This window comes from Callithrix jacchus, chromosome 2 (assembly GCF_049354715.1).
Source record: "Callithrix jacchus isolate 240 chromosome 2, calJac240_pri, whole genome shotgun sequence".
In the NCBI taxonomy this organism is placed as follows: Eukaryota; Metazoa; Chordata; class Mammalia; order Primates; family Cebidae; genus Callithrix; species Callithrix jacchus.
Window position 1 is genome coordinate 82,343,979 of NC_133503.1, and position 205,886 is coordinate 82,549,864.

The 205,886-nt window shown below is 43.6% G+C and overlaps 5 protein-coding genes, 1 long non-coding RNA gene, 2 other non-coding genes and 3 pseudogenes across 61 annotated transcripts; 5 read left to right on the forward strand and 6 right to left on the reverse strand.

Moving 5' to 3' along the window:
- Positions 1–10,395: 10,395 nt before the first annotated feature.
- SPMIP10 (sperm microtubule inner protein 10) lies at positions 10,396–17,275 on the reverse strand. Its single transcript, XM_002744645.6, has 3 exons — positions 17,160–17,275; positions 16,381–16,489; positions 10,396–10,648 (listed from the first exon to the last, which is right to left on the reverse strand). Exons 1-3 carry the CDS (start codon positions 17,243–17,245, stop codon positions 10,439–10,441), a joined length of 405 nt encoding a protein of 134 aa, XP_002744691.1. The 5' UTR covers positions 17,246–17,275; the 3' UTR covers positions 10,396–10,438.
- A 2,288-nt stretch (positions 17,276–19,563) lies between these two features.
- On the forward strand, positions 19,564–20,153 carry LOC103791414 (large ribosomal subunit protein P1 pseudogene; annotated as a pseudogene).
- Positions 20,154–20,507: 354 nt separating this feature from the next.
- PHAX (phosphorylated adaptor for RNA export) lies at positions 20,508–43,237 on the reverse strand. Its single transcript, XM_002744646.6, has 5 exons — positions 43,124–43,237; positions 39,851–40,461; positions 37,112–37,232; positions 29,887–29,970; positions 20,508–22,796 (listed from the first exon to the last, which is right to left on the reverse strand). Exons 1-5 carry the CDS (start codon positions 43,217–43,219, stop codon positions 22,527–22,529), a joined length of 1,182 nt encoding a protein of 393 aa, XP_002744692.2. The 5' UTR covers positions 43,220–43,237; the 3' UTR covers positions 20,508–22,526.
- A 5,095-nt stretch (positions 43,238–48,332) lies between these two features.
- Positions 48,333–100,446, forward strand: ALDH7A1 (aldehyde dehydrogenase 7 family member A1). Of its 11 annotated transcripts, none has more exons than XM_078364954.1 (19): positions 48,333–48,545; positions 49,831–49,884; positions 51,544–51,609; positions 58,505–58,585; positions 61,300–61,423; positions 67,424–67,556; positions 67,783–67,830; positions 68,756–68,800; positions 73,407–73,484; positions 76,187–76,284; positions 82,380–82,421; positions 84,864–84,958; positions 88,444–88,528; positions 90,027–90,133; positions 92,592–92,708; positions 94,714–94,811; positions 95,005–95,078; positions 98,452–98,527; positions 100,181–100,446. In XM_078364954.1, the coding sequence occupies exons 1-19, from the start codon at positions 48,354–48,356 to the stop codon at positions 100,233–100,235; spliced, it is 1,668 nt and encodes a 555-aa protein (XP_078221080.1). In that variant the 5' UTR covers positions 48,333–48,353; the 3' UTR covers positions 100,236–100,446. The 11 variants fall into 11 exon arrangements, with proteins under 11 accessions (XP_078221080.1, XP_078221079.1, XP_078221082.1 ...); XM_078364953.1 differs by lacking the exon at positions 100,181–100,446 and adding an exon at positions 98,625–99,954; XM_078364956.1 differs by lacking the exon at positions 82,380–82,421.
- Positions 58,858–58,964, reverse strand: LOC118151783 (U6 spliceosomal RNA). Its single transcript, XR_004740193.2, has one exon. It is a non-coding gene; the product is annotated as a U6 spliceosomal RNA (small nuclear RNA).
- On the reverse strand, positions 65,432–149,457 carry LOC128931330 (uncharacterized). 41 transcript variants are annotated; one of them, XR_013532101.1, is made up of 14 exons: positions 149,262–149,457; positions 147,713–147,746; positions 146,236–146,305; positions 145,103–146,022; positions 133,903–133,986; positions 132,852–132,973; positions 129,317–129,408; positions 127,770–127,847; positions 126,668–126,788; positions 126,103–126,201; positions 125,776–125,859; positions 122,742–122,924; positions 118,191–118,298; positions 109,128–110,587 (listed from the first exon to the last, which is right to left on the reverse strand). It is a non-coding gene; the product is annotated as an uncharacterized LOC128931330 (long non-coding RNA). The 41 variants fall into 41 exon arrangements; XR_013532115.1 differs by having other exon boundaries at positions 122,742–122,919; positions 147,713–147,792; XR_008479553.2 differs by having other exon boundaries at positions 147,713–147,792.
- Positions 91,176–91,284, forward strand: LOC118151838 (U6 spliceosomal RNA). Its single transcript, XR_004740243.1, has one exon. It is a non-coding gene; the product is annotated as a U6 spliceosomal RNA (small nuclear RNA).
- LOC100410204 (NUT family member 2F-like) lies at positions 136,689–145,154 on the forward strand. 2 transcript variants are annotated; one of them, XM_078364951.1, is made up of 6 exons: positions 136,689–136,810; positions 138,602–139,298; positions 140,905–141,033; positions 142,006–142,145; positions 142,608–142,987; positions 143,373–145,032. In XM_078364951.1, exons 1-6 carry the CDS (start codon positions 136,795–136,797, stop codon positions 144,894–144,896), a joined length of 2,886 nt encoding a protein of 961 aa, XP_078221077.1. In that variant the 5' UTR covers positions 136,689–136,794; the 3' UTR covers positions 144,897–145,032. The 2 variants fall into 2 exon arrangements, with proteins under 2 accessions (XP_078221077.1, XP_078221078.1); XM_078364952.1 differs by lacking the exon at positions 136,689–136,810 and having other exon boundaries at positions 138,580–139,298; positions 143,373–143,498; positions 143,856–145,154.
- On the forward strand, positions 148,931–160,710 carry LOC118151625 (uncharacterized). 2 transcript variants are annotated; one of them, XM_054252000.2, is made up of 2 exons: positions 148,931–149,527; positions 160,595–160,710. In XM_054252000.2, the coding sequence occupies exons 1-2, from the start codon at positions 148,989–148,991 to the stop codon at positions 160,617–160,619; spliced, it is 564 nt and encodes a 187-aa protein (XP_054107975.2). In that variant the 5' UTR covers positions 148,931–148,988; the 3' UTR covers positions 160,620–160,710. The 2 variants fall into 2 exon arrangements, with proteins under 2 accessions (XP_054107975.2, XP_035147788.3); XM_035291897.3 differs by lacking the exon at positions 160,595–160,710 and adding an exon at positions 150,998–152,615.
- On the reverse strand, positions 159,689–185,009 carry LOC144581405 (GRAM domain-containing protein 2B-like; annotated as a pseudogene). The gene is made up of 11 exons (XR_013532097.1): positions 184,848–185,009; positions 180,830–180,925; positions 178,124–178,153; positions 177,750–177,791; positions 177,574–177,654; positions 175,097–175,208; positions 174,419–174,541; positions 173,161–173,248; positions 165,598–165,702; positions 164,578–164,671; positions 159,689–160,919 (listed from the first exon to the last, which is right to left on the reverse strand). The product of XR_013532097.1 is annotated as a GRAM domain-containing protein 2B-like (transcript).
- Positions 185,010–190,808: 5,799 nt separating this feature from the next.
- On the reverse strand, positions 190,809–191,419 carry LOC118151396 (protein FAM32A pseudogene; annotated as a pseudogene).
- Positions 191,420–205,886: the final 14,467 nt, after the last annotated feature.

A 205,886-nucleotide genomic window follows, 5' to 3' on the forward strand; every position in this document is an offset into this window, starting at 1 on the left:
CGAGACCAGCCTGGCCAAGATGGTGAAAGCTCGTCTCTGCTAAAAATACAAAAATTAGCTGGGCGCAGTGGCGGGCGCTTGTAATCCCAGCTATTTGGGAGGCTGAGGCAGGACAATCGCTTGAACCCAGGAAGTAGAGGGAGGTTGCAGTGAGCTGAGATCACACCACTGCACTCTAGCCTAGGCGACAGAGCAAGACATAGTCTCAAAAAAAAAGAAAAAATAGAGAGGAGGCAGGGGACAAACTAAGAGGTAAGACATTTGGTGCACGGAGAGTAGTTCCCACAATGAAAATTAAAGAGGGGCAGCTATGCTAGGTATGGTAGCATGTGCCTGTAGTCACTGCTTGGAGGTTGCAGTGAGCTCAGATCACCCACTGCACTCCAGCCTGGGGGACAGAGTGAGACCCTGTCTCAAATAAACAAACAAAACCAAACAAAAAAACCCACCACCATCACCACAAAATAAAACAATATTGTGAATTAGCTATCAGTAGCCCCATTTTCAAGATGAGAAACTGAGGACGAGGCATGTGGTGTATGGAGCATGTGTGAAGTTGCACAGTAAGTAACAGAGTCAAAACAAATACTGGCCAGGCACAGTGGCTCGTGCCTGTAATCCCAACACTTTGGGAGGCCAAGGCAGGCAGATCACCTGAGGCCAGGAGTTTGAGGCCAGGAGTTTGAGACCAGCCTGTTCAACATGGTGAAACTTTGTCTCTACTGAAAACACAAAAACAAAAAACTAGCTAGGCATGGTTTTGCACACCTGTAATCCCAGCTACTTGAGAGGCTGAGGCAGGAGGCAGGGGTTGCAGTGAGCCAAGATCGCACCACTGCACTCCAGCCTGGGAGACAGAGGGAGACTCCATCTCAAAAACAAACAAACAAAACCAAGAAACCCTCAAATCCTGGTTCGTCTAACTCCAAAGTTCATGCTCTGAAGTACTGCACTAATGGCTTTTAGTTTGTCCCTGGAAAAATTAGGTTTTCCTGTTTAAATGTATTCTCTCTTGTTTTCTCTTTTTATACTTTCAAATTTTTACATATCAAGTATACTTTACTGGCTTAGTAAAGTGCTAGGTACTAATGAGAATAGTCCAAAGGGTATAAGTTCACATTTGTTGATAAAATACTCCACTTGAAAACCTGTTAGTTGGCCGGGCACGGTGGCTCACGCCTGTAATCCCAGCACTTTGGGAGGCTGAGGTGGACAGATCACGAGGTCAGGAGATAGAGACCATCCTGGCTAACAAGGTCTCTACTTAAAAAAAACAATACACACACACACACACTCAAAAGCTGGGTGTGGTGGCATGCACCTGTAGTCCCATCTACTCAGGAGGCTGAGGCAGGAGAATCCGTTGAACCCAGGAGGTGGAGGTTGCAGTGAGCACTGAGATACGGTCACTGCACTCCAGCCTGGGAGACAGAGTGAGACTCCGTCTCAAAAAAAAAAAAGAAAAGAAAACTTGTTAGTTACAGGGGCACTGATAGATGTTTATGTCTAACTTCTATAATATCATAATATCTCTAGGAAATATAATATCATATATCTAAATAAAATATCATATCTCTAAATAAAAAGTTTTCCTTTAGTTAAAAAAAAGCAAAACAAAACAAAAATCCCAAAACATCAAATTTGTTTTTTCTTAATCAATGAACACTGACCTCTTCTGGTCAGGAAGCAGAAGTATTAGGCAAATAACAAACGGAAAAATCAGGGTGGAAAAGTCAGGTTAAGAAGAAAATAGACTAGGAAATAGGTTTCACAGAAGACTTGACATTTATCTTGCATTTGGAACTCTATCAGGCAGAACAGAGGGAGGAGTGCATTCCACAAGGAGCAGTGTGTGCAAAGCAAAAATGTTTCCTTGTTTTCCGATGATAAAATACGTCTGCTGTATGTAATCCCAGCACTTTGGAAAGAGGCCGAGGCGGGTGGATCACGAGGTCAACAGATCGAGACCATCCTGGTCAACATGGTGAAACGCTGTCTCTACTAAAAATACAAAAAATTAGCTGGGCATGGTGGCGCGTGCCTGTAATCCCAGCTACTCAAGAGGCTGAGGCAAGAGAATTGCCTGAACCCAGGAGCTGGAGGTTGCCGTGAGCCGAGATCGCGCCATTGCACTCCAGCCTGGGTAACAAGAGCAAAACTCCGTCTCAAAAAAAAGAAAAAGTCTGCTGTAAATAATTTTTCTTTACTTTTTTTTTTTCTCTTTGAGACAAGGACTGTCACTCAGGCTGGAGTATAGTGGTGCAATCATGGCTCATTGCACCCTCAACTGCCCAGGCTCAGGTGATCCTCCCACTGCAGCCTCTAGAGTAGCTGGGAAGACAGCAGTACACCACCATGCCCAGGGAATTTTTGTATTTCTTGTAGAGACGGAGTTTTGTTATGTTGCCCAGGTTGGTCCTGAATTCCTGGGCTCAAGCAATCCCCTTGCTTTGGCCTTCCAAAGTGCTGGGATTACAGGTGTTAGCTACTGCCCAGCCCGGCCATGCTGTAGATAATTTTCTAAGGTACAAGGATGTAAATAAGAATCATGCAATACTCTGCCATGCAGAAATAATACTGGAAATATTTGGATGCACTGACTTCCAGCATTGTTTTCTGGTCATACATGTTATTTTTGTCCATAAAACTAGGTAAATCTAACTTAATCATTCAGTATTCTATCACACACATCTTCCCACATTCTAAAAAGAAGAAAAAGATGTTTTCTGATAGCCAGGCTTCTATCAGTAAATCATGTTAAAGTCACAGAAGACGTTTCACCGAGTATTTTTATATCAATCCCCATTTGCCAGGGCCTCCATGAATGCCCTGAGATTCACACAGCTTGGTGAGTGGGGGGTGCTGGCTAGATTCCAGCCACTGCTCACCTCCTCTACCACACTCCTCTTTGTGGAATACACTTACAGATCTGCTCTTGGTGACCCTCAGCCTGACAAGAAGCTAATTAGTTACTGTGAAATATGATCACCAGTATTCTGAGCATATAAAATTATACTCACTGGCATTTTTTTGCATCGAGACTAACCCATCCATCCAGCATAATATTCCTCTCTCTTGTGAGGACATTTACAATCTCAAACTAACAAACTGTGGAAGAGTTCGGTCTACTGAAAGGAGTAGACCAAAGGTATAACTTTTTTTTGAGACAGAATCTTGCTCCGTCACCCAGGCTGGAGTGCAGTGGGGCGATCTTGGCTCACTGCAATCTCTGCCTCCAGGGTTCAAGCGATTCTCCTGCCTCAGCCTCCTGAGTAGCTGGGATTACAGGCGAGTGCCGCACATCCAGCTAATTTTTGTATTTTTAGTAGAGATGGGGTTTCAACACGTTGGCCAGGACGGTCTCCATCTCCTGACCTCATGATCTGCCCAGCTTGGCCTCCCAAATTGCTGGGATTACAGGCGTGAGCCACTGTGCCCCACCTAGAATTTTTTTTAGAGGTATCTCACTCTGTTGCCCAGGCTGGGGTGCCGTTGTGCAGTCATAACTGACGGCAGCCTGAAACTTGAGCTCAACTCATCCTCCCGCTTAGCACCCTGAGCAGCTGGGATTACAGCACAAGCCACTCTGCCCAACTTAATTAGAATTTAAAAAAAAATTTTTTTTTTTTGAGACAGATTCTTGCTCTGTTGCCCAAGCTTGAGTGCAGTGGCAATCTCAGCTCACTGCAATCTCTGCCTCCCAGGCTCAAGCAATTCTCCTGGCTCAGCTTCCCAAGTAGCTGGGACTACACGTATCCACCATCATGCCCAACTAATATTTATATTTTTAGTAGAGACGGGGTTTCACCATGTTGGCCAGACTGGTCTTGAACTCCTAGCCTCAAGTGATCTGCCCTCCTTGGCCTCCCAAAGTGCTGGGATTATAAACTTGAGCCACCAAGCCCAACCTTAAACTCTTAATAACTTTAAATTTTAGGCTGGGCATGGTGGCTCACGCCTGTAGTCCAAGCACTTTGGGAAGCCAAGGCGAGTGGGTCACAAGGTCAGGAGTTCGAGACCAGACTGACCAACATGGTGAAACCCCATCTCTACTAAAAATACAAAAATTAGCTGGTCATGGTGGCGCACTCCTGTAATCCCAGCTACTCAGGAGGCTGAGACAGGAGAATTGCCTGAACCTGGGAGGTGGAGGTTGCAGTGAGCCAAGAAATTTTAGTGAAAACCTAGAAAGCAAGAAATATTGAATTGTCTGTCATAGTATTTTATATGCAAGAACCATTTTATAAGTTTTAGAAATATTTGCCCATAATGTATTTTTTTTTTTTTTTTTTGACAGAGTCTCTCTGTCTCTCAGGCTGGAGTGCAATGGCACCATCTTGGCTCACTGCAACCTCTACCTCCCAGATTCAAGCAATTTTCCTGCCTCAGCCTTCTGAGTAGCTGAGATTACAGGTGCCTGTTACCATGTCTGGCTAATAGTTTGTATTTTTAGTAGAGATGGGGTCTCACCATGTTGGCCAGGCTGGTCTTGAATTCCCATCCGCAGGTGATCCACCTGCCTTGGCCTCCTAAAGTGCTGGGATTACAGGCATGAGCCAATGCACCCAGCCAAGGGACAGTTTCTCACTTTGTTACCAGGCTGGAATGCAGCGATGCAATCACAGCTCACTGCAACCTCAAACTCCTGGGCCTCAGGCAATCCTCCTGCCTCAGCCTTACAAGCAGCTGAGACTATAGGTGCGTGTCACCACAATTGATTATTGATTGATTGATTGATTGTAGAGACAAGGTCTTCCTTTGTTGACCAGGCTGTAATTTTTTTTTTTGAGAGAAAGTCTCATTCTGTCCCAGCACCAGGCTGGAGTGCAGTAGCCCGATCTCGGCTCACTGCAACCTCCACCTCCCGGGTTCAAGCAATTCTCCTGCCTCAGCCTCCCGAGTAGCTAGGACTACAGGCACGTGCCACCACGCCCAGCTAATTTTTGTAATTTTGGTAGAGACTGGATTTCACCATATTGGCCAGGATGGTCTCCAACTCTGGACCTTGTGATCTGCCTGCCTTGGCCCCCAAAGTGCTGGGATTCCTGTCATGAACCACTGCACGCAGCCGAATAAGCCCATCTTAATGGCAAACCATCCATCCCTCCTGAGATGACAGTGAAGCAGGAAAGGCTGGGAAACAAACCTCTTGAACACTGAACTGGGAAGGAACTGGTGATTTATTCAGCCGGAAGCTGTGGTGGCATAGATGCCTAACAGTCAAGCTCCCCTAACGGAGAAAATCCTTGCCCTTTTAAAGGCTTACAACTCTAGAAATTACATGTGAAAGGGTTTTGATCCATGAAGTAGGCATGGGGTACATGACTTAGGTGGGTGTTTGCTCATGTTTAAGGAAAAATTCCTCCATACCATGCCAGCGATCCATGGGGGTGCAATTAAGGGTGGCGCCTGGGTCTGCCAGCCTGTACTTCTATTGAAATGCAATGTAGAAGTCTAGGGGGAAGGGATCCTTAGAAGCTTAAGAGGACTGAGGGTCTTTTTTCTCAGTAAAAGCCTTTTTGTCTCTTATGGTAAATTCTTTCCTGTGTAGAAATGTATATTTCTAGATTGAGTACTCTGGAGTCTACAGAAAGATTCTTAATAGACACAGAGTGCTGATAACGCTTCCTCTTAAAGATAAGTGGGTTAATTGGTTCAGGTCTATTTTAGAGGTAAGGTAGTATTAGAGGATTATAGGAAGTAAAAATCTATTTATCCTGAATAGCTTTTAGAAATTCAGGACTAACAGCTTTTTGTTCCTTAAATGTGATGCATAAAATAACTCCTCTGTGAGGTACACCCGGTTATTTCTCAAGTCTTGGACTGAATTGGGTGACAGATGGCATAGTTATAAAGTATAGCTCACAGTTTGTCTTTTCTCACATACCTTTACTTAGGCTTTAGTACTTGCCACATAAGAAGACAGAATTAGGCCGGCGTGGTGGCTCATGCCTGTAATCCCAGCACTTTGGGAGGCCCAGGAGGGTGAATCACAAGGTGAGTAGCTCGAGACCAGCCTGGCCAATATGGTGAAACCCTGTCTTTACTAAAAATACAAAAATTAGCTGGGCATGGTGGCAGGTACCTGTAATCCCTGCTACTTGGGAGCCCAAGGCAGCGGACTCTCTTGAACCCAGGAGGCAGAGGTTTCAGTGAGCCAAGAGACACTGCACTTCAGTTTGGGACACAGAGTGAGACTCTGTCTAAAAAAAGAAAAAAAAAGGCCGGGTGCGGTGGCTCACGCCTATAATCCCAGCACTTTGGGAGGCCGAGGCGGGTGGATCACAAGGTCAAGAGATCGAGACCATCCTGGTCAACAAGGTGAAACCCCGTCTCTACTTAAAATACAAAAATTAGCTGGGCATGGTGGTGCGCGCCTGTAGTCCCAGCTAATCAGGAGGCTGAGGCAGGAGAATTGCTTGAACCCAGGAGGTGGAGGTTGCGGTGAACTGAGATGGGGCCATTGCACTCCAGCCTGGGTAACAAGAGCGAAACTCCGTCTCAAAAAAAAAAAAAAAAGAAGACAGAATTAGTCTAGTATTTCTTCTCATTCTTTGGTCTGTACTTTATGTTCTCTAGAGAACTTGAATCTCTAGATGAACTTGAACATAGGGCTTCTCCTCTCTCATTTCTAGTCAGAGGGCCACCTACCCATGAGGGACAGGATGTCAGTATTTCTCATCATTCTTCCTACCTGCTTCTCAGGCTAAGCACCAGGCAAGTGTGACCAAGAAGTGAGGACTCTCGTCTTCTACCCTGCCACAACCCATGGGATGGAAGCCCTCTACATTGGGCACAGAGCCACCAAGAATACTGAGGCTGCAGTTACATTTGCCCAGGTTGTGAGGTGGTGGTTCCATGCTGGGAGAAGCAAGAAGGCCCAATTACCCTATCCTCCTACTCCATCGAGTGCTCAGCTCCTGGAGTAGGGTGTCATGTGGAGAGATGTGTGCCTTTTAAAAATCATCCCAAGCTCCAGAGTCATGGCTTGGAGATTTTGCCTGAGAGGAGAAGAAGGCCATAACACACACAGCTCCTACTTTCTTCCCAGAGGAACTGACTTTTTTGAGAAAAAAAGGTGTGTGTTCTGACTGCTCCACCGACTGGCCATTCCCCCATTTCTTTTTTTTTTTGAGACGGAGTTTCCCCTTTGTTACCCAGGCTGGAGTGCAATGGCGCAATCTCGGCTCACCGCAACCTCCGCCTCCTGGGTTCAGGCAATTCTCCTGCCTCAGCCTCCTGAGTAGCTGGGATTACAGGCACGCGCCACCATGTCCAGCTAATTTTTTGTATTTTTAGTAGAGACGGGGTTTCACCATGTTGACCAGGTTGGTCCCGATCTCTTGACCTCATGATCCACCCGCCTCGGCCTCTCAAAGTGCTGGGATTACAGGCGTGAGCCACCGCGCCCGGCCCCATTCCCCTGTTTCTACCCCTCTCCTTGTATTTCCCTGTTCCCTGAGACACAACAATATTGAAATGAGTCCAATTAAGAACACTACAATGGCTTCTAAGTGTTCAAGAGAAAGGAAGCATCACACATCTTCCACTTTAAATCGATATTAGTCGGTTGTCACATTGCTATAAAGGAATACCTGAGATTGGGTAATTTATAACGAAAAGAGGTTACATGGGCTAATGGTTAGGCAGGCTGTAGAAGCATGGCGTCACCATTGCTTGGCTTTTGGGAAGGCCTCAGGAAGCTTTTACTCATGGTGGAAGGCAAAGTGGGAGCAGGCATATCACCCAGTGAAAGCAACAAGAGAAAGTTGAGGTGAGGGGAGATGCCACACACTTAAAGGACCACATCTTATGTGAACTCAGAGTGAAAGTTCACTTATCACTAAGGGGATGGCCCAAGCCATTCACGAGGGACCAGCCCCCATGAGCCAAACACCTCCCACCAGGCCCCACCTCCAAGACTGGGGATTACATTTCAACATAAGATTTGGACAGGGACATATAATCAAACTATATCAAAATTGAAAGCTAGAAATGGTTAAGCTTCGTGAAGAAATGTTGAAAGCCAAGATAGGCTAAAAAAAAAAAAAAAAAAAAGCCTTCTGCATCAAACAGCCAGGTTTTGAATGCAAAGGAAAATTTTTCAAGGAAATTAAAAAAGCTTCTCTGGGGAATACATGCATGATATTGATAAGTGAAACAGTCATATCGCTGACATGGGGAAAGTTTTAGTGATGCACATAGAAGATCAAACCAGCCACAAAATTTTCTTAAGCCAAAGCCTAATCCAGAGCAAGGCCCTAACACTCTGCAAGTCTATGAAAGCTGAAAGGTGAGGAAGCTGCAGAAGAAAAGTCTGAAGCTAGCAGAGGTTGGCTCATGAAATTTAAGAAGCTAAATTGAGGCTGGGTGTGGTGGCTCATGCCTGTAATTCCAGCACTTTGCGAGATCAAGGTGGGCGGATCATGAGGTCAGGAGATCAAGACCATCCTGGCCAACCTGATGAAACCCTGTCTCTACTAAAATACAAAAAATTAGCCCAGCGTGGTAGCACACGCCTGTAATCCCAGCTACTTGGGAGGCTGAGGCAGGGGAATTGCTTGAACCCGGGAGGCAGAGGTTGCAGTGAGCTGAGGTCGCACCACTGCCCTCCAGCCTGGTGACAGACTGAGACTGCATCTCGAAAAAAAAAAAAAGAAGCTGAGTCTATAAAATGTAGAATTGGAGAGCAGGCATCTCTGTCTTGTTGCTGATCTTAGGAGAAAATCATCCAGTCTTTCTTCACCATTAGTTATGATATTAGCTGTGGGTTTTTTTGTTTTGTTTTTTAATTTTTTGCTGTGGGTTTTTCATGGATGAGCTTTATCAGGTTGAAGAAGTTTCCTTTGGTTCCTAGTTTCTATCATGAAAGAACGTAAAATTTTAGATTTACATGCTTTTTCAGTGCCTACTGAGATCATCATGTGGCTTTGGTGTTTTATTTATTTATTTATTTATTTATTTGAGATAGAGTCTGTCACCCAGGCTGGAGTGCAATGGTGTGATCTTGGCTCACTGCAACCTCCACCTCCCGGGTTCAAGTGATTCTCCTGCCTCAGCCTTCCTAGCAGCTGGGATTATAAGTGCCTGCCACCACACCCAGCTAACTTTAGTATTTTTAGTAGAAACAAAGTTTCACCATGTTGGTCAGGCTGTTCTCCAACTCCTGACCTCAAGTGATCCACCTGCCTCGACCTCCCAAAGTGCTAGGATTACAGACGTGAGCCACAACACCTGGCCCTGCTTTCAATTCTTTTGAGTATATTCTGAGAAGTGGAATTGCTGAATCATATGGTAATTCTATGTTCAACTTTTTGAGGAACTGCCAGACTGTCTTATACAGTAGGCATATTTACATATGGTAGTTGTTATGTAGCCAAATTATGCAAATAAATTATTTACTGTAGGAAATTTGACACTTGGATGCTCTAAACCAATATAGAAAGGACATCTCTCTCAGTAAAATTGTATGATGTATCAAACCGTTGTATGCCAAACACCTCTAATTACCACAGTGATTAATTACCAGTATCCAGAACCTTAGGTACATGTGTGTTGGAGAGGTGGGTCAGAAAAGAGGAGGTTAGGCAGAATCAGCAAGTAGCAAAAATACTTCTACATTCTGCCAGGTGCGGTGGCTTGCACCTGTAATTCTAGCACTTCAGGTGGTCTAGGCTGGTGGATCACTTGAGCTCAGGAGTTTGAGACCAGCCTCGACAACATGACAAAACCTCATCTCTACAAAAAATACAAAAATTAGCAAGGCATGGTGGTGTGCATTTATAGTCCCAGCTGCTTGAGATGCAGAGATTGTAGTGAGCCCCTGGGTGACAGAGCAAGACTCTGTTTCAATAAATAAATAAACAAATAAATTCAACATCCTGCAACTCTGTTTCTATTTGGTTTATCTGACACTGAAGATCAGAGGGGATGAATAATAAAGATATAGTGAAGAGGACAGAAAGGTAGAGGAATGTGGTGAGGTTAGACAGTGGAACTGGACTAGTCTGCTGATTCTTATGTACTTAGTGTGAAATCAATGTCAGCAAGGCAGTTTTCCTTCCTCCTCCACGTCATCTCATACAATCTCAGAGTCTGTTTCCTTGATAAAGTTTGTAGAATCTATAAATTATATAACTGTCTTAAGACCTTTATATGGGGAGGGGGCGGTGGGGAGGGATAGCCTGGGGAGAAATGCCAAATGTGGGTGAAGGGGAGAAGAAAAGCAAAGCACACTGCCATGTGTGTACCTACGCAACTGTCTTGCATGCTCTGCTCATGTACCCCAAAACCTAAAATCCAATTAAAAAAAAAAAAGACCTTTATATGAATTGATCTTGCAGGTGAAATACAAATTTATAACGAACTTAAACATTTATCAGAGACAGTAAGAGAGAGAGCAGAGATTGAAGCATTTTATTTTTTTATTCTTCTTTCATCAGACTAGTTGTCTCCTGAAGCCATGGGAAATCACAGTGCTCTGGTATCTGGAGAGAGGTGAATGCAAAGGCATATCTGCAATTTTTATTTCTGGTGGGCCCTTTTTCAAGATGACTTTATGATCTTCCCCATGGCAAAGCCTTTCACTGTGATTCAAAAACAGAGAGTCTTCTAAAGGGCCAGTATGGATTCCACACATCTCTGCTTGCTAAGAGAAAAGAAAAATCTGCTGTGTATCACATCAAACATCATTTTCTTGTTAGATTAAGGAGGAAATTTCACCAGGAGCTGTGGCTCATGCCTGTAATCCCAGCACTTTGGGAGGCCAAGACAAGAAGATTGCTTTAGTGTAGGAGTTTGAGACCAGCCTGGGCAACATAGCAAGACCCCATCTATACAAAAAGTTAGAAAATTAGGCCGGGCGCGGCGGCTCACGCCTATAATCCCAGCACTTTGGGAGGCCGAGGCGGGTGGATCACGAGGTCAAGAGATCGAGACCATCCTGGTCAACATGGTGAAACCCCGTCTCTACTAAAAATACAAAAATTAGCTGGGCATGGTGGTGCGCGCCTGTAGTCCCAGCTACTCGGGAGGCTGAGGCAGGTGAATTGCTTGAACCCAGAAGGCGGAGGTTGCGGTGAGCCGAGATGGTGCCATTGCACTCCAGTCTGAGTAACAACAGCGAAATTCCGTCTCAAAAAAAAAGTTAAAAAAATTAGCTGGGTGTGGTGGCACGTGTCTGTGAGGCTAAGGCAAGAGAATCCCTTGAGCCTGGGAAATCAAGGCTTCAGTGAGCTATGATCACACCACTGCACTTCAGCCTGGGCAACAGACTGAGACCCTGTCCTCTCTCCAAAAAGCTAGTTTTTCTAACTAATCCTGTTGAGAAGGAAGCTCTGCTGAACAGAGGAACAGCTCCTTTTTTTTGAGACAGAGTTTCACTCTTGTTACCCAGGCTGGAGTGCAATGGCACGATCTCGGCTCACTGCAACCTCTGCCTCCTGGGTTCAAGGAATTCTCCTGCCTCAGCCTCCTGAGAAGCTGGGACTACAGGCATGCAACACCATGCCCAGCTAATTTTTGTGTTTTTAGTAGAGATGGGGTTTCACCATGTTGACCAGGATGGTCTCAATCTCTTGACCTTGTGATCCACCTGCCTCGGCCTCCCAAAGGCTGGGATTATAGGCGTGAGCCACTGCGCCCAGCCCAGAACATCCTTTTCTAAAAGCAATACTTTGTGAGTCAGTGTGATCTGACTACCAGAATGAGCCATACAGACTATAAAGACGACATATTTGGAGGCAGATTGTTGAACTTTAGCTTCCCTACTTAATGTGACCTTTTCAAGTCATTTACTCCCAGAAGACTCAGTTTTTTCTTTTTCTTTCTTTCTCTCTCTCTCTCTCGGTTTTTTAGATGGAGTTTCTCTCTTGTTGCCCAGGCTGTAGTACAATGGCACGATCTCAGCTCATCCTAACCTCTGCCTCCCAGGTTCAAGTGATTCTCCTGCCTCAGCCTCTGGAGTAGGTGGGATTACAGGAATGTGCCACCATGCCCAGATAATTTTTTTTTTTTTTTGTATTTTTAGTAGAGACGGGGTTTCTCCATGTTTGTCAGGCTGATCTCGAACTCTTGACCTCAGGTTACTGCCTGCCTCGAGCCTCCCAAAGTGCTGGGATTACAGGCATGAGCCACTGCGCCTGGCCAAATTTTTCAAATAAAAAATGGGAATATTAAAGGATTCTTTGAGTAGCAAATAAAATATATGTGAATGAAAAAGCTTGTCCTTTATATATGTATACACACACACACACACACACGTATGTGTGTGTGTGTGTGTGTATATATTTTTTCACAGACAGGGCCTCACTCTGTCACCCAGGCTGGAGTGCAGTGGTACAATCATAGCTCACTGCAGCCTGGAATTCCTAGGCTCAAGCAATCCTCCTGCCTCAGCCTTCCAAGTAGCTGAGACTACAGCACACACCATATTGCCTGGCTTTTTTTTTTTTTTTAATAGACAGGATCTCTCTACATTGCTCAGGCTGGTCTCAAACCATCCCCCTGTCTCAGCCTCCCAAAGCACGAGGATTAGAGGCATAAGCCATGGCATATAGCCTCTGTGCTGTATTTTTTAATGTTGTTAGATGGAGTTTTTACTACCCCCTAATGGAAAAATAAAAGGTGAGGATAAATAAAAGGAAGGAAAGCCTAAGTTAGCATTTACTCAGTGTGGGCACATTACTTCACTTAACTTACTTATTTAATTTTCATTGGTAGAAACACTGTCAACTAAATTGCAAAAGTAAAGTAGCTCTGAAAAATTATGCTGAATTATAGTTCTGAATGTAAGGTCAAGAATAAGTGTTTTGATGCAATCAAAACAAAGCTTTTCCTTCCTGATTTCAACTCATAAAGTTTATAACCTATAGTTGTAAACTAAAAAGTCAACACTGTTGCCATGCTGAAGCTACTTAGGGCACTGAAAATGACTTGATATGCCACTAAATTACATGAAATACAGACTAATATTAAGACTGTAATAAGTCTTAGTAAATATATTTATATATTTTTTTGAGACAGGGTTTTGCTCTTGTTGCCCAGGCTGGAGTGCAATGGCATGATCTCAGCTCACTGCAACCTCCACCTCCCAGGTTCAAGAGATTCTCCTGCCTCAGCCTTCTGAATAGCTGGGATTATAGGCATGCACCATCACGCTAAGTTTTGTATTTTTAGTAGAGATGGGGTTTCTCCATGTTGGTGAGGCTGGTCTTGAACTCCTGACCTCAGGTTATCCACCTGACTCGGCCTCCCAAAGTGCTGGGATTACAGGCATAATCTACTGCACCCGGCCCATTTTTATTTTTATCTTTGGGATGGAGTCTTGCTCTGTTGCCCAAGCTGGAGTGCAATGGTGTGATCTGGCTCACTGGTACCTCTGCCTCTGGGTTCAAGCAATTCTCCTGCCTCAGCCTCCCAAGTAACAGGGATTACAGGCAGGTGCCACCACGCCTGGCTAATTTTTTTTTTTTTTTTGTATTTTTAGTAGAAATGGGGTTTCTCCATATTGTTCAGGCTAGTTTCAAACTCCCAGCCTAGGTGATCCCCCAGCCTTGGCCTTCCAAAGTGCAGGGATTACAGATGTGAGCCATCATGTCCAGCTGGCAGAATATGTTCTTATTCAACATTAACTGCTTATCCATTTGAAGTTTGCAAATGAGTTATACAAACACATTTTTTCCTAGAAATCCTAACTTGAAATTTCCTCTGGTAGGCTGATTGTGACTTTTTATCTTATTCATTTTAATTTTTTAAATTAATTAATTTTTTGGAGACAGGGTCTTGCTCTGTCACCCAGGCTGGAGTGCAGTGCTTCAATCATGGCTCATTGAAGCTTCAACCTTCTGGGCTCAAGTGATTCTCCTCCTCAGCCTTCTGAGTAGCTGGGACTACAGGTGTATACTACCACACCTGGCTAATTTTATTTTATTTATTTTTTATGGAGACATGATCTCATTATGTTGCCCAGGCTGTATCCTATTCCTTAAAGAAACAACTTACCTTTTTACAAGTAAATGGTCAATCTGTATTTACATTTTTTTCCTTTTCTCTACTGTCACCTAGGCTGGAGTGCAGTGGCGTGATCTTGGCTCACTGCAACCTCCACCTCCTGGGTTCAAGAGATTCTTCTGCCTCAGCCTCCTGAGTAGCCGAGACTACATGTGTGCACCACCATGCCCGGCTACTTTTTTTGTATTTTTAGTAGAGATGGGGTTTCACCATATTGGCCAGGCTGGTCTCAAACTTCTGATCTGGTGATCCACCTGCCTCGGCCTCCCAAAGTGCTGAGATTACAGGCATGAGTCACTTTGCCTGGCCAGATTTTGGTCTCTTATAGAAAGTAAAAGTAAACAGTCAATCTGAATTTAGATTTTTTTTTTTTTTTTTTTTTTTTTTGAGACAGAGTCCCGCTCTGTCATCTAGGCTGGAGTGCAGTGGCATGATCTCAGCTCACTGCAACTTTTCTTCCAGGGTTCAAGTGATTCTCCTTCCTCAGCCTCCCAAGTAGCTTGGATTACAGGTATGTGCCACCATGCCTGGCTAATTTTTGTATTTTTAGTAGAGATGGGGTTTCACCATGTTGGCCAGGCTGGTCTTTTTTTTAAGACGGAGTTTCACTCTTGTTACCCAGGCTGGAGTGCAATGGCGCGATCTCGGCTCACCGCAACCTCTGCCTCCTGGGTTCAAGCAATTCTCCTGCCTCAGCCTCCCGAGTAGCTGTGACTACAGGCGCGCGCCACCATGCCCAGCTAATTTTTGTATTTTTAGTAGAGACGGGGTTGCACCTTGTTGACCAGGATGGTCTCGATCTCTTGACCTTGTGATCCACCCACCTTGGCCTCCCAAAGTGCTGGGATTATAGGCGTCAGCCACCGCGCCCGGCCAAGAAAATGTTTTAAAACAAGCCTATTGGAATCCCTGCTTTCAATTATTTTGAGCATATAGCTAGAATTGGAATTGCTGAATCATACGGTAATTCTATGTTTAAGTTTTTGAAGAATGGTCTCACTGTCTTCTACAGTGGCTGCACCATTTTACATATAGTAGTTTTCATGCTGTTTTAAAACTACTGACAGGAGCCAGGTGCAGTGATTTATGCCTGTAATCCTAGCACTTTGGGAGGCCAAGGTAGGAGGATCGCTTTAGCCCAGGAGACGCACCTGGATCACATAGAGAGATCTGATCTCTACAAAAAAATACAAAAACTACCTCGACATGGTAGCATGTGCCTGTAGTTCCCGCTGCTCAGGAGGCTGAGGTGGGAGGATCACCTGAGCCCAAGAGGTTGCTGCATCTGCAGTGAGTCATGATTGTATCATTGCACTCCTGTCTGGGTGACAGAGTGAGATCCTATCTCCAAATAAATAAATAAAATAAGTAGGTCCGGTGTGTTGGCTAACTCCTGTAATTCTAGAACTTTGGAAGGCTGAGGCAGTAGGACCACTTGAGCTCAGAAGTTCAAGACCAACCTGGAAAACAGTGAGACCTCATCTCTATTAAAAATCAGAAGACTAGCAAGGCGTGGTGATGTGCATCTGCAATTTCAGCTACTTGGAAGACTGAGGCAGGAGGATCACTTGAACTCAGCAGATTCAGTCTGCAGTGAGCTGTTATCATACCACTGCACTCCAGCCTGGAAGACAGAGCAATACCGTCTCCAAAAAGAAAAAAAGGAATAAATAAATAAACAAAACTACTGATTGAACAGGAGCACTGAATGGGCAAGTCGTTTATAAAACTAGCCAAACCATTTCCATTCCTATCTGAATATGTAGTACATATTGTATCGGGACTTCATTATCTCTTCTATTTCATAAAAAAATGCTCTGTAGTATACCTTTAATATTAATGGCATCTTCCGATGATAATTTAACAAGTGCAAGACAGCATGATGTGGAGTTTCTGAAATTCTTTGGTATATAATTAGGTAAAACAGATATTACTATTTAACATTTGTTTGCAAGTTTATGTGATAGCACATCAAAACAGTTTTTGTATAGTTATGTATGCCTATCATAGATATACCAAATATATATATATTTTTTTTATTTTTGTTTCTTGAGACAGAGTCTAACTCTGTTGTCCAGGCTGGAGTGCTGTGGTGCAATCTTGGCTCACTGAAACTTCTGCCACCTGGGTTCAAGCGATTCTCATGCCTCACCCTCCTGAGTAGCTGGGATTACAGGCGCCCACCACCATGCCCAGCTAATTTTCATATTTTAGTAGAGACGGGGTTTCACCATGTTGGCTAGGCTGGTTTGAAACTTCTGACCTCAAGTGATCCATCTGCCTTGGTCTCCCAAAGTGGTAGGATTATAGGCATGAGCCACCGCATACAGCCTAATTTTTTTTTTCTTATGTATACTTATGGGAAAATACCTTCAGATTCACATTCCTGAATATCATGTTTTCTTTCCAAGGCATAACATAACGTTTTGGGATCATCCCTTGCTTTAATGAAAATCGTGGCAAATGAATCTCTTCATACCTGACGATTAGGAAAGCAAGAAGAAAAGTTATCTTGTGAGCCAAATACAATCATTTTAGCATCACTGCAGGGACTGGAGGCAGTTGTGCATTCATGTTTGGTCCCCTGCAGCTGCAGGACAGATGGCTGTGCCACTGAAACTCAACTAAAAGATAATGAACCATTTAAATCCCTACGTACCACCAAGATCAAGTCAGGGGCAGGAATCTACACTTCTAACTGTATGCTGTCCTTTACAATTTGCCCACAATGTTTGTTTTAGTCTTTTTTTTTTTAAATGAGATGGAGTACACTGCCATGCCCAGCCAGGGTTTTGCCGTGTTGGTCAGGCTGGTCTTGAATTCCTGACCTCAAGTGATCCACGGCACACAGCCCATTTTAACCTGACTTTACGGGAGAAGGCAAGGCTCTTGGATTTCCCTCAGGCCTACCCACTGCCTCAAATAAATATCTGGCCAGCCACAGAAAACAGTAACTCTACTGGCTTCTGAATTTATGTTTGCTATACACTCAGGTCAGACTCGCTTTCCCTGCACACATATTTCCCTCTGGAACATAATGCTTTCTACATAGATACCAAAGGGGAACACAAAGTTATTATTCTTATCTATGAATCTCCCAGGTTGTGAAACAAGCAAACAAAATAACCCCAGACCCCGTAAATCCTCACTTATTAGCAGGTTTGTAGGGACTCTCATCAGAGCAGTTGTTGGTGATTTTAGGCAAAGTAGGGCAAGTATCTCTCCCTGAAGCCATTCCTGACAGCAATGGGTGGAATTCTCATCTAAAACTTTATTAACTCACTAGTCTATGGTGACAATGCTGCTCTGATGTAACAATGTTTTGCTAACTTCATAGTAACTCTCAGCAGTATATATTAAGAGTGTCCAGCTCACGGATATGGTGGTGGGCACCTCTAATCCCAGCTACTTGGGAGGCTGAGGCAGAAGAATTACTTGCACCTGAGGTGGAGGTTGCAGTGAGCCGAGATTGCGCCACTGCATTCCAGCCTGGCGACAGTGAGACTCTGTCTCGAAAGAAAAAAAAAAGTGCCCAGATCAGGGCTATTTTCAGGGCTTAAAAAAAAAATCCCCCTTCTGGCCCGGCATAGTGGCTCATGCCTGTAACCCTAGCACCTTGGGAGGATGAGGCAGGAGGATCACTTGAGCCCAGGAATTAGAGGTCAGCCTGGGCAACATAGAGAAATTTATTTTTCTCTACAAAAAATAAATTTGGCTGGGTGCAGTGGCTCACGCTTGTAATCCCAGCACTTTGGGAGGCTGATGTGGGTTGCTCACTTGAGGTCAGGAGTTCAAGACCAGCCTGGCCAAAATGGTAATACACCATCTCTACTAATAACACAAAAATTAGCCAGGCATGGTGGTACACTCCTGTAATCTCAGATGATTGCTTGAACCTGGGAAGTTGAGGTTGCGATGAACAGAGATGGTGCTACTGCACTCCAGCCTGGGCGACACAGCAAGGTTCCATCTCAAAAAAAAATAAATAAGGGCCAGGCGCGGTGGCTCAAGCCTGTAATCCCAGCACTTTGGGAGGCCAAGGTGGGTGGATCACGAGGTCAAGAGATCGAGACCATCCTGGTCAACATGGTGAAACCCTGTCTCTACTAAAAAAATGCAAAAAATTAGCTGGGCGTGGTGGCGCGTGCCTGTAATCCCAGCTACTCAGGAGGCTGAGGCAGGAGAATTGCTTGAACCTAGGAGGCGGAGGTTGCAGTGAGCTGAGATCGCGCCATTGCACTCCAGCCTGGGTAACAAGGGCGAAACTCCATCTCAAATAAATAAATAAATAAATAAATAAGCTGGGTGTGGCGTTGTGTACTTGTGGTCCCAGCTACTTGAGAGGCTGAGGCAGGAGGATCACTTGAACCAGGAGGTGGAAGCTGCAGTGAGCCAAGATCATGCCACTGCACTCCAGCCTGGGTGATAAAGACTCTGTCTCAAAAAAAAAGTAAAGTAGGAAGAAAAGTGCTTTGGGAGACTGAGACGGGTAGGTCACGAGGTCAAGAGATTAAGACCATCCTGGCCAATATTAAGACCATCTTGTCTCTACTAAAAATACAAAAATTAGCTGGGCATGGTGGCACGTGCCTGTAGTCCCAGCTACTCGTTAGGCTGAAGTGGAAGAATCGCTTGAACCTGGGAGGTGGAGGTTGCATGAGCTGAGATTGCGCCACTGCACTCCAGCCTGGCAACAGAGCGAGACTCCATCTCAAAAAAAAAAAAAAGAAAGAAAAAGAATTTAGTACACATGTCTTAAAAGAACACATGTGAAGGTCAGCAAGTACATGAAAAAATGCTCAACATCACTATATATGGCACAATTGATACATGTTGTATTTATTTTACCACCTATTACACGAAGCTCAAGAGTGTAAATCTGATTTGTTTAACCCAAACAAATCCAGCCTATTTTATCCCCTAGGATTTTTCATATTGCAGAATATTTTAGATTGTGAAAATGGATTTTAATAAAGGTTACCAGGGAAGATAAACACTTAACTACTAAAACAGAGAGGTGGAGGGTTATTAGTATAAATTCTACCTGCCAGCAAGTAGGAAAAATATTAATATTAGGCTAAGCAGGAAGGATTACTGCAAGATATGCTGGTTTGATGACAGCATAAGCTAAATGAATACATACCTGTGAACGGTTTGCACATCTTGATTTTGGATAGCCAGAAGGGTTCAGAAAAGTCAGTCATCTTAGATACATTTTTATTTTGTTTTTGGAGATAGAGTCTTGCTCTATTGCCCAGTCTGGAGTGCACTGACATGACCTTTGTTCACTGTAAACTCCGCCTCCTGGATTCAAGCAATTCTGTCTCGGCCTCCTGAGTAGCTGGAACCACAGGCACATGCTGCTATGCCCGGCTGATATTTTGTATTTCAGTAGAGACAGAGCTTCACTTTGTTGCCTAGGCTAGTCTTGAACTCCTGAGCTCAGGCAATCAACCCGTCTCAGTCTCCCAGTGTTAGAAGTACAGGCGTGAGCCACTGTGCCCAGCTGGTAAATTTTTAAAGAAGCTTAATAACTGTCCTTTCCTAAGCTGCTGCCAAGGTGCTTGGTCCTTTCGAGAAAGCTAAGGCCACATTATGATGAGGCCCTCACATCATCCAGCGATTCGCACCATGCCCAGCAGCACTAGCTTCACACATGCCCCTGCCATGGCCTTCGTCTCTGAGCTCACCTGCATCTACTCGGCCCTGATTCTGCATGATGATGAGGTGACAGTCACGGAGGATAAGATTAATGCCCTCATTAAAGCAGCTGGTGTAAATGTTGACGCTTTCTGACCTGGCATGTTTGCAAAGGCCCTGGCCAATGTCAACATTGGAAGCCCCATCTGCAATGAAAGGGCTGGTGGACCTGCACCAGCTGGAAGTCCTGCCCCCGCCCCCCTCTGCCCCCAATGCAGCTGCTTCAGTTGAGAAGAAAGTGGAAGCAAAGAAAGAAGAATCTGAGGAGTCTGGTGAGGACATGGGCGTTGGTCTTTTTGACTAAACCTCTTTTATACAATATTCTGGGATTATTCTAATGGTGCATACCTTAATTCCAGCTACTCTGGAGGCTGAGGCAGGAGAATCACTTGAACCCAGGAGGCAGAGGTTCCAGTGAACCAAAATCATGCCATTGTACCACAACCTGGGAAACAAGAGCAAAACTCTGTCTCAAAAAGAGAAAAAGCTATTGATAAAATGAACCAGGAAGGTGTGGGGAAAAAGACAATCTTGATGAAGATAAAGTAGTTTCAGGCATCAATGCCTTTTAAAAGCCATAACTTTCTCTAGAAAAATTGGCAATATTTACATTAGTATGTGGCATTTAAGTATTCAGAATAATTATCGCTCTTATGTACTATCTCTGAAATCACCTCCCATAAATTATCTTAGTTAGGGTCAATATCCAGTTACCTTTTAAAAATATTTTTCTTTTCTTGGTTAAAGCAATTTAATGAAAGAACATTTAAGATTTAAAAATAGTCACTTGAAGCTCATTAAGGACTGCCAAAAATCTAATTTTATTTTTGCATTCTTTATAAATAAAAAGCAAACGATAACCACTTTCCTTAGATCCAACTTCAATGACCATATTCTCAGAACTACTGAAAGACTTCAATTACATTAATTGTAAGGAATAGTTTGTAATTACTGAGTTTTACATTTTTGCTTAATATACAAAATTTCTGCTTAATATATTCGGTAAGCTAGTTAACTCTTGGAATGTCTAAACTACCTTTATTTTCTTCATTAAGAAAGGGTAATTTAAAACTTCATGCACATGTAACATTTTATTATTTTAGAGATGGAGTTTTGTTGTCACCCAGGCTGGAGTGCAGTGGCACAATCTTGGCTCACTGCAACCTTCGCATCCCGGGTTCAAGCAATTCTCCTGCCTCAGCCTCCTAAGTAGCTGAGATTATAGGCATGCACCACCATGCCTGGTTATTGTATTTTTAGTAGAGATGGGGTTTCACCAAATTAGCCAGGCTAGTTTTGAACTCCTGACCTCAAGTGATTCACCTGTCTCAACCTCCCAAAGTGCTGGGATTACAGGAATGAGCCACCGTGCCCAGCCTATGTGACCTTTTAAGGACTTAACTTCCTTAACATAAGGTAAAAGTCTTAGGCAGGCTGCCACTGGGAATGCTTCCTTTCTTTTTCCTTTTTAAATTAGAGACATGGTCTCACTATGTTGCCCATTTTGGTCTGGAACTCCTGGGTTGAAGCAATCTTCCTCTCTTGTCCTTTCAAAATGTTGGGATTTTTATCAAACTGTGCCATGGCGCCCAGTTTGAAAATTTTTTTAGTGTATGTGGTAATACACAGGAGATCACATTTAGTATATAACAAAATTAATTAAGAAGTCAAAAAACACGTTAAATTTAAGAACAAATAGGCTGGGCGTAGTGGCTCACGCCTGTAATCCCAGCACTTTGGGAGGATGAGGCCAGGAGTTCGAGATCAGCCTGGTCAACATGGCGAAAACAGTCTCTACTAAAAATACAAAAATTAGCTGGGCTTGGTGGTGCATGCCTGTGATCCCAGCTCTCAGGAGCCTAAGGCTCGTGATCACTTGAACCTGAGAGATGGAAGCTGCAGTAAGCCGAGACTGCCACTGCATTCTAGCCTAGGCGACAGATTGAGACTCTGACTTAAACAAAAAACAAAAAGAACAAATAATTATCTGAAAAACTTCTGACATTTACTTACTTCTGGACAAACAAATGAGTAGGAAGAACCATCAGTCCAAATATCTTAATTTTAGTCTTTTTTTGTGTGTGTGATGGAGTCTTGCTCTGTCACCCAGGCTGGATCTCAGCTAACTGCAATCTCTGCCTCCCAGTTTCAAGTGATTCTCCTGCCTCAGTCTCCCGAGTAGCTGGGATTATAGGCATGCATAATCACGCCCAGCTAATTTTTGTATTTTTAGTACAGATGGGGTTTCACCATGTTGGTCTAGCTGATCTTGAATTCCTGACCTCGGCCTCCCAAAGTGCTGAGATTACAGGTGTGAGCCACCAAGCCTGGCCAATTTTAGTCTTTATCCTTAAAATTGCCTGAGTTCTTAGAACACAGAAAAAGCAAATCTGAATGCACTTGTAACAGCTTAATAATTTATATGTCCTGTTATGATTTTCATGGACTGTTTTAAAGCCAAAGCATAATTCAATGCAGAGATAAACTTGAAAAAGCAAACAAACTTTTGAATAGTATGTTATGACCTAGATAAAACTGATTATCAACTATTAAGTCATAATAATTAGCACATGCAACAGATTAAGAAATTAAATCCTGTGCTATATACTCTTAAGTATTTTGTCAGACATGAGATACCTTTAAATGTTTCTATCAGTTGCATTCCTTTCCCCACATACTTTATTTAAAACAAGAAAACAATTATCTTTCCTCCAGATTCTCATGTTTTTCAGTGCAAAATGTTGCAATCTCAGTAAAAATGGTTTATTACAATGTTATTATAGAAAGGCTTAGTCCTCATACTGTTGAAAATGTACTTAAAAGATGTCCAAATCATGAGAATGATCAACTTCAATGGCTTCCTCTGCATCCAACTTGGCTTCTCCATGTCCTTCCTGTGACTCATCAAGAGATGCCAGGGCCTCATTTGTGTCACTTGCAAAAGTTTCTCGTGATGTATCATCATCTTCTTGAAAATTTAGACTTTTAATAGCTTGTTTCATCTTTTTCCCCAACACTTGTGTTCTCCTCTTCCTGGCAGCTTTTTTATTTTCATATTCCTTTTGATTTTCAATGTAGAAGATGTCCTATAATACAGGAACAACTTTAGTAAATAAGAACTACCATGTATTAAAAGTTTATTCCACGACTGGCCCATAAACAAATATTATTAGGCTCATTATTAAGATAAAGTTCAAGATATTAAGTACTCACTGCAAATAAAGATTGAAACCAATTTAAACCCAGCCTAGTGTTAGGTTTAGGGCCATGCTTATTCTACCATAACTTATCATCTCTACAGTTAAAACTTTCCTAAATGAAGGCTGGGCATGGTGGCTCATGCCTGTAATCCTAGCACTTTGGGAAGTCAAAAGTGGGTGGTTCACTTGAGGTCAGGAGTTGGAGACCAGCCTGGCCAACATGGTGAAATCTCGTCTCTACTAAAAGTACAAAAATTAGCTGGGCGTGGTGGCATATGCCTGTGGGTCTCAGCTACTCAGGAGGCTGAAGCAGAAGAACTGCTTGAATATGGGAGGTGGAGGTTGCAGTGAGCCGAGATTGCGCCACTGCACTCCAACCTGGGCCACAGAGTGAGGTTCTGTCTCAAAAAACAAAACAACACAACAACAACAACAAAAAAGCAAAAGTTTTGAAGCACTTTGGATTTTCAGATGAGATAATCTATCTGTAATAAAACAGAGAAGGTTCAAAGGTTTAAAAAAGAAGCCGGTGTAGCAGGACATACTTCTGGGACCCTATTATCTCCTGGGCAGGGACTCCTAAAAGCTGCAGCGAAGCCAGGCCCTGTTATATTCTTAAAGAATACAAATCCCAATCCCTTCTTGTATAAAAAGCATTATGGAAGATGGTGGGATAAAGGAGACCCTCTCCTAAAATTTAAGCTAAATCGTTATAAGTAGCACACAGAATTAGCAGAGGAAGGCATAAAGATCTTTGAAATGAAGGGGTAAGGGAAAACTTCAAAATATGAGTGTTTTGATGAAGAGAAATAATAAAAGTATTTGGTAAAGAGATGAGGAAGAATGAGGATGGAAAAGGAGGATACATACATGAGAAAAAAGTAAAAGAAAAACAAAGGTGAATTCAGAATATAATGAAGCTTGCTACCACTTACCAAGTGAGTACTTTTACACACTGGCATTTTGCTAAGGACTTTACACACAAATTAACTCATTTAATCCTCACAAAAACCTTATGAGATAGTCATGCTATCCTTGTTTTCAGATGTGGAAAATGAGGCAAAAAAAGAGAGGTTAACACGTGAAGGTATAAAATCTAAACTCATATATGATTTCTTCAACATTCTTCTTTTTTTTTTTAAGTTTTTTTTTTTTTTTTTTAGACGGAGTTTCGCTCTTGTTACCCAGGCTGGAGTGCAATGGCATGATCTCGGCTCACTGCAACCTCCGCCTTCTGGGTTCAAGCAATTCTCCTGCCTCAGCCTCCCGAGTAGCTGGGACTACAGGCACGCACCACCATGCCCAGCTAACTTTTGTATTTTTAGTAGAGACGGGATTTCACTTTGTTGACCAGGATGGTCTCGATCTCTTGACCTCGTGATCCACCCCCCTCGGCCTCCCAAAGTGCTGGGATTATAGGGATGAGCCACCGTGCCTGGCCTTTTTTAAAGTTTTTGATAGAGATGGGACTTTGCTCTGTCACTCAAGGTGTGGTGCAGTGGTATCATTATACCTCACTGCAGCCTCGAATTCCTGGACTAATCCTGAGCAATCTTCCTGCCTCAGCATCACAAGTAGCTGGTGATTTCTCTTCCTTTTTTTTTTGAGACGAAGTCTCACTCTGTTGCCCAGACTAGAGTGCAATAGTGAGCTCTTGGCTCACTGTAACCTCTGCCTCCCGGGTTCAAGTGATTCTCCTGTCCCAGCCTCCACAGTAGTTAAGATTACAGGCTTGTGCCACAATGGCCAGCTGATTTTTGTATTTTTAGTAGAGACGGGGTTTCACCATATTGGTCAGGTTGGTCTCAAACTCCTGACGTCATGATCTGCCCGCTTCAGCATCCAAAAATGCTGGGATTACAGGTGTAAGCCACCGTGCCTGGCCCTCCTCCATTTTTTTTTTTTCTTTTCTGTTTTTTATTCCTTTTGAGACAGAACCTGGCTTTGTCACCCAGGCTGGAGAGCAGTGGTCTGAGCTCAGCTCACTGCAATCTCTGCCTCCTAGGTTCAAGCAATTCTCATGCCTCAGCCTCCTGAGTAGCTGGGACTACAGGTGTGAGCTATCATACCCAACTAATTTTTGTATTTTTAGTAGAGATGGGTTTTTTCCATGTTGCCCAGGCTGGTCTCAAACTCCTGGCCTCAGGTGATCCACCTGCCTCAGCTTCCCAAAGTGCTGGAATTACTGGCGTGAGCCACTACACCCAGGCCAATATTCTTAAAATCTATCACACTGCCTTCACAAAAATTTGATGATTTGCATTTTTTTCTAAGAGTTCATTTACTTTTAACTTAAAGAATAAGAAGAAGCCGTAAGTAAAAGTATTTTTATTTTATATGGAAGCACATCCACGCATCTTGCTAAGAATTCTAGTAGTTTAAGGCTTGGTAACACTGGGTAAATTTTATGAAGCTACCCTTTTCTCTCCAGATATGGCAAGCCTTATTAAAAACAAAACAAACTTTGGCTGGGTGCTGTAACTCATGCTTGTAATCCTAGCAGTTTGGGAGGCGAAGGTGGGTGGATTGCTTGAGGTTAGGAGTTTGAGACCAGCCTGGACAATATAGTGAAACCCTATTTCTACTGGAAAAAAAAAAAAAAAAAAAAAATTAGCAGGGTATGGTGGCGGGTACCTGTAATCCCAGCTACTTGGGAGACTGAGACAGGAGAATCGCTTGAACTTAGGATGAGCAGAGATCTTGCCACTGGACTCCAGCCTGGGCAAAAGAGCTAGGCTTTGTCTCAAAAAATGAAAAATAAATAAAATAAAGTTCATTCCCATGAGTTATGAATTTAATAGTAGAAAGTGGGAAATGGTCCCAAAAATGTTGTTGTAACAACAACAAAAAAAATGTTGTTGCAACATGTTGTTAATATCTTTATCACAAATGCAGGGAGAAAATTTGAGGGAAAATTTTCCCTTCACCCATCTATACCTATACTTAAATCTCCAAGTTAAGGATCTGACTCTATAGTGTTTAGCTGAGCTTTATTTTTTTTCTTTGAACAAAGCAAATAAAGTTTTAACTAATGCTTTTTTTCCTTCAGAAAACTTTGTGTTTTCTAAAACAAAACTTAACTATGAGGTCATGTACCCAAATGGAATTTTAAAACAGGAAAACAAACCCTCTCAGTCAAGTTCTGGCTTCTAAGTTCTACATATGGTGACTGTTAGCAATACAGCAATTGAAAGAATAATTATAACATTGTCATTTGGGTGGCATCTGAAATAAATTACGTATAATAAAATTTCACTGGTCGGGCATAATGGCTCATGTCTGTAATCCCAGAACTTTGGAAGCCCCAGGCAGTAGGATTGCTTAAAGCCAGGAGTTTGAGACAAGACTGGGCAACATAGGAAGATCCTGTCTCTACAAAATATTTAAAAAAAGAAGTCGAGCATAATGGTATGTGCCTGTAGTCCCAGCTATTTGGGAGGCTGAGGCAAGAGGGTCACTTGAGCCCAGGAGTTTGAGGCTACAGTGAACTATGATAGTGCCATTGAACTCCTGCCTGAGTGACAACAGGAGACCCTATCTCTTCAAAACAAAACAAAACTGCCAGGTACAGTGGCTCACACCTGTAATCCCAGCGCTCTGAGAGGCCGAGGCAGGAACATCAGTTGACTCCCAGAGTTCAAGACCAGCCTGAGCAACACAGTCAGACCTGGGTGACAGAGTGAAACCATCTCTTTTTAAAAATAGTTTTTTGGCCAGTCGAGGTGGCTCACGCCTATAATCCCAGCACTTTGGGAGGCCGAGGAGGGTGGATCACCTGAGGTTAGGAGTTTGGGACCAGCCTGGCCAACATGGTGAAACTAAAAACACTAAAACTACAAAAATACAAAACTTAGCTGGCTGTGGTGGTCGCCTGTAATCCCAGCTACTCAAGAGGCTGAGGTGGGAGAATTGCTTGAACCTGAGAAGCACAGGATGCAGTGAGCCAAGATCGCACCGCTGCACTCCTGCCTGGGCAACAGAGCAAAACCCCGTCTCAAAAAAAAAAGTCCTTATAAGTCAACGTTTCCCTACTATTAGATATTCTAAATGTTTCTATTTTTTGTTATTATAATGCAAAGTTTCTGGTAGTTTAACATGAAAACCTTCTGGCATTAAAATAGTTTTACCCCAATGAGCTGGAGTAACTGAATTACAAAGATGCATTACAGTGAAAATAACCCCAAGGTGGGTTTGGAGTCAGAGTGTTCCTGTGATCCCAGGCATATAATTTTGACTATTCATTTGCATAACAAAGTAACATTCATGGTGATACAATGTGGTGAAGATTAAGTTACATAATATAAATCTTTGGTCCTGTGGGAGGCAGTCAGTAAATGTTACAGTATTTCTTCTCTCCTGCCTGTGAATACTGTTTGTTCAGGGTTTAGTTATTTAGAAGGTATCTTTTAAGTACATACTTTTTCAAGATTTGAGGGAGAGGAGAGAACATCAGAGTATAATCTTTGCTACCACTCAACAGTTGTGTTCCTAAGGAAACTTACATTATTACAAATCGTATTATTGAAAAGGTTGTTACAATGAGATGAAAACAGTCGTTACTAGAGATTTTAGATGTGCAATAACAATAACATATCCTACTGGAATGTCAATATAGCTGACTCTTTTACTTTTTAAATTTATTTTTATTTCTTTATTTTTTTGAGACGGAGTTTCGCTCTTGTTACCCAGGCTGGAGTGCAATGGTGCGATCTTGGCTCACCGCAACCTCCGCCTCCTAGGTTCAGGCAATTCTCCTCCCTCAGCCTCCTGAGTAGCTGGGATTACAGGCACACATCACCATGCCCGGCTAAGTTTTTGTATTTTTACTAGAGACAGGGTTTCACCATGTTGACCAGGATGGTCTTGATCTCTTGACCTCATGATCCACCCGCCTCAGCCTCCCAAAATGCTGGGATTATAGGCGTGAGCCACCAGGCCCAGCAGCTGACTCTTTTAAAATGACTGTTAAGTGAACAGCCAGAAAGCAAGGAAAAAGAAACCACACTGAGCAGATGCAAAATATGATTAACCGGACCAGCTCAAGGTAAGTGGCTTTTATTTATCTGTCATCATCAGCGTTACAACCAGTGTGGCTAAAAGACGCATTCCTATTACCTTTATCACCATTGTTATCATAAAGAAAACGCAAAGAAAAAACAAAACAAAAAAACATACAGAGCTACTCAAACATGTTGGCTGTGTTAGATGTGTACCACCTCTTTCCTATGCAAGAGGTTAGTTCTCAGTCTTTAGTATTTGCATAAATGCTAAGTGCAAATCATGTTCTCTGATTAACAAATTAAAAGATAACAAATTTTAAGTTTTGAAAAACCCATACTGTAGAAGAATGATAAAAGACATTCCTGGTAACAAAAAAGAAAAAAAAAATGATTTAAAATACTAAAGAGTCAACTTTCCAGTTGATAATACTGGAGACAGAATAATGAATGAAACAAAGCCACGAGGAGATAATCACCAGAATATAATAAAGTAACCCAACATTCTTCTTCTTTTTAAAAAGACATAGTCTCGCTCTGTTGCCTAGGCTGGAGTGCAGTGGCGTGATCTCGGCTCACGGCAACCTCTGCCTCCCAGGTTCAAGAGATTCTCCTGCGTCAGCCTCCCGAGTTGCAGGGATTATAGGCGCCTGCCACCAGGCCTGGCTAATTTTTGTATTTTAAGTAGAGTCAGGGTTTCACCATCTCGGCCAAGTTGGTCTTGAACTCCTCAACTCATGTGATCTGCTCACTTTGGCCTCCCAAAGTGCTAGAATTACAGACATGAGCCATTGCACCTGACTTAACCATCTTTAACTCTTCAAAATGTCTAAATCATGAAGGAAAATGGTGGGGTTAAAAAGAACAAAGGAGGGCTAGGTGAGGTGGCTAACACCTATAATCCTAGCACTTTGGGAGGCCAAGGTGGAAGGACTGCATGAACCCAGGAGTTGGAGAACAGCTTGGCCAACGTGGTGAAACTCCACCCCTACAAAAAATACAAAAATTAGCTGGCCATAGTGGAGCATGTCTGTGGTCCCAGCTACGTGGGTGGCTGAGGTAGGAGGGTTATCTAATACCAGGGAAGTCAAGACTGCAGTGAGCTGTGATGATGCACTCCAGCTCGGGCAATAGAGTAAGACTGTCTCCAAAAATAAAAATAATAATAATAAAAATAATTTTAAAAAAGAATAAAAGAGGTGATAACGCCGAGGTGGGTGGATCACGAGGTCAAGAGATTGAGACCATCCTGGTCAACATGGTGAAACCCCGTCTCTACTAAAAATACAAAAATTAGCTGGGCATGGTGGTGCGTGCCTATAGTCCCAGCTACTCAGGAGGCTGAGGCAGGAGAATTGCTTGAACCCAGAAGGCGGAGGTTGCGGTGAGCCGAGATCGTGCTATTGCACTCCAGTATGGGTAACAACAGAGAAATTCCATCTCAAAAAAAAAGAGGTGATACAACAAATGGAATATGGAAACCTATCCTGCTTAGGAGGAAAGTATATAAAATATATTATTGGCCAGGCACGGTGGCTCACTCCTGTAATCCCAGGACTTTGGGAGGCTAAGGTGGGTGGATCATGATATTAGGAGTTTACGACCAGCCTGGCCAAGATGGTGAAACCCCATCTCTACTAAAAACACAAAACTCAGCCAACCATGGTGGCAGGCGCCTTTAATTCCAGCTAGTCGGGAGGCTGAGGCAGAGAATCGCTTGAACCCAGGAGGCAGAGGTTGCAGTGAGCTGAGATCACACCACTGCACTTCAGCCTGGATGACAAAGTGACACTCCGCCTTGAAATAAATAAATAAACACACAAATAAATAAAAGGCACAAAGGTTACTTAGAATGAGACAATAACAAAATCAGTCCACTGAAGGCAGAGCACATAATGGATATTCATAGAAAATGAAGCTAGAGGCTGAGTAGAAGTCAAATTATGACAGTACTTAAGAGGTGAGGACATTATCATTACCTTAATTTGTTCTTCGCTGATACTAGGAGTGTTTTTCAAGAGATTCAGAAAAACTCCACCTGGTGTTCTTCTTCGACTACCATTCTACAAAAATAAACAGAAAAGTTAAACTGTATATACTCTTCTCATAAGTGGTCAAGGCATCTTTGAACAGACACACAACAAAGGGTATTGAAGGAATATGAGATCTGAAGTCCAGTCCTGATTCTGACCCTCATTTATAAAATGAAGGTCAAAGATAGTATCTGGCCTTTTTTAACTCTAAAATTCTGTGATTTAAAAAAATCTATATGGTAACAAAAAAAAGGCCACTTAGCTCAAATGACCTAACAAATGACTGGATTTTCTGTTTTTATCTGCCATCTGGCTAATTCAGTGAATTTTTTTTTTTTTTAAGATGGACTCTCGCTCTGACGCCCTGGCTGGAGGGCAGTGGTGCGATCTCAGCTCAATGCAACCTCTGTCTCTAGGTTCAAGCAATTCTTCTGCCTCAGCCTCCCAGCAGCTAGGACTACAGGTGCGTGTCACCATACCTGGCTAATTTTTTTGTTTTAGTAGAGATGGGGTTTCACTATGTTGGCCAGGCTGGTCTCAAAATCCTGACCTCAGCCTCCTGGCATTTTTTTTGTTTTTTTTTTTTGAAATGGAGTTTTACTTTTTTGTCCAGACTGGAGTAAAGTGGCACAATCTCGGCTCACTGCAACCTCTGCACGCCCCCCCCCCGCCCCGGGTTCAAGCAATTCTTCCTTAGCCTCCCGAGTACCTGGGATTATATGTGCTCACAACATGCCCAGCTAATTTTTGCGCCTGTAATCCCAGCTACTTGGGAGGATGAGGCACGACAATCAACTGAACCCGGGAGGCGGAGGTTGCAGTGAGCTGAGATCGAGCCATTTTTATGCTGCATCTCTATTTTTAGTAGGGATGGGGTTTCACCATGTTGGCCAGCCTGGTCTCAAACTCCTGACCTCGGGTTATCTGCCTACCTCAGCCTCCCAAAGGGCTAGGAAAACAGGTGTGAGCCACCTATCCCTGCATGAATATTCTATTAGATGTTAAAATACATCATAAAGTCTCAATAATTAAAACAGTGTGGTATCAAAATAAAACTAGAATGATCAGTGAAGCAAAATAGAAAACCTAGGAAAAAAAGGCCAAATATATATGGGTATTTAGTTTATGATATAGATACTATTTGAAGTTGGAGAAGATAAATATATTATTCAAGAATTGGTGTTTGAGGACGGGTGAGGTGGCTTATGCCTATAATCCCAGCACTTTGGAGGCCGAGGCAGATGGATCACCTGAGGTCAGGAGTTCGAGACCAGCCTGGTCAACATGGTGAAATACTGTCTCTATCAAAAATACAAAAATCAGCCAGGTGTGGTAGCACATGGCCGTAATCCCAGCTACTTTGGAGGCTAAGGCAGAGAATTGCTTGAACCCGGGAGGCGGAGGTTGCAGTGAGCTGATATTGTGCCACTGCACTCCAGCCTAGTTGACAAGAGCAAACCTCCATCACACACACACACACACACACACACACACACACAGAATTGGTGGTTGAGCTACTGGGTAGCCACCATGGAAAATACTAAGTTGGATTTATACCTCATGTCTTATACCAAGATATATTCCAAAGGGATCAAAGATTTAAATATATATAATAAATCACACACACACACACACACACACACACACACACACACACAGTGGCTTCTCACTAGTCATGGTAGTTTGTTTTATAAAGTTGATGTTAATATTAAAACATTACATCTGGAAAATACAGGGTTATGTTCCTGAAAGCTTCTGATAAACATTTTTGTCAACAGTTCAGAATATAACCTTGTATGTATCTTGGTTTAAAGACACCTTATTGTTGATTCATTAACATTGAATTCATGGCCAACAGCCTGTAACTCATGCCTAAATGAAGCTTATCTAACACATATTTTCTCTCTAAGGCATGTCACAGTCTTCTTGCTCTTAGAAACACTAGTCAGCACTACAGCACTACCCTTGGAGGGGCCATTTTAAACAGCAAAATCCTCGGGGAGCAAAAAAAAGCACAAAATGTGAAAAAGATGGCACTAAACAGACCTTGAAAAGGACACCTGTTTATAGTAAGGAAGCTGAAACAAGGCTGAGTGTTGTCTTGTTTGACCTCAGCTAAGCATGTGCATGTCGGACAACTCACTACAGAAAAAAGTAGCAAAACATCCAGTTACAAGAAAAAATAGGGCCAGGCACGGTGGCTCACGCCTATAATCCCAGCACTTTGGGAGGCCGAGGTAGGCGGACCACCCAAGGTTGGGAGTTTGAGACCACTCTGACCAACATGTAGAAACCCCATCTCTACTAAAAACACAAAAGTAGCAGGGCATGGTGGCACATGCTTGTAATCCCAGTTACTTGAGAGGCTGAGGCAGGAGAATTACTAGAACTCGGGAGGTGGAGGTTGCGGTGAGCCAAGATCACACCATTACACTCCAGCCTGAGCAATAAGAATGAAATTTTGTTTCAAAAAAGAAAAGAAAAAGAAAAAATAGGTAGGGTACAGTGGCTCACACCTGTAATCTCAGAGGCATATGGATTGCTTGAGCACCCAGGAGTTTGAGACCAGCCTGGACAACATGGTGAAACCCCGTTTCTACAAAATATACAAAAATTAGCTGGGCATGGTGGCTCAAGCCTATAGTCCCAGCTACTTGGGAGGCTGAGGTGGGAGGACTGCTTGAGCTGAGGAGGTCAGGGCTGCAATGACCTGTGATTGTGTCATTGCACTCCAACCAGGATGACAGAGACCCTGTTTCTTTTTTTTTATCAAAAAGAAAAAACAAAAAAAGGAAAGAAAAAAACCACCGTAATCCCATTACCCATAGTTAATTACTGTAATATTTTCACATATATAATCTTTTTACTTTTTTTTGACAGGGTCTCACTCTGTTGCCCAGGCTAAAGTGCAGTTGTGTGATCATGCCTCACTGCAGCTCGACCTCCTGGGCTCAAGGGATCCTCCCACCTTCTCAGCCTCCCAAGTAGCTGGGACTACAAGCATGTGCCACAATATCCAGCTAATTTTTGTATTTTTTTTGTAGAGATTAGGCTTCACCACGTCACCCAGGCTGGTCTCAGGATTAGAGGTGCGAGCCACCACACCTAGCCATCTTTTTACTTTTTTATATGCCACATATATTTGTAACCCCAACCCCAAATGGGATTCTGATGTGTAAATTGGTTTATATTTTTGAGACGGAGTTTTGTTCTTGTTGCCCAGGCTGGAGTGTAGTGGTGCAATCTCCGCTCACTGCAACCTCCCTGGTTCAAGTGATTCTCTAGCCTCAGCCTTCTGAGCAGCAAGGATTACATGGAAACACCACCACACCTGGCTAATTTTTGTATTTTTAGTAGAGATGGGTTTTACCATGTTGGCCAGGCTGGTCTCAACCTCCTGACCTCAGGCGATATGCCTGACTTAGCCTCCCAAAGTGATGAGGCATGAGCCACTGGGCCCGGTTTGTAATCTGTGTCTTTTCATTAAACGATCCATTATATATATCCTTCCATCTTCATGCTAATAGACTTTTGAGACTTTGGAGCTACTGTGAATTTTTGGATGTTGCTCTTTAAATTGGCTAAAAACCTTGGAGTCATACCTTGACTCTTCCTTTTCTTACATCCTCCATCTTATTCACTAGGAAATTCTGTTGGCTCTATCTTCCACATATACCCAGAATCTGACCACTTTTCCTTCATCCCACTGCTACCATGCTAGTCAGACCCACCTGGAATGGCTTTTCCTGCTTCTACTCTTACCCCCAATTCAGTCTATTCTCAAAACAGCAGCCAAAATGAAATGTATTTCTCATCTGTTCAAAACCCTCTAGGGGCCATTTCATTTAAAGTAAAAGGCAAATTCTTTCAGGTGGCAAACAGGTTCCTACTAGACCTGGCCCAATTACCTCTCTGACTTTACATCCTATTCAACTCTCTCATGCACTCTGCTCCTGCCACATTGGCCCCTTGTTCAGACAGGAACTACGCAGAGATCAGGGTGGAGAGAGCAGTCTTGCCAAATACAGGGTAAAAGCCTGTTGTTAAAATTTTGTCCATTATGGATTTTTTGCATTAATTTTGATTTTTGAAACTAATACATTCAAATAATATTCATTTTGATTATTGAGTTTTTAAGGCAATCTCAAATTTTGCACCTACAGCAAGTAAACTGCTCACTTCACCCTAGTTCTAGCCTTGCCGGGCATCCTTCACTTCTACAATGGCTGTTGCTTCTACTTGGTCTATTCTTCCTGCAGTAGTCATTGCTTCACCTCAAGTCTCTGTTCAAATGGCACCTTCTTAATAGTCTATCCAGACCACATTAGTTTAACTGCAACGTCCTCCTTTCCGCTACTCCCTATAGCTCCATTTGATTTCTTTCTTTTCCCACAGGATATATCACTGGGGTTTTTTTTTTTTTTTTTTTTTGGAGACAGGGTCTCACTCTGTCACCCAAGCTGGAGTGCAGTGGCATGATTTTGGCTTACTGCAGCCTTGACCTCTCAGGTTCAAGTGATCCTCCCACCTCAGCCTCCTGAATAGTTGGGACTAAATGCTTGTGCCAGCAAGCCAGCCATTTTTTTTTTTTTTTTTTTTTTTTTTGGTAGAAACAGGATTTCACCATGTTACCCAAGCTTGTCTCAAATTCCTGGGCTAAAGCAATCTACCCACCTTGGCCTCCCAAAGTGCTGGGATTACAAGTGTGCCTGGTCAATGTATCACGTTTTAACACACTTGAAGTTATATTTATTGTTTATAGACTGTCTTCCTCTCCCCCAAGCACAACATAAGCTCCCCTGTCCAGAACAGTGCCTGGCATGGAGAAAGCACTCAGTAACTATTCAGGGAAAGAACTCATCCAGGGCAGGGCGCGGTGGCTCACGCCTATAATCCCAGCACTTTGGGAGGCCGAGGCGGGTGGATCACGAGGTCAAGAGATCGAGACCATCCTGGTAAACAAGGTGAAACCCTGTCTCTACTAAAAAGACAAAAATTAGCTGGGCATGGTGGTACGCACCTGTAGTCCCAGCTACTTGGGAGGCTGAGGCAGGAGAATTGCTTGAACCCAGAGGTGGAGATTGCGGTGAGCCAAGATCATGCCATTGCACTCCAGTCTGGGTAACAACAGCAAAACTCCGTCTCAAAAAAAAAAAAAAGAACTCATCCAAAGAAAGCAAATTTGGGGGCCTGACATAGTACCTGTAATCCCAGCACTTTGGGAGGCCAAGGTGGGCAGATTGCTTGAGCTCACAGGTTCAAAACCAGCCTGGGCAACATGGTGAAACCCCGTCTCTACTAAAAACACAAAAAATTAGCCAAGCATGATGGCATGCACCTGCAGTCCCAGCTACTCAGAAGGCTGAGGTTGGGGATGGCTTGAGCCCAGGAGGTGGAGGTTACAGTAAGCTAAGATCGCGCCACTGCACTCCAGCCTGGGCAACAGAAAGTTAATTTGAACCTGTACCTTCCCAATATTTAGTAAATCTCCATTAGCTCACTGAAATATAAAATTTATTATAGTACTAAAATATTGATGAAATCTCTAATTTTGTGGTCAACTAAATGAAAATCAAAGTGCTTTAACAATGACACAAACAGGATAGCAGTACATTCATGATTATTATTTGTTTTGTTGCTAACCTCTGTTTTGACTTCTGTAATTTATGTTCACAGGCTATTTCCTCAGCCAATGCTATCAATCCTAACTGGGTTTTTTTCTCCCTATGTCTAAAGCACAATATTGATCTACTCCCTTGTGATGTTATACTATTCAGACTTATCAGTAACAAAAAACAAGGAAGTTGTTCAAACCTTCATCCTCACCCTGTGGTGAAAGCTGAGTTAAATGAGACATGCCAAACCCTTCTATAACTGCCAGTGCTCATGATCTGGCCTAACCAGAGGAGCTCTTTCTGCCATTCTGAAACAGTAAAGTGCTTCTCAAACTTTCCTCCCATTATTGCTCTCCCACCCCAGGACCCTTTTAAACCAAAAATAACACTTCTGCCTACCATTGCTAAGTGCTGGACACTGTGGTCAGTACTTTATATGCATTATCTCCTCTAACCCTTACAACGTAGGAATAATCCCCATTTTACAGCTGAGGAGACTGAAGCTAAAAGAAGTCAAACGACTTAGTCAAATTTCAACTAATATGTTGTAAATCCAGAAGTAAAAAAAGGTACCCAAACTCTAAAACCCATATTCTCAAGATCTGAGCTCCTAGTCTACCCTAGACACCGCTGTCTTAAAATTTCAACCCCTTGGACAGGCACAGTGGCTCACTCCTGTAATCCCAGCACTTTGGGAGGTCGAGGCAGGTGGATTACCTGGCCTAAGTTTAGGAGTTCGAGACCAGCCTGGCCAACATGGCAAAACCCCATCTCTACTAAAAATACAAATATATAAATATTAGCTGGCTGTGGTGGCACGTCTGTGATCCTAGCTACTCAGAAGACAGAGGCAGGAGAATTGCTGGAACCCAGGAGGCGGAGGTTGCAGTGATCCAAGATTATGCCACTGCACTCCAGCCTGGGTGACACAGTGAAACTCCTTAAAAACAACAACAACAACAAGAAAAAAACCCTACCTTTAATGAATCATGTAAGAAATGTTTTGGTGACTATACAGTAACAGGCTACGATTTATCTGGTTTTTTTTTTGGTAAGGAAAGTATTAAACGTAAAAACGACTGTACTAATTTTTTTTTTGAGATGGAGTTTTGTTCTTGTTCCCCAGGCTGGAGTGCAATGGTGTGACCTTGGCTCACTGCAACCTCCACCTCCCGGGTTCAAATGATTCTCCTGCCTCTGCCTCCCGAGGAGCTAGGATTACAGGTATGCGCCACCATGCCTGGCTAATTTTGTATTTTTAGTAGATACAGGGTTTCTCCATGTTGGTCAGGCTGGTCTCGAACTCCCAAACTCAGGTGATCCGCCCACTTTGGCAGCCCAAAGTGCTGGGATTACAGGTGTGAGCCACCGCACCCGGCCACTGATTTTTTTTTTTTTAACCCAGTCTTCATTATTGATAATGGTTTAAAAACTTCAAACTTGCTGTAATAATGAATAATAAATCAGAGATCCAACAAAGGCCAAGTTAAATTTGTAATCAAAAACAAAAACACAGGATAAACCATACAAAAAGAAAAACAGTTAAGCAATCTTACCATTATAAAGAGACCACCATTTTGTTCAACTTCAGCAGTTTCCATCAGAAGTTCAATTGCCTTTTTGTTCCCAATAATCCTCACTACTCGAGCTATCAGATCTTTCTTTGGTTCCTGTAACCTGATAAGAAACAAATAAGTCAAATTAACCTCTTTGTTTGTTGTACAAAGTTGAAGAAATCTACCTCATTCTCCAGCTTAACCCCCAGCTAGAATAAAAATCTGATTCTAGTAACACTTACTTTTCTAAAGCTTTAATATTTAATCTTGGAATCACTGACATGTAAATATTCCTAATCTTGGGTAACACAAGGAGAAGGTAACCTCAAGTTTCCATCTCAACTCTCATATTTGGCTTCTTTATTTGCCTTATTGGATTATAATAGATTTCAAAATAAATGTGCACATACAGCATGATGAATGCAGGACTAAATGCAAAAGAAGTAAAAACCAGTCCACTATTATCAAAGTAATGGACATATATGCTTTTAATTATTATGCCTAAAAGCTAGTCCCCTTAACTCAGAGATGTCTGGAGTTTTAAAATGGGATAGGATCTTTCCCTCATAGACTCCCTGCCTCAGGACAAAGAAATAGAAATAGCTAATATTTACTGATGGCTTATTATGATTATAGTAAGCACAATCCTAAGAACCTTACATGTACTACACCAGTTGATTCTCTGAAGTATGTTACAAGACAGGTACTATCGTTTGCATTTTGTCATTGAGAGGTTAGAAACATAGGTAGCCTAAGTAATTCTTCCAGTGTTAAAGCTCACACTTTCAAGAGATCGAGAATTCAGACCTGGCACCCTTTGTTTTTCCTCAAAAGGAGGCAGTGCCTTTTTATGGAAAAAGCAATAGACTTGGAACACAAGGATCAGGGTTTAGCTCCAGGTCTAACATTAATCTGTAAAATGAAAGTTTTAGTTTACAAAGTCTCTAAATTCCTTTCCAGCATTCAAATTCCAAACTTCCCCAGTATTTTAAAAATCAAGTACTGGTATTCAGATAGGCTTCCCGGAAAGTAAATACTTGTTTTCCTACCAGCTACATTACTCTTAAACCATATCTGTTTTCAAATTTGTGACATTGTTCCTTAGTGATTTAGAGCTAATGAAAATGTTAACTCAAAATCTGAACTTTTGATATGCTCAGAGTTAAAATACATGAATTGTAAATTTACCATACACCAAGCAATTCTACTTCTGGGTATGCACCCAAAAGAAATGAAAATATAGGCAGGCACGGTGGCTCATGCATGTATTCCCAGCACTTTGGGAGGCTAAGGCAGGTGGATCACCTGAGGTTAGGAGTTTGAGAACAGCCTGGTCAACATGGTGAAAACCCATCTCTACTAAAGATTAAAAACAACAACAACAACAACAACAAAAAGCCAAAAACACATTAAACGGGTGTGGTGGCAAATACCTATAATCCCAGCTACTCAGGGGGCTGAGACATGAGAATCGCTTGAACTCCAAAGCGGAGGCTGCAGTGAGCCAAGATTGCACCTGCACTCCAGCCTGGGCGACAGAGCAAAACTGTTTCAAAAATAGAAACAGAAAAATTCTCAAAAAGAGTCAGATGCAGTGGCTCACACCTATAATCCCTGCAATCTGGGAAGTTGAGGCAGGAGGACTGCTTGAGCCCAGGAGTTCAGCTTCAGTGAACTACGATTGTGCTACTGCACTCCAGCTGAGTGACCACAGCAAGATCATCTCTTAAAAAAAAAAAAAAATCTGTGAGCAGTGCAGTAGCTCATGCATATAATCCCAGAACTCTGGGAGGCCAATGTGGGAGGACTGCTTGAGCCCAAGAGTTTGACACCAGCATGGGCAACATAGTGAAACCCCTTCTAATTTTTTTTTTTTTTATCAGCCAGGCATGATGACCTGTGCCTGTAGTTGCATCTACTCAGGAGGCTGAGGTGGAAGGATCCTTCCAGCCCAAGAGTTCCAGGCTGCAGTGAGGTGTGAATGCAGCACTGCACTCCAGCTTGGGCAACAGAGTGAGATCCTGTCTCAAAAAAAAAAATAGTAAAATAAAATAAATTAGGCTGGCTCAGTGGCTCATACCTGTAATCCCAATACTTTGAGAGGCCAAGGCGGGTGGATCCCTTGAGCTCTGGAGTTCGAAAGTAGCATGGACAACATGGCAAGACCCTGCCTCTACTAAAAACACAAAGAATAGCTGGTCATGGTGGTATGTGCCTGTGGTTCCAGCTATTTAGGAGGCTGAGGTGAGAGAATCCCTGAGCCAGGAGGTTGCAGTGAGCAACTGCACTCCAGCCTCAGTGACAGAGCAAGACCCTGTCTCAAAAAAAAAAAAAAAAAAAAAGGCCGGGCACGGTGGCTCAAGCCTGTAATCCCAGCACTTTGGGAGGCCGAGGTGGGTGGATCACGAGGTCAAGAGATCGAGACCATCCTGGTCGACATGGTGAAACCCCGTCTCTACTAAAAATACAAAAAATTAGCTGGGCATGGTGGCGCGTGCCTGTAATCCCAGCTACTCAGGAGGCTGAGGCAGGAGAATTGCCTGAACCCAGGAGGCGGAGGTTGCAGTGAGCCGAGATCGCACCATTGCACTCCAGCCTGGGTAACAAGAGTGAAACTCTGTCTCAGGAAAGAAAAAAAGAAAAAAAAAAGATCATTAAAGTATTTGGCATCTATTTTACTTTATTTCCTATAAATAGAAACCATCCGGTCTAGTACTTATTTGTAATTCAAATGCTCACCTGAATGAAATTTCATCAGCCACTTTCTCTTGAGAATCTTCCTCTGTGATCTCGTATCGACCTTTGTAGTTCATTTCTGGTCTGTTCCCTAGCCTGTCTTTGACAGGTCGTTTCCTTTTGAGATGACCTTGCCCATTTTCCTCTTCCTTTGATCCCATTTTTTTGTCACCATGCATATATTCATCTAGTTCCTTGTCTAGTTCTTTTGTATGCTCTTGAGATTCCCTCCTAAGTTTCTTAGCAAGCAAATAATTGTAGGTTTCAGATTGTCTGCTTCTGTCAATAGTGCCCTCCATTCCCAAGATACCAAGTTCAGTGGCGACTGCATCTTGATTCTGTTCCTGCAGCACAGCACCCCATATGTTGTTAACCTTCTTTCCTCCAGCAACAGGTGGTTTTTGACTGCTCTGGCCAAACAGTAAAGGCTCTGGTTTGGGAGGGTTAAAACATTTTTGCCGTTTGCGTTTCCAAAGACAGCCATCATCATCTGAATCAGAAAAACTCTCTTCACTTGAATCCACATTTTCAACAGCTCGATAATGTGATACTGGTGTACATGCAGCTGCCGTGTTCTGGAAGGCCCTCATAGCACTGTCCCCGCCTAGCACTTTCTGCAAGAAATACAATCAATTTCACAAAACACACAAACTCCACCTACCTAATTTTTAAAAATTTAGAGATTCAACTGTGCCATTCCAAAATGGAACTGATCTTCAAAGACAAGTCTGAGACCAAACAGTCCCTACTTTTCTAAGTTCCACATGGATTTGCCAATTTAAAAGTCACAAATTCTTATGTTTACAATGCAGCACTTAGTTCTAAGATCTCTTTCCACAATACTACCAAAGCTCTTGTCACCTGTAAAAGATTTCAGACTTTTCAGTTATTGTCAGATGTTTAAAAATGACATACATAATAATTACTTTTTTTTTTTTTGAGACAGTTTTGTTCTGTGGCCCAGGCTAGAGTGCAGTGGAGCAATCATGGCTCACCGCAGCCTCAACCTCCCAGGCTCAAGTGATCCTCCCACCTCAGTCTCTTGAAGAAATTACAGGCAACCGTCACCATACACAGCTAATCATTTTTTGCATTTCTCGTAAAGATGGGGTCTTGCCAGGCTGGGCATGATACCTTTAAAACCCCAGAGTGTACAGCATTAAGTTTATTTACCAAGTCATGGGTCAATTTATGTAAAACAGCCTGAGACTGAAAAACAAAATACCTTGGTACTAATTTCCTAAGACATTTCTATGCAAAAGAAATCATCTTTGCTGGCCAGGCACAGTAGCTCATGCCTGTAACCCCAGCACTTTGGGAGGCAGAAGCAGGCAGATCACCAGGTCAGAAGATAAAGACCATCCTGGCCAACATGGTGAAACCCCGTGTCTACTAAAAATACAAAAATTCGCTGAGTGTGGTGGTGTGTGCCTGTAATCCCAGCTACTCAGAAAGCCAAGGCAGAGAATGGCTTGAACCCAGGAGGTGTAGGTTGCAGTGAGCTGAGATTGTGCCACTGCACTCCAGCCTGGTGACAGGGCAGACTCCATCTCAAAAAGAAAAAGAAAAAAAGAAAGAAAGAAATCACCTTTGCTTTTTGTATTATACACTAAACCAAGTATTTGCTAAACTTCTACTACACTAGAAATAGAGGTTAGAATGATCTATCTTCCTATCTTCAAATAATAATCAGAGTTAACACTTATCAGGCATTACAGTGTACAGTATGCTCCATAGAAGCCTTATAATAGGCCCAGCACGGGCTCATGCCTGTAATCCCAGCACTCTGGGAGGCCGAAGCAGGTGGATTACTTGATGTCAGGAGTTGGAAACCAGCCTGGCCAACATGGTGAAACCTGTCTCTACGGAAAATACAAAAATTAGCTGGGCTTGGTGGCAGCGCCTGCAGTCCCAACTATTTGGGAGGCTGAGGCAGGAGAATCACTTAAACCTGGGAGGCAGCGACTATGCTACTGCACTCCAGCCTGGGCAACAGAGGGAGACTCCATTTCAAAAAAAAAAAATCGTAAAAAAGCCCTATCAGTGGTACATCATGCCAGTTCCACAAATGGAGACAAAAAGCGGTGAGGCTAAATAAACCTGCTGTAGGTCACACACTGGTGGCACCAGGATTTGAACACATGTAGCCTGGCAACAAAGCTCTCTCAAAGAGAGTGCTACCTACCTAAGGCAGTCAAGACAAATTCCCGTTTAGAAAGCTGGGTAGCTGGGTCTGGCACGGTGGCTCACGCCCATGATACCAGAACTTTGGGAGGCCGAGGCAGGAGAATCACTTGAGGTCAGGAGTTCGAGACCAGCCGAGCCAACATGGTGAAACCTCGTGTCTACTAAAAATACAAAAATTAGCCTGGCGTGGCGGCAGGCGCCTGTAATCCCAGCTATTCGGGAGGCTGGGGCAGGAAAATCGCTTGAACCCGAGAGGCCGAGGTTGCAGTGAGCTGAGTTCGCACCACTCCCACTGCACTCCAGCCTGGGCGACAGAGGGAGACTCCATCTCACAACAACAAACAAACAAAAAATTAGCCGGGCGTGGTTACTACGCACGCCTGTAGTCCCAGCTACTTGGGAGGCTGAGGCTGGAGAATCGCTTGAACCCCAGAGGCGGAGGTTGCAGTGAGCCGAAATCGCATCACTGCACTCCAACACAGAGTGAGACTCCGTCTCAAACAAACAAACAAAACCAGGGAAGCTAATGCAAAAACCTATACCGTGGTACCTCATGACAAAGCTAGGTTCGGCGGAAAGATGGAAGACCAGGTCTCTGAGTAAGCGATAAACTTCATTCCTGGGTCTCAGTCTCCCTTCGGTCCAGGTAGAAAATGAGCATCACAGGCTATTTAGGGTCGATGTCCCCAGATGCTACATTTTTAGTAAAATCTACCCCTTTACAGTCACCTAGCGGCGCTAGGGAAGCCCTAAGTTTATGGGCGGAGGTGAGATGGCCCAGAGACCGCTGCGAGACCGCCGTAAGCCCGCCTCCAGGAGTCGCCAAGGTTCGCGCACCCCGCCTCGCAGCGAGCAGCCGGGTCGGGGTCCGCAAGCCTAACCGCTGCCGCCGCTACCCCCCGGCCTCCCAAACCCGGGCTCCGTGAGCCAGCCCGGGTGACGCCTGCTAGCCCTTCTACTGCCAATGACCCGGCAGCCCGGGCTCCTCGCTCCCACCACTCACCCTCACCCTCATCGCCGCCCGCGCGCTCCCCGGGGCCCGGGCTTCGCGCGCCCAGCCACGACCACCCACCCTCCCTTCACACTCACTGGCACTTGCAGCGGCCTGTCGCTGGGTGCGACCGTCATGTCGGAATCTGAGTCGGAAAGCTGCCCATCTTCCATGTCGCCGGCCTCCAACGCCATCTTCCCGCGGCGCGGCGCGGCGCGGCGCGGCGCGGTGCGGAGGTCTACGCGGCGACGGGTCAGGAGAGCACTTCCGGCGGGAAGGCCCGGCTGCGAGGTTGCTGGGGCGCCCCCGCGCGGAGGCCTGCCTGTCCCAGTGGCCTGAGGCGTCGCCATTGCACTGGAACTACGCCGGAAAAATGAATCCCTTGGGCCCTCAACACTTTTCTTCCAAACTTTATTTTCGTGCAAACATAAATATGTTACGAGTTGCGGTCGTCTGGGATTCCGCCTTTGGCCGTACATCCCTCGCCTGTATGCTCTGGACAAGCCTCCCCCTTTCCATTCTTGCTCCTCCACAATCCACTCTACGTATTGCTTCCAGTGAAGCTTTTCAAGCAGTATAGTCCGCCCTGTATTCACTCCCTATCCACAGACGGCGAACCTGCGGATGGGAAGGACCCACCGTGCACCGCCACGTAAAGTAAGGGGCTTGAGTATGGCGGATGTTGGTATCTGTGGGGGGGTCTTGAAAACAAAGACCTGCGGATACCGAGGGACGATTGTACCTTAGCTCGAATCTTCCAAGAGCGTCCCTCCCCAAAACAAGGACTGAGTTCTCAGCCTGGTAAACAAGGTCCTGTGATCTGGGCATCTGGCCACTGGTCCTGGTGCGTCCCCATGCCCAACCGCTGGCGTGCTGCTCCTTTATTCATTCCAAGCTAACGGCCTCTGCATTTGCTTTTCACTCGGCCTGGAATGCCCTTCCCTCAACCCACTCCATTCTTTAAAGGTTATCTTGGAACCGCCTTTGCAAAAATTTGTAACAGTGAGAACATTATAGCAGTGGGAGGGATCTGATCTAGCCAACCCCTATCTTGCTTTCAGCCTTCAAGCTGCCCCTAATTACTCCTGGACTTGGGCCGGTTGATTTAATTTTGGGAGACATTTAGTTTATTTATTTGTTTGTTTGTTTATTTATTTATTGAAACGGAGTTTCGCTCTTGTTACCCAGGCTGGAGTGCAATGGCGCGATCTCGGCTCACCGCAACCTCCGCCTCCTGGGTTCAGGCAATTCTCCTGCCTCAGCCTCCCGAGTAGCTGGGATTATAGGCACGCCCCACCGTGCCCAGCTAATTTTTTGTATTTTTAGTAGAGACGGAGTTTCACCATGTTGACCAGGATGGTCTTGATATTTTGACCTCGTGATCCACCCGCCTCAGCCTCCCAAAGTGCTGGGATTACAGGCGTGAGCCACCGAGCCCGGCGACGTTTAGTTTATAGTTTAAATGATAATAACCCGGGCCGGGCGCGGTGGCTCAAGCCTGTAATCCCAGCACTTTGGGAGGCCGAGGCGGGTGGATCACGAGGTCAAGATATTGAGACCATCCTGGTCAACATGGTGAAACCCCGTCTCTACTAAAAATACAAAAAATTAGCTGGGCACGGTGGCGCGTGCCTGTAATCCCAGCTACTCGGGAGGCTGAGGCAGGAGAATTGCCTGAACCCAGGAGGCGGAGGTTGCGGTGAGCCGAGATCATGCCATTGCACTCCAGCCTGGGTAACAAGAGCGAAACTCCGTCTCAAAAAAAAAAAAAAAAAATGATAATAACCCTTCCCCAAAAGTCAACCACCTTTGTAAAGCTAATAAGAGACCACCAGGGTAGAAGAATAGAGGAGGCTGAATTCTTTAAGGTGTAGACAAAAACCCTTGCCAGTCATCATCCCAGAGGTCACAAGGTATGCAACTTTCCCAGTTACTCTACCAGATGACGTCACTATTGCAGACCCTATGATTGATATTTTGAGATATCTTTTCAGAGAACCGTGAACCCACCAACCGCTTCTGTGGTCCCACACAGAAGCTGTTGAGCGGCTTGAGGACAATTTCCACACCCCTAAGATTGCTTCCCTAACCAATCAGCAGCAAGAACTCATTGCTTAGCCGCTCCGTCCCTTCCCCAAACTATCTTTGAAAAACACTAGTCCCTGAATTCTCCCAGATATTGATTTGAGTAATAATTCTGTCTCCCACGTGGCATGGCAGGCCTCCTATTGAATTTGCTTTCCTCTTATTGAATCAGAGTTTCGCTCTGTCTCCAGGCTGGAGTGCAGTGGCAAAACCTCGGCTCACTGCAGCCTCTGCCTCCTGGGTTCAAGAGATTCTCATGCCTCAGCCCCCCAAGTAGCTGGGATTACAAGCATGCACCACCACACCCTGCTAATTTTTGTATTTTTAGTAGAGATGGGGTTTGACCATGTTGGCCAGGCTGGTCTTGAACTCCTGACCACCCACTGAGGGAATGTGTTTTCTTTCCGGGTCCACAAGGGGACGTAATTTTAAGGGCAAGAACTTCCTAGTGCCGTGCCCCCCTCTCATCTCTCTTCATCCGGGAGATTTAACGGTTTTATGTTTGAATTTTGCGGGCGCGGGAAGAAACTGTCAATTACTCCAGCTGAAATTCTAAGGAACTCCTTTCATTGGCCCTGGGTCTTACAGGAGTTTTGAAAAAGGAGATAGAAGAAGGATGAAATCCCTATTTTCAATGTGAGCAGTTGCTGGTGCCTATTTTCCCAGAATTGGCTTATTGTTTTTTTGTTTTTGTTTTTGTTTTTGAGACAGGGTCTTGCTCTGTCGCCCAGGCTGGAGTGCAATGGTGCGATCTAGTGCTCTCCAACCTCCACCTCCCGGGTTCAAGCGATTCTCCTGGCTCAGCCTCTCAAGTAGGTGGGACTACAGATGTGCATCACCACACCTGGCTAATTTTTGTATTTTCAGTAGTCAGGGTTTCACATGTTGACCAGGCTGGTCTTAAATTTCTGATCACCCAAGTGATCCTCTTGCCTCAGCCTCCCAAAGTTTTGGGATTACAAGTATGAGGCACTGTGCTCGGCCAGCCAGAATCAGTTTAAAAGGATGACCATACTTCTTCTCTTCTTGACTTGAAGAGAGGGAAGCTAACACTCCTTGATAACACAATGTATTGCTCCTAAACGTTAGTGCATCTGTAAATGTGTTTTCATTTCATTGAGGTGAATGGAGAAGATGAGAAGGAAGAATGTGGTTTTGGGATATGTAGACAAAGAATCTTTTTGGCTGGTAGAAAGTGATGGGAATCAGTTCAAATGTCTGAGAATTAAAATTAGAAAAATTAGCACCGTGGTCCTGCGGGTAGATGGAAGACAGCAGCAAGGTTGTTGATAGAGAGTACCAATGTCAGACAGGCACTGCTACCCTTCAAGAGTGTTCTTCATTGGTTCATTTGTTCATACACTCATGTAAATGCGCATAAGCCTGGAACAATGCTAGGAACTGGAGCAATGCAGGCATGAGTCAGAGATGATCCTTGCCCTGACAACAGGAAGAAAACATAGTATTTACAAAAGAACGCATCATTCATGTATGCCTAGTACTAACTGCAGTTTCTGGTAGGTTCTTGATACATGCAGAGTGTTTGTTCAAATCATTTTTATTGTACGGGTGGAAAAGATAAAGCTCAGGCTTGAATGCAGAGATCAAAGGGGCCAGGAGCGGTGGGTCAAGCCTGTAATCTAAGCACTTTGGGAGACTAAGGTGGGTGGATCCCTTGAGTCAAGGGGGTCCAGACTAGCCTGGGCAACATGGGGGAACCCCGTCTCTACAAAAACCCCACAAAAATTAGCTAGGTGTGGTGGCATGCCTGTAGTTCCAGCTATTTGGGAGGTTGAGGTGGGAGAATCACTAGAGACCCGGAGGTTGAGTCTTCAGTGAGCCATGATTGTGCCACTGCACTCTAGCCTGGGTGACAGAGTGAGATCCTGTGCTTGCCCCCCCAATCCCCGTGAAAAAAAAAGAAAGGAAGGGTTTTACAGGTAGAATAGCAAGGGCACAGGCCCAGTGGGAGGAAAACACAGGATTTTTATGAAAACATAAAATGACTCTCTTTGGCTGCAGTGTGGAAGCCTACACTGCAAGGCAAGTAGTGACAAATAATATTTTGAAAAAGTGGGCTGGGCATGTTGGTTCACAGCTGTAATCCCAGCACTTCGGGAGGCAGAGGAGGGCAGATCACGAGGTCAGGAATTCAAGACCAGCATGGCCAACATGGTGAAACACCACCTCTACTAAAAATACCAAAATTAGCTAGATGTGGTGGTGCATGCCTGTAATCCCAGGTACTGGGGAGGCTGAAGCAGGAGAATTGCTTCAACCCAGGAAGTGGAGGTTGCAGTGAGAGGAGATTGCACCATTGCACTACAGCCTGGATGATAGAGTGAGACTTTGTCTCAAGAAAAAAGAGACGCTGGGTACGGTGGCTCACACCTGTAATCCCAGCATTTTGGGAGGCTGAGGCAGGTGGGTCACCTGAAGTTAGGAGTTCAAGACCAGCCTGGCTAACATGGTGAAACCCCGTTTCTACTAAAAATACAAAAAATTAGCCGGGCGTGGTGGTGCTCGCCTGTAATCACAGCTATTTGGGAGGCTGAGGCAGGAGAATCGCTTGAACCCGGAGATGGAGGTTGCAGTGAAGGGAGATCTCGCCATTGCATTCCAGTTGAGCAATAAGAGGGGAACTCTGTCTTAAAAAAAAAAAAAAAAGAATATACCCAGGCAGGGTATTTATAAGGAAATGCAACAATCTAATATTTATCATTAATTAGAAAACTTTAATTTGTAATCTACCAAAACAGTGAAAACAAACACCCCTCCCCCCGCCCCCCCCAATACAAACCCTCCCTACTCCAGGGACCAGGGGCGTCAGCATCGCCAAGGAGCTGGTTAGGAATGCCGGCTCTCCAAACCCAGCCCAGACTTACTGAATCAGAATATGCATTTATCACGACTACCAGGTCATTACATGCATTTTACAGTTTCAGAACCCCAGCTCTCGCCCATTGTACGTCAGCGCCAATATTTTGCTGAAAACATGGCTCCTGGAGTCTTTCACCAGATGGCAGCAGCCCACTCCTCCCTACGGCACTCCCATTGTTCCAGGCAGTGTTCACCCGCAGGCTCCTCCGGAAGACCTGGGGCCGACGGGGCGGTGGGGGGGGTGGAGGGGGCGTGCCCCGTGGGAGGGGTCGGGTCTGCCCAATGGGTTCTCCCGGGTGCGGGGCGGGGCTCTATTTCAGCAGCTTTCCAGGCCTCAGGCTCACCCTGCGTTCTGGGCTCAGTATGTGGCGCCTCCCCCGCGCGCTGTGTGTGCAAGCCGTAAAGACCAGCAAGCTCCCCGGACCTTGGAGCAGGCCTGCCGCCTTCATGTCCACTCTCCTGATCAATCAGCCCCAGTATGCGTGGCTGAAAGAGCTGGGCCTCGGAGAGGAAAACGAGGGCGTGTATAATGGAAGCTGGGGAGGCCGGGGAGAGGTACGCGGGAGCCCGAGAAATCTCTGCAGCCGCCGGCGTTCGCTAGGGGAGGCCGACTCTACCCGACTCCCCGCTAGCCCTGGAGGCGGTTGTATGGGATGGGAGATTTTGAAGCGCCACAGTAAAAATTTTTGGGGAGAGGATGCCTTTAAAACAAAAATTTAGATTTTAGATCCTTGTGTACTTTGCAGAATCGACGTCATTTTGCAGTTGTGGGGGCTAAACTTCTTTCGCATATTTAAAACCTTATGGCAGAGGCCTGAGATCTGAATTGAGAAATGTGTCATACTCAGCAGTGCAACTGATCTTAATTTAGTTTCACTCTAGCTCTTCAGCTGTGACATGCAACGCAGGTAACGTTCTTCAGTGTAGTTTTAAGTTATCTTCCTTCCTGAATTCCTTGGGAGTTTGCAAGCTCGAACTTGCTGAAATTCTACCTTGTTTTCGTTGGGCTGTGAACGCCTTTGAGGACTGGTTTTCAGCATTTCTGCATTGCCCAGGGCTTAGCACCGCGCCTGACGCCCATTACTGCTCAATAAAATGTTTTATAGAATACAACGGAAAGGTAAGGTTATTATCGCCCAGATTTTTCTTTAGAAGAAAGATTTTTTTTTTTTATAGGAAGATGATATATAACAGTTAACAAACTTTGTTAGACGTTACATATTATGTAACTAACCTGCCTGGGCAGCGGGAACACGTCTTTCTTTTGGTTATCAGTGGCCGTAGGAGATGCAGATGATTTTAATTCCTCCCCAAACCTCGGTGTTTCATCCTGATTTCCTTGTGGTATCTGATCATTAGGCTCTTGACGGCCCTTTTAGCTGTGGCTTAATTTTCCCTTTCATTGTTGATCTGAGACCTCTCCAGTTGGTGTGGACCCAGGCTTTTCCCATGATTTTTCCGCCTTGGTCATTTCATCTCAGAGCAGAGGATCGGCAGAGTAAGGGAGAGAAGGAATAACTAAAACTAGTCAGTTTGGTCTGTTATTAACGGAAAAAGAGGCAAAATAACTGGTTACATTAAGGCTTTTGTTTATATACCTAATATTTAGACGTCAAGGGAGAGTTTTGCAGAAAGGTGGTTTCCAATGTTTAGGTCAGAAATGAAAGACAACCTCTTTAGGGTGGGGTTTATGTTGTAACAGAAGTTAACCTAAGGTTTTTGAGTTGGGATATTATATCATTTTTTTCTCTCTTGTTTTTCCTTCCCTCTATTTGGTCTATTCCCTTAGTTCTGAAGGGATTATGTTTTCTATACATGATCATCTTCCTTTTGTTTTAAGGTTATTACGACTTACTGTCCTGCTAACAACGAGCCTATAGCAAGAGTCCGTCAGGTAAGAGAGAGAGAGAGAGAGTTCAAATTACACACAAGGAGTTTGTGCTGGCTTTCTTTAGGGGCAGAAGCCAGTTAGGCAGGTCAAGAATAATACAAAATCGGCTGGGTGAGGTGGCTAACACCTGTAATACTAGCATTTTGGGAGGCTAAGGTGCTGGATTACGAGATCAGAAGTTCAAGACCAGCCTGGCCAACATGGTGAAACCCCATCTCCACTAAAAATACCAAAAAAAAAAAAAAAAATTTAGCCGATCATGGTGGCGCATGCCTGTAATTCCAGCTACTCAGTAGGCTGGGGCAGGAGAATTGCTTAAACTGGGACCCAGAAGGCAGAGGTTGTAGTGAGCCGAGATTGCACCACTGCACTTGAGCCAGGGCTACAGAGCGAGACTCATCTCCAAAAAAAAAAAAGAATAATACAGAGTCACAAATGCAGAGAATAATGTGTTTATTTTTATTTATTTATTTTTGAGACAGACTCTCGCTCTGTCTCCCAGGCTGGAGTGCAGTGGCATGATCTCAGCTCAATGCAACCTCCGGCTCCTGGGTTCAAGCGATTCTTTTACCTCACCCTCCCAAGTAGCTGTGATTACAGGTGCCTGCCACCATGCTCAGCTAAGTTTTGTATTTTTAGTAGAGACGGGGCTTCACCATATTGGCCAGGCTGGTCCCAAACTCCTGACATTGTGATCTGCCCGCCTTGGCCTCCCAAAGTGCTGGAATTACAGACATGAAACACCGCACCCAGCCCATTTTTGTATTTTTTAATAGAGATGGGGTTTCACCATGTTGGCCAGGATGGTCTCCATCTCGACTTAATGATCTGCCCGCCTCAAAGTGCTGGGATTACAAGTGTGAGCCACTGTACCCAGCTGTGTTTATTTTTCGTTTGACATTTAGGACTGTCAGGGAGACACTGTCCACTCTTGGGTGGGGAGCGTGAAAAAGAAAGAGCCGGTTGGGCGCGGTGGCCCACGCCTATAATCCCAGCACTTTGGGAGGCCGAGGCGGGTAGATCAGGAGGTCAAGAGATCAAGACCATTCTGGTCAACAAGGTGAAACCCCGTCTCTACTAAAAAATACAAAAGTTAGCTGGACATGGTGGTGTGCACCTGTAGTCCCAGCTACTTGGGAGGCTGAGGCAGGAGAATTGCTTGAACCCAGAAGGCGGAGGTTGCGGTGAGCCGAGATCTTGCCATTATTGCACTCCAGTCTGGGTAACAACAGCGAAACTCCGTCTCAAAAAGAAAAGAAAAAGAAAGAACCATAGGAAAGGTGAACCATTGAAAGACTAGGCAGGAGGCCATTTAAGGCAGTGTTTCTGAAGTACGTGATGATTTTGTAAGAATGAAGCTGATTTCTGAAGTCTGGATTGGAGCTCAAGGTTCTGCATTTCTAATATGCCTCACGTGTTCCCAGATGAAGCTAACAGATTTTGCTTTGAAAAGCAAGGTTTTAAAGCACAGTGGATTCCAACCTGTTTTATTGGGTTCTAGCTGGTTTTTGGAAGTGTAGACTGTGGGGATCATTCTCAGTTGTAAATATTAGGGAACCCTAGAGATTTTCCAATTCTTTCCCGAAAATATTTGTGTGTTCTAGAAGATCATCATCACTTCTCTTTAATTCCCCCTCTCTGTCCCCCTAATTCTTAATTTAGGCCAGTGTGGCAGACTATGAAGACACTGTAAAGAAAGCAAGAGAAGCATGGAAAATCTGGGCAGATGTAAGTATGGCCTTTGTTTCTAGAACTCAGAAGACGTCACTTTGCCTATTGTAAGCAATGAGATACATAAACATCTCGTAAGTAGGTCAGTGCCTCCTAGTTGAAACGTGAGTTCTTTGTGATATTGTACTAGGGCTCCTGCTGTCTTGGAAGCACGTGTGCCATATTTCTTTTTCTTCATCTTTGCCATATTTCTAGGATAGTGGCTTTTCTGTACTTGTCATTCATTGAATGGATAAATTTAAATGAATTAAAACTTTGTGCTCGTATAGTATAAACTTGAGCTGTGAACACTCTTTATTCTCCACTAGCATTACTTGAATTTATAATTAAATAGAAAAAGAATAGAAGATCTATGCTAGAAATATGTTTGCTCATCCTTTCTTCCCCTGCCAGATTGATCTGGGAATATCTCAGCAATAGGTCAGATTCCTGGTTAAAAGAGCAACAGCAGGCTGGACCCGGTGGCTCAGGCCTGTAATGCCAGCATTTTAGGAGGCTGAGGTAGGTGGATCACCTGACTGAGGTCAGGAGTTCGAGACCAGCCTGACCAACATGGTGAAACCCTGTCTCTAGTAAAAATACAAAAATTAGCTGGACATGGTGGCATGTGTAATCCCATCCTATTCAGGAGGCTGAGGGAGGAGAATTGCTTGTACTTGGGAGGTGGAGGTTGCAGTGAGCTGAGTGAGATAGCACCACCGCACTCCATCCAGCCAGGGTGACAGAGTGAGACTCTGTCTCAAAATAAAGAGCAGTGGCAGCATCCCTTTCTCAGGGCGAGGCTCATGTTCCTTGACAGTCTAATCAGGCTGTGAGGCAGAGTCAGCCTCCTTGGTCTCTGAGTCTCTACTCTTGGTTAAATGAGCAAATGTAGGAACTGTGAGTGGTGCTGGGCTGGCCACAGTGACTAGGTGGGGGCTAGGCTCCTGAGAAGGGGAGAGTAAAGGAGAACAGGAATAGCCTGATTTCCCAATCTTCCCACTACCCCATCCTTCATGTGCTTTGTCTTGTAAAAAGAACTCTTGGGGTTATGGTGAGGGTTAAATGAGTTAATCATTTAAAGTGCTTACTGGAGAGCCTGGCACAGGGAAAGCCTCGATACATTTGAATTAAAACCTGTACTGCTGAGCTGCAATATTTTCTGAGTCAATAATTGCAAGGGGGGTTGGGTGAGGATGGGGTGGGTTGCAGAGTAGCAGCCTATCCAAGAGAGCCCTGGGTTGGATAAAGCTTTTTTTTTTTTTATCAGCCAAGAGACGTCTTTGTGTAAAGCATGGAGCACATCTTTCCTCTACTTTAATTATGGATATCAGTAAGGCCGAGGATTCCATAATGCACAATCAAAAGTATCCTTGGGCAGAAAAATACCACTTCCACAAGTAAACAGTGTGCTAGGTAAAGTTCACCCTACCTGGATGGAGAATAGTGTCCAAAATGGTGTCCTTTATTGTATTAAAACTTAACTTGTATTTATTTTTGATCATAAAAGTAATAAATATTCCTTAAAAAAAGATTGATACTGTAAATAAGATGATCAAATTTAGTCCCCTTAACCCAACCTCTGCAAAGCAAAATGGTTATTAGGTTTAGGTTTTGGTGCATTCTTTCCAGTCTTTTATGTATTTATTTCATAGTTGTGATTATTATACATACATATATACACAGTGTGTGTAAAATTTTGTGACCTGTGATGATTGCATTGCATACCATCCTAAAGTTATTGTATTTTCTTTTTTTTTCCCCAAGACAGAATCTGGCTCTGTCACCCAGGCTGGAGTGCAGTGGCTCCATCTCAGCTCACTGTAACCTCTGTCTTCTGGGCTCAGGGGATCCTCCTATTTTAGCCTCCCACATAACTGGGATTACACAAGCGTACCACCACACATGGCTAGTTTTTTTGTATTTTTTTGTAGAGATGGGGTTTCACTATATTGCCCAGGGTGGTCTCAAACTCCTGAGTTCAAAGGATCTGCCCTCTTCAGCCTTCCAAAGTGCTGGATTACTGACTGACATGAACCACCGTGCCCAGCTGCATAATTTTTAAAATCGTTGTTTTCCTATATGTATATGCTTTTTTTTTTTTTTGAGATGGAGTGTCACTCTTTTGCCCAGGCTGGATGCAATGATGTGATCTTGGCTCACTGCAACCTCCACTTCCCAGGCTCAAGTGATTCTCCTGCCTCAGCCTTAAGAGTACCTGGGATTATAAGCATTCGCCACTATGACGGGCTGATTTTTTCTTTTTTGAGATGGAGTCTCGCTTTGTCCCCCAGGCTGGAGTGCAGTGGCACGATCTTGGTTCACTGCAACTTCTGCCACCAGGTTCAAGTGATTCTCTTGCCTCAGTCTCCCAAGTAGCTGGGACTACAGGCGTGTATCACCAGCCCTGGCTAATTTTTTTTTTTTTTGAGACCGGAGTTTTGCTGTTGTAACCCAGACTGGAGTGCAATGGCACCATCTCGGCTCACCACAACCTCCGCCTTCTGGGTTCAAGCAATTCTCCTGCCTCAGCCTCCTGAGTAGCTGGGACTACAGGTGCGCACCACCATGCCCAGCTAATTTTTGTATTTTTAGTAGAGACGGGGTTTCACCATGTTGACCAGGATGGTCTCGATCTCTTGACCTCGTGATCCACCCGCCTGGGCCTCCCAAAGTGCTAGGATTATAGGCGTGAGCCACCACACCCAGCTATTTTTGTATTTTTAATAGAAACAGGGTTTCACCATGCTGGCCAGATTGGTTGCAAACTGACCTCTCAATCTGCCCGTCTCAGCCTCCTGAAATGTTTGGATTACAGCATGAGCCACTGTGCCCAGCCTTCCTATCTGTACATATATATTTTTTAAAAAATTAATAGAATTTTATTTTTTAGAACAGTTTTATGTTTACAGAAAAATGAGAAGAAAGTACAGAATTCACATATACTCATTCCTCTTCTAAAGTTTCCTTTTTTTTTTTTTTTTTAAGACAGAAAATCCTCCTACCTCAGTCTCCTTAGTAACTAGGACTATAGGCATGTGCCTCCACACCTGGCTAAGTTTTGTATTTTTTGTAGAGATGAAGTTTTGCTATGTTGCCCAGGCTGGTCTTAAACTCCTGCTCAAGCGATTTGCCTACCTCAGCCCTACAAAGTGCTGGGATTTCAGGCATGAGCCACCAACCCTATTATTAACATTTTGTATTAGTATGCCGTATTTTGTTACAACTTATGAGCCAAAGTTGATGTGTTGTTATTAACTAAAGTACACAATTTACATGAAGTTTCACTCTTTGAATATACTGTTTTGAATACTACTGCAAGTTAACATTTTGACTAGAAGCGTCTATTATATGTGTTTGTTTATCCAGGGTAATTACAAACACATTGGAAAAAAAAAAAGTTCGTGTGAATTCAGAGTCTTGTCTTTTCCTGAACTTTTTTTTTTTTTTTTTGAGACTGAGTCTCACTCTGTCGTCCAGGCTGGTGTGCAGTGGCACGATCTTGGCTCACTGCAACCTACACTCCTAGGTTTAAGCAATTCTCCTGCCTCATCTTCCTGAGTAGCTGGGATGACAGGCATGCACTACTATGCCCAGCTAAATTTTTTTTTTTTTTTTAGAAGAGACAGAATTTCACCACATTGGCCAGGTTGGTCTTAAACTCCTGACCTCAGGTCATCTGCCTGCTTTTGCTTCCCAAAGTGCTGGGATTACAGGCATGAGCCACCTTACTGATTGATTAAAGATGAACTGATTTTTAAATCTGTCTTTGCCCTAGGGAGTGCCAGCTGACATTGGGATCTTTCTTAAATGTTGAGCTGTACTTTTTTTGTTGTTGCTGTTTTCATATTCAGGATTTCATTTGGCAGTCACCTCTTACCCCCCATGCCAGCCTCTGCACCTAATATCCTTTCTCATACTTCTGATTTTTAGACCTCCCAATAAATAGAATGGGGGTGCTAAGTGGGAACAGATTGCTTTCCTGGGTAATAGCAGAGTCAGCTGAGGATCCTACCTGTTTGATTTTGAGTTAGGTAATTGAGTTCAAGATTTAGGGAAGAGGCAGAGTTTTTCCTAATTGTGCTATGGGGCTACTGCCAATAGGGTAGGGACTTAGAGAGGCTCAATAAAAACAGACCAAAGCTGGACTCCCTTCTGGCCACAGGCTATCCCATCTCGATCCTCCCTCACGTGAGGCTTCTCTGCTTGGCCCTCATCCGTTTGGCTGACCTTGATTGTGTTAGGGTAAACCACTGTTTCATGTAGTTAATTTGAGTAAATTCTAGAATTTTTCTTTTTCTTTGTTTTTTGAGTCAGAGTTTTGCTCTTGTTGCCCAGGCTGGAGTGCAGTGGCATGATCTTGGCTCACAGCAACCTCCGACTCCCCAGTTCAAGCGATTCTCCTGCCTCAGCCTCTCAAGTAGCTGGGATTACAGGCACTTGCTACCAATTTAAAAAATATATTTTTAGTAGAGACAGGGTTTCACCATGTTGGCCAGGATGGTTTCAAACTCCTGACAACAATTGATCCAGCTGCCTCAGTCTCCCAAAGTGCTAGGATTACAGGAGTGAGCCACCGTGCCCAACCAATTCTAGAATTTTTCAGATGGAACATTTTTTTTAAGGGGAATGGAAACAAAGTGACACATATGGAAAGGTACTTGATAGAAATTGATTTCTTTCTCAGGAATGGACTTGCTGCTTTCTTCCATGAGCCAGTTTTAGTACAGAAAGCTGCTGATTCTGCCCCCTGCATCCCCAGGTGTCCTCATTTTCCCTCCCATCTCTGGTGAGAAAGAGATGGAATCTCTTTGTCCTTGAAGACAGGGAACTGTGGGTTTTTTTTTTTTTTTTTTTGAGACGGTTTCTTACTCTGTCACCCAGGCTGGAGTGCAGTGGTGCAATCTCGGCAAAATACAACTTCTGCCTCCTGGGTTCAAGTGATTCTCCTGCCTCAGCCTTCCGAGTAGCTGAGGTTACAGGCATCATGCCTGGCTAATTTTTGTATTTTTAGTAGAGACAGGGTCTCACCATGTTGGCCATCCTGGTCTCGAACTCCTGCTTTGGCCTCCCAAAGTGCTGGGAATATAGATGTGAGCCACCGCCCTTGGCCATAATTTTCCAAAACCATTTTCTCTTGCTTTTCAGCCTTTGCGTATGCTCTGAATTCCTCTAACCCTGTGCTTTTCCTCTACTTTGCCTACCTCTTCACTTGGGAAGCACCCATCATGCTTTAAGTCTTAGCCCTACTAAACTCTGAACTGGAAAAAGCCTACTTCAGGGTGTTCCTCTTGGGAAATCTAGCTCTTTTCACGGCATTTACCACGTTAGATTGTAATGGCCTGTTTCTTGCCTTTATCATCCCCATGGACTGTCAGCTCTGTAGAGGGCAAGAATTGTAACTGCCCCATTTGCAATACAATTTCCAGGGATTAGCACAGTATCTGGCACATAGAACGTGTGCAATAATTATTTGTTGAAAGTGACTGAATAAAACATGTCCAGAATGGGAGGTAAAAGACCATGTATAATGGCCATTCTGAGTTGAAATTAACCAACTTGACTAAACTTATGAATGTGCTGACTAAATTCAATTGAAACATCATTAAACCCACAGCATGTGCCAGGATATGTATAGGTCGTGTGCTGATGATTTAATGCTACAGGTTTTTGTTTCCTGTTTCCAAAAAAGTGCATGTGTTGTGAAAATGACAGACATTGCAAACATATAAATTGTGGATGAAAATCTGTTATAATTTCACTCCCCAGAAAAAAACCATTGTGAACAGCTTGGTATATGTTCCTCCAAATTTAAGCAAAAGTTTACTTACCATATGTGTTTTCTATTATCCTATTATAGCTTTCCAATGTTTTCCCATAAAAATCTACCTTATTCTATGGCTGTTCTATAATTAACCAATTATGTGCTGATGGACAGTTGGATGGTTCCTGTTTTTCTTTACTATTCATTCACTACAATGAATATCATTGTACCTATACTTGGGCACACTTACATATAAGCTCAGTTTCTGTAAGCGGAACTGCTTAGTCAAAGAGTAGAAATGTTTTAAATGTGAATAGATTGCAAAATGACCATCCAGAAAAGCTGTGCTAAGATGTGGTGATACACTTGGGGAGAAGAGAGAGCAAGGAAGAGCCTTGAGCCCACAGTCAAGCTCTGTGAGGCAAGTGTGAGCAGTGCTGTGATTAGGAGCAGTGGGAGTTAGGGGGAGGGTTTGATTGGCTCTTGCCTCAAGGAAGGTTCCTTCTTTTTTTTTTTTTTTTTTGAGACGGAGTCTCGCTTTTGTCACTCAGGCTGGAGTGCAACATCATGATCTCCGCTCCCTGCAATCTCTGCCTCTGGGGTTCAAGAGATTCTCCTGTCTCAGCCTCCTGAGTAGCTGGGATTACGGGTGCCCACCACCACATCTGGCTAATTTTTTAATTATTTTTATTTTTTTGAGATGGAGTTTCGCTCTTGTTACCCAGACTGGAGTGCAATGGTACCATCTCGGCTCACCACAACCTCTGCCTTCTGGGTTCAGGCAATTCTCGTGCCTCAGCCTCCTGAGTAGCTGGGATTACAGGCATGAGCCACCATGCCCAGCTAATTTTTTGTATTTTTTAGTAGAGACGGGGTTTCACCATGTTGACCAGGATGGTGTCGATCTCTTGACCTCGTGATCCACCCGCCTCGTCCTCCCAAAGTGCTGGGATTACAGGTGTGAGCCACCGCGCCCGGCCCTTGTTTCTTATTTTAACCCTGGTGCCTGGCCGTATCACAGTCTTGATGTGATCAAAAGTCTTCTTTGATGTGATTGCACTTTGTTCTTTTACAGCACACATCTAATACTGTATTAGAGACATGAATTTATGCTTTGAATCAGACACAAAAATTGCATTCTTTTCTTAGATTCCTGCTCCAAAACGAGGAGAAATAGTAAGACAGATTGGCAATGCCTTGCGGGAGAAGATCCAAGTACTAGGAAGCTTGGTAAAGTATATTTGTAGTATGTACATAATCCTTTGAGGGGAGAAAAAGGCTGTCATGCTTTTCTATTTATAAGATTGTGAGGTTTTTTTTTGTTTTGTTTTGTTTTGAGATTGAGTCTTGCTGTCACTCAGTCTGGAGTTCTGTGGTGCACTCTTTGCTCACTGTAGCCTCCATCTCCCAGGTTCCAGCAATTCCCCTGCCTCAGCCTCCCAAGTAGTTGGGATTACAGGTACACGCCACCATGCCTGGCTAATTTTTTGTATTTTTTTTTTTTTAATATGGAACGCTTCACGAATTTGCGTGTCATCCTTGCGCAGGGGCCATGCTAATCTTCTCTGTATCATTCCAATTTTAGTATATGTGCTGCCGAAGCAAGCACAATTTTTTGTATTTTTAAGTAGAGATGGGGTTTCACCATGTTGGCCAGGCTGGTCTTGAACTCCTAACCCCAGGTGATTGGTCCACCTCAGCCTCCCAAAGCACTGGGATTATAGGTGTGAGCCACTACACTTGGCCAGATGAGTTACTAAGAAAAGTATTTTGGCCAGGCGTGGTGGCTGACGCCTATAATCCCAGCACTTTGGGAGGCTGAGGCTGGTGGATCACGAGGTCAAGAGATTGAGACCATTCTGGTCAACATGGTGAAACCCCATCTCTACTAAAAATACAAAAATTAGCTGGGTATGGTGCTGTGCACCTGTAGTCCCAGCTACTCGGGAGGCTGAGGCAGGAGAATTGCTTGAACCCAGAAGGCGGAGGTTGCGGTGAGCCGAGATGGTGCCATTGCACTCCAGCCTGGGTAACAACAGCAAAACTCCATCTCAAAAAAAAAAAAAAATGAAAAGTATTTTGTTTTATTCATTCATTCATTCATTCATTTATTCATTCATTTATTTATTTATTTCAGACAAGGTATCACTCTCTCACCCAGGCTGGAGTTCAGTGGACAGATGAGTTTTTTTTAAAAGTAGTTTATATATATGTTTATTTATTTATGCATTTAGAGACTGAGTCTCACTCTGTCATCCAGGCTGGAGTGCAGTGGCCAGATGAGTTTTTAAGAAAAGTAGTTTACATATTTTGTTTATTTAGAGACAAAGTCTCACTCTGTCACCTAGGCTGGAATGCAGTGGCATGATCTTGGTTCACTACAACCTCTGCCTCCTCAGTTAAAGTGATTCTCCTGCCTCATCCTCCTGAGTAGCTGGGATTACAGGCTTGTGCCACCATGCCTGGCTAATTTTTGCATTTTTAGTAGAGACGGGGTTTTACCATGTTGGCCAGGCTGGTCTTGAACTCCCGATCAGGTGTTACACCCGCCAGGGTCTCCCAAAGTGCTGGGATTACAGGCATTAGCCACTGCACCTAGCTGTAGTTTATATATTTTTAAAATTCTTTCTTTAGGCTGGGTGTGATGGCGTGTGCCTGTAATCCCAGCTACTTGGGAGTTTGAAGCAGGAAAATCGCTTGAACCCAGGAGACGAGGTTGCAGTGAACCAAGATCGTGCCATTGTACTTCAGCCTGGGCAACAGAGTGAAACTTGGTCTCAAAAAAAAAAGAAAATTCTTGCTTTAGAAGAACGATTAACAAGATGGACAGGAAGAAGTGAAGACAATTCTTGTGTTTCAAAATTCTTTAGAAAAATAAGAACAGGCCAGGCATCATGGCTCATGCTTGTAATCCCAAGACTTTGGGAGGCTGAGGCAGGGGGATCACCTGAGTCAGCAGTTCGAGACCTGGCCAACATGGTGAAACCGTATCTCTACTGAAAATACAAAAAAAAAAAAATTAGCTGGACATGGTGGCAGGCGGCTGTAATCCCAGCTACTCGGGAGGCTGAGGCAGTGCTTGGACCCAGGAGTTGGAGGTTGCAGTGAACTGAGATCACGCCATTGCACTCCAGCTACGTGACAAGAGCAAAACTCTGTCTCAAAGAAACAAAAAAACCAAGAACAAAAAAACAGGCTGGGTGTGGTGGCTCAGGCCTGTAATCCTGAGAGGCTGAGGTGGGTGGATCACCTGAGGTCAGAAGTTTGAGACCAGCGTGGCTAACATGGTGATACCCTGTCTCTTAGCCAGGTGTGGTGTCACATGCCTGTAATCCCATCTACTCGGGAAGTTGAGACAGGAGAATCGCTTGAACCAGGAGGCAGAGGTTGCAGTGAGCCGAGATCTTTTCACTGCCTTCCAACCTGGGTGACAGAGATGAGACTCAGTCTCAAAAAAATAATAAAGATAGAAACAGACTTTCTTATAGCTGGGCGCGGTGGCTCAAGCCTGTAATCCCAGCACTTTGGGAGGCTGAGGCGGGTGGATCACGAGGTCAAGAGATCAAGACCATCCTGGTCAACATGGTGAAACCCCGTCTCTACTAAAAGAACAAAAAATCAGCTGGGCATGGTGGCATGTGCCCGTAATCCCAGCTACTCAGGAGGCTGAGGCAGGAGAATTGCCTGAACCCAGGAGGCGGAGCTTGCGGTGAGCCGAGATCGCACCATTGCACTCCAGCGTGGGTAACAAGAGCGAAACTCCATCTCAAAAAAAAAAAACAACAGACTTTCTTTAATGTATTACATCCACAAAATATGTTTTGCTTTCTCCTTTCATTTTTATTTTTTTTCTTTAATCATCTCAGTCTGATCCCCTTTCTTAATTTAATGTTTAAAATGTGAATTCTGTTGGAAAAATTCTGCTTGTCATTTTATATTTTTAGGTGTCTTTGGAGATGGGAAAAATCTTAGTGGAAGGTGTGGGAGAAGTTCAGGAGTATGTGGATATCTGTGACTATGCTGTTGGTTTATCACGGATGATTGGAGGACCTATCTTGCCTTCTGAAAGTAAGCAATGAAGTCAGTTAAGCTGAGTTTTGTACTCCAATATATAGAGCTCCAAAAAAATACTCTGGCTATGGACTGTGCAAAAGAGAAATTTCAAATGGCATAAATATGTGAAAATACCCTCAATCTTTCAAAGAAATGCAAATTAAAATAGATGAAAACATTAGATCAAGAACTTTTTTGTTTTAAAGATAAAACTTAATGTTAGCAAGTCCATGAGTAAGACACTTTTAACTCCTCTGTGAAACAACTTGGAAATATAGTCAATGAGCTGTAACTTTAAAGAGCTCAGTTTTAAGAATCTAAGTAAATAATCTGAAATAAGACAAGTTATGTGTAAAGAGGTGCATTGTGGCATCAATAAAAAACATTAGAAATGACCTAGGTGTCAAATCAAGGGGAAAAAAATCTAAGCCAATTTTGGTAGACTATTAGCAATACTAAAAGTAATGTTTGTGAATGTTGTCTTCCCCTAACCCCACACTTTTACAGGAAGGTTGTGTTTACTTGTGTTTAAATTATGATTTTTGAAGAGGCAATAGATTCAAACCAGAAAATTAGAAACAATAAAAGGGTAAAAGATGAAAAGTTTCTCTCCTACCCCTTGTGGCTAAGCCATAGTACCCCATGTAAGTAATTAATGCTTTTAATTTCTTGTGTGTCTTTTTAAATTTTTTGTAGGATCTTGTTATGTTGTTCAGGCTGGTCTCCATCTTCTGGACTCATGTGATTCGCCCTCCTCAGCCTCCTGAGTAGCTGGGATTACAGGCCTGAGTCACCTTGCTAGGCCCTTGTAGATTTTATTCACATACAGGCAAATATGTAGCAAGCTATACATTCTGTTTTATACTTTTGTATTCCATAATATATTTTAGAAGTTGTTTTTTTGGTTTGTTTTCTTTTTTTGAGACAGGATCTTCCTCTGTTGCCCAGGCTAGAGTGTAGTCGTATGATCACAGTTCACTGCATTTCAGTGTCCCCAGGATCAGGCGATTCTCCCACCTCAGCCTCCTGAGCGTCTGGGGCTGTGGGTGCATACCACCATGCCTGGCTGATTTCCTTTTTTTTTTTAATTTGTAGAGGTGGGATTCTGCAGTGTTGCCCGGGCTGGTCTTGAACTCCTGGGCTCAGGTGATCTACTTGCCTCAGCCTCCTGTAGTGTTAGAATTATAGGTGTGAACCACTATGCCTGGCTGGAAATTGTTTTCATATTCGTCTAGTAAGAGGCTTCCTTCATCTGTGTCTGTGGCTATTTTGTTATAAAGAGACTAATTTACTTAGTCACCTCCCAAATGATGTATGTGTAGGGTTGTTTTCAGTCTTTTGCTATTACAAGCTGTTCTGTAAGAACCAACTTTATTCTCTGAGGTTGTAACAATGAAGATAATAAGATGACAGCAAGAGTAAGAAACAGACAGTGAGGTTAAAAGTGTATGTGATTTGTGATGTTTGCACTGTGGATGGGGCAAAACACGTGACTGTGTGTTTGCGTTGGCAATGCTGGGATAGAAGTGTATGCTAAAGTGGTAGCAGTGGTTCTCTCTGTGGCAGAATTTTTAGTAGTGGATTTTCTTCTATTTTTCTGTATTTTCTAAAATTTCTATGATGGTTATTCAGTTACATTTATAATCAGGAAAGAAATAATTTTCAAAAAATCGTATTTTTCTCTCTTTCTTGGAATTTCGAGTAAATTCCCTACTTGTAGAAAGAGTTGGAGGAGTCTTTTTAATGCACAGTTCATGTCTTTAATTAGATATCTAACAATGATTCCCATTATCCAATAGTAATTTTATGTCACCGAACACTTTCAAGAGTTTTTTTCCAGCTACAAAATGTTAGTAAACCTCCAATTTGGGGACATGTACATGTGCAGGCAGGTAACTTATTTGAACCTACTATGATGCCTACCTGACAATTACAATAATTCTCAATTGCTTGCACATTTTTGCTTGTTTATTGAGACAGGATCTCTGTCACCCAGACTGGAGTGCTGTGGTGTTATTATGGCCCCTTGCAACCTGGACCTCCTGGACTCAAGCAATCTTTCCACTTCAGCCTCCTGAGTAGCTGGGACTATAGGCAACACACCACCATGCCCAGCTAATTTTAAAATTTTTCTTGTAGAGACGAGGTCGTATTATGTTGCCCAGGCTGGCCTAGACCTCCTTGATGCAAGTATCTGCCTGCCTTGGCCACCCAAAGTGTTGGGATTACAGGCATGAACCACGACACCTAGCTTGCACTTTTTTTTTTTAACTAGTTTACTCATCTATGTAGAGGCTTTGGGGTAACTTTGACTTTATTAATTCAGTAAATGCTTACTGAGCATCTATCAGGTGCTGGGTAATCTACTAGGTGATATTAGATCTGTAAGGCACAATCCCTGTTCTCAAGGGATTTATCAGTTTATAAATTAGACCTTAGAGTGGGAGATAAGTAAACAGGTGATTATATCCAGCATAATCCAGCATGGTAAGCAATATGAGGGAGTAGACGGTAGGATGGTTGGCATGTAGCTGGGAGCCCCTAACCTGGCTTTGTGAATGCTGTTGGGGTATGCCTCCAAGAGAAGGTTAGCGGAGGTAAGGTCCCAAGTGGGACAAAGAGGAAGAGGGGTGGAGGGCTGGGGTGGGAAGTTGTTTTAAACAAGGAAGTAACCTGTGTGAAAGCTGGGAGAGTGTGGCTTGTTTCAGGACCTCAGCAAGCTGGAGGGTACAATGGTAGGTCTGGTGGAGTAGACAGAGAACCTCAGGAAGGGACTTTTTCTGACGAGGAGGTTGGACTTTATTCTGAGGATAGCTATAGTAGGGAGCCAAACTCCAAAGCGTTATAAGCAAGGGGGTGACATCAGGGCAGAGAGGGGAGGGCAGGAGAGGAGGAGGCAGGCCCTGCCAGGAAGAGGCTGTGCCAGCACTTCATCTCTAAGGATTCGGGTGCCTAGACTAAGAAGGGCCTGGGAGTGAGGTGCTGCATCTAGTATGGTCCCTCATCCTAGCTAGCAGTGTGAGTGTGGCCAGAAAGATTGTTGGCTGGGACAGCTGCCTTTCCAGTTGATCTGTGTTTTTAACCAGGATTTGTCAACCACTGTATTCCTATGGTACGGCTCTGCACTGCTCCAGCTGCCTTTAATTAAAATAAGCCCCTTGTGGGATTATGGGTGACTTTAAAGTTTGTATTTAAAATATAATATTTTTGTTTTTCTTCTCGTCTCGTCTTGACTTATCTAATCTCGTCTCTTCCTTACTTTCTTTTCTTCTTTTTTTTTTCTTTTTTAGACAGAGTCTTACTCTGTTGTCCAGGCTGGAGTGCAGTGGTGCAATCACAGAACACTTCAGCCTCAACTTCTTGAGCTTAAGCAGTTCTCCCACTGCAGCCTCCCAAGTAGCTGAGACTACAGGCATACACCAATCACACCCAGCTATTTTTTTTTAAAGAGACGGGCTTTCACCATGTTGGCCAGGATGGTCTCAATCTCCTGACCTCGTGATCCACCTGTCTTGACCTCCCAAAGTGCTGTGATTACAGGCATGAGCCATCACGCCCAGTTTACACCCAGCTTATTATTTATTTATTTATTTATTTATTTATTTATTTATTTATTTTGAGATGGAGTTTTGCTGTTGTTACCCATACTGGAATGCAATGGCACTATCTCAACTCACTGCAACCTCCGCCTCCTGGGTTCAAGCAATTCTCCTGCCTCAGCCTCCCGAGTAGCTGGGACTATAGGTGCACACCACCATGCCCAGCTAATTTTTGTATTTTTAGGAGATACAGGGTTTCACCTTGTTGACCAGGATGGTCTCAATCTTTTGACCTCGTGATCCACCTGCCTCGGCCTCCCAAAGTGCTGTATTTATGTATTTTTCGTGGAGCCAGGAGTCTTGCCATGTTGATCCATCTCAAACTGAGCTCAAGTGATTCTCCCGTGCCAGTCACCTGAAGTGCTAGAGATTATAGGCATGACCCACTGCTCCCAGCTTATTTGTATTTTTAGTTTTCTGGTTGTTTTTTTTTTTCCAAACTGTATCCAGCTTTATTAAAGATACTTTCCATAAGCAATCATGGTATTTCAGGCAGGACATGGGCAGACAATCGTTAACAGTATACAACAACTTTCAAACTCCCTTCTTTGATGGACTACCAAAAATCAGAAAGCCACTATAAAACCCAATGAAGTCTTCATCTGATGCTCTGAACAGGGAAAGTTTAGAGTGAGGATTGACATTTCATATTTAGCATGTTGTTTAACAACTTTTCACAAGCCAACCCTGACTTTCAGGAAGTGAAATGAAAATGGCAGAATTTATCTGAAGATCCACAATCTGGAAACAGAATCACTGTTCTTTCAACAGGTGCCATCTCAGTGACATCACTGGCAAGTCCAGATTGCCTGACACACTGGTAACCAATGACTGGGGGTCAGGTCCCAACAGATGCCTGGGCTTAAGGGAGTTAAGTCTATGCTGAAAGACGGAAAGGAAGAAGAGGACATAAAAACGAATTTGTTTTTCCATACCACAAGGCTTTTGTGTGCCAAGGTGGCCATGTCTGTCAAAGTCAGGGAATCCTTCCTCCTGGGAGCCAAGAGGAAGTCTCTCAAAACTAGAAGGGAAAAGTGTTTCCCCACATCGGTCCAGCTTTGGAGACATTCTATTAGTGACATATGCCCTTTCCTCCAAAACAACAATGAAGTGTTCTGTGTGCTAACAACACAGCTTAAAAGGAAAAAAAAGTAAAACAAAATTCTGCATTTTTATAAAACTTGATAAAAAATAGTATTTCAAATTGTACAGTCACCAGAAGTACACAGTTATCAAAAATGCACACACTTCACTTGGCATCTCCAGCACCTTCGGCTTTCTGTGCCTGGTCTGTTTTGGCATCTCCATTTTCTGTGTATTCCCTTCCTTGCCAGCATCAGCTTTTCCCTTTTTCCCTTTGGGTACCGTCTCTCCCTTCTTTGCAGGTGCCTTTTTAGGCTTGGGCTCTGGCTTTGGAGGAGCAGGTTTAGCGGACTACCTCGAGGATCTTTTCTCCTTCACCTTGGCTTTATCTGCTTTAGCATCCCCTTCAGGCTTTCTCTTGGGCACGGTGGTGACAATAGCGGGACATCTGTGCTGGGCGTGGGATGCAGCGGCGCGTGGGCTTTGGTCACTCCGGGGGTTGTTCTCGCCTCTTCTTCTTCACACTGCTCCCGTATTTTTAGTTTTCTTATAGTGAATGTAAAGATTTGTGCAATTCATTCATTCAACATATATATAACTATTAGAACTCCCCCTTCCCATCTTCCACCAATAAATGAAACACCTTGTCTTGAATTCAGAGAAGGTGGCCCAGGGCTTCATCAGGCAATAGAGAATATGGAAGGCCAGGCACAGTGGCTCACCCCTGTAATCCCAGCATTTTGGGAGGCCAAGGCAGGCGGATCACTTGAGATCAGGAGTTTGAGACCAGCCTGGCCAACATGGTGAAACCCCTTCTCTACTAAAAATACAAAAAGTAGTGGCGTGTGGTGGCACATGCCGGTAATCCCAGCTACCCAGAAGGCTGGGGCTCCATAATTGCTTGAACTTGGGAGGTGCCCATGGAAGTGAGCTGAGATTGCCCCACTCCACTCCAGCCTGGGCAACACAGTGAGACTGACTCAAAACAAAGAGCGAACATAGGCCTATGCCCCTGTGCCCTGGTCATGTTCTGCCCTTTGTGATCATACCACCTAGGGCACCCATCAACTCTGGAAAGTGTCCTTGTCTCTCAGGTGCACTTATACTGCTCTGATCTATGCAGAGTTCCTATGAGGATCAGAGGCATAATGAATATCGTGATTTATAAGGTAGTTGCAGTAATAACCACTTTAGTTTTACATTTGTTAATGTACCAATATCCCACTATAAGGCGTCTGGAATCTTCTCTGATCTGCTGTACATTTGTTCTTATTAACCTGATGGGCATTAAATTAACATGCTTTGGCATGTTCCATCCTTTTCCTGTCCGCAGGACCTGGCCACGCTCTGATCGAGCAGTGGAATCCTGTAGGCCTGGTTGGAATCATCACGGCATTCAATTTCCCTGTGGCAGTGTATGGCTGGAACAACGCCATCGCCTTGATCTGTGGAAATGTCTGCCTCTGGTAAGACCCGCTCACTTTCCTATCTAGTAGTGAGTGATAAAATAGCCATTTCCAGATACTACTACCTCAACCTCTTGAGTAACTGGGATTATAGGTGTGCATCACCTGCCTTCTTCGATAAAACTTAATTAAAAAAATTTTTTTTGAGATGAAGTTTCACTCTTGTCACCCATTGCACTGGAATGTAATGGCACAGTATTAGCTCACTGCAACCTCCACCTCCCAGGTTCAAGCAATTTTCCTGCCTCAGCCTCCTGGGTAGCTGGGATTACAGGTATGTACCACCATGCTTGGCTAATTTTTTGTGTTTTTGTATTTTTAGTAGAAACAGGGTTTCACCATGTTGGCCAGGCTGGTTTCAAACTCCTGATCTCAGGTGATCACACATCTTGGCCTCCCAAAGTGTTGGGATTATAGGCATGAGCCACCGCGCCTGGCTAATAAAACTTTGAGAGTGAACTCCCAAGTAATTCTAGGCACTTGGTCAGTGTTCCTGTTGATGTCTTAAATTTTTCAACTCTACAAAATATTTGATAGTAAAAATGTCTGTATATTATAGATGGCAAACAGTTACTTGTTTTTTCCTTTTGTGTTCTGTGGAAGAAATTAAATAAGAAAAATCAGGACAATTGTCTTTGGCTCATTTTGCATGCATCTGTTCCACTAATTATTAATTCATTTTAAATGTGTGGTACTCAGTTGAATGTATTCAAAAACTAACTGTAAAATAGGACATATTTGAGAGGACTAATAATTTTGCACCATGTTGTGAAAGGAAACCCTGTTTAGCAGCATACTGATATTCATTATGCCTCTGATCCTCTAATCCAAAAAGGCTCATTGCATAGTTTTCCTCAGCTCTCTGAGTTTTCCAAGGAAAGTTTAGTTAATGCAGTATGTTGGTAGATTTCTGCTTCACTCAGTTCCCATAATTAGCTGAGGTTAACCTAATGATTCCTGTGATCAGTGCAGGAAGCTGATTCAGAATTGCTTGGTGCTATTTTATGTTATCAAAGTTTTGTTCCATAGGTCTCAAAGATACCAAGGTGAAGGACAGATTTCTGTTTCGGTTACTAGACTCATTTGTCGGTTGTCTAACTGGACAGAGCTTTTTCTCACAAATACTTTTGCTTCTGTTTCATAATAAAAGATATTTATGGTTTCCATCAACTAAGTTTTTTTTTTTAAACCTTTTTAAGGAAAGGAGCTCCAACAACTTCCCTGATTAGTGTGGCTGTCACAAAGTAAGTACGTGTGGCTTTCTTTTTCTTGAATATGGAATAATATTGAAAGGGTGATTGATAGGCCCTGACTTTTTAATCTGAGGTCAAAGAATCACATTTATTTAAGCATGGAATTTGGATAACCTCTTTTTCCTTTGCTTGTAGTATCATTTTTATATAGAGCGCTTTCAGTGCCATGTCATTTAATTTAATTTAACTCTTTGGAAACATGCCAGATATTGACATTTATTGAACTCTTACAGACATTGTTTTGTCACTTGGAAAATAAAACCATCTTCAGTGGGAAGGAAATATTTTTGCAATTCAGAAGCCATATTTTCTCACTATTCAACAAGTTAATGGTTTTGAGAAGATATATATACATTTTTTTTTTTTGAGATGGAGTCTTGCCCTGTCACCCAGGCTGGAATTCAGTGGCTCAGTCTTGGCTCACTGCAGCCTCTGTCTCCTGGGTTCCAGTGATTCTCCTGCCTCAGCCTCCTGGGTAGCTGGGATCACAGGCGCATACCATCATGCCTGGCTAATTTGTGTACCTTTAGTAGTGATGGGGTTTCACCATGTTGGCCAGGCTGGTCTCGAACTGCTGACCTCAGGTGATCCTCCTGCCTTGGCCTTCCCGAGTGCTGGGATTACAGGCGTGAGCCACCGTGCCTGGCTAAGAATAGATTTCTATCCAGCTAATACTTTTATTGCTTTTGCTTAATAGAGTGTTAATAAAACTGAATATTATACTTATCTCCTGATTCATCTAACACTAAAATGTTCATCTTTTGGTTAAAAAATTATCAGTGCTTTACTCATTTATATTTGAGAACCTGGTAGCTCTGATTAAGTCATCAAAGCAATGAGACTGATTTATTATTCTGGAATTTGGAGGATATATAGAGTTAGGGTGCCTCCCCATGTAGGATTAGGATGTACCTTTGATGTTGCATTGCGTGCATGGTCTGCATTTTGATTTCAGAGTTGTTAGTAGAGAGATTGGGGTGGAGTTTGTGGGTAAGAGGGCTCTTCATATTAGAAGATTATTATTATTTTTTAACAGAGTTTCGCTCTGTAACCAGGCTGGAGTGCAGTGGTGTGATCTTGGCTCACTACAACCTCTGACTCCCTGATTCAGGTGATACTCCTGCCTCAGTCTCCTGAGTAGCTAGGATTACAGGCGTGAGCCACCACACCCAGCAAATTTTTGTATTTGTAGTAAATATGAGGTTTCACCATGTTGGCCAGGATGGTCTTAATCTCCTGACTTCGTGATCCATCCGCCTCAGCCTCCCAAATCCTCCCTTGGATTACAAGTGTGAACCACCCCTCCTCCCCAGCCTAGAAGATTATTTAGAATAGTGCCTTAGGAATTGGAAAATGGGCTGGAAAAGAGCAAGGGTAGTATGTATTAATTTTTTAATTTTTAATTTTGAGACACAGTCTCTGTCACCCAGGCTGGAGTGCAGTGGGGCCATCTCAGCTTACTGTAGCTTCTTACTTCTGGGTTCAAGAGATTCTTGTGCCTTAGCCTACTGAGTAGCTGGGGTTACAGGCATGTGCCACCACTCCTGGCTAATTTTTCTTTTTTAAGACAGAGTCTTGCTCTGTCACCCAGGCTGTAATCTCAGCTCACTCCGACCTCTGCCTCCTGGTTCAAGGGATTCTCCTGCCTCAACCTCCCGAGTAGCTGGGGTTACAGGTGCATCTACCATACCTGGCTAACTTTTATAGACATGGGTTTTCACCATGTTGTCCATCCTGGTCTTGAACTACTGGCCTCAAGTTATCTGCCTGCCTTGGCCTTCCACAGTGCTGGGATTACAGGCGTGAGTCACTGCCCGGGCCTGAAAATAAACATTTGTTTTTTGAAAAACAGTAGAATAATTAATGTGGAAATAGTAAAATTGACTTAACAATTGTTAGGAAGTAGCTGGCTAAAATACTGTTCATTGTATTTTTTTGTATTTGCTTTAAGCCTTTTTTTTTTTTTTTTTTGCTTTAAATGGTTTGAAACCTGTAGGAGTTAAATATATGCTGGTTGATAGTTTTCACAGCATTGAAAATGTTATCTGCTTTTGTAATGGAAGATAATAAGTAAATGATGCCAAATTTTGCTGGAATTAACCAACGGTGATGCAGTGCCACAAGGAGGTCTTCATAAATTCAACTGAATGTTCAGATTCCTAAGATGAGCACAGCCCACATATGGTTCCTCTGTGTATTCAGAAGGATGTAGGACAGGAACATAGCTTGTCAGCGGTATGGCATCAGGTATTCCTCTTCAATCAGTGTTCTCGTCACAGTCACACAGGTACAAGGAAGTGAGAGCCACATTGCACAGGTGTAGGATTACCCTGGCTTAAAGCCCCACAGAAACCAAAATATCTTGTAACAATTGTAGCTTTCCGGGGCCACAGGGCCATTCAGTTACAAGTGTCACTGCACTCAGGAAAAGCCAGAAAGCATGGTATTCCCATTAATAGCTCACTGGTAGTTATCCCAGTTCAGATGCAAGTGACCAGGCAAGGGTCATTTTGACCATAGGCTGGTTGTCTAAGAAACATTGATGGCACGCTGACACTTATCAGGTAACTTGCATAACAGAGTTAGAGTTTAACCTAGAGTTAGATTCTCATGCCTCAGGGACAGAGGCTTGTTAACCTTTACCTATAGGCACAAAACAAAAGCCTTGCCCTTAAAGAGTGTACAGCCTACTTGTGCAGACAATATATATACCCAAAGTCTCTGGAAAGAATTGTGCAGCCTGAAACCTGGTCGTGAACATGAGAGCCGCAGTCCAGGATCCAATCAAGGATCACTGATTGGATCCTACACTGGAGGGAAGAAAACAGCTGTAAAGAGTATTTTGGGGGGCCGGGCGCGGTGGCTCAAGCCTGTAATCCCAGCACTTTGGGAGGCCGAGGCGGGTGGATCACGAGGTCAACAGATCGAGACCATCCTGGTCAACATGGTGAAACCCCGTCTCTACTAAAAATTACAAAAAATTAGCTGGGCATGGTGGTGCGTGCCTGTAATCCCAGCTACTCAGGAGGCTGAGGCAGGAGAATTGCCTGAACCCAGGGGGCGGAGGTTGCGGTGAGCCGAGATTGCGCCATTGCACTCCAGCCTGGGTAACAAGAGCGAAACTCCGTCTCAAAAAAAAAAAAAAAAAAAAAGAGTATTTTGGGGGAACTTACTTAGGTGTGATAATGGTATCTTTTCTATGAGAGGGAGTATGGAATTTGGGTCTTTTTGAAATTTAAACAAATTGGAAAGTAGCCAGTAAGTCAAGATGGTTGCTGAAAAGAACCTTTGCTCTATTGGTCCTCTGGAAACTCAAAATCAATGGAATTCTATTTCAGAGAAACCAGAATTATTTTAGTCTTTTTTTTTTACAACTCAAAATCAGATTTAAGTAGCATGTAACTGTATTTCTTATTTTAACACGGGAACAAAGTCTGCTTGTCCACAATTCTTTAGCCTGCAGGGTACTGATATTTTCTGACTGATGTGGTTTGGTGGGAACTAGCCCCAAGCTTCTTCAAGGTTCTACGTGGTGGCCGCAGCTCCCTCTTTTGTGTCTGTGGATTTATTTAGGTTTTGAGGATCCTTTCCCCTTTCCCAGTTTGTAGTTTACAACTTCTCTAACTCTGCTTTGCAGAGATGTGTTTAAATATATTTGCTGGTGGGGACTACCTCTAATTTCCTTTATCATTTTCATTTCCTTTCTTTTTTTGTTCTCTTTTTTTTGCAATTTTTTTCATTTCCTTTTTATTTTCCTTTTTAATCATTGTTTTAATAGATTTGTGAAAGACAAAAAAAAAAAAAAAAGGCCCAGTGATGATGAATCTGCTGTCTTGAACCAGATGTATTCTCATAGTTTGGCAGAAAATACTTGAAAACAATGATAAGTTGAGCTACATGAAAAATGCTTTATGTCTTCTATTTATGTTTTATGTTTTTTTCTTCTTCTCAAGATTTTTTTTTTTTTTTTTGAGATGGAATCTGGCTCTTTCTCCTAGGCTGGAGTGCAGTGGCATGATCTTGCTTCACTGCAACCTCCAACTCCCTGCCACCTTCCCCTCCTGGGTTTAAGCAATTCTCCTATCTCAGCCTCCTGAGTAGGTGAAATTACAGGCTCCCAGCATCATGCCCAGCTAATTTTTATATTTTTAATAGAGATGGGGTTTCACCATGTTGGCCAGATTGGTCTCGAACTCTGGAGCTCAACTAATCCACCTGCCTCGGCCTCCCAAAGGACTGAGATTACCAGGTATGAGCCACCACACCTGGCCTCAAGATTCTTTTAGGACAAAATAATAATAATAATGATAATTCTAATAGTTTTTAAAAAACATCATTTTCAATATGTGAGGAGAAATCCACCTCTGAATGTTTGAGGGCAGAGTCTGGTATAAGAGGATTCTTAATGTTAGAAGGCCATTTAGGAACAGTGACTTAGCAATTGAAAAGGGGGCTGAAAAAGCAAGAGAGTAGTATGTTTGAGGGATGTGAGAGAACGTTGAAAAAAGGAGAGTCAAGTGGTTGGAATTTATTCTTGTTTTTTAAAAAATGACTTAAATCAAATGATTGCTTCAATAATTGTTTTTTTCCTTTCTAGGATAATAGCCAAGGTTTTGGAGGACAACAGGCTGCCTGGGGCAATTTGTTCCTTGACTTGTGGTGGAGCAGATATTGGGTAGGTTACTAGGCTGAGAGCATCCTTCTGTTGAAGGACCTCAGGTTGACCAACTAGAATCATCTTTACTAGAATAGGAAACTCACTATAACCAAGGATATGAGAATGGTTTTCTGAAATCATCATTATTAAAACTTTGTTGGGTTCTTATTTTCTTAATATCTAAGCTCTATTGGAGGATGAATATGAATTGTCTTTCTAATTGCCTAGACGTACTATCTATAAGGTGTTTATATCCTGAAATAACAAACTGCTATAATGGTGGGCAGCCTGTGACTTCCTGACACTTGGTTTATCAAGGTGTTTACTTACAGAGAAAGCTATGGAATTGTACTCTGGGGTCTCACTGCCCGCCAAGAACCTAGCCTACTGTCTGAGTTTCTCAGCTGACAGAAAAAGGGAACCCTAGGAACACAGCTTCTTTTTAATAAAATTGTGTTTTTCCTTTTTAGTTGCCATATAATTCACAATGCACATACCATAACATTTCTTTTTTCAAGTGTACAATGTAGTGGTTTTTAGAATATTCAGAGTATTGCGCTGCTGTCACCATTATCTTATTCCAGAACATTTTGATCAGCCTAGAAAGAAATCCAATATCCATTGGCCATCTCTTCCCATTCCCCCTCCCCTCATGCCCTGACAGCTACTAAATACTTTTCTGTCTGTACGGATTTGCCTATTTGAGACACTTTGTATAAATGTAGTCATACAATATGCGGCCTTTTATGTCTTGCTGCTTTTACATGGCATGATATTAAGATGACATGGACTATAACTGCGCTGAACAGGGATGAAAGCTGAGGTTGTTCTTACCAGCTTAGACTTTCGTTAGGTGAGTTTTCTAGGAGTCAAGTCTTACAACCCACACTGGTGTGGCTAAAGTGTTAGTCTCTTCTTCCAACACTTTTAACGTACTATTGTACTTCCTGGCAATCTCAAAAAGGAGCAATACATTACTCTATTTTTCATATTGATGAGAACATTTTAGAAAATAAAGCTCCTACATGTGCAATGCAGAGTGAAATATTATCTAAGTGTCATGTAAAACATGAGTCTTTCGGCCTTTGACTGTATTTTTGCGTTCTGGGTGTCTAGTCCTTCATGTTGACCTTGCAATTGCTCAGATAATTATGGTAGTATGTACAGGAGCATGTTAAGTAGCAGCCACTTTGAGTATTAGTGCTCATGCTTGCTGGGTTGAACCTGGGAAGACTGACCTAGGTAATTGAGCCAAGCTGTTCAGCCCTACATTGGACTGATACTGTGGCTGCCCTACTTGGCTCACATTGGACCCTTTGAAGCATTGAACTTGGAACAAAGAGGATCAAATCAGTAGTGTCTGATCTGCATTCCTTAGAAGCAACTGGAAATCCTAGTATAGCCTTTATAAGTCAGCTTCCATGAGGAATACTTTAAGATAGAAGTCTCCAACCTTTTTGGCACCAGGTACTAGGACTGGTTTTGTGGAAGGCAATTTTTCCATGGCCCACAGCAAGGGGATGGTTTTAGGATGAAATCATCCCACCTTAGATCATCAGGCATTAGATTCTCATCAGGAGCACGCAATCCAGATCCCTTGCATGCGCAGTTGACAATAGGGTTCACCCTCCTATGAAAATGTAATGCTGCTGCTGATCTGACAGGAGGTGGAGCTCAGGCAGTAATGCCTACTGGCCCACCGACTTGCTCACCTTCTGCTGTGCAGCCTGGTTTCTAATAGGCCACAGACTGGTACTGGTCAGCATCCTGGGGCTTGGGGATCCCCTGCTTTAGGATATTTCCCTATAGGTTTTTAAGTCTTAATTTTAAATTTAATTTTAGTATTTTTTTTTTTTTTTGAGACATAGTTTCACTCTTGTTGTCCAGGCTGGAGTGCAATGGCACAATCTTGGCTTGCTGCAACCTCTGCCTTCTGGGTTCAAGTGATTCTCCTGCTTCAGCCTCCCAAGTAGCTGGGACTACAGGCACCTGTACCCATACCCGGCTAATTTTTTATATTTAGTAGAGATGGGCTTTCACCATTTTGGTGAGTCTGGTCTCAAACTCCTGACCTTCGTTGATCCACCTGCCTTGGCCTCCCCAAGTACTGGGATTACAGTTATGAGACACCGCGCCTGGCCAAGCTTTAATTTTTAATTATTTATTTATTTACTTTTTTTGAGACAAGGTCTCTTGTCACCTAGTCCGGGGTACACTGGCACGATCTAGGCTCACTGAAACCTCTGCCTCCCAGGTTCAAGTGATCCTTCCATCTCAGCCTCCAAGCAGCCTCCCAAGTAGCTGGGACTACAGGCGCATGCTAATGTTAGTATTTTTTAGTAGAGACGAGGTTTCACCATGTTGCCCAGGCTTGTCCTGCCCAAGTTTTAGTTCTTAAAAGGATTATACAGCAGTTAAAAGTCTGTAAAACTGGAATGCTCAGCAAGGAAATGCTAAGATCATAGCAGGAAAGACTTTCTTCTCTAATAGTTTCCTCTAAGTGATTTCTATTCAAACGCTCACAGCAGGTTAGCCTGTTCTGCCTTATTTATGAAAAATTTTTGTCCCTTTTCCTTGAAGACCTTCCATTGCTCCCCTGGGATAGACTTTCCTTTAGCTTTGAGGGACTGCTTTTCCAAGGGAACTTCAGTGCTGGGTACCATTTGTTGCCATTCCTGGGTTCTCTGCTTGGGTGACTGACCATGTCTGTTCCCCTGCAGCACAGCAATGGCCAAAGATGAACGAGTGAACCTGCTGTCCTTCACTGGGAGCACTCAGGTGGGAAAACAGGTGGCCCTGATGGTGCAGGAGAGGTTTGGTAAGTGTTGGTTTTCTAATGAGGATGTTAATTCTCTCAAATATGGAGGCGAAATCTAAAAGTTGAGTTTTTGCTTTCCCCTCAACCTTGTCCATGGAGACAGTGGTCTTGTTTATTTGAATATCTAAGTAAAAGAAAAGGGTACAGTTATTAGCATTTGAATGTTAGGGAGGTCCTAAATTTACATATTAAAATTTATTAAAGGAAATCATTTTCTCTGTAAATGGGTATAGTAAAATATTTATCAAATTCTACTGGTCCTGTTTGGCAAATTAAAGAAGAAAAATGTCATCATTTAAACAGGAGCACTGAATACAGAACTTACAGTGAGTATGGAATAAAAGGCTTAAATCCGCTCTTCTCTCATGCATATTTCATGGATACATGGTTAAAAAAGGCTGTATAGACATAGCTTCGTATACTGTACTGTGCTTTATGGATGACTTCCAAGGTTTTCAAGGATAATATTGGCTATGAATTTTTGGCTGTTGGGCTGAATTTTAGACTTTAACCCCAGCATGAGACGAGACTTCAGCCATTTAACTATGTAGGCATTGCCAACATACATTTTTGTACATCAATCTTGTGCTCTACAACCTTGCTGACCTAATAAAACAGGTCAGCAAGGTTGTAGAGCACAAGATTGATGTAGAAAAATCAATTGTTTTTCTATGCATTAACAATGAACAATCCAAAAATGAAATTCAGAAGACAATTCAATTTATAGTAACATCAAAAGGAATAAAACACTTAGGAATACATTGAACAAAGGAAGTCTAAGTCTGTCGCACAGAGCACTGCAAATCATCAAAATAAATTAAAGATGACCTAAATAAATGAATAGATATTCCCTTTTCGTTTTTTAGAAGATTGAATATTGTTAAGATAATCAATATGGCCCATGTGATCTACAGATTCAATGCAGGTCCTGTAAAAATTCCAGGTTTTTGTTTTGTAACAATTGACAAGTTAATCCTAAAATTCATATGATAATGCGAAGGACCCTAAAAAGCCAAAACAATCTTGAAAAAGAAAAAAATGGAAGGACTCTCACTTCTCAGTTAACAAATTTACTGCTAAACTGTGGTAATCAAGCCTGTGTGGCACCAGCATAAGGATAGACATAAAGATCAATGGAGTAGAATTGAAGGTCCAGAAATAAATCCTTGCATTTATGGTCAGTTGTGTCAAGGGTGACAAGATATTTCAATGGAGAAAGAGTAGACTTTTCAAAATGAAATATCATGCAGCCTTTTAAAATCTTTATTTTATTAATGTTTATTTATTTATTTTTCTGAGACATGGTCTGACTCTGCTGCCCAGCTGGGGTGTAGTGGGCATGATTATGGCTCACTACAACCTCAACCTCCTGGGCTCAAGCAGTTCCCACACCTCAGTCTTCCATTTAGATGGACCACCATGCCCAGCTGATTCTTGTACTTTTTTTGTTAGAGACAGGGTCTTGCCATGTTGCCCATGCTGGGCTCTAACTCCTGGGCTCAGATCTTCCCACCTTGGCCTCCCAAAGTGCTAGGATTTCAGGCATGAGCCACCAAGCCCGGCTTATTATGCAGCCTTAAAAAAAAATTCTATTACATGCTACAAGATGGTTGTACTTTGTACACATTATGGTAGGTGAAATAAGGTAGTCCCTAAAGGGTGAGTACTTATGACTCTACTCATATGAAACTTGTCAAAATCAATGAAATAGAGAGCAGGGTGGCTACAAAGGGCTGGGTGTAGGGGAAGGAGGGATTAGTGTTTACAGGGTATGGAGTTTCAGTTTTGCAAGATGCAAAAGTTCTAAAGATAGGCTGTACAATAATGTGAATGTACTTGACACTACTGAACTATGTACCATCTTAACCATTTTTAAGTAAATTTTACGTTGTTTGGATTTCCCCTCACAATTGAAAAGAGAGAAAGAAAGAAACCTATGGTCCATAAGGCCACCACAAAAGTCCTTCCTTACAATTTGATAGTGTCTTCCAGTCTTTTTTCTGGGCATTTATATTTAGTTGAGATTATATTATTTCCATTTTATTTTATTTTCTGGTGTCTTAATACCTTTCCCCTAAGTTATTAAGAGTCATGAAAAGAAAAATTACTCTGTAGTATTCCATCATGATGATCAAATTTTATTTAGCTGTTTCTCCAGTGTTGAATATATTTATTGATTATCTATTTAGGTCAGGACTCTTGATAGACATTACCAACTTATATTCTAGAAAAGTTATATAGCAGGCCATGAATACCATTTGTTTTTTTTCTTTTTTTTTTTTTTTTGAGACAGTCTTGCTCTGTCATTCAGGCTGGAGTGCAGTGGCGCAATCTCTGCTCACTGCAACCTCTGCCTCCTGGGTTCAAGTGATTCTTCTGCCTCAACTTTACAAGTAGCTGAAACTACAGGTGTGTACCACCACACTCAACTCATTTTTGTGTTTTTAGTAGAGATGGGGTTTCACTACGTTGGCCAGGCTGGTCTCGAACTCCTTACCTCTGGTGATTCGCCTGCCTCAGCCTCCAAAAGTGCTGGGATTACAGGCATGAGCCACTGTGCCTGGCCTTAGACATATGTTTTTTACTGATATTTTGAGCATAAATTTCCTTAAGTGCACTTTAAAATCAGCTTTCATGTGAATAACTTTTATTCATTTGTGATATCAGTAGCATATGTGACAATAGGAGAGTATGTTCTCATTTTCATTGCTCTGAAACAGGTAAGCATCAAGTGAATATATATATATATATATATATATTTTTTTTTTTTTTTTTTTTTTTTTGAGACCGAGTCTTGCTCTGTTGCCCAGGCCGGGGGCAGTGGCACGATCTCGGATCACTGCAATTCTTCTTCACCTATTGAGTTCAAGCAATTCTTCTGCCTCAGCATCCCGAGTAGCTGGGACTACAGGTGTGTATCACACCTGCCTAATTTTTGTATTTTTAGTAGAGACGGGGTTTCACCTTATCTCAAACTCCTGACCTTGTGATCCACCCACCTCGGCCTCCCAAAGTGCTAGTATTACAGGCATGAACCACTGTGCCTGGCCTCAAGTGAATATTCATTATGAAGACATGTGGCTGTTATTACCAAAACCCAGCAAATGCTACACCAACTCTAGTCTCTGCTGCAATCATTGAATTAACGACAGCTTGGTGGCTACAGCATAGCACTATGCTAGGTGTAAAGAAGAAAAGGAAGGAAACAGAAGCTTTTATGCCTGATGTCCGCTTCTCCTGCCTGCCTGGCTGCAAGTGATGTTTGGCAGAAGAGGAGGGATCTATACTTTCTACATCTCTCCATCAGGTGCTCTCTAACTGCACTCCTAACCACCAGCTCTCCCAAGAAAAGCAGCTATAAGTTAAGACTGGCAGATATATTTTTAAAATTATAATTCTACTGCTACTATTTAGCTAAGAACTAACTACTGCCTTGAGGAAGGAAAAAGGGAGAAAGCAGAGAAGACGAAATCTGCTAGGGACTAATGATATTGAGAATCTCTTCATGTCTTAATTGGCCATTTAAGATTTCTATTCAAATCCGGAGCCTGTTTTTAATTGGGTTGTCTTTTATATTCTTAAATTTTAAGGGTTCTTTGCGTATTCCATATACAAGTTCCTTATCCAATGACTTCCAAACATTTTCTGCCATTCTGTAGGTTGTTTTCACTTTTTCCTGATGTCCTTTGAAGCACAAAAGGCTCTAATTTTGATAAAATCTAATTTGTCTTTTAATTGTTGTTGCTTGTGCTTTAGTTATTGTTTCTAAGAAACCATCGCCTAACCTAAGGTCATGAAAGCTTATTCCTATTTTTTTTTCTAAGGGTTTTATAGTTTTCGCTCTTATATTTAGGTCTTTGATACATTTTGCGTGTCTTTGCATAGCAGATGTAGTAGTGGGGTCCGACTTCAGACTCGTGTGTGTCCCTCAAGAGTCCTGTCCTAACTAGATAATCAACAAATATATTCAACACTGAAGAAACAGCTAAATAAAATTTGGTATGTCATTATAATGGAATACTATGGAGTGATTTTTCTTTTCATAACTTAGGAGAAAGGTGTAAGACATCAGAAAATAACGGCAAATGAAATAATATAATCTCAACTAAATATAAATGCACAGACAAAAAATTAGAAGACACTATCAAATTCTAAGAGGGAGATTTGTCGTGGCCTTATGGGCCATAGGTTGCCTGTCTGCTCCCTCCCTTCCTCCCTTCCTCCCTCCCTCTCCAACTTCCTCCCTTCGTTCCTCCTCTTTCTCCTCCTTTTTATTCTTCCTCCCTCTCCCTTTCCCTCCTTCCTTCTGTCCACACTTTCTTCCTTCTTTCCTTCCTTCCTTCTGTTCCTCCCTCCATCCCTCCCTCCTTTCTTTCTTTCATATTTCCTTCCTTCCTTCCTCTCTTTCTTATTGTGAGGAGTCCGCACAACATAAAATTTACTTAATTATGGTTAAGATGGTACATAGTTCAGTAGTGTCAAGTACATTCACATTATTGTACAGCCTATCTTTAGACATTTTTCATCTTGCAAAACTGAAACTCCATACCCTGTAAACACTAATCCCTTCTTCCCCTATACCCAGCACTTGGTAGCTACCCTTCTCTTCGTTTCATTGATTTTGACATCTTCCATGTGAGTGGAATCATAAGTATTCGTCCTTTAGGAACTACCTTATTTCACTTACCATAATGTGTACAAAGTACAACCATCTCGTAGCATGTAATAGGATTTCATTTTTAAGGCTACATAATAAGCTGGGCATGGTGGCTCATGCCTGTAATCCTAGCACTTTGGGAGGCCAGGGCAGGAGGGATCTGAGCCCAGGAGTTTGAGCCCAGCATGGGCAACATGGCAAGACCGTGTCTCTGCCAAAAAAAGTACAAGAATGAGTTGGGCATGGTGGTCCAGCTACTTGGGAGGCTGAGGTGGGGAACTGCTTGAGCTTAGGAGGTTGAGGTTGCAGTAAGCCACGATTATGCCACCAAACCACAGTCTGGGCAGCAGAGTCAGACCCTGTCTCAGAAAAAATAAAAAATTAATAAAATGAAATAAGGCTGCATGATATTTTATCTATTATATTTATATACCACATTTATTTGACTAATTCATCAGCTGATGCACACTTGGGTTGCTGTCACCTTACGGCTATTGTGAATAATGCTACTATGAATATTGGTGTACAAATAAATATGGAGTCCCTGCTTATACACAGAAATGAAATTGCTTGATCATGTAGTAATTCATTCATTCATTTATTTGAGACAGTCTCATTCTGTTGGCCCAGGCTGGAGTGCAGTGGTGCAATCGCGGCTCACAGTTGTCTCAAATTCCTGGGCTTCAGCCTCCCGAGTAGCTGGGACTACAGGCAGGCACTACCATGCCCAGCTAATTTGTTTTAATTTTTGTAGAGACAGGGTCTTACCATGTTTGCTAGGTTCTGTTTAATTTTTTGGGGATAATTGCCATGCCGTTTTCTATAGTGACTGCCCCATTTTACTTTTTTTCTTAAGCAGTTTCAGACAAGATTGGACGCATTCAGGGTGGTTTGGTTTGCCTGTAGACTTTCTTGTACAGTTTCAAACCTAAAATTATAAGACCAACCTAAGGAATCCCCGTATACCCTAACTGCGTACATTTTGTTCCATTTGACTGATCATTTCTCTCTCTCCAGCAACATCTATGCATACACTTCAGCAACATCTATTCACACACACACACACACACACACACACACATTCTGTGAGTGCATATTATTGTTGAACTGTTTGGAGTAAGTTGAAGATGTTGCTTCCCTTTATTACTAAATATTTTGGTGTATTTCCTAAGATTGTGCACTTTCTCTTGCATAACCACAGTAGTTACCAAAATCAGGACATTTGATATTGATACAATAGGAATGCTACTTTAAACTGAGAAAATAAGTTGAAAAATAATTGGGATAGGGTGTAATTGAGATAGCTTTATGATTGGGATAGGCTCTATAAAATATTAATTGGACAGGCTGTATAATTTAACAGTTGGGGTTAGGCTATACAGCAGTGTGTAGTAAATACAGAATGAGCCATTCATTTGTATGTGTAATTTTTTTAAAGGGAGAAGTTTGTTGGAACTTGGAGGAAATAATGCTATTATTGGTAAGGCTGCCCTTTCGTTTTTGTTTGTTTTCTGTTCATAGTTTCTACAATCGCCATCCTGAATATATGGAACTTGTCTCATTTAGGATCTCATTTCTTCCATGTTGTGTATGCCTGAGACCTAGGTCCTGTGTTTAGGAATTTTACTGGGGAGATAGGATACAAGCTTGGTTTGAAGGCAGAGGTAACTAGGAAGGAAAGGTATTATGTTTAGAACATGTTACCTGGGATCTAGAACCTGTGAATAAGGCTTCCATTGCCATTGGAGTGTGGCATTATTTCTTATTTTTTCTTCTTCTGTTGGCTGAAAACTGGCTATATTTCTGTAGAATAACTTAAGTAACTCTTATGTGACTTGATCATTTCTTTAGATTTCAAAACATTATTTTTTCTTTAGTGGAATATTGAGTGCTTTTATATTGGGAAGAAACATGTCCTTAAGGCATTTTAAAAAATCACCTATAGGCTTAGAGACTACTTAATGCTCTTTTTCAGCTGTCTGAATTTGTCACGAAAATGCTTAGATATTTGTAGATGACACGCATAAGAAGTATTTGTAAGACATAAAAAGTAGATGGTGAGCCAGGAACGGTGGCTCACGCCTATAAACCCAGCACTTTGGGAGGCTAAGATGGGCGTATCATGATTTCAAGAGATCAATACCATCCGGGCCAACATAGTGAAACCCTGTCTCTACTAAAAATACAAAAAAATTAGCTGGGCGTGGTGGTGCACGCCTGTAGTCCCAGCTACTCGGGAGGCTGAGGCAGGTGAATTGCTTGAACGTAGGAGGCGGAGGTTTCAGTGAGCCGAAACTACGCCACTGCAGTCCAGCCTGGCGCCTGTCGACACAGCAAGACTCTGTCCCCCAAAAAAAAAAAAAAAAGTAGTAGATGGTGAAGGGTTTGTTCTGGATAAACTTTTTTTTTTTTTTGAGTTGGAGTCTCACTTTATCGCCCAGGCTGAAGTGCGATGGCATGATCTTGGCTCACTGCAACCTCCACCTTCCAGGTTCAAGCTATTCTCTTGCCTCAGCCTCCCAAGTAGCTGGGATTACAGGCACACGCCACCACACCTGGGTAATTTTTGTATTTTTAGTAGAGATGGGGTTTCACTAAGCTGACCAGGCTGGTCTTGAACTCCTGACCTTAGGTGATCCACCTGCCTTGGCCTCCCAAAGTGCTTGGATTACAGGCGTGAGCCACTGTGCCCAGCCTCTGGATGAACTTTTAAAGAGAGACTTCAGTAAAAAACAAAGTTTGCATTTAGTGAGCACTAGTGTCTGCCAGGTACTGTGTTCAGCTGTTTTATATGCATTATTTTATTTAATCCCTACAACAATCCTATGAAGTAAATACTGCTGTTAATCTAATTTGAAGGTTGTATTCTGAGACTTAAAATGATTACATACCTGAAGTAACAGGATAGCAAATGACAAATGCTACTACTTGTATCTCGGCAGCCAGACCTCAGAGCACAGCTCTTCCTTAACTGCCTACTACCATCCATTATGACCCTAGGCATTATTGCCCATTTTTTAGATGAGGAAACCGAGACTTCAAAAGTTAAAAAAGGCCGGGTGTGGTGGCTCACACCTGTAATCCCAGCACTTTGGAAGGCCAAGGAGAATGAATTTGAGACCAGCCTGGACAACATGGTGAAACCCAATCCCTAGAAAAAATACAAAAATTACCTAGGTGTGGTGGTGCGCACCTATAGTCCTAGCCACTGGGAGGCTGACGTGGGAAGATTGACTGAGCCCACAAGGTCAGTGCTACTCTCTCCAGCCTGGGCGACAGAGTGAGACCCCATCTCAAAAAAAAAAAAAAAAAAAGAATACACGAAAAAACCCCTAATAAATAAAAGATGAAGAGGCCAAAGGAGTGGGAACCTCAATTTACCCCTCTATAGCTGGGTAAAGATTACAGAGCTCATAGTCTTCCTTGGAAAAAGAGTGTGCCTTTCCCCCTGATGTGTGTATATGTCTCTGTGACGTTAATATGCTTACTGTACAACCATAGTTCTGACATTCTCTTACTGCACTTTATAGAAACATTGTTGGCTGGGCGTTGTGGCTCATGCCTGTAATCCCAGCACGTTGGGAGGCCAATGTGGGTAGATCACTTGAGGTCAGGAGTTTGAGACTGACCTGACCAACATGGTGAAACCCCATTTCTACCAAAATGACAAAAATTAGGTGAGCATATTGGCACATGCCTGTATTCCTAGCCACTCGGGAGGCTGAGGCAGGAGAATCGCTTGAATCTGGGAGTGGAAGGCTGTGGTGAGCTAAGATCACACCATTGTACTCCACCCTGGGTGACAAGAGTAAAACTCCATCTCAAGAAAAAAAGAAAGCAAACCCACATTGTTTTATACCAGCTAACAAATACCTGTCTACCTGTTTTACTTCACTGATGGGTGTGTTTGTGCTTTCCTAAGCCTTCGAAGATGCAGACCTCAATTTAGTTGTTCCATCAGCTCTCTTCGCTGCTGTGGGAACAGCTGGCCAGAGGTGTACCACTGCGAGGCGACTGGTGAGTATGTCTGCATAGGCCCGTGAGCTTGTCTTGCTCTTAAACACTACTTGTTAATGAGGTCTGCTGTTAGGGAGGTGTCAGCAATACTGCTATAACAACGTGCTCTCTAGATGCGGCTGACAAATATGTGGCCCAGTTGGCAGATGTTGTTAGTCAATCAGGGACTTTGGCTTTTTTCTACCCCAAGCTAATAGGGGTTCCACCACCAGTTGATTGGAGTTGGACTAGGAGATGAGAACTATTTTCAGTCCTATTCCCAGAACAATGTGGAAAAAGTCCAATGTAACTTAGAGAATAAAACAAGGTAAAAATGTTAAAAATTATTAAACTATTAGCTAAAAATAGAGTCTTGCTCTTTTGTAAAAACATTTTAAGTAGTAAAGCATTTTAGGCTGGGCACGGTGGCTCAAACACGTAATTCCAGCATTTTGGGAGGCCAAGGCAGGATGATTGCTTGAGCCCAGTAGTTCGAGACCAGCTTGGGCAACATAGCGATACCCTGTCTCTACAAAAAGTTAAAAAACATTAGCCAGGCATGATGGCTTATGCTTGTAGTCCCAGCCACATATACTTGGGAGGCTGAGGCAGGGGGACTGGTAGAGCCCAGGACAAGGAGGCTGCAATGAGCCGTGACTGCACCACTGTTCTCCAGCCCTGGAAACAGGCCAACATCCTGTCTCAACCAATCAATCAATAAACATTTTAATTTTTAGCCTGAAGTCTAGTCTTAGCTTTGACTTGAAATGACATGATTCATTGAAAAGCATATGATTCTGTATACCCGAGACTTCTCTATATACATATGTAGTCTGCATACATATATATAGAGACGACAGATTAACATTAAGTGTATATAAGGGGAGATACGGTTTAGCTTCAGTGTGGGATTTGGGAAGTTTAATCTCTATACTTAAGATTGAGCTGGATTTCAGTTTAGTATGTGTTACAACTTTGATTTTCATGACTTTATGGTACGAAAAGACTATACAATAACTCAGCAAGTTTTTTTTTTGTTTTTTGAGACAGAGTTTTTCTCTATCACCAGGCTGGAGTGTAGTGGTGCGATATTGCTCACTGTAACCTCCACCTCCTGGGTTCAAGTAATTCTCCTGCCTCAGCCTCCTGAGTAGCTGGGATTATAGGTGTGTACCACCATTCCTGGCTAATTTTTGTATTTTTAGTAGAGATGAGGTTTCACCATGTTGGCCAGGCTGGTCTTGAACTCCTAACCTCAGGAGTTCAAGGTGAATGATCCACCCACCTTGGCCTCCCAGAGTGCTGGGATTATAGGCAGGAGCTGCCATGCCCCGCCCTGACCAAGTTTTAGTTAGGTACAAAATTTGGCTGCATTTACAATTTAAAAAAATTATTTTTAGCTCTTTTGAACTTAAGCCAATTTTTATTGTTGAGTTTTCCTTTAGTAATAAAAAAGGACTTCAGTTGAATTATTAAGGAATTGGCTTTGGGCTTTTGCTCTGATTCACAATGAGTGTGAACAAATTCTTTATAAGACTGACATCTAAATTGATTCAAATAAGCTAAAAGATATACGAAATTTATCTTTACCGCCGGGCATGGTGGCTCATGAGGTCAAGGGATTGAGACCATCCTGGTCAACAAGGTGAAACCCTATCTCCACTAAAAATACAAAAAATTAGCTGGGCATCTTGGCGCGTGCCTGTAATCCCAGCTACTCAGGAGGCTGAGGCAGGAGAATTGCCTGAACCCAGGAGGCAAAGGTTTCGGTGAGCTGAGATTGCGCCATTGCACTCCAGCCCGGGTAAACAAGAGCAAAACTCCGTCTCAAAAAAAAAAAAAGAAATTTACCTTTCTCACACTTTTCTCTTTTTTTTTCTCTCGAGATGGAATCTTTCTCTGTTGGCAAGGGTACAGTGCAGTGGCATGATCTCAGCTCACCACAACCTTCACCTCCCAAGTTCAAGCAATTCTCCTGCCTCAGCCTCCCACGTAGCTGGGACTCCAGGTGCCCACCACCATGCCTGGCTAATTTTTGTATTTTTAGAAGAGACAAAATTTTGCCATGTTTACCAGGCTGGTCTGAAACTCCTGACCCCAGGTAATCTGCCTGCCTTGGCCTCCCAAAGTGCTGGGATTATAGGTGTCAGCCACTGTGCCCAGCCTCTCACAATTTTCTTCTTTTTTTTTTTTTTTTTTTGCCTCTCACAATTTTTATACTTTTTTCAGGTGTTTTGCACAAATGAAAATAAATCTTTATTTTTACGTAGCTGACAGTCTTAAAAAATTGGATACTATATTTGTAACGTTACAGTTTATTAAATTTGTTCATCATACACATTAAATTGCCATTAAAGATTATATTAAAGCTAAGAGAAAACGATGTACTCCAAATGGTTATACCCTTCATTACATGGTAAAATATGAATTGACATGAAAGCCAAATATTTCACTATTCAGCCAAGTTTTATTTTTTGTGTGTGTTTTGGAGCAAATATTAACAGATGTCCTTTATATTAGTGTTAAATATTAATAGATAATATTAGCCATTGTTCAAATAGATTTCCTTAGAGTTAGCAGCGTATATGTTTGTGTGTATACATATATATAAAAATTCCAATACTGTGGGCTGCTTCATGACTAGTTCTCGAAATGTCAATTCATTCATCACATGGAGACTATCTCAGAGAATAGATGGTTTGGCAAGTTCAGCTCTGCCACTAGGAGCATAGCATGGACCTCACAACTACCCAGAGAGTGCAAGGGTTATCCTCACCTAATTAAGGCCTCTTCTAGAGACCTTTGTGGCCTGGAGCTAAGTGTTTGTAGTTGCCAAGCACAGTTAGTTACCACTGTGCTCTGCATTCACTGAGACTTAGAGTTACAGTATGGGACAGATGTACTTGAGGCCTTCTTTAATGTATTTGTGAAGTTTAGCCAAATACATCCTTGGAAACTTGATAAAGACATGGCTTATGGACAGGGTGCAGTGGCTTATGCCTATAATCCCAGCACTTTGGGAGGCCGAGGTGGATGGATCACTGAGGTCAGGAGTTCCAGACCAACCTGGCCAACATGGCGAAAGCCCATCTCTACTAAAAATACAAAAAATTAGCCAGGCATGGTAGTGGGTGCCTGTAATCCCAGCCACTTGGAAGGCTGAGGTATGAGAATCACTTGAACCTGGGAGGTGGAGGTTGCAATGAAGTGAGATTGCACCACTGCACTTCTTTAGCTTGGGTGACAGAGTGAGACTCTGTCTCAAAAAAAACCACAAAAACAAAACATGGCTTATGATTTTATTCTAACATCTACCTAAAAGGAAATTTTAAACTTTATATAGTTAATATTAAAATGAGAAATAATATGATTATAAATAAAATGTGCTTTGATTTGCTTGTTTTTAGAGATTACCATATTTCAATAACTTTCAATAATATTATTCATTGTTTAAAATTGTGTACATTCATCGTACTGTGCCCTCAAATACCTCTTTTTTTGCTTAGTTTGTGCATGAAAGCATCCACGATGAGGTCGTAAACAGACTGAAAAAGGCCTATTCACAGATCCGAGTTGGGAACCCATGGGACTGTGAGTATCTCCTTCTGTTTTCCAAAGATCCGTTTTTGATAGCTGTTGTTTACAAATGTTTCTGATCTGAGTTTTGGAGTTTCTTTCCCTTCCCAGAGAGGCCTGAAGGCACATGGAACAGATTATTAGGCTTTGGGGTATCGTGTCTCCTCCTAGGTTTTGACTCTGGGTGCTTCATGTGGGCTGGTGAGTGAGACTAGGAGAGGTTATTTAGATGGGATGAGATTTAGTGAGCTTCTCTCTCATTACTATTACCCTAGTCCAAGCCAACCCTATCCCTCTTGTGGATGGCTTTAAGAGTCCCCTAACTGACCCTTCTGCATGTATTGCTACAGAGTGATTTTTAGATAATTCACTCTCCTGCATAAAATACTTCTCATTGCTTTTAGATTTGTTTTCGTTATTTTGGGATGTGGTTTTACTCTGCTGCTCAAGCTGGAATGCAGTGGTGTGATCTCAGCTCACTGCAACCTCTGTCTCTTGGGTTCAAGCAATTCTCCTGCCTTAGCCTCCTAAGTAGCTGTGATCACAGGTGTGTGTCACCATGCCCGACTGATTTTTCTATTTTTAGTGGAGACAGCGTTTCATTTTGTTGGGCAGGCTGGTCTCAAACTCCTGACCTGAAATGATCTGCCTCCCTTGGCCTCCCAAAGTGCTAGGATTACAGGTGTGAGCCATTGAGCCAGGCCTGCTTTTAGATTAAAACCTAGAGTATTGCTTCTTTTTCTCAGGCTCCCGATCCTTGATGGTCTGCTGTCTGCCTCCTGCCCTGCTTGCCTTCTCACCAGCCATCCTGTGACCATTTTCCCACTTGCTTTCAGAGTTCCATCCTCTCCAACCTCCTTTCAGTGTTTCAGCCGTGCCAGGCTCTGTCCTGCTGTGCTGTGCTGTCTCCTGGAAACATTCTTCACCCAGGGTGGAAATGGCTTTTCTAACATGCCTCCTCCTCATAGAGGCCTACCTACAGCTTCCTTCTTCCTCTGTCACTGGGTCACTGTCAGTGCTCTAGTCTCCAGCAGCCATAACATAGGACAGCATCATTCTCTTCCCCCTTGAATTATGCACCAATTGCTGACTGTGATGGTTCCTTAGAGAATGGTCACACTGTAATGAGTAAACTGATCCTATATTTTTGAGTACAGTGCTTTGATTAATTGATATCCATTCCTTTAAAGTAGAGATTGGCAAACAGACTTGGTCCTGCCTGTTTCTGTAAAGCAGGTTTCATGGCACATAGCCATACCTACTTATTTGCATGTAATTTGTGGCTGCTTTTGCACTACAATGACACAGTTGAGTATTGTGATGGAGACCACATACATCCTCCAAAGCATAAAATATTTACCATCTGGTTCTTTATGGAAAAAGAATGCTGACTTATGTTCTCAACTGAGAGCATATAGGAAAGGATTGGTCATTCATTGAGAAATCTGATCTAATAATAAAATGATGCCATAAAGAGCAAAATGATGAGCCAGCCTTCCTTTTCTCTCCCCAGCTAATGTTCTCTATGGGCCACTCCACACTAAACAGGCAGTGGGCATGTTTCTTGGAGCAGTGGAAGAAGCAAAGAAAGAAGGTGGCACAGTGGTCTATGGGGGCAAGGTAAGGGATGCTCTGAGATCAGTCTAACAGCTTTTTAACCTTTTTCCTTAGACACAAGCAGGGCTCTGGGCATATTGGGAAAGTGACCCCATTTGACATCCTTCTTTTCCTGTTTTTATTTTAAGTGGAAATACATGTTTTTGTTTGTTTTTTGCTTTTGAGGCAGAGTATCACTGTGTCACCCAAGCTGGAGTTCTGTGGCATGATCTCAGTTCACTGCAACTTCTGCTTCTCGGGTTCAAGTGATTCTCCTGCTTCAGCCTCCCAAGTGGCTGGATTACAGGCGCATGTCCCCATACCCAGCTAATTTTTGCATTTTTTGGTAGAGATGGCGTTTCCCATGTTAGCCAGGCTGGTCTCCAACTCCTGGCCTCAAGTGATCTACCCACCTTGCCCTCCCCATGTGTTGGTATTACAGGCATGAGCCACCACACATGACCCTGTTTGTTTTTGTGACAGGTTCTTCTTCTGCTGCCCATGCTGGAGTGCAGTGGTGCTTGATCTTGGATCACTGCAACCTCTGCCTCCTGCACTAAAGCAATCCTCCCACTTCAGCCTCCTTAGTAGCTGGGACTACAGGTGACATCACCACCCCTGACCACTGTTTCTATTTTTGGTAGAAATGGGGTTTTGCCATGTTGCCCAGGCTGGTCTTGAACTCCTGAACTCGGGTGATTCACCCACCTCAGCCTCCCAAAGTATTGGGATTACAGGCATGAGCCACCATGACTGGCCAGAAATACATGGTTTTGTTTGCTTGTTTGTTTTTTTGTGACTGAGTCTCACTATCTTGCCCAGACTGGAGTCCCGTGAGACATGATTCTCCTGTCTCAGCCTCCCAAGTAGTTGGGATTACAGGCTCCTGCCACCGCACCCAGCTAATTTTTGTACTTTTAGTAGAGAAGGTGTTTCACCATGTTGGCCAGGCTGGTCTGGAACTCCTCACCTCATGATCTGCCTGCCTTAGCCTCCCAAAGTGCTGGGATTACAGGTGTGAGCCACCACACCTGGCCAGAAATACATGTTTTAAAGAATGACAACAGTGCTTGCTTTGACAGCACATATACTAAAATTGGAATGTTACAGAGAAGATTAGCAGATGGCCTATGCACAAGGATGATATGCAAATTCATGAAGCATTCCATATTTTAAAAGCAACAGAAAAAAATGCATGGGACATTTCTGGAAGGACATAGAAGAAACTGAGTCATGGTTGCTTTTGAATTGGGTCCCTAAATATTTGTATGGAAAGGAGAATTCCTTTTCATAGCACAGTCGGAGACTTTGTATTCAGAGCAATTAGAATCTATTTATTGGTAATCTTAAAAAGTCATTAAGGCAAGGAATAAAAAAATACATACTGTAAGTATTAAAACAAATTAACACATATTGCTGGGTGCAGTAGCTTGCACCTGTAATCTCAGCAGTTTGGAGGCTGTGGTGGGAGAATTGCTTGAGGCCAGGAGTTTAAGACCCTCCTGGACATCATAGACCCTGTCTCTACCCAAAAAAAAAAAAGCCGAGTGGGGTTGCTTGCACGTGTAGTGCTAACTACTTGTGAGGCTGAGGTGGGAGGATCACTTGAGGCTGCAATGAGTCATGATGACATCATTGTACCGCAACGTGGGCAATAAAGCAAGACCCTGTCTCAAAAATCAAAAAACCAAATCAAAAACAACCCCACACATATAAAGATTTGTTTGTGGCCAGGCATGGTGGCTCACACCTGTAATCACAGCACTCTGGAAAGCTGAGACAGGTAGATCATTTGAGGTTAGGAGTTCAAGACCAGCCTTGCCAAAATGGTGAAACCTGGACTCTACCAAAAATACAAAAAAAAGAAAAAAATTAGATGGACGTGGTGGTGCATGCCTGTAGTCCCAGCTACTTGGGAGGCTTAGGTGGGAGGATGGCTTGAACCCGGGAGATGGAGGTTGTAGTGAACCAAGAGCAAGACTTTATCTCAAAAAAAAAGCAAACAAAACCAAAAGGACACTAGTCCTGTTGGATTAGGACCCCACCCATATGACCTTGTTTAACCTTCCTCCTTCAAGGGCCTATCTCCAAATATAGTCACACTGAATATTAGGGATTCCAGATGTCAATTTTGGGGGGAATACAATTCAATCTATAACACACAATAGATATTTAAATTATGTAAATATTAAAATAACCACTTGCAACAATGTTTGTTCAAGATAACGTGGTTGTGTCACATGGCATGGCTCTCCATCCCTGCCTGACTCCTTATTTACATTTTTCTCTAACCAACTAAGTTAGAATCAATACCAAGAAGAAAGAATCTTCATTCATGACAGGAAATTATTTTGGAGAAATAATTCACCTATAAATGATGCTAATTTTTTCTTTGTGAGTGTAGGCAAAGATTGTGTCCTCTGACCCCAAGTACTAGAAAACGAAATGCTTCCATTCTTTTTATTTCAATTCTCTGTTTTAGGTTATGGATCGCCCTGGAAATTATGTAGAACCGACAATTGTGACGGGTCTTGGCCATGATGCATCCATTGCACACACAGAGACTTTTGCTCCGATTCTCTATGTCTTTAAATTCAAGGTAAAAATGCAATCTGTTCTCTAGTCTAATGTTGAAATAAATAATAAGAGGAAATTGATGGTGAATTAAATATCACTTGATGAGCCTTTAAGAGGGTTTCAGAAAGTAATCTGAATAGTAGCTATATGAAGGTTCAGGATAAAATATGAGATAAACACTTTAAAACTCTATCCCATGCCAAGTTAGCTGCCTGGGAAACCAGATAGGGTAGTAGACTAGCATTGGAGTTTATGGAGTGTGTGGTCCTCATCTCCTATGTCATATTAATCCCAAGCTGTGTGGGCCATAAAGGCAGCTTCTCCTGAACCCTGGTACTGGACAGTTTGATAGTCTGAGTGCTGTGAACATGTCAGCAGACAAAATGAGAAGATGTGGGGGCTGGGTGTGGTGGCTCACACCTGTAATCCCAGCACTTTGAAAAGCTGAGGTGGGCGGATCACCTGAGGTTGGGAGTTTGAGACCAGAGTGGCTAATGTGGCGAAACCCTGTCTCTACTAAAAAATACAAAAATTAGCCAGGTGTGGCGGTGAGTGCCTGTAATCCCAGTTACCTGGGAGGCTGAGGCAGGAGCATTGCTTGACCCCGGGAGGGGGACGTTCCAGTAAGCCGAGATGCACCATTGCACTCCATTCTGGGTGACAGAGCGAGACTCCATCTCAAAAAAAAAAAAAAAGACCTGTGGTTATAAACTGCATCAGAGGACAGGCTGCAGAGTTTTATTTTATTTTCCCTGTTCTCATGTCTTGGTCTTAAACTGTGGAGGTTTTACTAGGTGAAGACACTGGACGCACACAGTGGCTCATGCTTGTAATCTCAGTGCTTTAGGAGGATCTCTTGAGGTCAAATGCTCAGGACCAGCCTGGCCAACACAGTAAGACCTGGTCTCTATAAAAAATGAAAAAATTGGCCGGGCCCAGTGGCTCATGCCTGTAATCCCAGAACTTTGGGAAGCCGAGGCAGACGGATCACCTGAGGTCGGGAGTTGGAGACCAGCCTGACCAACATGGAGAAACCCTGTCTGTACTAAAAATACCAAATTAGCCAAGCATTGTGGCATGTGGCTGTAATCCCAGGTACTCGGGAGGCTGAGGCAAGAGAATCTCTTGAAACCAGGAGGCAAAAATTGCAGTGAACCGAGATCATGCCATTGCACTCCAGCCCAGGCAACAAGAGCAAAACTCTGTCTTAAAAAAAAAAATTAGCCAGTTGTGATAGTGTGTGCCTGTAATCCTAGCTATTCGAGAGGCTAAGGTGGGATAATATCCTGTCTCTAAAACAAACAAACAAATAAAACTCCAAAAATCAACAGAGGTGAATGAATTAAAAGATCTAATGCCCTAGCTTAGGACAGGCCCTAGCCTTGCCAGTAAATATTTAGGATTAATTTTGATACTATAGAGATTTAATCAAGATTTGAATGTGCCATTATTAACAGTTAATGAATAGTGAGAATAGCATCTTGTTGCAATTACATGATTGCATTTCTTTATTTATTGCTTTAAATGACCTGTCATTGTTTCACATGTGGGGACTAAAGAATATAATTTTGTGTTTTGTAATGTGTTTGTGTACATTATGAGACTGCGTGAGCTCTTGAGCAAAGTAGCCTCTCTAGGCCTCAGTTGCCCTCTCTGTAAATTGGGAGATAGTAGAAAACCTGTGTTACAGGATGAGGATTAAATAACTAAATGCATGTTAAGTGCTTAGATGAGTTATTTAGTTATTTCCTCGAAGAGCTCACTAGATATTAGCTATTATATATAATAGATTGAATGAGAGGAAGAATGTGCTAATCTTTGTTTCTCAAATTATAATTATGGGAAAAAAATCCCAAAAGGTTTTACTTATTATCAATGATCTGAATTGTAAGAGTATACTGTTGACTCTTTGGTTTCCTTTTGTACACTAAAATTATACTGGTACATCTCAGGAAATGAGATTAATGTCAGTGAACTTTGACCTGAATACTGTAACATCTAACAGCTTCCAACGTCTCTCCTTTTAGAATGAAGAAGAGGTCTTTGCATGGAATAATGAAGTAAAACAGGGACTTTCAAGTAGCATCTTTACCAAAGATCTGGGCAGAATCTTCCGCTGGCTCGGGTACAACTTTGACTGTTTTGAAAATTTATATAAGTCTGATTTATGTGATGAGTGGACTTAAAAAACAACAGTATAGTTGAAAATCAGTTTTTCAGTATTGAAAGCCTATGAGCTTAGATTTAGATTTTTAATTTATTTTTGTTTGTTTTTAATTTCCTGTTCATTGTTCTCACCATGCCTTTCTTTTTACCAGACCTAAAGGATCAGACTGTGGCATTGTAAATGTCAACATTCCAACAAGTGGGGCTGAGATTGGAGGTGCCTTTGGTACGTAGAGAATAGAGTCTTGTTTTCCATGTTGGGCAGCAAAGAAAATCCAGTGGCAGCTTTTAGAAAAGTTTGACCAAGAAACTGAAACAGTCCTTATAGTCTGAAATAACCTTATGTGACCTAACATGCTGAGAAAGCTTTCATTCTGTATTCAAAGTTATCACATAGAGTCTTGCATCATCTCCTCAGAGGAAGCATCAGGTTGGAGAAGAGGCCTCAACCTGAAAGGTGGCATTTGTTTTCTGAGGAGAAGTTTCCAGACCCAAAAAAGGTTAAGAATCCCTGCTTCAAAGCCAGAAAATTTTACATGAAATATTGTTTTTTATTTGCAAAGTAGGCATATAAATGTTAAATGTACTCTTTTTCACTAGATAGAATACTGAATTGTTTCTTTCACTGGACCTGCTCCTGTCTCCTCTTAATAAGCCATGCATTATTACTGCTGAAACTTGGTAGTAGTTTTTCCTAAAAAGCTCTCCCTAACCATCATATATTAAGTATCACTTATTAAGAATGATCCTCAGTACAATAAAATAGATTGCTTGTTTTTTTGTTTTTTTTTTTTTTTTTAAATAAAGAAGCAGGCTAGGCATGGTGTCTCATGCCTGTAATCCTAGCACTTTGGGAGGTCAAGGCAGGTGGATCACCTCAGGTTGAGAGCTCAAGACCAGCCTGGCCAACATTGAGAAACCCCATCTCTACTAAAAATTCAAAAAAATTTAGCTGGATGTGGTGAAGCATGCCTTCACTTGGGAGGCTGAGGCAGGAGAATCACTTGAACCAGGGAGGCAAGAGGTTGTGGTGAGCTAAGATTGTGCCACTGCATGCCAGCCTGGGCAACAAGAGTGACACTCTGTCTGAAAAAATAAAATGAAAATAACGTGTAGAAGCAAAATAAACATGCATTAATACTTGTAAAAGTTTACATCATTAGCGGCATTATGTTATATTTTTAGACCATATACTACAATTACTGTTTGGTGCACGGACTTTGACAAAAGACTGTGTTTTCAAGTCACCTATTAACCCTGTGCAACACTGTGCAGTTGCCTAAATGCATGAGTGTCTATCTTCTCCTTGCACTAATTTAATTCCTGTTTCCAACCCAGGCCTGCTCTCTCCAATTGACTACTCCTTCTTCTTTTTTGAGTGGGGGCTTACTCTGTTGCTCATGCTAGTGTGCAGTGGCGTGATCATAGTTCACTGCAGCCTCCAGCTCCAAGGTTCAAGCAATCCTCTTGCTTCAGCCTCCTGAATAGCTGAGATGGCATGTGCCTCCACAGCCAGCTAATTAATTGTGTGTGTGTGTGTGTGTGTGTGTGGTAAAAACAGGCCCTTAGTATGCTGCTCTGGTTGGCCTCAAACTCCTGGGCTCAGGCCATCGTCCTGCCTTGGCCTCCCCAAGTGTTGAAATTACAGGCATGAGCCACTGCACTCAGTCAGTTGACTATTCTTCATTTAAGCTTTCATAGTTAATTTTAAAAGTTTTGGTGGCCAGTCATAGTGGTTTACGCCTGAAATCCCAGCACTTTGGGAGGCAGAGGTGGGCAGATTGCTTTACCTCAGGACCTCGAGACCAGCTTGGGCAACATGGCAAAAGCCCGTCTCTACAAAAAAATACAAAAATTAGCTAAGCATGGTGGTGTGTGCTTGTAGTCCCAGCTACTTGGGAGGCTGAGGTGGGAGGATCTCTTGGGTCTGGGAGGCAGGGTTTGCAGTGAGCCAAGATTGTGCCACTGCATTCAAGCCTGGGTAACGGATGGAGACCCTGTCTTCCTAAAAATAAAGTTTTGGACTGGGCTTGGTGGCTCATTCCTGTAACTGCTTAAGCCCAGGAGTTTGAGATGAACCTGGGCAACATAGTAGGAACCTGTCTCTACAAGAAATAAAAAAACCTAGCCAGGTGTGGGTGCACACCTGTACTCCCAGGTACTCGTCTGAGGTACGAGGCTTGCTTAATCCCAGGAGTGTGAGCCTGCAGTGAGCCATGATCCCACCACTACACTCTAACCTGGGTGACAGAGTAAAACGTGATCCTGTCTCTAAATAAATAAAAGTTTTGAAAAAGTCTTATAATGGAAAAAGTAGTTTTGCCCATACTTCTCCTCCTTTCTCAGAGGCCACACTGAGATTCTTTTTTCTAAAAGAAAAGGGTAAATTTACCTTTGAATTGATGTTAGTTTTTCTAAATAGTGTGCTTTCACTGCTATCTCCTTGACAGTTTTAGACATTATGTATTGACCCTTTATTATGATAAATGAAACTTTGCAAACTCTTCTCTTTCCCTATATACTCCCACTCTATAATACGATGTTATTACATGGGGGTGGGGTCCATAGGAAGCCAGGCACAAATTCCAAGAGTGTTCTCCCAGGGAAGTCACACAGGATGTGCTGAATTCCTCCAGCAATGAGTTGTGACAACACATGTGAATTGTTGTCTACCAGCAAAGCTCATTAGACTCAGGGCCTACAGCTTTTCTTGGGGGCTGGTCATGTAGACACCCTCTTCCTAGCACTTACCGAAATTCCAGACTCTCAGTAGAAAAGCAGGTATTTTTTTAAAAGCCACATTGTTTGTGCAAAAACAATTTAGACTCAGGGGGCTGCCCTTACCATTTAAGGAAAGTTCTATGTTATTGTAGAGAGCTGTTTACCAGCCAAATTTCCAGATGCCAGCAACCCTGCAAGGCAGCCTGCTCTACAGCAGGTCCTCTATATAATGATGAGAAAAAAACAAATAAAACAACCGATTCTCAGCCAGGGCCACTATCAGTGTGGAAGTTGCATGTTCTCCCTATGTCTGTGTGAGTCTGAGTATTCCAGTGTCCTCCCACATCCCAAAGCTGTGCACATTTGGTCAATCAGCATGTTGAAATAGTCCCAGTCTGAGTGAGTGTGGGGTGTGTGTGAGTGTACCGTGTTGAGGTGGTTTCTGCTTTGTACCTGAGCTGCTGGGATGGATTCCAGCTGCCCATGATCCTGAACTCAATAAGCAGGTTGGAAAAGAAATGAATGAATGAATACAAATAATTGTAAAATACACATGTGTAAAGTAAACAGTAATGTACAAATTCATAATGATAAGCATTGTATGAAAGTGCTCAGTGAGCCTGCTAGATTTGTTATTCAGTTTCTTTCTGATCTGTTTCCATTTCCTCTTAATTCCTTACATTTTATTTTCCCTCTTAATTCCTTTTTTCTGTTTGTTTTGGGCTGTCTTTCATTTATTTTTTGCAGTGGAGATACTGTGGGGTGAATGTAAATAATCGGGTAGCTCCGGTGTCATTTTGGTATCTTTTTTTCAGCAATAGCAACTAGGAGTCCACAAGGAAACTGCTCAAAAGCTGTATTATTTTGTATTTCTCTAGGAGGAGAAAAGCACACTGGTGGTGGCAGGGAGTCTGGCAGTGATGCCTGGAAACAGTACATGAGAAGGTCTACTTGGTAAGAAAAGGCTTTGGGAAGACGGGTTTGGGCTTAAAGCCTTTGGGAACGGGCTTTTACACTCTCCTGTTTTCTGTGCTGTCTTTGTTTTTTCCAGCATTCCACAGCTGTCTCCTCTGAATCTATTTGATACTATTTTTCCAGCCTTCTTGCCCTGCTTCAGCTAGTGCCCAGCACCCAACGATGAAATGGTCTCATGGGTGGTTTCTGTCCAGGAGCAGGACACGTGGGGTCAACAGTAGGAGAAAGTAGAAGAAGCTATTGTTTTCATTTTCTTCTTGGATGCACTCAGTACTCTTGCAGACTGTAGAAGCAGCAGAAAACAGAGGCAGGCAGGGCCCTGTAGGCCTGGCTAGCAGGCAGGGTAGTGAGGTACCAGCTCTCAGAATGGTGAGCACAGTCCTTCAAAGTGGATTAGCTCATTCACCCAGCATGTGCGGAGCTGGATAGGGAGCCTGCTGGGAGATTTTGACTAGCACTTGTTTCTTCTACTTTTTTATGGTCTCCCCCTACTCCCTCCTTGCCCACCTTGGGTAGAAATAGCTTTTATTTAACTGCATAAAAGAGTTTGTTGGGGAAGACCCATGGGGTGTTGTCTTGGAAAAAGAACACTGGGTTAGGAACCAAGAGACACCAGCCCAGCTCCATTTACTGCTGTCACTAGCTCTGGAACCTCAGGCAGGTGCTCAGCTTTGGTTCCCTAGAGCCTCTGCGACTGTGTTTATGCCAGGAATTTCAGAGGCGCTGTGCTGTTACCTGAGGCTTGTTTTATTTCAAACATGCAGGCTTTTTACCGGCTTCACATTCTTTGAAGTCAGTTATGTCTCTTTTTACTTTGCTTGTGCATTTGAAGGCTGGAAAGGCAAATTTTCAGCTGTGATTTTTCTGGAACCCATTTTAATAGAGATTATTTTCTTATGAGAAAGACCGGGTGACTAGTTAATAGAAAAGATTTTATTTCAAAATTATATTTTCTTTATGTATTTCTATCAAATGGGAATATCTGTGTTTTCTCTGATAATTCAATATAAGTTATTGAGAGACATATAGACGTAAGTTATAACTCCCACATTCTTGTGCCCTTCAAAAGAAAAACTATGAATAACATGTATGGGCCAGGCGTAGTGGTTCACTCTTGTAATCCCAGCTCTTTGGGAGGCTGTGGCAGGTGGATCGTTTGAGGTCCGGAGTTTGAGCCCAGCCTGGTCAACATGGTGAAACCTCGTCTCTGCTAAAAATACAAAAATTAGCCAAGGGTGGTGGCGTGCACCTGTAATCCCAGCTACTGGGGAGGCTGAGACAGGAGAATCAGTTGAGCCTGGGAGGCAGAGGTTGTGGCGAGCCAAGATCGCACCACTGCACTTTAGTCTGGGCGACAGAGTCAAACCCTGTCTCAAAAAAAAATGAATAAAAATTTAAAAAGATGACATATGTCTTTCCAGATTTTTATGTTTCTCTCTCTCTCTCTTTTTCTTTCATTAAATGGGATCCGTACTAACATTGTCTTTTATCTTAAAGGTTTTTCTTTAACAAGTTATAACTCGGAGATCTCACTTTATTAATATATACAGATCCACTACATTTTAAAAGTGGGCATGAAACTCTTCTGTTATGTGTGTACCATCATTAAATCTGTTCATTTTTTCACACTAGTACTATCAACTACAGTAAGGACCTTCCTTTGGCCCAAGGAATCAAGTTTCAGTAAAGATGTTTTCGATGACCATGGCTTAATTTGAGGTGCTCTGGCAGCTGTTTTTGAAGAAGACAAAGAAAATTAAAATTTTCCCTGAATAAGTACATCATTATGACTGTGACACTGACTAATCCTCCATGACTGCAAAGCCCTGATTAAATCAAGAGACTCATTTTTAAAGAATCAAAATAAAATTGTTACAACATAGCCATATTTACTAAAAGATGGGTTGGATGGATTTTTATTATGTTTTCTTTAAAGTTAATGATTATTTTGTAATTAGAAAACGTAGTACATATCAGGGTAGGAATTTGGGAAAATACTGACCAGAGGAGAAAACAAAAGACTTTGCGGGAGATAACAAGTGTCTCCTGAGCAAGCAGAGGGTCCGGGGGGTAAGTATTGCTTGACATTACCCACCTGTGGCAAGTATTGGATGTCGTGTGAATGAAAGGGAGATGCGTTCCCTTATATGCTTGAGATATAGTTCAGTATTCATGTGGAATAAGTTGCAGAGCTTCAAGTGACAACAGGCATTCATCACAGTCATGGCTTTTGCTCATGAAGACTGTGCCAACTTGGGAGAGATTAGTGGTGTAGAGATTTTGTTCCTGTGCAGAAGTCTGCCACCTACTGGAGGAGTCTTGAGGCCAAAACTGCCTGTGCAGAATTATAAGTGTATCTGGAGGCTGGGTGCAGTGGCTCATGCTTATAATCTCAGCACTTTGAGAGGCTGAAGTGGGTGGATCACTAGAGGCTAGGAGTTTGAGACCAGCTTGGCTGATATGGTGAAACCCTGTCTCTACCAAAAAATACAAAAATTAGCCAGGTGTGGTGCAACGTGCCTGTAATCCCAGCTACTCAGAAGGGTGCAGCAGGAGAATTGCCAGGAGGCCGAGGTTTCAGATTGTACTACTGCATTCCAGCCTGGGTGATATAGAGATCCTGTCTCAAAAAAAAAAAAATGTACATCTGGATTTTTTTTTTATACAACCCTAGACCATTTTCTTTAGCTACTAGGCTTCTACCGAGTTGTCGTTTCCGCACTGATGCCTCTTTTATAATACACTGCATTCTTATGTATAACAGGATCTGTTTCTAGCTGTGTATCCTGATTCAGTAATTGGCATATGTACGTGTGTATATAGATCGATGGAATGCCATTTCCACATGCAGACTGAGGGCAAGCTTATTACTTTTTCTATGACTACATCTGTCAGGTGTCCCCTCTTGTGTGGCTCTATAGGATTCCATTAGATAGTGGTGGTCACTGCACAGCTCTATAAATTAACTAAATGCTACTGGATTGCACATTTTAAAATGGTTAAAACTGTGAGTTTTATGTTGTATTTTGCAATCAGAGAAAAACATAAAGCAAATTAAACAATAAAAAGGGCAATTACTAACTCCAGGGAAAACATTTACTTCTTGTGATCTTTTAAATATCTTCTATTTAAATTGTTTTAGACTCCTACATTTAGTATTTATGTGACCTGCAGGAAGTAACCTAATCTCTTTGAACTTCATTTTCTTGTCTGTAATGTGGGTTATATCAGTGTGGTTTCCTTGTTGCAAGCTGCGGAGTATCAATTTGGTTTCTTTGCTGAAAGCTGCAGAGTATCAGTCTGGTTTCTTTGTTGCAAGCTGTGGAAACCAATTATGTCTTTAGCTGACATGGGATGTATGGGAAAGCCCAGATCCAATTTGCCCCTCCAGATCCACTGTCCCACATTTGCCTGCAGGGTGTCCTTGGGGCTGATCTCTGTGGTCTGTGTCATCTGGGCTTGCTTTATTCTCTGGCTTCTGATTGTGTTTGGCCAGTGGTAGAAAATCAGAGCAGAAAGAAAAAGTCAGAGTATTAATTTTTCCACTCCTTCCCTGCCAGCCCATGGTAGTTACTTTTTTTTTTTTAAATGTAACCAAAATGTGTTTATTGGAATAGTTAGTTTCCTATTCATCCTGATTCAGGGTACTTTTAGTGCTGCTTCCTCTAAGGAACATTCTTCTGTAAGCTTTGCTTGTCCTGTAGGCTGGGCTGACGGAGTAGAGCAGCCAACACTCAACAACTTTAGGCATGGTGAAAGAGCATGGTGACTTTGTAGCATCCTGGTCATTTCACATCCATGAAGAAGAAATCGGCTCATCACCAGGAGCTTCTCATGTTTTCTCTTCTGGAGAGGCATGAAGGAGACCCTTTGCTAGAGGCATCTCGCCGGAAAGCTTATTCTTTTTTCTGTGTCTACGTCTCCTGTTAGATGGTGCCTCTGCTGTGGCTCTGTGGATTCTGCTAACATCACTTCCTGTTTTTATCCTTTAGTCTGCAAGTAGAGATGGAATTCTGCTGACATTTCCTGGGTTTATCTCCTTACCTTTGGGGACCTAGCTAGATGGCAGGTAAAAATCAACTGTCTTGTAGAAATGCCACTGCTAGAATGAGTGAACTTCAATAGTTTTTAGGCTTTTTGTTTCTCAAAATTAAAACTGCAGGAAAGGACCAGGCAATTCACCTAGAATGGATCATTTACTTTTAAGGTAATTTACCTGCACCTTGGCCAGGGAAGAGCAAAACACCTGTATTAATAGTCCTAATGCTGAAATCAAGGACAGATAATTCCCCTAAAAGAAATTAGAGTTGTTATCGTGGGTAAGAAACATAGATGCTGCTAAGCTAAAACAGTAAATTTCCATTGTATGCGGATGCTAATAACATCTGTCTCACACCATTATTAGGATTAAAGAGCAAAATTATAAAAGTTAACACTGCCTGGTAGGTACCCTGGTAAGGGCTCAGTAAATGTTGGCTACTGTTATTAAGATGTTTTCCACATTTGTTTTCAGCTTTTATATTTTAATTATTTTCTTAAATAAAATTAAAAACATTTTCCAGGTTTTTAAAAAGAAAATTTCTTTGGAATTTTTTATTGGACTCAAATTTATAAGTTAGGAAAAACTCATGTATACTACTCAGGTCTTAAAAGCATCAATGATATGTATTTTGATCAAATTTTTATGGTTCCTAGCAAAATTCTATAGCTTATTTCAAGCAATGTCTTAACAAATTTTTAGTGTCTGTGTGTGTGTGTGTGTGTCTGTGTGTATTTTAAGAGTCTGTCACTTAGGCTGGAGTGAAGTGGTGCTGTCTTGGCTCACTGCAACCTCTGCCTCCTGGGTTCAAGTGATCCTCATGCCTCAGCTTGCCAAGTAGCTGGGATTACAGGTGCACACCACCATGCCTGGCTAATTACTGTATTTTTAGTAAAGACAAGGTTTTGCCATATTGGCCAAGCTGGTTTTGAACTCCTAGCCTCAAGTGATCTACCTACCTTGGCTTCCCAAAGCACTGGGATTACAGGTATGAGCCACTGTGCCCGGCCCAGTTGTTATGGAGAATGGGGTTCCCCATGTTATGCATTATTGCAGAGACCATTTACTCCCCAAGGTAGATTAGGTTTGAAAATAGAAACATAGAGCTGGAAGCAGTGGCTCACACCTGTAATCCCAGCACTTTGGGAGGCCGAGGTGGGTGGATCAATAACGAGGGAAAGAGATGGATACCATCCTGGCCACCATGGTGAAAACCTGTCCCTACTAAAACTACAAAAATTAGTGGGGCATGCTGGTGGGCACCTGTAGTCCCAGCTACTTGAAAGGCTGAGATAGGAGAATCACTTGAACCAGGGTGGTGGAGGTTACACTGAGCCTAGATCATGCCACTGAACTCCAGCCTGGGAACAGAGTGAGTCTCTGTCTCCAAAAGAAAAGAAAACATAAGAAACATAGATCCAACAACTATTCAATGTTTGCTGTTTGCTTGTTGAGATTCCTTACAGCCTGGCAATTCCAGGGTTCTGGAAATCTGGCCCACATTCAGATATTTGTCTTTACAGTGTTGGCCTATAGGTGTCACTGTTGGTCAAAGCAAACATCTCAGTTTAGTAGGAAAGTGAGTTGTGTGACTTTGTATCCAGGAGGTCACTATGGAAAAGTGTCTGCAGTCAACAGACCATGTCCCACATTTATGACCTGCTTTACTTTTTTTTTTTTTTTTTTTTGAGACGGAGTTTCACTCTTGTTACCCAGGCTGGAGTGCAATGGCACAATCTCGGCTCACTGCAACCTTCACCTCCTGGGTTCGGGCAATTCTCCTGCCTCAGCCTCCTGAGTAGCTGGGATTACAGGCATGCGCCACCATGTCCAGGTAATTTTTTTTGTATTTTTAGTAGAGACGGGGTTTCACCATGTTGACCGGGATGGTCTTGATCTCATGACCTTGTGATCCACCTGCCTTGGCCTCCCAAAGTGCTAGAATTACAGGCTTGAGCCACTGCGCCCCGCCGAGCTGCTTTACTTTTCCAGCACCTTTGGTAACTTGCCTTTCCTGCTGCCTATAGTTGCAGGTTTGTATCTTTCAAGTTAAAAATGTGGCCGGGGTGATGGCTCATCTCTGTAATCCCAACATCTGGGGAGGCTGAGGGAGGGTTGCTTGAGCCCAGAAATTTAAGACCAGCCTCGGCAACATAGTGAGATCCTGTCTTTAAATAAAAAATTTTTATTTTTTAAACTTCCATCCATTCTTCTTTTCCTGCAGTGAGCGTATGTGTGAGGTTATTCCACTTTGAACAACTCCATGGGTAATTTGTTTTATTTACACTTAACTGATGCTTATTCTGTTCCAGGCACTTTTCAAAGCACTTGGCAAATGTAAACCCACAGAATACTCATAACCCTAGAAAATAAATATTATGATCTTAAGTTTATTGATTTGGAAACTGAGGCATAGAGAGGTTAAGTAACTTCCCCAAATCACTCAGCTGATAAATGATGGGGCTGAGATTTGAATCCAAGTAGCCTGGCCTCAGAGTTAGTATTCTTATGAATGTGAATAGTGTCCCTGAAATAGCAGTACTCTTATTTGCCTGCCTTCCCTGCCTGACTCTCTTAATTGTTGACGTTTCTTTTCTTACGGTGTCTTTTATTGTGACATAATCACTAACTTGAAGAATCAAGTTGCAGGGACATAGACCTTTTTCTTCAAATTATTTGAGAATGTTGATCTGATTAACATTCCGTTATTCCCCAATGCTTTAGTGTATATTTCCCATAGACAATGACATTTTCCTGCATAACTACAACACAACCATAAAAATCAGGAAATTAGGACTGATGTGTGTCTTAGTCTATTTTCACACTGCTATAAAGAACTACCTGTGACTGAGTAATTTATGAGAAAAGAGGTTTAATTGACTCAGTTTCACAGGCCGTAAAGGAGGCCTGGCTGGGGAGGCCTCGGGAAACTTACAATCACGGTGGAAGGTGAAGAGAAGCAGGCATGGTCTTCTTGTGGCTGGAGCAGGAGGAAGACAGTGAGGGGGGAAAAGCTATGCACTTTTAAATAACCAGATCTTGAAAAGAATCTCTGTATGTGTGCAGATAGAGAGCCAAATTATATCAATGTATTACGAACATCTAATCCTCAGATTTCATTCAGCTTTTGCCCCTTGTCCCAGTACTGTCCTGTATATGGCAAAAGGATCCGTGTTGTCCTATCGCTTTAGTCTCTTTTAGTCTTCTCTTGACTTTCGTGACCTTCATGCTTTTGAAGTGACAGGCCACTTATTTCATAGATCGTCCCTCAACTTTGACATTTCCTCATAATTAGATTCAGACTGTGCATCTTAAGCAGTACAATCACAGAAGCAACACACAGTGTTCTCATCTGCATCCTATCACGCGGTATGTGATGTGATTTCCATTTGTCCACACCAATGATGTTAGCTTTCATTTCTTGATTAAGGTGGTGCCTGCCAGCGTTCTCCACTCTGAAGTATCTCTTTTATCCTTTGTAAAGTAATAGGACTTTGGGAATGGAGATACTATGAAACGATGTACATGTCCTACTCTCCATCAAACTTTCCATTTCATCACTTACTTGTATATACTTAAATTTTGCTATTTTCTCTAATGAGTTATAATCCATTTCTTACATTACTTATTTTGATGATCAAAATAAATTTTTATATCCCTGATTTGGCCAGCGGAACTCTCTTCAACATGGCTTCACTGTCCTTTTGACATGTTCCTGTCCTTCTCTGAGCATTTTCTTCCTTTTGGGCACAAGGTGTTCCAGGCTCAGTTTGTGCTTTTCCTGCCGGAGCCCTGGAATCAGCCATTTCTTCAAGGAGCCCAGGTCGTTTTTGGTAAAGTGTTGTGTTTAAAAGCCAGAATCTGGTGTAGGTATCCCTGTTGATTGGGAATGTCACTGCTTCCAGGCCCTTGCAGCAGGCAGACATGTACATCTCCATTTGTTTCTAAATCTGTTTATATGGGCAACCACGAATTCACATAAAAACTTCTGAATCCTATAAAACATCACAGCATTCTTTTAAATTTTTTTCCTTCTCAGTATCTGCAAGTCTTCTCTCTGATGAGGAACCTGCCTCACTACCCTTGATGCATTTGTTTGTAGATCACTCCCTATGTTTCGCTTATCCTCCATCCCTGGAGGACGCCCTCTTCATCTCTTTCCAGTTCCGGGCTGTGCTGGACTTGACCTCACATAAGTGAGGTCACCATCTAGTTCAGGCTCTGACACCCATGCACAGCTCCTCCAGGTGGGTGCACCATTCTTACCCATCTAATGTCTTCAGGGCTGAATTGTTTGCAAAGAGAAGAGGTAGAGAAAAAAGAACTGATCTTTCTTTAATTGCAGAAATCTGAGTCAGAATCAAAATAGTACTTGACTGCCCCATGTGTGCTGTTCAGGGGCAGGAAGGAGAGATACCTGGACTTAAGTTGGAAGAGTGGAATAGACGGGGTGGGCACAGGTCCCAGAGGTGGAGCACCTGCATACCAGGCACAGCTCTGTTTCTAAGAAACCAAATCACCTTAGAGAAGGAATTTGATCTCTTTGTGTCCCAACTCTTCCAATAATGAATTGGACCAAATCGAAATCAAAGACTGATGCCGCATGGCCAAAATTAGCCTGAGTGCTTATTTTGTTTGGGAGTCAACTTCCTTCCTTTTTTTTTGAGAGAGTTTCCCACTGTTGCCCAGGCTGGAGTACAGTGGTGTGATCATAGCTCACTGCAGCCTGAGCTGGGCTCAAGCAATCCTTCCACTTCAACCTCCCAAGTAGCTGATACCACAGGTACATGCCACCATGCCTGCTCAATTTTTATATATATTTTTTGTAAAGATAGGGTTTTCTCATGTTGCCTCAGCTGGTCTCGAAATCCAGAGCTCAAGCAATACCCCCACTTCAGCCTCCAAAGTGCTGGGAGTGGTGGTACTTCACAGAAGAGGGCAGTTCCCTTGCAAAGGCCCACCCTGAAGCTTGGAAGACCATGCCCTAAATGGGAACAAGCATTCCCGTTTTTGTGCTCAAATGTTGCCTTTTGGCCCACCATGCCCCCTATTTTATGTAAACCATAAACCTAAGATTTTATTTTTTTTTAAGATAAAGTTTCGCTGTTGTTACCCAGACTGGAGTGCAATGGCACGATCTCGGCTCACCGCAAACTCTGCCTCTTGGGTTCAAGCAATTCTCATGCCTTAGCCTCCCGAGTAGTTGGGACTACAGGTGTGCACCACGATGCCCAGCTGATTTTTGTATTTTTAGTAGAGACGGGGTTTCACCATGTTGACCAGGATGGTCTCGATCTCGAACTCGTGATCCACCCGCCTTGGCCTCCCAAAGTGCTGGCATTATAGGCGTGAACCACCGCGCCCGGCACACAAACCTCAGGTTCTATGAGCAGAATAGCAGAGAAGCATAAGAGCAGTGCAGCAGAGAAGGAGAGAAGGGAAGGACCACCCTAACTTTGAGAGGAGTTTGGCTGGGGATGGTCACAGAGGAGATCAGCTGTGGGACTGCCTAACTCCAAGGAAAGATCATCTTCCCGCTCCATCCCCTCGCCAGCTCCCCATCTATCCTGCTGAGAGATACCTCCATCAGGTAATAAAATCCCCCTCATTGATCATCCTTCAGTTTTTCCATGTGACCTGATTCTTCCTGGATGCTAGATAAGGACCCAGATACCAAGAGGGCACTGAGCTGGCTAACACATAAGCCACCTGCAATGGCAGAGCTAAAAGAGCACTGTAATATGCCCAGTGGGGCTTCAGGAGTTGCAGGCAACCCTCTGTGGATGCTACTGTGGGGTCGGAGCCCAAAAGCGCTTGCCCCAGCTCCTGCATGCTCCTCCTGTAAGGGGTTTGAATGCACAATGGCTGAAGTGATGAGCCCCACTGTCACACATCTGCAAGGGGTTCAGGGAACTATCACGTTTCAGGATTACAAGCGTTAGTCACCACACCAGGCCAGGAGACAACTTTCAAAAAAATCAAATTTAAATTTCTTTAGTTGGAGGCTATGCACTCCGATTAGCCCCAGGTGGGTGACAGCTCAGACCATCTTTCCCAACTACATACATTTCTCTCTCCCGGCTAAGTTACATTTCAAGCCTCTTCCAGCTCAAGGATTCAATGGCTTTATCCTTTAGGCACTGATGAATTAGGCACACCTCCAACAACTATCCCTTCTTGGCTAAGGACAGTCTGTCTACCTAGAAGAACAAAACAGTCTTAGACTTGCAGGCAGGGCCCTGGTATTGTTTATTATTTTAGCTGCCCTAACAGAGACCCCCAACAAATAAAAAATAAACAAGATAGTGTATCACTGAGCCAGGTAACAACATGAGTGCAGCTTGACTCCATGGTGTCTAGGCATTCAGCTCCTTCTATGTTGCTGTTCTGAGTCAAGGATGGCTCATTACCCTGTCCATGTGTCAGCTGGTCATTAGGGGTGGGACACCCCTTCCATTTCAGGGTGTGACCCAGGGGTGCGTCGCTTCCACTTACTTCACATTGGAAACACTTATCCACACAGCTAATACAGCCAAAAGAGAGGTTGAGAAGCAAGCATTTATTGTTGGGAGCCACATCCTCAGTCAAAAATTGGGTGTTCTATGATGTTGAGAGAGGACAGAATGGATACTGGGGGAAACTAGCAGCCTCTGCCACAGTATTTGTGAAAACATTCCTTTCCACCGTCTGGAATATCCTCTGTTGCATTCATTTTCATCTTCTTATGCTATCAGAGAGTTGCCAGTTAAGAATTCATTTAGGGGGCTAGGCGTAGTGGCTCACGCCTGTAATTTCAACACTTTGGGAGGCCGAGGCAGGTGGATCATGAGGTCAAGAAATCGAGACCATCCTGGACAACATGGTGAAACTCCATCTCTACTAAAAATACAAAAATTAGCTGGATGTGGTGGTGTGCGCCTATAGTCCCAGCTACTCAGGAGGCTGAGGCAGGAGAATTGTTTGAACCCCGGAGGCGGACGTTGCAGTGAGCCGAGATCTTGCCACTGTATTCCAGCCTGGTGCCTGGCGACAGAGTAAGACTCTACCTCAAAAAAAAAAAAAAAAAAAAAAGAGGAAAATATTTAGTTTCCACCACCATTCCTGGGAGCTCATCCCTATCCATCCCTGATCCCTTAGTAAAAAATAGAAGTCATCGGTGCCCAAAGGCAACCAGTCAGGAAAAATTTAAAAATTCTTAGGAAAAGGGTAGGAGTTGGAAGGGGTAAATTTGCACAAATGAGACAGATAGGATTGGCAAAAATAGAAAACACTGTGGGGAGCCAACAGGCAGTATGGAAGGAGTGGATGGAAAATATAGTGCTGAGAAAGGAGAAGTGGAACAAATGCGGAAGGCTGGTGCCGAGCGCCTGAGTTTCCTTCAGCATGGCCTCTTCTCCATTTGCTATGCTCTGGCTCAGTGGATTCCTAGTCTATGGCACCAGGGTTGTCAGGAGACCTGCATTTGATTCCCAACTCTCAGCCAGCAAACACTGGGAAAGCCACATCTCTTCTTTTTATTGTTTTTGAGATGGAGTCTCTCTCTCTCTCCAGGCTAGAGTGCGATGGTGTGATCTTGCCTCACTGCAGCCTCTGCCTTGTGGTTTCAAGTGATTCTTCCACCTCAGCCTCCTGGGTAGCTGGGATTACAGGCATGTGCCACCATGCCCAACTAATTTTTGTATTTTTAGTAGAGAAGGGGTTCACCATGTTGGCCTGGCTGTTCTCTAACTCCTGACCTCAGATGATCTCCCTGCTTAAGCCTCCCAGAGTGCTGGGACTACAGGCATGAGCCACTGTACCCAGCCCCAAAACATATTTTTAAGAAGTGACAAGACAAAGGAAAAGGAGCCGAGTCTCCAGAGGCAACAAATTGTGAGAAGACAAATATATGGGAATTCAATGATAATAAGGGGCTATTATAGTTTGTTTCATAGGTTCCTCTGGTGCGGTCTCCAGGCAGGTGGTCTAAAGTTGTCTCCAATGATTAACTTTTTTTCTTCCTGATAGAAAGGGGAGGAAGGAAATATTTGTAAATTTATGTCTACAAGGGGGAGGGCAGAGTGCTTTTCTTGTATCTGTTTATTTCAGTTGCCTTCAGTTCAAAATAATCCTTATGCCAAAATGATCCTTATGTCCTATTTTGAGGTGGCATATTTTGCCAGCCTACAGACCCAAGAACCTTTGCTGGAACGGATGGTTTTGGATTGCAGTGAGTTGGACCACTGTACAAGGACACCTCTTCTAGTTGAGTTTGAACTTCTGTTTTGAACTGGTGAACTCAAATTGTCCACTGAATATTTAATTCCTTGACTTTACACCTGTGAAAATCTCCTGAATGAAATGAGCTATTTTATCCTATTTAGTGGGTCACTGAGCATGCTTCTAACATGAAAACATGCAGCTGTGAGCTAGGAAGGTGAGCTGTGCTCACAATCTCAAAGAGAGCCAGGGAGAGAAGATTTACATGCACAGTATCCTGTGCCCTTTTTTGGGGACTAGAAGACACACTGCCTTAACTTTTCTGAGAATAGTATAAAAGAACACCAACTTGCTCCTATTTTGTACTGGAGAAGCTTAGAGAATCAGATGTTAGTCTTATACTACATCCTTCAGTATTACAGCTTTAATTTAAAAAAAAGAAAAATAACAGCTGGCACGGTGGCTCACACCTATAATCCCAACGCTTTGGGAGGATCGCTTAAGGTCAGGAGTTGGAGACTAGCTTGGGCAACATAGCAAGACCCTGTATCTACAAAAGGTAAACAAATTAGCCAGATGTGGTGGTACGTGCCTGTAGTCTCAGCTGCTTGGGAGGTGAGAGGATCACTTGAGCTCAGGAATTCAAGGTTGCAGTGAACTATGCCCAGGCTACAGTGTAGTGGGGCGATCTTGGCTCACTGCACTGCAACCTTCCCCTACTGGGTTCAAGCAATTCTCCTTCCTCAGCCTCCCGAATACCTGGAATTACAGGTGCACGCCACTATGCCTGGCTAATTTTTGTATTTTTAGTAGAGATAGGTTTCATCATGTTGGCTAGGCTGGTCTTGAACTCCTGACCTCAAGTGATCTGGCTGCCTTGGCCTCCTGAAGTGCTGGGATTATAGGTGAGAGCCATTGCACTTAGCCAGATTTTTATTACCTCGCTTAACTTGGCTCATATAAATATGAGCTTCCTTATTTGGAAGACATAAGATTGGAATGTTCCTTTATTTCTTTAAGTGGTGCTTTCCCATATACACTCACTGTCTAAACTATGCTTTTCTTACCTTCTTAGTCATAAAGGAACAGTAAAATTATATCTTTTTAAAAGGGGTGATAACTGTGGCTGGCTGTGGCGATGTGAGCAGAGAGTGAGGAGTTGGTGATCTATCTATGAACCAAGATAAACAAATTTGTGAGCCATGACTTCATGGAAAATTCTTTTTCTCTAATTTTAAGTGAGTCATATCTTTTTTTCCCTGATAGGAATTCTAATGAAGTATAGACAATCACGAAGTTGGGAACTTATCAATCTAGTTGGAGTCATGGGACATTAAAATAATGTTTTCTCTTCAATGCCCCTGGACCTTGAACTAGTAGGAAGCAAAAAGCAGAGGTTTCCATTAAGTTAGGCTACTTGGGGAATCTCCACTGACTTGGATAATGGAGGTTCAGCTGTCCATCACCTATTTGCAGAGTTCAAATTTTTGTTCTTCCCACTGAACCCCCAGATCAAAAGAACCATAAATTATGTTGTACCATATCAAACTGTCATTTTTAAAAAGTTTAAAAATGGTCAAATATTGGCAGTTTTTTATTTGTTTTAGGTTATACATGAGTTTTCAATTTTCATGATTTTTTGAAGAGTTAACATCTTAAAATGGCAAGCATGAATATCACCAGTAACAAAATGTTAAGTATAGAGCAATAGTTGAAAATTGATGTTTGGAAAATAATTTATATATAAGAACAGGAAGGCTTGGAGAGTTTAGTTGTTTGCCCACATACACACAGCTGGGAGCTAGAAGGGTCATAATGAGAACCTGGATCTGGCTGAACCTGAAACCCAGGCTGGAATGCAGTTGTATGATCATGGCTCACTGCAGCCTCGACCTTTCGGGCTTAAGTGATTCTCCTGCCTCAACCTCCAGAGTAGCTGAGATGACTACAGGCTTCTGCCAACACATCCAGAGAATGTGTTTTTACTTTTTGTAGAGATGAGGTCTCATTATGTTGCCTGGGCTGATCTCAAACTCCTGGGCTCAAGCAATCTTCCTGCCTTGGCCACTCAAAGTGTTAGGATTATAGGTGTGAGCCCCTGTGCCCAGCTTCAGAATGCTGTTAATCATCTTTTAAAAACATACAAATATCTGATTTTCTTACTATGAAACAGGGCATTTTAAAAAAAAAACCTAGAAATATAGGTAGGCAAAAGAAAAAAAATTTGGAGAATAAACAGGTATCACTTTTGTCCTCAGTCTAGAGGAGAAAGTCAATAAACAAGTAAATGAGCAAATATATTGACCACGAATTGAGATCTTTGAAACAAAATACCACTAAAGAGAGAGAAGGCTTTTGGAATATAGAATAATGGAGTGAGGGGGGTGTAGGGAATATCCTGACTTAGGCAGGGAGGTCAGCGAAGTCCTTCTTGAGGAGGTGACCTTTCAGCTGAAATGAGAATGGAAGTAGTGATGCAAGGAGCTGAGTGTCCAGGCAAGGGCCAGTCAGGGCAGTGTAAAGGATTAGAATGTGTCGTCTCAAAATACGCTGCTTTGGCATATTGATTATTTTGAGATGAAGACAGCTGAGAAACAGCTTATGCTGTCTGCCCTTCCCCTTTCTACCTAAAAGCAGAGCATAAAGTTCTCATAAGAAAAGTACCCTCCCTGTACCAGGGAAAAGAGTAAAACATTCTTATCACTGGAGATGGAGAGTTGACACTGAGATGACACTGGAGATGGAGAGCTGACACTGAGGTGAATCTATACAAACAAATCTTACTAAAATAACTTTGATCTTCCATTAATTTCCTTATATAGTCACTGTCCCACAATTCACTGCCTCTAGCCCAAGACTCTTTTTCCTTCATCATGCCACATCTCTACAATTTGTTGTCCTTTGTGAAAACGGTATATAAGCCCCTAGGTCTGACAGTCTTTTGGATTTTCACTTTTTTCTATGAAGCCTCCCATGTTATATAAAATTATTAAGATAAAATAAAATGTGTATACTTTTCCTCCTGAGAGTCTGTTTTTTGTCAGTTCAAGCTATAGGTTCCATACTCAGAACCTAAGTGGGGAGGGGAAAGTCTTCCCTCTTCTATACCAGGAAAGAAGTCAGCATATTGATTTCCAGGAGGCGGAAAAAGGAAGCTGATAGGGTGACTTGGAGTAGAACAGGAGATGTGGGTGTGTGCAGAACCCCTGCTATTGTAGGACTTTCTCCTTAGTTCAGCTAAAAATGGGGTTCTTGTCACATGACCATGAGAGATTAGGCTCACAGAGTTTGAATGGTGAGAAAAATGAAATTTATTGGGCAAAAAGGGAAAAGGGAAACAGGGACTTTAAGCAAAGAAAACGTCCTGCTAGTTGGCTTCCTGCCTCACAGACGGAATCCAAGTTCCACTCTGGAATAGGAGAGACCAGGCTTCTCCCACCTGTAAATAGTGTGAAATTCCTGAGGTTCCACCCCATATTCTCAGTGTGCAGGCTGGTTCAGGGTTCTGCCATGGGGCCCTTTTTACTTGACTGTCTAACTGCCAACCACTTTTCTAAGATTTGGAAGAGAGTTGAAACTCTGTCTTATGGGAACATTAATTATTAATGTAATTTTTAAAATGGAGGCCAGGCATGATGGCTCATGCCTGTAATCCTAGCACTTTGGGATGCTGAGGTGGGAGGATTGCTTGAGCTTAGGAGTTTAAAACAGCCTGTAGGCCCGGCGCGGTGGCTGGCTGGGCACGGTGGCTGAAGCCTGTAATCCCAGCACTTTCGGAAGCCGAGGCGGATGGATCACGAGGTCAAAAGGTCGAGACCATCCTGGTCAACATGGTGAAAAAACCCGGTCTCTACTAAAAATACAAAAAATTAGCTGGGTATGGTGGCGCATGCCTGTAATCCTGGCTATTCAGGAGGCTGAGGCAGGAGAATTGCCTGAACCCAGGAGGCAAAGGTAGTGGTGAGGCGAGATCACGCCATTGCACTCCAGCCTGAGTAACAAGAGCGAAACTCTGTCTTAAAAAAAAACAAAAACAAAAACAAAAAAAAACAGCCTGGAAAACATAGTGAGATCTTGTCTCTATTATTTCAAAGAAAAAATATTTTTTAATGGAATAATTCTAGGTAAATGGTGCTTTGTAACTTTTCTTAATTGCCAATATATGCATATTGGGTATTAAGTCTTTTTGATAGGTCAGGTGTCCTTACCAGCTAACCCGATTATAAATAAGATTGTTAAATAAACAATAACTTTTTTTTTTTTTTGAGAGAGAGAGTCTCTAGAGTAGAGTGTAGTGGTGTGATCTCAGCTCACTGCAACCTTTGCCTACTGATTTCAAATAATTCTCCTGCCTCCACCTCCAGAGTGGCTGGGGTTACAGGTGTGCGCCACCACACCTGGCTTTTTTTTTTTTTAGTAGAGGCAGGGTTTCACCATGTTGGTCGAGCTGGACTGGAACTCCTGACCTCAGGTGATCTGCTGGGTTTGGCTTCCCAAAGTGCTGGGATTACAGGCAGGAGCCACTGCACCTAGTCCAACAATAACTGTTTATTGCTAACTCGTCTCTTACTGCCTTTGCAAGACAGAACTAGACTTTCTATTTTTACTAACATGATGTAAATTAGAAAACAGAAAAACTGCCCCTTCCCTATATGTGCATCTTCAAAAGTAGTTCCCCTGGGACTGAGTAAAAAAATGCCAGAAATGGGCATTTCTGTGTCAGGAAAAGATTATTTCTTGTTACTGGCTTGTCTGCTGTTCTTTCTGAAGCCCTGGCAGAGGATAAAATCTAATTTGTACACAATGTTATTAATTAAACTGTGACACCTTAAAAATCAAATGTACTTACTCTTATTTTCTTCAGAATCTGACATAATATAGCTCAGTGTTTAGCCAGAATGATACTCTGGTTTCTCCAATCACTGATGTTAATGTGCCTCTCTGCCCTGCAGCTGGTGGATCAGGGGGATTTGGTAAGATACTTTGTTCTCTGCCTCACTGTATGTTCTTTTTGGTCATTATCACTGTTTTTAGTTGACAGTTTCTGAATGACCACAGGGAGTGCAGCTTGTTCCAGTGCTGAGAAAAGAGCTGCTTTTAGAGTTTTAACATTGAGAATCACAATTTCCTGTCCTGCTAAGTCAAACTTCGTAGGCTCAAGTGAAAAAATAATGGTTTGAGAATCAAGTACAGCAAGAATGCCTTGGCATATTTTCAGTGATGCTAATGATGGCCTTATCCAAGACAGAGTAAACAAACAGAATAAGCCAGGGACCACTTTAGACATGATGGGTAACTTTTCATGGTTTATATAGGTCTCAGAAAAATTCTTTTCAGATATGTGGTTATTTTTTTTTTTTTTTTTTTTTTGAGGCAAAGTTTCGCTCCTTACCCAGGCTGGAGTACAATGGCGCAATCTTGGCTCACCGCAACCTCCGCCTCCTGGGTTCAGGCAATTCTCCTGCCTCAGCCTCCTGAGCAGCTGAGATTACAAACACGCGCCACCATGCCCAGCTAATTTTTTGTATTTTTAGTAGAGACCAGGTTTCACTATGTTGACCAGGATGGTCTCGATCTCTTGACCTCATGATCCACCTGCCTCGGCCTCCCAAAGTGCTGGGATTACAGGCTTGAGCCACCGCGACCGGCCAAAGATTTTTTTTTTAAAAGCTTGGGTTAAGTGTAAGCAAATATATCTCCAGATTCTCACATACCCAATCTGAGAGAAATACCAACTCAATGCCCACCCAGCTTGAATTCCCTGCTTGATGCACTTACAGTGAAACCTAAGATCTGGGATGTGGCAGCCGGCTCTAGCTGCAGTTCCATAAGCCAGGAACATTCTATGATTGTGGGGTGTGTGTGCGCGCGCGTTTGTGTGTTGTCATTGTTGGTGGCCTTGCTATCCACTGCAAAATTACTCCAGTCTGAGATTTAGAAGATTTAAGACTGTTACACTGGGCAGTGGATTTTCTGAAATATAAAACAAGGAATCAAAGGAATGCAAATAGGCTGGCTGTAGCAGCTCACGCCTGTAATCCCAGCATTTTGGGAGGCTGAGGCAGGTGGATCACTTGAGGTCAGGAGTTCGAGACCAGCCTGGCCAACACGGTGAAACCCCAACTGTACAAAAAATATAAAAATTAGCTGGGTGTGGTGGCACATGCCTGTAACCCCAGTTACTCAGGAGGCTGAGGCAGGAGAATTGCTTGAACCCAGGAGGCAGAGGTTGCAGTGAGCCAAGTTCGCCCCACTGCCCTCCAGCCCTCAAGCCTGGGTGGCAGTGAGAGATTCAATCTTAAAAAAAAAAAAAAAAAAAAAGAAAGGAATACAAATAGGTATTGCTTATAATAGATTTTCTTTAAATAAACATGGTTGTCTGTCACATGTAGAGGGAGAAAGACACATGAAATGTATTTTGGGTAAGCAAGTCTGATGCAGAGAGAGAGGATGGGAAAACTGCCATATGTGATTCAGGATCTAGGGAGACTGAAAGTAAAAATAGGTGTTCTCGGGTGCAGCCTTTGAATAAACAAATGAAAGTCAGGGCTTAGATGTTCTCCACCAAATGGCTTCTAAAAGGATGGGAAACGTTATTTAATTACACTAACGTAGAAACAATGCTCACTGGCACAAGAGTAAAGTTGTCATTAAAAAAACAATCCTTGGGGCTGGACATAATGGTACATGCCTGTAATCCCAGCACTTTGGGAGGCCGAGGCAGGTAAATCACCTGAAATCAGGAGTTAAATATCAGCCTGACCAACAAGGAGAAACCCCGTCTCTACTGAAAATACAACATTAGCTGGGCATGGTGGCACATGCCTGTAATCCCAGCTACTTGTGGGACTGAGGCAAAAGAATCGCTTGAACACAGGAGGTGGCGGTTGCAGTGAGTCGAGATCTCGCCATTGCACTTCAGCCTGGGCAACAAGCGCAAAACTCCATCTAAAAAAAAAATACTTAAAAGTTTTCACTGGGCTTTGGAATATAAAACATTTAATACATTTACTCTCAGGAGATTAAGCAATTGAAAGTTTGGGCTCAAATGATAACTAATTTGTAATGATATCTTTGGTTCAGGGCAATGGATGCTAACTGGGCAGGTCCTGGCTTGAGAGAGAATTAGATGGTCACTGTGCTACTGGGGCTAACAGTTTCTGTGCTGCACTCATGAGCTGGGGCCAGAGGCAAGTGGTAGAAGGACCTCCTCCAGGCTCTGAGGCCTATTGAAAGGTCCTGGGCAGCCTGTACAGAGCTTTTGCTCCTAGGAATTTCAATTTTCTGGTCCCTTCTCTGAAAAGAAAACCTCTTCTGTGAATGTTTATCTTTAGGAGGCAAATTCACAATGTTAAGACGTTTCCAAGCCTAATAGGAAGTTCTCCCCTCCCCTGTATTATTTACCTGGTTTCTCATTTCAATTTTGGCCTCCCTTGGATCCAGATGGTGAAAATGCATTTCAGGTATTGTAAGATTTGAGGGGCCTGATGAGTAGAGTTTACTGATGTTGTGCTGTTAAAAAGAAATAATAATAATCTCAATTATCTCCCTGTTCTGAGTTCAGAAATCAGTCTAGGCTGGGTGTGGATAATGGCTGTAATCCCAGCACTTTAGGAGGCTGCAATGGGAGGATCACTTGAGGCCAAGAGTTCAAGACCAGCTTGGGCAAAATAGAGAAACTCCCATCTCTAAAAAAAACTGAAAAAAAAAAATTAGCCGGTCCTGGAGGCATGCACCTGTAGACCCCGCTACTTGAGAGGCTGAGGTGGGAGAATTTCTCTTGAGAAGCTGAGGTGGGAGGATTTTGCTTGAGCTGAGAAGTTCGAGGATGCAGTGAGCTACAATTGCGCCACTGCATTCCTGCCTGGATGTCAAAGAAAGGCCCCAATCTCTTTAAGTAAATGGGAAAGGCCCCATCTCTTTTAAGTAAATACATAAATACCTAGAAGTCAGCCTGGATAGGTAATTTTTTCAGAGTGCCTTGTAGTCTTACTAGATTTGTAAATTAATATAATTTTGGTCGGTGTAAAAACATTCACTGTTTTGATGGACGCCTATCCAAACTATTATATACTCTTTTCTTACACACTGTATACCAAGTGTAGCACTTTCTGAAGGACACTTCTGTGAAGTTCAGTTTCTGAAGGTGCAGAAGATGTGGGTTTAGACAGGACACAGCCTAGCAGTGGTCAGAAGTAAGGCTTCTGGAACCAAAGCGCCAAATTCTGGTTCTGCTATTGACTATCCTTGACTTTTGATTATGTTACTTTATTTCTCTGTGACTCAGTTTTTTTTCTAGAACTTTCCACACAGCAAATCCTTGTAATTTCTTAAATGATTAGAAAAATAGGAGTATCTTGAATTAAAATATGTAGCCTTTTGTTCTTGGTTCTTGAAGCAGCTCCAGAACACGTCCAGAGTGGTAAAGGTCAAAGGTGCTGTAGTGAATGCTTATAATTCCATGTTGCCTCCGCATCCATTTTGAATGCAGTCTAGCTTTCTTGTGCCCAAGGCAGGGCTCAGTCACCTGTGACGCAGTTTCCAGTTGTATATCATGTCCAAATGGCTCAAGCTGGTGGCCAGAGATAAGAACTTAGAGGCATCTCTCCTACCTAGCAGATTAGGGCTCCCCATTATCCCTCCTCTTCCTTTAAAGAGACCATTTAGACATTTGTCTGTCAAAGTTAAAGCGACCCAGACTCTGCCTTTATATACATTGCTGGTTGCCACCACCTTTTTTTCTCTTCTCTCTTCCTGTCTGTGCTCCCTAAGGCTTTCTTCCATGTGGCCTTCAGGAGTGCCACCCTAGAAACCCTGATTTATAGCTGGTCAGTTAGAAGCACAGGTCACAACCTGGGATTTGTCTTTGGCATCTGCAGTGGGGGCAGTCTTGTGGAACCCTCAACTTGTGGGTTCTAATGTAATCTCCAGTTAGATAAGACTTGGAATTGAATTGAATAAGACGACATCAAGCTGGTGTCCACTGCAGACTGCTGTCAGAAGCGTCGTGTTGACTATGTGAGAATAGTACAATACAGCTTGGTTTTTACACTTTACGTTTTTTTCTTTATATATATATATTTATTACATTTTAGGTTATGGGGGGGTACATGTGATACTTTCTCTGCCAATCTCCTTCAGCATGTTTGTGAACTACCTACAAGTTACCTATTAAGTGTAATATTTAGTTACTATCATTTCATATGATCTATGAAGACAATTTTACTCCCTTTGCAGCTGGTAAGCAAATTCCTTGAGGGAAGGGCTGCCTCTTTCAGGGATGCTATGCATGGACAAGCCCCATCAGGGATGAAGGTGGCCTCCAAGCTACAGGGCGCTGACTGCCTGGAAGAACTACCTGTGGTGCATGCTCAGGAAAGCTTACATGGTGTGGGTAACAACCTTGGCAACGGGCACTCTGAGAGATCAGGGTGAGGAGGAGGAAGAGCAGTGTAATAGTTGTGATAGCTCAAGGCTAAATGGAGGATGGTAAGTGCTCTCCCCAGGACCCTTCATATCACTACTCAATGTATACATTCATCTTTTGAAAACTGATGAAGATGGTGGTCTTCAGGTTACCAGCACCTAGACACAGAAGAGGCCACATGGGCACTAGAAGGATGTAGAAAGGGGCAATAAATGCTTTTTTCCTCTTTTTGAGACAGAGTCTCACTCTGTCACCCAGGCTGGAGTGCAGTGGTACAATCTCAGCTCACTGCAATCTCTTCCTCCCCAGTTCAAGCAATTCTCCTGCATCAGACTTCCAAGTAGCTGGAATTACAGACATACACCATCACACCCAGCAAAGTTTTCTATCTTTAGCAGAGAGAGGGTTTCACAATATTGGCCAGGCTGGTCTCGAACTCCTGGCCTTAAGTGATCTGCCTGCCTCAGCCTCTCAAAGTGATGTTCACAATGTGAACCACTGTGTACAGCTGAAACTTTCTTTTTGAGCAAAAACTTAATACTATGTGTGTGTGTGTGTGTGTGTGTGTGTGTGTGCGCGCGCGCGTGCGCACATATATATATGCCACATACAATTCCTCAATGAATTCCAAAATAAACATTATTATTCTATCATCTATACTAGGTTTTCTGATCATAATTTTCAACAAAATTAGAAATCAATAACAGAAAACAGTCATTACATATGGAGTATGAAAAAAATTAAAAACAACAACCACATTATCTATGAATCTCGCTTCTGGGTATATATTCAAAATAAATAAAATCAGTATGTTAAAGAGACATATGTGCCCTCATGTTTACTGCAGCACAATGGCCAAGATATGGGATAAACCTGTGTCCATCAATGGATGAATGGATAAAGGAAATGTGGTGTACATACATAACGGAGTATTATTCAGTCTTCGAAAATCCTGTCATTTGGAACGACATGAATGAATTTAGAGGATTTTATGTTAAGTGAAATAAACCAGACACAGAAAGACAAATATCACATTATTTCACTTATATATGGAGCCTAAAAAATGTCAAACTCATAGAAATAGAATAGAGCGGTGGTGACCAGAGGCTGGTGATATTGGGGATTGGGGAGATGATATGTTTTGGTTCTTCATCCCCACTCAAATCTCATGCTGAATGGTAATCCCCAGTGTTGGAAGAGGGGCCTGGTGGGAGGTGATTAAATCATAGGAGTGGACATCCCCGTTGCTGTTCTCATGACAGTGAATGACTTCTCCTGAGATCTGGTTGTTTAAAAGTATGTAGCATGTCACCTTTCTCTCTCTCTCCGGCTCCACCAAGTGAAGGTGTGCCTGCTTCCCCTTCGCTGTTCTGACATGACTGAAAATTTCCTGAGACTTTCCCAGCCATGCTTTCTCTACAGCCTGTGAAATGGTGAGTCAATTAAGTCTCCTTTCTCCAAATATTATGCCAGTCTCAGGTGGTTCTTTATAGCAATGTGAGAGTGAACTTATACAGGAGATACTGGCCAAAGGGCACAAAATTTTAATTATACAAGAGGAGTAAATTTAAGTGATCTATTGTACATTGTGGTGACTATAGTTAATAACAATCTACTGTATATTTAAAAATCTCTAAGATAGTAGACTTAAAGTGTTCTCACAAAGAGAAAAGTCACTGAGGTGATACATGTTAATTTTGCTTGATTTAGCTGTTCCACAATCTATACATATTTCAAAACATTGTTATATACCCTAAATATATACAATTTGTGGTTGTCAATTAAAAAATAAAGAATGAAGGAAATCTATAACAGAAGAATAGCTTAAAAATCCTATATGATGGAAATAAAATAATATTACTAAAGAAATCTTCAGCAGAATGAAGTGGTTCACGCCTGTAATCCCAGCACTTTGGGAGACTGAGGTGGGTGGATTGCTTGAAACCAGGAGTTTGAGACCAGCCTGGGTTACATGAAGAAACCTCTACTAAGTAGTAGAAATCGCTACTAAGGTTGCAGTGAGCAGAGATCATGCCACCAGACAACAGTGAGACTCCATCACAAGGTAAAAATAAAAAATAATAATATTTTTATGAACAGGAAAAAGTTTTATTTAAGAAAAAAATGGCCCGGTGTGGTGGTTCACTCCTGTAATCCCAGCACTTTGGGAGGCTGAGGCAGACAGATCCCCTAACATCAGGAGTTGGAGACCAGCCTGGTCAACATGGCAAAATCCCATCTTCACTGAAAATACAAAAATTAGCTGGGTGTGGTGGCACATGCCTGTAATTCCAGCTTCTCGGGAGGCTAAGGCAGGAAAATCGCTTGAATCTGGGAGGCAGAGGTTGCAGTAAGGTAAGACTGTGCCACTGTACTCCAGGTTGGGTGACAGAGTGAGATTCCGTCTCAAAAAAAAAAAGAAAATAAAAGCAAAGGATATTATTTTAAAGTCAAACAATTACGTAAATACAAAATATCCCTCAGCCTGAGGACATGAACGGTGCGCCCTTGTCTGTGTAGACACCTACCAGTCTTTTGGAACTGCTCCAGCTCCTCACTGCTCAGCTGCTTGATGGACGTCATCATCACTGCCTTAAAGGCTCTCTTCAGATGCTTCGCCAGGACCATGTGATCTGGTTCTGCCCTTAGCCGAATGCCGTCCTTATTTTTATCTGTAGACAGTGTAACTTTTTGAACATTCAATTCCTATACTTAGTGCACAAGAGAAAACAAAAATGAGAAATCAAAACCTATGTTCACAAAAACATATGTCCACAGTAACACTATTCCCATCAGCCAGAAGATAAGCACAGTTCAAGTGTCCATCAACCATGAATGGACAATACTGTAGACACATGCAATGAAATATTTAGCAATATGAAGGACTGAAGCACTCATACATGCTACAACATAAATTAATGTAAAACATTATGCTAGCTGAAATATGCCAGACATAAAAGTCACAAATTGTACAATTCCACTAATATGAAATGTCCAGAGAAGGCAAACCAGAGACAGCAAATAGGTTCATGGATGCCGGGAAGTGGTCAGGTATCGAGGGGAAAATGGTGTGTGAATGCTAATGAATACTGGGTTTCTTTCTGGGATGATGAAAATGTTCTAAAACTGTGGTGATGGTTGTACAATTCTATAAATACGCTTAAAAACCAGTGACTTGTATGGTAAGAAAAAAATGTCTCTTATGAAGATCTACCAAGACAGTTGAGCGTAACAGAAAAAGGACCCCAGAACGAGAAATACAAACTTCATCCCTCAGAGGTAACCTTTGTGCAATCCATTTCATAGTACCACGAGGGTAACTATCAACCAAGCAGATGAATCAGTTAAACAGAACCCTTCATGCTTCAGTCATGCTACTGAGGATTACTGATGCAGCAGGCATGGTGATGGCACAGTAGATGGGAAAATGAGATCTCACGAGAACATGAGTCTGAAGCAAATACTATGGAATGTTTAGTTTTGCCATGATATTTAGGCTACATAGTGACTGAAGTAATTTATTTAAGATGTTTTCAGTGGCGCACACCTGTAATCCCAGCACTTCAGAAGGCCGAGGTGGGAAAACTGCTTGAGCTCAATAGTTAGAGACTGCCCCGGATAACATGGTAAAACCCCATCTGTACAAACGCCTGTACTACTATGCCTAATCTCAGCTATTTAAGTGACTGAAGTGAAAGGTGTGCCCGAGCCTAGGAGATGGAGTTTGTAGTGAGCAAAGATTACATCACTGCACTCCAGCCTGGGTGACAGAATGAGACCCTGTCTCAAAAAAAAAAAAAACAAAAACAAGAACAAAAAAGACCTATTTTATGCATAACCACAGGCACTAATTTCAGAATTTACAATCTAACTTTTAGTTTCTAATATTTCTCTGGAATTCTCAAGCAACTGAAAACCAAATACAGAAATTAATATTTTCTATAGCAATGATTTTAAATATTACCTGTGAAAATAAACAATGAAATAAAAAAATATTCGTTTTCTACAATCATAAGGAAGATGAGGGAAAATGTTATTCTTTTTCTTTTTTTTTTTGAGACAGAGTTTCGCTGTTGCTACTCAGACTGCAGTGCAATGGCACGATCTTGGCTCACCGCAACCTCTGCCTCATGGGTTCAAGCGATTCTCCTGCCTCAGCCTCCCGAGTAGCTGGGACTACAGGCGCGCACCAGCATGCCCAGCTAATTTTTGTATTTTTAGTACAGATGGGGTTTCACCTTGTTGACCAGAATGGTCTCCATCTTTTGACCTCGTGATCCACCCGCCTCGGCCTCCCAAAGTGCTGGGATTATATGCGTGAGCCACTGTGCCCGACCCATGTTATTCGTTTTTTTAAAAATAATGGAATAAAGATGTTTAGGAAGACAACTGACACCATAATTTAAACTTTGACCCTAAAACTCCACTTCTGGTATCTACCCAATATCCATACAGTGATATATGCATATATGAATATACATAGCTTTTGTTTGTAATCGGAAACCTAAATTTCAAACAACAGGAGAGTAATTATATAAATCATGAAGCAGCCAGGAAGTGAGACTCCAGAAGAGACTGAGTGGAAAGAGGCTCACTACGCTAGTGCCTTGACTATTTATAACCAATGCGAGGGCACTCCTCACTTGTATAATTTGGAGGAACAAAGTTTCTTTTGTAGTTATCAAAAAGTACTTAAGAAGGCCAGGCGAAGTGGGGCTCATGCCTGTAATCCCAGCACTCTGGAAGGCAAAGGTAGGCAGATCACTTGAGGTCAGGAGTTTAAGAAAAGCCTGGCCAACATGGTAAAACCCCAACTCTACTAAAAATACAAAAGTTAAGGCCGGGCGCGGTGGCTCAAGCCTGTAATCCCAGCACTTTGGGAGGCCGAGGAGGGTGGATGACGAGGTGAAGAGATTGAGACCATCCTGGTCAACATGGTGAAACCCCGTCTCTACTAAAAATACAAAAAATTAGCTGGGCATAGTGGTGCGTGCCTGTAATCCCAGCTACTCAGGAGGCTGAGGCAGGAGAGTTGCCTAAACCCAGGAAGCGGAGGTTGTGGTGAGCCAAGATTGCGCCATTGCACTCCAGCGTGGGTAACAAGAGCGAAACTCTGTCTCAAAAAAAAAAAAAAAATGTTAGCTGGGTGTGGTGGCATTGCCTGTAGTCCCAGATACTTGGGAGGCTGAGATAGGAGTATCACTTGAACCTAGTAGGTGGGGGTTGTGATAATGCACCACTGCACTCCAGCCTGGTTGACAGAGTGAGAGAGACTGACTCAAAAAAGCAAATAAGAGTACTTCGGGGAAGAGATGTGAATAAAGATGATAGGTTATATGTAAAAAAAACTCATTGATTCTAGAACATTTTTAAAAGAATTACATCAAATTTATGTTGATCCCAAGAACAGTGTAAAATATCACATACTGTTAAATTTGTTATGAATATACTAATAAAAATAAATTATACAGTCAATGTGTGCTTTATTGAAGATTATTCATCAAAATAATTTTCTCAAAGTAAGTCTATCCGTACCCAAAACAGACAAGTCATCCATCTTACCTCAATGACACACATCTCCAAAGACGTGATATCTCTAAGAGCTTCTGGATCTTGATGGATAACCACAATTTCTTTCAAAGGATACTAGGAGAAAAAGAGAGGGGAAAGGTCACTCAGCAGCCCATCCTCTAAACTGCAGAAAAATGAATATTAAATGTTTATTTGAACCTCAAGCTCTAGACTAGTCAGGCTGGACTAGTACTGTCATTCACACCCTCACTGCAGAAAAGAAGAAAGGCCACTGCTGGAGGCTCTCTATATTAAGAAAACACGCCAGACTTAAATGTTTAGGTGGGTGCCACGTAAAATAGAAGTAAAATTTCAAACCTTTATGGGAATAGTGTTCCGGTCTCTGATCACTCATTCAACTTCAATCACAGACTGCATCCGAGATATTGCACTGTTTTCTTATCAACCAATTCTTCTCTGAATGGTAGAGGTAGGAATATGAAAGAGATTAGATTAAGAAGGAAAATTCAAGACATTAGGCATGCTTACATGAGGAAGAGGGTCAGGCTACAGAAGTGTGACCAGGCCATCCTGATGAGGCACTGTAAGAAGGGCAGTGCAGTGCCCGCCTGGGGGACAAACAGAAGGAGGCAGCAGCCTGAGCCTGCCTTAGCACCCGGCACCTCCCCAAGGGGCCCACACAGTGCATGCCCACACCCCAGATGCTGCAGCTCTACAACGGGGTTCCATACCAAGCATCCCTGCTACCATGTACCGATGTGGGCCCCATCATGCAGCCTGAGGAGCGGTTCGTGTCAGCTGGGGGCTAGGGTGGGAGGCAGGGCACAGAGTGAGCTGGAACAGGGAAATGTCTCCTCTCCCCCACATGCTTAAGCAACTCTCCCTTCTTAGCACAGGTAAGACATTTCTATTTGATTCCTACCGAACACGGGGAAGCATGAGGTAGTGGATGCTGAGAGTGTCTTTGTCTTGAAAAGAAACAGGGGCAATCAGCACCTTTAGATTCTGGCACATAATTCAGTGAGAAAAGGCACGTAGGGAGCCTGTATGAAGACACAGGACATCACGTCAGTCATATGCAGTCATCAACAACTGACCTCATTTATACTGAGAAACAACTAAACATGTTAGCAACACAGTAACATGCACTGAAATGGGCATGAGGTTACGAAACACGCCCCATGAATGAGAAATGGCCTCACAGCCCTGAAGCATAGCTGTAGGACTATAGACAGAAAAACCCAAAGCATCTCTAGAATTCTGAAGGATGTCTAAAACAGAAACAGGAGCACCTAATGAAATATCAGCCAAGTCAATATGCACAGAGGACTAACTGCCCCAAACCTCAGAAACCTCATCTGTAAACTGGGGAAAACACGCTCTCCTTCACGAGATGAAGGAGATGAGATCAGGTCTGGAGAGGATCAGGCACAGGACCTTGTACAAAGCACATTTTCCTTCAGTTAAGGAGTAAATGGGAGCCTTATAACATAGAGAGTAGCAGAAACAGGATAAAAAAAAAGTTGAAGGCTTTCCACTTTTATATTATTTAACTAATATTTGAACTGATAGGAACATATATCAAACAACTACTTGCATGTTTTCCTCTCAACGCTAAGTCAAAGTATTTTTTAATGAAATATTTGCTAGGACATGTATAAGCTAGAGAACATCCCCATTATTTGCAATTATGCCAATCCACATTAAGATGAGGTATGTCTTGCGTTGCACTGCAGATTCTCCTCCTCGAGCCAAAGGCCCTGACATACACTAGACTACCAGAGACTGGAAGAAAAAAATGCAGTATTTCTTAGTCCTTACTTAACATGTATAAGCTAATAAGATTTCTGAAAAAAAAAAAAAAAAAAAAAAAAAAACACTACAACTGTAAGCTGTTATAAAACGTCTACTTCTCTTTTTGGTGTAATAACAGAGAAAAGATATAAAAGAAGGAGGCCGCAGCAAGCAGGTACCGAAGGCAGCACGCAGGCCAAAGGGTACTAGAAAGAAGCCCCCCATCTTACCATAAGTCTACAAAGAGAAAGCAGAACACTAAACAAGGTTTCTAGGGCCATGACACAATCTTCCATCCCATTTTCACCCTAAAGAATAAAAAAGAAACATAAACTTTAAACTGCTAAAATAAGTGTTTCTCATTTAAAAAAAAAAAACAGTTGATTAAAAAGAGGCAACCCTCAAAGAGCATGCAGTACACAGACAGGGCACGAGGCAGAGTAGGAAGAAAGGGTCACGACCACAGGCTGACTAGGGTGGCCCCGCAAGGCAGTGCAGGAAACCTTGTCAGGATGTGCAGCTGCTGTCCCTCTAACCCCACCTGACGCAAGATGATAGGAAAGTAAAGTCTAACTGTAGGACCAAAAGGCTGAGGGCAGAATGGATCTACCCACAACATACAGAATAAGCTGCTAACTGAAAACTTTAAAGTGCCTTTAAATAAGATATTTTATGTTAAAAAGAAGTATGTACTGTGTATTAAAAAAAAAAAAAAACTAATTCATTGTATGAAAAACGAAGATAATGAAAAAATTTCAACCATGAATACCTTATCCAGAGATAACTACTGTACACATCTTAGCATATGTCCTGCATATGTGTGTGTGAGATACACCTGCACAAAAACGAAATAACAGTTGTGTTGCAGGGTTTTATTATTAATGCATTTTAAGCCATGACTCACTGGGTGCGGCAGCTCACGCCTGTAATACCAGTGCTTTCAGAGGCTGAGGTAGGTGGATCACATAAAGTCAGGAGTCCAAGGCCAGCCTAGCCAACATAATGAAACCTGTCTCTACTAAAAATACAAAAATTAGCTGGGCGTGGTGGCACACACTTGTAATCTCAGCTCCTCATAAGACTGAGGCAGGAGAATCATTTGAACCTGGGAGGTAGAGGTTGTAGTACGTTGAGATCCTGCCACTGCACTCCAGCCTGGGTGACAAGAGTGAAACTCTGTCTCAAAAAACAAAAAAAAACAAAAAAAAAAAAAAACCAAGACATGATGGGTGGTAGGAGCCTTTACTGGGCCTACAGTAAAGAGACTCCACTCTCCCTGTTATACATCATTGTTATTTATTTACCTTGCTGAAGCCCTGAGACCAGGACCTATGTGCTCTGTTCATCCTAAACCCACAACAATTACATAGTTCTGTTCACAGCCAAATAACCAACTCCCTTCTGGTAAAAGGAAGGTGGTATTCCTCTCAATATTAAAGCCATACCTGCCAATATTTTTATAAAATATTTGCATGGTTTTATTTAAAATGTTAACAAGTCTGCTCAGTTTGGTCCTGTTTCTGCCCCGACATTCTCCCTCCAATAGATGTATGTAATTGTGTTGTGAAAAAGAAATGCAAAATGACTTTTAGAATTTATAGATCCCTATGCCTCAAACGACAAATATACTTAAAATGCAATGTGAAATAAGAAGAAAAACACAGCTTCAAAAACAGAGCATCTGAAAATGTTCCTTTCCCTTTGGGCTATTCTCATACTTCTTCTATTCTCAAACTTCATGTGCTTTTTGCTTTTCTCAACGGCAGTCTGCACTTACCTTTTATCTTCTGCGGTTCATTCTAATGTACCAATTGGCGAGAATATGTACAAACTCCACAAGGCGAGGCACCACAGTGTAAAGCCTATGAGCTAAAAAATAAGACAAGTCAATCAGGCAGCAAGTGAGTACCAGGCACCTGGCGGGGAGAGGGCTGGATATAACAAAGAACGGGCCCACGTCTTCTATCCAAGGTCCTCCACTTACTAAGAACCAAAATGAAGCAATCATGTAACGACCATTTCTTGAGGATGTGCTACATGGCAGTCAAGGTATTTGGAAATGCACACAAAAAACTATCCTGTGAGCCACATGAGAATTCCAACTGGTCAGTGAAAAAAGCCAAAAACTCCAAGATGTGTGGAACAAAGTCCAAGGCTGCCCACTACATAAATGTAGAAAATACCGTTTACAGGGAGGTGTGCAATTTGACAGCATAAACATTGCCCTACTCCTTTCTATTGCAGTACATTCGACTGCAACTAAAAGACATACAAAAACTCAAAGCAGATGCTAAAAGCCATAGCATAGGCCAATGATTCTCAAACAAAGGCAACTTTGCTCTTCGAGGAACATGGGTCAACGTTTTAAGAAACAGTTTGCTTAACACAACTTGGTGGGTAGAACAGTGCTCCTGGAATCTAATGGGTAAACCCCGGAGATGGTGCTCAACATCTTATAATGCACAGCACAGCCCCACCACAGAGGATGATTTAGCCGAAACTGTCTATAGTGCTGCCGTTGAGAAACTGGCATAGGATATGAATAAAATATAACTTGCTTTCTAAGTATTAAAACGGTCAAGTAAAAACAGCGAAAGGGGTAGTGAAAGTCTTGAGGAATTAGGAGGATTTGAAGGGTTCCCTGAAAAACTCAGAGGTCAGACAGGAAAGAAAGGGTGTTTAGCCAGTCCTGTCTGAGGCTAGGCTTATTTTAAGGATTCGCATTCACCTCCCCTTTAAATTGATACTCTGTTGAATAAAAACAAACACCAAAAGACCAGCACTTAGAAACAAACACAATTTATGATCATGAAAAGAATCCAGGGAGTGTTCATGAGGCTTCTGGTCTAAGCTAAAGAGATGAGATTTGCAACGGGCATGCTCTCTGCTGCTGTTCACAAAGACCAGAATTCGGGTGCCAGTGGGCTGAGCCCCAGGCCAGAGTCTTTAGCTGGTCACACTTTTCTCGACAGGTGATTTCAGTGACTGAGGTCTGTCTAAATGATTCTAGGCTTCATGCCACCTTTTACCTTCCAGGAAGCTCAGGTTTTCTATATTCTGGTTTCAACTCTGAGGAAATAATGATCCGCACACACAATGAATGAACTAACATACGGGGGCGGCAGCAGCAGCAGCCACTACCCAGGCCACCACCACCCTGTGAGCCAGGTCCTCTCACACCCACAGTGCTACGAAGGGAGTGGAGGGCATGAAGCTGACAGACTGGCAGAGCTGGGACTTAAATATGACCCACACAACGTGGCTGCTGATCTCGTTTCCAGGCAGATGAGGCTCCAGTCATGGGGCACACTCTCCAGACCCAGCTTCATCAGGTTATGGCAGCTACTCCAAGCAACAATCCCCACATTTCCCACCAACTCGTGTCACTCAGGAGGGAAAAGCAGAGACAGCAGGGAGCAGTCTGGGCAGAGTGTGCTGGACTCCCAGTGCTGCCCTCCTCAGGGCAAAAATCAGCCTCACACTCACTTCCATCTTCATCCATGTCCATCTGAGCAACAGCTGGACTGTCATGATCCTTCTATATTTTTAACGAGGTGGATAAATCCATTAGGGCGACTGATTAACAGTCTTTCTGTGCTACACGGGGCAGTACTGCCTTTCTCAGGGAGTGGCGTGTGCCAGTATATAGGCTACTGGTGAATCCCAGGTGTGTGGCAGCCGCTGCTCTGCCCAGCAGCAGCAGGATCTGCAGGGTCCCGTGAGGATGGATTTGCCTTGCCCTCTTTTGTCCTCACTGTGACCCAGGGCCTCTGCCTGACCACTTTAACTGATTGTCTGAGGTGTCCCAGATGTCTCACCTGGACCTATGGTTGTAACTATCTGAAACCCTGAGGAACTCAATGTAGTTTTCAATCTCTATAAAATTACCTAACAAACTTACTGTTATTATTTAATAGAAATATAGCAATACGTCGATTTCATTATTCCTCTTTTGACTTTTCTAAGTTTTCTGGAAAAGATGAGGACTATTCAGTAATAGACCTAAAAATAGGTTATCAATGTCATAAGTACCTATTATCTGCCAGCTACTTTACGTAAATCATCTCTACTTAAGCCTTACAAACAGTACTGGGCATTTTGCAGATAAAGACACTGAAGGTCAAGATAGAATGAATGGGCTCACGCCTATAATCCCAGCACTTTAGGAGGCTGAGGCAGGTGGATCACAAGGTCAAGAGACCGAGACCATCCTGGTCAACGAGGTGAAACTCCGTCTCTACTAAAAATACAAAAATTAGCTGGGCATGGTGTTGTGTGCCTGTTAATCCCAGCTACTCGGGAGGGTGAGGCAGGAGAAGTGCTTGAACCCAGAAGGCGGAGGTTGCGGTGAGCCGAGATCCAGCCTGGGTAACAACAGCGAAACTCCGTCTCAAAAAAAAAAGGAAAAAAAAAAAAAAAGATAGAATGAATGAGTAGCATCTGATGGCACAATGGGGATGATTACAGTCAACAATTTCTCGTACATTTATAAACAACTAAAAGGGTATACTTGGGATGTTTAAAGCTACAATAAATGCTTGAGGTAATGGATACCACATTTACCCTGATTTGATTATTACACATTGTGTGCCTGTCTAAAAATATCTCATATACCCCATAAATATATATATGTACCCATAAAAATTTAAAAAAAAAGAAAGAAAGAAAAAGAAACTGATGGTCAGACTTTAGGCAACTCTCTGCATTTGGAACAAGTGGTACAGCTGGACGCTGAACCCACAGCTATTGAACTCCAAAGCTCTTCTGTGGAGGGTGGAGCTCGCCAAGATACCCGCTAAAGACAGAATTGCTCAGGGCTTTTTTCTTTTTTAAATAATGGAGTTTCAATCTTGACACCCAGGCAGTGGTGCAATCTCGAGTCACTGCAGCCTCCGCCTCCCAGGTTCAAGCGATTCTCCTGCCTCAGCCTCCTGAGTAGCTGGGACTACACATGCCCACCTACATGGGAAGCTAACTTTTTCTTTAATATATTTTTAGTAGAGACGGGATTTCACCAATGTTCGCCAGGCTACTCTGGGACTCCTAACCTCAGGTGATCTGCCTCAACCTCCCAAAATGCTGGGGATTACACAGGTGTGAGCCACAAGCCAGGTCAGAATTCCCCAGGGCCTTGAAACAAAGAGATCCCAACAATTAACAAGCCTCAACAAAACTACATTTGAGAGGTGAAAGGAAGTAATTATTTAATATTCTGTATCTTTCAATCTTTCCACTATGTTTATAGACAGATCATACCAAAAGGGCAGTTACAAAGAGAGTAGTTCTGGGAGGACAGACCAAGAGAGACTCACCTGCCATTTCAGTCTGAAAGAAGCCAATGAGAGACTGCATGAAGGACAAGATCCCACTGGTCTGTAATGTTAGGGCTTTTTCTAACCGTGTTCTCACTGTAGAGAAATTCTATTTCTTCTTCCTAGGAAGGAACAATCAGTTAAACACTTGCACATTGGGGTAAGCTACCATAGGGAAATAAACTCTTTAAATCACTTAAACAAAACCAAAAACAAAAATCCCAAAGCCCGCTGGCAATGTGAATTTCTGATTTTCAGCAATATTTTCAAGATAAACACCAACGTAGGACATTAGGTCCTCAATTATGTTTTTGAGTGAACCGAAGAGAGTTTAGGAAAACATTACTTCTCTGCACCAAACTATAGTAATTAAGAATTGAGAGATATTCTAAAACCTTGTCAGAAAGTCCACCGTTTAGTTACTTTAAACCTCAGGAAGGAAGGACAGTAAAACTGTCTAGGACTGAATGATTGTCCGCAAACTGAAAATGAGTACTGAGAAGTAACCGCCATACTAAAGCTGTTCGTGTTACCCGGAATGTTCTATCCCACCCTTTGCAAAATCCTCCTTGATCTTAAGTCCCTGCTCCACACACAAAACTCATGCCCTGCTTTGTTTCTCTGGCAGCAGCACAAGCAGGTTCTAGCACAGATATATTAGCTCCAGCATAGATATATCTGACATGGCTCTGTAGGTACAAAACTAAAATAAATGATGAAAGAGAATTTGAATACCAACAAGACAGGGAACCTCGAAAGAAAGGCAGAGGCAATTCACATCTAGCCTGGGGAGGACTTGGGACAGCCCCACAACACCCAACAGAGGTCCTCTTCCCCAAACAGACCTCTAGATTTAAAAACGCCTTTATTATCTAGAAAACTATTTGGGGAGTTGAAGATCAACAAGCATACCAACATAACACATAATTATAACAGAGATGTATTGTTAAAAACCTAACTATAAACCAAATCTAAGAATTCTGACTAATAGTATAGGAGGCGCTTACATGAAAAACAATAAATACACACAAGGCAAAGCACCGCTTTGTACCTGAGCGCATCAGCACCACACTTCTGGATAATGGAAACTGGATCTGGATAATTCTTTGTCCATTGGCTCATTTTTTGGCCCTCACTTGTAAAACAAAAGGGAGATGCCAATTAAGTCAATATCACAGATGACCTTGAAAGAAGGATACAAAGCATTTGCCAATAGGAATACAAAAGAGGAAATGGGAAGGAGTAACTTAGAAGTTAGTGTTAACAAGCCAGTCACAGTGCTTTGTGCCTATAATCCCAGCACTTTGGGAGGCTGAGGCACGTAGATCACCTGAGGTCAGGAGTTCGAGACCAGCCTGGCCAACATGGTCAAACCCCGTCTTTTACTAAAAACACAAAAATTAGCTGTGTGTGGTGGTACACACCTGTAATCCCCACTACCGGGGACGTTGTTTTGCTAAGTTTACCATGATTTTGCTTGAATTCCTCTCCATCAATCTTCTCAGCTAAGATCGAGTTGAGCTTCACAGGGGAAGAGGGCTGCACCTAAGAAGTCAGCTCTCAGAGGACAAAAGGCCTGAAAGCACCCAGACAGGCAGGCACTGCGGGGAGGTCGCTCTCCTCCCAGTGGCCACTGTGGAGGCATTTCATAGAAATGCTCAAGGACCGTTCATATTTAGAATTCACATCAAACCGAGAACTCATGAGGGATATTGGACAGGAGTTAGAAAACTAGTTTCTCATACAACTGGAGCAAGGAGGGGAGAACCCTGGGCTTGAGACTTGCAATCCACCGCCTTCCCTGCAGTGTGGCCCCAGTTATGTTGTTTTGCAACTCTCCCTCCATATCCAATTGTCTTAGGAAGGGGCAAATGCTTCATAAGTGCCAACAGGCAGTGTTTCAGGAAATCATCAGTGTGTACCCGTCCATCTGAAAGCATCTTCCCTTCCCGAAGCCCCTCCCATCAGTGCAGAATTACTGCAGCCCAGCAGGGAGTGACGTGTGTGTGTGTGTCAGGAGATTTTGTTGCTGTGCTCTGAGTACTCACTCCTCATCTCCTCTGACCAGTTTCCTAACACTCCTCCTGTGCACAGCACAGAACGCGAGTGCTCTTTCCTGCCATTTGGATGCTGATACATGGTCAGTGACTCTCAGTGTGAAAACGAGAATGAAGCAAGTTTTTTTTTTAAAGACCGGCTACAAAAATTCCCGTGCTGAGAACCACATGTGATGACACTGAATTCCAAAGAGCAAGGATGTATGATGAAGATGAGGCCAGCAGTGAGCTGAGAGAGGCCAGCCAGGATTCTCACATGCGCGGGGGTGCATGGGCATGGGGATGGGACATGGGTGGAGTGCATCCCGGCTTGTCTCAGAATGGATGTGGGTAGTAGATTCCTAACTCCTGGAGAAACCAGAGCTCTAGGAATTGTAGGCTGCTTTATGTTAGAAAAGAAAAAGATGGTGTTCTGTCCTCCTGTCCCTTACATCTGCGCCTACTGCTACTAAACCTGGAAGCTGAGAAGGGTATAATGGTGACTCCTGATTTCACGGCATGAAATCAGACTATTTCTTTATTTTGCGACGGTTGTGTTTGGTGGTGAAGCCAAGATTCACACTTCAGTCTCCTTACTGCAAGTTCTCACTCTCACGGGAAACTTAACAATAATGACTTAATATGCTACACTTTTTTGGGAAGAGTTACCAGATAAAGTTCAAGATCCCAGTGAGTGGTGAATAATACAGATAAAGGACAAAGGGGTTTTCTGTAAAAGCATACTCTAAATATCATATGAATCACAGCTGCAATAAAAACTAATCTACTGTTTATCTTGAATTCAAATTCCACTTGGCATTCCCTATTCATATTTGCTATATCCGGCCACTCTTCTTCCATGCATTTTTAATTTTAAAAAACAGTACAACATCTCATTCTAGCAATTTACCTACAGAAATAAAGACAGGAACCACATTACTACTGAGACAAACACAGTCACTGCAAACATCAGAATACTGGAACATATTAATATATTAACTTTCACCCAAAAAAACCAGAAAGCATTTGCAGACATCAAAAATAGCTTCATTATCCTTTTGTTTGTATAATATATCTCTGGAAAGATGAAAAACAATCAGAACACTCGTTTGTTACAGGAAAGAAAATGTTGTGGACAGGAAAAAAGTGGGAGGAAGACTGGTCACTGCCTATACCACTGTGCACAATTTGAATTTGGAACCATGCAAAAGAATTGCTTGATTAAATTAAAATCATTTAAAAGATAAAAAATAAACATTTAATACCAGCACAATATGCTGGGAAACAAAATGAAAGGCTTTCTGGCCGCATTGCCACTCTTTCCCAGACTGAGGCTTGCTAGTAAAGGGTTTCTGCCTGAACCAGGCAGAGGATCCATACATGGATCATCTGACAAACACAAGGGTTCTTAGGAAGTGTTCTAAATTGTGTTTAGGACGTATAGCCCCTAAACGTTGAGATTCATCAAGAGTGGGAAAGAGCCCAAGTGGGAAGGAGCATGGGTTGAGAAACACAAAAGTAGGTCTGTTGACAAAAAATGGAAGTAAAGGGGACATCAGGTTGAAACTTTGTGCTGTGAGCCAGAGAGGGACAACTTAAAAGTTGCCTAAAGAGGCGCACACAGTCTGTGCTGCTGCCCTCCGGCTGGAAGGGAACCGCAGTTCTTCCCTACTGGCTGGAGCCCTTCACAGAGTGTCCCCCACCCCCACCACTAACTGCTGCACTGCCCCTCCCCCTCTGCAGAATGTCTGGGGTCCTATGTTCTAAACCTATTTACTTTCAAATTCTGACTGATCAACCTGAACTCAGGAGAATCTGTTGAGGCAGGTCACTCTCTGAGTCCTGCTCTTGATTTTTCTCATTGTGGAAACCGTCAGATATCGGTGAACAGCACCCAGCCTGAGGAAATGGCTTCAGATGAAGGTAAGTATGTAGGGACAAGGGCATCATCCAAGTCTCTGCCATGTTTCAAATCCTTGGGAATTCAAGTTTTACACAGCCCCAGGGGACAGTTGGTAGGGCTGGTGTCGAGGAGGGAGGGAGATCTGGATGTCCCCAAAGACACCACACCTGGGGAGGGCCGTGCCACCCTGAGTCTGCGGTTAGGGAGGATGGCAACTTGAAGGTGGACCAAGATGCCTGGGGGAATACACCACATAGGGGAAAGGATGGAGTGGACGTATTGATTCTTTCCAGAGGGCGACAGGTCACGTCACCATGTGTTTGTAGAGAGTGGTGGGATCGTGCTGTGCTGGTGGCCCAGGGAGGATGACAAGCAAGCCTGTGAGCCCTGTGTTGTGTCTTCAGGAACCTTGAACGTGCCCTTCCATAGTGTTCAGGGGGATTTGGACTGGAGTTTTCTGGATCTTAGGGAGGAGTGGGGAGAAGTGGTCTCAGCCAGAAAACCGTTGGGTGTGTTGGCTGTGACAGAGCACGCACTGACAGCCTCCGGGTGGGTGAGGCTGGGGCTACTGTAACTGCCGAAGCCTCTCAGCTCCCTCCCCAGAGGTGGCTTCTCTGTCAGTTCAGGTAGCTGTTGGCTTTAACAGGAATGGAGGCAGTTGGGGAAGTTCAGGCAACACGGCCTGGGCTTCCCAGGTTGTTCTGAATTGTTTGTCCTTTAGTGGAAACTCAGGTCTTCAGACCCACTTCCTCTTGCCTGCCAGCTCATGGCCTGTCCTCTGCACTTTGTGTTACTGTAGAGAGGAAGAATTTACTTCTATTCCATGTCTACTACCTCACGAACACGGGACAGGTGTGGACTCTTGCTGGTCCTCGGTGGAAGGGTCTGGAAAGACTGGTTTCCTTTTCAGTGGAGAAAGGAAAGTAGTGCACAAATAGGAAGAGGGTCCTCTTATTATTATTACTGTTCAATTAGGATGTGTGTCCTGACTGATGAGGTGCATGTGCTGTATCCCTATCCCCCTTGACTGGAGACTGCATGAGGTCCTAGTGAACAGGGATGAGCTCCAGACAACTTTGCCACACCTGGCCTGTGGCCCAAGAACCTCTGGTTCTTGGTTGGTTACTATATTTAGTTACTGGGAGCTCAAAGGAAAAGGACCAGAGATGGGCTCGTTGTCCCATGACCTACTGTAACATGACCAGCAGTTGTGAAAATCCCTGGACACCTCCCCTGACAGCCCCACTGCTCACCGCTTGCTGGCTGTGCTCTAATCGTGTGCCGCTGTTGCTGGCTACCAAATGACAGTATCTCAGGCAACTCCACCACTGCTTCTCAGACCTGCTCCCTGGGAACAGAGCTTCCTGAGTGGCGGCCAGGACCACCGAGCACTGAGGAAAGTATAGTCTGACTCTGACCCATGTTTGGCACTTGCTGGGCCTGGTGCCAGCACAATCACTTGCACACTGGGTGTGATGCGTATGGATTATCTTCAGGGTTCACAGGGTGCTGGCTTGGGAGAGATTTCCGTCCACTGGTTTTCTTTCACTGTTTCTTTTTTAAGATGGAGTCTTCCTCTGTCACCACGCTAGAACTCAGTGGTGCAATCTTGGCTAACTGCCAGGCCCTCTAGTGAAGCGACCCTCCTGTGGAGGAGGAACAGAGCATGCGATGCACACTCAGGGACACTTGCAAGCTGCAGAGTTTCCCTGTCACACGCCCTCAGCTGTAGGACACCCCTCTGATTCCCCAGTGACTAGGGCGGACCTGGAGACCCCAGCTCATTCACCTCTTACCTTGTGTCTCCACAGCATGCCCAGTGCTGGAACCGGCTGTGACAGAGAACCCTGGTGCCTCCCTGCCAGTGTTCACGCCTCTGTCCTTCGCCACACCTGCTCCCAGCCCAGCACACGGGCCGCCCCTCATGACTACAGTGGTTCCTCCAGGCGGCCCTCCAGTGCTGTCTGCCTTCCCCAGGACCCCTCCCGTGGCAGGACAGGATGGCCGCGGCCCACATTGGACTGGGGCTTCAAACATCTTTGGCCAGATGACAGAAATGGGGCCTGTGAAGGCCCCTCAGGCACAGACCTCGGTCCAAACTCAGGCCCCCCTCATCTGGCAGGCTCCAGGTGCCGTCTGTGAGGGCGTCGCATGTCCACCTGCCCGACCCCTGGCAGCTGCCCCTGTGGTGCCCGCTATGGCTGCCCACATCATTGGGGGCACCCAGGCCTGTGAGGGAGGCTGGTCCCAGGGCCTTCCTCCTCCTCCAGCACCACCACCGGCTCCCCAGCTGGCCCCCACCATGGCCCCAGGGAATGCCTGTCCATGGCCACAAGGGGCTCATGGAGAGGGCAGCCAGGCCCCCTCCCAGGCCAACGCCCAACCGGACCACTCCTGCAACCCCAAGAGTGTGTATGACGACTTCCAACTCTGGCAGCGCTACAAGCCCCTGGCCCGGAGGCACCTTCCCCACAGTCCAGACACGGAAGCGCTTTCCTGTTTCTTCATGTGAGTGTCATCGGGGCACCGGAGCTCATCCTGCAGCTCACCCATAAAGAGGCTGCCGGATGGACGGGAGATCACGCTGTTCAGGGGATCTTGCGGAACGGTCTGGAAGGCGATGGGTTGAGCTATGGAAGGGCACATTTTCAGCAACATTAATCTGGCTGCCGCTCAGGACAGACTCTCAGGAGCCTCACCTCACCTGCCCCTCACTGTCCCATGAGTCCAGCCAATCCTTACAGGGCAGGTATTTGAAGCTTTGCCCTTGATCCCTTCTAGAAAAAGGGACAATGATGCTTCATTCAGAGGATGGTGTAGAGGTGACTTGAGCTCACATATGACGCATGTAGCACAGTGCCCAGCACATGCTGTGACACATTACATGACAGCTGTTATGATTACCACCCCCACTGCTATCATTATCAGAACTAGGCCATCTAGGACAATGCTCTCCAAAGCCACCGGCTCCAGTGATGGCTCTCAGTGCACCACGAGCCCAGCAGCCCAGGGCCGTAAACTGTGGTGACTGAGGCAGCAATGCCAGAATCAGAGAGTTTGTTGATTCAGTCCCAGTCCTGCATCTCTCCATCCTGCAGTGCCTCTGTGACCCCGTGTCCGCCCCACCGCCCCGCGATGAGCTAACCCGTACTCCACGGGAGCTTGAGCACATCCACCAGGCAACACACTGGCAACTCCCCTAGGCAAGTCCCCTGCCCAGAGCCCTGTAAGGAGGCCCCATCTTTGTCCCAAAAAATCTTGCCGCCCTGCATCCTGGAACTGGTTGTATTCTCCCTTGGAGCTCAGTCCCGGTGCACTGGGGACCCTGATTCTCACAATGCAGTCGCCACAGGCTCACAGGCTTGGCGTGGACTGGGCTTCGAGGCCGCTCTGCTTTGGTTCTGGTTTCTGCTCCTCTCCAGAACCCTGAGGCTGCATCCCCAAGGGCTGCCTTGCTCCAGAGTCCTCAGGAAGCTGGTTAAATGCTCAGTCCCGAGGCCCTAGAACCTGCACGTTAACCCTCCCTCCCCAGTCACTCTGTGTGTAAGCTGTCTCAGCCAGTTCGAGCTCTACCATAACAAATCCTATAGACTGGGTCATTAGGACACATTCACGTCTCCCAGTTCCGGAGACCAGAAGTCCCAGAACAAGGGGACAGCAGACTGGTGTACTAGCTGGACAGGGTTGCCTCTGGCTATGTCCTCTTGCGGCTGAGAGGGAGAGCCCTGGTGTCTCCTCCTGCCCTTATTGGGGCTCAGATGCCATGATGGGAACCCACCCTCATGACCCGTTCTAACCCTGATGAACTCCAAGAACTGAAATACCGGGGCTTAGGGCTTCAGCACAAGAATGCTGGGGACACTCACGTTCTACCCATAGTACTGAGTTCACTTGTCAACACTGTAACACTGAGGACTGGAGGGGCAGTTGCAGAGGCCAGCCTGTGGCTTGTGTTGATGATTGATCTTGGGGGCATATCCCACCCACGTGGGGGAGAACAGGACAGGGACAGATGGCAGGAAAGGTATGGGGGGGACGGACCGGGTGTTGGGACCAGGTGGGCTTGGGATGGAGGGTGGGCTTACGGACTGGGACTGACTGCACTGCCTTACAGCCCAGTTCTCAGATCCCTGGCCCAGCAGGAGCCCAGCATGACCCTGGAGGAGGGACTGCGGTGGGCCATGCGGGAATGGCAGTACACGAGCAACTTGGACCGGATGATCTACTATGAGATGGCGAGAAAGTGAGTCTAACCTGTAGGGGCAGAGCCCACATGGCAGGATGAGAGAGGGTGAGAGGCCCGGTGGCCGTGGTGACTTCTCAGCGTGAAGCATGAGAAGGGTGTGGACAAACACAGGCTCTCCTGGGCCCCGGGCTCCTTTAGGAAGCTGCTCCTCCGTCCTAGAGTGCTCTGGGGTCTCTATCCTGCCCTGGTGGGAAGCCACACCCTGCCTGGCCTGAGGCTAACCCCTGCCTGACACTAAGGGTCAGGGAGGGAGCAGCCAGCACTACAGCCCAAAGGAGATCACCGACAGCTGTGAGGATGGGGAGAAGGGGCGCTGGCAACTATAGACAGAGCGGGCTGCACTCTCCTGACAGCAGTGGCCAGAAGTCGGTTTTCACCCATCCTAGCCAGGAGTGAAGAAACCTGCGCTGGGTCAGGGGAGACCTGAGTCCAGGACACCATGAGATCCATCTCTGGCCTGCCTGCTTTTGCTCCTCGTAGTCCCCTCCTTTAAGACAGAAAGACAGCAGCCTCAGGAAAAAGGGGCCCTGTCTTTTGGGCCCAGCTTTTGCTTCCTCCTGACCAGGGGTCTCCCAGGCCTCATTTTCCTGGGTTATCCTTCAGCGATCCACAGTCCCAACCACAGGACTCCTGCATCTGGGCAACATCATGGACGCCTTCTACGAGAAACCCCACCCCTGGCCAGCTGAAGGCTGGAGTGGGGGTACCCGTGGTGCCCTCCTGGGCCTTGTAGCCCTCACTTAACTCAGAAAGCCCTGTGGATGCAATGGGCTTTGTAGGGGCCGGGTGAGGGAGGGAGAGCCCAGAACTCTGGGAGCAGTTCCCTCTGGGACTGGGGGATGGGCCCCAGGCAGGGCCTGGACAGCACGCCCGAGGCAGGCCATCCCATCTCTGCCATCGGCTGCTGCCTGGCCCTGGGGGAAGGGGGTCTGGACCCTCTCAGCACGGCCTGCATCTTCTTCACCCCAGGTTCCTGGAGTTTGAGGCTGAGGAGGAGATGCAGATTCAGAAGTCCCAGTGGATGAAGGGGCCCCAGTGCCTGCCTTCTCCAGCCCTACCAAGGCTTGAACCTCAGGGACCCTCAGCACCGGAGGTGGCTAAGGAGCCAGGTACGGCTTCCCACATTTCCACAGGAGCCACAGCAAAGTCCACAGGGGCCAAGGGAGGCCACTGTCCCCACACCCCATGCCTCCCTTCAAGAGAGAAATTTGTTCCAACAAGACAGCTCAGGGGAGCCGGGGGCTGGGAGGCCTGTGGTCATGAAGTGGGTATTCACCTGGTCACGTTTCCTAACTACTCTCTCCCCTCGCCATTCCAAAACTCAACAACCTGCCCAGGAAGCAGGGATGAGCGGGTAGAGTACTCAGCATATCAGTGACTTCCAGCTTCCTCCAAAATGATGCTGTCTCACAAGTGCCCCACCTATGGCGTCTCTTTCCGGGTTGCTGTGGTTCAGGTGGTCCTGACCCAGCTGGGACCCACTTCAGGTGGCTGAGCCCTGCCCTCCCCTGTGTGATGCAGGCAGGAGGAGCAGCCCTCACCATGCCCATCCTCCTCCCTCCCTGCCTCAGTGTACCTTCCCAGCAAGGCCGGCCCCAAGGCCCCGCCTGCCTGCCTGCCACCACCCAGGCCCCAGCAGCCAGTGGAGACCAAGGCCCACCTGCCACAACCCAGGCCCCAGCAGCCAGCGGAGACCAAGGCCCACCTGCCACCACCCAGGACCCAGCAGCCAGCGGAGACCAAGGCCCCTGAGGAGATACCCCCTGAAATGGTACAGGAGTGTGTGGACATCATGGAGGAGCTGATGGGGCCTCCCGCTGGGGCCACTAGGGAGCTCCAGGGACAGAGGAAAGAGGGCGAAGTGGAGCAGGAAGGGGACGGGATGCTTCTAGACCCAGGCATCCTGAGCTACGTCAACGATCTGTGTTCCCAGAAAGACTTCGTCACCAAGGTGGGCTGGCCTGAAGTGCTGGGGTCTGCAGAATTCCAGGGGGGTGGTACTCGCAGGTCCTTGGAATTAAGCTCTGTTCCTTAGCTACTCTGCAGTAGATGGGTGTCTGTGTCGCTGTCGATTTGAGGGTTTGTGTATGTGATTATGTCTGTGTCTTCGTATCTGCGACTGGTTACTCTGTGTTGGTGTGGGTGTGAGTGTGGAGGGTGTATGTTACTTGTGTCTAGTTTTCTGTGTCATATGTGGGTCTGTTTGTGTGTCTCTGTCAGCATGTGTGTATGCTACCAGGTCTGTGGTCTGTGTGTGGAGCTGGTGGTTGCCAGGACGTGAGACAGCTTCAGAAGGGTGAAGACGGGGCGCTCACAGCTTTCTGCATCTCCTCCAGGTGTGCTTGGCTCCACCTTACTCCCTGATCCAATTCCTGGAAGAACTGCTTTCCCCAGATCCACAGATGGCCTTCTTGGCCGTAAGCCAGGAGCTGGAGCAGGAGGAAGGACTTACCCTTGCCCAGGTAGAGCAAGGAGGGGAACCCAGGTACACTGGGGGCAGGAGGGAACCGGCACACAAGCCCCACCTGACTGCTTACCCGACCCTGCGGGGGGATGCTCGGCTTCTTGGGGGGCCACTCCGAGGTGGGGAGGTGCAGGTTCAGACGGAGCAGGATGGAGAGGAGCCAGGGAGGGGAATCAGGATGCAAACTGCAGCGAGGCCCAGCAAGATGCCCAGCAGAGCCACACCCTCTGTCTTTGACAGGAAGCCCAGCTGCCTCAGCCTTCCCTGCCTGCCTCCCAAGTGCCTTGGTCTCCACCACCCCGGACCCTGTTCACACTTGGGGCAGTGCCAGAAAATGCCCTGTTTCCTCCCACAGGTAGCAGAGAAGCACCTCCAATCCTCAAAGGAGGAACGGTGTGAGAGGGTAGCCCCTAGTCATGTCACCATCCAGCTGGACTCAATCTCTTCTAAGTCTGCAGTGGGCCAAGGAGCAGAGAGAGATGTCCCTGGCCTCCAACAAGGGGTCAGCATGGAAACCTGCCCAACCCAGACGGCTGCCCGGGACCCTCAGGGACAAGGCAGAGTGTGCATTGGGGTGGCCAAAAACCCTGTGGTGCTCTTGGAGAGGCTGGATTCTGGCAGGCTGAGGGCTGCCCAGACAGACTCTCCTCCCCAGGACCAGAGACCCACCTGCCCAGCTGTGGGGACCCAGGACACCTGGGGTCTCCCTGGGGCCTCTCCTGTCAAGGAGTCACGCAGGCTGTGTAAGGGGTCAAGTGAGGAGGAGAGGGAAATCCCTGGTATGGTTACCGTTGTGGGTACCAACTACAGGCTGAGGCCCTGGAAGCTGTCCCAGAGCCCTGTCCCTGCCTCGGGCTGTCTCAGTACAGAAGGGCGGAAACCCCAGGGAGCTCTTCAGTCCCAATCTGTGAAGAGAAGAGGCCTGAGCCCAGCACCGGCTCCCACCACCAAGTCCAAGAAGCGAGCTCTCTTCAGAGGCCCATCCCCTGCTGTTCAGACGCCCAAGGGGTCAAGTGAGGAGGAGAAGAAAATCCCTGGTATGGTTACTGTCGTGGGTACCAACTATAGGCTGCGGCCCTGGAAGCTGTCCCAGAGCCCTGTCCCTGCCTCGGGCCATCTCAGTACAGAAGGGCGGAAACCCCAGGGAGCTCTTCAGTCCCAATCTGTAAAGGGAAGAGGCCTGAGCCCAGCACCCGCTCCTACCACCAAGTCCAAGAAGCGAGCTCTCTGCAGAGACCCATCCCACGCTGTTCAGATGCCTCACCTAAGACCTGGGCTCAGAGTCTCTGGGGCACAATCCCTGGCTTGGGGGCTGGGTAACCCCTCACAGTCTGGAAAGAGAAAGGGTGACCCCTTGCTCTCTAAGAGGAAGAAAAAGCAGCATCGGAGCCAGTAGAGTCAGGGCAGACTCTGGTGCTGATCCCCACGGTGGGGCTCTCAACTCTCCGGCCCTCAGGGCATCAGGTGCCCCTGATCAAAGACTTCTCCCCCAGTGCTGACCTTGCTGGGCCTTAGCTTGATGGGGGACGGTGGGAAAGGGAAGGGTGGGAGGGAGGCTGAACTGGAAGGGAGGGCCTAGGGGTAGGCGGTGGGGAGCAATACCTTGGGGGTCTCCTGTGTAAATCTGAATAAACATAGTTGTGTTGGAAATGCTCTCCGGGCTGCTGCCTCTGTCCTCAGGGCTCTGCTGCTCAGTGGAGGGGGTCTGTAAAGGAGTGCAGAGGAACCGGGAGATGCCAGGCACTGGGGACCCACGGGGGCCAGCCCCACTGGTTCCTCCAGGTGTAGGTTGCCCCTTCAGATGCTCCAGGAACTGACAGATGCTGAGGAAACCCTCATCCCTCCCACCACTCACTCACAAGGCCCCGACTGCTTTAGTTATCAGCATCCCTGGAAAATCCTGGGATGTTGAGAGCTGGCTGGCTCTTGTTCTGCCCCGTGGGAGCTGAGGAGAAGGGAGCTGCCCGCAACATGGACGCGGGGAGAGGCGGTCACTCTTGCTTAACCCTCATCAGGAAGAGCTCAGGCCCTGGGCTGAGGGGAGATGTCGAGGCATCCATCCACATGGGTGTGTTTGGGATACAACGGTGAGTGGGGAGCAGGGGGAGTCCTTCTGCCGGTTTCTAGACAGGAAAGACTCTTGTCCAACTGGCGGAAGCAGATGCTCCTTGCAGTGGCCACAGGGACTGGCCTCAGGGGCACTTGGGGTCCTGCATGGAGCCCCCCACAGCTACGATTCCCTTCCCATATGATTAGTGAACTCTTGTGTGGAACTGATGCAGATACAGATTTGAACCCAAGATGTGGATGTTGCAGTGAGCCGTGATAGCACCATTGTACTCCACCCTGGGCAACAAGAGCAAAACTCCACCTCAAAAATAAAAATAAAAATAAATTAGCTGGGCTAATCCCAGCTGCTCCAGAGGTTGAGGCAGGATAATCACTTGAACCTGGGAGGCGGAGGTTGTGGTGAGCCAAGATGGAGCCACTGCACTCCAGCCTGGGCGGAAAGAGCAAAACTCCTACCAAAAAAAAAGAAAACAATAATTATCCAGGCATAGTGGCATGCTCCTGTAGTCTTAGCTACTTGGGAGGCTGAGGCAGGAGAATTGCTTGAACCCGGGAGATGGCCACCATCCCACCCAGCTAATTTTTCTGTATTATTTGTAAACATGGGGTTTCACTACATTGGCCGGGCTGGTCTCACAACTCCCGATCTCGGGCAATCCACCCACCTCAGCCTCCCAAAGTGCTGGGATTACAGGCGTGAGCCACCATGCTCAATACATCTCTTTCAATCAGCTTCTGCGCAGCAAAAGAAATAAACAGAGCAAAGAGACAACATGTTGAATGGGAAATGATGTGTGCAAACTATTCATGACGAAGGACTAAAATCCAGAACACGTAATGAGCTCAAATAACCAACAATCAATAACAACAAATAATCCCATTAAAAAATGAGCGAATGACATCAGAAACATGCAAATGGCCAACTGATAGATAAAAAAATGCTCACATCAGTGATCACCAGGTGCAAATCAAAACTACGAGATACCTACCACCTTACCACAGTTAGGATGTCTATTCTTAAAAATACAAACAGCAGATGCTGACATGATGCAGAGAAAAGGGAACTCTTACCCACTTAGGTGGGACTGGAAATTAGTAACGTCATTATGAAAACCACTATGGAGATTTCTCAAAACACTAAAAACGAAACTACTACATGATCCAGCAATTGCACCACTGGCTATTTAACCAACATAAAAGAAATCAGTATATCAAATCAGGATACACTCACATGGTTATCACTGCACTACTGACAACAGCAAAGGAAGCAACCCAAATATCCACCAATGAGCTGACAAGGAAAACGTGGCATATATACAAATGGAATGCTATTCAGCCAGAAACACGAAAGCACGTTGTTTGCAGCAACATGGATGAAGCTGGAGGTCATTATGTTAAGTGAAATAAGCAAGGTCAGCCATAGAAAGAAAAACATCACACATTCTCACAGACATGTGGGAGTTAAAATCAAATACGACAACAAAAAAAAGTTGACCTCATGGAAACAGAGAATACAATGACAGGTATCAGAGGCTGGGAAGGGATGGGGGTGAGGAAGAGAGGTTGGTTAATGGGTACAAACGTACAGTTAGAAACAGTACAGTTTACAGGACAGTGAACTCTATTGTTCTATAGCAGAGTACCATCACCATAGTTAGGCTGGAGTGCAACGGCGCAACGTATTTGCACTATGTTAGCAAATAGCTATTGTATATTTCAAAGTAGCTAAAAGAGAAGGCTAGAAATGTTACCAGCACACAGAGATGATAAATCTCGGCCAGGTACGGTAGCTCACGCCTGTAATCCCAGAACTTTGGGAGGCTGAGGCAGGCAGATCACCTGAGGTGATCTGGCCAACATGGTGAAACCCTGTCTCTACTAAAAATACAAAAATTAGCCCAGCATAGTGGTGTATGCCTCAATCCCTTTAAAAAAAAAAAAAAGGCTGCATGATGAATCAGGTATGCGGCTTTGGCCCAGTACGGAGTGGAGCTCAATTTCAACCCAGATGCTTCTGACTTGGAAGGCCATTCTTCCAAGCATCTTTTTTCTAGTATGTTAGATATACGTTCTGACTCCAGGTCCAACTCCAGAGACTACACTGTTTTCACAATACCATGTCTTCTAAACGGAAAAAAATACCTGCACAAAATAGTTGATTCTCTTCTTCCAATTTCTTTTCATTCAGGAAAAGGGAAAGAAAACACATTTAATGAAGCATCCTATAAATATAAACAAATACAGTGTTAAGATTTAGATGCTTTCTCAGTAAACATTATTTTAAATGATAAACCAAAAGAATGTATATCTAAGGGCTGGGCGCAGTGGCTCAAGCCTGTAGTCCAGCACTTTGGGAGGCCGAGGCGGGTGGATCACGAGGTCAAGAGACTGAGACCATCCTGGTCAACATGGTGAAACCCCGTCTCTACCAAAAATACAAAAAGTTAGCTTGGCATGGTGGCGCGTGCCTGTAATCCCAGCTACTCAGGAGGGTGAGGCAGGAGAATTGCCTGAACCCAGGAGGCGGAGGTTGCGGTGAGCCGAGATTGCGCCATTGCACTCCAGCCCGGGTAACAAGAGCGAAACTCCGTCTCAAAAAAAAAAAAAGACACCAATAATCAACAAACAAATGGCATTGCAATGGCTGTTTCAGGAAACATCCATTTACACTGTTTCTTGGATTTCAGGCATAAAAACATGACTGAAGACATATACCGGCCCTATTGCCTTGACAATTCATAACCATTGTTAACAGTTACCATTTCGCTACTCAGAAGATTATAAAGAAACTGATTTTTTTTAGCCTGGGGAGAAATGCCAAATGTGGGTGAAGGGGAGAAGAAAAGCAAAGCACACTGCCATGTGTGTACCTACGCAACTGTCTTGCATGCTCTGCTCATGTACCCCAAAACCTATAATCCAATAAAAAATTAAAAAAAAAAAAAAAGAAACTGATTTTGCGTAAGACTCTACGATCTACTACCTATAACTCTGACATACACATATCGTACAACCTTAATATATAATTATAAAATCTGATAACCAACGTTCTGTAAATTACCAGCTATTACAACATTTTGCTGTTTGCCTGTTAACCAAGCTGAGGTGGGGAAGGGGAAGTTGGAAGAAGCCTCATTTCACCTGCCCTTTCCAAAATTTCACTTCAAGAGTGTTCAAAAACTCAGTATGCCCTGGGATCAATCTCCAAGTTCGTCTAATTTTCACTGCTTAACAAAAGCGGTGTAGAAAGCAATTACTGTACCCTCCATCAATCTTTTCAGATTGCACAGAATTCCTTCCAGAAAATTCCAATAGAAAAAAAGACAGGTATTCCCGTTTTAGTATGTTTTTGTTTCTTTAGCTTCAAACAAAGCGCGCGCTAAGGGGCCGGCAGCGGCCAGAAAGTGGGGACAGGAGGATGGCGGCCATGTTGGCGCGGGGCGCCAAAGATGGAGTGACGGAGGACTACGGGCCGGCGAACAACGAGCGCGTGCCCACCCCGGGGCCCAGGCCCGCCCCACCCGGGTCCCCCCCGCGGCCCGCCGGCACGGGGCGCAGTGTGGGCGCCGCCCGACGGACAAAGCTGCACCGGGCTCCGCGCGGGCCGCGCTCACTTGCGCCCCTGGCCCACCCGCAACCCGCACCCCCTCAGGGGCCTGCAAGACCCACAGTCGCCCCGCACGAACCTTACCTACTAGCCGCTGATGCCGCCGTCCACAAGCCCGCGGTTTCCGCCGTCGCTCGTTCGCGCTCTCGCCGGCCCCAGCCGGAGCCAGAAGGCACCTCCCGGCCCCCGCTCCCTCACCGCGTACGCCACCGGCTCCCCAGCAGTCAGAGGAGCCGCGCACTGCGCCAGACTAAGTGCAACAGACGCGCCGGCGCACTGCGCCAGACCAACTCCAACAGACGCCCAGGCGCCGGGCGCCGACGGCCCACTACGCAGGCGCGATGGAGCGGGTAGGTGGGGCGGTGGAGCGGGGCGGGGCGCGGCAATGGAGGCGGTGGCTAAGGTGGGGCCGGAGCTCCGGACTTCCGGGTGCGCGCCGAGAATGGGCGTCGGCAGGCCTTCCGAGCCCTGCAGCCCGACGGGGAGCAAACTTCTACAGGCGGGCAGGCAGCCAGAGAAGGACTTCGTTTTCGCGCGGTAGTACTTACATGAAAGGACAGGGCCGGGCGCGGTGGCTCACGCCTGTAATCCCAGCACTTTGGGAGGCCGAGGCGGGTGGATCAGGAGGTCAAGAGATCGAGACCATCCTGGTCAACAAGGTGAAACCCCGTCTCTACTAAAAATACAAAAATTAGCTGGGCATGGTGGCGCGCGCCTGTAGTCCTAGCTACTCGGGAGGCTGAGGCAGGAGAATTGCTTGAATCCAGAAGGCGGAGATTGTGGTGAGCCGAGATCGTGCCATTGCCCTCCAGTCTGGGTAACAACAGCGAAACTCCATGTCAAAAAGAAAAAAAAAAAAAAAGAAAAGAAAAGAAAGAAAGAAAAAGAAAAGAAAGAAAGAGAAAGAAAGAAAGTGCAGTGGAGGAAATGCATATTTCTCATTCACCACCGTCCTCTCCTGAAGCAGTCAGCATAACCATTTAACACCAAGCAGTCCAGGAAATATTTTCACACCCTCCTGACTGCTGACTGGCTCTGATGACTGAACAAGTCCAATGTTGACAGAGAGGCAGACTGAATTTCTCCACCTTTTTTGGAAATGTGGGTATAAGTGATAGAGTCTTTGCTTTGTCTTCAATCTAAAATAACTCATTTAAATGTTTATCTTTCTGTTTTTTTTTTTTTTAAATGGAGTCTCACTCTGTCACCCAGGCTGGAGTGCAGGGGCAATCTCAGCTCACTGCAAGCTCCACTTCCAGGTTCAAGTAATCCTCCCATCTCAGCCTCCCTAGTAGCCAGACGACAGGTGTGTGCCACCACATATAATAATTTTTGTATTTTTAGTAGAGACGGGGTTTCACCATGTTGGCCAGGCTAGCTCAAACCCCTGACATTAGATGATCTTCCCACCTTGGCTTCCCAAAGTGCTGGGATTATAGGCATGAGCCAGTGCACTCAGCTTTTTTTTTGAGACAGGGTCTCACTCTGTCACCCAGGCTGGAGTGTAGTGGCATGATCATGGCTCACTGCAGCCTCAATGTCCTTGGCTCAAGCAATCTTCCTGCTTCAGCCTCCTGAGTAGCTGGGACTACAGGCATGTGTCACCATGCCTGGCAATATTCATGTTTTTTGTAGTGATGGCTTTTATCCATTTTGTCCAGGCCGACCTCTAACTCCTGGGCTCAAGTGATCCTCCTGCCTCAGCCTCCCAAAGTGCTGGGATTACAGGTGTGAGTCACTAAGCTCCACCCAAATGTTAATCCTTAAATAGAGAATAAATATGATTTTTACCAAGTTTTGGTCTGGATTCACCCACACAGATTACCCCTAAGGAAGGCTGACTCGACCGAGTACCTAGTGTGGCAACAGCAGGCACTGTCACTGAGCCCAGATATGGTGCCACTTGCCTGCAAATCAACAAGCCATGTGGTGGCAGGATGATTACATTGGACCTTTCCCCGCTGGGGAACGAAATGTGTCTTCTTTGGGACAGACCTGTGTTCTTGGTGTTGATCTGCCTTCCTTGTCTGTAATGTTTCTGCTTTACTCACTATCAATAGTGACTTCATCTACCACATCATATTGGTCCTAATCAGGAAAGTCATTTCACAGCAAAAGAAGTGGAGCAGTGGGCTTGTGCCTACTTGAATCCAACGCTTTTACCTTATTCTCTATTACCCCTAAGTGCCAGCTTAGGGCAGTGGCATGACTTCCTGAAGACTCTGTTAGGCCATCAGTTAGGAGACACACCCCAGACGCATGGATGTTCTATCTTAGAGGAAGCAGTAGGTGCTGTGAAGCAGAAACCCGTATTTGTGTGCTTCTTATTTAGCCAGAATATATGGATCCAGGAGTCAAGTTTAGAGGCATGAATGACTTCCCTCACTATTGATAGGGACAGGAGGCAGAGAAGTTCGGGGCAGAAAAGAGTGGGGTAGCTAGCGAGGGTAGATACCTACCCTTCACGCCTGGAACTGCGATCCAAAGTGAGAACTTTACATCCTTGTTTTCCTGCTCAAATACTGCCTTTTCCAAAACCACGCCTGCCCTGCCCCCATTGTGTACCCATGAAAACAGCAGGCTCCACTGGCAGAGAGCAGAGAAGGGGAGAAGAAAAGAAACCTCTGAACATCAGAGAGAAGCAGCCTGACTTCAGAGGGACAGCTTGGTGGCAGGGCAGGACTTTGGAGAAGAGTGGTCTGGAGATGGCTGGACTTCAGGGGAGGAATCCCTTCCCGCTCCATCCTCTTTCCCAGTTGAGTCACTGCCATCAGCAATCAAATCCTCTTCATTCACCTCCCTTCAATTTGTGTGACCTGATTTTTCCTGGACACCAAACAAGAGCTCGGGTGCCACAGGTGCCGATGCTAAAGGCTGTCACCCTGACTCTCTGTCCTCACTGGTGGAAAGCAACTGCCTCATGTGAAAAGTTAGAGGGCCCACCAAGCTGTTTAACGCTGAGGCCTCCCATGGATGGCAAAGCTAAAAGAGCGCACTATAATGCATGGCCTCTGGGGCTGTGGGCTTCATGAGTAGTCCTCCACTAGTCGTTGCCCTGGGCCTTGCATAAAGTTTTTCTGCTGTTGACACTCAGAAGCACTCCCCCTGGCTTTTGCACCCACTCACCTGCGTACTCCCCATCCCACGAAGGGTTGAGAGCTGTGGGCCGAGTAAGCGAGGCAAAGGGGTCAGGGAAGATTCCCTGTTTCACTATTACAACTAAAACCCATTTGCAGAATTCTTGCTTCCTATCTGTACAATTTTGAGCTTTGCTGGTTTGGAGGTTTTTGTTTTAAGGGAAGAATGCTTCTATGGGGGGACATAAAAGTTTCCACTGAATTGGAAGCTGAGACTTCCAAATATCCTTTCAGTTTACTTATGTCCTTGAACGAACAGACAACCAAATACTAGAAGAAGAAAAGAAAAGAAGAAAAGTAAGAAAGAAGAAGAGAAAGAAAAGAAGGGAGGGAGGGAAGGAAAGAAAAAGACAGGACCACTGAGAATCCATACTTTTCAGGAGTAAAGATTTGGGTCATCCTTATCAGGTAAAGAATCGTGACAAACTGAGCTTCTGTCTGAGGGCAAAGAAAAGATGAAATGAGTAATGAAAGAATAAAGATGGAAGAAGAAACTTGTATTTTGTGATGAGTTACAGAAAGGAGAATTATAGTGGCTATGCATATTTTCTTCTCTTGCTTTGTGTGTGTGTGTGTGTTTGTGCACGTGTGAGCACAGTCGTGTGTGTATGGTATATAGATTCTCAATGAATGTATGTTAGCGATTTTCTTCTTTTCTCTTTTCCTTCCCTTTCGTATTTTATACAAGTTTTGTTGATGGCTAATTTTACAATGTAGTCATTAGACGACAGCACGTTCAGATGGCATTATATCAAATCTGAAGAATAACTAATACAGCTGAGAGATGAATGGCATGAATTCCTTCCAGAGATGGACACAATGAATGTTGGGACTTTGCGTCTCTTCTTGAGGAAAAGGTGAGAATGTCTTTCTTCGTATGAAGGACAATAACATCTTGTTAGAAATACAGAGTTGTTTTTCTTTCTTTTCTCTTCTTTCATTCATTCTTTCTTTCTTTCTCCCTCCTTCCCTTCCTCCCTCCATCCTTCTCTTCTTTCCTTTCCACTTTTCTTTCTTTTCTTTTTTTCCTCACTCTGTTGCCCAGGCTGGAGTACACTGGCATGATCTTGGCTCACTGCAAACTCTGTCTTCTGGGTTCAAGTGATTCTCCAGCATCAGCTTCTTGAGTAGCTGGGATTACAGGCGCTGGCCACCACACCAAGCTAATTTTTTTGTATTTGTAGTAGAGACAGGGTTTCACCATGTTGGCCAGGCTGCTCTTGAACTCCTGTCTTCAGGTGACTTGCCCACCTCAGCCTCCCAAAGTGCTGGGATTACAGGCGTGAAGCACTTCATCCAGCCATGAGTTGTGTTTCTTGTTGCATGACAGCTCAAATATTTGCAGAAGGGTGTGTATGGACGCTGAATAGCCGAAGGGGTGGGTCATCGCCAGTTAACTAAGCTGTTATTATCTTTGCTTGAAGCCTGCCCTTCTACATTCCGTTTTGTGATGCTAATGTTGAATCTTCAAACTATATTCATTTTGCTGGTAGCTCTGTTAGATTCTGCCAATAAGGGGCATGAGAGAGAGAGAGAGAGAGAGAGAGAGAGAGAGAGAGAGAGAGAGAGAGAGAGAGAGAGAGAGAGAACCTGTGAGGCTGCAGCAGGCCTCTGTGAGGCTGGAGGGAAAGAAGAGGTTGCTTTTTCTTGTTCTCTCCCTAAGAACTTTTTGACTTCTTCCTGTTCTGGTGGGTTTGTCACCCTGACAATGGCAACTTATTTCTGAAAGCTGAATTTGCGACCCAGACTCTTCATGCTGCCTCTGCGACTTTAGCATCACCTGGCTGTGCCCCTTGAGAGGTCCGAGCTTCAGCTCCAGGAAGCCCCTCCACTGAGCTTCTAAACTTGTCATTTCAACCATTCCTCTCTCGTTCCCCCAAACCTAGATTTGCCACTTCCATGCTTTCTTAGTGTTCTATCCCCCTTTTCTGTTAGCAAGTTAACACTTTTCTACTTGATTCACAATTCTGGATGTTGAGTTTTCTGTGATGTGGGACTTCCATCTCCACTCAAGATGAAGTAACAGGTGCTGAATTTGACTACTTATCTGAAGCAACCAAAAAACCCAGACAAAATGTATGAAACAAATGGTGTTCAGGACACTGGAAATCAGCTAGTGAAGGACAGTGATGCCTGAGAGAAGGGAAATAGTGGAGATGATTGCCCAGCTTACTGTCTTGAGGGTTTTCAGGCTGCAGTGTAGGGAGGGGAACCCGTGCACAGCCCAGGGATCTCCTTGAGCTGCAGAAATGGAGCTGGGAGTTGGCCATGTGGTGGAGTTTGCAAATAGAACATCAGAAAGAACTTCTCTTTGAGAGACCTAAAGAGAATAAAAGTACAAGCCAAGGTCTGGGAGAAAATATTTGCAAATTGAATATCTGATAAAGGATATTCAAAGTCCAAAATATATAAAGAACTTTCAAAATTCTTTAGCCCAAAATATATAAAGAACTGTCAAAGCTCAATAATTAGGGTACAGTCCAGTAAAAATGGGCAAAAGATTTGAACAGACCCTTTACCAAAGAAGATATACAGGTAGCAAATAAGCCCACAAAGAGATGCTAAACATCAACGGTCTTTAGAAAAATGCAAATTAAAACTACAATGAGATACTAGAACACATATCATTATGTCTAGCATTTAAAAGACTGATCATAGCACATGTTGGGGAGGATGTAGAGGAACTGGTGTTCTCACCCTGCTTGTGGAAATGTTAAATGGTATACGTTGGAAAAAAGTTTTTTCTGAAGTGAAACATATACTTTTTTTTTTTTTTTTTTTTGGAGACGGAGAGTCTCCCTCTGTGCCTAGGCTGCAGTGCAGTGGCACGATTTCTTGGCTTACTGCAACCTCCGGCATCTGGGTTCAAGTGATTCTCATGCCTCAGCTTCTTGAGTGGCTGGGACTACAGGTGTGTGCCACCATGTCCTGCAAATTTTTGTATTTTTAGTAGAAACAGGGTTTCGCTGTGCTGGCCAGTCTGGTCTCAAACTCCTGGCTTCAAGCAATCTGCTCACCTCCGGCCTCCCAAAGTGCTGGGATTACAAGCGTGAGCTGCTGCGCCCAGCCTTGAAGTTAAACATGTACTTGTCATATGACCCAGCAACTCCACTCCCAGGAGAAATGAAAGTGCATGTCCTTACAAAGACTTAGGCCAAATGTTCACAGCAGCTTTATTGGTAACAACAGCAACAACCAAACTAGAAACAACTCCAATATCCATCTACAGGCAAATGGATAAACGGTCTGTGGTATATGCATACAATGGAATACTGTTGAGAATAAAAAGGAATAAACCATTGAAACATGCAGAACATGGATAAGTCTCAGAATGATTATGCTGACTGAAAGAATCCAGACCAATAAAGAGTACATATTGTATGGCTCCATCTATTATACAATTCTAGGAAATGCTAACTAACCTACAGAAAGCAGATCAGCAGTTGCTTAGAATGGAGAATGTAGGTAGGGGCACCAGCGGAATTGCAATGTGATTTCCTTAGAGGATATTTATTATCTTCATTGTGGTGATGGTTTCTCGAGTACACATGTACATCAAAACTTATAAAGTTGTATACATTAAATGTATGGTTTACTGTATGTAAATTATACATCAACAAAGGCGTTAAAAATGGAAAATAAATCAGAATGCTGTTAGGATGGTGCTGCTCGACGAAACTGTACAGATGTTTCTCTTAGAAGCCAAGAAATCTACTTCTCTCCTGCATCTATGGCCTTGAACTGAACTTTCACTAGAGTACTTTCAGCTTGGGGCAAAAAATATGTGGCTGAGTGTGGAGAAAGATTTTGTTACTTCCTCCTGTGGCCTATATGTGTGCAGAGAGGAAGAAATAGAGTTCACAGTCATAGTCCTCAAATGAAGAAGGAGTAAAGGAGTAATAGGGTCACAGCCGGGACAGGCCCCAAGAATAAATAGGCAAGAGCTTATATAGGCAGATAGGCATCCTTCTGTCCATAACATGCTTAGAATAGGTGCAGTGGTGGCAGAGCAGAGGGGTGTGCACTTCTCTGTATAACATGCCCTTTCACTTCCGTGTATCAGAAGACTTTTTACATTCAAGGTCGTTTTCAGAGAGAACAAAATGAAACGTCCTGGTAGCATTGATAAGGACATAAAAGGAATGGGTTGCATGGCTCATCAAGACCCATTGAGGCTGGGCGTTGTGGCTAATGCCTGTAATCTTAGCACTTTGGGAAGTTGAGGCGGGCAGATCACTTGAGGTCAGGAGTTCGAGACCAGCCTGGCCAAAATGGTGAAACCCTGTCTCTACTGAAAAAAGAAAAATGAGCAGGCATAAGTGGCAGGTGCCTGTAATCTTAGCTACTCAAGAGGCTGAGGCAGGAGAATCACTTGAACCTGGGAGGCGGAGGTTGCAGTGAGTCAGGATGGCACCACTGCACTCCAGCCTGTACGACAGAGTAAGACTCCGTCTAAAACAAAACCAAAACCAAAACAACAACAACAGACGATCCATTGAGACAGTGGGTTTGTCTGTGAGAAGCAAGGGCCATCTTCCCTTCCACTTTTCATTACCACATACTGCGATTGTTGGTATGGTGGATGCCTAGTGTGTGTAGACAGAAAAAAAGAGAGAGGCGCTACACAGAGTGGTTAGAAACAGATAAGAGAAACCACAAGAGATAAACAGAATCAGGTCTCCAGTTTTGGTTTTTTTTTTTTCAAGTTAGAAAAGGGCTTAGCATCTGGACAGAACAAAGAAGTATTGGAAATTCCGTGGTCAAAGATGCTTCATGTAATGACTGATTTTTTTTTTTTTTAAGGCAAGAATCTGGTAACGTGATAGTAACTAGCAGGGAGAGGTGTAAAAGAAACATATGAAAATGATATTATATCACTGGGCTCCTTTGTCAGTGTGTCAGGTTATTACCTCAAATGGCAGTATAACTATTATTGATGTGTAGAATTTTGCCTTTAAAAAAATGCTTGAGAGCAAAATCACCTGAGCTATTCATAACACATTAGCATCCATGTCCTTTAGATCACCAGAAACACACAAAAATAAGAAAGCATCACTTGAATTTGGTTACTGTTAGGATACACAAATCAAAATAGCATATAAGACAATTCATATTTAAGTCAAAAAAATTTTTTGGCCTGACTCTATGAATTTATGAAATTGTGTAAAGGCAAGGAAAAGGCATTTAAAAAATGTGTCTGGCCTGGGCGAGGTGGCACACGCTTGTAGGTGGATTGCTTGAGCCCAGGAGTTTGAGACCAGCCTGGGCAACATGGAGAAAAACTGTCCCTATTAAAAATACAAAAATATTTAGGTCTGGTGGTGTGCATCTGTAGTTTTAGCTACTTGGGAGGCTGAGGCAACAGGATGGCTTGGGAGGCAGAGGTTGCAGTGAGCTGAGATTGCGCCACTGTACTCCAGCCTGGGTGATGATAAAGTGAGACCCTGTCTGGAAAAAAAACACGTCTCTGAGTTGGTTTCAAGGAATTGCATAAATGAATACCTGGGAAATGCTTTGGAGTATTGTGGAGTATATATAGGAAGGCATCTTAAATGTTTACCAAGTTTGAGAGGTCAACAATAATAATAATAGCATTTTCAGTTCATGGAAGATTGGTAATTTCTGTTCACCAAAATAGCATGTATTTAATTATATTATAGATTAAAATATCAGAGTGCATGGAAATAGTACTAAAACTGGTAATCTTTTTAAGATTACACACGTTTTGGAGGGCAAAATATATGGTGGATTACTGTGGCCATTCAGCATCTGAAACCCCTACTTTAGGAGAATTCCCTACATTTATAACCTGGGTGGCAGAGGCATAAAAGTCCCAGATGCCTGCTTTCCCTTGCTTGGTAGTTAGTATGCAGGCATATAAACTGATTTCACCATTCGGATCTAGCTGCACCAGATTTTCACCTGGAAGCTAGTAAAGAAAAACAAAACAAATGGTGGTATCTGCAAAGCAAAAACAATAACCAAACCTAGGGATGATGGAGCTCTCTCTCACTTTGGATGAGCCAACTGTAATGGTTGTTGGGAAACAAAGTTCCAGGTAGAGAACTTGTAGCCAGGCTGTTGGGATGGCAGTTGTGAGTTCTGACTCCCTGCGGAGAACCACTACTCTTTTCAATTAACTTATCTAATTAGAAAAAAGCTAATCACTATTCAATATACAAAATCTGTAGAATATACAAAATCTGTAGAATCTGTATGTATGTGTGTATATACACACACATAGGTTTTGTTTTTAAAATTGGGATCATACCCTAGTTTTATGTCTTTTAATCCAGTTTTTGATCTTTTCTATGCTTTTCTTCGACCATGCAATTCTAAATAACTACATCATTTAACTATTCTTCTACTGAATATTTAGACTCTTGAATATTTTGCTGTCAGAAGTTTCAAAGAATACTCTTATAAATATACTTTACTATACCTCTAATTGTTGCTTTAGGATAAATTCGTAGATTGCAGATTACTAAAACTCAGTGAAATCTGAGTCCTTTTAATTCTCTTCATACAGTTATAAAATTGTTCCCCAGAGATAGCTGACCCACTCTTGAACCACCAATGTGTTTTGAATATAAAGCACTGGCACTGAACTTTAATAAAACTGCAATGTCAGACATGAAAATATTTTCAAAACTAATGACTATAGTAGCTGTTATGAGAGCATGCTACTGTCCTGACATGGCTATGTGCTTTAAAGACGTCATCACATCGATTGATTGAAGGAGTGAGTCAGGGTCTCGCTCTGTCACCCAGGCTAGAGTGTAATGGCATGATCATGGCTCACTGCAGCCTCGATCTCCCAGGCTTAAGCAATTCTCCTGGGTAGATGGGACTATAGGCATGCATCACCACACCTGGCTAATTTATTTTTATTTTTAGTGGAAATGGGATCTGGCTACATTGTCCAGGCCGATCTCAAACTCCTGAGCTCAAGCAATCCTCCCGCCTTGGCCTCCCAGAGTGCTGGGATTACAAGTATGAGCCACTGCACCTGGCCGACATTACCACACTGAATCCTCACACTGAAACTTTTTACTGGTACTTTCAACCTCATCAATAAAATGGGGTGACGTGGCCAAATATTTTGCTGAAGGTCACATAACTCATGAAATGTAGACTGAGGAATCAAGCATTGTCTTTTTTTTTTTTTTTGACTTGAAAGTTCATTTTATTTTCTCTAAACCATTGTAACCCAAGAACTTAAATCCTTTTATCAGTTTTGAAGTGAGTACTAGGGAGGAAGGAAGTATAAGTGAGTTGGAAGCAGTAGAGGTCAGATGGAGAAAGAGTTAAAAAGCTTAGTAAGTCTTGGTTAAAAGAATTTACGAACGGACAAAACACAGTGTTAGCAGGGTGTTTCAACCGATGAGTATTTATTCAAAGCCAGAGGTGCACCAGGCACAGCTGTCCACTAGGGTAACAGATACAAACCATGTAACCAATTCACTTATTAGCTTATCTGATTAAGTAAAATACATTTCATAGAAATGGTTATCAAATCTATTGCAGATAAAAACAGAATATTCTTTATACTTACAGGATCTTATAATACCCTAAACAATTATTAATAAAAACCAGCCAACCCATACAGTAAATAGCAAACCACCAGTTATTTTATTTTAGTCAGCAAAGGAGAAAAACATACAAATCTCATGCTGAAATAGATTTTAGCATTACTGAATGCTGAATACAGACATCCTGTTTCAAAACTACTAACATAATCCACTTACAATCTTAAAAATTCAGTGTTTTTTATCCTGCATTAAATCACTATGATATCTTTTGGCTCAAAAATTAGGTTTGGTTTCAAAAATAAGTTTAATTTAGTACTTCAGTCACATGCCTCACAGATTCTTGAACAGGACTGGGCAAGAATCAGTCCAATTAACTATTAGTTACAGCAAGAAAGCAAAACATAAACAGAATGTTTAATCCACCTTGCTTGATATTCTTACCAAAATTGAATTGAGAAATTAAGATACACAGGTGATTTAAACCAGAACATAACAGCAGAACTGAAAGAAAAGACAAAATGTAGATGTTACTTGTTTGAAGCAAAGCTGTCCATTTAGGGCCATGTATTGCCTTTTTGAGACTCATGACTAATTCCTGAAAAGACCACATTGAGTTTGTGGATATACGATGTATCCTTTAGTTTGAACGTCGTTATGAGGGATGTAAGGGTGAGGCAAGAGGGTTGGAAGGACTAAAAAGGCACAGGGTGGAGTGTTTGCTGATGCCATCATGGTAATTATCCAACAGAGAATCCGTTGGGGGCGCTTCCTGAGACCTCCAGAGATGGATCTATTTTCTTCAGGCAGCAGCAGCAGCAAAAACTTCCTCAGAGAGGCAAGGTCAACTTTTATTGCACAAGAACCAAAATTATTTCCCTCCCCCATTTTCTGAGCTGGAGACCTCCACATGCAATGTCTGGATTCTCATCCATTTGCGCCTCTGACCAGCAGAGCGCGCTCAAACAAAACGCCTCGGGATGCACTTTCTTCAAAGGGAAACATGAGGTATACTGATGGCTCAAGCAATCTGGTCAGTCACCATTCTCAAGCAGCTTCTGTAAGTTATTCTGTATCTTGAAATAAAAGAAAAGAACCTCCTATTATTAAATAGAATGCAGTATATTAAGGGCATATTTGCTATAGTCTATATGGTGTTCTAGATTATTTCACCTACACAAGGGTTAAATTTAGGTGAGGCAAATAGATGCTTTTTCATAAACTAGAACTGTTTGACAATCCACTTTTTCTTTGAGACGGGGCTGGCTCTGTCACCCAGGCTGGAGTGCGGTGACATGGTCATGGCTCACTTCAGCCCTGACTTCCTGAGCTCAAATCCTCCTCCCACCTCAGCCTCCCAAGTAGCTGGGCCTTCAGGTGTACACCATCATGCCTGGTTAATTTTTGTACTTTTTGTATAGACAAAGTTTCATCATGTTTCTCAGGCTGATGTAGAACTCCTGGGCTTAAGTGATCCTCCTGTGTTAGCCTCCCAAGGTATTGGGATTACAGGTGTGAGCCACCATGTATGGCTGACAATCCAATTTAAAATGAGAAAACAGAGGGCTTAAAAGAATGGTGGAAAGATGAAAATGTCAGTAGAGACTGAGATAAATGAGATGGAAGAAAAAGAACAAGGAACCGGCAACACCAGTGTGACCCAAATGCATTCGAAGACAATGGGAAATTGGGCTTTACAGAGCCCATTTGATGGTTTTAATCAGACAAATGCACATAATCATGTTGAACACTCCTGTTATTCCAATTATATATTATTGTTTTACATTTCCAAAAGGTTGTGGATTTCACAGGGACAGAGACCACTCATGCCAGATGTTTGGATCTTAAGATGGGTCCAATGCTAGACATCAAAAGTGTTCTCAGTAAATGACTATTGAATAAAGGCACTTTTAAGAATTCAGATCAAGAAATTCTCAACAACCAGCTCTGTGATGGGATCAAAAGAAAGAACATATTGTTTTGGAGGGGAACAGTCTGTGATGTACTATGGGTGTTCTCAGGTGAGGGAGGAGGAAGGGGATCCGATATGTAAGTGCCAGGAACGGCATGCCTGCTCCTGAGCCACGCAACACCACAGAGACATGCTTTGCCCCTGAAACTGAGGGTCACGGAGCCGAAGGAGCGGATGAATTATGTGGGTAGTAAGCGGTAGAACACGGATAAGAACAATGGTCTGACTCCAAAATTTATGCTCTCTCTGCTCTGCTGTTCCACCATTAATTTCACTTCCAGAAGTAAGAAAAATAAGTCTTCTTTCATTGCCTTCTTCCTCCACTTTCCTGCTTTGTTTCTTCCTCACCTATCCCTGAAGACCACGGATAAATGGACAAGCAGGAGTGGGAGGTAGAAAAAGGAATAAAAAAGAACCGACATCCAAAATGACACACACACAGAAAAGCCAAAAGTCAAACAAAGGAGGGAAATCAGCAATGTATAGAGGAAGACCCAAATGGCCAATAAATATATGAGATGTTCAGCCTCAGTCCTAATTAGGAAAATACAAGTAAAAACCATAATGAGATCCAACTTTACACTATCTGACTGGTAGTGGGAGGCCTGAGTGGGTTAGGATGGTGCCCGTGGGAAGAAACTTTGAGGAGACATTTGAAGACACAGTTCACTGCATTTGCCAACTAGTCAATCAGTGGCAGGTGAAAAGGAGGAGTTAAAAATGCTTCTTAGATTTCCAGTGAGGATGACTGAAAGAGCAGTGATGCCATGAACAGAAATAGGGAAGTTATAAGCAGAGAAAGATCATGAGGCTTAGACATCACCGGCCCCTGAAGACGAGAAGCAACTGCTGGTATGGAATATAAAGGGCTGAGCCACGTCTCAGACCTCCACAGCCTGGGGCTGCTATTTCACAGGCAGGCTGTGCTGTGCTAGTGCCCAACTGCCTCGGAGGAGAAGTGCAGACAAATCGAAAAGAGCACGGGTGTGGCCTGGTACCTCTTTTTTATTACTTAGATTCTTTTGAGCAATGTGTGCAACTTATAACTTTTTAGAACATCAGCATGTGCATTTTAACCCCAAATCCACTTTTTACCGAATCAGTTTCTCCTTTGAGACAAAGGTGGTTTACACTGGTGCTCCCGTAAGCCTCCCTGGCCTCCCTGCTAGGTTGTCTGAACCCTGCACAAGACCTGCAGCTGTTGGCCTGCTGTGAACAAGCCCTTCTGTTTTGAGTTCCCTGATTACAGAATGTGCTGTCCTGGCCAGGCCTGGCGGGAGAGTGGAAAGAAACACAAAAGAAGGCGGCAGGATCCCGTGTGTTTCTGATCCAAAGAAGATCATTGGTCTGTCAGAGTGAACAAAATTGAAAATACCATTCCATTCTCTGGGTTGCATGAAAGTCAAACGTTTGTAAGCATTTCCCTACCAAAAAAATGGTTTATCTTTAATTCTCAGAACCTAATGTTTTAGAAAGGAAAAGAAGCTAACCCATAGCTTCTCTAGGTTGATTTTGGATGTAAAGAACTTTCCACATAGAATGATTCAATATGAATCCTCTGACCTGACTTTGCTTAAAACATAAGTTTGGAAACTCCTTTGCTCTCAATACTTCAGCTGTTAAATACTAGATAACATTTAGTTTAGAAAAACGAAGATAATTTTACTCATTTGTATTTAATATGAAGAAATATGTCTTCCCAAGTAAGCATAACTACTATTATGTAAAGCTACCAAGCACTGGGGTGAGAGCAGTTCTAATTGAACACTGGATTCTTCACTCTAAACCTTTCCTGAAGGATTAGGGTAAGAACAAAGTAGTTAATCAGATAAAGGAGAAGAAAATAAGACATGTAAATCAGGTTGAACTTCTGGGAGATTTCTGGCATGACTATTTTCTTCTTCAGCTCACCCTCCTGCTCCCTTGTAAGAACACCACAAGCCAAGGACAGATTTGCCCTAGTTGTTTGGATTGTAGACGCTTCCAGGACAAGGTTCATCTGTGGCCTTATCAACAAGGCCTAAGGCTGAATTCTGAGGAACAGTGAAGCAGAGAGCTTCTAAGCACAATTTTGCAGCCCTGGTTTAGGTTCTAGATCTGCTGACTTTATTTATAGTTGTATATTTTATTTATATTTATATATTTTTATAAATATATTTAAAAAGTTATATAATTTATTTCTATTCATGTATTTTTCTTTTAATGCTCTCTCAGCAGAATCATATCTGCTGCTTTTCTAGGTGTGTCGCCTTGAGCAAGCTAATTTGAAACTTGGATTCTTCCCCTATTAGAGAGAGAACAATGCCGCCTATCTTCCTCGGTTCTGATAGGGCTTACACTCAATATTTTATGTATGGGAACAATCAGCCTGGGTGGAGTTGGGGCTGCACTTTCTGACCAAGTCAGTGGTTGGTCTGCAGTTCACTCCCTACCGTGTCCCTACACTGAGCCCCGATGTCAGTGGTCACTTACCGTTGGGCCCTGTGCTATAAAGTTAATAGCTATAAAGCTAATCAAGGAGGAAAACCAAAAACCCACAAGATGATGTACTCCAAGGAAAATGAGATTCAAACCTATTTATTTGTGGAAATAAAAAATATTCTTCCACATTTACTATGAAAACCCCTTGGCCAGGTTTGATCCTGTAGGTTTACTGTGGCACACTAATGGCATTTGAGTGTGTAATCCTTGACCTAACGAGGTCAAGGCAGTCAGTGGGCACTATGGTGACTGCCCCCATACACAGGAAAGAAATAGGTCACCTTTTCTAATTTCACTATGTTAGCTGTAAGCTCTTGACAGAGAACCTCCACATTGAATTGTACTTGTGACCTCAGGCCGGATGGTGCTGTCTGTCTGTAAGAAAAAAGAGAAAAAGTATTATGGACAGTGATGACAAGGAAAGAAGTGGAATGAACACATTTAAAATTTATTTGAACAGAAAATTGGTTTAGAATAGAAGAGAGTGAACATTTCATTTGTTAATATTAGACAAAGCCCTACAGTAGTCTGCAACTCCAGGCTAGATGTTTAGGGAACTGATTCCTAAAAGCTCATCTAGAAACCTCTTAAGTGGTATTTGTTTAAGTGGATATGGTGTGTTTTGGCTTCCAAACAAAAATCAGGCAATTATTTTCAAGCACGTGGTTTCTTAGAACCCTTTTATTAACCCCTATTATCCTCTCTATCTCCACTAGAGCATAAACTTACAAGAATCATTGTGCTTTTCAGTTATTTATACTAGAACTTTAAAAGTTTAGGAATGTCTTTATCTAGTTAATCAAATGTCCACTGAAATATGAGACTTTTGTAGTTCCTTCTTTGAGACTTATCATACAACTATAATTGCCTTTGTCTTTTAATCGGACAGATGTAATCAATGTTTACTGCCTGAATATTTATGGCATAGGCTCTTACTCTGGGGTCCACTGAAATCCTAAAGCAGCTAACACTGGAAAATCTGGAGCTGCACATATATTTTCTGGAAAGATGGTCTAAAGCTATTTTTCAGACTTTTGTGTTAAGGTTAAGAACCATGGTCTGTATTGTTTCTATATTTCTTGGTTGTGATTTGATTATATATATACACGTATGTGTATATCTTTACATTTACATATGTAAAGATACAGTATCATTCTGTTGCCTAGGCTGGAGGAGTGCAATGGCACAATCGTGGTTCACTGCAGCCTCATACTTCTGGGCAAAAGGGATCCTCCCGCCTCAGCCTCCCAAGTAGCTAGGGCTACACAGGTACGCGTCACTACGGCTGGCAATCATCTTACGCAGTATTATGGGTGTCCACAATGGAGATTAGCAGCCCCAACCGCTCCTCCAGGGTATTAATTCTATATCTCATATAGAAGGTCGAGATGATGAGTGCACAGACACTGGAAAGGGATGATAGAGAAACATTTTCATTAGCTTAATGGCCAGGATCTGATGTTCATAAAACAACTAGGGCCAATGTGGTAAACTCGAGGCAAGGCATTTTCCAAAATAACTTGGTAAAGAGACTTTAAAAACATCCTTTTTAAACTGGCTGATGCTTGTCATAAAACTTACAGCTAGAAGAGACTTAAAACCCTCTAGCCCAAGTCCCTCAATTTGTAGATAATGGCCATTCTAATAGCATTGGTCAGAGCCAGATCGAAGTTGGAGTACCAAGCCAGTGTACTGCTGACCTCTGCTAGAACAGCCTGGGCAGACAGTCCCCAGCCGTGTGCTCTGGTGACTCCCTGCTTTATCTGGAAACTAGACTGGGCATGTCTTCCTTGGTTGTGAGGAACAGCCTAGAACTGGGTCAGGCTATTCGCAGAAGAACAATTGGTTACAAACGAGAAGTTAAAAAAGTCAATGCCTACATTTTTGGTAAAGGGGATGAGGATAACATTTTCAAGTTGTGTTGGCCCCTATTTAGGGGACATGGGACAGATGGCAAAACAAAATTATAGCTACATGGAAGGAATAGGTTCTAGTGTTGAATACCACTGTGGAATGACTAAGTTAACAATGATAGAGTTTCAAATAGCTAGAAGGATACTGAAATTTCTCAACATGAAGAAATAATAAGGGTTATGGATATGCTAATTACCTGGATCTGATCGGTATACATTATGTGTATCAAAACATCACTATATACTCCATAAATACGTACAATGATTATATGTCAACTAAAAAAATAAAATAAATCACAAGGGTAAAGATGCTTCATAATTCACAGAGAAATTTCCCAACTAATGGTACCTACTCAGAACTTAGTCCTCTGCGGGGTTTGGCATAACCATGAAAATGTGACTTAAGCCTAAGGAAAAAAAGCTGCAGTAGGAGACAGAAACTGTCAAAGAAAAGATGTGGGTTACATTTCAGACAACTGAGATTTACAGTGGCTCTATGCAATGTGAAGAGATTATTCCTTTAGAGAATGGAATCATTTTCTTTTTTTTTTTTTTCAATATTTCTTTTTTTTTTTTTTAATTTTTTATTGGATTTTAGGTTTTGGGGTACATGAGCAGAGCATGCAAGACAGTTGCGTAGGTACACACATGGCAGTGTGCTTTGCTTTCCTTTTCCCCTTTACCCACGTTTGGCATTTCTCCCCAGGCTATCCCTCCTCACCTCCCCCTCCCACTGTCCCTCCCCTTTTCCCCCCTATAGACCCCAGTGTTTAGTACTCCCCTTTCTGTGTCCATGTGTTCTCATTTTTCATCACCCGCCTATGAGTGAGAATATGCGGTGTTTCAATTTCTGTTCTTGTGTCAGTTTGCTGAGGATGATGTTCTCCAGATTCATCCATGTCCCTACAAACGACACAAACTCATCATTTCTGATTGCTGCATAATATTCCACGGTGTATATGTGCCACATTTTTCCAATCCAGTCTATCATCAATGGGCATTTGGGTTGATTCCAGGTCTTTGCTATTGTAAACAGTGCTGCAATGAACATTCGTGTACATGTGTCCTTATAGTAGAACGATTTATAGTCTTTTGGATATATACCCAGTAATGGGATTGCTGGGTCAAATGAAATTTCTATTTCTAAGGCCTTGAGGAATCGCCACACTGTCTTCCACAATGGTTGAACTAATTTACACTCCCACCAACAGTGTAAAAGTGTTCCTTTTTCTCCACATCCTCTCCAGCATCTGTTGTCTCCAGACTTTTTAATGATCGCCATTCTAACTGGCGTGAGATGGTATCTCAATGTGGTTTTGATTTGCATCTCTCTGATGACCAGTGACGATGAGCATTTTTTCATATGATTGTTGGCCTCATATATGTCTTCTTTCGTAAAGTGTCTGTTCATATCCTTTGCCCACTTTTGAATGGGCTTGTTTGTTTTTTTCCTGTAAATCTGTTTGAGTTCTTTGTAAATTCTGGATATCAGCCCTTTGTCAGATGGGTAAACTGCGAAAATTTTTTCCCATTCTGTTGGTTGCCGATCCACTCTAGTGACTGTTTCTTTTGCCGTGCAGAAGCTGTGGAGTTTCATTAGGTCCCATTTGTCTATTTTGGCTTTTGTTGCCAATGCTTTTGGTGTTTTGTTCATGAAGTCCTTGCCTACTCCTATGTCCTGGATAGTTTTGCCTAGATTTCCTTCTAGGGTTTTTATGGTGCCAGGTCTTATGTTTAAGTCTTTAATCCATCTGGAGTTAATTTTAGTGTAAGGTGTCAGGAAGGGGTCCAGTTTCTGCTTTCTGCACGTGGCTAGCCAGTTTTCCCAACACCATTTGTTAAACAGGGAATCCTTTCCCCATTGCTTGTTTTTGTCAGGTTTATCAAAGATTGTATAGTTGTAGATATGTTGTGTTGCCTCCGGTGCCTCTGTTTTGTTCCATTGGTCTATATCTCTGTTTTGGTACCAGTACCATGCTGTTTTGATTACTGTAGCCTTGTAGTATAGTTTGAAATCCTGTAGTGTGATGCCCCCCGCTGTGTTCTTTTTGCTTAGAATTGACTTGGCTATGCGGGCTCTCTTTTGGTTCCATATGAAGTTCATGGTGGTTTTTTCCAGTTCTGTGAAGAAAGTCAATGGTAGCTTGATGGGGATAGCGTTGATTCTGTAAATTACTTTGGGCAGTATAGCCATTTTCACGATATTAATTATTCCTAACCATGAACATGGAATATTTCTCCATCTGTTTGTGTCCTCTCTGATTTCGTTGAGCAGTGGTTTGTAGTTCTCCTTGAAGAGGTCCCTTACGTTCCTTGTGAGTTGTATTCCAAGGTATTTTATTCTTTTTGTAGCAATTGTGAATGGCAGTTCGTTCTTGATTTGGCTTTCTTTAAGTCTGTTATTGGTGTAGACGAATGCTTGTGATTTTTGCACATTGATTTTATATCCTGAGACTTTGCTGAAGTTGCTTATCAGTTTCAGGAGTTTTTGGGCTGAGGCGATGGGGTCTTCTAGGTATACTATCATGTCGTCTGCAAATAGAGACAGTTTGGCTTTCACCTTTCCAATTTGAATACCCTTTATTTCTTTTTTCTTGCCTGATTGCTCTGGCTAGGAGTTCCAGTACTATATTGAATAGGAGTGGTGAAAGAGGGCATTCTTGTCTAGTGCCAGATTTTAAAGGGAATGCTTCCAGTTTTTGCCCATTCAGTATGATATTGGCTGTTGGTTTGTCATAAATAGCTTTTATTACTTTGAGATACATTCCATCGATACCGAGTTTATTGAGGGTTTTTAGCATAAAGGGCTGTTGAATTTTGTCAAATGCCTTCTCTGCGTCAATTGAGATAATCATGTGGTTTTTGTTTTTGGTTCTGTTTATATGGTGAATTATGTTGATAGACTTGCGTATGTTGAACCAGCCTTGCATCCCCGGGATGAATCCTACTTGATCATGATGAATAAGTTTTTTGATTTGCTGTTGCAATCGGCTTGCCAATATTTTATTGAAGATTTTTGCATCTATGTTCATCACGGATATTGGCCTGAAGTTTTATTTTCTTGTTCGGTCTCTGCCGGGTTTTGGTATCAGAATGATGTTGGTCTCGTAAAATGATTTGGGAAGGATTCCCTCTTTTTGGATTGTTTGAAATAGTTTTAGAAGGAATGGTACCAGCTCCTCTTTGTGTGTCTGGTAGAATTCGGCTGTGAACCCGTCTGGACCTGGACTTTTTTTGAGTGGTAGGCTCTTAATTGCTGCCTCGACTTCTGACCTTGTTATTGGTCTATTCATAGCTTCAGCTTCCTCCTGGTTTAAGCTTGGGAGGACACAGGAGTCCAGGAATTTATCCATTTCTTCCAGGTTTACTAGTTTATGTGCATAGAGTTGTTTGTAATATTCTCTGATGATGGTTTGAATTTCTGTGGAATCTGTGGTGATTTCCCCTTTATCATTTTTTATTGCATCTATTTGGTTGTTCTCTCTTTTCTTTTTAATCAATCTGGCTAGTGGTCTGTCTATTTTGTTGATCTTTTCAAAAAACCAGCTCTTGGATTTATTGATTTTTTTGAAGGGTTTTTCGTGTCTCAATCTCCTTCAGTTCAGCTCTGATCTTAGTTATTATCTTCTGCTGGGTTTTGAGTTTTTTTGATCTTGCTCCTCTAGCTCTTTCAATTTTGATGATAGGGTGTCAATTTTGGATCTCTCCATTCTCCTCATATGGGCACTTATTGCTATATACTTTCCTCTAGAGACTGCTTTAAATGTGTCCCAGAGGTTCTGGCACGTTGTGTCTTCGTTCTCATTGGTTTCGAAGAACTTCTTTATTTCTGTCTTCATTTCATTGTTTACCCAGTCAACATTCAAGAGCCGGTTGTTCAGTTTCCATGAAGCTGTGCGGTTCTGGTTTGGTTTCTGTATTCTGAGTTCTAACTTGATTGCACTATGGTCTGAGAGGCTGTTTGTTATGATTTCATTTGTTTTGCATTTGTTGAGCAGTGCTTTACTTCCAATTATGTGGTCAATTTTAGAGTAGGTGTGATGTGGTGCTGAGAAGAATGTGTATTCTGTGGATTTGGGGTGGAGAGTTCTGTAAATGTCTATCAGGTTTGCTTGCTCCAGGTCTGAGTTCAAGCCCTGGATATCCTTGTTGATTTTCTGTCTGGTTGATCTGTCTAATATTGACAGTAGAGTGTTAAAGTCTCCCAGTATTATTGTGTTGGAGTCTAAGTCTCTTTGTAAGTCATTAAGAACTTGCCTTATGTATCTGGGTGCTCCTGCATTGGGTCCATATATGTTCAGGATCGTTAGCTCTTCTTGTTGTATCGATCCTTTTACCATTATGTAATGGCCTTCTTTGTCTCTTTTGATCTTTGTTGCTTTAAAGTCTATTTTATCAGAGATGAGAATTGCAACTCCTGCTTTTTTTTTGCTCTCCATTTGCTTGGTAAATCTTCCTCCATCCCTTTATTTTGAGCCTTTGTGTATCCTTGCATGTGAGATGGGTTTCCTGGATACAGCACACTGAAGGGTTTTGGATTTTTATCCAATTTGCCATTCTGTGTCTTTTGATTGGTGCATTTAGTCCATTTACATTTAGGGTTAATATTGTTATGTGTGAATTTGATACTGCCATTTTGATGCTAAGTGGCTGTTTTGCCTGTTAGTTGTTGTAGATTCTTCATTATGTTGATGTTCTTTAGCATTTAGTGTGATTTTTGAATGGCTGGTACTGGTTGTTCCTTTGTATGTGTAGTGCCTCTTTTAGGAGCTCTTGTAAAGCAGGCCTGGTGGTGACAAAATCTCTGAGTACTTGCTTGTTCGCAAAGGATTTTATTTTTCCTTCACTTCTGAAGCTCAGTTTGGCTGGATATGAAATTCTGGGTTGAAAGTTCTTTTCTTTAAGAATGTTGAATATTGGCCCCCACTCTCTTCTGGCTTGTAGTGTTTCTGCCGAGAGATCTGCTGTGAGTCTGATGGGCTTCCCTTTGTGGGTGACCCGACCTTTCTCTCTGGCTGCCCTTAGTATTTTCTCCTTTATTTCAACCTTGTTGAATCTGACGATTATGTGCCTTGGGGTTGCACTTCTTGCGGAATATCTTTGCGGTGTTCTCTGTATTTCCTGCATTTGAGTGTTGGCCTGTCTTGCTAGGTGGGGGAAATTTTCCTGGATGATGTCCTGAAGAGTATTTTCCAGCTGGGATTCATTCTCTTCGTCCCCTTCTGGTACACCTATCAAACGTAGGTTAGGTCTTTTCACATAGTCCCACATTTCTTGGAGACTTTGTTCATTCCTTTTTGTCCTTTTTTCTCTAATCTTGGTTTCTCGTTTTATTTCATTGATGGTCTTCGACTTCAGATATTCTTTCTTCTGCTTGGTCAATTCGGCTATTGAAACTTATGCATGCTTCGCGAAGTTCTCGTATTGTGTTTTTCAGCTCCTTTAATTCATTCATATTCCTCTCTAAGTTATCCATTCTTGTTATCATTTCCTCATGTCTTTTTTCAAGTTCCTTAGTTTCTTTGCATTGATTTAATACATGTTCTTTTAGCTCACAAAAGTTTCTCATTATCCACCTTCTGAAGTCTAATTCCGTCATTTCGTCACAGTCATTGTCCGTCCAGCTTTGTTCTCCTGCTGGTGAGGAGTTTTGGTCCTTTCTAGGAGGCGAGGTGTTCTGGTTTCGGGTGTTTTCCTCCTTTTTTCACTGGTTTCTTCCCATCTTTGTGGATTTATCCCCTTGTTGTCTGTGTAGTTGCTGACTTTTCGACTGGGTCTCTGAGTGGACACCCAGATTGTTGATGATGAAGTATTTCTGTTACTTGGTTTTCCTTCTACCAGTCTAGCTCCTTCGCTGTACGACTGCTGAGGTCCACTCCAGGCCCTGCTTGTCTGGGGTGCACCTCTAGCAGCTGTGGCACAGCGAGGGATGCTACCAGTTTCTTTTTCTGCTATCTTTGTCCCAGGATGATGCCTGCCAAATGTCAGTCTTTTGGATATAGAGGGGTCAGGGAGCTGCTTGAGGAGACAGTCTGTACTTTATAGGAGCTCAATTGCTGAGCTGTGAGCTCTGTTGTTCATTCAGGGCTGTTAGGCTGCTATGTTTGATTCTGCTGCAACAGAGCTCATTAAAAAAACCATTTTTTTCTCAAATGCTCTGTGTTGGGGGGTTCGGGCTTTATATTTGGATGTCCGTTGAGGTGTCCTGCCCAGCTAGGAGGCAGACTAGCCACTGTTTGCCTGCCGAGGCTCCTCCCTGCTGTTGTGAGGTTCGCCCTATTGCTGCAGGCTCTGCTGTTCTGCTGTGGTCTCCGCCACGCCCTGCGGCAGAGTCTCTCTGTTGTAGCGGGTTGCCTCGGCAACGGCAGGCTGCGTCAGCAGTGGGCGTGTATCTCAGTAGGGACAGGTTGCCTCGGCAACAGCTGGCTGCATCAGCAGTGGGCGTGTATCTCAGTTGGGGCGGGTTGCCTCGGTAATGGTGGACACCCCTCCCCGACAGAGCGTCTCGGACCATCTGCTCGGGATTGTTTGAAATCGCGGTTTTGTTCATCCCACTGGGCTATCCCAAACGCTCTGTCCCTGCAATCCCCTGGGCTGGCCCACTGTCCAAGTCTCGTTTAGTCTCAAGTCCAGCCCTCTCAAGTCTCAGGTTGCCGGTTCAACAGGGCACCCGGACAAGCGCACCCTGTGGGGAGTGCTGGGTAGGGCCGGCCGCTGCCACCCCGGCTGCTGGCTTTGCCAGGCAGAGGTACTGCCTGTCGTCCCGCGTCTCCTTCATACTTGGGAATTTCCCCGTTCTGTGGGCAACAAAGGTCAGTCTGGAAATGCAGCTCCGACTCATCTCTCCGCGGATTCAACAAGAGCTCCAATCCTGGGTTGTTCCCACAGCTCCATCTTGAGTCCTCTCGGAATCATTTTCTTAAGTCATTCACGGTAAATTCACGTACTTACACAATTGCGTAGAATATAGGAATATGGTGAAGCATCAGACACTTCTGAGACTTGACTTTGTGTAAGATTCCAACAGTTTCGGACTGACCTGTTGGGTAGAAAACAAAAAGCAACTGTTTAAAACCATAACACTTCTTTGATCCAGCAATATCCCTGTGGGGTACTTGAGAGAGGTAATTATTCCCAGGTAAAAGAAATCAGAGAAAGTATCAACTGAAGCCTCCCAGCTGTGATTTTAACCAGGAGTTACAATTCCTTCCAACACATTTCACTGAATACATACCTCTCCATAGCGTTCTTGGTGTCAAGCATTGTGTTGGAGTCAATGGTAAACAATATAACGATATCCTTGCTCTCTTACCAGTATAGCTGGTTATTAGAATAAGTAGTAAGTAAGAAACTTGAGTTATACTGGAAAATTTTTTGCTTTTTTGAGACACTTTGTTTCCTAGGTGATGGAAGCGTGATCACAGCTCACTGCAGCCTTGAACTCCTGGACTCAAGCAATCCTCCTGCATCAGCCTCCCAAGAAGCTGGAACTACAAGTGTGTACCACACCCAGCTGATATTTAAATTTTTTGTAGAGATGGGGTCTTACTATGTTGCCCAGGTTGGTCTTGAAGTCCTTGGACTTAAGCAATCCTCCCACCTCGGCCTCCCAAAGTGTTGGGATTACAGTTCCAGAAATTTTTGAAACATAATCTCATGTATTCAGAATCATGGGGTGACCTCCATGAAAGCTGTTCACTTTTGTATACCTTACTGTAAGCATGGAACTGGGTACTGTCTGCTAAATGAATAAGTGAATTAATATGCAAAGACCTATAATACAAATGGAGGAAAGGGAATAGGAAAAGCAGTCATAAGGTGAAACACAGGGGCCCTTTAAAAGTTACAGATAGGCCCGGTATGGTGGCTTATGCCTGTAATCCCTGCACTTTGGGAGGCCAGGTGAGTGGTTCACTAGAGGTCAAGAGTTAGAGACCAGCCTGACCAACATGGTGAAACCCTGTCTCTACTAAAAATACAAAAAGTAGCCAGGCGTGGTGGCATGCACCTCTAATCCCAGCTACTGAGGAGACCGAGGCACGAGAATAGCTTGAACCCAAGAGGCGGAGGTTGCAGTGAGCCGAGATCGGGTCATTGCACTACAGCCTGGGTGACAGAGCAAGACTCTGTCTATTGAAAAAAAAATCGTTACAAATAGACATCTCCAACCCTTCTCAAAAAAAAACCCCCTAAAACCTTCATTCCTTACCGTGTGCAGGGAGACTCTTGGCTTTTCCTTCGGGTACTCTGTTCACGTGGGCATCTGCCCGAGTTGGCTTTGCTTCTCCCTTGGAGACATTCAGAACTGTTTGGAATTCTGTCACATGGAAATCTAAGCCAAAATGGAGCTGGGTAAGTTTTCTCTCCAATGTATTTAAAAACAGGATTAACCACCAAGTAAATCAATCCCTTAAATATGCATAATGGTCAAGAATATGAATGGATCTTCTCACAAGTTAGTTGTGGTGGCTGGGGGCTGAAATTGAATGCTTAAGCAAATAAGTAATAAAGTGGTTTAAGGATAGTCTTTCATTTTCCAACCAACTCACATGGATGATTCAGCTGTAACAACTGACAATATTATTGAAGAGGGAAGAAAATATTATGTTTCTCTCTCACCTCCCCAATATTAAGTCTATTTAAGAAACCTCTGTTAAATGTGCATAAAAACGTGCATTTTTCCTCCATTTGTATTATTAGGTCTTTGCATATTAAAGAAATGAATTTTTAACACACAGGCAATTCTTTTCCCTTGAATGCTCAAGGCACCCTTTCTACAGACCTCATTTCTGATTTTTAACTAGGGAAGACTATTTTTTTTTTTTTATGGGTCAGGGTGGGGATGTTTTGTGGGGAATTAAATTTTAGTCAAAACAATTTCCCAAACCTTGAGAGTTCTCAGATTCAGGAGTCTGAGAACCGGAACTGCTGTATCCTTCCATGTCTTGCATTCTTTGTTCAACCACTCCATCCAGATCTGAGAATTCATCCTTGAAATCCTGAAAGGAAATAGTGAAATGAAGACAGGCCGATTTTCCTTTAATAAACAGGCCTTTGTAACTCCCAGCCCTTTCACCTAGGCCTGACCTATAAAACACAGAATAGATAAAGGGATTACCCTGTCCTATTGGGATTTTCCCAACAGATCACTGAGTGGTTACTGAAACATTTTTGGCAGTTAAAATTCCGTCAACAAATATTGGCCAAGTTGTTTGAAACAACAAATGTCTAGAAAAAAACCCAGGATGCAGATGATTGAGAAGCTTCGAGTGTGAAGCTAAAGAGGTTTCATTTGCACTTCGTAAAGAGAAAAACTGATTACTATAGACATATACAATAGAAAAAAGCAGAGAGAAAGCTCTAAATCCAAGTTTAAGTATGTAGACAGAAATATTACTAAATTATAATTTTTTAAAAGTATTGGAAACAGAAAAGGAAAAATGGCTTTAGCAAATTAGACCCTAAAAGTAAAATTTAAGCTCTTTTTCTTCCCTCAACTAAATCAAAACAGGGTGAGTAATAGTACATTTACATTTTAGACCGATGATGGAGGAGTAAGGGAAAAAACACAGACATTCTACTTTGTATTCTATTGGTTCCCCAAAGTGCTTAAGAACTGAAGAGACAAATGGTGTCATTAAAATGTCCTGGCGAAGGTACAATTAGGCTGAGCTTGTAACTTAGTCAGCTGCCAAATGAAGAAGAGACTCATCTTGTAAGCAAATTACCAACCTTTCACCTCGAACTAGCTGCTGGCTGTTTTTTGTTCATCTCAACACTCATTTCAATTTCATACAAGCATTTATAGAAGGAACATTGAAAAGTCTTCAATTTAATGATTTCTTGAATGCCTATCTTGTATCAGGCAGTATACAAAGCTCCTTACATACATGATTGCATTTAATCTTCACAGCTACATCATGAAGCTGGCATTTTAATGGATGAAGAAACTTAGTCAAAGCAGTTAAAGAGCTTGCCTGATAATATAACCTGGCTGGGTGGAGCCCAGATTTTACATCAGGTTTGTTGGATTCCAAATCATATGTGTTACATTGTATTTTGTACTGCTTCCCACTACTGTTTTTCAAGGTAGATTTTTAAGACATTGAGATAAAATTCACATAACATAAAATCCACCATTTAAAATTATGTAATTCAGTGGTGTTTAGAATATTCACAATGTTGTGCACCCGTGACCACAATCTTATTCCGGAATATTTCCATCACCCCCAAAGAAAGCTCATACCCATTAGCAATCACTCTCAATTTCTCCCTCACCCCATTCTCTGGCAAGGAATAGTTTCCTTTCTGTCCTTATGGCTTGCCTGCTCTGGCCATTTCATATAAAGGGAATCATACAGTATGTGGCCTTTTGAGTCTGGCTTCTTTCACTTAGCATACTGCTTTCAAGGTCCATCTATATGGCAGCATGTATCAGTACTTCATTTCCTTTTTATGGCTGAATAATATCCCATTGTATAAATATACCACATTAAAAAAATCCATTAATCAGTTGATGGACATTAGGGTTTTTCCCACCTTTTGGATATTACGAGTAACACTATTAACATTATCGTACAAGTATTTGTGTGAACACGCTTTCAATCCCATTACTTATAAACTGCTCTCAAAAAAAGATTTGTTGGAGATATTCAAACCAGGAGTTCATATTGTTTCATTAAAGTTGAATATTTATCATCATTTGACATGATTGGAACTCTTTTGGGAAAACCTTATAACCATTATGGGTACAAATCTTATACAGAGGGAGCTACTTCCCACTGGAGATTTACTCTACAGTCTACAAAGTCTAAGAAAATCAATCAAACAATCTCTGTCACTTGGGCGTTATAGCTTTCTTTTCTTTCTTTCTTTCTTTTTTTTTTTTTTACAGTTAATTCTGAGCCTGTCTCGTCTTCTCTTCTAAGTTGTGAAGTCTCTGAAGGCAAGAAATAGTTTTAATTTTTCCTGGTATCCTATAGTGTGCACTAGCATGGTGCCCTGAACACAGAAAACATTTAGGATTTGTGGGATGACTCAGTCCTACCTCAAACAGAGTTGTGAATCCCTCTAAGCCAATATTGACAAGCAAACAGAGCAAGGCTTTATGCATGCCTTCACTCACCAAGATAGCCTACTAAGCGTTTATTTCCTTTTGTAGGACAACTCTTCAATTACTTGCAAAAAGTTTATGGCTACTGTGGTTTCCTCTTCTTCAAGACAGGTGTATCCTGTTTCTTCAATTGTGCCTCAAATATTTTGGTCCTAAGCTCTTCCCACACCTCAGTCATGGTGTAAGCACAAGTGTAATTGGGGGATATATTCCCTTTCTTTTTCATTTAGATAGTTTTGTATGCGACTTACCAGAGGCAGAGATGAAGGGCGGTCTTCTCAGAAACTGTTTTCAGTAGAAGATGGATTGGGACTATTACCAACACTTGTATTCTGAAATCATTGGAACAAAATGAAAAACCAGATCAACTATGAAACCATAAGAAATACAGAAGAGAGTAATTGAGGCTCAGGGACATCATACTCACTTCTAAGTGGCAACACACAGATCTTAGTAGTTTGTAAGTTGACAGCTGGGCGCGGTGGCTCACGCCTATAATCTTAGCACTTTGGGAGGCCGAGGCAGGTGGATCATGAGGTCAAGAGATCGAGACCATCCTGGTCAAAAAGGTGAAACCCCCTCTCTACTAAAAATGCAAAAATTAGCTGGGCACAGTGGTGCGTGCCTGTAGTCCCAGCTACTCGGGAGGCTGAGGCAGGAGAATTGTTTGAACCCAGAAGGCAGAGGTTGTGGTGAGCCGAGATTGTGCCATTGCACTCCAATCTGGGTAACAACAGCGAAACCCCATATAAAAAAATTAAAATAAAAAATAAAAAAATAAAAAGGTAGTTTGTAAGTTGAATCTCTGGAGAGCAAAGAGACAAATATGTACTGAAAAACAAAACAGAATAATTATGAAGAGATATTCCTGATGAGAAGTGAGTTCAGAGTTCAGAAAAGTATCTGTATACAGCTTTTCATTTTCAAGCAACGTAGACCTCTCTTTGGTCTATATTCTCATTCCTTTCACCCAAACATTCCATTTTTATTCAATTCCTGGAATAAGGTAAATGTATTCTCCCACAGAAGCAACAAAACCCTCAAACCCAGTTTAAGAGTAATAAATAAAGGCAGGGCAAAATGAAGACTCCAAAACCCTAACATTGGTGCCTCAAACAAGCCCAGAGAAGAAAAGGCCTGAACATTAAGAAAAGGCTGGTGACATTCACCAGATCCCCTGTAAAATCTCTCTCCCTCTGTTTTTGTTTTTAAGGGTATGTAACAATTCCCAAGGGTCTGCTTTCACTGCTCTGACCTAGATTTCCACTGAAAACTTCCCAGTGTCTCTCACAGGCTAGCTCTCTTTCATGCTACTTCCAGATTCTTCCTTGTACAAATATGGAGATTTTCTAGTGGAGACTTATAAGTGAGCTATGGGAAAGGAGTAAAATCAAAGCTAGACTAAACACGAGAAGACAAACGACATCAGGAAAAATGATTTTACCATAAACAATACATTCAGAAAATATAAAAACCTACTATTTTCTCCATCTATTTATGCCATAGAGTGTTTTCAGACCTCTTTTCCATGAGTTTGTGATTATCCTTCTCATTCACCAATGAGGGAACTTGACTTATTTCAAAGCAAGAACTGTATTCCAAAGTAATTAATATTGTGGGTTCTGGCATCAGGCAGATCCAGTTGCAAATGCTGGCTCTGACACGTACTAAGTGGGTGACATTGGGAAAATCGCTCAACCCTTCTAACTTTCAGTTATCTTAACAAGTCATCCATTACAGGGTGTTAGCATTGAACAAATGAGAAAACAAAAAAAAGCATTAGTGTATGCCTGACAAGAAGGAAATACTGATGCCTGTTGACTATTAGTATTAAAAAAAAATCACCAAATAGATTTTAACATATTTTCTAGCTTATCAGAATGGTCTCTTTCATCTTTCCTTTTTTCTTCTTCTCTCTATAGTTTTCTAGTATGGTTAGAAAGGAAATCTATTGCCAGTCATGGTGGTTCATGCCTGTAATCCCAGCACTTTGAGAGGCTGGGGAGGGAGGATCACTTGAGCCCAGGAGTTTGAGACCAGCCCTGAAAACATAGCAAGATTCCATCTCTATTAAAAAAAGAAAAAAAGAAAAAAACAGAAATGAAATCTACAGAATGTAGATTTTATGCTTCACAGAAATAATAGGTAAAAGATGTTTTAAAATTTCATGTGAAAAGTAACCAGACCACTCTCCTTTTCTTGCCAAGTTGAAATACACACCACTTTAGTGCAAATTTTTCTGATGTCTTAGGTAGCCCAACAGTCAATTCAGCTCTAGAATTTCTGTATAGGAGGTAGCTCAGGCAACCTGGTAGTAAAGAAGGTCTAAAAACGGATCCCACACCTGCAGTTGCAGAGCAGGTGCAAGTTGTATTTATCTGGAAGGGCTCTGGGGAGATATTGATTGAGGTTATGGAAAGGCTGGCTACCGCCACACCAGGGACTCCTCACTATCATCCTGCCTACCTCCCCCTGTCAGTAAAATAGTGGTTGTTGTTGCTCTTGTTCTTTATAAATATTTATTCCTTTTTTGAGACAGGGTCTTACTCAGTCACCCAGGCTGGGGTGCAGTGATGCTCGATCTCAGCTCACTGCAACCTCTGCCTCCCAGGCTCAAGCAATCCTCCCACCTCAGCCTCCTGAGTAGCTGAGACCACAGGTGTGTGCCACCACACCTGGTTAATTTTTGTATTTTTTGAAGAGACAGTTTTCGTCATGTTGCCCAGGCTGATACTGAACTCCTGAACTTAAGCCATCTGCCTGCCTGGGCCTCCCAAAGTGCTGGGATTACAGGTGTGAGCCACCATGTCTGGATCTGTTTTTTTTTTTCTTTTTCTTTGAGGCAGGGTCTTGCTCTGTTGCCCAGGCTGGAGTGTGGCGGCATAATCATGGCTCACTGCAGCCTTTACCTCCTGGGCCCAAGTGGTTCTCTACCTCAGCCTCCTGAGAAGCTGGGATCACAGGCATAACCCGCCATGTCCAACTAATTTTTGTATTTTTTGTAGCAACGGGGTTTCACCATATTGCCCAGGATAGTTCCCAACTCCTGGGGTCAAGCAATACTCCCACCTCAGCCCTCAGCCTCCCAAAGTGATGGGATTGTAGGCATGAGCCACCACGCCTGGCCTCCTTTTTTTTTTTTTTTTAAGACTATTAAAGACCTGAGTATATCAGTTTAGCCTGACCCAGCAGATGTTAGGGAAAAAGAAGTCAAGAAAGAATTTTATGTTTTTGACCTTGGTCAGGCAAGTATAATTAAGTCAGCAGGAAATTCGAAATTGGCAACACTTCTATGAGAATAAATCACCTCGTGAAGGGAAACAGCACTCCATGAATGCCTACAGGCTATGGTTTTTAAAACTAGTCACATAGAATTTTCCTGATTCACCACAGGAGATGAAGATATTTATGGTTTGGAGTCTTGGTCCTCGGCAAGAGGCCCCTCAGGCAGCAAAGCCCAGAGCAGGAGGACAAAGCAAAGGTGCCCTCACTCTGCTGCATACTCACCCTGTCTGTGACCGTTGCTATGATCAGGGCATTTGGCACTAGAAGAGCAGTTTTGGTTTTCTTTATTAGCGTTACTGAGAAAGCTGGAATAGAGATCTGAAACAGAATCACCATGTTAATGCCAGTTCAGACTTAACAGAACAGCACTTCAAATCTTCAATTAAAGGAAAAACAAAAAGGTAATCGGAAATCAAAATCAGCAGCAAGCTTTCACAGCCTCCATGAAGAAAAGTCAGTGTTAGAGTGGCAGGGATGTGTCACTGAAGCTCCTCCAAGTGGTGCTTACTAAGCCAGAGGATACATCTGAATCATCGATTCAGCTGAAGATCTTGGTGGGAAATCTTTCTTCAGACATGGAAATGGAATGCAAAATGTATATTCATTTTAAAGAGAAGCCCAAGGCTCTAACAAAATTTCAAGCTTGTGGTCATCTGCTTTGGGCTAACTTCCACATGCCCCACTCTTCTCTGTCTTTAGGTCATTGTTGAGGGGAAAAGGTTAAAAAGCACTAATAATAGGAACAACACTGGACAGAAAATCTGGGACCTGAATTCTTGGCTCAGTTATGTCACTACAGGTTGAGCATCCTTAATCTGAAAATCAGCTATCCAAACTACTCCAAATTTGCATGCTGATATTGGCGGTCAAAGGCAATGCTCATTGGAGCATTTCCGATTTTCGATTTTTGGATTAGGGATGCTTAGCCAGTGGTATGTCGGCAGACATTGCAAAATCTGAAATCCAGAACACTTCTGGTCCCAAGTATTTTGGATAGGGGATACTCAACCTGTATCTAAATGACCTACTCCACCTTGTAAGCTATCCATTGTAGACCTCAGTTTCTTGATTTATAAATTGGAGATAGTCTCATCTGCTTCTCAGGATTTTCTGTGGATTAAGTGAGATAAAATATGGAAAATGCCCAGTGATGAATAAAAATTTCATTTACCTCCTTACTGGTTTCACGAAATCAGGGTGTGTGAAATAAAAGTATTATAAATATTTTTTCAGGTTCAACAAAGAATAACAATGGTAACTATTAAAGCTACCATTATTGATACCTATTCACCAGATGAGAATTTAATTTAATTATAAAAATCCTACATAGTCAATATTATAGGAAATAAATTTATTTAGAGAGGTGCATGTCATACATATAAAAAGTTACAAAGATGGAACTCAAACCAATCAGTTTCAAAATGTGGGTTCTTTTCAATACAATGTGCTATAAGAATGTATCAAATGGCACAAAGCACAGAAGTTCATGATAATTTTGTTATATCTCTCCAACCAAGTTTGATCTCGAAGGAAAATGGATCGCATCACTTTAGTCCTTGAAAATAGAGTCACCCATAGCCATGGTACAAATGATCTAGGCTGGGCATGGTGGCTCATGCCCGTAATCCAAGCACTTTGGGAGGTGAAGGTGGGTGGACCACCTGAGGCCAGGAGTTCGAGACCAACCTGGCCAACATGGTGAAACTGCATCTCTACAAAAAAACAAAAAATGATCTGACTCCCTACTTCCCTAGGAACTCACACTCACTTGAACATCTACTGGAAAATGCCTCACATATTCTCAAAGAGTGGAGAAGAGATGTGCTTTATGTAAGTACTGCCAGCTTGAAGGAAGCAAAATGAGCTTTTAATTTTGAATATTTGCATTCACATCTGGGTTTATGAGATGGGATTATTTACTGCCCTCAATGATCTAGGCAGGAAGACTATGGAAGAATAAGGGCTAACCCAATTGAAACATTTTCTAAAAACTGTTTGCCAAAGAACTCCACTCACATTTTTCAAAAGCAGGAGGCATCCATAACTTATAAGGTGAGATAAATTTGAAAAAAAAGAATTTGAGATCTACTTAGATGATGTTAATAAAAAACGGGTCTAATTTAGTTTCTGAGCAGCAATACAAACATGCAGTGACAAAGAGCTATAAATTTAGATTTTTCATCATCTAAGGCATGGAACACCCTTAAAAAGGAGTTTTCAATCTATTGCTTCATGAGTATAGAAATACAACTAGATAACATTTGTAAAATAAAGCTTAAATCACTTATCAGTTTGAGCCTAGACAGAATGTGATACATGCATGTTAATATTGCTAACATATGAAAATACCAACAGGCTGACTAAAAAGATCCTGATTAAATTAAGGCTACATTTTATTCATATTGTTCCAGAGTGAATGATAATATTTTTCCAGGGCAATGGTAACATTTTTCCAGGGCAAATTGCTTTAGAAGGGGAACTTGATCAGAAAGTTCCCATTGTAGAGCAATTGTTTGGGTGTCTTGAGCTCATATTGGACCACATTGGACTGAAGTCCACTGGCAGTGAGGAAAGTCTGCAACATCTCCGAAGCCCAAGTCTCCTTTGACACCATTCTTAGAAGGGATGGAAGATACGAGTCACTATCATGGTTCTTATTCCCACACTCTGCTAATTTTCAATCTCCTGCCTCGGTAGGTTACACATTGTAAAAGCACTCTTGGTGGATCCATGTCTTCAAAAAACCAGGGTCACTCCTTCTAACTTCTTTTTATCAGTTCTCTCTTAGGTAGAAGTAGAACTTTAAAACCATTGCTAGAATCCTATTAGCTTGAAACCGCACTGACTGCCTTTGTGAATTCCCCAATCCCTTAACAAAGACTAACACTTTGTTCATCAGTGTCTTCAGTCCCTGCTGCTCTGCTCACAGATGTTGGCTCTCTGTGAATTTCTGAGAAGTGTATCACACTGATTGGTACTACACAATCCCCTTCCCCATTCCATGAAAAAGCCCTTTAATTCAGAAATGTAGAAATATATACAACACTGCTTCATATTGCTTTGTATTATACTGATTCAGATAATACTGTGAATCAAATAATGCTTATCTAAATATAACTCTATATGATAAAAATCAATATAAAAAGAAGATGTTTTACCTAAAGAATAGTATGCTAGTCTCTAGCTCCAACACCAACAAAATGGTCTTTATGCGATTGCTGCCAGTGGTTTTAGAGAGAATATTTAAATAAAGCACATCTACCACTCAAAACAAAAAGTTTTAGTCAGCTTCTTCATGAGTATGAAAGTTTCTTCTTCATAACCACGAATCAGAATGATTGACAACTCATTGAGGTCATGCAAACCCAAGAGGGTGTTTCTCGGACTCCTTATTCTGGAGGCCTGAATGAACTGTGATGTGACATCATAGCTCAAAGGTTAAAAAAAAAAGTCAGTGGGATAGAATTATCTTTCCTTCACAGGCCACAGTCCCACGGTCCCCAGTTTAGAGGGCAGTACCAATTCCTTTAGGCTGTTCTCCTTAATGCCTCAGGGTGTCATGTGTCTCTGCTTCCCCAAATCTGTGTTTAATAATAATGAAAAGCTGTGATATCAGAGTCCACTTGGGATTGAGGGTATCTAACTTCCCAGGCTAGGCCTTAACTGCTCTACTTCCTGCTTATTTTGTGCTGGGGAGGGTACAGCGGGAATGCTAATAAGTAGCTTATTTATAGGCCTTCTGTCCTAGACATCGCTGGTGATAACTGGTATAAATGTGGTACAAAAATGGATGTTTCTTAAAAGAAATCATTTTAGTTTAAATGTATACCTTTGAAAATCATGGCACACCCTCCATAGAAACAACTTTGAGTGTTCCCTGGTGACATCTTAGTAAAAAGGATTTAGGGTATCGTTATGGGTGAGATATAAACTTTCTCCCTCCTTTATTTATACATGTATACCTCATATATGGGTATATGTGTATATATGAGGTATATGTGTATAAGGAAAGGAGGGAGAAAGTTTAGAGAAAAAAGGAAAATTAGTGTCATCTGGAAGCATTTAGAACCTGTAGTATTTGGAACTAAAACAAAGGAAACTTGGCATAAAAACAGAATAACCATGATATAAATATCTATAAATATAGCTAAATTTAAGACAATTAATATTTACAATATCCAATAAAAGTATAGGGTTAGTGTCCTTCTTCTTTTTTTTTTTTTTTTTTAATTATACTAACCTTTGTGTCTTTTCCAAAGACCTTGGAATGAAAACAAATCCAGTTTTCTGATACAAAGAGCTTTCCTTGGTATAGTATTTATTTCTGTAGTGCACAGGTAAAGCCTAGGAGAATATACAGAGATATAGCATCATTTAGAATTTCCATTTAAAATTAAAACCGTGTATATATTTTAGTGACTCAAGGATGGGCAGAGATAATATATTCATACTCAAAAGTTCTATTGCCTCTTCTTCAGTCTTCTTTATGGGAAGAAAGCTATGGCGACCAGGTCATGGCAGGAACCCAGCATCTTGCCTTAACTTTTGCACATCAAGAGAGACTAGAATGGAATGTCAGGCCCCTTGAAGAACCAGTGCAGAGCCCAGTAAGTGTGTTTAACTTGCATACTGGGCAAGATATTTAGGTGACCATCACACCCTTCACAGTGGCATCAGCACATGTCTGTCCATGTCTAAGGATGTGAGTTTTCTTTTAGCCTTCTTCTAGTGACCTCTGTTGCCCCAGGCTTGTTATTCTAAATCTTAAAGCAATCTAACCATGTGTATTTCAGCAATAAACAAAGAAGGGAAGGGTATCATGGAACCATCTTGGGTGACTCCATACCCCATGGAGAAGTTTCTCTTTCTCCTCTCTGATCTTTTCACGCTGCCTGATGAAAGCTGACTGAAGCTGGTGTTATTGTTATGTCATGACTTTCAGAAACCTGATCCCCTGGGTGACTCAGTCCGTACACTATGCTCTCTTTCTTCCCCAGAACTAATTATCATCTTTTCAAATATGTAGCTAAAAAAGTCAAACGTCAGAACTTACTTTGCCTCAGTGGTTCCTCCGTTGGAACATTAAGAAACAACTTGTGAAAGTGCATATTGGCCTTGTACTACAATGAGAACAAAAGACAAGCATCACTACTCTCATTTTCTTGTGGAACATCACAAATTTTAGCTTCAATAACAAATTTCCCCTCCCTTAATAGTAACTTTAGGAATTCCTTCTCACTGATCTTACAGTCTCTGACACAAGCCTTCAGGAAAACATAGTGAAAATTAGGGCATACAACTTTCATTTTCTAACAAGCTTAATGCTTTGCTGGTTGGATATAATGATGCAGCTGCTGGTCAGCCTACTGCCAAGGTAACAGGGCTGGACAAGGATGTCCCTGATGAGAAATGGGATGAAATTCTAAGGAGTCTCATTAGGGAAGGTACTGAATCCCATGTCCTAAAGGTCCCAGTAAGTACTCTCAGAAGAGTACAGTGGTTAAAAGCTTTGCAATCACGTAAGGCTGAGTTGAAGTCTTGGCTGTAGTGGCTCTACTTCAGGGGATACCTCAGGCTCAAATGGGATAATATACCTAAAGGACCTATAGTCTAAGGCAACATATGGCCACTCTTCCTACTGTATCATTTTGTAAAGGCATTTCCCTAGCCAGTGACAGGAGTAGGATGCAGTAGGCTACTGTCAAGACAAATAGAATTTCATATGAAGACTTCACTCTCCAGGGCAGCAGGCGGACCAAGACTGTGAAATGTTGCAAATCACTTCATCTTCAAGGGATCTATTTTCACAACTGTGACAATAACAATGGATAGCCAGCAATTCGCAGCTTGTAAAACACTTTCACCTGCACCATGCAGCTATTAAGAGGTAGAACTGTTAGCTGAACATGATGGCTTGTGCCTACAGTCCTAGCTACTCAGGAGGCTGAGGTAGGATCTCTTTAGCCCAGGAGTTCAAGGCTACAGTGAGTTATGGGGTGGAACTGGGTATTCCCTCCACAGACTCAATCTGTCTCACAGGATGCTTCTGAAGGAAAATTCTTTTTTTTTTTCCAAAGGGAGTTTTGCTCTCGTTGTCCAGGTTGGAATGCAATGGTGTGATCTCAGCTCACTGCAACCTCTACCTCCCAAGTTCAAGCAATTCTCCTGCCTCAGCCTCCTGAGCAGCTGGAATTACAGGTATGCGCCACCACACCTGGCTAATTTTGTATTTTTAGTAGAGATGGGGTTTCTCCATGTTAGTCAGGCTGGTCTCAAACTCCTGACCTCAGGTTATCTGCCTGTCTTGGCCTCCCAAAGTGCTGGGATTACAGGCATGAGCCACCATGCCCGGCCTCAAGAAAAAATTCTTATAAGGAGAATGGGTAGGAGGTCCTGGATGCCTTATTATTCAAACCAAGAGTGGTCTCAATGTAAAAACTGGCCCTGTTTTGCCATAAAGTACTATAGACCAGGTCATCAAGATGATAGATGGTCCCTGCAAGTCAGCTCTTTTATAGATAAACACCTTATAGAAAGATACCTTGATTAAAGCTAGGTGTTCTGTGGGGCTTCACTGAGCTTTTGTTTTTAATGGCTACAGTGAGCAATGGATGCACACTTGATTTAAAATATGCTAGCCCATAAACTCTTCAAAAATGTCAGTGTAATAAAGGGCCAAAAAGGTAGTGGGGCTGATCTGAATTAAAAGGGATATAGCAGGGCTGAGTATGGTGGTTCATGCTTGTAATCCCAGCACTTTAGGACACCTAGGTGGGCGGATCACCTGAGGCCAGGGGTTTGAGACAGGCCTGGCCAACATGGCGACACCCTATCTGTACTAAAAATACAAAAATTAGATGGTGCACCTCTGTAATCCCAGCAACTCGGGTGGGTGAGGCATATGAGAATCACTTGAACATGGGAGGTGGAGGTTGCAGTGAGCTGAAATTGTGGTAAAAAGAGCAAGACTGTCTGGAATAAAAAAAAAAGAAAAAAAAAAGAAAAGATAGCAAATACATGCAGTATGTGACTCTTGATTGGATCCTGGAGAGGAAAAAAAAGCCTTTATAAAGGACATTTATTACTGGGACTACTATGGAAATTCAAAAGTGGATTTTATATTAATGATATTTTAATACATTTCATATTTAAATTTCTTGGGTTTGCTGATGGTTTTCGGTTTAGCTCTTAGGAGACACATGTTCAAGTATTTAGAGAAGTGAAGAATAAAAAAAAAAAAAAACCCAAACTCCTGGCCCCAGTACATGTATCGCACTCTCTGATGACATACAACTGGGCTTTGTTTCCTATCTGGGTACATTTTAGAGCAGAACCAAAATTAGTTCTGGAGGAGAATCCTTACCCTGTTCAAAGGTCTGACTCCTCCATGTGCAGTTGGCTGGCCTACTATTCAGGCAGGTGCCTTCTCATATTCTTCAATTTCAGTACAAGGATGTCACAACTCCCCTTGTCCTGCTAAGTACTGGATAAGCACATGACTCTGTGTTCGTTCCTGATCTCTGGGTATCTGTCAGAGTTCAGGGTCACAGCGTGGAACTCACTATCATGCAGTGTGCTAAAACATGAGTGTGGAATATAACACTGATGAAAAATGGACTGGAGGAACTGCTGCCTGTTTGTTCTTCTAAATTCTCCAAACTCTGTATTAGTCTTGACCAGCAGGAAGGTGCATACTTGGGTTCCTTCTTGTCACTGGCTTCAATAGTCCTGTTACCCTCTAAGACAAGACAAATTCCACTCTCAAATTACCTGGCTGGAAGAGGAAGACTTTTTCCTTTCAGTCTTAGGGTCATTTTTGCTTTCTGTTTTACAGTCGTTCTTATCACCTGCTAAAGAGGCACCATCAGAACTGGATTTTGACCTAAGGAAAGAAAGTCCAGGGTGTCTGTAAGATAATTTTTTTTCTCAAGGCAGAGTCTTGCTGTGTTGCCCAGGCTGAAGTGCAGCAGCACAATCATGGCTCACTGCAACGTCCCCATCCTGGACTCAAGTGATCCTCCCACTTCAGCCTCCCGAGTAGCTGGGACTACAGGTGCATGCCACTATGCCCAGCTAATTTTTTGTAGAGATGGGGTTTCACCATGTTGCCCAGGCTGGTCTTGAACTCCTGGACTTAAGCAATCCACCTGGCTTGGTTTCCCAAATTGTTGGGATTACAGGTTTGAGTCACCACACCCGGCCTATGAGATACATTTTTTATGCTACTCATTAATTTATTGTCATAAGTCTTGATTATGATACTATCTTCCAAGAAAACCTGACATTTGTTTTTCCTTTCTGGATATCAAAAATCATTCATGATACTCTGAGGGCATTTACACAGCACATACTTTAGGACACTGGAATGATTTCAGCAGGCTGTAATCAAAAACTGTAGAAATAGTAACTTATAGAGGGTGAAATAACAAGTTGTGAAAACAATCATGTCATTTTAAAAGTATTTTAATCAGTATTTAAAAAGGAGTACTTGAGGCAAATTACTAAACGGTATTTCAACTGTAGTTCAATCAAAGAGTATTTTTGTTTCAGAATTCCACTAATATTTAACAAGTATTAACTGAGTGGGGCATTGTGTTAAATGTCTTAGGGCCCATAAGACAGTCTTTATCCTTCTTTTCCTTTTTGTGATGGAGTTTTGTTTCCCAGGCTGGAGTGCAGTGGTGTGATCTCAGCTCACTGCCACTTCCACCTCCTGGGTTCAAGCAATTCTCCTGGCTTAGCCTCCCAAGTAGCTGGGATTACAGGCACCCATAATGCCTGGCTTATTTCTGCATTTTTAGTAGAGACAGGGTTTCTCCATGTTGGTCAGGTTGGTCTCGAACTCCTAACCTCAGGTGATCTGCCTGCCTCGTCCTCCCAAAGTGCTGGGATTACAGGTGTGGGCCACTGAGCCTGGCCTCACAGTCTTTATCCTTAAGGTGCCTGTGTACACACGCATCAAACGCTTTTTAAAATAGGTAGTACATGATTTAGTACCAAAACAATATATATTATAGGAGTTATAGGAAGATATGGTACCAATAAGTCTATAGGCTCCATTACAGGAGGTAAGAGAAGAGGAAAACAATGGAATAATGAGGACTTAAAACGCTGGGCCCAACAGGATAAGCAAGAATTGGGTATGAGGAAAAAAAGACAAAACATCTCAGATTGGGAATACAATAAAAGTGAAATCAGAATTAAAAACAAAACCAAAAAACATGTTTGAAGTCAAATCTTTCTTTTTGTTTCTTAATAATAACTGGCTTTTGCTTTATTGTGTAATTTACACAGGACAACCCTAAAACCCACACTTGGTTTTTCTCTTCTGCCTTCGTTATTCTTTCAATAGCTCCATCAACAGAGATTATTTCTCCAGCAACACCTGGTTTGATTGTCAACCAGGACACACAGGCCCTACAAGATCCCAGCCCTCCACCATGGTTGCCTGAGCCCTCCCATTTGACTGCACCCATGTCTGTCTGTGCTGGTGCTCTGCTCTGCTCCTGTCACCCCTGAGGCATCCTTAGTATAGGAATGCTAAAAAGGCTCCGAGCCTTTACTCAGATGGGTCAACTCTGAGTAAATACAACAGCTGCTAGGAGCCCCGGGCTGAGGACTGAGGCAGGCTGTATCTGGGTTCCATGTCAAAGAATGCTGTGATCCATTAGCAATGTCTGTCATGGCAACGCCCATTAGAAGAGGGTTTTGGGAACAGGCTCAAAAAGGGAAGGAGGGTTTTGGGAAAAGGCTCAGAGAGGAACAAAGCGTGTCTGTTCCATTCTTCCCCTAGGTGGCTGTTTTGCCAGCCAGGCTGCACTGTCTCAGTGGCCAGGTGGCTGAGGAGGAAGTCTCAAGGCCACAGAGTTGCGAGTGGCTTCTCTGGGGCCTGCAAGGAATAGCACAGGCCCCAAGTTACAGGAAGGTGCAAGGGCACCCATGCTGGGTCCTATGGGGTTTATATGGCAGGCCACCTGGCATTGTCAGCTCTTGACCCTTTGGAGTCCGTCTCATCTGGGAGAAGACAGCTGGCTGGCCTCAGTGCATTAGCTGTAACTCGGAGATAAAAACATTCACCTCTGGATAAACTTAGAAACGTTCCATCCAAATGAAAAGGGTGTATCTTCTATATATTGCCAAGAAACCTAAACTGAGGACAAGGACAATTTTACTTTAATCAAGTTCCAGAATGAGGGTGCACAGCTTCAAAGAGCAGTCTGCAGCAGAAGACGCAAGGCTGTGTGTAAAACCGTGTGTCTAGAATATACCAAAGGAAACACACACCACCCCAGCGTGGCCTTTGGCGAAACCTCGATGCTGCTCCATCCAGGGGGCAGGCAGCTACCTTGTCCAGCTGACTTTGGGAATGTCGTAATGCTCCGTGAGTGTGTCCAGCTGTCTGTTAAAGTCCTCCACTCTCTGCTTGTGGGTTTTGGATGCTTTCTTCAGGATCCTTTCCATTTGCTGCTTCTCCTGCATTTTCTCAAAGGCCGCCTGGGCCAGGGTCCGCTTGTCCAGGCTGTGCCGCTTCTTCTCCTCGTTCTTTTTGTTTGTTCCCATTGCTTCCAGGAGTTTCGCTTTGTCTTTGTCCTTCTTTTTCTTCTTCCGCTTAGTCACTCCAAGCTCTGCGATGCCTTTCAGCTTCAGGGGTCCCTTTTGGACCTGCCCCATGACACTCCCCAGTCAAGTCCTCCCTACACACCATCTCCTCATGCACAGCGTAGGTCTCGTCTTTGCCAGTTCTTTGCCCGTATAAGGTATTACAGAGTGTGTTCTCAATGAAGCCCACCTTGCCCTCCTGGAGATAGAAGGGTGGTGACAGTTGCACTGCAGAGGTAAGAGAGAGGTCAGTGACATGTCCTGTAGGTTAACTAAGAAAGCTCAGGCTACTCTGAGCTCCTACTCTGCCTGACTGCTAATCACAACCCCAAGACACAGGGTTTCTCAGAACTGCTGAGCTTTAGATGCTGCTTCACTTGCTACCCATCCTTCATAAGCGCCTCTTCTTTTTCTCAAACCTTTGCACACAGTCATCCTATTCCCTCTACTTCTTTCGTAGCAATAGATCACAACTCTCATATTCTACAAGAGGCAAATCCCACCAACACATGACTCATTCACTGGGACTTAGAAACTGTTCACTGACCAACCTACCCTTTCATGAACTGTCCCATCCGTTCTCCATCCATCTATCAATAACCTTTCTTCTCCACCCATCCTCCCATCCACTCACTCATCCATTCCTCCATCTACCTATCTTCCCACACATCCTCATTCATCTACTCACTTTCCACACATTTGCCCATCTAGCCAACCTTTCACCTATCTCTCCACCAAGTCCTTCATCACTCACTAACCTATCCTCCTCTACATCTACTGACACATTCACCCACTCCATCCTTCCACCCACCCACTCACCAATCCTTCTATCTACACATCTAACCAAACATCCATCTACCAACTCAAATACCACCCATCCATCCACCCATCTGTCCATCCATCCATCCATCCATCTATTCAACCATCCATTTACCCATCCATCCACTTATCCTTCCATCCATGCAGTCACCCATCCTCCAATCCACACATCCATTAATTCATCCATGCCATTTATCCATCCTTTTATCCATCAATTCATCCATCCATTTATCCATCTGTACATCCATCCATTTGCTAACCCAATCACTGATCTATTCACTCAGCTATTTGGCTATCCTGGTGCCAAGTGTCTTTTCTATGCTTAATGATATAGATAATTTTTAGTAAGAAGTGACAGATTAAGTGAAAGAATAAAAATATTTGGCCGGGCGTGGTGGCTCACGCCTGTAATCCAAGCACTTTGGAGGCCAAGACGGGCGGATCACCTGAGGTCGGGAGTTCAAGACTAGCCTGACCAACATGGGGAAACCCCGTCTTAAATAGATAAATAAAAATAAAAATATTTTAGATTAAGTGATATGAAGAATATAGAACAGGGAGATGTGATAGCAGGGGTTGCCTATTTTAGCTCACATGATTAAGTAAAACTCGTCGAGAAAAACCTGAATAGTAAATGTAAAGAAGTGACTCATGTAAAGTTTAGATTGACAAGCAAGCTAAAAAGAAAACAAAAAACACAGTAGCTAAAGGCCCCTTTAGAATGACCTTGAGATATTCAAGGAGTACCCAGGAGGCCCAAGAGGATGTGGTGGGGTAAGTGAAGGTTGAAGTAAAAGATGGGGTATGTCATGGATGCAGTGAAAGTTGGAGAAAAGAAAGGGTATAGTGGAGAATGGGGGTGTGAAGGGTGCAGTGGGGGGTGGGGGGTGTGAAGGGTATGGTGGGCGTGGGGGTGTGAAGGGTATGGTGGGCGTGGGGGTGTGAAGGGTGCAGTAGGGGGTGGGGCGTGTGAACGGTACAGTGGGAGATGGGGGATGTGAAGGGTGCAGTAGGGGTGGAGTGTGTGAAGGGTGCAGTGGGAGATGAGGCAGAGAAAGAGGAGAGCATCAACATCATGCAAAGCTAACTTATTCCTGAGATAGAGAATCTGAATTTTATTCTAGGCACAAATGAGAATTACTGTAAAATAGTGAACAGGGGAGAGACACGACTAACATTTAAAGTAACACTCTGACATCCAAGTGAGCCTAAAGTGGGGGCACAGAGGAATGGATGCTGGGTGACCAGTTCAGAAGCTACAGGCAAGAAGTGCGTGTCTGTCAGTGCCAGGCAGCACAGTGGTACCAGCCCAGGAGCACAGGTTGGGATATTAAAACAAGTATATGTTGCCTCCACCCTCAAGGCATAACCAGTTGTGTGTGTGTGAGTGCTGGGGGCCAGCCAGCAGATGATCAGGGAGAACCCCCTCCATCTGGTAGTCAAAAGCCATGCTCACTCAATGAAGACATATTCTATGAAAAACACACACAACACCAGTGTTGAGAAATACTAACCCTACACATAATTAAACACAGGTTCTTCCTTTTTCCCTTAACATCATACTACAGCATTTCCCTAAACTATAAACACTCCTTTCTTCAATAAACACTCTTGTGTATACACCTTTGCCTACATTTCTCTTCTACCCGTCTAACAATAAAAACACACACAACTCTCCTCCATCATTCAGTCCGTTAACAAGACTGTGAAGAAGATGAAAGACCCAGGTTAGGACAAGAGCAAAGTGAGGTTCAGAGAGGGTCAGCACCTCTGCGTCACAATCATTCTAACTGGGTCACGCAGCCTCAGAGTGCAGAGCCACCATGAGTGTTCTCTCCATTCTTCCCAAGCACCTTCCAAGCAAGGGATGATCCAAGTGCTTGGTGGTGACCTAGAATGGGCCCTCCCCCAAGCACGTTTTGGAGTTCAGTCATCTCAGACCCATGGCTGATTAAAACCTTTGAATGAAGAACCATGAAGACTCAACCCAGATTCTGGATTCTCAAAAATTAAAGATTCCCAGACTTCAGAGCCTGAGACTCAGGGAACTCTAAAGCTATGAAATCAGACACTTTCAGAACTAGAAGGGCCCCAGTGGGCCAGGTGCGGTGGCTCACGCCTGTAATCCCAGCACTTTGGGAGGCCGAGGCGGGCAGATCACGAGGTCAAGATGGAGACCATCCGGGCCAACATGGTGAAACCCCGTCTCTACTAAAAAGTACAAAAAATTAGCCGGGCATGGTGATGCATGCCTGTAGTCCCAGCTACTCGGGAGGCTGAAGCAGGAGAATTGCTTGAAACTGGAAAACAGAAGTTGCAGTAGCTGGGATCAAGCCACTGCACTCCAGCCTGGTAATAGAGCGAGATTCTGTTAAAAAAAAAAAAAGAAAAAGAAAAAGAAAGAAAAAGAAAAAGAGAAAAATTGAAGGGCCCCAGTGTGGTGGTCCTCAGCTTACAGGCCATAAAAATGAGGCACAGAGGGCCAAGTCCAGTGGCTTCCTCTTTGCCTAGTTAAGCCACCCTCCCTTCTTCCCTCCTGCCTCCCTCTCCCTCCCCTCCTTCATCTTCCCACCTCTCCCACACACCCCCAGTCTTCGGTGAGCATTCCCCAGCTGGTTATCCAACAGGACATGTTACTGGGCAGCTGCATGTCACGGGATGGGAGGCAGATGGGATCAATGTAGGAAGTGAAGTTCACAGGCAGGTGCAGCTGCAACATGGCAATGTCACTCCCAAAGGGGTGGAGCTTCTCAAAGTCTGGGTGGGTGATGATCTGGTGCACAGATATCTTCTGGGTGTGCTGGGTTTCGTGTTACAGTTGGGTGTTTGCCAACAGAACCTGATAGTTCTCCAGGGCCTGGGATTTGCTGGAGGAGGAAAGACCCATTTTTACCATCCTCCGGGAGTTCAGAGCAGCACCCTCTTCTTGCCACCACATGTAACTGCCCACACACCTCTGGGTCCTTCTCCCCTGACATGATTCCAGACAGCTTTGTATTCCCCTTTCTGACAGTCAAGAGCCCTCTTTTTTTTGAGACTGAGTTTCACTCTTGTTGCCCAGGCTGGAGTACAATGGCACGATCTTGGCTCACAGCAAACCCTGCCTCCCAGGTTCAAGTGATTCTCCTGCCTCAGCCTCCCAAGTAGCTGGAATTACAGGCATGCGCCACCACGCCCAGCTAATTTTTTGTATATTTAGTAGAGACGGTGTTTCTCCATGTTGGTCAGGCTGGTCTCGAACTCCCAACCTTAGGTGATGGGCCCGCCTCAGCCTCCCAAAGTGCTGGGATTATAGGTGTGAGCCACTGTGCCCTGCCATGGACCTCTTCATTTTTTGAGGCTAATGGATATTCTACTCACAACCTCAGGACATAGGGCTTCCCCAGCACACCCTTGAATCAGAGGAGCAGAGAATCCTAGGACCAGAAAAGTCCTGGACAGAGTCATCAAATCTACCTTTATTTTACACAAGAGGAGCTCTGGCTCAATTCTGGCTCCAGCCTGACCCTTCTGAAGGCTGCCTATGACCCGCTTCCTGGCCTAACCACCTTTTCTGCCCTCTCTCAGGGTGTCTTCCCCGCTGTTGTAAGCACTCATAAAGGATTTGTTCAATGTCCGGATGAATGCATGAACCTGAAGCGCTCCTTGTTCCTGAACACAACTGACGAAACTTCTGACCTTTGCCACCTTGTTCACACAGGTCAGCCACCAGGAAAGCCCTCGCCACACTCCTCCCCTTCTGGGAAGCCCCTGCAGCTCCTCATCCTCCCTCAAGGCTGTGGCATCTCTCCAGACGCCCCTGCCTCCGGTCAGCTCTTGTCACCCACTCTGCGCTTTCTCTCCTGCATCCTGCTTGTGGGAGCTTGTGTCTCACCTTCCCATAGAGACACCTTCACTTGGAGTCTTGCCACACCCTATGCCATAGAGGGTCTTGGGTGGTGTGGCACACAGGAGATGTCACAGCACCCAGTTGGAGTCTCAAAGCCACTAAGTGCCCAAGCTGACTCCCTACCTGGACTGTGATGCCTTCCTCTCCCTCTGGGTCCCTCCAACTGTTCAGAAGCTGGGCACTGAGTCAGGCTCAGGAGGGACAGAGGAGTTGCACCCTGACTGTCCATGACATTCTCCAGGGTCAGGGGGCCCCACTCTTCCCACCCATGCAGCCTGGCACAGCTCCTCCAGGCATAGAGTTTTACAGAAAAAAAGAATCGCCTGGCCGCTGGCTACATGCAGAGTCCCCAGTCCCTGCTGGAGTCTGACTCACAGGAGTGTGGTGGACACTGAAGAAAAGCACTGCTGGTGGTCGAGACAGGCACTGCCAATGCTCTCAGGCACGGCTGGGTTAAGCAGACAGATACAGGGGCCAGGGACCCCCCTGCCAGAGCTGAAGATGGAGGATCAGGAGGATCTGGGCAGATGGAGGATGCTCTGGGTGGAGAGTGGGGAGGACAGTCCTGGGAGAGGGGACCATGGGCCAAAGGCAGGCACCACATCAGTTTGGTGGCCGCAGACTGCCCCAGAGTGAAGCCCAGAGAAAGATAGAACCCACCTCAGACCCCAACCCTTGTCCCTTGCATCTTCCTCCCCACCAGCCCCTCTGCTGGGGGCACAGGGAAGGAGAACTCACTTGAGAAAGCAGTGGGCAGTTGACAGCAGCCAGCGGGAGTCGATGAGGACAACTCCGCAGAGGTGCAAGCCCCGGTAGAGAAGGCTGGTCTGCCATGGCCACTGGCCAGCTGCTGCGTCCCGGCCACCGCAGATCTTCCCCACCACCTGAGGCTTCCCATACACTGTGGAGACACCCCCGTCCACCTATTAGAGACACTAGTGGTGCCCATGAATGCCACCTGTGAGGCCTCTGCTCTCTTCACAATAGGTGACCTGGCCAAAATGACCGAGGGCTACCCCAGTGTCTGCCTTCTATGGCCACTACCAGGACCAGATGACAAAGCACAATTGAGCGGGCCAGGGGTCTGGCTGGAGGGGCAAGGCTGACCCAGGGTGGTCACAGCAGCTCATCCTTAACCGGACCTGCCGAGGAGGATGGGTGGGCTGGAACCCACCCAGCCCTGAGACTTTATTTCCCCACCAGAACACGTGTTGCCTACTTTGCAGATCAAAGAACTAAAGGTCTCAGAGGTGTCTAAGTGGCCGTGCCCTCTCCACCCCACCCCAGTACCCCAGGGAGAGAGACCTGCTGGCAGAAGTCTGTTGTGCTGTGTGACTTGGGAAAACCTGCTCCCCCTCTCTTGATTCCTGATGTTCTATTTTTAAAAGGTGAGGGGTGGGGCTGCTGTGGACAACCTTGGTTCTGAGACTCCTGCCCAGGAGGTGGAGCTGTGGGCCTGGACTCCTGAGAGGCAGTGTCCTCCTTTCTGGCCTGTGCTTCCAGGCCTCAAGAAGGGGACATGAGACCCCAGGGCCCACCCATTCTCGGCGCACAGCAGTCCTGGTGCTCTCTCCCTTCACCCAGCCCCAGCGCCAGGCCGTGGCACCCCATCCAGTTCCGTGGGCACCACACCCAGTCCTGGGACTGAGAGTGGGCATCCTGAACCCCTGACCCACCGTGCCTGATGCCGTCTCTGGGGCCACTTGGTTGGCAGCAGAGGGGAGACAGACAACGGATTCGGGTGACTTCCGGCCCTAGGCACACGGCCCAGAGCCCCGCCTCCTCTCCACCACCTCTGGCCGCAGCTCCCCCATGTCTCCCTGACCTCCACTTTTCCCGGACACTGCTCACCCCACCTGGTCTTGCCGAGACCTCGACCCCCTGCCCCCGTGGCCCAGGGGCCCGCCCAAATGCTCCCTGCGCCCTGCCCTCTGCCTCGGAGGCCCGCTCGGCCCCACACCCTCTGCTTCAAACGGACCTTGAGTTCTGACTGTGGGCTCCCAGCCCTCCTGCACCCCCGGGCTCTCTCTGGCCTCCCCCGGAGCCTGCGAAGCGCTAGGGGCGGCCTTTGGGCTCAGGAGCAGCAGCAGCAGCAGCAAACACCAGAGCATGGGGCCCGGCTGGGCTCTGGTCCATGGTGCCCCCACACGCAGCGCCTGACGCCAGGACAGGAGGAAGGGGAACTGGAGCCGACCCCGACCCCGCCCTGACAGGAGCGAAACAGGCGATGACTCCCGGCCCTGACTCCTGGGAAACAGGTCAGGACCTCGCCCTGACCCCAGCCTCAGGCAGGCACTCAACCCAGTCCCTAACCCCGTCAGGAGACAGTTCCCTAACCTCGCCCATGTCCAGCCCCTGATCCCGCCCTGACTCCTCCCATGTTCAGACCCTGACCTTGCCCTGTCTGCGCCCATGCCCAGCCCCTGACCCTACCCCCTGCCCTGACCCCTCCCATACCCAGCCCCTGACCCTGCTCTGTCCCTGCCCCTGACAGGTTCTCAACAGATGTGGCAGCCAAATGAATGAGGAAAGAAAAGGAGACTTAAGCTTAGAAAAATCGTAAAGGATATGAAAAGGTTAATTCGTGGAAACAGGAATTAAAAGACCCATACTTTGGTTCCTGAGCAAAGTAATGCTTAATCAAGCACTCGTGGTTAACTCTGTCTCCTAACACAGCTGCTAAAAGTAGATTCTGTATTCCCTCAGTCAGAGCCCTGTCAACTTAATCAGGACTCCACAGTGCCACTGGGAATTTTGGTTCATGAGAAGAGCTTATTTACTTCTAGCAGTGTCACTATCAGTTCAAGATAAAACCGAGGTGGGCAGACTGCCTGAGGCCGGGAGTTTGAGACCAGCTTGACCAACATGGAGAAACCCCTCAGGCGGATCATGAGGTCAGGAGATCGAGACCATCCTGGCTAACAGGGTGACACCCTGTCTCTACTAAAAATACAAAATTAGCTGGGCTAATTACATGCATGCCTGTAATCCCAGCTACTCCAGAGGCCGAGGCAGGAGAATCGCTTGAACCCAGGAGGCGGAGGTTTCCATGAGCTGAGATCGTGCCATTGCACTCCAGCCTGAAGAACAAGAGTGAAACTGTCTCAAACAAAAGGAGATTGGGGATGGGCGCTGTGGCTCACGCCTGTAATCCCAGCACTTTGGGAGGCAAAGGCAGGTAGATTACCTGAGGTCGGGAATTTGAGACCAGTCTGGCCAACATAGTGAAACCCTGTCTCTACTAAAAATGCAAAAAAATTAGCTTGACGTGGTGGCAGGCACCTGTCATCCCAGCTACTTGGGAGGCTGAGGCAGGAGAATCACTTGAACCGGGGAGACGGAGGTTGCAGTGAGCTGAGATTGCGCCATTGCACTCCAGCCTGGACAAAAGAGTAAAACTCCGTCTCAAGGAAAAATAAAATAAAATAAAATAAAAAAATAAAACATGCTCCTGATGGTGAAGCTCACACAACATAATACTTTTCCACAACCCACTCCAATTGCCTATCAGTTCTTTATCTACCCCCACAAAGCCCTTCCAGCTCTCCCTGAATGCTGCTCCAGGGTGGATACCCTTATAGGAGTCTTCTGGTCCTCTCTTAGATACTCATGTGCAGGTGGCCCGTCTGAGGAGGGCCTGTGTTGTTCAGTCTGGGCTGCAAGCTCCACCTCAAGCCTCTGCTTATAGTCTTGGTTATTTTCTCTCACAAGCCTGTTCTTGCTCATCAGACCTCCCGTGAAAAGCTCTGCTGAATGAGACAGCACATTGGTCTATTAAGAGAGAATGTAAATGACAGCTATCTCATTAGAAGAAGTGGGGCTGGGTGGCATGGCTCATGCCTGTAATCCCAGCACTTTGAGAGGCCAAGGAAAGAGAATCGCTTGAGCACAGGAGTTCAAGACCAGCCTGGGTGGGGAACATAGCAAGACCTCATCTCTACAAAAAACTTCAAAAATAAAAAACACTGTCATGCAGCTCAAGGTCATGCTGTGAAATGAAACAAACAAAAGTCTATCAGCAAATCTAAAGCCATCTTCTTTTAGAATTTAACACTTTACTATTATTACACATTATATATAACCCTTATGTATAAATGTTGCACTTTTTGCTGTTTTACTTTAGGATTTTCTCTTGCTGGTTATATGAGTCTGTTTTCACATTGCTATAAAGAACTGGGCATGGTGGCTCATGCCTGTAATGCTAGCACTTTGAGAGGTTGAGGCATGCAGACTGTCTGAGTTCAGGAGTTTGAAACCAGCCTGGGCAGCATGGTAAAACCCTGTCTCTACTAAAATACAAAAAGTTAGCTGGGCATGGTGGTGCGTGCCTGCAGTCCCAGCTACTCAGGAAGCTCAGCCATGAGAATTGCTTGAACCCAGGAGGTGGAGTTTGCAGTGAGCCAAGATTGTGCCACTGCACTCCAGCCTGGGCAACAGTGCAAGACCTTGTCTCAAGAAAAAGAAAAAACAAAACAACAAAAAAAGACTACCTGAGATTGGACAGTTTATTTAAAAAAGAAGTTTCATTGACTCACAGTTCCACCAGCTGTACAGGAGGCATGACTTGGGGGGCATGGCTCAGGAAATTTACAATCAAGGGTGAAGGTGAAGGGAAGCAAGCACATCTTCACATGGTGACAGGAGAGAGAAAGCAAAGAAGGAAGTGCTACACACTTGCAAACAACCAGTTCTTGGGAGAACTCACTATCACGAGAACAGCAAAGAGGAAATCCACCACCATGATCCAATTACCTCCCACCACGTCCCTCCTCCCCCAGCATTAGGGATTACAATTCTTTTTTTTTTTTAAGACATGGTTTCACCATATTAGTCAGGCTGGTCTCAAACTCCTGACAGGTGGGAAGGTGATCCACCCACCTCAGCCTCCCAAAGTGCTGGGATTACAGCCATGAGCCACCTTGCCCAACAGGGATTACAATTCAACAGGAGATTTAGATGGGGACACAGAACCAAACAGTATCACCGGTAAAAGGTCATCATATTCGGTCATTTCCTCCCATGTCAGCGGAACGTTTGCAATGTCTTTCCTTAGTGGCTATATGTTGTGGGTATTTATCGTGACTTCAGCAGTATTATCAACCTCTTATTTCATGGTATTTTCCTTCCCATTATCTCAACACTATAAACTCCTCCCACATTCTATATTAAAGGAAATTTATTTTTCTGTAGCCCAACCAACTTCCTTTATTTTTATTAGAGAAAAGTATATCTAAAATTTACCATTTTAATCCTTTTTTTTTTTTTGCTTTGTTACCCACACTTGAGTACAGTGGCATGATTATAGCTCACGGTAACCTCAAAAATGTCAAACTTCTGGACATAAGCAGTTTTCTCTGTCTCAGACCCCTGAGTATCTCGAATTACAGACACATGCCACCACAGCTGGTTAAGTTTGTCTTTTTTTCTTTTGCAGAGACAAGGTCTTGCTATGTTTCATAGGCTGGTCTCAAACTCCTGACCAAAAGCGATCCTCCTGCCTAAGCCTCCCAAAGTGCTGGAATTATAAGTGCGAGCCACTGAGTCAGCCTTTTTGTTGTGTCTTTTTCTGGTTTTGGTATCAGGGCAATATGAGACTCTTAGAATGAACCTGGATCCTCTTCTTTAATTTTTTTGAATAGTTTGGATAGGACTGGTATTAGATCTTCTTTAAATGTTTCATAGAATTCAGCAGTGAAGTTATCAGATCCTGGACTTTCCTTTGATGGGAGACTTTTTTAAAAAAATTACTGCTTCAATCTTGTTACTTGGTATAGGTCTATTTGAGTTTTGAATTTCTTTTTTGTCTCCCAGGCCAGAGTGCAGTGGTGTAATCTCGGCTCACTGCAACTTCAACCTCCCAAGGTTCAAGAAATTCTCCTGCCTCAGCCTCCCAAGTAGCTGGGATTACAGGCCTGTGTTACCACCCCTGGCTAATTTTTGTATTTTCAGTAGAGACAGTGTTTCACCATATTAGCCAGGATGGTCTCAATCTCCTGATCTAACAGTCCTCCCGACTTGGCCTCCCAAAGTGCTGGGATTACAGGTGTTAAGTCACCACACAGTTTTGAATTTCTTTATGGTTCAACCTTGGTAGGCTGTATAAGAATGTATCCATTTCTTATATGCTTTCCAATTTATTGGCATAGAGCTTCTTATAGCAGTCTCTAATGATCTTTGAATTTCTGGGGTATTCGTTGTAATGTCTCCTTTTTCTCTGTGATTTTATTTATTTGGATCTTCTCTTTTTTTTCCTAATCTGGCTAAAGGTTTGTAGATTTTGTCTTTCTTTTCAAAAATCCAACTTTTCATTTTTGTGATCTTGTATATTTTTTTGGTCTCAATTTTATTTCTGCTCTGATCTTTATTTCTGTTCTTCTACTAATTTTGGGTTTGATTTGCTCTTTACTTTTCTAGTTATTTGACAGATTCTCACTCTGTCACCCAGCCTGTGGAGGCACAATCTCAGCTTACTGCAACCTCTACCTCCCAGGCTCAAGTGATCCTCTCACCTCAGCCTCCCAAGTAGCTGAGACTACAGGTGTGCACCACCATGCCCGGCTAATTTTTGTAGAGACAGGGTTTCACCATGTTGCCCAGGCTGCTCTCAAACTCCTGAGTTCAAGCAATTCATCCCAACCTTGGCCTCCCACAGTGTTGGGATCACAGGCATGAGCAACCAGCCCTGGCCATGCTTTTCTAGTTCTTTAAGATGTTAGGTTAAGTTTTTCTCCTTTTTTGATGTAAGCATTTATTGCAATCAACTTTTCTCTTAGTACTCCTTTGGTAGTATACCATAGGTTTTGTTCCATTGTGTTTTCATTTTCATTTGTTTCAAGAAATTTTGTAATTTTCTTCTTAATTTCTTCATTGACCCAATGGTTGGTCAGTGGCATGTTGTCAAATTTCCATGTGTTTTTATACTTTCTTTTCTTCTTTTTTTTAGATGAGTCTCCCTCTGTTGCTCAGGCTGGGGTGCACTGGAATGATCTTGGCCATGATCAAGCCACTGCACTCCAGCTTGGACCCTGTAGTTAAAAAAAAAAAAGGTAAGGCATAGTGATTCATGCCTGTAATCACAGCAGTTTGGGAGGCCAAGGTGGGTGGATCACGAGGTCAGGAGTTCGAGACCAGCCTGGCCAACATGATGAAACCCTGTCTCTACTAAAAATACAAAAATTAGCGTGCCATGGTGGCATGTGTCTGTAATCCCAGCTAATCAGGAGGCTGAGGCATAAGAATCACTTGAAACTGGAAGGGGGAGGTTGCAGTAAGCCAAGACTGTGTCACTGCACTCCAACAGTGCCACACTTCATCTCAAAAAAAAGGTAACAGCAACACCGATTAGTGTAGCTGGAGATCCTGGAAACGTCTCAAATCTTTTCTAGGGATGTATCTTTTCTGGATTTGACTGTAATTTCCTAAAGAGGTTTGCCCCTGTTTCTTTTTAAGGACCTCATAATTTCTTGCTCCCCTTGTTATCTGTTTATGATACCAGATCCTACAGTGCTGTAACGAGGCTACAGCTCTCACATTTGTTCCAGTAGCCCCTAATTGTCCAAAGTATGACAGTGTTCCTGTCAGTGCTCTGAGTCACATAAACAGAAATCAGTCCCTTGGGCAGCACCACTGTAAGCCAGAACATTGGACATACATTTCACTCTACTCTTTCCCTCTTGAGAGAGAAGGTGCAAGTGGGAGATTTCTCCAGGTTGTGCTGCACTGTGCTTGGTACTGGGAGAACCTATGGTATGCAAATGTAATAGACTTTCTCACCTGCTTCAAATCAGCTCTTCTTGCTTTTACATTCACCTGGGAAACTGCAACTTTTTAACCGATTTCTGAAAAATCCCCACAAAGGCAATTTGGTCCCTATATTGTTAAGTGTCTCTACGAGAGCATGAGGGCCTGGGACTTATTATTTTGTGTGTTTTTTTTTTTTTTTTTTTTGAGACGGAGTTTTGCTCGTTACCCAGGCTGGAGTGCAATGGCGCTATCTCGGCTCACCACAACCTCTGCCTCCTGGGTTCAGGCAATTCTCCTGCCTCAGCCTCCTGAGTAGCTGGGATTACAGGCACACGCCACCATGCCCAACTAATTTTTTGTATTTTTAGTAGAGATGGGGTTTTACCATGTTAACCAGGATGGTCTTGATCTCTTGACCTTGTGATCCACCCGCCTCGGCCTCCCAAAGTGCTGGGATTACAGGCGTGAGCCACCGCGCCTGGCCTATTTTATGTTATTTTTGAGATGGAATCTTGTCCTGTCTCTCAGGCTGGAGTGGAGTGGCATGACCTCACCTCACTGCAACCTCCACCTCCCAGGCTCAAGCGATTCTCCTGCCTCAGCCTCCCAAGTAGCTGGGATTACAGGCACACACCCCCACGCTGGGCTAATTTTTTATTTTTAGCAGAGACCGGGTTTCACCATGTTGGGCAGGCTGTTCTCAAACTCCTGACTTCATGGTCTCCCCACCTCGGCCTCCCAAAGAATTGGGATTGCAGGCATGAGTCACCCACCACGCCCGGCAGGGCTTCGTATTAATATTTTCCCGTCTTGCTGATGTCACTCACTACTGTTTTTTGATCACTTTACTTCCTGGTACAAGATGTTCCAGATTTGTCTCGTATATTCCCAGCTCCAGCTCTAGAATCAGCCATTTTCTCCAGAGAAACCTAGTTCCATTCATGGGAGAATGGTTTTAGAAACCAAGATCTCAGTGGGGTTACCGTAGCTTGGTAGACTACATTTCCCAGTAACTCACTGAGAAAGAGTACATGGGAGATAATTTTGAGACCTAACTCATGTCTGAAAATGCCTTTATAATACCTTTATACTTGTTTGATAATTTGGGTAGAATTTTAGTTAGAAAACTTTCCCCAAAGAATTGGAGAGATTCTCTTCTTGCTGTGTTGCTGTTGAGAAATCAAATCCTTACTAAATTGTTCTGTGCTCGCAGAGGTTGAAAAGAAAAATCCTTAATTGCTAATCTTTTGTACATCCCTTTTCCTTTTTTCTTTCTAGAAACTTAGTCTTCTCTTTATGTTCTGAAATTTCTGTTATGTGCCTTGGGAATGAGTCTATTTTCATGCATCGTGCTAGACATTTGAAGATATCTTTCAATCTGGCTATGTCACTAAGTTCTGTAAAATTTGTTTAATTATAATTTTCTGATCTTATTTTTCTTCTTTCTGGAACTCCTACAGTTTAGATATTGGAACTCCTGGACTCTAAATTATGTACAGTATCTCTTTTCTCCCACCTTTTATATTTATTGTCAATCTTTCTAGCATTTGGAAAATTTCAACACTCTTTTCCAATGATTGTTTTTCATTTCTAGTCTGTATTATATTAATAGAAACTTTTTTCTCCTCTGAGATTTTCATATTTTCTAGCATCCTGTTATTTTGTAGATGTGGTATCTTACTTACATCTCTAAGGATATTAACACATTTGGCAGGGGGACTTTTCTTCTCACTGCATCATTTGAGCCCTGAAAATTACTTTTGTTTTCTTTTGGTTTTGGACTAGAGGCTTTCATTAGATATCTGGTAATTCTAGATGGGAGTCTCATGAATAAGAGTTGGGGTCTAAAACACCAGAGTATGGGTGGGACTTCTCAACTTTGAAGTTAATTGTTGGAGTGAGCCCTTTTCCCCTGCAATACTTGGTGTCAATCTTTTATATTCCTTTGATACAGTGGACGGTATATATAAAGCTTGTTCCTAGTAAAGTACTGTGTAGAAAGGAATTTGGCCTTGCCCTTGGGATGTTATGCTACATAGGCATGCCTTTGTTTACCTGGGATCTTGGGTTATAATGAATAGCCCTGACAATATGATTAATGGCTGGGGTGGGACAAATCTATAGTCTTAAACGGTAGTGGGGTACAACATACCAGAAGTACCAACAATGTGATTTAGAGTAGAGGTTTTGGGTCATGCACTATCAGCTGACCTGGAGACTGTGATTAAC

Coding starts and splice junctions, on each gene's coding strand:
- LOC100410204 (XM_078364951.1), top strand. Junction 141,034..142,005: donor TACTATGAGATGGCGAGAAA/GTGAGTCTAACC, acceptor TCTTCACCCCAG/GTTCCTGGAGTTTGAGGCTG. Junction 142,988..143,372: donor AGAAAGACTTCGTCACCAAG/GTGGGCTGGCCT, acceptor CATCTCCTCCAG/GTGTGCTTGGCTCCACCTTA.
- SPMIP10 (XM_002744645.6), bottom strand. CDS start 17,245: ATGGCTTCAGGGAGAGATACTTGCCCTACTTTGCCTAAAATCACCAAC. Junction 16,490..17,159: donor CCCTACAAACCTGCTAATAA/GTGAGGATTTAC, acceptor CCTAATCGTCAG/GTATGAAGAGATTCATTTGC. Junction 10,649..16,380: donor TCAGGAATGTGAATCTGAAG/GTATTTTCCCAT, acceptor CTTTTCTCTTAG/CAAGCAGAGATGTGTGGAAT.
- ALDH7A1 (XM_078364953.1), top strand. CDS start 48,354: ATGTGGCGCCTCCCCCGCGCGCTGTGTGTGCAAGCCGTAAAGACCAGC. Junction 49,885..51,543: donor CTATAGCAAGAGTCCGTCAG/GTAAGAGAGAGA, acceptor TTCTTAATTTAG/GCCAGTGTGGCAGACTATGA. Junction 76,285..82,379: donor GATGGTGCAGGAGAGGTTTG/GTAAGTGTTGGT, acceptor ATTTTTTTAAAG/GGAGAAGTTTGTTGGAACTT.
- LOC118151625 (XM_035291897.3), top strand. CDS start 148,989: ATGGCGGCCATGTTGGCGCGGGGCGCCAAAGATGGAGTGACGGAGGAC. Junction 149,528..150,997: donor ACGCAGGCGCGATGGAGCGG/GTAGGTGGGGCG, acceptor TCACCCACACAG/ATTACCCCTAAGGAAGGCTG.
- PHAX (XM_002744646.6), bottom strand. CDS start 43,219: ATGGCGTTGGAGGCCGGCGACATGGAAGATGGGCAGCTTTCCGACTCA. Junction 29,971..37,111: donor ATGGTGGTCTCTTTATAATG/GTAAGATTGCTT, acceptor TTATTTTTGTAG/AATGGTAGTCGAAGAAGAAC. Junction 22,797..29,886: donor TCAGCGAAGAACAAATTAAG/GTAATGATAATG, acceptor CCTGTATTATAG/GACATCTTCTACATTGAAAA.